Genomic DNA, 280,484 nt, shown 5'->3' with positions numbered 1-280,484 from the left:
ATAAGTAAAGCGGTGGGACAGAACAAGAAAGAATTCCAAATTGCTCCACAGCAGGCGGGCCACCTGGGTCCTCCCAGACCAACCCATTTGGCATCAACTCAGCACACTTAAAAACTGTGCTTGAGATAGTACCTCGTTGCACCAGGTTTTATTTATTTATTTATTTATTTATTTATTTATTTATTTATTTATTTATTTATTTATTTATTTATTTATTTATTTATTTATTTATTTATTTATTTATTTATTTATTTATTTATTTATTTATTTATTTATTTATTGTTAGTCAGTGAAAATGGAGCATTGTACTGTACTGGACCGCCCGTGCAGTTCTGAGCCACCATAATCCCCAGAACAGCATGAATTGAGGAGGAATGAGACTGGAGTCAAATTCTTAATGAAATATGAGATGCAGTGCAAAAGAATTGCGTGCCCGCTGTTCATTTTGCCATTGATCTGTCACCTCCCACTGCCGACTCATCACGGTGGCACAGGAGGAGGTCGCCCAAGCGCCCAGATTCTTTCCACTTGGTGTTTGATATTTGGGAGACATGAATGGGAGTCTTTAAATAAGTCAGACTTAAACTCAACGAGAATGAGGGATTTGTTTTGCTTTTACCCCCGCCATCATTTCTCGCCCCTTTTTTCTTCTCATGGTGAAACCCGATCTTGTCCGTGTCACCACATGTGGCCTCGCATGAGTACAAATCCATTTAGTCCCAGTCCCAGTACCAAAGTGAAACTATTTCCCAACAGCCAATCAGAGAAAAGCGTTCAGCCTAGAGCGAAGGGTTTATCAGATGCTTGAAGGTTTATGGGGCATGGCTGTTTATCAGCTCCTATCTGTGTCGTGGTGTATAATCTTTATAGCAGTTGAAAAACAGCTGCGGGATTTGCAGTGTGGCAATAAGGTCACCCGGCCCATGCACCGCCGTACCCGAGTGCCGCTGATCGACGTGCTTGGCCGCCGAGTAACAATAACTCAGGCGGAGACACAAAACACTAAGCCAGCTCATAAATGCATAAAAGAACAAGTTGACGTTTCCGGGCGGATCCAGCGGCGTCGCGGGACAGGAGGTCATCCAAAGCGAGGGCTTTGGAAGCTTCTCCCTCTTCATCCCACTGTGGCCTGACAGCCCCCCGATTCTCGACGGATGATTAATGGGAGGTGCTGCTCAAGCCGAATATATTTAATGTCATCTGCAATATCATCGCACAGCGGCCTGGATGTCATAAATCCCTGTGGCGGGTTGTCTGTATCCATCAACAAACGCTTGATGGGTGGGAATTTTGTATTTTTATTTCCCGCCGCGTCCGAATCCATCAGTCAATCAGCCGTTGAGGACTCGAGTGCCACCAAAAAGTTAAAGAGCGATATCCCACTTCCAGATCCCATTTATCACATGTCAAGTGTGACTACTTGGAAGGATGCTGCCTGGAAAGAGTATTATTAAAAAAAAAAAAAAAATCTTTGGACTTGTCTCTGCTAATTGATTAAGTTGAGATGACATTTTACACAACAGGGACGTCTTCAAGGATGCAGCGGCGAGGACAGATGTACCGCTGTCTCCAATTTCTTGTGGCATCGTTAAAAAGTCAAACTTAATTAGAAAGTTAGATCCGAGCTGCAGATGGAAGCCGCAAAGTGAAATAATTGCCCATTTGAGTCCAACAAGTGTTTTGTCTCACCGCGTTAATAAATCGGATCTACAGTAAGGGCAGCACAGGCTTCGAGTCACACATCAGGAAATCTTAAACGGTAAAGAATAGAAGTAAGGACAATGAATGGTAATTTAAATAATTAGCACTCAAGAAGAATTTTACAAAAGGAAAATGAGATCAGGTTCTTCAAGACAACCTGTAATATACACTCCCTTCAAATCCCTGCCGTGGTTCTGATCCGACGACAGACGATCTCCAGGGGATCCAAAACAACTAAGCCTGAGAATGTGGCAAGCAGCACAAGGCTCTCCAGAGTGTCCTCAGCTTGAACCTGCTTTCATCTGTAGAAAGAAATCGGAGATATAATAGAAGAAATGGAAAATTCTTGCCGCATGGTGAATGTTGGATCCGGCAGTCCTTTTCCTTGCTAGGTTCTTGCAGGCCTATGACCCCGCCCCCTCAACCTCTCCTGGCACCGGCTTATCTCTTACAAACTCTTGACAATGTGCTCCGAGGCAAAACAAACCATTTGAGCATGTCGAGGTGTTCCACCGCGGAGGAGTTGAACTACCTGAGCCACTTCCGTGGGTTGAAGGCACCGCCTCCTGCTACCTTCCACTAATGGGAGCTTGTTTCGAAAGCAATCTGCCAGTGTGGAGCATCTGGAATTTGACAAAGCTGGAAATTGAAGAGTGTAGACAAACTTTACGTCGCCGACAAATAACAATATACTTAATCTGAACCGCAAATACATTGTGTTTACAGACACACACAGGCAAAAGGGTGGCCTTGATTTAAATGTCACCGCGTGATGTTTTGGTTGCTATGGAAACATTCCGGCAAGTTCCTGTTGATGTTGCGCCGTGTTGATTTTGCCCTCAAAAGAACGACTGGAGTTGTATTTGTTCTTCTAATGGGCTCTGCGAGAGTTTTTTGTTGAAAAAGAAAAAAAGGGGTTTGGGGAGTGTGAGCTAGGAAAACCGAAATAATAACCGAGATTCATCTGCTGACCTACCTGCGGGGCAGTAGATTGAAATTGCCCGCCGGCTAGCACAAATGTCAGCAAGGCACCATCAGAGACAAAAGGGACGGATGGAATACTAATTAGGAAGCTACCAAGAACACCTCTGAGGCAACATAAATAAATAATAAATATTAAATGAATTTCCCTTTCTGTTTACGTGCAACGACAATACAATTAATTCCATTGGTGATTAAAAATGGACGCAAAAATTTGAAAGGCAGGTTTGTGTGTCCAGATTTGGTTTAAGCCAAGCTGAAATCTTAAAAATAAACAACAGAAGGAGAAGAAGCTTAAAGGCAATTTAGAGTATTAAATTGGAATAATAATAAATTGGAATAATGATGACAGTGCCAACTAGGTAAAGCTCTCCTCTGGGGAAACTCACAAGCGGACTGCCAAATTCAGCTCATAATATGACGCAAATCCGACAGGTGACAAAACAAGGCTAAAGAAAAACGCAAATAACACAAAATGGAAGGTTTATAACATACCTGAAGAACGTTTAATCAGCTCGCCGTCAAGTTGATTTCCTTGAGCCTGATTACAATCAACATGGCTGCCTCCAACCTCACTGCTTCTTCCGTCAGCCTGACTAATGTTGCTTTGTTGCCCCTCTTCATCTTTCTGTCCCTCTTTCTACTCTTCATCTCCTGTGCCGGTAATGGATGCGGGGACCTATTGATTTTTTTTTTCTTTTTTCCTATCCCAACTACCTCCATCTGGACCTCCAGCCATGTTCGGCGCTGCTACTTAAACTATTAGTGTGGTCTGTCAATTTTGACCAGTTACAGTCCCTTCAGGTAGATTGTAATTTCTAGAAAAAAACATTTTATTTTTTTCCAGCAATCATCACAGTTAGTGTTTCGGTTACGGTTCTGAAGCTATTTCTAACTTGCTGTGGTGCTTTCAATCTAATTTATTTCATAACGTCCGACAGTTGGACCTGTAGCCACTAAGTGGATGAGTGCCCGCTTCCATATTGAGCAAGATATTTTTTTACTTTTGCTGTGCTGCACCTCGCTGATCATTAATCACAATGAGAGCAGATACAATAGCCAACCCAGGGACTATTGACAGGAGTTATTTTTACTCTGTACTTTAGCTTGAGGGAGCATACAATGATTATCGTACATACTTTTAAAAGTTTTTCCTCATTGCCCTGTGACTGTAGCTACATTTCCCCACAAGGGCGCCCAAAGGCTTTGCTTTGTCAATAGCGAGCGTGAGCCACGGAAAAATGTCACCCCTGAGTCACACGCTTCAATAAGTCGTACATAATCAGAAAGCGAATATCCCCCAACGTCCATATGGGCATCCGGCTCAGTGGCATAGTGGTAGAGTGTCCGCCCTGAGACCGGAAGGTTGTGGGTTCAAACCCTGGCCGGGTCATACCAAAGACTATAAAAATGGGACCCATTGCCTCCCTGCTTGGCACTCAGCATTAAGGGTTGGAATTGGGGGGTTAGATCACCAACTGATTCCCGAGCGCGGCACCGCTGCTGCTCACTGCTCCCCTCTCCCCCAGGGGATGGATTAAAATCACACGGGGATGGGTTAAATGCAGAGGACAAATTTCACCACACCCAGGTGTGTGTGTGACGATCATTGGGACTTTAATCTTTAATCTTTAATCTTAATGTAGCTTATGTTAAAAATCGTTTTAAGTTTTAATGTGTTCATCATAAGGAAATGGCCTGATCGGAATAAGGTTCTCAACTTGGGACACATTTTTGAGAACCTTGACAGGTGGCTACTTTAGGAGCTGAGCTGTTGTGGGCAACAATTAATACTTTTATAACAAGACCTCTTTTTTTCCCCACATTAAACTTAAGTGAGTCTTTAAATGGAGTCAGTGAATGTATTTCATACATTTGCTGAACATGTAGCCCACAAACTGGATGGGCCCAAAGATTGACCTCAGAGGAACACCGTCAGAGTTTTAGTTATTTACTAACATAAATGCCACGTTCCAACAGATGCGTGTCCTTCAATCCGAGCTTCATCTTCTTTTTCCAGCCACTTAAATGTCATGACCACTCTACAAAGCTCCAGACTCCCAGCTTTATAGCACACATGTTAGCAGAGTCACAAGTGCAGCCTTGAGTGCAGCGCATTTATGTTAAGACCAAAAAAAAAAACATCATGCAGGGAAGCCTCGCCAGGAATCAGCATTAATGAATTGTCTCTGGTTCCTCAGTCATGAGGGTTAATAGTAAAATGTGCTTTGGGCTTACTTAGACTAATTAAACCAATCGCCGGCCTATCATTTCATTAATAGCTTGGCCTTTTTTTTTTTTTTCAAGGGCGACCTGCTGAAATTGAACAGCTCAGATGTGTGATGCCGTGTCATTCCAGATCAGACCTTTGACTCCATTTGGCGAATAGCTTGTGAGAGAGCTGAAATCATTAGTTCAATCCATCCACCCACTCGTTTTTCTCTGTTACTTTTCCCAGTTGACTTCTGGATTCGGAAGAAATCTGCTACGTTTTTGTAGAACTCACCCAAAATTTGAATAACCCTTATTTTATATGGATATTTAAACGCAACATCTGTTGATGTTTGTTACCATGAGTGTTTTCTTGGCTGGATGTCTCCTACTTGTGGTCACATCAGTTTAGTAGGAGTGAACTTTGGCACCATTATGCCTGATTAGATTGGTTCTCCCTGAGCAGCCGGCTCACCATGGAAGCTCGCAATTTTGTGTCCCTGACTCTCCATCCCCTTCCCTTTATCGCTCCCAGGAGCCCCCCTTGTCATTCTTTCACACATCCAACTTTGGAGATCATTTTGGATGTTCTTCTCCAACTCCCTTTCTCACTTGCTGTCGTATATCTCCCTTGTTCTAAAACTTTTCCATCATCGTGTAGTTGCTGACACTTTTTATTTCCAAAACACACAATGTCTGGAATATCGAATAGCTAAGAAGTAAAAATGGACTGTCTCGGAAAAAAATGCAGTCTGTTCAAGCTGCTGGTAATTTACTGAGAAAAAAAAAAAAAGATAGCGGAGAGCGTTGCTGTTCCATTAATATAATTTCCTTTGAAGGTTTTCATTAAGATTATGGAACCTGGCTGCAGATATTTTCTCCCATTTACCGGAAGAGCATTAGTGATGTTGACCATGGATGTGGGTCAATAAGATGTTGCCTGCACTCCAGTTTATCTCCATTTTTTTTTCATTTTTTTGGAGGGGGCACTGTGCCAGTCAGGCTATTTCATTATGAGACGTTATCTTGCATTATTATAGAAACAGTGCAGCCGATAAGGTAGCAGTTCCTTTTTTTGTGTTATGCTTGCAGTATGCAAGTATTCTGCCTCCGCAAGAGATTCTCACCTGCAAAAATTGGGAAATGAATCAAAAACCGTCCCTAGGTCGGAAGTTTTATTGAGCTCTTGAACTTTATTTGATTAATACATTCACACTTTTCGCACAATGCAGGGGAAAACAAAAAAAAAATACACGTTCCATTTCCCACCTGCTCATTACAATAACAAGCATAGTTGGAACGCAGACTCTGCCATGAATATAATTAACACTAGAATAGATCCCAGAGGAGAAAAGTGTAAGACAGAAAATATTTCTGTCTGTTGGTAAAGGCCACTTCCTGACTCACACAGGATGACATAAGACCATTTGTAGCAATTTTGACTCTGGGGAAGAGACCAACGTGTCCATCAAAATGTCAGAAGAAGAAAAATAGCCGTGTGGCTTTTTTTGGTTTGTGGAAGATAATGCGAGACATACCGTTTTTCATTCGAGCAAATATGCCCAATGGTATTTTTGTAGCGTCAATTGTACATTAGCAGTTAGCAATGAGAGCTATAGAGATCACAAGTAACAAAAAAAACATAAAACATGGCCTCCATGCTTTGTCATCTTGAATCCAGAGTCCAACCACTCACCTGTTCTGTTTGCATTTCTGGCCCAAGTAGCTGGAGTCGTGCTTCCTGTCTAAGGTCGCGACATGACGCCATCCATCACCCGAGTTGTGTCCTTGTACTCAACATCCAAAAGCAAATGGAAAAGAGATTAGAGAAATAAATTGTAAGGTTATGGGTGGATCCGCCTCATTGTGATGAATCATTGTGTTTATTTGACACGGACACTGAATTAATTAGGATGTTCTTTTAAATATTAATCTCAGATGCTAATCGAGACCGCTGTTGTCATATTTGGCCTCGGGAAATGCTATTTATAGCTTAGCATTTTGTCTACCAATGTAGTTATCAAATGATGCAAAAATATATTCCTCGCCATCCCTAGAGGCAAAATTAATCTTTACGCTCAGTAAAAGGGCGCCGAGCTCAAGGGCAAAAACATTCGTATCTGGTCTCATCCCATTTTTAATCATTGGTTACATTCTGCGAACGTACCACCAATAAGGGGGGGGGGGGGGGTCTGGAAATGGGAAATTAAAAAAAGTGTAAAAGGGTGTCTGTCGCGCTGCCACGTGAATTCCGACCCACCTCGTAATTGCTGTCAGCAATGCCTGTCGTCCAATTTGTGGTGAGCTCGAAGAGGTGATGCTAGGTAGGAAAGAGGGTAGGGGTAGTGAGAAGGAATCAACTTTAAAAGAAAAAAAAAAAGCAGTTGCTAGACAGTACAAATCAATCCACAAGTCTTTTCTTGTACTTCCAGTATGTTTTGGGTCGTTATCTTGTTGCACGAAGAAGCTTTTGTCTGTCAAACTTTGTGATGTCCGTTGTGTGTGGGATCAGTGGGATACCATCGAACAGCCCCCCCCCCCCCCCCGATTATTAAGGTCGTTAGATTCTCCAAGCCACAGTACCCACAATCGCAATTGGCTGTAAACTTACAAATAATGCGGCTATTTATCTCCAAACTGCAGAAAGAAACAAAAGTTCATTTTTGCACCTTTTTTCATGCCCTGCATTCTAATAAGCTTTCATTTAAAGATAGTGTTCATTGCTTACCCTGGAGAATGTGAATATAATTGCAAAATGTTTTCTGCTTGGGCCTGATGATAATTGAGTAACTATCGAATTGGAAAATAATCATCCAACTAATAATAATCAGCCTTGTCAACCTTATTACGTCTCATTTATGGAAGGGTTCATGGGGAACATATAAAGGGAACAAATATGGTGGCTAATTCCTGCAGTTCACAAAGCAGCAACGTCATGATGATCTCATGAATATTCATAAGCAGATGATTGGCAAGCAGGCGGCTGGGGGAAACGGCGCGTGTGCTACGCGTGCGCGTCCACAAAGCCTCCTGAGCGAAGAAGCAAGGCAAGGGGTAGTGAAAGATAAATGGGTTATTGCCGTGGGCAGTGGCACATAAATAAAGCGCACATTCCAAACACCTCAAGTCAGAGGTTCTAACGAGAAAATGTAAACACGTCAAGGAGAGCGAGTTTGGATGTGTGTTTGTTTCAGAGCATGGGTCTCCGTGACAACATCACGCTTGGGGAAAGGTAAAGTAGACCGATTTTTTTTTCTCGGGGGTCTTCGCCTGGCCCGGCACGACTCATCTGTCAGTTGTAATGATGTCATGAAAATTCAAAACATGTCCAATAGAAAGACTATAAGTTGATTGTCCCCTCCATGGATAATATTACATTCCTTTCTTGTATCCATGAAGCCGAAGATCAAGAAGTCAACAAAACACTAATTAGTTCATTACGTTTCAGTCAGATGGGAGGTAACTGAAGATGATTACAATCTCCTTCAAGGAGATCACACGTAGATATTTTCCGAGCAGACCGTCTCGTGAGATTTACGTCTGTTACAACCAACTACAATTTCATTTAGCTTCATTGTCTATTAATGAAGACCCTTCCCCCTCACCTTATAGAATTGATTGTTATTTTTGCCAATATTGCAGTTGTAGCATTTCCACTAAATCCAATTGAGCAAAAAAAATAAAAAATAAAGATCCTCTTTAGGTTTACGAGTGAAACGGTCTTAGTGAGCTGGGCAAGTCTCATTCTAAAGGAACAGACTTATTTATGCTGATGAGGAGGAGACTCCCGTGAGAGTCCTTCACTTAGCAGGTGTAGACCCAGCTGTGGGCGACGGCACGCACGTGTTGACAAAGTGCGAGTCACAGTCAATAGGAAGGATTTTGGTGACGACCAGGCTCGTGGCTGAACCTCAGGGGTGCGATTGCGAAACCGGGGTTAAAGCAAATGACGTCAAATTGTCAATGGGAATCTTCGTCAGCGGCCGGCAATCGATTTGGACTTACCACTGGTGGATAAGGGAGTGCTTCATCTCCATCTCTCCCTGGAAGTGTGAAGAAGCGAATAAGCGAGGTTTCCCGTTACAAAGAATCCTCTCCATAGTTTGCTTTTGTGCATTTCAATTGATTTGAAAGTCAGCCAATGACAAAATATTTGGTGCAGTTTACTTTGAATGAGGCTTGTGGTTCAATTGAAAAAACAAAAAAAGGGATTTCCCGCAATAGCTTGATGCTTATTTTCTTTTTATTCAATCGGTTTGACGCATCTTTCGAAATTTTGTTGCCTTGTTAGTGTGCTTGTTTGCATAAAACCAATTTCCATTCAAGTTTGTGGAGCGGTGGTGCAAACACGTTCAAATTTGTTGCAGATCCAAGATTTTTTAATTGATTAAAGTTACAGAAAACCAAAACGACAAATGACTCTCCGTTCTGATAAATAGTAACATGTATCAAAACAAATGTTAGCGCCATTGCTAATGCTATATATAATAGCGTAGAGCACCAAAGTAGGTCATAAGTCAACGAAGGAGCATCTTATTGATGTTTCGTCGCAGCTCCCGTTGGTGACGGAGATTTATAATATGCATCCTTCTTCACGAGTGCAAAACTGTAAATATGAAAAAAAATTCTATTCTTCTTGCTTATATACCGTCAAATGATCACCAAGCGTGACGATCAATACATCACAAAAGAAGCATCGTTATAGAAAATAGGCAAACACTACACAGTGTTATTCCGTCATTCACTGTTGCTAAGTGATATTGGATATTGATTGGCCATCAAGAGCCTCCTTTTCTCCCCCTCAAGAGAAAATAGCCACCATGCAACCTCTTGGTGGTAGTCCATGCAGATGACCCAATGTAGATGAATCAAGTGTTTCCCCTTGGTGGCCAAAAATAAGCTGAGCTAGCATCTTCTCAACCGCCCAAGTGACACATGATGCAAATTGCCGAGTCAGCGTTGGCAAGGAACCCACTGGCTTAAATAGACTGCCATGTACAAACAAGTACCATCAAATCTCAGCAGGTTCACGCGGTTTATGTAAATGAGATGCAAATGAGCTCGGTGGCTATTACTCCAGGCGTGACTTTTGAGTAACTGTCGCCGAAACAACCGCAGAGTTATTGGCTAAAGGATGTGTTGCGCAATAGACGTGGAGATAGACGGCTTGAATATTTAAGTTGTTTATTTAGCGTGACGGATTGTGAAAGTGTGCGGGCGTGCGTTTTCTTTCATGTGGTCGGGTGGCAGCAAGGGGAGTTGTCAGCGTGTGTATGTTTGCGTATGTGGCAGGAATGAGGATTACGAGATGTGTGTTTGCGTGCGTGTGTGTGAGCCAAAGGTTTGCATTGTTGTTTGGTGAGTGGGTGTGTGTTTACCCACAAGGTGTGTGTGTTTGTGTGTGTTGGTTTCCATGATTTGGAATTGTGCCAGGAGCCTCTCGTGGATGTCTTTGTTGTGATTTAGGAAGCGATCGATTTCAAAGCACTGCTTTGTTTTCTCAGCTCCTTCATAAATAGCTCTGCAAGTCGCCATCGCCCTTATTTGTTTTCTTCTCGTTTGCCCGCCGGTTATTTACACTAACCGTTCCTCCTCGTTTCATGGTGAAATTCACTTCCCTGTATCTTGTCGGAAGCATCAGAAACCATGATGACAATTTTCGCTGAGAGGTGCCCGAGGATAACAAAGCGGTAGAATAGTTACTCGAAGACCATAAATGGGAAAGTTTGGAGTGAAGGCAAATAAATAGACCTCACATGACCAAACCGCCATCTGAAAGCGCTCCCAGACATTCGGACTCCACGTCAATAACGCCGAGGACAGTCGCGGTAATAATGGCACATAGATTGATGCCAGGAAGCGTGTCGCGACATGCTAATCATACTAATGTTACAGCATGAGTAATGACGCCCAACGTGCCGGCAAATGGGCTCGTTATCACGAGGGGAGGTTCTGATGGGGAAAACGATTGCGTTCTCAATTACGATGATAAGTAGTGTGACCACGAAGGCAACAAGGGATGACTCCTTTTCCCGGGAGATTTTCTCACCTGTGCCATTTGACGATAGGACGTCGGAAGACATTTTGACAAGTTCGACGCAGAGCCATTTTCGGCATCTAAATAAGGCCTTTTATTTCCATGACAGGGCAAATAAAAGAGTTCGGAAAGCTGGGACACAAGCATTTATCTCTGTCTGATAGCAGCGATAGTACAAGGTCACAGATTAGTTCCAAAAAGGCACTTCATGCTTGTATTCAGCCAATTTTGGGCTGAATCACCCATCTCCCTCCGATGACATTCCAATTTGTCCCCCCCCCCTCCTTTTCTGGTTGGAGTTTGGAACGCGGCCCTCCTGGCTGCGCATTTGCATCTCCAAGAACACAGATGCTGTGTTGTTTACTTCGCAGCAAGCCTTTTCTGATGTGCTCATTCTCCAGAGTAGGGCCAGAATTTGGACACTTTCACCACTAATGAACGGAATGATGATTTTTTTTTTTTCTTGCCGCTCTCATCTACTGTGTCCCTCGCAACTCTTTCAAGTTCGACTTCTAATTAGTTGGCCAGCAAAGGAAATCATGATAGGATTTTATGTCTGACCACATAATGTTGAAAATCCAGTGTATTCTGCCCAATACAACTCATTCCTCCATGTTGGAATTATTTAGCAGCAAAACGGTGCACCGCCCCAGGAAAGATAATAAAACACCGCCGCTCCTTCTTTCATTTCGACCATACGAGGAGCTGTTCATAAAACCGAAATTAAATCTATCCCTCTCCTCACCTTCCGTGTAAAAAAAAGCCACAAAAGGATGAATTTGATGGAAGTGAAAGCAAGCCTTTGTGTTGCCACTGTTGATTGTCTGCATCGGAGAGCTTTCGAGGCGGCGCCGGACTCGGCTCCGGGGGATGAGTCGAAGGATTAGGTGCGAAAAATGGCAGAGTGATGAAACGGGAAAGAGGAGAAGGGGCGACAAACAAGGATGAAGTGAGACAGACTGAAAAGGTGATCCAATATGTTGAGACACGGAATGAATGTTTGAGGCGGAAGCTTTTACAAACTTCAATCAAGCCAAATTGAAGAAAGCGTTGAGTGTTAAATCCCGTGGTCAGTCGGGCGAGATGGAAGTCAGCCAGAACTCATTTGTGGCGGGCTCCAAAAAAACCCCAACAAATCTCCAGCTTTCATCTGCAGACTCTAACAAGCCTGCAATCCATCATACATGTAATATGAGCCCAGCTATTAATATGAGGCACATTTCTTCCCGCTGGCTCTCTGCGTGACTTGGTCACGGTGCAAAGCAAGCACGGAATAAAAATGTTGGCAGAAATTAGCCTGCCGGCCACTCGTATGACTAACAAGATCACAGTAAACAGAAATCAGGACCGGTCATGCGGCGGTAATGTGACAAGCGTCCCGCTGTGGCCCTCCGTGCTTGTTTCCCGGCCTTCAAAGTCGACATCCGTTTGTCAGACATGTCCCATTTATCAATCCCAGAGTTTTGTCTGGCAATTTAAAAGTTACCTTAAAATGTCACTAAGGGCCCCGTGAGTGCTGTCATTAATTCACTTAAATTTGTGTTATTATATTTTCGCCGCCGCCGCAGCTAAGCTATAAGAAACGGCTTTCGTTGTTTATAGCTAGCGATAAAAGCCGCTATTTTATACGCACTGTAGTGCGTGAAATACTGGCAAATGAGCGCCGATATGGATCTAACTGCATCAGAGGTGATAACAGGGCGGGAGGTTGAATGTTGAGTAATTGGCTGCAGAGAATTAATACAGTGCAAATTGAATGCAGCCGCTTTTACTGGAGTGTCGCAACAATGATTTTTCTGCCAAGTACGTTTCCGTTTTTACCAACGGCCTTGATATCTTGACTGTTGAAAATGACACGAAAAGGTGTGAGTTGGTGTGTTTGACCGAAATTTCTTCTCTCCCATTATCGAGCGAATTCATCTTTTAGAGGTTGAGTACGTGTCTGGATTTAGACTGGCGGGGGGGGGGGGGGGGGGGGGGGGGGGGCTGCTGTCAAGTTTTATCGAGCGCTCTCTTTTCTTAGTCGGAAGGGAGGAGACGCCCTTGCCAAATGAGCCTGGCGGTATGACAGCCGCCCGCGACATCTTTACTGCCTCATCCTCCGCTGACTTATGCATATGCTTACCACACACACACACACACGGACACAAAGTTCCCTTGTCTCCAGCGGTCCATGTTGTCATCAATACATGGCCGCCGCTACCTCGTAGCTCGTCATTCCACCCGAACTGAAAGCACAACACGGCCGTCGATGCGATCGCTGATTGCCCCTCTGTTATCTCCCAACAGTTGTTTTCCCAACACGCTTTACGGTGGAGGCGATAAGCTGCGAGAGGATTTCTTCCATCCCTTCTTTTTTGTTGCATGGCCGAGTGTTGGTTCGCTGAAGCTCGAGTGATCGTAGTTGCTGGTATGATTTGCAACCCCCTCCCCTCAAAATTCCCTTTCTTCTTCCAACTCCACAAGCTCCCACATGGCTCAGACTCCAAAGTTGAGAGTCAAACTTTTAAGACGAAAAAGTTTTTGATAAGAAAGGTTTAAAAAAAAAAAAAAAAAAAGTGACCTCTCTTTATCTTCCTCCTCGCCGTAATTCCTCCACACTCTCGATACTGAGGTTCTTTGAAGCCTCTGAACTCTTTGTGTGCTTTGCCTCACCGCACATGCTGGAGGATGGAATCTCAAAGCAACTTCTAAAAAAATTACCAGGTGATTGATGTGTGGAATAAAAAAATGAAATAAAATAATAATAATGATAATAACATAAATAATAACAATAATACTACTACTACTACTACTACTACTATTAATAATAATAATAATAATAAATATGTGCATACTTTCCACTGCCAATAATAATAATAATAATAATAATAATAATAATAATAATAATAATTATTATTATTATTATTATTATTATTATTATTATTATTATTATTATTATTATTATTATTATAATAATAAATATGTGCGCACTTCCCACTGCCTGGGTGTCTTCTCCAACTATTTTCAGCAGCTACATCTCCCTGTCAAAGTAACAGATTGGCCAGATAACCCACCAGCTCTCAAATTAGAAGTGTCACTCATCCCACTCCCCCTCAGTACACATGGTCCAATGGCACCAATATGGTGACAGTTTCTCCTTCCCATCCATTTGAGCGCCGCGCTCGCCTGGCTGTCTGCGATGCGGCGGTCCTTTGGCGCAATGATTTTTGTGGCGCTGACAAGGGATGTGCGGCCAAGATATGGGCTACTCCTGAATGGAGTATTTAATCTGAGGACAGCCGTTGACCTTCTGGGCCTGTTTTTACAAAGCAGTCAGATGGGTTAGCTGTTACTTTGTCAGGGCGGCTGATGAGCTTCATTGTACCGTGGCTTTGTGTCCTCTCTTCATCGAACCGAAATGTCAGACGAGCCTGCCCGTGGAGGCCGCTTCGCCTCACAACAGCAAACACAGGAAGAGCCATTAAGCGCGTCGCGGTAATAGGTCGAGCTGATGTCAACAGTGTTTCAAACGAAGGCTATTTAAAATCACGTTTTATTATCTTTGGGATACGCCGCGTTATTGAAATTACTGAGAGCCGCTCGTGAAAGGAAGAATGTCTGCGCTGAATGTGGTTTAATACGGCTTGTGAATAACACCACATCATTGTTTATTTAAGATCAACTGTGACCTTCAACATAGATATGGAACCAATACACTACAATGGAATGCAAATGATTGAAGTCCTTATGCATCTGTGATTTTTATCTCCTGGCAGGCACTCTTTTGCTTTCCATAATATACAGAACCTCTCCTCCCATTTCATTCCCTTCATGTATAAACCATGCTACTGCAATTGCAGACAAATCGGCCCATGGTGGAAAGGAAGCCAAAAGGATGGAATTATGCAGACTGCAGTCAACGGATGCTAATGAGGCGCCAGTGCTGGCTGCAAGTGATGCTGACATCTGCTGGAGTGGTGTCATGACAGGCCAGCCGAGGCCATTGATATGAAAAAAATGGGCCAAAAAAAAAAGAAATCTGGACTTTTCCAACAGGTAAAATCGCTAATTGTCTTTGGGAGAACACTGTGAGTGATTTGTTATCGAAATGCGAACAAAAATGTTCAAGTATGAGCTGTAAGGTGCTATTAAAGCGCAGATCAGCAAACTCAATACTGTGCTGCCATCTAGCGTTCAAAACTGTTCAGTGCAACAAGCCTGCCTTCCGTTAATACCATAAACTGGTTCCGGGAATAAAGACTAAATTATTTCTGGAGGGGGAGCGCCTATCAGAGAGGCAATTAGCACTTAATTTATGTTTTCAAAATCATTTCAGTTGATTATCACGTAATATTCTAATTTCTTAAGATAATAAATTGTTATATTCAAAATGAGAAAACATTTTAGTCTATTTATTGAAACTGTATTATTTGTTTCACATTATGAATTGAGCCATAGAAATATATGAAGTTTTCCACTTTGATTGATTGAAATGTACCTACATGTGATGTCAGCAATAACCAAATCTGGAATAAATCTAAAATAGGAACAAAGTCGAAGCAAATAGTGTAAATAAATAGATAATATTACATTATAGCACAGAGTAAAGCCCTCTTTGCCTGTTCGGAGAGTACACCTCTTGTAATGGGCATATTTCCCCACACGGTGGCAGGGCTGGACCATATTTTTAACTCAGCTCTCTTTGAACGAAGAAAAAGTGAAGGATGAGATTGACTACTCCACCCGTCCACCGTATGAATATTATTGTGTTTTTAAAGAGCCATTATTGTGAAGAAAATGGTTTTATCTTTTCATGGTGAGAAAAAGGCACTGACACCCACGAATACTCTTTTTTTTAATTTACCATATTCCTTTTCAGCTATTGTGCAAAGAGGTAACGACACACTGAACCATATTACAGGAAACACATGAAGCTGTTTGGATTGAATTTGCAATCAATAGCAATTTCTGCAGAGACGTTACTCAAACAAAAGTGACGCTTAATCTGAATCTTGCATTTGTGAACTACTGAATAAGCAGCTCTCGCCAGGGTAGGACTGCTGAGTGTGTTCATGTGCAGACTTTACACTTGTAGTTTACTGCAGCGTGACGGACTCCACCAATGGGCCAATGCTATTCTCGGGCCTAATCGGTCGACCTTTATACCGTGGTAATGGCTATTTTTTTGCAGCGACAGCAGCATATAAATGATCTACTTGGCACGTGTACATTACGTACATTCAGCAAACAGTCGAGTGGCATTAAATTACTTTTAGTATTTAGTTGTGGAACTGAGCACCCTGGTATAATCAAAGTGGGTAGATTCCATCAAATGATGTGTAAGGAAAAAGAACATCCATCCAATCTGTGTTGACATTGAGCTACAGTCTTGAGGCGCGAAAGCTTTTGACCCAATATTGAGTAACATGCGTTGAAAGTGCTTCAAAATGTTGTTTTTTCAATTGCTGTTCACTTAACTGGCAATTACATTGCGCCAATGCTCATTAAGTGGGAATACTCAAACCATTGCATCAATCTTGGTCGACCTTCCAACTAACAAAAACAATCCCTTTTATTTGTTTTCTACTCCTGAATGAAAGGCACCCGCTTGCTTTTCCTGTCACATTCACACGATTATTCCCAGTCCTTGAACGTCGCCGAAATGAATGTCTCCGAGATGCGCGTAGGAAAATGAAAACGTTTTTTCGAGATGTTTGAAACAATCTGGTGGCGACTCTCATGCAAAATAATTCATCAAGTGTAAAAATCTGCAGGAGTGTTGAGTGACTCATCCTGAATTGAATTCCCTCTCTTCTGTACTTCAGCACTGGGGGCGTTGTTATCCTCAACACTTTGTATATATATTCCCCCTGTTGTGAATTTATCATGCAAGATAAAATCTTCAGAAGCTGCTTTGCTTTGGCTTATCTCCTAAATGAAAAAGAAATGTAACTGTGCCAATTGTTATGAGGAGGAGCGTGCGTCGATAAGGGCCCTGTAATGTTCAGTGTTATTTGAAAGGGGACGTATTAGGAGAAAATTGACTTTTAAATTCTTTGTTGTGAAATTCGGGATGAGACTGGAGTGGGAAATCTGCTATCTGCGGGCGGGTAAATAGCTAAATACCTTTGGTGGCCATTAATTTGCAGACTGAAGGTAAGCAGAGCTGCACTGAATTTCGTGCACCTTACCCAGTGGGGGTTGTTGACCGTCGTTCGTCCTCCACTCCAGGACAAGCTGTCATAAAAAGTTGTAGTTCACATTTCTACCACTTAAGGGCGCGCTGCAATTTGCCCACTCACTGATCAACGACTAGGCTCACCATCAGTCAAGAGAGGGGGACAGGATCAAAACTACAACGGAAACAAAACTGTGCTGCCTTCAAAATAAATAATCAAAACAAAACAGTCATTGACGTAATTGTTGTATTTAAAAAAAATGATATTAGCTGATTACTAATCTTAAAAATGGTACAATAATACTCACCATTAGTATAGTATAACAGAATCATCAGACTGTTCATCCCTGGAGGAAATTCAACTCAGGAAAAACAATACAATACACTTTATTAGGTAGTAATATAACAGAAATAGCTTCTGGGTCACAGTATGGAACATGTTAAAGTGTTATTGTTTTTCCCCTGACCATAATTCGGCTGGTTATTAAAATAGCGATGATTATACGCCAAAATGTTCAGACGCAACAATATACTCGTAATATTAGATCGGGAAGTACCATGCAGAACCATTGGGGTGGGGAGCACCATCAAATAACACGGCAGGGGTGTTAATGCATGAGTGATTAGTCATTCTCTCGGTGGTCCAAATACTGCAGATCAAGAAAACAAGCATGGCATTAATAATATGTGAAAATCCAAAATTATAAAACAATAAAAAAAGAAGTAATTGTTTATACATTACCACTATGTATGGAAGAGGATTAGGGCCAGTAAAGAAAAGATTTGGGGGATTTTTTATGATTTTGACTTTTTTGTCAGAATTCTGATTTTAATCTCAGAGTTCTTTAGTCAGAATCCTGTCAACCTGCTTTTCTTCCCCTTGGCTGGCCCTAATCCTCTTCCAATGTGCGCTACCCCAACCCCAAAATATGTTCTTATTGTGAAAAGCTCTTTCCGGAAGTACTATCCTACGTTTCCTACGTATTTTTTGACACCGGCAGATCGTCACAGTCCAGCCTTGCAGCTCATACTCTTTACCCCAGTGTGTCAGTCACTCTCTCGGCCGCCTTTCCAGATTGCACTCATTGTTCTCCCCCTTGCATCCACAGAGTTCGTCTGCAGCCTCGTCAGTCCCGATCGGATGCTTCTGGAAGTCAGGATTGCACGTCCAGGTACGGACCGCGTTTCTTTCTATGTAGCGGTAAAGCCCCCCCCCCCCCCCCCCCCCCCCAACACACACACCCGTTAACCTCCAGCACGCGACATCACCGGCCTGTTGCCTGAGTCGTCTGCCGCGATCGGTGCGCGATCGGCGGTGGCCCAAGCAGCTCTCTGCTCGATCGCGTTATTTTTGCTCTATTCTGCGGAAGGATGTTGCGCTCCGACCCGTGTACGTGCTTCCCCATTCACCGCTCCCATTGTCGCTTGTTCCTGTCAGTAAGGCGGCGAAAGAGCAGCAGGTAAACAAACCCGGTGCAGCTGCTGAACTGTCATGGTTTGTTTGCATGCAGCCTTCCGTTTTGATTTGCAGCATTAGTTGAAGCTAAATGCTGCTACGAGTCGTTTAGCGTAGAAGCTAACTGTCAGTCTCGTGTTGTTGGCGGTCCATATGTGTGACCTCCACCCACGCACTGCAATGCAACTGGGTGCACCCCCATTACGCCCCCCCCCCCCCCCCCCGCGCACATTTTGGTTGTTGCCGCTATTGTGGATGCTGCATGTTGCATGAGCTCATCATCCAGGTCAGGCGTGCGTTTGTTGTCAAGTGGAGGTGTGGTTGCGATCCTCCGATATAAACATTGCAATATCGCACCGTGACTATTCTTGATTATTGATTGTTTTCATCGTGGCCCACATCATTAAACTTCTAGTGGCTGTCAAATGTTCTTGTTTGTGCCCAAAGCATGCTGGAGGTTCTTGCGAGTTCTCTGCTTGTCAACCTTCATAATCACATTATGCACGGTTGACAAAGGGAAACTAAGGTCTTTAGACATGGCTTTATACACTTTGGTGATGTTTTGAATAACATTCTTAGAGTATAAATATGTTAATAATGAATTAAAAAAAATACTGCAGGACCTATTGTACTCTCATGTGAATTGATGCCATTGCAGTAGAAAGTCGACACCCATGGAAAGCAATGCATCATTAATGTTACGTAATAAAGTCCACCCCGATAATGTGACTGATTGAGTTAGCGGGCCGAATCTATTCATGAATAAGTAAACAGTCGCACATATTGCCAGGGCTGGGCAGATGCATCTCAACTCATCTGCATTATTTCCCCACAAAGCAAAGATTGTTCTCATCCTTCACCTTTGGCGAGTTCACAGGAATGTCTGCTGCAAGTTGTGTACTTTTCCACAAGGCTCTTGAGTTCTCTCCTCCTCCGCCCTTCATCTGAGCCTCCACCTTCCGTAACGTGTCTGTCTTCATTTTTGACTAATGACTTCATTAAACTTATTAGTCCTACTTTGCCGGCGAGGTCAGATATCAAGCACGGCGAGCCAAACTGGGCGGTGACTCGTCAGACAGTTTTATCTGCATGAAACAGGGTGCCTATTAGTGGCGTGAGCATAAGCCAATCCCGTGTTTAGTTGGCTGCCGCAATCCTCCGCTGAGTGGAATTCTATTTAAAATAGCATTTGGATTTGTTTTTCATTTCAATGCTGTCTGCAGCAGCAGCAGCCTGTCACCTGCACAGCAGGCGCCTGTGTTTGCATGAAAAGCCATTCTAATTTCAAGCGTCACAGTGTTTTGGCTCAGTGTACTATGTGTGTGTGTAATGGTTGATATTGGCGCCGCTGTGTGTATGTGTGTGTGTGTGTGAATCCAAGTTTGAGATGGCTGCTACACCTGGTACCATGTTAGAACGCGGATTTGTTTGGAGAGAGCGCTCCAATCCCTGTTCTCGCGGTTGCTGCAACCTGTCAGAGGTTCTGACTCGGGGAGCCCCTCAAAGAACGCTCCGTCCCGATGAGGCTCGGCCCGGCACGGAGGCCGTGCAGCCTGCAGTGTGCTTTCAACTTTCAACAGCGAGGGTGTGCTTTTTGTGCAAGTGTGTGTTGGCTTACTGTATGTGTGTTTCAAGAAGAATTGTTGCTGCTGCAGCTGGCAAAGTGGGTCTTCCAACTTTCTCTGTCCCTCCCTACTTAAGATATCCAGAAATACTGCTAGAACTATCAAAAACTGACACTTAACATACATTAACTTGGTCCATATACTTCTTTCAAAACTGTAAAAATGCCTTCCATCCACAAATCCTAGGCAGCACCCATGGTCCATAAAAACAACTTTGTCAGCACCATTGATACCGGAATCAGACCTGACAGGGACCACAGGAGAAATTCTGCTAAAACTCAATTCACCTGACACGAGTGCATCATCTAGTTGCTATTTAGCACACATTGGTCTCCATCCCAAGGCTGGACTGCATCCATCCAGCTATTCTAACACCGGCACATCCATCTCTGTAGCATCCTCAGCACGGGAGTGTCCTGAAAGCACAAACCCACTAGTGGCATCCACGGTTGGGTGCCACATAAAAAAATGTGGGGCAAAAAGAAGCAGATGGGGATGAAGGAGAAATCTGGGGGGGGGGGGGGAGAACGAGGTAATAATTGGGACAGCTGCAGAACTTGAGGCACCAAACAGTCGCATCACATGGTTCTCTCCAAATCGCTCTTCCCTTCATGTCCCCACCCTAAAAAAAGAACAAATTTAAATGCAAGCAGAGACTCAGATGTTGACCGGTATAATCAGAGTGACGCTGGTCCAAATGGGTCTTGCCCAGTGACACGAAAAAAAACAAGACTGAGCTCGCACGACACAATTGTTTGTGAATTTTAGTGGCAACGATGTTGATCCCTGAGGTACTCCTAATTCATATCTATGACCTCCGTTGAGAGGTCAGAATTCCGAGTCAGCTCCAATGAGTTGCCCTGAAAGGGATCCGGTATTTCATTTAGCATTAAGCCCTAGTTTATATGGAAGTGAGGTGCTTGATTTCCCATCTTGATACCCTCATCAACGATCTGTTTTTATATCAGTTTGTGACTTTTCTGCTTGCCATGGGAGACACTGGGCAGGATTGGCTTGATTGGATTTCAGTGGCTGCCTCACCTGACCCAGCATGGTGCTGAGAAAGATAGCAGGCAAACAATCAGACTGTGAGCACGGCGAATGTAGGGCAAACGCTGCCTTTGTAGCCGGCAGTCGCAAGCATTCACAGAACAGCGCAAAAACTTCATGAATGTCATTTGACAGCTTCACCGTTGCGTAATGCACACACACCAAAAAAAAAAAAGTCAAATGGAACGCCGTCAGGTTTTAGTCTTTGGTCATTCCAAATGTATTCATGTGCAGTGTTCTGAAGAATAACAAGTGACTAGCATCCGCCGTCCTCCAAGCGTTAACATTTAATTTGATTTTAATAATACATGGGACATTAGTGGCGTAAGCTCAGTTTTGTGCAACTGGCGTGGTATTCATCCCCGCTAAATGATCATCGGATCAAATTGGACACTTTTGAAACTGTGTAACGGACCACCATTTTCGATTTATTACAAGCAATGCAAAGGAAGGCGGGTTAGTCGAACGTGAGCTCCGATTGACTTGATTGTTAGCTACCGCCCGCAAGCCTTAAATAGCAGCGGCATTATTGCAACATAATTAGCAGTCGCAAAGCAGTCGAGTCAATTCCGATTTGATTATCATGATAGATTTGATTCGAGGCAGCATCTCCTTTTGGATAATCGTGGGAATGTCTCCCATTGGACCTCGCAACGTTGTGATATTTCTCGGTACTAGGTGGTCTGTTTACCCTGACAAGTACCTCTCCCCGATCGCATTACTATTGATTGAGCAGTAAACTAAATTTATAGCACTAATAAAGCAAGCTTCGCTCAAAGATATTGCATTCTGTATCGCCAGAAATGTCAATACGCACGGTGAGCTTATGGGCCGAGTTCCGATTTGTCCGAATGTCTCCACGCACGATGAATTGTTAATACATGTTGCTGTCATGTTTGTTGACGATCAACTTTACATCTCTTTTTAAAATTGCAGACCTAAATGAGTCTGTGTTGCCGGAGCAACCGTAGCATCGCTGGTAAAAGAGAGCTCCGTTGGTTGGACCCCAAAAGGCCGTCCGGTAAGTGTCCTCGTTTTTTTTTCTTTTATTTTGAAGAGGTTCGATGGTGTTTTACAGTCGGGCGAGATTTGGAAAGCAAAAGCCACTTTACTGAGTTGACTTTAGGATATCGGCGTGTTTCCTTTGCGCGTCTGAGTAGCGCGGTGTTTTTTTTTGCGCGTGACCTTTAGTCCCCTATTCAGTATCCGTATGAGTGGCAGCCTTGGCATTTACCTATGGCAAAGTCCTTGGCAAAGCAGCAGGGGAGCCGTTCGCAGCAGGCGTAGCTGTCATGTCGCCGCATGAGTGTCCCGTCACATGATGTCACCTCCTCCCTCGTGCATATTTTTTTTTTTCTTATTGTCATTTTTTTTTGTGCGCAATGTGGAGACTGGATGAAATCAATCCAATCGGGTGTCATCTAATTATCAAGATAAGAAATGCACGACGCGATCCAGTTGTTATCAAGAGCTCTCCCTTGTCATTTAACGAAGAGGTGTCTTAATTTGAGAAGTAATTGCACGCATAGAATTTCTATATTTGTCCTCTGGAGAAGGAGGAGGAGGAGGAATGTTACAGCAAGACGGCAGGTCAGCCGTGTGATCGTCAAGCTTCTCTAAATGTCCTTGTGCATTGGGATCCACAGCACTGAAATATCCAAACAACGTTTTTATTTTGCCTGGTCGGAAATGTCCTTGCGCCATTCTCTCCTGGCAACGTGCAGACTAATTGAGGCTCTCTTTTATTTTTTTTTCCCCTTTCTTTCTGAGCCACATTCATCTCAGAGGCGATGTTGCGCTTGCAGATGATTGTCTCGAGGATTAGCATAACAACAAAGGATAGGCTTAGCTTTAATTCGACTAACTCTTGACCAAGCTTCTTTTTGTTACCTTGGCTGCTGGTCATGTGGATTAGCATACCCCCCCCCCCCCCCCCAGCCCTCCTCAATGGTCAACACAGACTTTTTTATTTTTTTTTAAACTTCATATTTGTGACTGCCGATGAGTTCTCTCGTCTTCTGCTGACAGCTGCAGTGACAGCGCTAGTAAAGTTCCGCTAACATTTGCTTAATATCCTGCATTGTTGTGTGCTATTTGCCAAACACTTATTTTTCTTAGTCCCGAACAATCTGTTTTTGCTACGCCGCGACTCGGAACCGTAATCCCCCGTCAGCCTGTTTGAAGTCAATTACATGTGTTTTTCCTGGTCGTTGATTTGCTTGAAAGGGACTCGCGTGGACTTTTGTCGTCCGACAGATTGTCCACTTGGGTGTGTTTGTGTGTGTGTGTGTGTCAGAGAGAAGAAAAATGCACATATCAGCAATCTGCATGGCTTAATCTTGTGGTAAAGCATTGTGGGTTTCCCTAGCAAACAAGTGGTGAGGCGTGCAAAAAGGAATTTCAGGCCTACCAACAGTGACGGCCACGCCATTGACAAAGCTCCTTTCAAAGATTAACAATCGAAAAATTGTATGACACAGACGCGCACACACATTCCCACACACCCTTGGCTGATTTTGTTCCGTGGTCACGCATGGTGGTTTTCTAATTTTGCTTGTGGTTGATATTAAGTAAGATTTTCTTCCTGGCTCTTGCTTTGTTTAAGGTTACTGGTCCAGCCTGTAGCATTTCATTAACGCCAAATTAACATCGCCGCCACTTGGCAGGACTGCGGAAAGCGCCACGTATAGCCACAAGCTCCGGGTAGCGTTCAGTTTAAGTTGGAAGGACTGCCGTGGCCCTTTGCGGTAATTCAGCGCGCCGCATTTTTAATCCCATTATCAGAGCAAAGCATACAACAACTAACAACATGGCGAGCTTGTTTTCTCCGGCGCTTTGGGGCATGTGGGCGAGCGGCGGGGGTCGGCGAGTTGCGCTAGACTGGCTGCCGGAGCAGGTGACATCTGTGACCCAACACAAGAGCGGACACATGCTCCTTCCTCAAAAGGCTCCTGGCGCCGCGCTCATGCCAACATAACACAAACCCATTTTGAAATAATTCACCTGAACTCCTTTTTACATAGAATGTACATCAAGACATTTCAGAATGGGACGGATTTTTTTTCCCCAAAATAAATAAATAAATACATACATAAATAAATAACCAATGAATCACAAATAAATCCCAAATAAATGAAATTATAAATACAAATAAATAAATAAATAAATAAATAAATAAAACTACCTAGTATATAAATATTGCTCCACGCCAAAAGCAATGGAAAAATATCATCAGCGAACGGCGGTCGATTTTTATGCAGTCATTTCATATTTTGTCGACAGAGGCTACAGTAATTGTATTTCTAATTTAATGCCAAGGTAACCAAAGGCGAGATCGATTAAACATAAAACAAGAACACAAAGCGAGCGCAGACCTTGTTGCCAAGGCGTAAACATTTGTCACCTGAAGAAAAAAAAAAAAAAAAGAAAATCCATGCGATGGCTATTAAAGATTTAATATCTTAGTTGTCCAACACATTTGTAATACAAGACATACGTTGAGATTTTCAGCAGTGCAAAAATTCACTTTGAAAGCGAACGAGTGTTTGCATTTCCACATGCAGGCCTTATTCCATACTGCGCCTTCCAAATGAAATTGAAACTCCCCTACTCCGGCTCAATCAAATGATTGATCTTCCTTTGCTTCGCTTTCTTAGCCATTATGTCTAACCGAGGCACGAGCTGGCCGGCAAATTAACTGTATATTAAAACAAAGCTTCAACTTTCACCTAATTCACTTCTAATTTCCCGTCAGCGGACAGAATGTAGCGCGGGCGATAACGAATATAACAAAACGATTGTCAAAAGCGTTGCGCTAATCCGCCCCAGTCAAGACTGACTGTTAAATGATCTTTTAATGACCATCACGATAAACAACGTCACCATCCAAGTTCTTTATCTGTCCTTATTTCTCCGCAGCGCACACAGTTTCATGCTTACTTCCCCCTCACCGACTCCCGACAATGGAATCGGAATTGCGGGAATAACTTAATAAAGCGCCGTCTCGCCTTCTGACCCTTCTATTTATTAAATGTGATCACCTCCCATTTAGGTGAGCTCACGGACGACTCACTTACTTTCCGTTTGCGAGTCAGCTCCACTCAAGTTAGTCACATGACATTGGCCGGAGCTCGGCGGTGCACGAGGTGGCCGTCTGTTCCCACTGTTAAGTTCTACACTCCCACTGATTGTCCAGATGGACCCGATCTGAGCGTTGCAAATTCACTTCGAGAGCCACCGGCAATTTTCCTCTCTGGAAACGATGCAAAAATTGCCTACAAATCGTTTGTTGAGAGTAGAAACATTCGATATAGCCGAATAACCGAAGCCAATAAAAACATTGCGGAGGGAAGAAAAATTTTTTTTAACACTTTGTACGTAACTTATTTTCGACAGGATGTCAGTTCTCAAAAGATCTCCGTGACGATACTTTGAATCGACGGCGCGAAACCAAACGGCATGTCTTTCTTCAATTTTGACGATGATCGATTCCGAGTTGACAGTTTCAAGGGCAGCGCTCGGAGAAATGATTAGGTTACTGTTTGGCGGAATACTTTGTGACCGTCTACATTTTTTACATTTCCTACATTGAAATATAGCTTAACTTGGAGGTTGTCGTGATTTATGAATAGGGTGGAACTTGAAAGGTCAAAATTATTCACATTTTGAAAGACCCCCCCCACCCCCCAAGAAAGCAATATAAATACAAGCGATAAGTTAAGAGTCAACTGTCGTCTTCATAAAACCTTCCAGTTCGTAACTTCAAAGTGAAGGTAGTTTTTTTTTTTTTCCCAAGCAGATACCATGAATTCAATAACACAGTGAAAATGCACAAAAATCCAAAGATCATTCAATTATTCAGTGCAACTTTGCTCTTCTGTTCTGTGCTGGCCTGCTTCACACTCATAATAAAACAAGTTCAATTCACTCGAGGCGCACACACACGCACACACTTGAGTGTCTTTTTTCCCGTATTCTTCACAGCACACTTTTGCTGTGAGTGCTACCGCAAATCTCGGAGCGTCTTATTTGTCCTCAGCCTGGCCAATCTGGGTCACATGGTCATCTCTCTTGACTTGTTTTCATCTTTAATTCAGCCATCTTGGCTCCTCTTGAAATCCGTCGTCCGACCATGTGTGGTTTCCAATTTTACACATACGACCTCCCCTCGCCAATCTTTTTAATTCCCTTCCTCTCAATATTCCTTCACAGCGCTCCAATGCTCTTCTTCCCTCTGAGTCGTGTCTCTTCCCGCCCGCCCGCCGCCATCTCGCCCGCCCGCAGCCTTTAATCATCCCCGTTTCCGCTCCCCTTGTCACATTTAGCCCCCGCGCATGTCTGTCCGTGCCTCGTCACAAAAGCCCGGCGCTCGCTCGGCTGACATGGCGCCGCACCGCCGACGGCTTCTGATGTCCGTGGCACATGCGCTGACCTGTTCCCCCCTCGCTTCTCCGAGCTGTGACATCATCAAAGTGGGACGGGGCCCCGCCCTGAGGGCTTTCAATATGATAAGAACCACTTCATCAGAAGAGGGAGGAGAAATAAATTACTTTTTTTCACCGCACACTTGAAATTTCCAAGCAAATCAGGCACCAAAGATCTCACGAACGGATGACAACCGTATGCAAATGAAGTCCAGGCACCCAGAGACTCTTTAAATAAAACATCGGGGTTAAGGACACTAGTCTGCTCTTTTTCCATAAAGTCTCGTCTCATGGAGCGGACCCTGCTGGGTGAACGCATTCTGTGGAGTCATTAGCACAATGAAGATGGACCACTTGTCTGCCTCGACCCGATTTCCACAGTACAGTGGAGCCTTCAAGGGCGGCCATTTTGAGATGCTGGTCACTCCAAAATTTGTTTGCTTTGTGTTCACAGCTATGGTTTAATCCCAGCTCAATCCGACCTTTCCCAGTTGGACCCCCTCCCCTCGTTCCCATCGTCAACCACATGACACAAAGAACGCAACAATCCTCCTCCGAGCATATGACAGGAAAGAAGGAAAATCAATGTTTCCCCTTTAAAGCCATTAAATCAAACCGACATAGATGGAGTCTATCCCGTCGCAAGCCAATCACAAGGCAGATTTGAATAATAGTTTAAAAATAGTCTTCTACTTTGAAAAAAATGTTAATTGGGCGCACCAGTTTTCATCAGACAGCAGCTTATGATCATTAAAACCCCAATTATAGTCCGCCAGCGCATTTTCTCTTTTATGTCTTGGGGGACTATTTCTCTCCTCATTATTGTTCAAATGTCACCCTCTGATCCAGTTTCTGTTTGGTCATTTGATGGGAAGGTGAGCCGGGTCCTTATTTATTTATTTTTTTTCTTCCCCCCAGTCGCGATACTCTAGGCAGGTCGGAGCGCCGAAAGGCCGAGATTAGATCCTCCCCCTGATGTCTGTGATGGCGAGCTGACAGAGCGAGAGAAATGGCAAAGGGAGCCCATTAGGATGGGGCCCACACTGATCCATCCCTCCAGATTGACGGCTGAAAGGACTGGCGAGCGGTCGCCGTTCATTAATGCAGAGAGTCCAATCACAGCCGACGCGCACCGAGCCAGTCGTGCGAGAAAGCGGGCTGGCAGAGCGTGGGCGCTGATGGCTTCACTGCCTCAATTGATGGGTGCTTAGAGGAGCCGGAGAGAGACGGAGCATCGGGTCGGCCGTTTCAATGACTTGAGCCCAGTATCAACTTTTGTACTGTACTGTTAAGAATGTTCCTCCCGGCGTCTCATGAGAAGATGACACCAGAATGGTTGTGCTGACAAGTCACATGGTCCATAGAGGGCATTTATCCGCTTTAAAACCAGATCCGGCTCCAGTCCGATCGCTGCCATCTCTGTTATTGAATATGAAAAAGTTTTTTTCTGTCATCTAATAGCAAAACTGCCGTCAATGCCTTCGTTCAAGGATCCCCCCCCCTTTGCTCAACGCTTCCCCTTTTCGCTTTATTATGCGGCGCCGTCCTCATGACACGGTGACAAATCGTGTCCGTCTCGTCACATGACGCACGAGCCTTGGCCGCACGTGTGTCGCGATTGCCGAGTGACTGATGGCTGGGCGCGTCAAAGGCATGAAAGTGAGGCCTCGGAGCACCTCGGAATGAAATCAGAGCTGGTTCTGCTCCATCCATCAGCGCCGTCATAATGAATTCCAGGAGGCCGAGCATGCTAACAAGTTCATTATTCCAGCTCGGTTTAGGAGTAATTACCATTTTGCATCCAAAGCTATTCCAGTCCAGGTCGCTCTTGTCAAATTAAGTCAAGTGTGAATGCAGATAAATATTTGCATAAGGCGCACGAGGTGGGCCTCGGTGACGCGTCTCCGGCGCGGCCGTGTTTGTCTTGGCATCGGGCTGTGAGATCTGTGAGAGGCCCCGATTTGAACTTTGGCTTCCTAGTTCACAACATTTGTTTACATTATGAGGCTCGGTCATGATTTAAAATGATTAAGAGGGGAAAGCAGCCCAACCTTGTGTTTGTCTTTCTCCACGCTCGTGTTGCAAATGTAACCGAGGAAAGCAAATTCTCACAAGTACCCTTTTGCTGAGGTCCAATCGGTTGATTGATTCACGACGTGGCATTTGGAACTTCCGATTGATTCTGGGAAATGTCTCCCCCTCCCCACCACCACCACCACAGCCACCTCCCTCGTCGTACTTTGTATCATCGGCAGCGGGTTAAATGAGAAAATATCAGATGACGCCAAATCGAGTGATTCACCAAAACAAAATATTTTAATTCCTCTTTCAGCTTCATTCGGGGATGGCAACTGTGTGAGTTAAAAAATCCTCAAATCAATGATATGACTTTGGAAAGCCAGTACCGTAATTTTCGGACTTTAAGTCGCGGTTTTTTTTCATAGTTTGGGTGGGGGGGCGACTTATACTCAGGAGCGACTTATATACATATATATGTTTTTTTTTCTTCACTTTTTGGGGCATTTTATGGCTGGTGCGACTTATACTCCGGTGCGACTTATAGTCCGAAAATTACGGTACTGTATATTTGCACCATAAACTAAAATATCTATTTTCTCCCCAAAGTATGAACTGTGAGTGGGAAAAAAATAATCTACTCAATTTCTGCAGGGTGGAAATGTTGTTGCTAGGCAACTGTTGTTACCGTTCGACAGGAACCCTCAAGGTAAAGAGATTGTTGGAGGGGGTGGCGGGGGGGCAGAGGCGCTTTGTCTTTGCAATACAAATAAGTGGACAAAATGGCAGATTCCACCATCGTGAAGTTTGTTTTGATAAATTGTCACTCCGCCGTGTAAAACAAATGCGTGCCAAAGCATTTTTCTTCCCGGTGATAAATGGAGCCAGAGCACCTTTTTCTTTTTTTAAAAGCTACATTAGCAGTGACTTCAATGATTTTCATAAATTGATAAGATTAAGGTTCATTAGGCTGCTTTTGATAGTCCCTTTTAGTGGAAATGCACTTTGGGTCATGTGGGGCCTTCGGATTGTTTTTACTCCGCCATTTTATTTGGCTCGAACCCGTCCCTCTCTCTGCCTTTGGCAAGCGTCTGACATTGATGCAAGATTTTCTTAACACGATTCCTCATTTGCCCCCTCAGATTGCAACGTGGGATATTTATAATCTCGGGGCACCGGTTAATGGTATTTGCAAAGTTAAATCAGTTTAGTGCATGTTTTCCATAATGGCTTTGATGACACGGCATCGCCGGCAGCTCTGTCGCGAATGCTGGAAAAATGGCTCTAATTTGGGCTAATGGGCGAGTCAGCCGTCATCATGTCCCCTCGGTGGACTGCGACGAGCTCACGCACACGTATGACACAATAGATCAAGACGAGTTGACGTTTGTGAGTCGCGGGGGCGGGGCTTCTCCGTTACAGGTACCGAAAATGTAGACGGAGAGGTTAATCGTTAGCTAACCTAATCAAATTGTTTGTCATCAGATTAGATGAAAGTGTTTAACCTTGCTTTGGGCCACTGTCTGCTAGGAGATAGATGTGACGCGACGGCGTGAGGCGCACGGCTGTCAAAAAAAAAAAGCCGCAAAGTGATTATGGACGATCGACTGCGGCTTTTCCAATCAATGCTCCTGCTTGAAAAGTAAAAGGTGCGCATGGAACTTTGCAACGTGACCTGGGGCGTTTGACTGCGGTTGGGTTGTTAAGATGGGAGGGGGGCGATGCAGCGATTAAACGACGGACGTCGGGATCCCCCCCCGGCGGAGCGACGTCTGACTGCGGCCAGGCAGGAGTGCTGCAGTGGCTAGTTTACATTCCACAGCCGGCTAAGCTTCACCAACCTCAGCTCTGCTTAGACATGCACGCATTAATACATCCGCTCACGCCTGTATGCAGCATATGCCCTCATCATTTCCGTGATTCCTATTCACGCAATCGCATATGCTCGACCATGTCAAAATTGACAATATTTGTGGATAATTTTATAAAAGCATATACGCCATGTGCACTTATTGTATTTCATTGCAATAGAAAGTGAAGCAACCCCAGCCCGTTTACAACAGTGCAGAGCTGTTTAGACTTACCCCTATGAGACCCATTACCAGGGGTCTGTGGTTTGGTCCCTGGGCGGCTTCACTGCTCCGTGCGCAAAGATCAACTCCGTGAGAGGACTTTATTAAGGATAGCGGTGTTCCCGAGTGCTAATGGGGTACAGTAGATCCTCTGTAGACTGTCAGAACTGAGCCAGGCAGCTTGTTTGAGCTAAAAGATGAATAAAAAAACAACAACAACACAATCCTCATAAAAGAGTTTATTGCAATGTTAAATTGGCATACAAATGAGTTTGTGGATAGTGTCCCTAATAGATTGACACAATGACGCTGCTAATCCAGGGACAGCCATATTGACTTGCTAATTGCAGAGTCGACAAAAATCCTGCCAAAACGTAATCCGCTCCAATTTAGGCAATTGGAAATCAATAAAAAGAGTGCTCAATCAGTGGCCCGAGTATTTTATTCGTCTCCGTCGTTGTCGCCAAACAACACCTCTGAGACGGCACATTGACAAATATGTAATGTGATTTTTGTATCCGTCAGCAGTGCTAGCTACTCGTTCCTCTCGCGTTACAAAAACCATTTATGTAATGTTAATAGAAGTGTCTCAATCGCCCTTGGGTGTTGAGTGGTTGTGTGTCACTCAAGCGATCCAGTCACTATATTGGACCCCGGCTCCACTTGAACATGTCAGCTGAAAATCTGACAGCAAATCATCAACTAAACCAAACATCGGAAAAATAATTCAGGGGATGCCTTCTTTCGTCGACCTTCGGAACACGGTTTTATCCGCAAAATGAAGGTCCATGAAGAGAGGCAAACCAAGCCAGGCATTCTCGTGACACCAAAATGACAATAAATGCATCCAAGTCTCCAGTTCAGTAGTAGTGAGAAAACCACCTGTATGCACATGCATGGCCGTCGCCACGGGACGTTAATTCAAAGCATTTCCCGGCTCCCCTTGCCGTCCCGCAAAGCCGAGTTAAAAGGACGCGAAACGCAACATGTTCCTTTTTTTTTCCCCAGGAGAAAGATTATAATGAGAAAGCGCCATTATAGGTCCAGCAGGAGTCCGCGCCACTGAATCCACTGCCGTCTCTTTGTTAGTTAAGGGATAAAGCAGCCCTAGACGTCCTCGCGCTCGGCTTGTTAGCCAGCGGTAATGACCAGGCTGCGCGGAACCAGACAACCAAGCCAAGCCGCTGGCAGGCCCGTCCGTCCTCGGCTCGGAGACAGGAAGGGGAACGAAACCAGACACCGCAGACAGCAGTAAGGATAAGATCGAAACGTCCATGGAGGAGATTTATGTATAGCCGTGGATTGTTATCAACATTGAGAGTCAAGCTCAAGATGGCACCTTGCACTTTTTTGGTTTCATCGTGATTGATTGCGACAAGTGTTATTATTGTAAACTTCAAACTCCCTTGTTGGTTTTGAAATGTTTTCAGTGATGCGATAATTTCGTTTTAATCTAACTGGTCGGTAATGAAAACACCAAGAAGGATGTTACTGATAAAATGAGGAAAATTTGAAATGTTTTAACACAATCATGGAAAAATAATACAAATTCTGGAAGGGGTTTCTAAGTGCATCACAAAAAGCTTTAGCTGTGTCCGATTTTTTTTGTACTTTCATTGAAAATACATTATTAGGAAACCGCCCCCTGCTGGTGATATATTTTCTCCCCGCAACAAATCTGCACAACATCAATACATTTCTTTCCCTCCACTGCATTTATCATATTTGATTCTGCTCCTGCGTTAAATGGTTCCCAGATGGACCGTATTTATTTATGATTCGGAATCTATTCCGACTCATATCCTGCGTGCGGTGACGGAGCGCTATTGTCACGTTTCTTTATTGTGTTTGTGTTACACGAGCGGATCAATAATGCAGCAGACGACACACCGCCCGTTTGGATTACAAGGCAATCTAAAGCAATAACACGCATTGGCTCCACCAGGAATTTGCGTGGCAGTTGCGTGTTGTCGCACAGGTAATCATTCCAATGCGCTCTGACGGCCCCGAACCGAAAACGCGGATAGACGAAGGAATCCGAAATAGTCGAGACTTGTTAACTGGCTTATTTTCGGGGACTTTTTATTTTTCACCATGCTTCAGTTTGCTGAATTGAATCCATTAATAGTGCCTGAGGGATGGATTTGCTTTTGAGGAAGCGTTTCATTCCTCAGCTTGAGTCGTATTGATAGCTTGCATTTCCGGGCAAGTATGTAACAGAAAGCGCCGTTTTCCCCCCGTCGGCGGCGTCAAAACGCATCCCGCAGCGTGTGCATCATAGCCCCTCCCTCATTGCGAGATTCTCGACTCCGAGCGTAATGTTGTGTGAAGACTCGCCAACATCCGCGGCGATGGCGCCGGCCACGCCCGCCGCGGCCTGGGTGGCTTTGCCAAGTCCGCCCACATTACCTCAGCCACCCCCACCTCGTTGTGTTCTTTCCAAAAGCCATCTTTCATCCGGACTATTGATGCGGTCCCAGCTGATACAGCACTACTTGATTGGAACCGGGCTGGCTCGAGTCTTGATGCGCATCAACCTGTCCCCGAACCAGAAACAAGCCAAACACAACTTTCTTCCCTGTTTGCATCTCGTCCCAGAGGGCTTGTGTGTTGTTTACGCCGCCACCCTGCAGAAGCATCTGCAAACGATGATAAACGGCAACTGGAAGATCCTCCAGCATGATAAAATTCCAGCGCTCACAAGCAGTGACATCAAGATGTGCTCATGTGACCGACCGGGTGTCTCATAGTTTCGCCCCAAATATGGAAGTCGTTGCTATGTGTGTGCAGGCCTTAGCCACGTGACGAAAACATTTTCCACACCGCATTCAACCGCAGAACCTTCGATTTACTAACTTTGTCGTCTGAAATGACAGCCGTCAATCATCTCGCCCGCCAAGCGCTCCCGTCACTTGGTTAGCCAGCATTGGCTAGACGGCGCGGATCAGGAACGCTCAATCAATGCAAAAAAGCCTGCTGAGCAAGCAGAAAGATTGATGGACGACGCTGTCTGGACGACTGTCAGCACCTGCTGCAGAAGGACGACCAGCAGGATGCCGTGCGCAAGTCTTGGCGTGCATCTCTTCATTGATTAATCCATAAGGGGTTGGGCAAGACTGCCTTGTTGCCGTTCCATCTTAATTTAATCTCCTGAACACATTTTCAACAACTTGTTAGAGAACAATAACTCCTTAATATTATATTAATATTATATATTATTTTTATTTTATATATATATATATATATATATATAACCGCACCTAGGCTGTCTTTCTTATATTTTTATTTTATTTTAACAGAACCTAACAGTTCGGCCCAAGCACGGCCGAGAGAGCAAGAGAGTGTGTCAGGTGCCTCTTCCACTAACAACATACAATATTGTGTGTTCAAGCAAGCCAAGGGTGGCTACTCGTGAGTGATGACGGCGTCCCTCCGGCAAAGCCCAAACCCTCCGCTCTGCTGACGGCGACTCTTTTGCCACAACAGATTAAACTTTTATTGAAGCGGTCAAAAGAGATTATGGCATTTGCCACTGCATCTTGCAGAGTAATAGCACTTGGGCACCAGGCCTCATACATCAACCCCCCCGCCCCGTATCTACAAAATAACCTACAAAGAGGTCACAATCGAGCGGAAAGGGGGGGGGGGGGGGGTTATTCGAGTGTAAGCCGATGGCCCGTAAGGCGCCGAGTGAGAAAATGGGGAAGTCGAGCGAGCAAACCAGAAGCACAAAAACCGTGACGGGGACAAAGCGTTCCGTCAATATGATGTTTGTTATGAGGCATGATGAAAAAAAATGGAGATGTGAGGGAGCCAGCGAGTGGAATTAGGCAGAAGTGTGTGTAGGGGGGGGCAAGAGGTGCTGTCAGCAGGCAGGTGCACTGGTACAAAGGCTCCAGTCCGTCTCTGTGTGTCAATTATTTATTTCATAGTCTCCATTTATATTTATTCATAGCTGTCGTCAGTTCATGGATGAATACAGAAGGATGCACCTTTGGGCATTTTGGAGTCTTGAAGAAATTGGAGCATGCAGAAGGAACTTGAAGGGATGGACTGGGGGGGGGGGGGGTATGGGGTCAGGGGCGCCCTGCTTTGGAAATGTCACTTATTTAAGCAGCCTTGAGAGAAAGCGTCTAAGGATTTAAAAAAAAATGTCGTGGTCTTTTTAATTGAAAAGATGAACGGTAGTGCGGCCATGTTGTTTACATCTCGACTTTTTTTTTCCCTCTCCATCCCTTCTCGGCTCGGGGAAAAGCAAGCTTTTAAGAGTGACCGTAAAATAAATGGATATGTCACTCTGTGCTGCGGGGATTCTGAGGTCGCAGAGCAAAGGCGATGTGGTTCAAAGACAAAGAGTTGAGCTAATGTAGCAGAAAGTGATGAATCGGTTGGAGCTGCTCTGTATAAAAGTGCCCCTCTGTATTAGTCCCGACTCGGATCCCTCGGGGAGCACTCTTCAGCCGTCCCCCCCGCCTGCTGCCTTGCTTTCTACAGCCACCATCTTTCTTCCAATTACCACCTCCCCGGCTTCCACTTTACCTACAACACACTCTTTATTTTGACCCTCTTCTTTTTTTTTTTTCTTCCTGCCTCCCTCTATATTCCAAGTCGCCCACCTACTGCCTTCATCTCCTCTGTCAAAGACATAGAAAGAGACCACCTTGGCTCGTATTGGAATTATTTTTTTTTTTCCTCAGCCGGGGTATAATGGGAGTCAACCGCACATCATAAATTCTGCGACAGAATATGAGTGAGGTGAAAAAGAGTGTTTAAAGGCCTTGGCTGAGCTGGGAGTTTTTATTGAGAGCTTATTGCTCGAGTGGTGGCACAGCGCACTGTTTTGGGGTCCTAACTTTGGTGCTTGGGAGTAAACAACTGCCAAATAGTGAACTCCATTTTCTCATAATTATTCGTCAATCCAATTATTAATTGGCTTAATTGGTAAAAGCTGTAATTTTTCGTCCTCCGGTGTATTCCGACTCTCATTAAGCTCATCCAGACTACTCGGGGAAGGTCGGCCGGCGCTGTACGCGGTTATGACGGACCCACGCTGACAACCGTTTCAGCCCAGGCTGGTAAAGGTCAGCCGTCATTGGGATTCCAAAGGGGGCACAGAGCTAGCAGGAGTCTAAACTAGTCCAAACTCGCACAGATAATGACGGCCGAGGTTCTTTTATGATATTGGCTTCCCTCAAATTGTCTTCCTCAAAGCTGCCACGTCAAAAATAAATGATGTTTTTTTTTTTAAATCACGCCCCTAACGCGCCCTATAAATTGTCATCCGCAGCTGCCCGAAAGCAATAGACTTCTTTTCCCTTTCCCTGTGTGTGACACAAACACACACTCGCCCCAATGCAGAGACAGTTCATCACGCTCACTGACACTGCGAATTTAAAACGCCGACCTTGACACGTCCCGGCGCCTGAAATCCACCTTCACTCATCACGAGGCATCTTAGGATGGCAGGTGAGGCCGTCGCCCGGGCCCCCATTTTTTATTTGGACATAAAAAGTCATAAAAGACAAGAATGATGGATGCTTTTTTTAAATTTGACTGCTAATCATATGTCTCCCAGTTCTAATTAGAAACTTGTTTGCATAAACCATTACCACCTGCTTGCCCCCCACTAATTTGATGCGTGTAATTTTTATGGCTGTGTGTGTGTGTGTGTGTGTGTGTGTGTGTGTGTGCGTGTGTGTGCGTGTGTGTGCGCGTGCGTCAGCAAATTCTTTGCAGTGAGAGCCTTGGAGGCGAGCCCAAATGTTTTACTCCCGTACGCACTGCTAGCTTGCTAGTCGGTGGTTGTTGAAGTCGAACTTTACTTGGACCTTTTCTGCCAACTCTGCATTGAGGCTGGCAGCCATTTTACAAAAAAAAAAGAAAAAAGCAAAAAAAGAAGCAACTCACTTCCTCCAGTTGCACTTTTTCTTTCGGGATTTCCTAAGTTTTACTTTGACACACATGCACTGCTAGCAATTAAGATAACAGATAACAAACTCCAAGCCAGCTAGGCGCGTTTTACTTTTCAGTTTTGCTCACTTTAGTCAGTCCTTCATCTCCGCACAGCACTTACTCGGCCTCTGAATTGCTTTTTTGCCATCGCACTCATAAAACTCAGGGGGCATATTTGCATGGTTTCTGGGGGATTGCTACGCTATCCTAATGTGCTATATGAGCAAGCGGTATATTGCTCAATGCAATTTGACGGCGCTTCTCAGCAGTCGTTCAGTTTCAATTTCTCGGCTCTTACCTACGCTGTATTTATTCCGAGGCACTTGACCTGCGCTCTTTCATCATTCTATTTTGCAGTTATCCAGTCATCACCAATGGCCTTATACTGCTTATAGTTGCATGCATTATCTATACGGTGAAGATTTTTGCAATTCATATCCACCTACCGGTAATTGATGTCTCTTTTTACCCGACTTCTTGAGCTTCGAAATGTTATATTCATGGGCTAGTGAAATGAAGAAATAAGAAGCTTGTGAATTTAAATGAGTTAAAAAGGCTGGTTGAAACGGGACGAAATTGAGAATTTTGCACGGCAACAACGCTTTACAATTAACTGCGGTTTCACGTCACAAATTGGATGTTTCAGTTCCAGTTTATTTAAAGGAAAGGTCGACATGTAACATCAAAGTTTCATGGACTGGCCTGACTCAGTTCAAGAACTGTTTTACAGCAGGTTCCTATAACACAGTGCTTCTCAAATAGTGGGGCGCGCCCCCCTTGGGGGGCGTGGTGCTATTCCTGGGGGGGCGCGTGTGACCCTGGGGAACAGGCTTTTTTTTTGGCAGTACTAGAATAAAGTGTAATTGCGCGTTTACTACAGCAGGGGGCAGTGGCGCTCTCATTGTTACTTCTGTCACGTTTGCGACAGTGCAACATTTTACGACTTACAAGACAAGTTAGGATAGTCACGGTGGGGAGGGGGGGCGCGAATAGTTTTCTTCTTGCTAGGGGGGGGCGTAACAGAAAATAATTGAGAAGCACTGCTATAACACATTACATACATTTCAATACAATATATATACCGTAATTTGTGGACTATAAGTCGCGGTTTTTTTCATAGTTTGGGTGGGGGGGGGGGGCGACTTCTACTCAGGAGCCACTTATATGTTGTTTTTTTTCAAATATTTTCAAAACAAAAAGTGAAACCGCGCGTCACTCGACGGAGCTCTCTTTCACTTCCGTGGATTGAAGTCGGGCGCCGGCGCTCGGCCGGGTAGCTGTCCAGGGCCGGTGGATGGGGCTCGGTCATGGCTTTTACGCACGCCCGGTCCTATTTGATGGAGCTCTCTTCCACTTCCGTCCACGCCCCCACACGCCTGTAAGTTTGTTTTGTTAAATAAAGAGCCGTTTACCAAACCCACGTCTTTCCTTGAACTTTGTTAACGACGAGGCTGACGTCAGGGCGCGGCGATGTTGACAAAGGACGAGGAATTTGATGGATGGATTTAATGATTTAGAGTGCACAGATGGTTTGATAACATTATTGCTTATATAATAGTTATTTGATATATAATTTATATATCGTTATATGGGTCTGTGGAATATTTTGAAGTGCAAGAGCCGTCAGCGGCGCGCACGCATTGTTGACAAAGGACGATTGATGGATTTAATGAATTGGAATGACGCAGATGGTTTTATTAACGTGTTATTTATGTAATAGTTTTTTGAATAACTCTGAATTTTACCTCAGGGTCGTTCTCACCTCTTAGTTTGTGTTTATGTCACGTTAGCATACCTATCGTTTAGCCTGTTGTTGCTCCTTCATGACTGTTCTTGGTGTTGGATTTTGTCGAATAAATTGCCCCCCAAAATTCAACTTTTTTTTTTTTCGCTTTGGGCATTTTATGGCTGGTGCGACTTATACTCCGGTGCGACTTTTAGTCCGAAAATTACGGTATATTCCTTTGTTTTTATATTTCTAATATTGGATAGATTTTTAATATAATCTGTGGGGTTTATGTTTGGCGGCCTGTAACTGGCAATAACTGTGATTGCATGTTGGTTGGTAAAGCTGATGACCAGCATTGTTTCAGTTTCTGTTGTTGACCTCGCGCAAGGATTTGCGCTCGTGAATATGGAACAGATTTAACGTTTACGATTTGTCCGCCTCGACCATCTTTCGTTTGATGACTTTGCTCGGAAACCAGGCCGCTTTAGGTCCTCCTCGGTAGCCAGAAATGGTTTTGCAGGTGATAAATCTTTGAGCCTTGACGGAGTCCTATACAAGCCTAAGCGCTTTTATTTTTCATTTTTTACAAGTAATGGGAACGGGAGATTTAAAGTTGGTAGAAAAAATAAAATATGCCCTTTTTTGCTGAGGTCTGTACCAAACATACAGCATCTGGCTGATGATTTGCAGGCGGTGGCAACTCTGTAGTACCCCCAGAGTTTTATTTATGATGTTTTATTCGAACACGTTTGACCTCATAAAACCGCAGTTGCAGCGATTTGGATATTACACTTTGTCACATTTCAATCATATTTTGATGAATCGCTCAGTACCAGACACCAGCTCACGCTCATTTCCTTTTCCTTTTTTTTTTTTCTCCCATGTTAAATGTGACTCTTTCACATCTGTCCCCCAAGGAAAAGACTGAAAATACATTGCAAAGCCCTCGCTTGGCCAAGAAAATGGCCACTAAAGCTGCTTAGAGTTTATTTGTGGGCAAAGTGTGGCAGCAACAGCTGCTGCTAAATGGGAACGCTTTGACACCATATTGCTCGGCATACTCGTACTTGGGGTTGCGCACCGTCGGTTGGCCGCCACCTTTGTTGTCATTTTTTTTATAAGAGCGGTGATGTCACTTGACAGACGAAATTTTATTTTATTCGATTTTTTCATTTATTTATTTATTTAATTTTATTAGCTTTTAGCCCAATTTTTTCGTCACTTTAGCCATTTTTTGTACCACAGCTATAAAATACTCAAATATAATAGCTTTGGTATCAAAAAGAAGAATCGGTTTATCCCTGCATAACATTGGACGTGTCCCCCCACGGCAACACATGAATACATTGTGTGGCGTTGACATAAGTAAAACATATATTGATACCGGAGATATATTCATGCTTATGCCGAAGCGGTCATGTTAGTGTAATCCAAGTCTACCTCAGCTGAGCTCCATGTATAATTCAGTGGTGGACCTCATCTCGTGGCATATTGCCTAGCGAGCCCGGCCTCTGTGATAGATGACCTCTGCTGCGAGAAGACTCACATCCGAGATTGAATCGGTAATGACCCCCGTGTGGCACTGAGTGGGCGTGGCTAGTAGCACAATCCATATACTGCCGTGCCACCCGATACGGTTCTGACAGAGGGATGACGGGCACAGAGAGGCTCAGTGTTTCAAAGTCCAAGGCCAGATTGGGTTTTTGTCATTTAAAAAAAAAATATATATATATTTAAGTTTGTCTCAGCTCCTGAAGGATGAGCCTGCGCAATTATTAGAAAAGATCAATACTGGTAATTCCCCTCGTTATGACAACAATAACCTGCTTCAAAATCAAAAAATAAATAAATAATCACTTTGAAGTTTTATTCATGTCACGGAAACTCATCATTAAGCTAACTTTCAAGTGTTATCTTAATATTCTCTCCTTGGCAGCCTCATCCAGCGGTTTTATATTTAGCCGTTTTAGTGTTCTGAACATAAACCTCATTATGGCTTTCAAACCCAGTGAAAAGCTTGCCTTTTTGTTAAGTCCCAGTCGTGTATTAGCCTTCTGGAGTGCGGCCCTCTCACAGCTCTTATTTTCCATCATAAAAATCCTCCTCGGCTTGCCTGCCCGCCCGCCCGCATGCGTGCGTGCTATAAGAGCAGCACTGCTTGCGTCGACCGAGGTCACTCACAACAACTGCAGCATTCGGGAGCAAATGTTCTGATTCCCGGAAAAAACAACATCAACGATGAAAAGACAGAATATGATGTGGGAACTTGCAAACTCCCGATAACCTGCTGCCTTGGCGAACTGACAACCCCGTAAAACATAACAGCCTTTTTTTTTTTGTTCCCGCCTCTCTCGAAACCCAAAATGTCTCTCGGATGAGGCATGCTCCCAAAAACCTCAACGCAAACAAGTCCTGCTACTCTTGATTCAAGTCTTCCTCAAATACCGTGACCTACATAGCTGAGATTTTTTTTTTTTCGCCACAAAGATACAGTCTGGTTTGGAAGAGTGGCTTGGAAAATGCCAGCCTTTCCCGCCATCTACCGTACGTTGGACACAGCAATTGTTGCTATGGTAAACTAGACGGGCGACTGTCAGCCGGCTTTCCCGCTGCCAGGCGAATCCCGTCAGGAGCACTTTTCTCTGTGCCGAACTCTCACAAGAGACTCGGTCGGCCATGTTGTCAATCAACGCCCGCTGCGAAAGTCAAAGATGCTCGGTATTATTCTAGATTGCCGCGGTACACGCCGTGGGATGATAGCATGCGCGGCGGAGCAACGCGCACACACATCTGCCAGTCTGGATCTCGTCACACGACGGCACCCGGTCGCCTCGACGTGGCTTTGTCAGTAAAGATGACAGGGAAGGTTGCTTCATAAACGCAGCGTGCGTCCATCTCCGGCTCCCCCCTGCTGCTCGGGGATGAAGGAAAATGATGATCGAGGGATTTTTTTTTCCGAGCTCGCCGTATCACCTTGAATTCCGGCTGCCGGGATGACGTTGACTGCCAAACATCTTGCACGCTTTGTTTCTCCATGGCTTAGACCCAAAAGCTCCAAAAACATTTGCCCCAACTAAACAAACTCAACACTTTGTGTGTTTCCGCAGGGCGCAACTTCAATAAACAAATCCCAGGGGTCTCGGAGAAGTTGCTGAGACGGACCGGGAAAGGTTGGCAAACGCTGACCTGGCTAGAGAGGACGCCATCAGGCGGACTCCGGAGTATGCTAACCATGCTGTAGCTAACGGAGGGGAACCGTTCTGGCTGAAAGCTGGAGAGGACTCTCCTCGCTCACATCGACTCAGAAGTTCTTGCTCCATCACTCCAAAGATGCTTAAGTTGCATTCCAAGTGGTGACGGGACTCGAGTGGACCGTCAGGCAAGCAGCCCGCTGGGTCGTTTTGGGGAACAAGCACATTAAGGAGGCAATTTGAGGTCACACCATGCGGCCTTGGGCGGGTTCATGGCGTTGGATCACCCTGGTGCTACTGGCCTGGGGGACGCTACTCTTCTACATCGGCGGCCATTTGGTGAGAGACAGCGACCACCCGGAGCGGTCCAGCCGAGAGCTCTCCAAGATCCTGGCCAAGTTGGAGCGGCTCAAGCAGCAGAATGAAGACCTGCGGCGCATGGCGGAATCGCTCAGGTGAGGAGGCGACTTGAAATATTTTTTTCCCTTTTGGTCCAGTGATTCAATTAAAAAGCCACTCTCGGGCCCCCGGTGGTCTAATCAGTCATTTTCAAATCCGTAGCCATGATGATATTTCTTGATTTCCCTCAACTTGATCCACCCCTTGATTGCATCAGTTTATTTTGCGAGGCGAGCGGCCCCCATAAACAAACGTGGCTTCATCAAAAGCCAATCAGCGGCGGTGCGAAATACTTGTGCGACAAACAAAAATGGATGGTCACACTCCTCAGCAGATTTTATTGTGGCTTTATTATACTTTGGCAGACAACTGCGTTGTTGTTTAAGCCCATTAAGCACGCAGCGTCTTTCTCACATTCAGGATCTGCGTAATGGAGAGACAGATGGTTCTCTCCGCCTTCTCCTGCATGCTGACAGCGTTTCTTTTTTTTGCACATTAACAATAAGTCCGTGTTTTGGGCGATGCTTCGATGAGCGCGTCGGTACTTCCTGATGTGCGCTTCAGAAGCTGCCATCGCCGCTTCCCTCTGATATCACCCATTCACTTTGATGTGCGGCTCTCATCAGAGTTCCCGATCACTAAAAATCCACACATGCGTTGCCACGGGCAGCTGGTCCCCGGACGAATCTATTTTTTTTTTTGTAATTATTCAAAATTGGCCCAGCAACAAAGGTTGAATTCATAGCATTAGGAAAAAGTCAAAACAAGAGCGGCTTTGAGTCCACCAACGTCCACATGGGTCTCTGACACACTCTCTCTGCTCATTGCTTATTATTATTATAATGAAAACAGCCATTTTGAACTCAAGCTTGTATTGCAGTATACAGCAAAGCCATCCAAAACACCTTAAGCCTCATGAGCCTGTTTGCTTTATATTCTTAGCCTCGAATGTTGTTTTTCCTTGCCACAGTATATCCGCCGAGCTTTGCTCAGCTCTGCGTCGGAGCAGTCGCATTTTCTCTTCAGCTCCAGTTTGTGCATGTGGACGAGAACTCCTCCAGTACCTCATCCAGGAGCGCCGATTATCCTTAAATTACTGTCCTAATAGTCGCAGAGCGAGCATTACTGCACTGCCCGTCACTGCCCCCCCACCCCCCCTCCCCGCACCTTTCACCACCAAACTGCTGACAGCGCCATGGCGCCCGTCCAGACTGCCGCCCGCAGACCTTTGTGACAGACCCACTGACTCGGTACCAGCTCACTCACTTTGTGATTGACTAGCTCAGCCCACGTTTGACCCAATTCGCTGCCTGCGATGTCCCGCGGGTTTGGACTGGTAGTACACAACTGCGTCAGTGTCAACAAAATGAGACACTCTTAAAAAGCATCCCACTGACTTCAGATATTAAAAGAAAAACCTTTCTGGATGGTTTCATGCTTCTCTCATTGAAATTCAGATCCATAAAAGTTACATTCATGGAGTGGGCTGGGACGTCAGTGTGGACTTATTGAGACGAGCAACCCCGCTGCGTGGCAAATGAGTTCCCGGTTTGAACTTATGCATCAAAGAGCAGAATTACGCACTCAAAATGCTCCAGGTCATGTTTACCTGAGCTCATTTGATTGTGCACGTTATTGATTTTGGCATCACACGTTATTAATTTGCGCAGGATAGCAAAAATAAAGCCTCAAGACGTCGTTTATGTACCACGGTCAATTAGTTCCTCCGCTGCTAATGAATGCATCGTTTTTCTCTTCTATAAGGTTCCCCGTCGTTTAAAAAAACAAAACAAAGGGAAGGACAATTGAACTGATAGGTCAGTGCCTCGAATTCGTATCGCCTGCCTGGCCTTTGGTTATTCAAGCTATTAGCGAGCGCCGGGAACAGCGCCAACCTCCCGACGAGCCAGTAGCATTAATGAGAGGTGAGCAAGGGGTCGAGCGGCTCAATCCGTCAAGGCCCCGCCCTCTCCGCAGCTGCCACTCACCTTCAGATGCCGAGCCACGACGCGGTAACACTCGACAAGCCCCGGCGGTGAGACATCGGCGAGAGCCGAGGGGGTGACGCTGACAGCTGTGCTGAGCGATGATCTCCTGATTGATCCCCGGGCATGTCGGCGGAGGTGATGTGGACGGATGCTGTGAGGACAAGTAATAGACGATCTGGCCAAAACATCAGAACGCCTTCCATGCTGTCCTCGGTTCTTTTAAAGTATTCGTGAGGTTTAAAAAAAAAGAAAAAGGATTTGGGCTCTCAGGGTCCCTGTGATGGTTTATTTTGAGCATGCTATACCGTAGATTTTGACTTCTGCTACTAACTAGCAATCACATGAGCTCGTCTAGCATAACATTTGGCCACCAGACCAAAAAAAAAAATCTGCCTCAAGATGTGAACAGAGGTCAACACACACACACACTGGGTCCATTGTGAGTGTCCTGCGTTCTGTCAAGAAGGCCAGATATGCTTGTCGAGCAATTTAGCGTGCAAATCAAGAATGCACCATTGCCAATCGCCTTCGTCGACTTTACGGTCACATTCTGGAGACAGCAAAAGGAACAACCGATAACCGATCTTGACACAATCCGGATTGTCAACACGCAACTTCATTGTGTTTGCTCGAAATTTCACTTCGCCTGCGTTTTAAACCAATCAGATACTTTTTGACTGGTTTTCATGGGAAAGCCAAACTTTTCTGCCAATTTGTGTCACCTATCTTGGCCCCTCTATGACCCTAAATGGATTGATGGATGGATTTTCACGATCGTCAGGTACCAGTGTGCCATAGCAGCTGCTTGCAGCTTCTCCAGAGATGCCATCTGGGATCATTTGGGCAGGGTGTTTCCGAAGCCGTGTCTGATTGGCTGTTTAACCGCTGCTGTGGATTTCGAAGGACGCTTTATCTCGTTCGGGTGTGGTCGCGTTTCGACAGGAAATGCATCTGGCTCATATTTCAACAAATGCGTGTCACTCAAGTGGACACAGAGTAATATAATCGATACATGTTTTTTTTCTCAGTTCCTTTCATGGCGTGGAAGGCTGTGCAACAGGAAGCACCGTTCGTTGCACCTTTAATTTCTCGTCTTTATGCCCGCCAGCGACTGATGTTCGTCACTCTGGGAGCAAATTGAGTTTGCACGCCTTGATGACTCATTAACGTGGCCTTTGCAGCACTTTGCCGATGCCCCTGTGTATTTTGGCACATTCCATTATTGTAATAGTTTGAGGTAGCAGGGATGTTAAGGGGGCTATTTTTTGGGGATTACAAATGCTATATCAATAAAGCTATAGAAATTGCTAATAACTGCTGAGTCATTACTCACAAATGTTAAAATCATCTGCGACCTTTCAAAAGTTGACCTTTTCAGTGCCACACAAATCAGGAAAAAAAAGTGTCTCGGACAATATTAATGTTACAAGACTGTGAGGAATATGACGGGGCAGAATTTGCAATGAAGCTGTGTAGCTTTTGGAATTTCCCCCATATGGAACAGATAACGGAATATCTTATCTTATCTCGACACAGCTAGTACTTCCCAATCTGGAAATCCCTCCAGGCAGCATTATTCTGATATACTCGACCATGAAAACATGAAGTCAGAACATCTAGAAAGAAAAATACATTTAAAAAAAAAAAAAAAAAATCCTATTGCCAGTCAAGGTAATGCATTCAGATATCCATCCCAGGCAGAATTGAGCAGTACATAAATTGACATCTCCAAAAAAAAAAAAAAAGAGGAGCTCAGTAGAATTTTGTTGTGTGTGCAAGTTTTTGTGAATCATCTGTTGTCCAAAGAAAGCTCCGATATCAGTTCCCTCCACTTTTTTTTTTTCTCACGCGTGTATGAATGGGAGCTCCCCTTTCTCCCTATTGCATTGAACCGGATAACCGTGTCCTCGTCGTCATCCCCATCCATGAATAGAAGTCACCGGGGATTTCGTATTTGGGCTCTTGCGTCAGTCCCCAGCAACTTTTGATTCCATTATTCGAGAGGAAAAAAAAACAACAGTGAAGGCGATACTTTGTCAATGCAATACACAGTGGCGGAGCTTGTTTGATGTATTGTGATCATGGTTACAGGGACGGGAATTCAAAGTAGAATTTGTGACCACATCAGTCGGCCAGCACTCTCTCGTCTCATTTTACTTGGTAGCAGTAAACCGTTCCCAAAGAGTCGGCAGTGTCCCTTTTTCAGACGCCGCCGTTTATTTATTTTTTACTCTTCTGTCTTTCACAGTTTTGAACCCCCCCGCGGAGCTTTTCAAAAGAAAAACATTTTGCCCGCCCGCCTTTGTTGACTCAATGTTTTGCTCATTATTTGTCCTTTGAATACATCAGCAACAAAGTAAAACAATGTCTTCTCATTTTCTTGTCAGATTTGTTTCATCCTTTGAAATACGCCATCTAACAAATACATGCGAGTCCAGTCACTTGGATGGACTATCAAGTAACCAAATCCCTTGACCGGATTCTGCCAGTTTTCTCGTATCAAATAAATATGGTGATGTCATCCGAAGAGCTGTCTTGAAATTGCATTGGTGGGGGAAAAAGAAATGGAATAACTGACTAAGCAGTAGGATGCTAACGTTTAGAGAAAATCAAATCAAGTCAACCCGAAAAGCTTTTGATGTGTTTTAAGTTTAACATTTTGTAAGTAGGGTATATAATGGCCTCTTTCTTTCTATCACGGCCCCTCCCCTTTGGGGTCTGCGGAAATATGATAGCGTTGTATTCGGTTTTGCTTTCGTATTACGTAATCGTGCTCACTAACAAAATAAATTGCGAGGAATAGAAAACCTCCTTGGCTGACGGAGCAAAGTGGAATCAAAACAAACCCTCTGTGGTTAATGTCATTATTGGATTGCTTTTGTAGCACGGGGGGAAGAAAAAAAAATGATTCTGCGGGACTCATTAACCTTTACAATTTGGGCCGGTGTTGACAACTGGCACAAATTGAACAGAGGAAAAGAAAACCAGGTACGGCTCTGGTGACAATTCAAGTAATCATTGGATTTAGTGCTACATTATGTGTGGTTAATTTTAATTAGAACCACTCTGTCCTTATCTTTATTATTTGCCATTACGGCGTTGAAGAAATGTTATATTGAGTCTTAAACAAAATGTCTCCCCGTTTTTTGCTGTTCACCAGGATACCCGAGGGCCAGGCAGAGGTTGGCTCCGTGGCTGCGGGCAGACTACGCTCGCTTGAGGACCAGCTGACCCGAGCCAAACTGAAGATCCACACCTTCCAGAAACTGACAGGAGACGGTAAGCAGCAAATGTTTGAGATTCACGAGTGTGACGCTAATCAAATATTAAACCATTGTGTGTGTGTTTACCTCTAAGCAGTGGTCAGAAAGTGCAGCCAAGCTGTCAGGTGAGAGGCAAAGGTGCGAATAAAAGCGGAAGCGCGGCCAATTCCCCCATTGGCACGAGCGAAAAGGGAAGAGAGGAGACAGACAGAGAGAAAATAAAGAGGGACATGCGAGCGTGAAGGGCAGCACAGGGTCAGCCTTTCCATCTCGCCGCGGGGGTAAGACGACGCTAAAAATACCCTCTAGCTTTCTTTCGCCGAGGAAGGGAAAGAGAGAAAAGAGAATGCCAGATAGCGCGTAAAAAAAGAAAAAATCCGAGCTGGAGGCTGGCTTTCCTTCTGGCTCTGTTTTTTTTTTTTTTTTTTTTTTTTTTTTGTTTTTTTTGGGGGGGGGTGTTTCTCTAGGCAGAAACCAGAGCAGGCAGCTGTGTTATCCATGTGTGCTACTTGACATTGTTTGGCTGAGGCTGGCTGTTGTTCGAAGTATATGAGAGAAAAAACACATGAGGGGCTTGGGAGAGAAACACTATGAGGCGGAAAACAGCCATCAAGGGCTCCTTAATGAGGTCAAAGCTGCACCTAGGGACACAAGATGAAAACTCCAATGGTTCTTTTCGGCAACTTCGGAAACTTGCACAAACATTCCTAAAAAAAACAAAGAGAGAGAAAAACCTTGTGGCATCTTCTTCCAATTTAATTCCCTTGTAAATGCTTTGAAGTCATTTATATGTCACTTATTTCAAGTGTCATGTTTTTATTAATTTATTTTTAATATATTTATTTATTTATGTTCCTCTTCACCCCCGTCTCCCCTCTGCAGGCCCGGGGCCCACTCAGGAGGAGCTGCGGCGCCGGGTGGACAACGGCGTCAAGGAGTTCTGGTACTTTGTTCGCAGCGAGGTGAAGAAACTGGCCAATATTGAAGTCAGCGAAAGGCAGAAATATGCGGAAACACTCCTGACCCATTTGGGAAACCAGCAAAGGTGAGCACAGATGCCTCGAATCTTTTATCAGCCTCATAAGATATTTTTATGACCTTGCTGACTAACAAATTAACCGAGCCCGAACAAACGTTTACACACACAAAAGTCCAACTCCACTTCTATATTCATTATCAAAAGTAGTCCTGCTGTGAATAATCCGTCTGTGCACTTATCAAGCCGACGTGCTCGCGAGTCACACATCTCTCGCGCAAATTAATGAAGTGGAGAAGTGCAATTTGCCGTCTTGCGCTCCTGCGGGTGGCAAATTGCAATTTGAGCGACAAGACCCTCGGCTCAATCTTCACATCGAGCACGTTTGTGCACGTTTTGGTGAAAAGTTTGCGAGTAAGACAGGCACGAGCGGATGTCGCGTGGTTGCTTGGAAACAAAAGTTGAAAGGTCACCGACTCTCTCTTTCTGGATGGCAGACTTCCACGGATGAAGAAAAGCCCCGGTGCAACTTATCCAAGTGATTCATTGTAATCCCGCCGAAGTGGCTTACCGACGCCATTGTCTTAGTCATTGCAGCCTAAGCTGCTTTGCAAAGACTGAATCCTCAGACCTTCGTGTCGGTTCCCTTTTTAAGTCGCCGTAAGTGCTCCAGGCAAAGGCTAAGAAGGCTCCACTCAAAAACGTTTTAAGTCCAATTGCAAACGTCGCGACATCAATCTCGGCCAGAAGCATGTACAGTACATCTTGATTTTTTTCTTTTTTTTTTTTATTATATGATCCTTTTGGACAACTTAAGTGCTTATGTAGCCTAATGGATGCTGCTCGACACATGGCGGTGCAAAAATTGGTGGGGCGGGAAGAACACAAAAGGCCCATTTTGCTTTTAACAAAGCAGAAAGAAGCCCATAGATCTCTGTTGTTCTTCGCTCGCTGTCTTGTTTCTTGTTTTTCTCCAATTTTTCGGCTCGACCGAAATGACACATTTGTCACATGGCTGATGTTCTGTAATTTGATTCATGATAGTCACCTTGTTGTGGCTCCCCACTTTGTGGCTTCTCGATGGCGCACTCGCGATCCATGCTTCCAAATTCCAATTGGGACAATGAGTAACACTGAAGTCCCGGCCATATCCACCGTGCTCCATTTTTGCGTCTTTGGACGAGCTACCAAATATCTGGATAAGAACTCTCAGACGCACAGACTTTGACTGATTCGGGTCAAAGAAGTGAGTCATAAATTACGCTTGCATAAATGTGTGTGTGTGTGTTTGCGTACGCCTTTAGCGGAATACATCAGCGCTTACGCTCCGGGGCAAATTGCGGCGAGGATGTCCACGATATTTGGCAGCGCGTGACATCAACACACATTTTGCTGTCAGAGTCTCGCAGATAGGATTCATCCCGGAAAGAGCTCAACGAGTGCAACATCGTGTTGTCACTCAGCGAGATGCAGATAAAACATTTGGAGCCCGTGTAATATTCTATTTGCATCATCGGAAGATACTTTTAGGTTTGTCCAATGCCCCGCGGAGGAGAGTAATAAAACCCGTGCACCTCCATCTACCTGCTGGGGTTCAAAGACGGGAATAATAAATCTGCAGGTTTATTTTATGTTGATTTAATCTGCGCGCTGTTTGGCTGTTTGGCAACTTGTGCGTGTTTGCGCCCGGTTTGAAATCAGGAGAGATGAAAAAGGGGGCCAGGAATGAGATCAAAGACGGCGCCGTTCGCTTCTTGTGCAAATATTCGCGTCGCTTTGCGAGTAGCACAAAGACCAAATGATCCGGCTAAGCGCGCGAGCACGTCGATTCGATTCGCCCGTTGAATCGGTTCCTCCACCAAGCTTGGATCTCAAATTAATGTGAACGGATTTATGCTTAAATATATTTATTTGGGTTGACAGTCATAATGCAAGTTTGGCACCCCTGGTTCTAAGCACTTGTTGTGGTTTCAGGTCCATCATGACAGACCTGTACTACCTCAGCCAAGCAGATGGAGTGGGCGAGTGGCGGATGAAGGAGGCCAAAGACTTGTCGGATTTGGTCCAGAACAGAATCACTTACTTGCAGGTACTTGGAGACTATCTTCCTCTCTCGCGGCACAGCAAAAGCGAGCGAGACCCTTGCAAGCAGTTCTCTTAAACAAAGGCCCATATGTGTTTTTATCACCATCTTTCACACCCGCTTGTCTCATCTGCACCGTGCATAACTGTCGGCGTCGCTTTCCCCTTATAAGGTGGCAGGTGTGATAACACGCTGTCTCGGAACTCTAATTCCTGACTGGTCGGACGCTTCGTGAAAACACGGCGCGCAAAAAAAACCACAAAAATAGAAGGGCACCAGAAATTGAATAAATGACAGCTCAGCATAGCGGAATAAATATTAAACGCGGTGGCGTGTTCTGTGTTTGTTTACATTCCCTATTTTCAAGAAATGGACCAAGAAATTTAGGTTGTAATTGTAAATTAAATGTGCGTTACTTGGCCAATTCCACAAATGCTTGAGGGGTTCAATTCTACACGCACGGTGGCACGAGGATGCTCACCCCCAGCCGGTACGCCGGCGTTCCTCCCCGGTGGCGCCGGCGCCGCGCTTCAGGTGCCACACGCTGGGCCCCGCAGCATTAATGAGCCGACGTGTTTGATGAAGAGGACCTAGTCAGGCCGGCCGGGCGGAGACGGCCCCACTAACAGCTGCTGTCGCCGCTGCTGAGGGATCGCACCGCTCCACCAGCTGCCATTACTAATTTATCACACACACACGGACACGGTTACGCACAGATGGGCTCACACTAACATACACACAGGCAGACACACACACCTGTGTCGGGCTTTTTCCACGTTTGCACAGAGATGCCTGATGCGAGTCTCTTGTTTTTACTGACACACACACACAGCTACACACTGCCGGCAGTCTGCGCCACCCGCGGTATTCTCTCCCCTCATTTCCGATTTAACTAATTCCACGTCTGCATGCTCCATGCATCTGTCCACTCGAACAGCGAACATGGCAGCTCCTTTCGAGAGTCTTCTGTCAGACAAGCTTTTTTTCTGCCACTTTTGCATTTTTGGCGTGCAGTGCGGTTGAAAGGGAGGTTTCGCTCCTTGTCACATCCGCCTGTACTCGGAATCGTAAAAAAAAAGTTCCGATACTCGGACACCGATACTACTTCACCAGCCTGTAATGTTAGGTGTACTTTCAGAAACTGCTGATTAGACAATCATTTTTGGTTTTAGCACTTTAAAAAAATGTCCATGTCCCCGAACAGTTCTCCCGTATTTAAAAAGGCAAAATCAGCCTCGGGTTTTATGAATTTCATTGCATGAGTGCGCTGAGCAGATCAGCTCACCAGATCTGTTTGCGTGAGCAATTAAGCGTGTGCCCATTTTTTTGCACACGAGAGCAACTTTGCAAAGTTAAGGCGACAACAAATGTCGAGCGAAATCTATTTGCACATTATGAAGAATTAATCCCCTCCATCTGTTCAAGTGGGCGAAGAATCTGTCCCAGCTTTGTGTCGTTGCCATGCGGGCTGTATGCGCATGTCTTTTGATGTACATTACATGTGCATCACCCGTCAGATAGCAAACAGAAATAAAAAAGGCTGCCAAATAAAAGCCAGCAGGGAGTTTTGGTCGGTGTCCAATATCGAGCAAGTCCGTTGGTTTTATTGCCAAACAAAGCCGTATGACTGCATCCTGGAAGTGTATTTGCGCCGGGCTTTTTAGTTTACAGCCAAACGTCCGGTTTAAGACTCGCTGGCAAGCGAAGGTTGAAGTCGTTTGAAGTCTGCCCTTTTTTTTTTTTTTTTTTTTTACAAGCGCGTTCATTTGAGTCGGCAACTTTTTTTTATTTTTTTTATAGAGTACCACAACTAATAAAGTTTGTGACTGTCAATCTAAATCCGGCTGCTGATACAAACGGCTTGCTACTTTCGAGCCAGCTCGTATCGAAGAAACATGAACGATGACGTTCGCCGGTCGACTCCAACCAAATGAAAAAGTTGTCATTCAGCAAATTCTTTGCACTGACTCAACAGCGCCTCTGCTGGCCACAGCCAGGTAGCGCTGCTTTTTTGTCCCTCAAGTGCTTTCTGATTAACAAACAGTCCATCCCACACATCAACAATTAATATTTTGCGCAAAGGCCCTTTCCGCTTCACTCTCCAATGACTCAATGCTCTCGCACATTGAGTTCCTGTCAACCATTTCCTGCCACAACAACATCAAGTGGTTTACCCAAAGTGGATCATTGGGCTTCTTGTGCTTCACCGCCACTCCACGTAAACACAGGAAACCCGCGTAAACATGGCAGCTGTTATTCTTTAACCACAAGCTTGAGAGTTAATCCACCTTCCAAGGATACGCCGGTGGTAGGAACACGTAAATGTCACTTCCTCTCCAAGGTCAGTCGAGTATGAAAGCCGAAACAAAAGCTTCTCACGAGGCTGCTACTGTAGATTATTGCTACGCGAGCATCTCGGCATGATCACAAGTCGGCACACAAAGGAGGGAAGTTGCAACCACCTCCTCTTCCTCACCCTGCTACTAAATGCAAGTGGAATACTCCGAACCTTTCTTCTGCAGCTGCAGCAGCAACTCTAATGAGGAAAACACTCCCATCAGCCATGTAATTGCTGTTTAGGAAGCCGGTTGGCGCGGGGGATCGCCGAGTCGCTCCCAATCACAACCGCGCCGCTCCGCTACAAAACAACTAGCTTTGTTGCTTTTTGTATTTTCTTCCCAGAGTGTCACTTGATATTCTACCCCCAACACTTTTTATCATAGGAAATCTTATTCATGAGATGGGAAGGGAAAGTAGGGTTGAGGAAAGCAAGTCTGGGCGAACCAGTATAATGAAAGCCATTAAATGCCACGTGACACTCAAATGTCAGTTGTCATTTGAATATTGTCACAAAAAGGATGTTACACATACCGTAATTTGCGGACTATAAATTGCGTTGTTTTTCATAGTTTGGGTGGGGGGGCGACTTATACTTAGGAGCGACTTATATACATATATATGTTTATTTTTTCACTTTTTTGGGCATTTTATGGCTGGTGCGACTTATACTCCGGTGCGACTTATAGTCCGAAAATTATGGTACATATATCCTCCTTTGGATGGCACCACAACGACGAGGCACTCTTAAAGCATCGGGCAACACATTGGCTGTCGGGTTGAAATATGTACAAGCAAAAAAAAATAATAAAAAACGTCTGCCTCCATCACCTAATTCGACATCTTTCGAGCACACAGTTGAACTTGCATTGCCGGCGGTCTATTTTGAGCTAGCGAGTAAAATGAGCTCACGAATATTTATGGAAGCAGACCTGTGTGTGTGTGCTAATTGGCAGAGGAAAAAAAATACACCATGCCCTTGTCCATTGTAATAATGGAACATGTCACCAAGTGAAGCAGCAAGGCCCGTTGGTGCTGCTAATGATGTTTTTTTTTTTTTTTTAATAGTTTCCGCAGAAGCAGAGATCAATGGCATGGATATAAAAATACATGCAATTTTCTTTCAGCGCGTCCAGTGAAAATAATAAATCAAGAGTAATTCCATTTATTTTGAAGCAATAAAGTGTAAGGTAGGATTATCAGAGGGAGCAAAAGAAACAGACCAAGGTTGGAAAGAGCTTCTTGTACAATGAAATAAAAGTAGCATAACAAACAAGATCAGTCGTCGCGTGTTATTAAAATTCACAGGTCGGCTCTTTGGGTGAGATGAAGGTCAAGCAATAAAAGCGGATTTTCAAAACAATGTGTTTTCTTCTAGAACCCTCCGGACTGCAGTAAGGCCAGGAAGTTGGTGTGCAACATCAATAAAGGCTGCGGTTACGGCTGCCAACTCCATCATGTGGTCTACTGCTTCATGATTGCGTACGGCACCCAGCGGACGCTCATCTTGGAGTCCCACAACTGGCGTTACGCCCCGAGCGGTTGGGAGAGCGTCTTCCTCCCCGTCAGTAACAGCTGCACCGATCGCTCTGGCGCCACCACTGGACACTGGTCGGGTACGTACAAACACCTTCCCAAATACAAAATACTTGGTGAGCTTTCATCGTATTCTCTGGCTGAATTAAGAGTCCCTTCTTTTCTGCTGCTACAGCAAAAAAAACAAAAAGATGTACGAAAGCAGGATAATGCAATTCCTGTAAAAGCACTTTGGCAGCTAATGCATGAGCAGAACCTCACCACTCAAAGCTTTCATTGCCGAGAAATTCCCACGAGAGTCCAATAAAAGAGTGCGAGCAAGTTTATGTTGCGGGGAAAAAAAAATTGTTTGTCCGTCAACTGTGAACCAAGGCTGCTTCTCATCCAAGGATGCCGCGCAGGTTATTAAGTTAAACCGAATGGTTTCCTCGATTGAGTGGCCAAAGGTTAGAACATTTCTACATCACAGCCGTGTCTTGCACTTCTCCGGCACTTAATGGCGGAAATTGTATCAAATTTGTGGGGGATTTCCTCTTCCTCCTTTATTGCCGCTACACTCGCAAGGTGCCCTTAAACGCTATAAAAAATGCCCACTTTAGCGAGCCGTTAATGGCGTGAACATGCTAGCTGAGATGTATTTACTTTGCTGCCAGAGAAATACAAACCTTTTAAAACGTCTCTCCCAGTCAATCGCCCATGTGATGACGAACCTCGAAAGTGAGGCCCGGCAGGTTAAACCTTTTTTGAAGTCCACCAGTAGTGAGATTAAGTGGAGTTTGCATTCTAGCTAGCTCTCATGCTACGTTTCCACGAAACTAAAACAATCCAGTTGACTTTTCTCCCACGTGGTTATTTATGATGTCAAGCTCGTGACAGTGTACAGAAAAAAAAGAACACGTGAGATCAGATATGCCGCTCGAGCGACTCCATTCGACGCCATTTGTAACCCCGGAAAACTCGTATGACAGCAATGTTGTAAACCAAGGACATTGTAAGGTGAATGTTGTGAATCTTGTTTAAGCCTCCCTGATGGGGATCCAGAATAAAACAAAAACAGGCGGTGGAGGGAAAAGTGCAAGATGCTGCACTTCTACGGGAGGATTGACACGTGCCGCTGTTTAAACACAGCTGGTGTTTACCGAAAAAAAAAAAATTCAGATCAACAGAATTGTCTGCCCACAGCCAAACAAACACTTTAAGAGACTCCTTCCTTCTTAAACGGTTTTGATGCCCTGGAAAATATGAAAAGGGCAGCAGACCTGCCTCCTTAACAATTTTTTTTTTTTTTTAACACACCGTATTCAAGCTGGCTTATTTGTACCATGAAATGAAATGGCTCAGACAAAAAGATCAATGCCATGATAAAATAGGTTGCGAATGTAGCACTGTCATTTATCAGTATTGAGTTACGAATCGAAGGCCTTGATATGATTACTAGATAGTCTTAGGATTCATAAGACGAGAGAGAAAAAAAAAAGTGTTTGCCTCTGCGAAAGTGACAAATGTGAAGCGTTTGCAAAAGACGATAAGTGAATCGGAGGCTTTTTACTATCGGGCTGCGACGGCCTCGCTATCACTTTCTCTCTGGTCGCCTCCTTTCAGCTCTTCATTTTTTTCTCCCAGCACCTCATTTGACTGGCGCTCTCCTGGGCTCTTCCTTCTTATCTGCCGCTCTCGGGGTGCTTCGCCTCTCTTCTCCCTCTGCCTTTCATACGTCCTTTTTCCACTAGCTGCTCTCTCTTTCTCCGCTATCTGTCTTTACAGCCTCCTATAGATCCATACACGCCATCTGGCCGCCCCGAGCCGACGGCTCATTCACTGCCGACATGTTGCATTCTTATTTTCTCATGGGGTGGGTTGTCTCGGTCACCGCGGGGAAACTCGTGACACATTGGCCTTGCTAATGTAAGCCTGTTGCTACCTGACGAGTCCCCGTTGTCGCGCGAGTTTCATTAACAGTAGGCGAGTGCCATCTTGGCAGCGAATGAGGCCGCAGGCTTAAACGATGTGCTGTTAATGTTCCCTTTCAAACGCGTGGCCTTATTCTCTGCGCGCCTAAACACTATATTTAGCCGGACGGTCGCGGTAGCAAAGCGATTTGGTCGGCGTTCTATAGCCCAGTTGAGGTTTTTTTTTTTTTCCACAAGCCACCTTCTTTAAAAAGCTTTTGTATCGTTAACCTACTTTTGTTGGGAGTTTCCCCGAGGATGCGAATTGTATATGCATTTGTGACTGGGGATATTTTGGTCTGGAAAACATATAGCTTCGGGGGGTCGGAATCAAAGATAGCGAAAAAGTCATTATGGGAACGGGTTGTTTCTTCCTGCACAGGGGGGGAATTGCGGAAAACAAAAGAGGAAGGAAAGATGGGATTAAATCGAGTCGGTCCTCGGAATTTGGGTTGCATTTTCATAGGCATGCTAATTGGCGGAGTTGTGGTTAGCATGAGTCGATTATGAGGCCCAAATATTGATTTGCCCTGGTTGCACGATCTCAGACAAGATGATGACATAATTGGGCTTTCTATGTTTATCATTTTCTGGGACGATTACATAATTGTCGAGTGTGGATCAAACAGCCAATTTCTGGCAGCTATTATAACTGAATGTAAAAAGTTCTTGTTTTACTTGGGAATGTTTAGGCAAAGGGAGCTAATGCGTAATTAGACGACGACGGGTTTATTCCTGGGAGGGTATGACTCAGTTCATTTGCAAAGTGACTGGAGAAGCGTGGTGTTTGTCGTTCGGCGTTCCTCTTGTCTCTTTGGATCGGGCTCGTGAAATATGTATGAAGCCTTGGAGGTGAAAGCTTTTCGATCTAATTGAGTAGCTGTGGGTGGAGGATTCGTCCATTTGCGCCAGCTAGCTAGCTGCTAGCTTCACGGAAAGCAAAAGTTTGGTTTCCGTATCCAGTGCAGTTAATTTTGTACCGTCATTTTTATCCCTGCCCTTGTCGCTAACGTGTTTTTATGGAGCCGTCATGTCGGAGGCAGATTTTACACACTCGCCGCCGTTTATTTAGTAAGTGTGCAGATGTTGTTTATAGCCGTGTTAGGAGTTGTGTCTGGTGCTTCGGCGCCCTCAAACCTGATTATCTGCAGAGGTGGGATGCACACACACACACAGATAATGTATATACACACACATTTCTGAAAGGTTTTATAAGGGAAAGAAAGGGAAGTTTGTCTTCCAGGGCAAACTCTCTCTGTTAAAATGAGATTGTGTTTGTGTGCTTGCGTCGTACTGTTATTTTCATTGGCTCCCATCAGTTACTGTTGCGCCACCTGTTCCGTAGAGAGTTCTGCCAAGAGTGCTTCAAGGTTGTCTGTTTTTTTTTTGCTAGCCAGAGAGAGGTGACCTTTATAATCGGTCCGGCTCAACGTTTTGCCCACGGCTTCTGCCAATCTCGACTCAGCCTTGAGGCTCCAATGACCAAGCACCCTTCGATTATCTGATTAACTTTGCCTTAAAGCAGCGGCCATGTCATTTGTATGCATGTTTAAGTGTTTGCTAAATCATGAGAGTCATCGTTGACAATCTTTGCAGGGGAGGCCAACGATAAAGATGTCCAGGTTGTGGAGTTGCCCATAGTGGACAGTCTTCACCCTCGCCCCCCCTACCTGCCTCTGGCTATTCCCGAGGACCTGGCGCCACGCCTGCACCGCCTGCACGGTGACCCCTCCGTGTGGTGGGTGTCCCAGTTTGTCAAGTATCTGGTGCGGCCCCAAGCTTGGCTGGAGAAGGAGATCCAGCAGACCACAGCGAAGCTAGGCTTCAAACACCCCATCATTGGGTGAGAGAACTCAGCCGTTATTTCTTCATTTTTAATTCACTTATGAGCATTTTCAGGAAGTGTTTCTATTTATGTTCACCGTTTCTATTTGGAGTTCCAAAGCAAACAAAAGAACTGCTTTTTAGCAAACAAAGACATAGCTTCGGGGCCCTGGTGGAGCTTTTGCTGAGGTTAATATCAGGTTAAAACAATAATTCCAAATGGTAATGAAAATGGTGCGTTTTATTCTTTATCCTAGCCACCTTTTGTCAATTAGAAAACAAGACGCCCTACTTGTTTGAATATTACACTTGCTAAAATAAAATTTTCCCAGAGAAATAATTGGCTAAGTAGGAACCCTCGCTGAGACTTCCAGCGTTCTAAAAAGTATTAAACACCCAATTGAGTTACATCTTACTGTTGTCTGTTTGGAGTTAATCTCACATAAAGCAGCCTCTCCTTAATGTGCTGCTAATGACAGATAACGCCAATTTAGCCCCCGACTCCATTTTGTCTTTAGCGAACAGACGTGTTCTTTAGATAACGCTTTTTAATAACTCCAAAGTATATTTATGACAAGGTTTTTTTTCAAAGAGTTGTAAAAACTTCAAACCAGAAGCCAGTAAGGATTGTGCCCACTAAAGTCCTTTCCTGGAGGAGTGTTGCCTCTCATCTGTCTTCCTGGCATGGTGTTCTGGACCCGTCCAACCGGGAGTAGACCTCAGACAGAACTAGGCATCGCCGAAGGGACCGTGTGTCAGAGCTGACCCTGGACTGAACAAGAGGAAGTGGCCGAGGGACAGGGAAGCCCGGGCATGTCACTTTAGACTGCCGCCACCTGGACTCGGAATTTAGCCCATAATAAATAACTGCATGGTTGTTTTGGGGTTTTTTTCAACTCGGGAAGCATTAGCATTTTTGCCTGCAAGCCCCATTCTCTTTCTGCCGCACTTCCCCGCATCAGCTATTATTGTAAGGCGCTCACTTAGCCAGATGGGAGATTTATCATTCAGCACCCACGTGCATGATGATGAGCGCCGAGCAGAGCAGGCACGAGAAAGCACCGCGCCAGGAACTGACTTTCAACTCCTTTTGCTGGGATGGACCAAACTTTTCATGATGTCCCATGAGTCTCCACCAACTCTCCATCTGCATATGCATCCATTTTGCTGCAAGCCATCCTCACACCGCCTCCCCGCTCGGCTCATTCCGCGGCGACTCTCGTCGCATTCCACCTGCCTTTGTGTCTCCTTTCAGAGCAGCTGCCGTGTCTTTGAGCGCTCCACGACTCCGCCCCTTTATCTCCCCTCTTTTTTTCTTCGACTCTGACTCATTTCTGATCGCGACTTGCGTTTCGTTTGTTCTCGACGCCAAGACTTCTCACCTCTCCCTCACGTTCCCCCTCGGCACACATCTGCATTCACGAGCCTCTCGCTCTCATTGAGTTCTCCACACATCTCTTGTTACGATTATTTGTCTTTTCCCACACCACCCCTCCCTGTCAATCGGTGAGAATCCCTTTCCCATTCTTTCTAATTTACGTGCAAGTATCGTTTTTAGCATTCTCGACCGGCGTGCAAGTTGGTCCGATTGTTTATCGAAAAAAAGAAAAAGGGTGGAACAGATGTGCTTCTGATGCTAGCTTAACTGCTTTGACACCACAGTGACGTGAGAGGAATAGATCGGTGGAATTCTGAATAGGGGCACTCAACTGAATTCATGTGTAGCTCATTAGAGAAAAAGTTTGATTCAAAAAGGAGGGGTTTATCTTTTTTCTCACCCCCCACTCCCCCCCCTTAAGCCTTGCGAATTATTCGCAGTCGTGCAGCAAGAATACTCATCGCGGGTATACGAGGACACGTGGACCAAATGAATATTCAGCTGAAAGTGGCTACATAACCACGAAGAGCTTTTTTTTGTTGATTTTATTTTTTTACCCCCACCCCCGCAAATCCCGCACAGTGCATCACCCAACAACTGAATAAGACAACAGTGTATCTGTCTAAAGACTCTTAGACTCTAAGGCTGCCTAGTGATGTTTAAATCCTTTTGATAGTCTTCCAAGGTGCTGACGTCACATGCAAATAAAAGATGCATTTCGTGTATATTGGGTTTTTTTGGGACGCTCAAGCCTGAATAGAGACACTAGCTTTGAAATCATGTCTGGGGCTGGTATGAGCCATCGGGGGAGTGGCGGCAATCAGTACAGAGGAAGAAAGATGAAAAGTCGGCCATTTTTTCTTCTTTTATTTGCCACCTCAACAGCCGCTCATCCCTACCTTTTTTTTTTTTTAAGAAGAGACTGGAAGGCTAATTCATCCTTAAGTATTCTGGAATTAGTCCTGTTGCTCTCTGTCATCTCCCTCCTTGCCCCTGTAACTGCTCGCCCCTCCCCTCTCTGCTCAAAGAGGCAACTTGTGAAGTGACCTGCTTAAATATAGATAGTGATGGACGGACGGACGGACGGACGGACGGACGGACGGTCATTCCGCGAGGATAATTAGAATAGCGTGCAGTGAGACATGCCCCTAAAGACTCTGCATAGCAAACAAATAAATGAACTATGGTATGAAAATCAACACAATTAAAGCAAAGTAAGCCATTTAGCCAACTGGGTAAGAACCCTTCAACAGCATGATTGCAAATGTGTCATAACAAATGAGCCCACTCCTGTTTTTTTTTTTTGTTTTTTTTATTTATTTGTTGTTAATAGATTTTGCAATTTTCATTCCTTCCTGGAGGCAATTCACAATACAGATGTGCCTGGTTGCTTTCGTAATGTAATAGTTCTAGATAGAATAAAAATTGAGTTTGTGTATCCATCAGTTTGAGGAATGGGATGTATGCGTGTTCTGTCCCATCCCTCCTTTTTTTTTTTTTTTACCTTCATATATGCAGTCTGCTCCCACTCTGTCCTGGATCGCTGGAAGAAATGACACAGTGTTGCTTATTTCCGCTTCTGGCTTGTCCTACATACGCCAAATTCAAGCAAGCCTGCGTGTCTGCAAACACCTGTCACCGCTATTCATTTGGTGGCCTATATGAAGATATTGGCACTGCACGGATAGGAACAAAAGTATTGGGACAGCTACATGAAGCTCTGCCCATGCACTTCTCCCTTGCTAAATATTTTTTCTGTCCTTGTGTGTGTTGCGCAGCGTCCATGTGAGGAGGACAGACAAAGTTGGCACGGAGGCGGCCTTCCACCCCATCGAGGAGTACATGTTGCATGTGGAGGAGCAGTTCCAGCATCTGGCCCGGCATGGCCAAGTGGACAAGAAACGAGTCTACCTCGCCACCGACGACCCCTCGTTGCTGCAGGAAGCCAAAATCAAGTCGGTCATTTCTTTTGGCATTATTATCATTGTTGCTATTTTTGGAACGTTCCTTTTTACGCAGTTGCCCTTGTTTAGGTATCCCGACTACGAGTTCATCAGCGACAACTCCATCTCGTGGTCTGCGGGCCTTCACAACCGTTACACTGAGAACTCTCTGAGAGGAGTCATCCTGGACATTCACTTCCTTTCCCAGACTGACTTCTTGGTGTGCACCTTCTCCTCGCAGGTTAGTTTTTCAAGCTACTTATGTGGCAGCCTGGAATGCTATTGAAATTGTCCAAAAGGTTCTTTGTCTTAATTTGCCCTGCAATTGGCAGGCAACCCGCTGCTGTTGTGACCCAGATTCCAGATCACAATGACTCACCCTTGAGTCAAAAATAACAAAAATTCCGATAAACCATTCAAAATGTGTGCCGGTACCAAATGAGCATTTTGTAACATTTCAGCTGATGCTTAAAAAAAAAATACATAGTTTAAATCTCTCATCAACTCGTTCCAAGTGTGCTTACGTAGATTTTATTAACAGGTAATCATTTCTCTGACTTCATTACCAAGTGAATGACTGCACATTAATCAATATTTAAATCCCATAAGCAAATACGGGTCCGTTTTGCGGCGCGCATTAAGCGACAGTCAGCGGCAGAAACGTTTGGACCAGTTGCCATGGTGACAGTTCATTTACCAGAATATTCCTCAGCAGGCGGCTGCTCTTTTTTCAAAGTCTCCTCGTTTATATGGCCTTTGATGGCTGAAGTTACCAGCTGTTTGACTAAATGAACAAAAATAACTTCCAAGTCAAAGACGTCCATGTCTTTGCGAAAGGAAGTCGTCTTTCTAATATAACCGCGGGGGAAACAAGATGTCAGACAAAACCAAGTCAAAGAGTTTCACGGGGGCAAAGCGGATGTTTGTCACAAGGCAAAGGGGAATCTTCAATGCCATCTTCTCCCATCGCTGGTTATTATTTTGACATTTATGGTGAAGACAGTAAAAGAAAATTTCACATCATTGACCCACCCCTTCCATAACCCCCCCCCATCCGGTATTGAGTTGTGGTTGGTTCCACCTCAGGTTTGTCGCGTGGCCTACGAGATCATGCAGACCCTCCATCCGGACGCTTCGTCCTACTTCTACTCCCTGGACGATATCTACTACTTTGGCGGCCAGAACGCCCACAATCAGATCGCCGTGTACCCCCACCAGCCGCGCAATAGCGAGGACATCCAGCTTGAGCCCGGCGACGTGATCGGCATAGCCGGCAACCACTGGGACGGCTACTCCAAGGGCATCAACCGCAAACTGGGCCGAACGGGCCTCTACCCGTCCTACAAGGTCAAAGAGAAGATCGAGACGGTCAAGTACCCGACGTACCCCGAGGCGGACAAACTGTTGGAATCCCACAAGAAGTGAAAAGGGGGAGAACTTTTTAAAATACACTTTAAAAGAAAACAAACATCGGAAGATGAGAAGGAAAACACTGCGGTTTCCAGGGAAGGAGGCTGCTTTTGTACAGAAGGAAGAGAGAAGCCTGCAAAGCACGCTAGATGAGACGAAAGGACCTGCACACACACGTGGCAGAACTGCACACAGTGTATGTTTGTGTGTGTGTGCGCGCGAGTGTGTGTGTGTGCGTGCACTTGTGCTTGTGTCAGGTCACAGAGAACTTGCACCACTACTCCTCAGGCGGAGTCTGTAGATTTTAAATAAAGCAAGAAAAACAAAAAAAGATCAGTCAAACATAAAAACTGTCTCGGGACTTTACTGTAAAGACTGGACCACCCCGCTCATCACCCTCCCAGTTTTTAAAACTGGTGTGTTTTATTTAATTCTATTGTGGTTTTTCACTCTTGACTTGCCTTTTTTTTTTTTTTACTGAATGTACTGTATTCTTTTTTTTGCCACATTCCTCCATCTCGTCCCACGTGCAATTAAGTTTAATCTATCACCCTGTGCTTTTAATTATTATTATTATTTTTTTTAAAAACGGTCTTAATTTTTTTAAGCGTGCTGCTTGTGCATTGTGTACTGTATCACGTGTGTGAGTGTGTGTGTGAGATAGCGAGAATGTGTGTGCTGCTTTTAAGGGGCCACGTGAGCAACCTGCCTGGTGCCTGCTTCTTTTTTTTTTCGCCGCCTCTGGACTCAATTGTGTTTGTGTGCCTGGTGGTGATGCAGGATTGGGGGGCGGGGGGACGAGGGGGCTTAAGTGTGTAATTGTGTTGTGGGGACACTTTGGACAATGGAAGTTTCCCCCCCCCCCCTTGTGAACAATGTTCAGATTATTAGGATGGTGCACATCGACACGCTCGCCAAATGAAGCACTCCACAACTGTCTTCTGTTCTTATGGCCATCCTTTTTTCAATTTTTTTTTTTTTTTTTTAAACTTTGCTCTGTTAAAATTAACAAGGGCAAAATTGTTTTGTTTTTTTCCAAACAATAATGCTGTGTCTTCTCAAAAGCCATCATTTCATAACATATGCTCCTGGGCATTGTCTTTGATGACCACACATTGAAATAAACTTGAGAAACCAACGCAGGTTTTCCTTGTTGGCTATTTTGGCAAATCTATTTTTGTTTTTTTGTCCCAATGTCATATTTTACAGGTCAACTGTTTGTCTTTTTAGTGATCCACAACATTCTTTCTTCACCTAGCAAATTGGCTCATGCCATTGGTCTCCCAGTAGCCCTCCTGCTCTTATCTACTGGCCTACTTCCTGCTTCCCTCCTAATCTCTTTTTTCTTATTTATGTGATGTCTTGTTGCTTTCTCACTCCGTGAGGGGAGGGGGGAGTGGGGGGGGGGGGGGTCCATCAGAGATCACGTGTTAATTTCACTATCTGCAAGCTTCATTAAATACTCATAAAAGAAAAGCTAGCTGTGGAAGGTTTTCCGCACGGGTGGGTAATAATAATTGTATTATTTTGTTTTCCTCCCGCTTGATAACAGTCCACAGTCAATTTGGAGCGTGTTGACCAAGAAACGTCTCCTTTGAAAAGGGAGCCGGTTCCCGCTTGGGTTTTACAAATGCACATGCTAACCGGAGGCCACTTTAATTAAAATGTGCTCATCGCTGTCACAAAGTCGTTTAAGAGAGACGTTAGCGCACTTCATTATTCTCTTAATTGGCCGCCCAACCTCATGGAGCCTGCAGTTTTTTTTAACTAGCACCTTTTAACACATTCCAAGTTCAACTTTTGTTCGCTGGGGAACACAGCGGAGGCATTTGCGAGTCACTAACGCATTTTTTATTTTTAATCAACGATACAATGAATGTGACATTTTACATTGTTTATATTAGCGACGAGTGAGTACCGATACCAGGTATCCGATACCAGCCTTATTTCAAGGTATTGGCACACACATCTGTAGCAGCAATTGTAAGTAAAATTGCTCTATCGGTAGATTTAGGGCTTTCTTTAAAATGATCTGTCATTGTTTTGAGGGGAGAACATTTATGTATCAAATTTTGGTATCAAATGGTACTTGGTATTGGTAATTACTCAAAAAGTGAATTCTAAGGTATCGTGTTCAATACGTGTTGATAAAATATGCTATCTGGCTAAGTGTCTGCGCCATCACTCTGCAGACAGACCATCAATCTCGTAAGAGACATCTGATTTCATTCCAAACGACTCATGCAAAAAGGGCGAGGAAATAAAAATGATTCTCGCCCTCCGACGTGCCGCTGGAGTACCATCAAGTGTCACCTTTGTGCGGCGGTAGATAGTAAGGACTTCATCATTCTGCCATTGGTCTTAAATCAACTCGGCTTTTCCCCGCTTGACATTTATCAGATGAAGCCTGTAAAACTCCTAGTAAACTTGTAAAGGGATTTTTTTGGGGCGAGGTGTTGGCACACGTCAGCCGAAGAGCGACAAAAGGCTTTAGTTTGGCACATGGAGTGGACTTTGATGGGATCTCTACTGGGAAGACAACGAGGCACACGAGGACTTGAGTTTGCATTAGGCTCTAATAATTGGTGTTTGCCGGCCAGCGTTTTAAACATTGTGTAATTTGGAAAATGTTCAGTCATATCCTGGTGTATATTTCTTTTTTTCTCGCTTGAACTCCAACTTGGCAGATGAGTGTGAGTGAGCCATGTGTATGATATAAGGTCTCGTTTGTTGATGTTTCCGCTTTTACGTTCGCCCACTCAGTCTGCTGTTCTTTTACTTTCAATCTCTTTCCTCGTGAAACTTTGCAAACTCGGCTTTGAGTGCTGACCTGTCACACAATTGGATGCTATTAACTTCCCACTCGTGGCCCACTTCACCTCCGCGGGATGTTGTTCTTGATGACTAGGCAGACGACTGCAATCACTTGAGTGAGTATGATGCTCTAAAAATGACGCCAGGTTTGCTCTCGGTGTCCCCGGAAGTTGCTGCCGCACATTAATTAGCATTTTTCCTCCTTGCAAAACAATTCTCTTTCATGCTTTTCAGCTCATCTTTTGCCAGCGACTTAATATTTCACAACCGTATCACATAACCTAGACGAGTAAGATCGACCCGAAAAATCAAAATAAAACTTCTTCCAGACTCTGATGAGCAATAAAATGTTTTTCTTTATTTTGACGGCTCTGTGCCGCTTTTACCGCACCTGCAACAAAATGTAATGTCTCTTTCAAAGTGTTGCGTGTCAAGTCATTGAGAGCAATAACACGCATGGCGCTGAAGACGAAAGCCAAACGTTATCACTTTGTTATATTGGACTGTAATTCAAGTTTGTTTTTGTCTTTCTAGTCAGTGTCTTATATCAAAATTTAGCCACATAAAATAATCGGCAAATTATAAAGTTGGCTTATTGAAAATGTAGTGCTGGTTAATTCTAAACAGCCCTAATTATAAGAGGGGGGTGCACACTTTTACAACCCCATTCTCAGTATGTTATTTTTGCTTTCTATTTTTTTTTAAATCACATATTCTACAGGTCATAGATCTTATTATTGGCGAAAAAAAAAGATCTTTGGCAGGGGTGTGCAGACTTTCTGTATGTCATTGTCACGGAGGCGACGGCGAATCCCCAGCTATTCCTCGCTTCGCCTCGCCGCTGTGCCGCCTCCCAGCAGGCTCCCTGCCTGCCGTGATGACCATTAGTGTCTGGCTGCGGCTTCGGGAGATAACAGGTGATTTAGGGGCCCGCGCCTTGACACAGCCAGAGAGAAATAGCCAGCTGCCGCTTATCTCGCTCGTCGCCATCCTCCACTCATTTTTACATTAGACTCACCTATTCAAAGCCATCTGTCTTGTCGCTCAGCTTTCAATAAAAAAAAAATACTTCCACAGAGGGCGGTGCTTATCCCGTTTTACCACAGAGGGAGGCGGCGCTTTTTAACAGCCAGGGGCGACACAATGGCAGCCGGGCCCGAACTCACAAAGCTGCCCTACCCGCAGCTGAGTGTTCTGACACCATCCGGGGGCTAATAGCAAATCAATACCTTGGCTGAAATGAACGTGTCGGGGTTAATAATCAAAATGGGCTGCACTACATCAAGCGACACTGACCAAATCTCTGTGGACTTTATTATTTAGCACCAAAGGGAAAAACTGGCTTACCAGTTCAGGGACACAAATATCGTCGTGCGTTGCTCTATACAACGGCGGTGATTATAACAAAATATTGTCCGGCCTCCGGAAGGAATAAACAAATGGCCTCGTCGCTCTCGGTTATGCGGAAATATCTTTAGGGCAGGAGAGAGAAACTTTTCCTCTTTGTTATCAGGAGATGGGAATAAGATTTTTAGACGGACAGATCAAGTCCAAGAAGGAGTTCTAATTGTAGTAAGCTGACAATGGTGCTTTTCTCTCTGTCTTTTTCCCCTCTGTGATTATTGTCATTCTCTTTTTGTGCCCGGACATATATAGTGACAGGGACGCGATGGGTGTCCTTTCCTTTTCTCTCGGCTAAGTGCAGAAGCAATTTGCTTTTCTTTGCACATTCTCATAAAAGGCTCCTGATTGCACATTATGGCCTGAGTCTTAAGTGTACGCGGCCAACGCAAAGCATGCGCTGCAGCGAAATGCCGCCTACTAGTCGCTGTGAACCTTGACCCCCCCGCAATCAATCAGGATGGAGTGCTGGGAAATCGAAAATATCCCAGTATTTTTCCAGACAATAAGGTACACTTAAAATCATCTTTTTATATGGTGCGCCTTATAGTCTAAAAAAAGCGGGAGTTGGATTTTTTTTTTTTAAACACACCTCGCTTCCTTTAAGTCTATTATTTTCCAGTCTTTGTGTTTCCCCAATGTTTCTTACTGTATACCGTACAGCATATTGTCAGACTATAGAAAGCTTCTGAGAAATATTACCTTTAGCATTTTTTTTATTTTTTATTGGTGCCCAAGGATTCAGGTTAAGTGCCTGTTTTTTTTTTTTTTTTAACAAAGAGCAGCTATTTCAATTTGTCAGACCACAAAGCAACTAAGGCGCTCCTCGCTAAGCCTATCTGTGTGTCTTTACAAAAAAGTCTCTCATCTCTCTAAAGTGGCTGCTGTTTCTTTTTTTATTTTTTTCTCCCCTCCTGTCTTGTTAAGGTGGACCTTCTCAAGGCATCATGGATGTTTTCTCTCGTTAGCTAACCAAAGCTTTTGTCTTGGCATTAACCTGCTATGTACACTTTTGTGGTTATTCTCAGTATCTTTTTTAAAAAAAAAAAAAATTAACCTCCCCCCCCCCCTTCCTTTCTGTTCACTCGGGCTCAATAGTTTTTGCGCTAAGTGTTTATTGCGCAATCACTATTCTTATCACTGACCTTGTTGATACCGTCGTCACGATCAATGTACACATCTGCTCCCATTGTGGGAATCGTCCAACATCTAATTTCGATCCGTTAGGAACTGAAGTAATGATGCCTGCCCACGTGCCCTTGCGGTCCCCGCTCACCACGGGGGGGAGCGGGTTGGAATTAGGAGCCGGTATTTATTAGCATGAGTGAGCACGTTATTAATCAGCCGCACAGTGAGTGGGCTGTTTGATTTCATGTGTTGAGCAAAAAAAAAAAAAAATGCACAGATGTTCAGATGTGATTACTTGACACGTAACAAATTAAGGTGACCACAAGAAAGTTTCTAACTGCAGGATTTCATAACATTAGGAATGTAGTAGTCTTCATGAAATGTTCACACCTTCACGGCCGTGCTGGAAAAGTATTTCAAAATCGCCAAAGTGGCGCCGTGAGTTCGGGTTTGACCAGCGTGGAGCCCGCACAGCGTGAGATTCAAAAGGCTAATCAGTGAGCTAATGAGTTCTCTCCACTTGCACCAGTAGGCGGGTCTTCAAGCAGGCCGGCTGCAGCTGGAGATAGGAACGTGCTATTTGACAGGTTAACCTTCAATCAGGGCGCTAATGAAGATCATGCTGAGCTGGCATATTCATGTCGAAATGACTCGTAGTACATGGAATTACTGTCTGCCTTCCCATAAATCAGTTTGATTTCAGTGTGCTGATTTTCAACAGTCCATTTTTGAAACTTGTCCAGGGTCAAAAGAAGCAGGAGCCTATTCCAGGTGTTGAAAAGCTGACATCTACTCCTAGCTGCACTAAAATCAGGCGACTAGTCCAAGCTGCTTTGTCTCTCTCGCCCATGGGTGAGGAGAAGACAGCGAGCGGGCCTCATCCTAGATGAATAATGCACCATTCAAAGTTCCCACGACTGATCCGAGCTCTGGAGAGCCCCGAGGTACGTTGCTACCTCCATGTAAAAGCTTCCGCCGCTGTGCCTCGTCGCCTGAAACTCATGTTCACATCTTAGAGCGTGCAATGAAAATCCTCATCAAGCTGTCCCCAAAGAGTTGCGGCGAAAAGGGGGGGGGGGGTTATTCGTACACAAGGGTGTCATGATCAATATTCCTGGGAGTGCTCATCGAGGCTCCGCTGAGATAAGGGAAAGACAGATCTTATCCGTGTGTGTGTCTGTTTGTCAAAGCAGAAGAAAGAACGATGGAGAGAGTTCAACAGCGACTCTGACTCTATTGGAGACAAATGGAGGAGAATGCACAGTGAATAATTTACACGGGCCAAAAATAACATTAAAAAAACATTTTCTTGGGGAACAAAGCAACAAGGAAGAGGGAGCAAGTCGGAGGATACGCAGCGTATAGATCTTAATATTAATCCGGCGTTGGTGCCATTATGCACGCGTGATTCATAACAGGTTCATCAGCATGTATATTTTATTTCTAATTTCATTTAGTTTGATTTGAACAAATGAGAGTGGGAATTATATCATACAAACGTGATCACGCATGTACATAATTTATGCGTGTTATTTTTTTATTTATTTTTGCCATGCTGCTCAAACTGATGCATTTTTTATAGGCACGCACAATACCTACATTCAAATTTTACCAACTACTAAAATTGTGTGTTTTTTACATTTCTAATTCCATAATTAATGTAGAATTTCTTGTTTACAGTGAAGCTATGCATTATTAAATGCAAATATCAAATGAATAAAACACAAGCAAGCACCTCATGATAATTAATGTATTTCTATTCATGTTTTAAAAGTTCATAATAAGAGTTCAGTCAGACAGATTTATATATAATATAGATCTATATATATCGATATATATAGATATATATAATTCTTGCCATTTTGTCGCCGAGTTGACTTTCATCTCCCTCTTACATACTTCCCATCACGAGGTTTACTACTTGAGGCCTTTGGCCATTCTGAATGAAAGTTTAATGTGCTCAAAAAAAAAACCAAATAATGCAGAAACTCCTTGAGCTGCATGTAATGGCCTCCGCTGACTTGTCTCGCTATTTATACAGATGGGGATAAACGAATAAAAATGTTGTATGCACACAAATAACAATGCCTCGCATAATTTGACATACCTATCATTAATTAAACCGGCCTTAAGCACTTTGATTTGCATGGCCTGGTACATGATTGTGCTAAACATATTTATGTCCTAATATGGAAAATGTATACCAGAAAGTGAGGCTGTTTGTCTAACGAAGACGAAAATGGATGTCAGGATTATTTCTACTTCCAATTAGGAAAATGTCAACAAAATGCAGGTCGACCACCAAGACTTGAGATTTGAATGGCTGCACACCCCTGTTAACTTTCCAACTATTTATATTTAAACATCTGCTTGGTGAGTTTTGATCTCAAGTCTAATGGCGTGATTTGACAAATCTTGCAGGGAGTTAAGTTGGCTCACCTCTTCCTCAGATCTTCACCTTCTGAGTCTGGGGAGCAGTCCGCTTTGCTTTCATGTATTTTAAGTACGAATGTGTCGTAATTTGGCCTCGGAATGCAAACTTCAAAATCATCTTAACGTTACAAATGCTTGAGTTTTACGTGAGTGTGAGTGCTTCTGCCATCTAGTGGAGGATCATTGAATTGTTCTGCCTGTCACTATACGATGCTGGCATAAATAGATATTTGTAGTGTTTACATAATTCCGTATATGGAATTGCAAACCTATTTTGCTTTTCTTCTTCCATCCAGCTAACGTTTCCAAACGTGATGGTTCTCAACGTAAAGGTTGCAGATGACACATTTGTCCAACTTCAAGAAAATGTGGATTCTAGCGGCTTGTGTTGGCAGCGTGTGACTCATAGATCATCTTGAAGGTTAGTGTACAAGCTGCGTTATTACCATATGTGTGTCGCCGTAGAATTCCCGCACAGGCGCTTAGAAAAGACTCGGTGAAAGGTTATATTTGTTTGATTAATAGTATACCTGTGGAGACCGGCGTGAAACGCATTATATGCACTCGGCTACGGCTAATTGAATCGACCCTTTGCGCTTAATTTCCATTAAATAGACAGCGTTTCATCATTTGAACCCTCGCGTTTAATCCTTTCATTTTTCCTGTGGTGTGTACCTTTCTCGAAGTATTTAACTTTGCATGGGTAGAGGAGAGATAAGCTAAGTGGAAGCCATTATCCTTGAAGCAACAATACAGAGTCGTTTTATTAAACAATGCCTTTCAAGTTATTCTTCGGTTTGCGGAAAGAAAAACTTCTAACCTGACTAATAATCACCCTGACTGAAACATTGTTGAAGAGAAGTCGATGGCTGTTTTCATACCACCTCGGCAACTGAGGAAAGCGATTATGGGTTTGCTGATTTACTCTTAAGTAGTCACTGATACCGATACCAAGTATCGATACCACTAGTATATTTGATATGTAAAATAAAAAAAAGATAACTTTTTAAAGAGATATAGTATTTTTTTTTTTTAAACTGCATTAAATTACTATTAGTAAAATTTCTACTAAAGTATCAGCTATCAGCTAGCTATTTTTATTTATTTATTTATTTATTTATTTATTTATTTATTTATTTATTTATTTATTTATTTATTTATTTATTTATTTATTTATTTATTTATTTATTTATTTATTTATTTATTTATTTATTTATTTATTTATTTATTTATTTATTTATTTATCTTTTACCGCTGAGAGACCGAGAAATAGCAATGAGCACATAATCACATTGGCCAGGCGGAGGTAACATGATTATTGGATGTCACGCTGGATCCAACTTTTGTGCTCCTCTGGTACTTGGCCTTTTTTTTTTTCTTTTTTTTCACAGTAAGAAGCATAAGAGGACAACAAAATCTGGCAGCAGCAGGGGCAAAATTCTGTTAGTGATTGGAAAAATCAATTTGAGGACAGAGGAAATTGTGCGAGTGGAGGCGAGAACAGATGCTATCTGTATTTGTGTGTATGTGCGGCGGGACCTGCAGTAAGATTGTCAGATAGATGCCGCTCACCTTGTCAAACTGATGTACACCTACCTAATTGTATTTACCAACTTTATCCCGTTTTGTCCCATCTTTTTTTTCTGTCGTCGTTCACCTGCCTGTATCCTCCAAGGTTAAACTTTTATGAGCAGAACAGGCATCACTGTTTTTTTTAGAGATGTTCACATAAAAATAATCAAGGTCTCAGCGTGGTCCAAAAAAAATGTCCTATTCTCCTTTAGTGTCGCAAAAATCATTGATGACAAGATGAAATCCAAACAAAAGCATGTTTTCGGCTTTTCACACCGTCAAGTGACGTTAAGTCGGATCGGCTTTGTTTTCCGTCGGGTCTCCTTGGGTTCACGTGTCATCTTTGGCTCTTCATGCTGTCACTCAGCACAAGAGTAGATGGAAGTTCCCACCTGGAGATAATCCCTCAAACACACATGATGTCATGAAAACCTCTCACATCCTCATTTTCCTCTCCGGGGCGCCGTCGTCGTCACGCTTTGACGTTGAAAAGTGTCTCATTTTGACACATGGATGTCGGCGGATTAAATGGACTGTAACTCTGACAATGATTTGCTCGTGGTTCATTTTAACAGCCATCACATTTGATAATGGCCTCGTTACAATTAAAAGGAAAAGATGGATGAAGAAGTAAGGAAAAGCAGTTTGTTCGGCAAATTGGAGTGGGGCTGTCAAAGTTGATCTAAGTAGGTCTTTAAAGAAGACATGTTATGCTTTAAAACTGTTTTTTTTCCCACATTATTGAAAGTACCGGATAATCAACGAGAAACTTCTGAATTGCATTTTTTTTTAACACATTTTTAGCTCAAAGCAACTCTTATGACAAGTCCATGAATGTTACACATTTATTTTTATTTCCTCAAATGTTGAATGACGCGCGGCAACTCCAAGCATAAATATCAAGTACTGTTCACTTCATACACACACTTGTATGCCCGCGTGGTTGCCCTCCATCTATCAGGTGTGACAGGCGCTCAGGTGTTGCTCTACAATGACGTTGTTGTGGGACCCGAGCAGGTGGCGCTACACACACACACACACACACACACACACACACACACACACACACACATGCGTCACCCCTCTCGCACGAACACCTGTCGTCAATAATAGTATGAAGCCTAATTATCCTAACTGCATATTGTCAGAATAGGAAATAAAAAAATAATAATTTGCATGAATCCCACAATATTATCCAGTTTGTGCGGTTTCCCGTTCTGAAGTTCACGCTGAGTGATTTATTTTTTATTTTTTTTAAAAAGCCAGTGAATACTACAGAAATGACCCCAAAGGAGAGCCAAGCCTTTATCTTCCCATTTCATCTGACAAGAATTATTGATTCATGAATCGTTGTCAGGGTTTGATGTGCCCTTGAACGTGCGCTAGCTCGCCCGCATTTGCATCTTTTATCAAGTCCGTTTTGGCTGCAGAAAAAAAACGACTTGACGCTAGGGAGGCGCTGAACCCATCCAGGCTTTTTTTTCTTCTTTGCAATGTATGAGTTCCACATCAGCAGCAAATTATAGCTGGGGGGAAAATGTGGCCATGCTGGACATCTGTCTGAATTAATATGCAGTCTAAAGAAAAAAAAAAAATGACATGAGTAATTGGAAGCTAAGCTACATCCATGTGGCTTCATTCCTCCAGGCATTGTTTTTCGGCTCACCGCAAAACATTCAGTGTCCTCCAGCCCACTTAAAAGCCCGGTGGCGCTGTGGGTGGGCGTGCTCCGCCGTTGTGGGAGTGTTTACGGTTGACTTAAGCTGCCACCGATCTAAGCAGTTCTTTTTAATTCCCTTTAAATGTGACGCAACCGACGCTCGATGATTTCTTAATGCAAAATCCTCACTGCTCCAGCCATGATGTGGCAACGAGTGGACAGAATAATAAAAATAAAGTCATCAATGCTATTGGTATAAACTTTTATTTTTTTTGCAAATGATTGACCCATCTTTTGTCTCTGATTGGTTGTTTTTCCACGGGCGCGGTGGTTTCCTCAAATTAGAGCCACGAGATGGCGCTAGAGATATTTTTTTCCCCAGACTATCAATATGATGACTGCTTTGACAAACATTTCAAATAATTATATGTTTTTAATTGCAGACTCTTCTTTAAACTACACATGAGTCTCAGCGGAGGTCTACTGATTACTATTCTATTGAACTATTTTCCCGTGAAGCTGAGGAGTGATCGACTAATGAGGTCCACAAGCGGCAGTGACAGTAAGCGAGGCAACCTCAGTTTCATACTCGGTCTTAGCTGACACTGACGGCATTATTTGGCAGACTAATCCACTGCTCGATGTGGCGGGATCCCGAAAAATCTCATTTACATTCCCATTTGGGGGGCTCGATATTACCGCTGCACCTGTTGATTGGCAACGGTGCTCTCCTCATGCCACCCACCTGATCTGGCTCACACACACTCCTGCTGCCCCCTCTCTCTATCTCAAATGGTTTCTTTGCATAGTTTCCATAGTAACCATCCCCTTCTATTCTGTTGTTTCTCCACAGACAGAGAGCAGCTAATTTATCAAAATGAGGGTCTTTGATGATGAAGGAAGCTAAGTTTCAAAATTTACATTTTTTTTTTTTTAAGGGGTCCACTTGTGTCACTCTCTAGCTCAGCTAAGTTTTTGTGTCCAAAAAGAGCAGCAAAGAGAATCTTTTATGACCGGGTGATTGTAATAATGTGAAAGGTCATGCTAAATTTGGCAACCATGAATGTTTGCTAGCCCGATTGTGATGGCGGATATGTGACACGACTGGAGCAATTTCTCATTACTCGTCTGCAGGTCGCGCTCATGTCATACACGACTCTTGCACAACTTCTCAGCTTCCAAAGAAGCGACACGTAGCTCACTAAATGATCCCGGGGCAAAGAAGCCGTTTGTAATATCCCTCTTAACGTTAATCTGCGGGGTGTGTGAAGCGCAAAGAAAAGGAGGCAGTTGGAGAGGATGACATGGGCGGTACGAGTGTCAGGCAAACGTGCACGGGGTGGTGGTGGGGGGGGGGGGTCAAGTCCAAGTGAGTGACCGGTGAACTCATGTCAGCTATTTAATGCCTTCCCCGATAGACTATGATTGGCTCGTTAACCGTGCCTCTTCCGTTAACCCCACCCCGCCGCGTATTCATCTCACGTACGCACGCTCGGCCACACGCAATCCCCCCACACACACACACACACATGCAAACAAATATGCTCATTAACAAGCCAACAGAGTGGGCAAATGTTCACATAGAATATATATCTTCATTAGACACACAGCCGATGCATCATTACGCTAAGTATGCGCTCCGTCAAGCCTGAACGTTGAGCAACAACGAGCCCTGCGTGGCGCACTGGCGTGCAAAGTTCACATTTATCTGCAATGGGATGAAGTAGTCTGGAATGCCTTTTTATCGTAAAGAAAATTAATTAGGTTCTTTTTTTCAAAGTAATCCAAACGAGGTGAAATAGCAAAGGCGGGAGGGACCAGACCCTTCAGCTAGCATTCAGCTAGCGAATAGCTAGTTCAAGCTAACAAAACATTAACTTTGTGTGAGGCTTTGACTTTAATTGCCCGCCCTGGAAATTCAAAACTCCAGCACCCCGCAATAAAGTTTCTAAATATAAAATTTGAAGAAGTCATTGCATTTGACAAATTCTAGCTGACCTCTATCGCAGATGTTAACCCGCATTTCATGTCAATTTTCCTTTTTGTTTTTTTTTGCCACTAGGCTTTTAGCATCTCGGCTGTTTGGCTGCAGCAAAACAGACTTTCATGGCTCATTGCTCAGATAAATTGATGAATAGCCTTTGCATGTCTAAATTGTGTGACTGGGAAATTGCTCCGTATAAAAAAAAAGAAATGTCAGAGGCGCTTTCCTCGACATTCCACTGCTTACAATTTAACCTCAAATTCAAATCATACATCAGGGTCTATGTCGGACGGGAGTGGAAATGTCATCCCGTGTGTTTCCGAGCCGTGCGGTACACCAATAAAATGTGAACATTGACAAGCTACCTAATTTGTGCTAGCATTAGCAATGTGAGCCTCATTTGCTTGATCATGTTGTTTCACCCTGTCAGCGATACGGCGAACAGTCGGTTGTAAACGTTGATCTCTGCCTGTGTTTATATGCTCGGGTCGCTGTTGGATTTATAACCTTTGGCATTTGAGGTGGGGGGCGATCAATTTCGACACACCAGGGTTGTAAGTGCAAGGTTATTAAGGTCGCTGATGGAGGGTTAATATAAGAGCCGTTTGGTCATGTCCCATTGTGATTGCTAATGAGCGCCTTGGCACGCTTTGAATGCTTGGATTTTTTTTTTTTTTCTGAACGCAGCGTGAGAGGAAATTAATACCTGTGACCAATTCAAACCTTTAGCCAGGAACTTGAGTTGTGCACTGTAAAGCCAAATGATGGACGTTTTTTTTTTTTAATGAACATAATCTTAGGGATTTAAGCTAAGAAAAAAGAATAAATGTAGGCTTTGTTTTATCCGGTGGCCCGATTACAAGCGCCTGTTTTCTTCTGAGATTTTGCACGCAGTCATGCCTGCTAATCAGTAGAAGGAGACATATCTTTGGGTCGTCAGTATTGATTTGCGGCTCTTCTGCGAGTGTGGCAGCGGGCCCTCGAGAGAGATGTAAAGCCTTCTATCAAAGCAGCCAGGAATTACTCAAGTTGAGTTTTCTTTATTCGTGCACTATAAATGTAATGCACGTTGAACTAGGATTGATCATTACAATTCATAATAACTATGAGGGACATTGTTTTCTTTTTTAAGAAAATCAAACGTGAAAGAATCTTGTTTGTATTTCTCGGGAAAATCACTCGTCATTCATTCTTATGCTTCTGTTACTACTTGGGGTATGTATCACAACAAAGGGAGAATTCGATTTCATGTCACTGATTTATATTCTATTTCTATTTAATGAACATCATTGATTTTTTTTTTCTTCACCCTTTCATCAAGTCTCCATTAATCATAGTCAAAACGATTACATGCGTGTGTTTGCGTTCACAATGGCGCTGGTTTAATAATTAAGCATGTCCGTCACTTTCTTGCCATCACTGCTGTCCTGTCTGTGAAAGGCCCAATCAGAATTTCGATGAATACCCATCCCACATTCCGCTCATGCTCCAGCACCTGGAGGATGGGCCCTATTATCAGCGCAAGGACTCCGAGTCAATAATAATCTGCCAATATGAAAGACATTGCATTACCGCTGAGACTTGATTGGCTGTGCTTCATGAGGAAAATCGGAGGAAAATAGAGCAAGATGGAGGAACTCTGCGAACATTTCCAGTGCTTGTGAATGATAAAAAATGGCGCCCGGCAGCTTTCTAAAATTGATTTGAATGGAGAGGGGAGAGATTTACAGCAGAGGGTAGACTCTTGAAGTGTGCGGGGAATGAAAGGAAGGAGCCAAGGACGCGGGAAAGGTGGCTGCCATTATGCTATAGCGTGACGGACAGGAACTTGCGCTCTGAATCTTTACAGTAATATAATGAGGAATCATCGGGGAGTTTTGCAACCAGCGGAGAGGGGAGCCCTCGTTGTTAACCTTGAAATGACATAATTACGTGGAAAAAAAAAAAATCCTTCAAGGGCGTTCAAATTCTCTTATGGCTCGGAAACTACGAAGTGGAAACATGCTAGCTTTAACCGGTAGTGTTTTTTCCAAATCCATGCTGCTGTAACCCCCCCCCCCCCTCTTTGTTTCTCAACAATTACTATTAAATTTTCCAAACATGTGAAAATATTTTGTAAATATATTAATATATTTTATAAATATTTTTATAATTTATAAATATATGATATATAATAATAATATATCATATAAATATAATAATATACTTTATAAATATTTTTATAATTTATAAATATATGATATATAATAATAATATATCATAAATATATGTTTATATTTATAAATATATGATATATAATAATATTTATATAAATATATTTTTGGAATATTTTATATATAGAGACTTTTTAATGTTAATATATTCTTTAATGCCCATTCTCCTTAGTGTTCTGATCAGTTCTGACCCTTCGTCCACCTTGAGCCTCTGTTAAAGTGTCCCTCCATTATCTTTATCTGAGAACCCCTCCTCGCATGCACCACAGGATATGGTTCCACTGACATCACCTACCCCACTCCCCCACTTCTGGCCAAAAAATGTAGCTCTAAGATCACTGATGGCCTTCTGCACTGCGACACTTAGTTCCCGTCCATTGCCCGCTGCCCGCCCGCTAATCGGTAACGGTGGAAAAGAAAGTATCGCTGTGAGATGCTGCCGCCGTACCCTCTTCCCTCCCCTCCCCCACGGAACCAAGCCAAGGTCACTCGCATCGTTCTTGTGCAATGGCTGCCCACAGCGACCAGTCAGGCATTCACTACTTTAAAGGACAGACTCATAAGAAGTCCCCCCCCCCCATCCTCAGATATAAAGACAAAGCGGGAGCTAATTTTATTACTCAAACGAAATTAAAAGACAAAAAGATTAATATAATCTAAAGAACATCTTCCCCTTTGTAATAAAACACTCCGGGTTGGAGTATGAGCTCATAGGCAACCTATTTTCCGCTTTCTCCTTGATCAGCACTCATTAATAATTAACTCGCTCGCTGCTTTTGTACCTTAGTGCAATTTAAATTGGTGAGGAATTAATGGAATGCATAAAAACCCTGACCTGTCACTTTTCTTTCTGATGCTTAGGTAGGTCTTGAACAAACTGACATGACCAAATCTCTCGTGTTCCCATTTACACCATCATTTCGTTCCAGCTCGATGCTCCAGGCAATTGCCTGCTTCACCTTCTTCCCTCTCTGGCTCTGCTCTTATTTTGTTAATATCGTGTCTTTGATCAAAGTGTCTTGAGTGTTAAATTTAGCTTGCACAAAGGAGCAGATGCCCTGGATTGCTTTTTTGCTGTGATTGACTGTCTGGCACTCTGAAGCCCCCCCACCTCCGCCCCCTCCTAGTTCTGTGTTTCCATTATTTGTTCCAATGGTTTAGAAATCACAGCAGTGTTCACACTTGTCAAGTGTCGGCAGGACTTGGGGAATCTTTCTGCTCCATTTGGCAAAATGCAAAAAGTGCACTTCAAGCTGCATTTGTCTCCCTTTGCTCGCTCTTGCACGCTCATGCTTAAGGTTGACACGAACTTGGAATTATGGGTAGACTTTGGCTGTTTATATGGTCCAACCTTCACGCTCATTTCTGGCTAAATGGCACATCAAGTCGAGAGCGTCCCCCGCTTCCTCCTCGAACCTTAAACTGGTTAACTGGCTCGCTGCCCGACTCCTTAGCAACGTTTTCGGAGCCCACTTTGCAAGTTCTCTAATCTCCCCTTGGCTGTACACGCTGCCTTGTCAGAATGATTTCTGATGAGGTGCTGTTTATGATGGTTGTGTTTAACTGCTGGAAGAGTATGCGGAGATGCACAATTAGCCGCTGGATGGGAGCCAAAAACAAAAGTCATTTCTCACATTGTGCCACATATCAGAAACCAAACTGTGGTCACATGACAATTTTTCGTAGCTTTTGGCTTTTATGTAATCTGGTCATCTTTTTTTTTTTTTAATGCCAACTCATGGGTGGACAAACTGTGTGCGAGCCGAGCCGTATTATGTAAAAGACCTTTTTAATTACTTTGATGATTTTGACATCGCAGTTGAGCTCGTTTGAAAAAGTAGCAATTTGGAGCCGTTTGCTCGCAGACACATTTTGGGAAATAAGCAGCTAATAAGAGATTTACTTGCTTGTGTAATTTCACACTTTATGGGTGGGCGGGCACTTCAGGGTCCTGACTAATTGTATGCAAGTCAGTTTTCCATAATGTACCGCGTCGCCTTTAAGGCATGGAACACGTCCAAATTTGGAATTTTAATGCGAACTGAGGTTCCGCTGTTTGTAAGTCCCTCAATTTCAAAGCAATAATGAATGCAAAAGTTCATCCAAATCAAAAGTCATTTTCAGCCATGTAATTAATAGTTTGCACATAGATGATGGGCCAAAAATATTTACTACAAAAAAAAAAATGTGTGAAAATTGCTTTGGACTGGTTAAGTGGAAGCCAGTGCTTCCAAACTTTTGGAGGTCCTACGGGGCAGAGTTTTGAGGCTCCATTTTGGCTTTCTCCCCTCACAACAGAGCTGAGGGAAGACTTGGTAAATCAGGCGGAAGGCAGCAATCTGTTTCTTTTTGTTATCGCAAGTAGGTTTAATCCATTACAGCCAGAGGGGTCTGTGTGTGTGTGTATCCAGAGTAATCTTTTAAAACCCAATGTGGTTAGTTGTCGGATTAGTCCATCACATGGAGAAAAAAAATAAAAATATGCTTTGATTGATTGAGGCCGAGTGGTAGACGTCAGGCTTCATCGTGAATTGTGAAAGGTTAGACAAAGTTGAGGTGGGATATGAATAAATTGACAGATTTAGTCAGGTTTCGGGGCCCCCAGCGCTAATTGATTTTATTTTAAAAGGTATTCATATTGAGTTGTATAATAGAGTTGAGAAAATTGAGCCATCTGGACTCAAAGTACAAGCAGGAAAAAAAACTACAGCCAGCTACACTGACCTTGAAAAAGCAACTTTGCAAGGGCCCCAGTGCTTGTCGTGACATATGGAAGCCCCGCCCACTTGTAACCAAGGCAATATGTACAGGTAATTGGATAGCAGGATGTCATGGCAAAGCCAGCTGTGCTCCTTCGAGATCAAACTCTCTTCAAAAGAGATTTTCACTTCCAATGGTGCCGCCGCACTTTTGCCCCCGCAGAGGAACCCCCGACGGGCGGCAGGCGCCACTTTATCGGCCGCTGCCAGCATGCGAGTGGCGTCCACTTCACACGCCAGCGACTTGATTAGCGATCGCTATTTCATTCCAGACAAACAGAGATATGCAAGAAGTGTATTTCTCACAACGTTGCGTCTGGATACATATTAATGTGCTCCACCCACCATCAGTCGGCCGGCTTCATTAATATTCCCTCTGATTTCCATTCAGGCAGGCTTCCAAGTACTTCCATTAACATCAATGACGCGGTGGAAATATACCAACAAGTCATGTTGGATTAGCGTTAATGTCCCCGCTGCCGGGGTGGACGCCTTTTTCCGTCCTCCCCGCTCAGCCTGGCAGGAGGTCTGCTCCAGCCACACGCCGGTGACCCCCAAACACTGGTTGCTGTCAAGGAAAAGATTCTGCCATTCTGAAGCGGCTCCGTTTTAATTGAATTATTGCAGCAGTGAGAGGCTGTCTTGGCTCGCTCGCTCGCTCGCTCATTCGCTGCCTCCCCTCCGCTAATTGCTCCATTTTCCCCGCATCCTTTTCACTCTCTAACTTCTTGCAATTTTCTGCTTGGTGTCTCTTCCCATTTCCTACATTGCCTCTGTCAACATTTTCACACAAACCCACGTCAATGTTTTGCTACTTTTTCAGTTTTGTTTTTATAATACTGTAAGATTTCCTGCTTCGAGGAGGACACTTGTTGCTATGGCAAATGCACGGATGAGTGGAATTTTCTTTGCTCCTATTCACCTTGCTAGCTTCAACTGCAAAAATGTCGTACTCATTAAACATCACGTTCCTAGAACTATCCATATTTCTTAGATCCATGCCCTTTGGCCCACCCCTAGCTACGGGTCTGCTTCCAGGTCTAGTGTGTGCTGTGTCTTCTAATTGAGTTCCCATTTCTACTCTGAGCGCCAGTTTTGTAAATGTGGTTTGATCCCGGGTGTCCTCGACTAGAGGGTGAAAGCTTCTCCTTATGTTTTTTGTTTTGTTTTGGGTTTTTTTCCACACTGATCACCACAAGCTGGCGTAAAACAAATGCGTGTCCCTAGTATTTGATACAAGCAGATGATTAAAATTGAACGAGTTGTGGGATGCCCGCCGGCGAGATGCTCCATAAATCCCACGCCAGGTCACACTGCCCAGCGGAGCCTGCGCTTGCTTATTAATAGCAATTTAAGCCTCCTTGTGTTTGATGCACTGCGGCTCTGGCTGGCCAGTCCGCTGCAGGCCGCTCCCCTCTGCACTGCCAGCTCTCCTCCTTTTCCACGCGACGGTTTCTGGGCTGCACTGACACCTGCTGGTCATGGCTGGCATTTCAAAGGTTCTGCTAGAACCAATGGACTGGAGTCAGCTTCTGACTGGTGCAAAGATTATTATGAAAGTTGTAAACGCTCTGTCAGTACATTCATATACTGATATGACCATTAGACCCAGACTTGATACAAAATGCTCCATTATTTAGGTGTGATGGGGGCAAGCTAAGCCTTTAAGAGTGGCTTAAAAACTCCCTTAAGATATTAAGTCATGCCCTACTTTCCCCCACCCAAAAAAAATCCACCATCGCCTTTAATAAATAAGACTGAAAGTGTCCTCAGAGCACTCCATGTCTAACTTTAGACAAGATTTTTTTTCAAATAGATTTTAATGAGGATTTTTAAGTGTGGAGAATTGTTTCAGTAGAGTGAAGCCCGATGAGTCGAACAGCCCAAAGCTTCTAAAATATTTTTTTCTTGCGCGACTTTAACTCCCGGGTTGAATCTCATCTCTGTCAGAGTTTCTGCATGGATGCCTTTACTTTGGGCTTCACCTTCCTGTTCCCCATTTGGTCTTTCTTATCTAAAGAATTGAATAGTTTTATAATTCTATTATTTGGATTTTATTATTATTTTAATATTATAATTTTATTACAACCAGGAATGTTAAAATGTTTATTAAAATATTCTCTGTGTAATTATGTATTTATTATTTATTTACAAATGCTTGTTGTTGTTTTTTATCACACTGGGTTTGTGTTTCTGAATTAGGTTCGTTCCACAAGTGGATGTTTTCATTCCCAGCCTGTAAAATTGTCTCTTTAGCTCTGAATGTGTGCATCTTTGCATGGTGACTCTCTTAAACTTTAAAGTAGTAGTCAAGAGCTATTTGCTCTGTGGGGATGATTCATCATCTCAATTCCTTCCAGACTCGCTGTAATCTTTCCTAGCATTCATTTTCTTCTCGCTGTATCTTCACTCACACACGCACGCACGCGCACGAACAGATGCTCGCGCACTAACCATCAGGTAAATTAGCATTTATTGGCTCAGAGGCAAAAAAGTAATATCGTGTCATCAGTTGTTGTTTTTTTCCCACCCTAATAATATCAGCAGGATTATATTGACAGAGAGGATTAAATTGTCCTACACGGAACATTATGAATCTTTCTGGGGGAGATCTTTGTAAATTGCTATTAACTCCTAATGCAAGCCTACCCCCCCCCCCCCCCAACTAAAAGTAGACCAGCGTCTTTTACGCATTACCTCAAATTAACATACTGTAATGGCCGGCTGACAAAAAAAAAATCTAGCACTTGATAAATGGGTTTTATTGATCCATGAAATGGCCCAAAGTGAGCCATACTAATGAATCAATGGAAATTAATTGTCATGCTGCACCCCTTATAATTATTGACTGGTAAGGTCCATAATGGCTGCATAGTCACTGTGTTCCAAGCTTCATATCGACCAGATCTGAGTATTAATTACCGGCTCCCAAACTACAATTGCAAAGGAATAGCTCATATTTTTTGGGGGAGAGAAACTATTCTCTCATTTAAATCCTTTTACCCGCCGCGGGCTGAGGCACTGAAATTGATTTAACACTTGGAACTAAATGACTTTCCTTGAAGGATATTTGATTTGCTTCTTTTTGTGCAAATGCAGCTTTTGATTTTTGTTGTTGTTTATGGAATAAGATGCCGGCTGGCGGATGTAATTTTATGCTTTTGTTCAAATGTGGAGGTTGTCAAGTCAGCTGTCCTTTGGCTGCACGGTCAGTATTTGATGACGATGCAAGCTCACGATTTTGCCAGTATAAAATATTAACACAAGGTGGTGCTCTTGTTGTCTAGAAAAGATTCTTGTCAGCCTGATGTTGGTCTGAGCATGGATAGCAGGGAAGCTTTTAGATTGATTTTTTTTTTTTTTTTCAATTGCATACAAAATAATAAATACAACACCAAAAATATTATCCAATATTAGTGACGAGCATATGAGCATACAATGCTCTGGTGTGTGTTATGTCATTATTTGCAGTGGGATGAGCCAACAAAGCTTAAACCACACCGCCTCCTCTTTCCTTTTCCGCGGCCTTCGCTGGTGTCCTGGCCATGCCCAAGTCATTTCAATCTAAATGCAAATTCCATCAGCCTCTCAATAAAAAGACTGATATTAGTATCCAGGTCAATGTGTCGCGTGGACGTCAGTCTCAATAGCGACTAAAGAGCGGAGATTTGTCATTCTCCGACCATATTTTGAAAACCAAAGTATCTTCTGTCTATTTGGGCTCGGTTATGATCTGCTGGACTGGAGTTTTGACATTGAATCTCCAAATGGGCCTCAGTGCTGCCTAGCATGTTGTCGGACAATGTTGGTGAGCAACAGTTTAAAATTGCCCCAAAACTGTGTGTGTGCGCCATTATTTGTCACTTAATAGATTATGGATAACCTTCCATGTGGCACTGTAGGCCTCCTAATTGAAACTGTACTGGCCCCGCCCATCCTTTTTGCCCACCCCCCCAGAGAAACCCTCCAAATAAAACCTCATTAGTCCTCCATATGTTGTGTTTCGCCTCCCCGAGCACTCTTGCCCCCGCTTTGCCGCAGCTCACTGGGACTCTGCACATGTTTACAAGACCGACAGCAAAAAAAAAAAAAAGATGATAAATCCATCCTCCGCCCTTTCACATTTCTCTTCCCCCCTTTGCCTGCTCTACATCCTCCATTTTGCCCTCCTCTGTCCTGTTGTTGTTGGGTTAGGTGGGGGGTGACTAGCTCGGGAGGCGGCGAGCGTGGGGCTGTGCGTACAGAGGAAACCGAGAGAGAGGAGTAAGAGCACCCCGGGGAGGCTGCGCTCTCGGGGTTGTTAACATGCAGGTTGCATATTTCTCAATTGCACGGCAGTCTTATCTCTCCACGCTGGGTCACTCGAGCACTTCCTCACCACGAGTGTTTGTGCATTTCTGCACAAGTGGACAGCGAAAGTATGCATGTGCATGCCTGCACATAAACACGTGCATATATTTATGCTAGGAAATGCGATTCTCCGATGGGTTGGGGTGCGGGCTGATTTTCTCTCTCTCTCTGTCTCTCTCTCTCTCACTCACACACACATTCTCCCTCGCTTTCACGCACTGCAGCAAGAAACACTCATCAAACTGCAACACGCATCCCACAGAAGCAGCAGCAGCAGCAGCAGTAATAGCAGCGGCACAGGCCGGGCCTCCTCTTAACACACAGACGCGACACAGCGACAGCCAACAGCTTAACACTCTGCTCCCGTGCTGGCAATTCTCTCAGGTGGGCCTCCAAGGTCTGCCAGAGAGAAAAGCTCGCGCCACGGGATGTTATTTGTTCTCGCCAGGGGTTGACTCCCAATGTTACTCAGAAGCTATTAGTCGCTTGGTATTTATTTTTTTTACATATTTTTGATATTCAGATATATTCAGTTGATGATGACCATTGCATTTGCTTAATAAGGTCAATTTGCTTTTTTTTTTTTTCCACCCACATCACAAAACATAGTTGTGCACACTGTTTTTTTTTATTTATATATATATCTCCACTTTATATTCATTTCTCTACCAGCAGTAAGTAGATGATGAATCAGCACTGGTTTGGATGACTTAAAATATGTTTGTTGAAGCGTAGCTTTATTAATAAGGGTCAAAGCCAGTCTGGGGGGGGGGGAGAAGAAAATCCGAGTACCAGCTGTGCTCCTCCATCTTCTACGCTGCCAGTTTGTTTGAGGTTGTTTGTAGCTGTCACTTATGATGTGCTCAGAATGTCATAAAGACAGCCAAGTCTGTGCCTCTGCACAAGCGTTGCATCAGACATGTCACTTTAAATAGGTAGAAGGGGCATCTATGGACGTATGCCGTCGCCTGAGTCAAATCTGTCAGATTATTCCAACATCTGCAATAATCTCAGTCTGTGTTATAAAAAAATCACCTTCGGGAAAAAAAAAAAAAAAGTGTTTGTGGACTATTTGGGATGAGGTGTTGAGTGAAATCTCTCAATTTAACCACTTGTGCATTAGCAGCCAATTACACGGCTGGAAAAATTGACCTGCGGTAGTTTTAGTGACCAAGGCTGACATTCTACTTCTCAAATGTCAGTGTGTTAATTATGCAAATGCGAAGCTACGAGGTCACTCTCTGTAAACTTTCTATATCAAAATAAAAGACTATGAACGCTGCAATGAGTTTGCCAAGCCAGTAGCTGGCAATGCAACTTTATAGAGAAACAACAGCAGCGTCTTGTTCACCCCAATTAAATTAGTTTTTCAATTAGAGGTGCTGAGATGAATCGATTAATCGACAAGAAATCGCTGATCAAATTAACCGCCTCCTATTTGAATGTTTACAGACATTTGTTTGATTGAATATTTCAGGCTCTCATAAATAATAACTCTAATTTCCCTTGCCCCTCGTGAAGGCAGACTGATTTATCTTTTGTGTTTAATCAAAATGAGATATTTGCAAACATTTGATTTTACTGTGGAAAACAATGGCCAATAGTGTTTTCTCAATTGCTATATAATACCAAATACCAAGAATAGTTTATAAACAGTAATCAGGGAAAAAAGTGTTTTTCAATACCCTTTAAAGATGATTTGATTAATTGATGGACAAGTCGATAAAATCATCAAATATTCAATAAAGTCATTCCTATTTTGAATACAATTTGACAAAATTTATATATAATACATCAATACTGAAAACTAGAATAATACTCCATCAAGCACAGAACACGATTTTTCTTTCGATGACAATACGATCTCGCCCAAAGTCTAAACAAGTGTTTGGAATCAAAGGCGTGCAATGTGGTGGGAGTCGCTTATGATTCACACATTTTCCATCCATCGTGACAAACACACACACACACACACACACAGACTCCGTCTCCTTGGATGTCCTGAGGTAAAATCTGTGTTGTCTGATTACTGTCTCCAAACAAGAGGCCCAGGCAATTAAGTGTCTGCTGCTCATTCGCAGATGGGTAATTGGTTTTTTTTCCACTCACCGACGCCACTAACATTGGCACCAATGTAGTCAGGTGTTCCGCGGAAGGCATCGCGGGATAATATCAACTCAGCCTCGGGGGTTTGTTCTTTCTTTTCCTCCCACCCTCCCCTTATTTTAATTAAAGCATAGCTTGTCCTCATCAGCAGGGCGACTGTCCAAGCTAACATATGATTGGCTCAAGGAGCAACAAGTCCAATCGTCTGCTGCAGATAAGCCGGCCAAATGAAGTGTAAATATGTTAAGGCGCTTCTCTTCAGAGACATGTTTTAGCAAAATGGCCGTCTCTTCAGCCCCATTCATCCAAATACTTGCCTATGGAAGGGCCTTTTCTCGTTTTTGCCCTTGGCCTTTCATCTGCATCTTGCGGAGGGGAAAGGAGGTGAATCACCGGCGGGAAGAACATGTTTACTGCTTCCTCCGTCAGCTGGGGGCTCTCCTTATTATTGTGATGGATGGCAAGGGAAAAAGGGGAGAGCGATGGCCCTTGCCTCCTCATCACCTATCCGTGAGCAGCGAGCGGCTCAACTGACAGTGAGGTAATTACGCCGCCATTACAATGCGCGTGCGCAAGCTACGTCAACGCGCGGCTGTGTAAAAATCACCAGATGGGGTTCCGCTTGGCGAGGGAATTCTGTGTGTGCTTTTATTTTATTTTTTTCCCCCGTGTGTACCTTATTGATGCGGTTTGAAGGGTTCTCGTAGGAAACATATTGTACTAGAAACATATTCAGGACACGCAAATGTGATACATCAAACGTAGAATGAACTATGATGGCTGATTTTAAAATGCGGCGTAACAAGGTGAGGTGACAGCGGAGAATGATTTTTTCTGTTTTATGCTCATGGAATGCCAGAAACGCACGAAAAATTTGCGTGGCATATTTATTTGGCAATGCGATTTTGGATGCTCTGATTGATGACTCGGCAACAGTCGCAAGAAGGAGTCATGCCGTAGCTTATCTCACTCGTGTCGCTTTCTATACTCACGGCCGTACGGTTTAACGGACGCAATGTCAGTTTCACGGTTGGAACACACGTGGCGACATGCGTGGAGCGAGCCGATCAAGCTGAAACTGCGGCCCCGTTTCTTCCACACGTGTATAAATGTGCATTAATGAATTATGTATATTGATAGCGAACCTAGAGCATGGACTTGGGTTTTTTTTTCTCCATGAGAACAAACAAGAGAAATTATACACAGCGGAGGCGTGCAGCAAGTCTATAAATAGCTGCACGGCCTTTTTAGCCGGGGGATGCGGTTGCATTTTTACAGGTCAGACTGTGATCTTCTCCCAGAAGTTTCTGCTTTGAGACTTAACACAGACTTTTTTCTGAGGTCATTGTGAGAGAGCAGAGGGGCAACACGTGGAGCAAATGGACCCCCGTTGTATTATTATTATTATTTTATTTTTTTCTTACTTAGTGGATGTAATTAGATTGCAAGCACAAAACGGGTTTTAGTTGTGACGTGCCTGGTTCTAGTACTGTGTCAGTGGGCCAGCTGAGCGATGCACGCCTTCATGCGGTGATTGCTCGACATTCTACTCATCTCGCCTGACACCCCCTCCCTTCCCCTTTTTGCTCCATACCAACACTCCTCATCTTCAACCTCCTCCCTTCTCTTTCTCTTCTCCCTCCATCCCTGCTTCATCCTCCTCCTCCTCTGCCTCCCTCTCCCCAGCAAGTTCGATGCGATCGGCTCTGGGCCCTGCCGTGAGTTGTCGGTGCGGGCGACAGCGCTGCTGAACATGGCGTCGGACGGGATGCTTTTAACGAACCACGACCATCAAATTCGGGTCGGAGTCTTGACAGGTAAGCGCGATCGATGTCACGTTTTTTTTTGTTTTTTTTTCTGTTTCCTTGATACAACCGAAGGCGCGTGGATCTTTGACGCGTCTGCCTGTGTCGCGGCACCTCTCATGTTCCGTCACTTAATTAAAAAAACGAGTCATTTCTACGCTACGGTCCATTCCATCCAGCGCCGTGGATTTGTGGGTCTCAATTAGGTGGGCTCGGCGTTGCCGTGTGTCCGCTCGTGTCGCGTCCTTTAAAGGGGAGGAAGAGGTGGCCGGTTTATGTGTATTGAATAATTCATGTGCCGATCTGCTTGCCAAAGCTGCAAATTACAGCTGTGAGCGAGCGTACGTGCGTGCGTGCGCGCGCCTGCGCGTGTGTGCCGTTCAACATGCGTGCATGTGGACACACAGCGCTTTTATTTCATTTGGGGGGGGGGGGGGGCTGTAGGTGTTGCTCAAGGTGGCGGATAATACGTGCGGTGTGGATGAGCACATCCTTGGCCTGTGCCAAAATGCTCATGTGTGAGACTCGAGAGGTGGATGTTTATAGGACACATGTTGGATCCGTGTGGGTTGCACACGCCGCGTGCATGTTGGTTGCCGGAGAAGATGACAGGCGCGTGTGCGTTTTGCGTGTGTATGGCTGGGGTATCCTCCACCAGACGCGATGACTGCGCGTCTCACGCGGTAATGTCGGGAAGGGGATGTGTTCGATCTGTTGGCCGTCGTTTGTATGCCTTTCTCTTGCGTTGTCATGTTATCGTCGGCTTGTCTTGACCCCCCCCCCCCCCCCCCCACACACACACACACACGCCCCCTCCCATACCCACCACCCAGCAGTTAAATGATATTTCAGAGGACTTGCCACATCTCACGAGTTGGATCCACGACTAAAGCTGTCCAGAGGAATATCCTCCCAATTTTTCCCCCCCACGTCCCTCATCTTCCCGTCTCTACTCCCGCTGTCCATCCTGTGTGGGGCTGCCTCGATCAATATTTCATGGAAGGCAAGATCTCACACATGCGGCAGACTTTATTCCCCCCCCACATTGATGCAGTGGCAGAGCGGAGGGCTAATGACCGTGTTCTGCAATCTACCAGGGAACCCCCCTCACCCAAAAAAAAAAAAAAAAGCACCAGCGCAGCCCTTCACCCCCACGACATCATCCCATCCTCCACCCCTGGCTGGAGAGAGACTGACGGTGCTGAAACGGGGCTAGTGCCGCATCCGTCGCGTAGACCTGAATAAACGCCTGCGCTACAATTTGGATCCACTTCCACTTGCTTTCATGACGTAGCCAATTAAATTATGTTTTTATTGATCTCGGTTTGCTTGGCCGGTGATTTGAACCCGAAACTTCAGAACCGTGAGGTTCCGCTGTGCTGCCCTGACAAATAAAAGAATTGTTCAGTTCCCAGAAAACTTTGGAGCTCTGGATTACAAGCCAAGGAAGAACCCGTCCGGCTCCGGGGATTATTATTTCACATTTGGCAACGTTAGCAGGAAGGCGCTTTTCAGCATTTTCCTCTCCTGATCCAAATTAGAATTGTTGGCCCTGGTTGGTGAAGATCTGCGCTCTACTGAGTGTTGTTCTAATTCCGCCATGTGTGGGCGGCTGTTTGTCTTCTCACCAACCGGAGGTTCTCGGTACACCCTGCCTCTTTTTTTTTTTTTTTTTCGCGCTACATCACTGGCGACACTACATCAGAGGGGTTAATTTATACGTGCGTCATCATTCACTCGGATCCCCCAACTGGATCTCCAGCGCACGGCGTGACAGATTGACGATTTGATCTCGCTGTGCCGTGTTTGCGGTTCCCACTTACATATGGCGGCGACGTTGAGTCACAACCGACAGGCGTATTTGGCGTTTTGATGTATCTGCGTGTATGGAGTAGGATGGCTGACATTGGCGCTGGGAACAAAGTATCAAAGGAATGATGGTGGTATTGGGTCACGTGACCTTTAACCCCTTAATTGTTAACATACTATTGTGTCCTATGGAATATTTTCTTATTATGATCAGATGTCAATTTAAGATGCTGTCAAAAATGTGCATTATGTTGTAAGCACATCACGCCAGTGCTCAATCTTCTATCCCGCAAAGGTCAAAGGTCAGCTAGCCATCAGGGGATGAGATGAGACCTTGACTCCATCTCCTCCATAATTTAGCCCAACCAAGGCAAGTGACATGGAGCCCATGGGACGTCTCAGTTGGAGCGTGGCTCGAATAATTGATCAAGTAATGTTTAAATGGAAGATTTGGTTTGGAAGAGTCAGAACTTCTCTGTCAATGCTTGGTGCATGTGGTCAGACTCTTCTCGAGTTGGCTCTGGACTGCATCAAGACACGGAACACACGCTGACCCTTCTTTCCCTGAGTGCCCTCTCGCTTTTTATGCACACACACACACGCACGGCTGTCACAGCGAACAGCGGTAAGGCGGGCGGCCACATGAACCGAATAGACAATGCCGAAGCGGCGACACACAAACAGAATAAGAATTAAGTCCCTCCGCAAAGAAATTATTTTCAGTGCTGAATCAGCCCGAGTGGAGCGAATTGTTGTTGATGTGGAGGCCTACACTCCTCCCACTTCTTAGCGCACACACATCGCTCTGCCATAGTCCTTGCTCGTCCTCTTCCACTCCTTCCTATCACATTACCTTTGACCTTTATTATACTCCGCCCACTTTTTTTGATTCATTCCAATCCACTGTAGTTAATTTAAAAGCATGAACTGTTTGAGGCGAGCTTTTCCCACAGCTACTGTAAATGTTATTGTTGAGATGTTAATTACAAAAAAAGGTTAATTAATCATGCGCCATTTTGGACAAGCTGGGCTCTCATGAGACAATTTGCTACGCACAAAGTGTAGTGTCCTTTCATCTCTCATTATGGTGGTAGAGAAAGTGTACATTTTGTCCATAAGCAGCAATGTGACTCAAAATAATTGGCATTGGACAATCGGGATTCATAGTTGTTTGTTGCTGCGAGCAGACAAAGATTGACTTGAGCTCGAGTCACTCCCTCCTGATAACCTGCAAAGGGGGGGGGGGCTGACTGTTGAGTGATTGTGATGAAGATTTCGATAAAAGATACAGCACTTGGTTTCAACTGATGACTTCCTCTTCTGGTCCGCGCCGGCCGCCGCTGGATCCCGTGTCCTCAGCCCAAGTGTTAATTAGACCTGGAGGGACGGAGGGGGGGGTGAAGTCAGCGGGGTGGGGCGGGCAGCTTGAGAAGTGCCTCGCCGTTGCCAAAAATCACAAACGACAAGTGAATCATGGGATGCCTTTGTTCTGTCTAATGCTCATAGTATTGTTTTTATGTGGAATTTAAAGGACTTTGTTGAAGTAGTGGAGGTGTCGCGAGATCACAGCAACCTCCTGGGATTTGTCATTTTGGTCCGTTTGATCAGTCTCATGTAAACATGGTCTGAGAAGAAAAGGCTAATTTGTTTGGAGAGGTGCGTAAGTTTGATGTTCAAGATGTGTGTATAAAACTCTCAAACGCCTTGGAGCGTTGATATTTTTAAAAAAAAAATTTGTGCAATTTAGAAACTTTATATTGCTGTGACATATCTGATTTGGACAAACGTGTCATATTTGTGCAGATATAGAAGATACAAGTTGAATCCAGATTTGATCCACATTTGCAGCAATGTAAATCCAGCGTGGGAAGTTTTTTATCATTTTAAAATGGAGAAACTATATTGCTGTGGCATATCTGTTTTGGACAAATGTGTCATTTTTATCCAGATATAGAAGATACAATTTGAATCCAGATTTGATCCAGATTTGCAGCAGGGTAAATCCAGCGTGAGAAAACATATTCCAATTTTTGTATCAATGAAATGTTATCAGATTGATTTTTTGCAATACTTTATTACACAAGGGAAGCCTCTTGTGTGGACTGTTGCTATGGAGATTGCCGGCATTGCTTCAGTAATTGACGGTAATTGCTGCAGCCATTGGCCTGCTCACATGATGCATTAGTAACATCAGTTGCTGTAATCAATCCCATATCAATGATGATTAAAATCTAGTTTGACTAATCCCAATAAACGGCCGGGGGATATTGCATGAAATCGCTAACCCCGCCCCCCACCCTCAACATCACCCCGGTTGAAATTCCTTATTTTATCTCCAGCCATCTCCATTTTCTTCACTTGCTATTTCTGTTGCCATTTTCCTCACTGCTTTTTCTTTTAGTACACCTTTCAGGTTTTTTTTTTTTTTAATTTGCTGTCTGTCTGCACTCAACTCCTTCTCTCCGGCCAAGAACGGAAGCGAGCGGTAAAAGGGGAGCATCTATGTGTGAATAATGGAAGAGGCCAGCGTCTCCCTAACGAGGTGCGCTTGATGGCTAACCCTTGTGTGTATGTGCGTGTGGTCAAGGTGTTTTTCACACACCGCCTCAATTATTCAGCGTCACGCTTTTTCCCCGATCCTACCGCAAAACCCTTTCGGATCCTGGCGGCAAATGTTAAAACAGTATGTGCAATATGCCAACAGGTTCTCCAACCTGAGCACATATTTGGTGCTGGTGTCCAGGCAAGATGGCGTCTTACTTATTTTGGGGGTTCCATGAGCTTGACAATGTCCAGAGAATTGAATGTAATGAAGGTAGCTGCAAAGAGGCTGCTTCATTAGTAGAAGCGGGCCTGGGGTAGTCTGTGTGTGTAAAACGCTGCATCTTGGGAAATAAGAGGAGCCGGATAGTTCATGAACGCCCATATGCTCACACACACACACACACACGTGTTACCTCACAGCCACAGCACAGCAACACACACAGCAATAAATATTTTTGCATGTGACTTTTCCATAACTGTTTAAACAGTGACTCGTTGGATCTGCAAAAGTAAGAAATAAAAAAGATTTTAAAAACTCCAAAATGTTCATGATTTATGCATAGCATTTCATTGTTTTTTTTGTTTTTTTTCCACGAATTAATCAAGGCTCCCAGAGGACTTTATCAAAGCCGAGAAAGGTTCTCAATCCCTGCTTTTGGATTTTTTTTTTTTTTTCTTGCGTATCATTTGGAACCTTGCAGGGAGACTTGTGTGAAGAAAATGTCATTTTATCTTAGCACCATGTTTCACGTCAAGACAGCACTCAAGATAATCCTGCATTAGCTGATTGGCCTTGCTTGATTGATTCACACTGTATAATCCCGCCTTCCTCAATTCCTCCAGCTGTCCGCTTGGTGTTGTACACCGTTGCTAAATCCGCGCTCATTTGTTTTGGTGTTGAACTTCCGTCTGCACTAACCACTATTTTTTTGCTCGCTTCTAAGACATCACAGTCAGAAAAAAGAGGAGCTCCCCTTTATTTATTTATTTATTTATTTATGTATTTATGTATTTATTTATTTATTTATTTATTTATTTATTTATTTATTTATTTATTTATTTATTTATTTATTTATTTATTTATTTATTCATTCATTTATTCATTTATTAATTAAATATTTTTATTTTATATTTTTATATTTTATTATATTTTGGAGGGGGACATTTAACAAATGGTCCTTTACAATCATGTTTGATTCAACTTCAGCACAACATTCTGTCGGGTGAATAGCCTGAGTCGCTAACGTTAGCCGATTTCTCCGTGTGGATTCACACGGCTTGTCCAAGGACACAAACTCGGGGAAGTGTAGCTAAGCTTTGGTTGTTGTGTGTTTCCCTGCATCAGCAGCTTGGAAGGGTGAAGAAGTAGGTGGAAGGAAGCAGAAGAAGGGGGGGAGGGGGGGGGATTACGGCATGTGAAGGGAGAAAAGAAGTGTAGGGAAAAATCTAAAGGGAGGTATTAGAAATGTGCAGCTGTATTGATGCCGGTGTAAGCACATTTCTTTTTGAATCAATGGAGCTGCTCTCTAACTCATTTTGGCTTTTGAACAAAAAAGAAGGTACCTGGTGTACTAATAGAGCAGCTACACACACACACACACACGCAGCAAAAGTGGGACATTCATCTGCTCGCCATATCTTTAACTATCTTGTCATCTTGTATTCTGTCATCACGTTGGCCAACTATGCAGTAAGGGGGGGGGGAGTGAATGATTACTCTGCATGCTCTCTGAAAACCTCCCATGCATATTTTGTTTAGCTCCGCGTGTGTAAACAGCTGTCGGAAGTCAGTCGCACACGGCATCGACTTGCCCCGGGCTATGGAAATATAATGCAAGGTGCAGAAAAAGGGATGCGGTAGCTCATATTCAATCGCCACAGAAATACGTCACACACACGCATACCCTTGCCCGACTTTGCTATAATGCCACGCCAAACCACCGGCACATTCATCATACCGCGAGTCATTATGAGCAACCCTCATTAAACACGGAGCTGGTGATTTATGATTAATATTTGCAGAAGGTGGGGGGGGGGGTCTCTCATCAAGTCCCTTCAATTCATTGATTCCATTGATCAAGAAAATACAGAAGGAGATTATTATCGGTGCGCGTTTCGGAAACTGCGGGGCATTTTCAATCTCGGGAATTGAAATCCAGAAGTGGGTCGGTGTACAAAGAAGTTTAGGGTGGCGTATTCAAGGTCTCCGCATTCCCCGGCGCTGTAAATTGTCTCTGGAGCCTCGCGCGTGGCTTCATTAGTAAGTGTCTTTTCAATATTTATGGCCTTATTAATAAAACATCAATACAAGAGGCCTTTGTGAGGAACGGCGGGGTGTCGCGATCTCAAAGTTAGGCCGACTTGTTAAAGGCGGATGCTCAGGTGAGGGATTGCGCAAGGTCACTCAAAGGACATTTGGAGAAAGAGAGAGAGGCTCCGTTCAATCGAGTCTTCATTCACGTTTTGTTGCTTCCCTTCATTGTGTTCCGCAATGGCTGACCCAGTCAGGTGGAGTGACGCTCTCCTTGCGTTATGTAACTCCCTAAATTAGATCCAACTTCAAATAAATGAAAAGGAAGCCGCTGGTTGGCTTATCCACCCCCCCCCCCTCCCTTACAGATATAAATAGCATCCTCACATCTTATCTAGAAACTGTGTTGTGGAGAAGCTTTGAAACGCGGGCCGACGATTAGGATCCCATTGTCCCCCCCCCCCCCCCCCTGCTTACAGTAAGCCCCCCGTGTGTGAGCAAATGCAACGCCTCATCATGTACGGATTCATCTGCATCGCACTCTCGTGACGATAGCGGCCGGGATAGCATGTTTGTGAGTAATTGGTGTGCAAAGTCGCAATTTGGTAATGTAAACTGCGTGTGGAGGAGGTTTGGGGGGGGGGTTAGCCCCTCCAGTTAGATGTCAACCCCACCTCTTTACAATCTGGAGGCGGATTCCATTTATCGTGACATCATTTAATCCAAGGCCCACGGCCCGGTGTTTCTATTGGGCGCAGAATGAGAGGGAAAAAAAACCAAAAAAAGCAGACAAGTGATGTGATCACACTCTGGCTGAGGCTCATTGGCGTGAAGAGGTGTCGTCCCTCCTACCAGCAGATGTCATCTCAATCTAATGTCTGACCTCCATAGTGGCTTCTCCAAGCTGGAGGGCCATTGGCGCCGCTGTTAGGCAGATAAAGAATAGCAAACAATACAAGTGGGCTGGCGGAAAAGAGGCTGCCAGAGCGCTACGGAAGCTCCTTGCCAGAGGATCTCGTGCATCCCCCCAAATAGTGGGCCCGACTCGAATAGAAGCGCCGCTCGCCAAATGACTCCCTTATTCACTTGCCCAAAAAAAGAACGGTAGTAAATATTCTATTCAAGACACAATCACTCACAAATTGCTGTGAGCTGCTAAGCGTAGGCTAACTTTTGTGTTGCTAACCAAAACACAAGCAAATAAAATACAAGTAGTTTCCCTTGCACTGCACTTAAGTTGTGTGCATGTGATTAGGTGATTTGCAATAGACTAGAATTTTCCAGGAATTCAAAAAGTGAAAAAAAAAAAAAAATCTGTGGGAGGAGCATGGTTATTCCCATCAGTGGTTATTTGGCGCAATGTAGCTGCTTGCTAGCTATGCCATCACATTGCATCTTCCCTTTGGATATTCTGCTGATGTGGCAACTTTAGAGTGCCACGTTGTAAAACTCTTGTGCCAACTATAAAAACATAAAAAAATCCCATAATGTTTATGTCACGACAAGACTTAAAAAGTTTTACATTCGCTCATCATGAATATCACGCCGATCGACTTCCACTAAAATGTGAGAAAGGATGTTGAGGGCATTTGTCTTATGTCTGCACGTGCGCTTGGCCACTTTGAGGGGAAACCCCATTAGTGTAGGTTCTTGGGGAGATAATGAGTGCTGACTGCTTTATGTCCTGGAAATGATGGAATGGCAAAGACATAGTTTATGAATCCTGCCAGATTGACAGCATGTGGCCTCTATAACTCAGAAAAGCAGAATGGATGCTTCAAAGCAGGCCCGCGCCTATCGTTGAATTATATCGGGGCATTTCCCCCCGAAAGATTGGGACTTCTTTTTTCCTGTACAGTAAACGTTGCGCACTTTATGCCATTTTGACAAAAGGTTGGCAGCAGAGAGGATGGTTTCATATGTACCTTCAGCCAGGGGTTCCCCTTGTTGCACACGTGGAATGGGGGGGGGGGGGGGCTATGGGGAAGGGGTGCACGCATGCCTTTGACAGAACACGTTGATTGGTTCAGAATGGTTGCTGCCTCTTGTCGGAAAAAGGAATGACTATTTATAGATCAAGGGGTAGCTGGGAGGAAGGGCTATGCGTGAGCGTGCGTTTGTCCGTGCGTATGAGGAATACTGCAGTCTTGGAGGAAGTTCCCCTTCACGCACAAACATAAGATGGCCCCCTTTTTCCTTTCCTTTCTCACCCCTTTTGTTCTTCCTCTATCTCTCCCTCCGCAGTCTCTCCGTGTCCTTCTTTCCGAGCTGGCCCAGTGTGCAAATGTCAGCACTCTGCCGTTTACTTGCCAGCGCCCAGAGCAACGTCCTGCACACTCTGTTTACCTCCACATGGCTGCTCGCCCCCCCCCCCCCCTCACCCTGCCGCCCCATCCCAACCACCTAAAAATGTCTCCCTTCATTTGATTTTTTTTTTTCTCAACTTTTCTCTTTTATCGCTTCCCGCCTACCTTTTTCGCACTCCCTCCTTCTCATCCCTCTGCGCACTTTCCAGCTTTTACACCATTCTTGCTTCACCTGTCGGCACCGACACAATCACCCTCCCACCCGCCTTTTTATGGATCATGGCACTCCCAGCCTTGCTGTCAATTGGTCCAATGCTACAACCCCCCCCCCCCCCCCTCATTATGCATCTATTTTGAGCACCCATCGCCTGTCATTTGGCCTCTTTCGGTCTTCTCGCTGTCGCACGTGATGACTCATGTGGCTCGCACCTGTGATGTGACCACACAATGATTGTATCATCATAAATTAAAAAGGGAGGTGCTGTGGCGGGATGATATTAAATTGAATACATCCAAGCTCATTCACGTCAATTTAATATTCCGCATCGAAATGTGTTGCTTGCATTACGTGTGTAGCTTTTTAGTTTTCTTTTTTTTCCTGTTTGCGCAGTGAGTGACAGCTGCTACCGAAACCTGGCAGAGGACCGTAGTGGCGTCAACCTGAAAGATCTCGTCCATGATCCATCCTTGTGAGTATTCATCTCGTTGATGACTCATGCAGATGGCAAAAAAAGGGGTATCGTTCACACACACACACACACGCACGCACGCGCTTTTGAATCAACCACTTTAAATGAACACATATCTGTGTTTGTACACATTTGATGGAGGGAGCCTTTTTATGAAGAAGTGTAACAAAGGGACTAAAAATATCTCCAACGCAAGGCGTCGAGACTCAGTGTCGCCCTGTGGAAGGAAATTCCCAGCATGCACAGCAACAACAAAAGCGCCGCAGCCCTCCTCTGTCTCGGTGTGACTGCAGGAGTCGTTAATTTCACAAAGAGGAGGTGAAAACTGCAATTGTTTTTTTTTTATGAGTAAGGATGTGGAACATAAAAATGAGCATGCCTAACGCTCTGGGAAAAAAAAAAATCATTTGTCCCCATCAAGTGCTCCCTTTTTGTCATGTCTTGAGCTGCTCATGTGATGTTAGCGCGTGACGCAAGAGCGCGCCATGTTGGGTTTGTCATGCTAGGCCGAGCTGCAGATCAGGAACTCATGAATCACTCATAATTGTATGATCAGAAACAATACAATGTTATTAAAAAAGAAAAAAGCTGGCTAAATGTTGCAAACAGAATCAATATGGAAGTTTATCTGTGCCATCGGATTTTGAATTCGAATTTGTAGCACTGAATTTTTTTACATCCAATTTTTAACACTGAATTTTTTTTTGCATCTAAATCAGACTTTGAATTTTAAAAGCCATCGAATTTCTAGCACTGAATTTTTTTTTCCCTAAGACATTTTTTTCAATGTCTCAAAAAATTCTGTGTCAAAAAATTCAATGTCTTAATAAATTCAGTGTAAAAAAATTCGACATCTCAAAAAATTCTATGTAAAAAAATTCAATGTCTAAAAAAATTCAGTGTAAAAAAATTCGATGTCTCCAAAAATTCAGTGTAAAAATATTCAGCGCGGACATCCGGGGTAACCAAGGGAGAAGTAATCGATCCCTGTATCAAATCATCCAACGTTCAGCCAATCAAGTTACGCTCCATTGGTCATGTGACGTCGAAACAGGAACGTCGTGAAGTTCAAAGGTAACAGTAACAGTTAATACTGTAATACTAACAGTTAATACTGTAATACTGTAATGAACTTGAACTTCACGACGTTCCTGTTTCGACGTCACATGACCAATGAAGCGTAACTTGATTGGCTGAACGTTGGATGATTTGATACAGGGATCGATTACTTCTCCCTTGGTTACCCCGGATGTCCGCGCTGAATATTTTTACACTGAATTTTTGGAGACATCGAATTTTTTTACACTGAATTTTTTTAGACATTGAATTTTTTTACATAGAATTTTTTGAGATGTCGAATTTTTTTACACTGAATTTTTTAAGACATTGAATTTTTTGACACTGAATTTTTTGAGACATTGAAAAAAATGTCTTAGGAAAAAAAAATTCAGTGCTAGAAATTCGATGGCTTTTAAAATTCAAAGTCTGATTTAGATGCAAAAAAAAATTCAGTGTTAAAAATTGGATGTAAAAAAATTCAGTGCTACAAATTCGAATTCAAAATCCGATGGCACAGATAAACTTCCATAAATCAACAAAAGACAATCGAAACACGGTGAAGCTAGAGGGGGACGCGTAGGGGCACTGCCCCCCTAAAATATCCTTGGTCCCCCCCCCAAGGTGCCAGGTCAGATAATTGACTTTGGGGTGTTTTCCACTGATAATTTCCGGGAATTTCTTTCAACATTGCCCCTCGGAATATTCCCGAGCTCCCTGTGGAGTGGAAGCATGGGAATGGAACCCCTCAGAGCACTTAGAGCTCGTCAGGGATTTAAAGAGGTGGACTTGTCAAGTCCCTCCCCCCTCTCTCCATCAATTGAGAGGTGCCCCCCCCCCCCCAAACACATATGGATGGGCTTTAATGGGCTCCGTGCCACTACTAGGAGCCTCGTGCCCTCACAATGCACCGTCTTGCAAGCGAAAGAAAGAGAACGTGAGAGTAGAAGTGAGTACCCTGTGCCGAGAGCTTGTTTATTATTAATAAAATCACCCTGGTAGATGGGTTTCATCTTAAAAGTGTCCCACTACCATAGAGATTTGTGGTACACACACACACACTCTAAGTGTACCCCTGACGGTGTATCTCTTGGTGCTCTCGCTCCTTTCACTCCGTCTCAGTCTGCCTTTATCCTCTTACACTGCTCGTCTTTTATTCATAAAAGATTTAGAACGTCCAAGCTTTCAGGCCTGGACCGCTACCACACTAGTAGACCCTCCGACACACACCTCCCGTTGAAATCTCAAAATATCTCCCCTTTTGCTCACCCTTTCCTTTATCAGGAGTTTATTTTATTTTGTTTTGGCACGGACCTACGGCTAAAATGCTGCCCCTGCCCTTCAACATGATCTTCAGTCGATGTCTTATTCTCACCGAGGAATTTCAGTGGAGGGAGATTTATATAGCTGACGTGCAACGCTGGGTTAAACTCAAAGTCTGGATTGTATAACCTTAGGAGTGTGTGACGTATTTGTAGAGTTGCCATGAGTAAGTAATCCACTTTGATGAGTAGATATAAAAATCCAGATGAGATTATTAACTTTTTAATAGATTACTTAAAAAGTAGCACTCTGATGTTGCGTTTTATAAAAATCACATCTTTTCGTTTCTCATGTATTGATCCCATTGTCGCCCCGGCCAATCAGGAAGCTCCTCACCCAAAAATACCCGCCGTGATTGCAACACAAACAACTCGGAAACATTCAGTGTTGCACACAAACTATCATACAAACATACACACACATACTCATGATGAACAGCGCAGCAAGTAGAGGCTTCAGACAGGAGGGGTTGCCTAGGAAACAGTGGGAAGGAACCCTCGTTATTTGTGTTGAGCATATTTTCATTTGGGCTGAAACAGAGCGCCATAAAAACCTCAGGAGAGAGAGGGAGAGGGGTGATTTGTCTTGACAGCTCCTTTACTCTCCTGAGGTGTAACCCCCCCCCCCACACACACACACACACATTATAGGACTAGCGTACATGCTAGAACATGCACACGCTCAGCTACACAAAAGTCCAGAGATGGCGGAAAGCATCATCTTTCCCGTGCACATCTGAAGACGTAAATCGCTGAAATGTCAGTTGCGGCATGTGTGTAGGGGGGGGGGATTAAATGTACACTTTAATGTTATTTTCAGTTTGCAGATTTTACTCTTGCCTATGTCAAGTCAGCCTGTGAGTGGGTAAAAAAAAAAAAAAAAAAAAACATTAATATTTAAAATGAATGTTGGTGGGTATCATGGCCTTTAAGTGGCTGTCAACCCGGAGAAGCATGATGCACATCTCTTGCAAAAAAAAAAAAAAGAAAAAAAAGAGTCAGTGGAGGTTATATAAGAAGTGTCTGCCTTCACCTTGAGCCTCGGGTTGTTTTGGGGCGAAGGTATCTTACTCGATTTGACCACAGGAGGTCGCCAGGGTTCGACAGCAGCAGCAGCAGTTTCCTCTTGCGTAGGCGGTACTATGTGGAAAGTCCTTCCGGGGCTGGGGGGGTTCTTTTAGGGGGCATATTCTCCCATGTGCTTCAGTCAGAAAATCCACACAAACTGGTGAAAAGTGTTGAATTCAAAACATGGAGACCTGTTGCATGTTGTAAAGGAGTTCCCTTTTATTGATTTAAGATGATTGGTTGTATTCATTTTTATTTTCTTCCCCCTTTTAGGTTGGGTGGTATGATTGTGGCATACAAAATAGTGCCGGATGAAATAGATGAAATCAAGGTAGTGTTTTTTTTTTTTTTTTTTTTAAATCAGATTATTTACTGCAACTTTCCCCAGCTCAGATTTTGAGTCTTAACTGTGTGTATGTATCAACAGGAGACTTTGGTGGACTGGTGCGATGAAAAGGAGCTTAACCTCATTTTAACCACCGGAGGTACCGGCTTTGCTCCGAGAGACGTCACACCGGAGGTGGGTTCACTCAGAGATTATGTTTAAAAATGTAGCTGGTCCATTTTTGATTTGTTTGCATCTTTCCTTTTCGAAATGAGTAGAAATGTGATTGTGTAACTTCCTGTTGTTGGCACAATATATGGACCGGGATTCTGGAGATTAATGGGAACTATTTTAAACTAATATTTACACTTTTATTTAAAAAAACAAAACAAAGACAGACAAATGTCTCCGGATGTCTTTTCAGCATTTTGCTGACACAAATGTGTGTGTGTGTGTGTGTGAGCGATGATTAACATACAGTGTAATTAGCCCCGTGGTCTCATGGGAAATAAAGAGGCTGAAGTCAAATCCTTACTGATTCTTTTTTTTATTTTTTTTTTATTTCTTAATGTGGGATCGTGTAAGCAATTAAGAGATAATGGCTGGCAGGTGTCAGAATGTGTGTCGAGCACTTCTTGGATTTTTTTGTTTTCTTTTTTTCCAGTATGAGTCTTCTGCTCAGGCGGTTGATTTATTTGTCAGCATTTAAAATTTGAATTGAGGATATTTTTAGAAATATAGTTAGATTAAAACACTTCTAACATAAATACAAATTCTTTCAATTTACAGATTCTTTCAATTTATAATATTTAATCCCATACCGACTCTTTTGCTAACCAAAACAGCAGCCACCTTGCACAATGTCCTCAATTTCACTCACCCAAACACAAAACACACACACAATTTGGCAGTAGCCGAGCTTCAGCAGTATCGCTGGCCCTCATCAATCACGTTAGACAGCAGCAATCTTCCTGGAAGGAAGGCCAGGAGAGAGAGGGGAGCAGAAAAGACGTGTACACGATGTCTGATAATACCTTCTATCTGATTGCCGACGAACACATCTCTTCCTCGTGCTCCAAGGGTTTACAACACACACATGTGACTGACCCATCCTGGAACTTTTCTGACATGCCTCGTAGTTATCGCATTCAGTCCTCCCAGGAAGTGGAAGTCCCATCAATCCATCTCCCTGTCATCCAATCAGAATCTTTACATAATAAACAATGTCGACAATGCATCTGTCATTCAACCCCCCCCTCGCCTCTTTCATTCTCCCGAGTCCAAGCCCACAATTCTCTTCTCCTTTTGAAGTCTTATTTTCATTTTTTTTTCTTTGGTTCTGCCTTCTCCCTTGCTAATGTTATGTTTGAAGTGTCACTCAAGTCAAGGGCAAGTGAGCGCACACAAATATCTGGAGGAGAAGGCAATACTTTTTTTTCCCTTCTTCGTCTTCCTGGAAGCCGTCTCAAGGCAACAATTCTATACTAGTGAATATTGAATAGTGGAATAGAAAATAGTAAATAATAAACTCACAGGGCCTCTCGGTTTTGTACTTTGGGTTCTTCTTGGCATACTACACGGTGTTCAAAATGATGATCCGTCTATAATAATCCGTCCTTTCTCCAGGCCACTAAGGAGGTGATCGAGCGTGAGGCTCCGGGGATGTCGCTGGCGATGTTGATGGGCTCTCTCAACGTCACACCGCTCGGCATGCTCTCCAGGTCACACCATTTTTTTTTGTGCTTTATTACCTCTGCCAAGGCTCTCGATTCATCTTAATGAAGATCTGTGCTGCTTTGACTCATAATTAGCACGTCCGCTTTGCAGACCTGTGTGCGGAATCCGAGGGAAGACACTCATTATAAACTTACCAGGAAGCAAGAAAGGCTCCCAGGTAGGATAGAGTGGATTTCAAAAAATAATGCCAAGTGTTTGTCAATGTGTGTGTGAGCCACTTTAGTGGCTAACTTGTATTTGAAGAGCGCGTGAGTGTGGCCGGACTGATTCATTGACTGTTCTCTACAAAGGCACAGATCACAGCACATGTGTGGGCTCGTGTTTTGCTTGTGATGTCTCCCGATGTATGTGTGAGTGGCTGCTTTCCACCCACTCTTTCCTTTTTTCCCCCTCCATCCATCTTCTCCACTACGCTGACCGCACCATCTGTCTGCATCTCGTTGCACACACGCCGATTGATTTTTACTATTGCGTTTAATTAATCATTCACCCGCCTCCTCCCTCCCTCCCTCACTCATCTGCTGCCATATTAGCATCTTCTTTAGCAATATTTAGTTCAAGTTAAGAGCACAAGCGAGGTTTGTTCACCTCCGAGACAAAACTGAGGTTCAGCGTAGCGCACAAAGCACAAAATGTGAAAGGAAGAACGTCCGGACGTTCCCCCTTCTTCGTTCCAGACAGGACGCCTTAGTTCTTTCGCAAATGTTCAGACAGCAGCACATTTGAATCAAGGTTACATTCGTCTTGACCGCTAATAAGGTGTCGGTGGGAAAATGATGTTGTGGAAACTCGTTTTGCAAGCCGTGTGGATACAGGAAAGCTTTGACTTGATTAATAATGTATCTTTTCAGTGCTTAAAATATACAAGAAGATAAATAATTTCGCACATTAGCTCTTGTCTCGGGAGAGAGGAGAATGGAGCGTTTAGCATAGCCGAGGAGCCAAAGGCACACTGACACACTAAAAAGTGAGACCAGAAAACAGGGGAAAATGTGCTGACAGTAAAGATGGACAAGCTTTAGATTTTTACGTAAATGCATGTTTAGCAAAGAATGAAAAAAATGATAATTTTATATATATATTTTTATATATATACACTACCGTTCAAAAGTTTAGGGTCACAAAATTGTTTGGGTGACCCCAAACTTTTGAACGGTAGTGTAAATATTATTATAATAAAATATTATGAATTAAATATTATAAATGATATCTTATATTTGTATAAGATTATATATAATCTATGAATATAAGTATACATATATATTATAAGATTTTTTACACAGAAATTATATATATAATCTATAAATAATTATCTAAATAATATATACACTACCGTTCAAATGTTTGGGGTCACCCAAACAATTTTGTGACCCCAAACTTTTGAACGGTAGTGTTTATATATATACGTATATACGTATATATATATACGTGTGTATATATATATATATATATATATATATATATATATATACGTATGTATAATTTAAATAATAAAATATATTATATTTATAATGAAATAATACAAAAATTAAATATAATATAAAAAGAATGGATACCCCTGAAAGTGTATAATGTGAATCTACTCTACTTTTATTTTGCTGTATCCATGACAGGAATGCTTTCAGTTCATCCTGCCAGCGCTGCCACACGCCATCGACCTCTTGCGTGACGCCGTGGTGAAGGTTAAGGAGGCGGCGGACGAGCTGGAGGACTTGCCCTCGCCGCCGCCGCCTCTCTCGCCGCCGCCCAACAGTTCGCCACGGCGTCAGACGGAGGACAAGGGCGTGCAGTGCGAGGATGATGATGAAGAGAAGAAAGACAGCGGCGTGGCGTCCACCGAGGACAGCTCCTCCTCCCACATCACCGCAGCATCCATCGCCGCCAAGGTACAAACACCTGGAAGATTGGATTCCGACATTTTGTCTTCATCCTACATTGCGTGTTTGCATGCTGTGTGTTTTTGTCCACACGTAACATCCGCTGTCTCTCCGTTCCCATCATCCCGCCCAGGAACCTGCTTTAGGGCTCTTTTGTCAGGCTAACATCCCACCTCAATTTCCAGTCACTAATGGATGTTGGTAAGACCAACCCCCCCATGCAGGAACATCCATATTTTGTCATTGTCTTCATTTACTCAAGTCCCGTGAGACAAAAGGTTCCAAGTTTTAATCACCACAATGGTTTTCAATGGGTTCTGATGTGTGTGTGTGTGCTTGTGATGTCAGATCCCAGACTCCATCATCTCACGGGGCGTGCAGGTGTTGCCCAGAGACACAGCCTCCCTCAGCACCACGCCCTCGGAGTCGCCCCGCGCCCAGGCCACGTCACGCCTCTCGACCGCTTCCTGTCCCACACCCAAAGTATGTAAACACACACTCGCATACTTTTAGAGGATTTTAATGAGCTTCCGAATGAAAACGTTCATGTTGAAATGAAAACAAATCTTTCCTGCAGGATTTAAAAAAATAAATACAAAATAGGCGGTGGGCATTCCCTTTTTCTCTCTCTCTCTCTCACTCTCTCTCTCTCTGTTACCTCATGTGTCAGTGTCACGCCGCCATGTGTCTGGCGGACAGCAGGCGGGTGCTATGGGAATGGAAGAGGGGGGTTGCCATGGGAACCAGAGGATGAGATGATAGTAGAGGAAGGCTGTGAGAAGGCAGCAAGGAGAGGGATCACTCTCTCTTTTTTTAAGTGTTTTTAAAATCTTCACTGTAATTGGGGCAAGAGGTGAAATATATTCTGCAGATTCCATTTTTAGCTTGCCTGTAGGACATGGAACAATCACACGTCAGCTCTGTACTCAGCTTGTGACAAAATGTGCGTGCGTGTGGCTCAGTGCTTGTTTGACAACACACAGACAGCCAAAAGGCTTTTGGAGGTATCGCTCCTAGCTTCTTTTTTTTTTTCTTTCTTTTTAATCACCGCAACAAGCTTGACATATGTTGCTTGGAAAATTCCAACATTGCAAGCTGCTGGTGATGTTGTTGACAGTTTGTCGTCCCCAGAGACCCAGAGAAGCTTTTTTGTTGTTTGATGATGCGTTTGGTACGCCACCTTGAGCTGCGTGCGTTTTTTTCGAGATGAAGCGTCGTGTTCCAAATCCGCAAAGGTCAAACTAGGGGTCAAGCTAGGTAACACGGCAACATGTGCCATTTTTGTTATGTAACTTCTACGTGAAGCCTATTAATATCTAAGCACAAAGCTATGCCCAAAAAATGCAAATAGAGGGGCGGACAAAAAAACAGTAAAACTGTTTGTTTTTTTTCTTCGTCGCATCGTCGGAGGGTTGAATGTGTTTTTTCTTTTCCACTCTTGTTAGCATTTAACACAGTTATGTAATGGTGAGTTTGGATTAATGAAGCATATGAGGGAGGAGAGCTTTTGAATTTGGGATGGTTTGACATTTTTAGAACCATTTTAAAATCACTTTAGTTGCCATAAATGAAAATATCTAACCGCTTTAATAACTTGCTGATAAATTCACGGAATCCCTTGAATTCCTGCTAATACTGTGATTCTCAACTAGCGGGTCGGATCTTGTTGCATCGGATGTCCTCATGAACTCGCAATGTCCTCTTTTTTTTTTTCCTTTTTTCTTGTAAACAAATCGCCAATCCACTCAGCGCTTCTGCATATGTCTCTTGTAATTTTTATGGAAGATGATTCCTCGGCGCTTTTAGTGCTACTTGTTCAAAATAAATATTCATGTGAGTGTAAAAGAGTAATGTGACACGCATCTTTCAGCTAGGATTTGAATTTTAACTCAGTTGTTGACAATCACGACAATCATAAACGGCTTCAATATCTTTTTTTTGTTGTTGTTGAAATAATATCACGTTTGTTTTTGGCCTGACGGTATTGATCTCCAAGCGTGTGGGTTGTTGTCGTTACCGCCGGCCCCATAAAGCGCCTCGCTCGTCTCCCGGCCCGCTGGAGGTGGAGAGGATTTACGAGCGAGAAGAAGCGAGAGAACGCGGTTGAGAGTTAACGACGTAGAGAGGACCAGGGAAGGAAGGAGATAAGCTAGGGGAGAGTGATGGCAGCCATGATGGAAGTAGAGCCTGAGTCACCTCTTACTGTTTTGCATCACATAGGGAGACAAAGCCACATTTGCGATTTTCCCTCACTAGCTTTTTTGCCCTCTTGCACGTTTTTGCTCGCCCTCTCTCTCTCTCTCTCGCCTCTCTCTCTCCACCATCCCTCGCTCAGCCATGCGCACTCACCCTCTCGCTGTAAAGCAGCCGCGCGTCGTCCTGGCGCGTGTGTGTCACCACTGAGCTCATTCTCTCATTCTGTCTCCACTCCGGGCAAAAGATGGTAAGTGGTGTTTTTCTTGCTGCGTAGCGTCGGAACAAGTTTTTGTGTGTTGCGTGTGCTAGTGGTGCATTTTGTAGACAAGAAGTTTAGTTAGGAAGACAAATTTGGGGGCTTCAGATGTCATGTGTCTAAATGGTTGTGATGCTGATGGGGTGGGGGGGGTTGATGTTTGCAGGCCCTGAGTCAGAGGTAGGAGGTTGAGTAATCAGCTAATGTGACCATGAAGCAAACTGCAGGCAAGAGGCTGCGGGATGAAGATGATGATCTTTTATTTTGCGTCCATCTCATGTCGCTCTATTGGTTTGTGTTACCGGGCAGCGAATGCATCAGCAACATCACGCCAACTCGGAGCCAATCATGCGTGTTAGGTTAATTATAGAACAAGTTGGCAGTAATGTGAATGTCAGTGTTGTGGGAACCAGTCCAGGAAGCTTCGGCTCACCGGCATTTAAAAAAAAAAAAAAAAAATCTGTGTTGTCATAGAGTTGACGCTATTTAATAAAACTCATTGCAGCTCTGCTTACCTATTATCTTTGGCATGAAAGGAAACTTGATTTTTTTTTAAAGGAGAACACATGTTGTGTTTTCTTGTGGAGGGAACGTATAAAAATAAAAATATAAAAATATAATCTAAAAAAAATATATATAGAAATAGAAATAAAATAATAAAATAAATTAAAACATATATATATATATATATGGCGAGTCAGTGACGCACTGGGTAGCACGTCCGTCTCACAGTTAGGAGGGTGCGGGTTCGATTCCTGTGTGTGGAGTTTGCATGTTCTCCCCGGGCCCGCGTGGCTTTTCTCCGGGCACTCCGGTTTCCTCCCACATCCCAAAAACATGTTTGGTAGGCCGATTGAAGACTCCAAATTGTCCCAAGGTGTGAGTGCAAGTGCAAATCGTTATGTGTCTCTGTGTGCCCTGCGATTGGCTGGCAACCGGTTCAGGGTGTCCCCCGCCTACTGCCCGATGACGGCTGGGATAGGCTCCAGCACACCCGTGGCCCCCGTGGGGACTAAGCGGTTTAGAAAATAGATGGATGGATATATATGTATATATAAAGTATAATATAATTGCGCAATAATTCACATTTTCTCCAAGAGAAAATACTGGAAAAGATTATTTGGGTCAACTTGCTCTGGGCTAAGAGTGCAAATGTGTGTGCACTTCAAAGACTTTGTGTTTTCTTACAAAGGTGACCCAATATCTTATTTATTGTTCAATGTCAGAATGTTTTGGTATCTTTGCATAAAAGGGGACCACACGTATGTGTGCGTGCAATATTACTCACGCTGAAACGGCTAAAGCTAACGCCGGAAGCATGATGGAGAGAGAACGGGAGGAAGTATGAAGAGCGAGCGGTGAAGAAGAAAAGGAACGAGGCGCTGGAGGGACAGAGAGGAAATGAAAGAGGAACGTCTGACCAGCTGGATGGAGCATGCTCATCGGGCATGTGGGCCGTGATGGCAAATGGCTGTCAAATGTGCTGTGTTCGCTCCTACTCTCTGCCAACGCTGGCAAAGTCACTCAGGAGCTCATTAATTTCTATTTTCTAACTCCCCTCTAATATGTCGGGACGTGGAGACGGACGGCCATGGGAGAGCCGTGATGAATCAAGGTGCCGGAGGATGAAGAGCTTGTGCTTGGTCAGCTTTGCTTATTGGTTTGCTGGGCTTACCTGCAGCTGCTCCACTGAGCTCTGCCAAATATGTGAGACTCAAGTCTGATTTTGCTGTTGTTTATTTTTTGAGAAAAAGCTAAAAAAAATAAGGTTTTCTTGATGAATGTCAAGTAATCTAAAGATGACTGGGCCAACTTGACTATTCCAAGTATTTTAATTTAAGAGGGCGCGATTCTTATCTCTTTTTTTTATGAAAGTAATTTGTTATATCATCTAAAATTCTACTGTCATAATGAAAGCGTTGGCTTTGACTAATTGCTTTGGTTATAATTCAAAATGAGCTTGCCGTCTGCGCCAGCTATTTTATTTTTTTTTGCTGGAAAGAAATGAGGTATTTCCTCACGGATGTGCCAAGAATATGTCAGGTTTTGAGGAATGTGCTTTATGAGGCCGTGTTTAGATGTCACTTAGCACCTGTCACGAACGTACAATCTGTCACCAAATGGCGATCGGAGCGTTAAAGCTGTCCGGCGATATTTAAAACAGAACAAAACAAGGCTCGTGGGAATTGGATACGAAACCTGTTGCGACCCGTTTCCCCGCTCCTACCTGCTGTCCTGACCTGACCACCTTTATCCTATCTCCTGTTCTGTCCTGTCGATGTCACCCTTGGCTGCCTTGGCCCATCTGAGACAGTCACACGGTGACCCCCCTCCCCCTCCTGAAAAACGGGGTCGCTGTCCTCACCGCACCCATCAGTCTCTGTCTGCTTCCGTCCCCGCCTGCTTTGAGTCCGTTAACCCTCTTTCTCTTCTCCTTCCTTTTTTTGTGTCGCACCAGGCGCGGCTCCCCTCCTGTTCATCCACCCTAAGCATTGCTGAGGTACTCCTGCATGTGTTCGGATGCATGCTTACGGGGCTTCATCATCTGCCTGGCATGATATTTTTTTCCCTCTCCCTCCTTTAGTCTGCAGTTGTGTGTTGTCCTGCTTGTTTGTTTACGTGCCATGATTTGGACTGTTCCTTTCTTTTTGCGTTTTTGTGTGTAGACAGTGTGAAAATGTCCCTCCGGCTTCTTTCTGGTACCACCTAACTTGCCTTGCTGTACACACTTTCACATCTTCTAACTAATTCAGGAGGTCCTTGGTTTACGACCCAAGTTGAGAATGCCTCTCGGTGAACTCGGCGTGATGTATTTTTGGGCCTTCAATGGGGATCTAGTCAGTTGTAAATCGAGGACTGCCTGTTCACAACATATGAAGAATGAATTTGGATGATGTTTGAATGTTTGCTCGACCAAAGTGACTTTGTTATGCGTGCATACGGCAATCTGTCAATGCCAAAGAACAGCTCGGTGCTCGGCGGACTCGTCCGTGCGTATCGCGTTGGCCCCAAGCCCGCTCGGTCATTGTGATCCATAGCTGATAAAGGCATGACCGCGCTAACACTTTTCAAATCAGCTATCACAACGCATTGATTTTCTGTAGCCGTGTGATAATAAGAGTCTAGATACATTTGGCTTAAGAATTTAATTACTTTGGCTTCCAAGGCAGTGTGTGTTGAGCTAGAAATAATAGGTGATGCCAAAATTGATTTGTTTGGATACTCACTGGGACATAAAATGGAATTTGTAACATGCTACGAGGTTTTTCGTGTGTCAGTTTGTGTTGGGTTGGGAGTCACACCACTTTGGATCTACTGTATTCGTTTTGTTGAGGCTACTGAACTGAGGTCTCGTTTGGTGTTGTAGATTTTGATTGGGTTCAACTTTATTCGACTAGATGTCGCCAAAGCAAAGGGTCATGCACGCTCGTTCCCTGCTCGTCCGTGTGCGTGTTTGTGTCGGTGGGTGTGAAGGTGAGTGACTATCCTGTGGCTTCCCCCAGGCCTCACGGAGAGAATTCAGGGCTCACCTGGATGAGGTCATCACGCTCAAGTCAAGGTACTCTACCTTGGACCAGGTAAACCCGTTAACCTTCTACCAACCTCTTATCCGATCTGTCGGCATGCAGGCCACCGGCATCCCACGTAGCACGCTCATAACACACACTGATGCAGCATTTTACATCTCGGGGGGAGGGGGGTTGATTATTTGATCTCCTGCTGAATTTGTAAGTTCACTTACAAATTGGAGGTTATTGATTTCTTGTGAATAATTTTCTATTATTTTATTTTTTTTATTTATTCAAGATGTCTCTATGGCCTGTTCACGTCGTTTTACAAGGTTTACGCTACTTAAACCTGCTTTTAACATGTGCCGTGGAGATGCTACAATTGAGTTTTCCCCATCCAGACGTGCACGTTAAGACCAGGTTTAATTGGAGAGAGTTGGAAGTGTGTGTTGTCACTGGTGATACACATGGCACAGGAACAAAAAGTTCAAAAATGACAGCCCTTTGTGTCGATGTTTTTTTTTTTTCCCATAGGTGTCATGTGCATCTCCACCTGGCCAAAAACACGGCCTGTCATTAAAAATACACTACGTGGACAAAAGTATGTTGGGTCAATGTTATTTTTCTGCTGTTGGAATCCAAATGATTTTTTTGGACTCCGCTTTATTGGTCATATTTATCACTACCTTTATACCGAATCATTTTGTCCACATAGTTTTTCTCTACTCACATTTACTCTCATTCACCCCCCATCACCATTCTTTGATGATGAGTATCTCTTCTGCCCTGTCGTTTAGTTTGAGTTGTTTCCCCTCCCGGGCTTGCCTCCTAAACGCCCGTGGAGGACAACTTGGCCGCAGATTGTTCTCACTACACACGTTGTGTCCTCCCATGGCTCCGTCGCTCTCCCTCTCGCATCATCACTGGAGGCGAGAGAGCACTTCCCGAATGGTCACACGCGAGCCGACATCTAAATCCCCCCCCCCCTTTTTTTTTTTGCATAATTTGTTCGGCAGCCCCCTTTAATTTTGTGCTGAGCTTAGCAAGCCGGCGGTTACATCTCATCATTTCCTGCAGCGTCTCCTCACTCGGATGGTTATGATTTCGATTTCTGTGCCGCTGACCTGGCCACGCTCGCTGTTTTGTATTCTACGAGGAGGCTGGAAAGGGCAAATCTAAAGGGGCCCCTCGAATCACATGAGAAGGGAGGGACGGGGCCCAAAGTTTTTCGCTTTCCTGCGGTAATGATTGAGGCTGATAGGTTGAGGGACTTGCCTGTTGCTTTTTCCCCCCATCCTCTCTCATATCTTTACCACACCACATCATATCCGGCCACTGTGTTCATGGTCAAACTGTCGCCCCCTTTTGGCGACTCTCTGAGGGTGGAGTCTGCCATCTTTTTTTTGTTTGTTCATCTCATCACTCGCGCACTGAGGTTTCTTGCCGTACTCCAGGATCGACACTATGTATGAAGTGGCTTGCTAGGGTAGATCTCATATCGTGAGTCTGTTCCTGATGACAATCGTGCTTCTTATGTGTGTTGCTTATTTCTGTTTTTAGCTCCCCCCCCCCCCCCCCTAAATCCTTCCCCCATCTCCTCACGCTTACAGGCTGTGCTTGTGTGACTTCAAATATGTCCATTTTTTTAATCACATAGAGCAAAAAAAAAAAAAAACAGTATTAAGCTAACATTTCTGTATGTCAGTGTAGACAGTTTCGTAAATACCAAAGACTGGAAATCACAGTTTGGGAGGTTCAGACAAATTATTAATGGGGTTGTCCCGTCTGTCTGTCTGTTACTCAGTGTGTGTGTGTGCGTGTGCGTGTGTGTGTGTGCGTGCGTGGTGTTGCGGTTGCCGGGACAGATGCACTGATGCCTGTGATTCGATGCTTTATCTCCACTAGCTCCAGTGTAGGTTGGAGGGGCTTAAAGATGATCGCAGGAGGACCTTCAGCTCTCGAGTAACTATCCCGCCCCCACCCGCCCCGCTGCCCTTTGCCTCACCCTCCTGCGAGGAGCGCACAAAACAAACGCCCCACCCTTTTTTTTCTCTCTCTCTCGCTCTCTCTCTATCTCTCTCTTTTTTTTTCTTTTGCTTTCCCTCTCATCCTCCTCCTTCTCAAATCTGTTGTTTCTTTTTCCCTCCATGCAAAGTCTGTCCGTCTTCTTTGTCGGCTTCATCCATTTGTGTCGGCGGTTAACATGAGTCTGCTTCCACTAGCAATGTCTGGTGTGTTGGATGTCTGTCAAGTAGATGCCATCAGGCCGCTCTAGTAGTCTTTGTTTCTTCCTCTTTTCTCGCAATGTCTGGGCTCTGTAGTTTAGCCAAAGTCTGTCCAGTGTGTGCTTCCTGTTTGTGTTCCTTTATTTCTGAAGCTGTCTACGGGCTGTAGGGCCATGTCATCCCGTCACCCGACCGGGTCCTACAGTGTCTGCGTCTATCCATGACCTCTCATTAACCCCCCCCCCCCCCGTCTCATCCCAACCATCCTCCCGCCCACTCACCTTGGCTCTTTGGTGCCCAGTTTAATGGTGGTAAAGGGTTGTTTTTACCTAGTTGAACAAAACACACCACACACTTACTTCACTGTCTGACTCATACGGTTGATGTCACTCCGGGGAGGTTTTACATCGGCGCTAAGATGAGAGCGATAGGCAATGAGGGGTGAGAAGACGTCAGTTAAACTGAATCAAAGAAAAAGTCATCACTGAAGAGAATTTTTAAAAAATTGTGGTGAATTTACTCAATTTTTACAAAAATATAATTGAGTAAATTCAATGTAAAAAAAAAAAATCTGATTAATTTAGTATAAATTTCCCTAAAGTTCTACTATGTTAAACTGATAATGGGTATAATTTGATTAGCCATTAAAATCTTGTAAAAGTGCTGAGGCTACCCACAAAATGAAGCTGAAGTGCTTTGTGGCAGCTGAATGTTGCTGGAATTGTGTATTCAAAAACATCCTATGGTAAGTGGATTTTTATTTTTTTATTTTTTTCCCCCCCAGTCAATTAGGATGCTAATTGTTAAAGATACACCCATAGGTGCTGCTGTTTTGGTTAGCAACCAAGTGCTCATCAGTTCACAATTAAATGAGGAGCAATATCAAAGGCAACACATTTTTTTTTAAACATTTAAACAGCGTTTTAGATAAAAATCACGTAGCCTCCAACTAAACTCAACGCCACATTTTCATGTCACGCTTAAGCACTTGTAACGACTGTCATCCAATTATTATCACGCAGGTTGCTGCCTTTTGTCCTCCTAGTCCTCAAAGTGCCATCTGATCGCATTGTCACATATCATGAGCGCATTTGCCCACAAGGATAAAGATGGATGATGCGGCGCACTGCAGGACAAAGGGCGTAGTGTATTATGCCGGGCCTTTTTTTATTTTTTTTTATTTGTTACCTCAAGCATGTCAAAATAGCACCACTGTTTATCTCCAATTTCCACTGCTCTCCCTCTCTTTCTCCTTGTGTCCTCTGTGTCCCCCCCCCCCCCCCCCTCCCAATCTCTAGGTGCAGTCGCGATGCAGCAGCAAAGAGAATATCCTAAGATCAAGTGAGTGCCAATGTTTTGCTGTCGCTCGTTTGTGCATCCCATCGCTCTGCGGCTCGTTCTCTCCAAATTTACATACGGAACATTATTGGAAATACTTCCAGGCTGTTAAATGATAGCCTCTCCACTTGAAAGCAAGTCCCAACATGATCACTGCAGGTCCCTTGGATCTCAAGATCAAAATCGCTCGGGAGAACATGTTGCTTTTTATCACCGCGTGCGTGTACACACTATAGGGCTTTTATTTGCGTTTGTGATGTGACAAGCAACGTGTAATTTTGTGGGTTTGTTACGCCGCCTTTACGCGTGCGTCTCTCTCGCGCTCTCTCTGTCTCTCTCTCTTGCCTATGTGATGTTTTGCCAGGAGGTTGTTAAGCCTCGTGTTGAGCGGCGGAATGCGCTGCCGAAGCGTAAGTGTATGTTTAAAGGCAAGAAATTGGGTCAAGGCAAATCAAAGCGTTACGCCGATTCGTCGCTGTGAGGCAGCGAGGAGGAGAGAAAGCGGGAGGAAGGAGAACGAGAAGAAAGAGCAGATTACGTATTAGTTCCACGTTCTTTGTTCTATTTTTTTTTCTTTACCTTTGCTATCATTAGAGAGATATTATTAGACAAACATGGATGCTATCAAGTGCCTCCAAACCTCATCCAGATATGAATGAGTGCAACACATTATAATCAATACAGGCCTACCTAATTTCTGGATGGTGGAAATCAGATGGGGGTCAGAGGTCAAAAGTGATGTCACACTTAATTCATTTCAGGTCACAGTGCTGTAGACATTACCAAGGTGGCCCGGAGACATCGCATGTCCCCTTTCCCCCTCACTTCCATGGACAAGGCCTTCATCACTGTGCTGGAGATGACCGCCGTCCTTGGCACTGAGATCATCAATTACAGAGGTGAGCACCAAAAAAAAAAAAAAAGTGCAGTTTTGTTTTCCACATTGCAATCAGTTCATAACCATACATCTATTTATTTATTTATTTAGAGGGGTTTATTTATTTACTTTTTTTTCTTTATTATTTTAAATATATTTGTTTATAGGTCTGTGCATACAGTGTTTAAATGATGAAATCACACCATGTAAGGTTTATTGCCCCCGCCAAGTATACATTAGGGTTTTGTGTTTTTAGGAGGTGGGGTGGGGGGTGGGAGCGGGTTATGTGCTGGATTTGCAGGAGCACAGCTGGCGAGGCGACACCGCAGCGAGGACGATGGGATTTGAGCGATGAAATATTTAGACAGGCAACAGCTGGAGCAGCTACCCTGCTTGGATGGCTGTGCAATGTCGTGTGCGTTAGTGTGAGTGAGACTATGTTCGCGTCATATAATAATTACAATAGCTTCAATTGACAGCACAAAATTTGGGTTGTTCGATTTCGGCCAAGTGAGACGCAAACAATGGTCCAAAAACAGAAATTATTCTGCAAGTAACTAATGATGCTCTCAAATGCGTTTCAAAACAAAGCCTGCGAAATAATAAACAAAAAACGTCTTTGAAAAAGCGTTTTTCTCTGTTTTGGTTGTTGTTGTCGTTGACAGACGGGATGGGTCGAGTCCTAGCTCAGGACATTTATGCCAAAGACAACCTGCCACCCTTCCCTGCCTCTGTCAAGGATGGCTATGCTGTGAGAGGTAACGCACGTCATTCCTGACCACTCCAAAATTTGCTTCAACTTCATTCGAGGTGTTTTCCATTCAATTCCCGTAGACGTTTCAGTGTCGGGTTTCTAACGAAGCGACAAGGAATCGGACTACATGGCGAGCAGGGGCAGCAGCTTGTTAGCTTTGGGCACCTTTAAAAAAAAAAAAAAAAAAAAAGAAACATCTGCTGTCAGTAGGTAGAGATGTACGCAACAGGTCTTCCTGTCTTTTATGCATCTGTCCTGAGGGCCCGCATGGGCATTCATATTTTTAGTTCTTGGATGGGGACGGGAGAAGGAACAAAACTGTGTCTGAGCACCTCAGGCTGGATTTCATACCTTCAAAAAAAAAAAAAAGAAATGCATTCCACAATCAGGTTAGATAACACAATCCAAAAAGATTACCGTTCTACAAGATATATAATTGAGTCAACTCACATTCTCTGTCCTCTTGATTGTTCATTCTCTAGCCCACTGAAATACAATGACTCAACCAAATTACACCCTCCCACACTGCTGGTCTGGAACACGCACTTGATTGATACTATTTTTCTCACCGTTTTAGCCGCGGACGGCCCGGGCGACCGCTTCATCATCGGGGAGTCCCAAGCAGGCGAGCAGGTCTGCACGTAGCACCACTTGTTAGCATCTCCAAAGCACCCACCTGTATATTAAAACACTTTTTGTTCATCACCTCAAGTATTATTTTTTTCCCCCTATGATATGTAATTCAGAATGACTTGCTCATATTTTTGTGTCTCTCCGTGCAGCCCACCCACACCGTGATGCCTGGCCAGGTGATGAGGGTGACAACCGGCGCTCCCATCCCCTGCGGGGCCGACGCCGTCGTTCAGGTGGAAGACACCGAGCTCCTCCGCGAGTCCGAAGATGTAAGTCTGACTCGAATGGAATGGGATGGCAACCTCAGCCAGTTCTACACATGCTAATGTTAGCTTACCTTGAAAGCTGCAAACATGGCTGCAGCGGTCATTGTATTACAATAAACCGATGTAGAAATGCAGACATATATTAGTTATAAAATACTTCTGTCAACTAGTTTGTCTTTCAGGGCACAGAGGAGCTGGAAGTACGAATTCTGGTCCAGGCTCGGCCAGGCCAGGACATCAGGTTAGTTCCCGGAAATTAATTTCCATTTAAAAAAGGACAGCGGCAGTTTTGTCGGTTTTTGTTTTTGACTCTCTGGCGACCCCTTGTGGAACAAACTCTAACGACATCACTAATTGTTTCATTTTTTCGTTTTGTGTGTTCCATCAGGCCTATCGGTCATGACATCAAGCGTGGCGAGTGTGTGCTGGCCAAGGGCACCCACATGGGCCCCTCTGAGATCGGCCTCCTGGCCACCGTGGGAGTCACAGAGGTGGAGGTTCAGAAGTTCCCTGTGGTGGCCGTCATGTCCACAGGAAATGAGGTAGGTGATGATAAATTTGGTTGAGCTGAGTTGACTTTACAGCCACCAGTTTTCTTTTCTCCTTATGCAGCTACTGAACCCAGAGGATGACCTCCATCCTGGGAAGATCAGGGACAGCAATCGCTCCACCCTGCTGGCCACCATCCAGGAACATGGCTACCCAACCATCAATCTGGGCATTGTGGGAGACAAGTATACGTCTATTTCTCTCTTTTTCTCACCATCGACACTTTTGTATTGGGTTTTCCTTCTGTGAGTTGCTATTCGACACCGTGTGCAATCCCACAGCCCCGATGACCTTCTCAATGCTTTGAATGAAGGCATCAGCCGTGCTGATGTCATCATCACCTCAGGCGGAGTATCCATGGGAGAGAAGGTATCAATTCACTCAGAGCTCATGCTGTGTTCTACTGACACCTTGTGGTGGGAAATGAATACTGCAGCTTTAATTTGTTTACTTTGGGAATGATGTGTTGATTTGCAGGACTACCTTAAGCAGGTGCTGGATATAGATCTTCATGCTCAGATCCATTTTGGTCGGGTCTTCATGAAACCAGGGTAACCGGCAGCTTCTGTAACATGTTGATTGTGGTGGACTGACAGACTTAATGGTTTTTTTTTTTCCCCCCCTTCTACAGGCTCCCAACCACATTTGCCACGTTGGATATCGACGGTGCTCGCAAACTCATCTTTGCCCTCCCAGGTAGTGTGTGAAGTTGAGAGAAAGACTTGATTTACGCCGCTTTTACGAGGAGGTGGTCTTCATATACTATCTCCCCCCCCTATCCCCCTTTCGCTGTCCATTTTTCCACGCGGCCTTCTGTCCTAGGAAACCCCGTATCCGCTGTCGTCACCTGTAATCTTTTTGTCATCCCTGCCTTGAGGAAGATGCAGGGTATTTTGGACCCAAGGCCGACTATCATCAAAGCGAGGGTAAGCACGCTTGGAGCGTGGCCGTGATTTTGCAAACAGATGGCACTTTTTTTGGGTTTTTTTGCCAGTTATCTTGTGATGTGAAATTGGATCCTCGCCCCGAATACCACCGCTGCATCCTGACGTGGCATCACCAGGAGCCTTTGCCGTGGGCACAGAGCACAGGTAACAGCAGACGTCACACGGACGTGGTAGAAGTTCATTTGAATGTGCTTCCTTGCAGGGAACCAGGTAAGCAGCAGACTGATGAGCATGCGCAGTGCCAACGGGCTCCTGATGCTACCTCCCAAAACCGAGCAATACGTGGAGCTGCACAAAGGCGAAGTGGTGGACGTCATGGTCATCGGCCGGCTATGATGTCGTGGCGGCGGGGGGAGGGGGGTTTGGGTGGCGGGGGACTGAGGCCGGCCGTCGTTTCTAGCGACGGGCGGTTTCGCGGTGCATGTCCACATATCATCGACTGACTATTCTGTAATATGCAACGGCACAGCTAGTTTTTGTTGATTTGGGGAACATTGAGGTATAGTCGACATCTCGATCACAGCCTAGATATTACTGTATAAGAAAACATTGATTTCAAGAAGATTATAGTATTTCAAAGGAAGAAAATATAACTTTTAATGGAGAAAAAAAATCTAATTATAAAAAGAGATTTATTCTGTAATATATTATGATTATTCTTCTTATTATTATGATTATTCTTCTTACCATTATTATATTAAGGCAACTTTGTTCTTTTCATTGCAATTGCTTTGTGTGTTCAACGCTAGACCTTATCTATAGCAGTAGCATTTTAATAGACAGCTGTAGGTGCCTGCCAGGACAGAAAAAAAAAACAAACAATTTTATCATCTTTAGTGGGAAGATACCCTGTTTCTTTTTCTTTTTTTTTTGTTGGGGTGAAGAAAAATACTGAGGAAGACTCCAGATTTCCCATGGTGCTGCAGTTAGGAGGAAAAGGGGTGGGGGGGGGGGTGCACATAAAGATCTTTTTCTCTTTTGAGCGCCCATCAAGGTAACACTTTTTCTCTCGTTAGTATGCATCATATTGGCTTCACAAAGAGCTTTGCTTGTCGTTTATCTTGTGAGTCTTGTTTATGTGCGCGGTGCCAAATGCCTGGGCGGGGGAGCCAAAGGGGGGCGTGGGGGGCGCAGGGCACGGGAGCTTCCTTAATTTTGCGGTGACCAGGTGAAATATTTGCTCCCACCCTGACCACCACCCCTCCCTCCCACAAATCCCCTCCTGGGGATCAGCTTGGGGGTGGCGGGGGAAATATATTTTATTTGAGCAACTATTTAAGGAAAAAAAAACAAGCAAGAGAAGAAGCAGCTTCTTTAATTGCTGACGGCCTTTTTAACCGACTTCACAAAATTGTACAGATTAAAGAAAATAAATCGAACCATATTGTACAGATAGATATGTGACCAGCACTCCTAAGGAAGTTATTATTATTAATTATTATTATTATTGTTAAGCAATGAGGAGACATTGAACAACGCTGTACTATAAACATTTTCTGTAATGATGCTGAAACTGATGAAAGAGACTACGATAATAAAAATCCTTGATGATTATGTAAAAAAAAATCTTATTGCTGAGTTTCCTTTTTTTTAATAAATGATATCAAAACAACCACAAGTGAACTACATTTCTTTTGTCATATAAAGCTGATCACGGATATTTTTTTGCATTCAAACACATCAGATGTCAACAGACATATTTTGATATCTTATTAATATAATGCAGTGCTTCTCAAATAGTGGGGCGCGCCCCCCAAGGGGGGCACGGTGCTATTCCTGGGGGGGCGCGTGTGACCCTGGGGAACAGGCTTTTTTTTTTGGCAGTACTAGAATAAAGTGTAATTGCGCGTTTACTACAGCAGGGGGCAGTGGCGCTCTCATTGTTACTTCTGTCACGTTTGCGACAGTGCAACATTTTACGACTTACAAGACAAGTTAGGATAGTCACGGTGGGGAGGGGGGGCGCGAATAGTTTTCTTCTTGCTAGGGGGGGGCGTAACAGAAAATAATTGAGAAGCACTGGTTTAAATAAAGGTTAACCTGGAAAAAAAAAAAAAAAAAAAAAAAGTGAACCCTGAACTTTGAACCCGCGGTGACCCCGCGGTGACCCCGTGGCCCCGCGGTGACCCCGTGGTGACCCCGTGGTGACCCCTGGGTGACCTTTGAACCCTGAACTTTCAACTCTAGTTAAAAATCGAAAATGTGCACATGACCCCGTGAACTTTGAACCGACCTTTGACCCCTGGGTGAACTTTGAACCGTAAACTTTGACCTTTGACCCCTAGCTAATTACGTTTTTTTTTTTTTTTAAACCGGCATAGCAGAACGATCCATGGCCTTCAGATGCCGCGCTGTCGCCATCTCCTGGTCAGTTAGTGAAATGCTTTTGCTGATGTTTTTTTTTCTCTCAATTAAAACAAATCAATTAGCCAGTTGGTTTTCTTTATTTAATATCTATTATCAGACAAAACCAAATTGTGAATCAGTCACCTAGGCTATAGCAGAACAAACAATCCATGGTCTTCAGATGCCACGCTGTCGCCATCTCCTGGTCAGCTAGTGAAATGCTTTTGCTGTTTTTTTTCCCTCTCAATTAAAACAAATCAATCAGCCAGTTGGCTTTCTTTATTTAATATCTGATATCAGACAAAACCAGATTGTGAATCAGTCACCTAGGCTATAGCAGAACAAACAATCCATGGTCTTCAGATGCCACGCTGTCGCCATCTCCTGGTCAGCTAGTGAAATGCTTTTGCTGTTTTTTTTCCCTCTCAATTAAAACAAATCAATCAGCCAGTTGGTTTTCTATATTTAATATCTGATATCAGACAAAACCAAATTGTGAATCAGTCACCTAGGCTATAGCAGAACAAACAATCCATGGTCTTCAGATGCCACGCTGTCGCCATCTCCTGGTCAGCTAGTGAAATGCTTTTGCTGTTTTTTTTCCCTCTCAATTAAAACAAATCAATCAGCCAGTTGGTTTTCTTTATTTCTTTATTTCAGACAAAACCAAATTGTGAATCAGTCACCTAGGCCAGTGCTTCTCAAATAGTGGGGCGCGCCTATTCCTGGGGGGGCGCGTGTGACCCTGGGGAACAGGCTTTTTTTTTGGCAGTACTAGAATAAAGTGTAATTGCGCGTTTACTACAGCAGGGGGCAGTGGCGCTCTCATTGTTACTTCTGTCACGTTTGCGACAGTGCAACATTTTACGACTTACAAGACAAGTTAGGATAGTCACGGTGGGGAGGGGGGGGCGCGAATAGTTTTCTTCTTGCTAGGGGGGGGCGTAACAGAAAATAATTGAGAAGCACTGATATAATGTAACGGATGTACTTTGTTTTAACGTTGTGTCTAACCCTTTATTGGGCTATTGACCACATAAAGTAAGACTTTTGTTTATATTTTATTGTTTATGTATAATAAGGTTTGCTTTTTTTACGTCGAGAACACCTGCACTCTAGGCAAAAGCTTTACCCGCTTGACTATGCCGGCTGCAAAAAAACTTAGCTGGTTTTTAGTACCGTTTTTTTCCGTGTATAGTGCGCAAAATTTTACTAATTTATTGTCCTAAAATCCGGGGTGCGCATTATACATGGGTACAAAAAAAAAAAAAAAAAAATTTTTTTTTTTAAATTTTTTTTTTTTTTTTTTTTAAGTCCCAATGATCGTCACACACGCAGGGAGGCAATGGGTCCCATTTTTATAGTCTTTGGTATGGTCTTAACTAGGCTGGATGTAATTTTTTTTGTTGGCGTTGATTTCTCCGACTGCCCGTAAACGCACCACCGCGCTTCGTGCGCGCACGGGACAGCAAACGAGCAGGTGATCGAGCAAGCGTCTGATACGAGAGCATTGCGGTCGCATGGAGCGTGTTTGAAGTGAACAGCAGAGAAGAAAGGAACAAGGCAAAGTGTTGTGAAATAAAATGCACAGAACGGATGCGCAAGACACGTCAGCTATATAAAGAGCGAGAGTTGTTTTCTTCCTATTAGTTTCAATTCACAGTTTAATTAGCAGTTTCAATCAGCAAATAACAAAATGCGTATTACAGGTAATATTTTATTTCACAACACTTTGCCTTGTTCCTTTGGTCTCTGCTGTTCATCCTAAAACACAAAGGCGCTCTTTAAGCAATGCGACAGTGAGCGCCCGGCGCGCTGCACCAAATTAAGCTCCCTGCGCAGTGCGCACTGAGGTCCACTTAAATTTTAGAAAGTACATCAGGACTTTAAAAATATCTTCTAAATTTCAGCGACGGCTCTGTCACAGCCCGGTGCAGTTGGGCGGTCGGCGGCGCGCTACGGTTGAGCGTTCTCTCGCACGCTCTCTCTCTCGCTCTCGCACACACGCAAACCGGATATCATACGGAGGCCGCCATTACAGATGCGCAGAACGGATGAGCAAGACACGTCAGCTATATAAAGAGCGAGAGTTCAGTTCTCTACCTAAATCCGTATTACAGGTAATATTTTATTTCACAACACTTTGCCTTGTTCCTTTCTTCTCTGCTGTTCACTTCAAACACGCTCCATGCGCACGGAGCGCGGTGGTGCGTTTACGGGCAGTCGGAGAAATCAACGCCAACAAAAAAAATTACATCCAGCCTAGTTAAGACTATACCAAAGACTATAAAAATGGGACCCATTGCCTCCCTGCGTGTGTGACGATCATTGGGACTTAAAAAATAAATAAATAAATAAATAAATTAAATTTTTTTTAAAAAAAAATTCATAAAAATTGGGTGCGTATTATACATGGGTACAAGCTTTTTTCCAGAATCAGCATGCCATTTTTAGGGGTGCGTACTATACATGGGGGCGCACTATACACGGAAAAAAACGGTATTTATCCATCACTATGAACTTTACCTACCTGAAACATGTAACCTGTTATATGTTAAAGTGTGCCATTAGAAAGCAAAAATTGATAGTCGAGTGGCTTACAACACTGTCATCGGACTCGAATGTCGCGGGTTCGACTCTCCGATGTGATGTTTTTCTTCCTAATGACGTCATCACCGGAACCCTATAAAAGTCGGGAAAAGCATGCCAGACTTCCTTTCTCTTCTCTTACAACGTCCTCGTCCACCTGCTGGTCTGCACGCATTTCTACCAGATCTCAAACTTTGACAGCGTATATTACCAAGGTTTTTTAAAACTCAAGGTGAGTGATGACTTTTCAATGCATTTAATAACCTACTGCTTTTTCTCACTTTTAGCGTCAAGTTGCACGTTTGGCGCGCTGACAGCTTGCTAGCATGCTGCCTAAAATGTTTGCGCTAGCCATCAACGCCTTTGACCGCCTTAAATTGCACCAAAACGTACATGCATTTAAGCTATTGAACTGCTCAACATCATCATCACACATTTCTGGACATGTCTTTCAATGACACTGACATAAACCAAGTGGAAAATATAGATTTGAATTATTTTAACTAACTTGGCCCTCATCAATGTCATTGACAAACATGTGCAGAAGTGTGTGACAATGAAGTTCACAGTGGGTGCAGTGCCTGAAGCAATAGTTTGACGTTCAGTGAGATGGGTCGATGCACTCACGGCCATCTTGTGGCGCAATGTGACATCACACATGAGCTCCTCAAGTGCATAACATCATGTGTTGCCGTCCGTCCCTTCCACATGTCCCACAAGACTGTCAGCTGCACCTTTGGGTCCCAAACCTTTACGATCCTGTCAAGCGAACAGGGGAAAAAAAATGGATTAGTAACATACTTTTACACAAAAAGATTGATGTTGAAAGTCGTATTTCACTTTTAATGTATAAAAATTAAACAAAGTGCTCCTCTCATTCCTTTAGTTCGTGATTTTATTCATCTTGAAGATATATTACTTTATATTTTATAAAATGCACAACTTTGATCAAAAATATGCTTTTTAAGTTGACAATTTAAGCTTTTGGGGGTTCTTTTGAAATGAATTCATGAACACACGCTCATTTTTAAAACTTTAACAAAAGATGACAAACTATCAACTGACAGAAATCTTGTACTGATCTCAACGATGGAGGAGGTGTGCTCTCTGCTGGGGACATTTTGTACTGCACCCACAATTAGAACCAACGATCATCTCTGGAACTATGTACAGATGTAAAGATGTGCAGGTGGACGACCAGCAGCCGATGTGGAACCTACACTCTTCCACTTTGGACATCGGTTTTTGCGTGGAAAACATACAAAATACTCAAATCAGACGCTTGGCGAGATTAACGATTTGATCGACAGTTGAGTGCCACTTGTGGGCGTGCTAGCTAACAAGCCACCTGTGTTGCTAGCGAGCGAGTTCCGAGTGACGTAACGAGTAACAACAAACAAAGTCGAGAAGCTCGTGGCGTATTTATGCTCATATACACATCTACTTAAATATAAACGGCAAATAGAGAGCTTGATATTGTTAAATTACTCACTCAAATCATGGCTGGTAGTCACAGGAAGACCCGCTCAGTGAACCAAATTAGTACGGTAGCTGAGAAAGCTCAATTCAAATAATTGAATGCATTCCTATCGCAAGAATGCTGCTCAACTACCCAAATGTATCTGTGAATAATTTTTATACAGTACATAAACAGTAACATTAAACGGATGCAGTTAATCTGATGAAAAAAAAAGTAAGAAAATCAATTATCAAATCAAATAATTTAATATATACTGTGTGTATGTAAATCATACACACAATGGTTACATACAATGGTTAACATCACCGCTGTGCAACTGTTACAAAATTGGTCCAAACAGAAAAACACAGTCCATACATGAGCATTCACATACAGCATAACATGCTAACATCACATTGAGATCCATTTGTCTCAGGTATGGTAAACAATACAGAGGAATAATGTAGTTTTAACATATGTTGACACTGGTGTAAATGTCAATGTATTTGATGCTTAGCACATTAAAAAAAAAAGACATCACTTTGTTATCCTTTTGTAAAAAAAAAAATGTTTGGTATACTTGATACAGCTGCTTTTGCTCATTTGAAAGTCCACATATTTGGCCAATCTATTCTTGTCCATGTCATTAGACATAATAATTTTCTTGTGAAATATCTGTGGAAGATATTTTGAAATCTGATTCATCAATTGAAACAGAATAATCCCCAAATTGAAAACTGTGTGTGTGAATGTTGTATTTTCTGGTAATGTGAGTGTACCATCGGTAAATGAGATGGAAAAGGTATGACAAAAAAATTACAGTCAAACACTGAGTTTACACTGACCTAAAAAGAGGTAAAAAGTCGGCAAGTCTCCATGCCAATTAATACCTCCATGTTACCATTGGCTTAGGGAACATGATTGGGGAGCGATATGAGTATACTTGGGTTAAACAACCACAGTGTGGCACTTCCAAGCTTTCATCTTGTCCCACATATCCATGGTTGACTGCAGTGGAACAACTGCTCAACTAACCACGAGTAAGAAATTCCCCCTGGGCAAGTCCAACTGTGTTGTCTCTTTGTGTTTCCCCATAATTGCTGGTCTTTTCATAGGTTCATACACAGAGCCTTCATCTGAACTGCTGTCTGGGAAATAGCCACTGGAATATTTTTTACGGGTCACAATGGTGAAGGACTTGGACAGGATTTCCTTGGTGTTTTGATTTTTCACTGAGGTCAAAGAAAGCTGAAAGAAGTTTAGTACTGTCAATCAAATGTGTGTTGTCCAGTCTGTTATGTAATTATACTTATTTTTGCTTACCTTTGACTTAAATGAAGCGCTGGTGGTGAAATCTGTCAAGAAGCAATATTGAGATAATCAAAAACAAAAATTGGTATCATTTTAGTTCAACCTCTTATTGAGTTGAGCAACTGAGACAGTTTAGAGTTCAGGTTGACATCTGCAACAATGGTGAGTGCTTTTAATTTGGCATACCAAAAAGACTAATGGAAAGGCCAAATGAAAGACAGAGTAACATCAAACATAAACAAACAAAAGGAAGGTCTAGTCCTACCCAAGAAGCTGATCCATTGTTTCAGCTAGGGGGAAAAAAGCAAGAAATATTTGGAAGGACAGTACAGTATAATTTACTATAGATCAATAATGTTGCAGCTATCTTGGGACAATTTGGCCATTCACTCACATTCACAACTCCATCCATCTGAACCAGCACATTAATCATTGAAAAAATTGAAAATTTGTCCAAATTTTCAAACCTGTCTGAACTTAATGCTCTCTAACAGACAAAAAAAAAAACTCCCACAAAAGCCAAAACTCAACCATTGATCCAAAATAAATCATCTTTATAAACATTTGCAATAATATGCAATCAATGAGAATTTTTCTGATGACTAAAAAATATCCTTAACCTCACCTGATGTTTCTCCTGGCATACCTGGCCTGCCAATGTTGCACAACAGGTGGTCAATGTTCGGCATGGGCTGCATCTCCTCATCTGGAGCTTTCTCATGCTTATCAAGCTCACCACCAGAGAAAAACCAGTCACACTAGACAAAAACCAGGACAACATCACTGCAATGTAGTTCAACTTAATTTGACCTCTGAAGTTCTTACATGTACGATTAGCGTCTCGACTATTTTGTAGCGGTCAGGCATGTGGGTGACCATATCTGTCATGTTGTCCTCTGATGTCCTGACCAGTGTGGGACCAAAGACAAGAGCCAGGTTTCTTGGCTCCATCTGGAGATGATATATCAAATAGTATCTATCCTCAATGTTTAAAAATTGTATAGTCAATAATTATTAAAACGACATCACATTAAATATGACACTACCTTATTCTTTTCAGCGTTATCTGCCACCCTTTTTAGGTGACACACCAAGAACTTGAGGGTGTGGTAATAGTGATCTGGGAGATCATGAATCTGGAAAGAAAAAAAAATATTTTAGACAATAATAGGAATTTACACTGACAAACCTTTATATACCGTAATTTTTGGACTATAAGTCGCGTTTTTTTTCATAGTTTGGGGGGGGGCGACTTATACTCAGGAGCGACTTATATACATATATATGGGGTTTTTTTTTCACTTTTTTGGGCATTTTATGGCTGGTGCGACTTATACTCCGATGCGACTTATAGTCTGAAAATTACGGTATTTCTTTCAACTAAATACCAGTTTCTTCATTATCTTCAGGCGCTCCCTTGTGTCTTCAATCCGGTTGGCATCAATGAAGTAATTGTATTTGTCTGCAAAAAAAAATATTTATGGATTTATTCATTTATTGAGAATATGTTGAAAGATGGTCAATTTGAGAATTACACACCGTCAGTAAACAATGGCTCAGGAAGTTTTCGGAAGAATGCCTTCAATAGGCTGCTGATTACGTTCAAATCCTGCCATCTCTGTGGAAACAAAGGAGGGAGACATTTTACTTAACAGCTGCGAACTTAAATACGATAAAAAAATATTGAAATGATAACATTTCTGAAAATATGTGCCGCACCTCCTCAGTAGTGTTAATATCAAAACCCTTATTGAGATGTTCTTGCAGGTTGGACACCATGGCGTTGTTTCCTGGTACTCTGTAGATTCCGGTGTATTCTAAACCTGTTGCTTCGACCACACTACAACACATCGCCACAATCTGGGGAACAAACTGGACAGACAGGTGAAATGATAAGAATGACTATTTATGTAATCATCAAAAGAGAAGACTAGGCTTACTTTGTGGTTTACCGCAGGCTGACAGTTCTCAAGGCGCACACCAAAAACCTTTGGCTTGTCTGTCTTCTTCGACTTTTTCATGATATTGATGCCCCATGGTGTCTTATCAACTGAGTCCAGAAGACATACGTTTTCATTTATAGTCCAAAGTGGTGTCAATTTTTGTTTAATTCAAAATGCCCATGGTCGGATAGATGGATTACATAAAAGAGCAAAGCCATGATTGTACCCACCGGTTTTGGATGACTGATTCACTGATGTGTAGTCATTCTTAGCCAAGAGGAAGGGAGGCATCATACGGTGAGTTTTAAGGGAAGAGTCTGCTTTGTTACTTGTAAAACTGTAAATGACACAAAAAACTTTAAAATGTGGTAGTAATTGTTAAAAAGGCAAATGTCTTTGTCAACAATTATATGAGCCTTTGTAACAGTGGTCTCAAACATCATGGCCCGGGTGCCATTTGTGGCCTGCGGGATGATATTTTGCAGGCCCCTACCTAATATCAATTTAATGTTAGTGCGGCCCCTACGGCTCTTTGCAATGTCACCGCCACCATTTTGCGTGTTCTGACCTCTGTCTTTTGTAGTCATTCAGCTTCTTACTGATAAGAGCCTGTCTTGAAGAGCCAATCTCCTAAAATAAATATAAAGAAACCAATTTATTAATCAAACAGGTCAGCTTTGAGTTACATAATTAATATTTGCTTACCTCATTGTCAATCTTGCTGTACTCTCTAATAACCTTAATCCATGCTAACATGTCGTCCCTGTTTTCAGCTTGGAGCAGATATTCGCAGAAGTCCTGTGTCATCAGCCTCAAAGTATGCTTACGCTTTGTTTGGCTATAAGCAATGTCAATTAGGCAGCCACGAATGTTGATTGGTGGATGCTCATCAAGACCTGAACCAGGTCCTGACCCTTTAAGAATAGCCTCCCTTTTGTCTTTGTAGAGGAAAAGCGTATGGGAACGAAGCACGCAAAATAGGCGTTTCCAAGTCCGCATGCTGCTACCAACTTTCTACCGGTAGAGACAAAAGAAAATCAGCGTTTAATCTTGACTACCTGATGATAAATCAAATGGAAGGTCTGGTCCCTTACCTTCACCTTGTCTGTGAGAATCTGCTTGTAGTGTAGCCAGCCTTCCTTGCAGATGTCACTGAAAGTAATGGTTCCCAGTTCAGAGGTCGAGTGGCGTTTGGACTGTGCCTCCTCCTGTGCTTTCAGACTCTCAAGAGACTAACGCACAATACATTGTGTCTCAAAAGACTTGCAGAGAAGATGAAAACTACAGCAGCAAAAAAAACTCACCCCATCAATGAAAAAACTCTTGACTCTTTTGGGTAATTTCCTGTAAGACATACATAACAAAAAAAAATGTTGTGTTTAATTTCCTACATATCAATTTGACCCATTTTAGAGACAATAGAAAATATTATTAGTGTTGTGTCCATGCTTACGCGAAAACATGGCCCTCTTCTTTGAAGGTATTAAGACCCTCATCACAAGACTTTGATCGCTCGGTAGAAATGGCCAGCAGATAAGAAGAGCGACGTCCTTTGATACTGCCTGATAATACGCCACAAAAATAAAAGTAAGATGGGTAAAATGAGACATAATAGATACAATGATTAACGCAATGTATTACGGTAAAATACAAAGTTTAAAAATAGACTTGTACTGACATTCCAGTTTTTCCCGTTAAACATACAGTCGAATTCCTATCCCTGACTTTAAGAAACCATAAATAAATGAATGAATAAATAAATAAATAGATAAATAAGTAAAAATAAAATAAAATAAATAAATGAAGGTTAGCACTCACCTATGAAGGGAATAGAAGACAGGGAGTTGTATGCCTGCTGCATCAAGCTGCCATTTGTGCTGCGACTGCAACCAGGACCAATAGAGACAGGCGAGGGGCTTTCACTCAGTGACTCTGGTGACTGGGGACTTGAAGTATGAGCAAGGGTTCTGTGACACAAAGGTTGTTTTGGAGAGATCTGGGAGATGATATCTCTATTGCATTTCATTGGGTCCTCTGATGCAGGTGGGGTGGTAGTCCATTGTGATCGGGTCGCCATTTCTGGCTCACTGATTCTGCTGTCTGCACTGCAGCGAAGGTAGGGGCCACAGTTACCTGGCGTTTGTAAAGTCTGCGCGTGTTGGAAGGGATGGCGAGTTTCGTGAGACATTGATGTGCTACCATTTTTGTAACCCACCAACTCATCTGCCGGTCGCCTTGTTAGTAGTTCAGCTTCCTGCTGGCCTGATTGCTTACCACAAGGGGGCACTGTAGAAGACACTGTACTTTTGATTTGGTGCTCATTTCCTCCTGTGGTTTTCTCTTCCCTTTGTTGGCTAAAATTTGAAGAACTGTCTGAGCAGAGTGGAATCATTTCAGAGGCTTTTTCTAGTGTTTCAAAAAAACGGCCATAGTTATACTCATACTTTGCATATGCTGCCAGCAAATTCTCTGACATGCTTACCGGTCTTGAAATACCACTCAATTCCCCAAGCAAGTAAGAATCATGAAAACCTGCAGAAGTTTGATGATGATGCAAAATATTAGGCTCTAAAGAGACATTGTCAGCATATGGAGGTCCAGAGTGCAACGCACTGCTATGGCAAGAGGACGAACGCTTTGCAACCTCAGCTTGGCAGCAGTACCAGTCCGACGTTTGGTGGCAAAGGGAATCAGGACGAGGGTGACCAAAGGCTGGCAGGCTGCTTTTGCGGGTTGGTGTTGCCGAGGCGATGGCAGCATTGTGGTTGGCAAAGTGAAAATCAAGTGCACTTATTGCTGAGGAGGAGCGGCCACGATGCCTCACTGTTGTGACGAATTTATTGCTGACATCCTCAGGCATTCTTATCCAGTTGTTTGTTGAAGCAATACCATGGTGGTTGTCCATTGCTGAAGTCGTTGGGCTGGGTCTGCACTGAGAGTTGTCCAGGTCACTATTAAGTTTGTGGCTTAGCTGTGAAGTAATGGGATTGGTGGAAGAACAATAACGAAGGGGGGGCTCTGGGAGAATATTGTCCTTGATTGTAAATGTGTCATTGTTTCGCAAGGACTCCTGGGAGTACACCTAAGGACAGAGGGAAGGTAATGTTATCGAGGACAGATACACACACACACGGACGTTGACACAGGATGACACGTTAGTCATCTAACAGCAATGCAAGAGCAGTGGAAAGGAAGGACAAAAAACAAAACGAATGCTCACGCTGATCAACTGCAGGACTTCTTTATCTTTTGGCATAACGGAAAGTTCCAAATTGTTTTCACTGCAACAATGCAGAAAGAGAATCGATATCACTTCAGACGTGATGAAAACTAAGCCAAATTTTTGTCCCATAACGTCCCACTTACCTGTTTTGAATGAGTCGAATCACCTGAGAGTACGTTTTTCCAAGAATGTTCTCCCCGTTCACTTTGACTAGCCTGTCGCCTGAGATGGTATGTACACACACACACACACACACATACACGCACACACAATTAACTTTTTTTAATACTATCTTTCATATAGGGAGGGTCTCTAAAGCCTTTGCCCACCCATTAAGCGTGAAGTCAAACCAAGTAAAATATTTTTTCATTAAATATTTCTGCCCAATTCCGAAAATGTTTCTGTGAGCACGCTCTTGTGAATTTTACAAATTACCATATTTTCCGTACTAAAAGGCGCACCTAAAAACCTCAAATTTTCTCAAAAGCCAACAGTGCGCCTTATAATCCGGTGCACTTTATATATGGACCAATATGGATTCGTGGATGAGGACTAATTTATTAAAGTAAACTTTACGTGTTTATTTTGTGTGTTGTGTGATATTAACGTTTGAGCAACATTGAGTTATTGATATATTGTTATTGTTTTCACTATTTCGAGTGTTACTATATTGTGATTGCATTAACGTTTGAGCAAAGTTGAGTTATTTATTCTATGCGCCTTATAATCCAGTGCGCCTTATATATGGACAAAGTTTTAAAATGGGCCATTCATTGAAGGTGCGCCTTATAATCCAGTGCGCCTTATAGTGCGGAAAATACGGTAGATAGAACGTTCATGTTCAGTCATTAAAAGGGGGAAAAAAAAAACACTACAAATACACATCAGTAGGGTCAATATAGAAATCTATCCACGCCCTGTTTATATTGTAATTAAAACAACACGTAAGTTAATTATTTAGTAACTGGAGTCAATTACCGGTGCACAGTCCAGCTTGATGAGCAGGGCTATTTTCTTTAACGCTCTTCACAAAAATGGTGTCCATAGCCTCCAAATGACACTGCTGACGACCTGTGACAAACACACATGAACATCCATTTATGATGCATCAACAATCAGTGAGCCTGAAGTAAATAAAACAAGTATTAGTTTAATGAACAGTTTAGTCTTTCTGTCATTAAAATGTCCCTCACTAGACATTTCTATGATACAAAAAAGGATGTTAAAAAGGATATTCATGTTAAAAAAAAATGGCACTCACAATTTTTAATTGCATTTCCATTTTCTTCATCCTTTGGAAAGAACAGAGTAGGTTAGAGGAATTTGGATCATGACAGATTGTGGTTGATTTTTGAGGTTCTCTACATTAAAAGTGGCATTTGTCATCTTTACCTTGGAGTTGTGGAGGTGGGACCCTGGTGGGTAAACGATGAAGTGTCGCAGAGTGAAACCAAATCCATGCAAGTTCTTATGGAGGTTTATGGTCTGAAGGCCACGCGATGACATCATGGCCGCCATGTTACCAGATGATAGTGGTTGGCGACTATTCTCATTGGATGACACCATGTTGTCTTTCAGTCCTTTAGCCTATCAAGAGGAAATAAATTGCTTATTAGTCATTTTTCAAACGTAAGTCACTGTTATGTTAAAAATTCATCGTCAAATGAAAGTTCCAGGAGCAATAGTAAGACCGTAATAGTATTTCAGTCAGACATGTTCGAAAGGAGTAGGAAGAAGTGTAACTTTTTATGTTCTACAATACTAGCCAACTTGCATCGGCTCCCGGTCCACTTGAGATGCGATTTCATGGTTCTGTGACTTACCTATAAAACATTAGACAGCCTAAAATGATCAATCAATCAATCAATCAATCAATCAATCAATCAATCAATCAATATTTTATTTGCCAAGTCTGCATACTTCAATATTTTCAAAATATCAATGGTAACAAAAATTGCTAGCAATATCTTTTTTTTTTTCTAAAAGTGACAACAATTGTAACTTTAGTATTGACACATGAGGTTGATGCACAATTTGTCTTCGGGGGCCACATAAAATGATGTGGTGGGCCGTATCTGGCCCCCGGGCCTTGAGTTTGACACCTATGTTTTAAAGGGATGCATAGCCACACAGGCAAGGTATCTTACTTCTGGATTACAAAAACAGCCACCCAAAAAACTCGCCATTGTGCCAAAAGGTCACAAATGTGTTAAATGTAGAAACCTGAAAATAGCTTGATATAGAAATGTTATAAGCAAGAAAAACCATCATAACCAATAAAAACCATTAATATCTTACATTATCCAACTGAAAAAAAATTGCTAAGAGTTTTCAAAAGGTTTCAATAAACCCACCTTACCCAAGATCTGTGTTGTATTATCCTCATGGATCCCGGTTTTCTTAGTGATGTGATCGAGGTTAGCTGTGGTGAAATAATTCTTAATACTGCCAACCAGATACAACGAGGTTCTGCGTCGCTACAGTCCACCCCCACTGAACACTGGAAACACCATGTATGTCCTGAGGGAGCTGGTGCGGCACCTGAAATCCTATGCATAGCACCTCCATGCGGACTACAAGCGCATTCTGGGTTGAATAAAAGAAAAAATGCGTTCTCTTCATTCACTATTAAATTATCATTTTCAAGCACACCTTCAGTTGTCCGTTGTTCGATTTTTGATAAAGTTCTGTGGTCGGCTGAATTCACAGATCAGCTCGACTGAGACAACGCAACAAAAGGATTGAAGCTGAGCTAAAGGGAAAAGAAATAAATAGAACTGCTTCAACATCCAGAGCATCCTACTCCACTTAATCAAGCTCTCTCTCTCTCGCTCTCTGTCTCCCTCTTGTCACATTCTTTCACATTCCTTGCATCCTTCGGCGAAGTAGCCCAGCCTACTCATAGAGAACACGAGAAAAAGAGCAAGAGAGGTTATCTCTCCCTTTCTATCTCAAGTTACTGACATCCCAGTCCTTTTTTTGGCTCCTTTGAGTTTGTTGATTCACGACTTCCAATGGGATTTTTTTTTTTTACATCATTATTCATGTATTTCTCCTTAGCACAGATTGCAAAACTTTCCCCATCGCCGTTGATGCACTGACTATCCGGAACATTTTATACATTTTTATCACTATGCAGACTCGTAATCATGAGAGAATCAAATTAACATCATGTGATGTGTGACTCACTTATGCCCCACATTCCTTTTGACCTAGAGGCGCTGTGCATTGAAAATGAATGAACACTCAGACCAGCAGTAGTTATTATGTAACTATGTAGTTGTTTTATGCCTTACACTGCTGCTTGTGTAATCTGCCATGCATGTGGCAGCAATAGAAAGCAGGTCAGATAAAGGATTAACATTTTAAAAACAGCCTTTTGTCAACATCACTGTTATCAAACGCAAGGCTCGGGGGCCAGATATGGCCCACCACATCATTTTATATGGTCCATGAAGACAAATTGTGCATCATGTGTCATTACCAAAATTCCAAATTGTCTTCACCTTTAAAAATCATCTTTATAAAATATTTGAACACTTCTTACTAGTCTGAGGGTGGCTTGACCGATACGTAGGTGGCTGAGAAGATGACTAATGAATTTATTTTAATACAAAAAAATGCTGTCTCCACACACCTATGACCCTAATGATGATGAGCGTATAAAAAATGGATAGAGAGATATTTATGCTCGCAAATATAGTATGTCAACATCAATTTCAGCCCAACCAGGGTCTCTATGATTATAATGCAAAAAAAGCAAATTGGGACATCAACTGAAACTGGTGATGTTCTGTTGACCTTTGAGAACCCTCAGGAAGATGATGAAACGTTTTTATCAGGTCAGGATCAAACAAGCACGCACTAATGAACGCACACACTAACACACGGCAAGCTTTCATAATTCTATTTTAAGCACGGATGTAGTTGAGTGAACTGGAGCGGAGAAAATAAATTCACATTTGTACAAGCACATCCATACCTCTCTCAGCACAGATGAGCTTGGTCTTAAAGCAAATTGCATCCTGATATATAGTGAGTCCATTTGGACAATGGTACAAAAAGTTAGATTAATGGATCCCGAATCCAGCATAATGTGATAGTTGCCATAATTCATCTGGATTTTTTTTTTTTGGTCGTACATTTTTACATTTATTTGACAACAAAATGGTAGTGGCACATATAAAAGTGAAAATGGTTGCATTTGAAACTCTCAAGTCTCAAAAATGCTTTACAAATGTACAATATCATATAACATGAGACAATGCTAGCATATTCACTCTACTAACATTTTCGACATACTGGTTTGATGTTCCAAAATGGATTCGGTTTAAACCTTGCCTTAAAATTCTAAATAGAAAACACAAAAATGATTTATGCATTTAAATTACAAGAAGTGATCAATTGTCATGTGTGTGTGTGCGTGTGTGTGTTTGAGCATGTGTGTGTACACATGTACAGTATATGCATATAATTTGGCTCACCTTGTCCATGGTGCTCAGTATGACTTTTCGTTGTAGCAAGCTTGTGAAAGTTGAAGATGTGAATTTAGCTGTGAGAGGGTGGGGAGGTCTTCAAACATACATAAACAAAGACACACAAACACACAAAAACACACACACACACTTGGGTCAGACCACTGAAGACACTGAGCTGTACATATCAACTCACATTACTGTTTCCTTCTCTTCCTTGACTAACATGCTAACATGCTACTTTGGTCTCATCATTATTATTCTCTCGTAAAATGAAATAACTATTCAATTATTTTGTAAAAGACACCATTTTTATTTCTATATACCTTCCATGCTTCCGTCTTTCCTTCTTCAGATTCTTGCTGGTTGAAAAGTGGCCTCACACTGCTATTCCTTTGCTTCAAGCTTTGTCCGTGCTGCCTCTCCTCATCTAAATCCCTCAAGCTTTTTTTTCCTCTCTCCCGTCCTGTAGACAAGCATTAGTGAGAGAATGGGATGAGGGGAAGGATCAGGGGGATCGTGTGCATGTACCATGTGACATGATAATAAAGTGGGATTCCCAGCTGTCACACTCTGAGAGATTTATAAAGTCCCCATGTCAACAAAGCAAATATATATATATATAAAATATATATATAATAATAATATATATTAATTAAATATAATTAATATTCATATATAATATAATACATAAATAAAACAACAGCATTAATGACTGAATGCAGTGGTCTGATCAAGATATTGAACTGTAACAAAAATATGATAAAGTCCACCACGCACACCGAGCTATTCAATCCTGAAGGAATGTGGAAAAGGACATCCTGTGCTGCTTCCCCTAGCTGTATAGCTGGAAACTCCCACCCAACAGAAATGGCACACTGACCACATAGTAGGCCCATTATCTCCTCCATATGTAAATGCCACCAGAATACAATTTTCAGGCTGGTCGATGATCTACATGACAAAAAATATAATATAGTGCACACATAATCTGTTCCCTCTTTCTCATGGCAGTGAATATGCTGTTGTATTTGAAGCTGAAAGTGTTTGATAGGCTTGCAAGTTACCTCAAGTTTTCGAGGTCAAGTTAGAGCCGCGTTGATCGTGCAGGAAGATGGAAGGTGAATGCCGCCATCTAGCGTACAACAAATATATTGTACTAATATTAACAACAGCGGATGAGAAAGTCAATAAATCAATGTTTATTTTGTAAAGCAGATTGATGGACATGTAAACCACAAAAATGTTAAAAAAAACACAATTGAAAAAAAAAAAGTCAATAAACCTTTGCTTAACTAATATTTTATAATATTTCAGTACATTTGTTTACTATCTGACGCTTGTCTCAATGAAGATGCGTCGTTCACCCCGCAGGGACCTCGGCGGAGCATGGCTTTAACGCGTCATCCTATGATAAAGAAACAGTGTGTGTCTTTCTGCCATTTTGTAAACATCTGAAATAATTCGAGTATAGGAGTAAATGTATGAAGCACTCATACACAAACGGACATATCGAGATTAGGTCTTAGTATCTTGGAAACAAAAATATTTACTCAGTGAGAGCATCATTTATCAGAATGCAATCACACATCAGCTACTTAGCTATTTTCATATTGTTTATTTTGTCATATACTGCAACTTAAATTATTCATGCACACATGTATACACAGACACACGCGCGAGCACACACACGCAGCAGCTTCAACCTCCACGTTGACTCAGTCTGACCTTAACAGATTTTAGTTTTCCTGGCAGAAATAGTTCTTACCACATCACAGATGTTTTTTTAGGAGTTTGTTTAGACACTTTTATCATGTTTGATGCACAACATCTTCAGTCTTTAGCATCCCCAACTCCATCAGCATTAATGGCAAACATGGCTTCCGCCTCAGGTAGGCAAGGTGAATCGTAGATTTTACATATTCTTGTTTCTCCTCTGCCTTTTCTCAGATACAATCTGCAAGGAAAACGAATGATGTAACAGGGTGTAAACAGGGCCTTTTTTTTTTTTAAATCAATTCAGTTACCGTGTAGTGGATGCATGAGCCAGAATGTTGCCCCCGATTGGCTTCTTTGGATCAGCAGAGAACATGGCAGCACCATCTACCTGTGCAACCACTTGGTTGGTTATTACCACTGCGACACCAAACTGTTGTGAAGGCAGGTTCGAAAAAGAAAAAGATTAATAAATGCGTACAATTGACAGATCATAAATACATATAATTAATCATGGCACCATACCTCGTCAGCCAGCCTGAGCAGCATACGAAGAAAGCGTCCCAAGTGTCCTTGTCTGGCTGACAGCTCACCTCGGCCTGAGTAGTCCGTTCTATATAGAGCTGTGGCACTGTCGACTATTAGTAGAGCATATCTGTCAAGACCAGATAAATGCAAAGGCTTACAATTCAAATACATTCCAGGCCCCTCAAGAGACTTTTTTTTTTTTTTTTAACTTTTAGTACATGGATGAAAGAAATCCGATTGTCCAAAACAAATTCACAATAAAACAGCTGTTTGGCTTGCTGCAATAATTTGACAGTTGAATTCTCTACCATTCAGAACACAAAGAACCATTGGTCCAAAACATTGCCTAACTTAATTGGTGCCAAAATTAAAGAAAAAAAATAATAATCACAAATCCTTTTTCCAAACTGACCTGGACTCAGCCATCATGGCAGATGCCTGATACAGTAGCTGCGTCTGATGATCCGTGTTGAAAGCTCGAGCGTAGGCCACGTTGTCCAGAACATCACTGCCCACCAGCCCATACCTAGTTGATCCAAAACAGTTACTGGACAAATCCTTCATTTTTATTTGACATTTTATGAATGGTACAATATATCATCTCCCCAATCACCTTTCGGCTGTAGCCAGGAGTCTCTCTGGTCTGAAGGTCCCTTCTGTGTCAATGTACATGGCTTTACCTTCTCCACCTCCTTGATCCATAGGCAACTGTGGGATGGACAAAGACAATTACCATAATTACCAAAAAATGATGTCATTTGACATTCAAACAAATAAGATGGTACCTGACATGTGACAGCGAGTGTATGGCACAGTTGGGTCTTCCCTGTCCGAAACTCCCCAAACATCTCTGTAATGGAACCAGTCTCGATACCACCTTCAAGAGAAACAAAAAGTAGAAGTGTTTGTTTTTTTACTTTTTTTTCGAGTGTCCAAATGTCCAAATGTCCAAATATTTACACACCTTGTAGGAGCTTGTCCAATTCCTTCGACCCTGTAGAGATTTGGATGATTTCTGCTCTTCTCTGGTGGAACTCTGTGGCTGTAGTGAAGCCCATAGGTACCAGCTTTGCTGATTCAGTCTGCAGAGCAAATCAGTTGAGTTAGCAGAATGACTCAGCATGTGATAATGGGTTAATAGCTGCATAAAATCAATTGGAACAAAAACTGCCATTTTATAAACACTGTAAAATAAGTCTGATTGTTTACAAGTCTAATTGAAATATTGTAAAGGGTGGGGCATCAAATTTTGTGATTCATATTTCATTGGCCATTACAGAACCACAAAGCCTGTTGTGACTGTCCAACTTCAATTTTTATTGGCTATTTATTGTAGCCCTGGAAAAAAACATAATTCCACAAATGAAAACTTACTCTGATTTTATCAGCTTTGGCTTCACTAATTCCTTTTATGTTAAGCAGCTCCTTCTTTGGAGCATAGGCCACAGCCTCAATAGTGTGGAAACCTGCTTCCTCTAGTTTCTTGATGTCACTGGCACCTATTCCAAATTGCTGCAGAGAAATTTGAATGACACAAAAAGTAGGGGTGAAATCAAAGATGTTACAAAACAGATTGCCATAAGATCTACAAAGGTAAAAATTCCAAAGGGGGAGAAAGAAATGTGTGTGTGTGTGCAGGTGGAAAACTGGCACATATATACATACATATATACATATATATATATATACACACACACACATATATACACACACACATATATACACACACACATATATATACACACACACACACACACACACACACACACACACACACACACACACACACACACACACACACACACAGTGGTCTACTGCCTTTTTTCCTGTCAGTTCTGTTTAGGGGTTGGTTTGTTTACATTATTTTTAGGTGGATAGGTTTGTTGTTCTATCAATGGAAAAATCAATAAGAAATGAATTATAAAAAAAGATTACATACCTCTAGTCTGCTAAGAGGCTGTGGCCCACAGTTTTCTTCCTCTTCAAATTCATTTTCAACTGCACCCTCACATCTCATCGCCATATCTAAATTGAAAAACGCAATGAATCACGGAAAACAGCGGTTCTACTGCAAGTCAAAATAAGCTAAGACTAACAAACGGATTTACCTTAACGCAATGTTTCCGATTGTGGTGCACAATTGGAGGCAGAATATTTTAAGGCCAAAGTTGTATCAATCCCGGTTAAATTCTATTTTGTCTTTGGTATATAATTCGAGTTCCCGCTCGAACGTGTACTAACGACGTCAGTTCTTAGCATGTGGATTCTGATTGGACGTTTATCGAGCATGAACTCTCGCACAACTTCACGTTATACGTCATCGTCGCGACTTATAAGGCAGGAAAACGGAAATGCCGCATCGCACTTCCGGATCTTCACCTAGATACAAACAAACGATCGTGACAGCTAGTGTAAATGATCTGCTTCGTTTTTTTGCGTGCAATCACAAAATAATAATAATAATAATAATAATGATTATAAAATAATAATAATGATAAAAAATAAACGTTCCCCACAGCAATTACCACTCGTTTAGTTCCTCAAAAATGTTAGTCTTTATGGAGAAGAACAATGACAGGGTCCTCGAAGCGTTTGCTGGTTGGGCCTTAATAATAATATTTTTTACAAAAACAATAGGGACCTTCCAGCAGTCACTGACCCTAACCTGCTATTGACGATAATCTTCGCAAGAGGTTAGTGCAGATCTTTCTTCTGGCTTTACCTTTATCACTCATTTTTTTTCCCATTATAGCATAAAAAAATACATCTGTGTCTGGTGATAATTCACCTATGTTCCTCCATGCATTATTAGTTTAGAGCACTCTATATGTTGTCGCTTTATAAAATTCAGTCCGTTTGTTTTGAGTCATTCCTCCACATCCAATATGGCTGACGTAATAATGTATTTATTATCATGCCAATATTTTCAAGAGAGGATCTAGTATACAAGTCTATGTGCTAAACTGTTTTAGTCCAGTGGGCTCCCCCTACTTTCGAGTATGATGTTTGATGTCACGCAAATAGCTACGGACGTTTTTAAAACTCAGTTTAAAACGGATAGCGTATATTATTTTGTGACGTCTGAAATTAGACGTAATACGTTTTATGCCCGAGTGCGTGACAAATGATCGATCCGACCAAGCTTTCAGTAGATCGTGAGGCTCACTAATGCTGACTAAATAGCTCAATTTAGCTAACCTATACGAATTTGACTGATTTAAATAGCGATTTTACAGTTTAACTGCGACGGTATATCTTATTGCAGGTGATTGAAGATTATGGAGAGTAAATATAACCTCAAGAGTCCTGGTAAGTTACATTTCCACCCAGTGTGCTACATTATTTAAACCTCAGTAGAATGACGTGTTTGTTACATCCATTCTCCCCCAAAATAATCGACATCATCGAGTGAATGCAAGTTGCCTTTTTTTTTTTTTAGATGTTCTATCTTATGGTTTGGAATGTTTTGAAAATTGAATTTCCATGACCACAGGTTATAATATTTGAGGAGAGTTAGAATAAGATTCACTAAACCTGGTGTTACGAATCCGGATGTGGCTTGAAGCTAGGTCAGCAGTAATCTTGTGTTTCTTGTCTGCAGATTCGACACATAATACATGGAAATTGTTAAACGGCATAACTGTTAAATATTTCAATAAACACGAGAAACAAAACTTCTTGTGTACAACTTCCGGTTGGCTGAAAGAAATTGTAAATAGTAACAGATATAAAAAAAAAAAACACGTTTTTTGAACAAATACATTTTGACCTCTCATCTTATACTCCTGGACCTTTTTTTTTTTTTTTTACAACCACCCATCTACATTTGCAATCCATTTAACATATCCATGTTTTTATTTATTTAACTAGCGGTGAAGAGGTTGATGAAAGAGGCTGCTGAATTGAGAGAGCCCACAGAGCACTACCATGCCCAGCCATTGGAAGTAAGTTTACCACAGGACAGATGTAGTGGGACCATTTTATTTTTTTCAGATTTATGGTAAGCACGTGCTCAACATAATCTACTTTAACGTGACCTTTTAGGATAACCTATTTGAATGGCACTTCTCCGTACGTGGACCCCCCGATTCAGATTTTGATGGTGGCATCTACCATGGCAGGATTGTGCTTCCCCCGGAGTATCCTATGAAGCCTCCCAGCATTATTCTTCTCACAGTAAGACACACTTCAGATTAATATCATGTACGTGCAGCAGTAAAATCCAGAGTGTTTCCCATTTTGACCATCATGCTTTAAAGAGAAACAACAAACCTCAGGTCATGTCTAGTAACTCAATCCACTATTTGTCTTCTTTGCACATACCCAGGCTAATGGGAGATTTGAAATCGGGAAGAAGATCTGTCTGAGTATATCGGGTCACCATCCAGAGACATGGCAGCCTTCATGGAGTAGTAGGTTTCTTACTTATGTATGTGTTCAAACACCATTATGTATAATATACCGTATTTTCCGCCCTATAAGGCGCACCTAAAAACCTAAGATTTTCTCAAAAACCAACAGTGCGCCTTATAGTCCGGTGCGCCTTATAAATGGACCAAATTCCTAAATTTAAACTGGCCCAAAGCATTGTGTCATGAAATCAATCATAAATGGCCCGCTGAAGACTATGAATCATGAATCAAAAAGACTATGGATCATTATTTTATGATTATAAAGTAATTTGTTCCGTCTGAAGTTGAAATAAAAAACATAAAATGGAGAATGATTTGATTTGGATTGAAAATCTGACATGATGCATTAATGGTGCGCCTTATAGTCCGGTGCGCCTTATATAAGGATAAAGTTTTAAAATGGGCCATTCATTGAAGGTGCGCCTTATAGTCCGGTGCGCCTTATAGGCCGGAAAATACGGTAATAATATTGTAATAAATTTAAAAAAATCTCAAGACAGTTGCAACATATCATTGCAGCTAACAGGGAATAATTTATACGCTGACCTTTAAAGTTAGGATAATTATTTTGCTCTTAAAATAATCTGCTGTTTTTCCTTTTAATGTTTTTTTTGTTATGTTTACTTGGATTTTTCTGTTTATATTTCAGTACGAACTGCTCTAATTGCCATAATTGGATTCATGCCAACAAAAGGAGAGGGTGCAATTGGTTCTCTTGATTATACACCAGAAGAGCGGAGGGTCCTTGCCAAAAAGTACCATTTTCAATTAAATGCTCAATAGATATGTTTTGGTTTAGTGACTTCTCAAACATGTCCCTTTGATGAAAACATAACAAAAGTAATGAAAATGTGTTTTTGCCATGCATCATTCACAGGAAGCACTTTATGTGAACCCCTGGTTATATTAAATTTCTTCTTTTGCAGGTCCCAGGATTTTTGCTGCGAGACATGTAGTTGTACATTGCGCTCAGCACTCCTGCCTCTGACCCCAAACAGCAACCTCAACCCAGAGGACCACATGGCAAATGATTTCGCTCAACAAATGAACTGCAAGGTACAAAATAAAGTGGGTGGTCCTGGAATTTGGGACCTTTAAATAAAGTGTTTTTGTTTAAGCTGTGGATCTAAAGTCAAGCATTGTCAAAATGTTTATTCTAACTTCAGGCAGACTCAAGTTCATCCAGTAAAACGGAGAACCAGAGTGACGTTGACACCAATATTTCCAACCTTACCCAGGAAGCCGCCTCGAATTCTTCAGGCGACGCAGTTGTCGATCCGCCCCAGACTGAGCAGGTATGGTTTATCTTTGAGCAATAGGAAGTACACTATCAATTTATTTATCCTCCTCTACAGGCAGAAGTGTCAGCAGCTGCGAGAACGGAAAGACCGCAAACTCCTTTGGACACTGATCATCCTCACAGTCCACGGCAGCGTCGTGTCCGGCATGCTCAAAGAGACAACAGAGAAGCTCCAAACAGACCACCTTTAATTGCAAGGGTACACGAGGCACAAGATGAGAGCCACGCAGGCTCTGCTATGCTTATAGTGGTGCTCTCTCTGATCCTGGCTGCACTTATATTCCGTAGGATTTACCTGGCCCATGACTACAAGTTTGATTATGACTTTTCTTAGGTATTACTTATTCTCACTTCCTATTATTATCAATCCTATTGTGGCCCCTTCATACTACCGCTAGAATATACTGCCATGTTGGGTCTTTTCAACGGGAAGAGGTGGAAGCCCAGCTAGGTAAAATTCAAGCTTTTACATAACAAATGACAAATGAGAGTGGTGGCATTGCTTTGGATTTGAAATCACAGCTTTCGTATGAAAAGTTGTTTCAAATCGAGACGATGTTGCTCACAGCACGTTCCATAATTGTGTATCTGTAAATAAATGATTTTGCCATCAGGCTTGTTTTTGTTTTATATTTTTGACACCAGCACGTCCGCCTCACAGTTAGGAGGGTGCGGGTTCGATTCCACCTCCAGCCCTCCCTGTGTGGAGTTTGCATGTTCTCCCCGTGTCTGCGTGGGTTTTTTTCCGGGCCCTCCGGTTTCCTCCCACATCCCCAAAAACATGCTTGGTAGGCTGATTGAGTGCTCCAAATTGCCCCTAGGTGTGAGTGCGTGTGCTTGTTCGTCTCTGTGTTCCCTGCGATTGGCTGGCAACCGGTTCAGGGTGTCCCCCGCCTACTGCCCGATGACGGCTGGGATAGGCTCCAGCAAGGTCGCGACCCCCGTGGGGATACAGCGGTACAGAAAATGGATGGATGGATTTTTGACACTTTGTGATACTTCATATTTTAAGATACAATCATACCTGAAGGTTCAGCGAGCACTTAAATCAGGTAACTCATTGTCTCTACCAATTTATAATTTAAGGCCTTCAAGAAACGAGACAATAAATAAAAAAACAACTCAAAATGCAAGGTATCGTTTCAATTTATTTGGTAAGACACCAATTATTCATTAATAGATCTGGTAAGGTTGACTTTTTCCATTCTGCCGCCTCTGCATCCTCTAAGGCCAGCCAGGAATATCTGAGGTTTCGGGACACCTGTCTGACCATCTCTCTTGGTTTGACAACCAACCTGCTTGGGGAGCCATGTTTGAGTGTCATTTTCCCGTCTCATGTGGCTCAGATGGGTTTGAGTTGAATGTGTGACTTTTGTCCGAAGATCTGCCTAGAATTTTCAAGTAATAAATGATAATCCCATCTTCTCCAAGTTGAGGCCTGAATTGATTTAAAATATTAATGATTGAATATTTGGATTTACCAGTTTGATAGCTGACCTTCGCAGTTCCCACTCATTCCATTCATATGACTTCACAATATTTGTCGCCATTACGTGAAGATCTGTTTGAGTCCAGCTCTCGGACTTACTCACAGGTAGTGGCTTCTTTCCTGCTTGCACCTGTAAAACATCCAAAGCATGAATTTATCCGTGTGTTATGATTTGATCCCTTGAATGATGGAGATGGTGGTCGGTTGTAACCTGAGATTGCACACAATTTACAGAGTACAATTGTACTACAAATATCTTACGCAAGATGGAGTTTGGTGGAGTTTGAGAAGATGAATCAATTCAGGTGAACTCTTGGCTTTTTCTGTTACCACTTCAATGAAGTAATCAGCGTTGTAGGCAAAATTTATAGCAGCTTCTTTGGAGATGAAGACATACAGTTTCCCCTTGTACTTGAGCACACCAATGTATGGATTCCCTATGAGGGGAATGTCACAAGTGAAGACGTTCTTATGTTTAGTTATAATTGGTGAATATAGCATGCGACATTGCGCACGTTTAAAAAAAAAAAAAAAAGGGAGATGAATAAAATATTAACTTCCATTCTGAATATTTCTGTAAGATTAATGGGTGCATTTTAATAGTTTATTTGATTTATTATTATATAGTTTTAGTGGCGGTACACAAATCAAGCATTTTGCCTTTCGATTTAAGTAAAAAAATCTACTTGTGCATATGTGACGAGTAAATTTGACGATTTATTGTGTTTAATAATTGATTTATAATTTATCAATTCAATTAGCACCCCTAATTTTTTCTTGCTTGTCTATTCTGGTAAAAGCTGCGAAGCCAGGCTTTATTTGATCTGAAATTATTGATACCATAAAGTTGTGTTACCTGGAAGAATAAGACCATCATTGTTAACAAGGGTGTAGCCACAGAATCCATTATACTGCAATGGGAGGTCAATAAGCATGTCAGCAGATTCAGGGTGGAGCCACTCGTGCTCCTTCATCCGTGATGGGTCAATGCACTCGCCTGTTTGAAGAAATTCAGTTTACAATTTATATTCTGGTCAAATGATTTGCTACTGCCAGCCATACCTATGTTCTCATCCATTCTTTGTTTGTCTGTTTTTACTTCTATTCCCTCCAGTAGTTTCCCCAAAGGATGTTTGGGAAAAAGATTGTCCGGAGAGATACGGAAGAACTGCAATCTGAGTGCAATGTTGTTTAAAATGTTCAGCAGCTCTGCTTCATCTTGAAGTTCTGACCATAGTTTTGACAGGGCCTTGAACAATGGCTGAAAAAAAAAGGGAATAATAATAACAGTGTTAATAATAGTAACAGTAATAATACCGTTTTTTTCCGTGTATAGTGCGCCCCCATGTATAGTACGCACCCCTAACAATGGCATGCTGATGCTGGAAAAAAGCTTGTACCCATGTATAATACGCACCCAATTTTTATGAATTTTTTAAAAAAAAAAATTTAAATTTTTTTTTTTATTTTTATTTTTTTTAAGTCCCAAAGATCGTCACACACGCAGGGAGGCAATGGGTCCCATTTTTAAAGTCTTTGGTATGGTCTTAACTAGGCTGGATGTCATTTTTTTGTTGGCGTTGATTTCTCCGACTGCCCCTAAACGCACCACCGCGCTCCGTGCGCACACGGCGGCTCTGTATGGGAGAGACGTTGAAGAGGAATAAAAACACCCTTGGAAACCAAAACTTGCCCCTCGTCGTGACTCGGAGCCGCAACAAATGTTTCGGATTTGTGTAGGGTACATTGTGACAGATGGCAAACTAGCAGGTGATCGAGCGAGCGTCTGATACAAGAGCATTGCGGTCGTATGGAGCGTGTTTGAAATGAACAGCAGAGACGAAAGGAACAAGGCAAAGTGTTGTGAAATAAAATATTACCTGTAATACGCATTTTGTTATTTGCTGATTGAAACTGCTAATTAAACTGTGAATTGAAACTAATAGGTGGAGAACTGAACTCTCGCTCTTTATATAGCTGACGTGTCTTGCGCAACCGTTCTGCGCATCTGTAATGGCGGCCTCCGTATGACGTCCGGTCCGCGATGGAGATTAAAAAACAAACAATATTTGACAATAACACACCATCGAGGATTGCACGCACCATCGCATCAAACGATGTGTCGTCAATTATGAATTTTACTAAGTGTGTTGGGCAGGATGGCTGAATGCGATGCGCGATTGACAACAAACAAGAAGAAAGGTGAGTTTTATTTCGGGGGAGATTTGTCATGTCTCGTCCCCAGTTTTGCTATGTGTCTAGGTTGCCATAGTTTCTGTTCGTGTCACCCCGCTCTTCCTGTGTCACCTCAATCGATGTAACGTGTTTTGTATTTAAGTCCTGTCTGCCCCTCGCTCACCGTTGGATCATTGCATGTGTTACTGTCATTCTGTTCCTGTCTTTGGTAATGTCACCCTGTCTTTTTGTTCCACGACTTTGTCGGTCAGTCCTGTTGTTGGTTTTGTTGTACCATGACTTTATTTAAAAAAAAAAATTAAAAAAAAAAAAATTAAAAAAAAAATATATATTTTTTTTCTTTGTACCCATGTATAATACGCACCCCAGATTTTAGGACAATAAATTAGTAAAATATTGCGCACTATACACGGAAAAAAACGGTATCTATAACACATTGTCATTTATTCTTATAGCAATCACCAAATAACTTACAAAAACTTTTGCGGTGAGCATAGCCGTCTTGGGCTGCACAGATGTTTTCAGCAAGTACATTTGTGATGAGATGTCCTTCTGTAAGATTTCGATTATTTTTACACATAAATGTGAATCAGCCTGTTGGTAGAAAGTGAACTCCATATCAATTTTTTATTTTTTTTTGCAAAGAAACAATGCAAAATATAACCAGATCAGGAGGAAAAGAAATATATATATATATATTATATAAAAAAGAAATGTTTGCTCACCAGTAACATACGGAGAAAAGTTTCACTTTGCCTGACATTGTAGAGTGCTTGTGTTAGCTGAACCGGGGTCACGTCATATTCTTCAGGCCAACTGCCATGATACTTTTCTAACAATGCTGTGTAGTTCCACGCCAAACTCTGGGAGGCACTCAACTCGACCTCTATGTCATCACCGGTGACCGAAAGCGCTTCAGAGAAAGCTGGAGGCACTGCAAAGTGTTGAAAAAAGAAAATTATGGTAATACTGTATTTATAAGACATGCCACAATTCCAGTATGAGTTGATGCTGTCTCATACTTAATTCCGAAAAGTTTGTCTCCTGTTCTTTCTTGCTAGCTTTGTTGAAGAGTCGAATTCCCGTGACAGTCATCATGAGCTCAGAAAGCTGCTGCTCCTTATCTCGCTTTGGGAGGATCATAAAGGCTCCGAGTTCACTTGATGGGAAAATGCTCTGCAAGACAACTGATAAAAGCACAATGTGAGCATACATACCGTATTGGCTCGAATATAAGACGACTCTGATTATAAGACGACCCCCTCATTTTCAAGACTCAAGTTTGGAAAAAAGACTTTTTGAACACCAGATCGGATTTTTATACAGAAAATAATTACAGTACATCTGAAACAAAATCTTATAACAATATCATTCAAATCATGCAAAAATTGTCTTCACATCTTAATATCTGAACATTTAAATATGTAAACTAAAGTGCAATCACATTTGTAATTGAACGGCTTCTGTTCTTTTCATTTTCTGTTATTTCTTCTCTTTTCTTTCTTACCGCTATTTTTTATTTTTCTTCTTCGTGCTACCGCTATTTTCTTTTTCTTCTTCGTGACCTTTGGCCTGGGGAGTTAAGTTCAGCATTCGCTTGAAAGATATCTGGCACCATCTAACATTGTAAATGGGTATAATGTCTAGACCCCGGAATGTAAGACGAGCCCCACTTTTTCACTGCAAAAAACCCAGTCGTATATTCGGGCCAATACGGTATTTTAGTTATCGTGTTTACCTGTAGCCTCTTGCACAGAGCTGACATCTGAAGGAGAGCCCATGCCAGAGCCTAGCAGGATATATGTGATGATTTTACGGTAGAGGGCATCTAATTGCTCTTTGGATTTCACCCTGCTGTCAGTGATCTCTCTGCTCACTTGGTTTAGTCTCGTCTCCAGCATCCAGCTGATTCCCTTAAGGAACTCTCCTGTGTAGAAAATACTGTCACGGTTGAGATGTTCATTTTGTTGATAATTGTTGATTTTTTTTTTGTCACCTCAGGATGTTTGAAAATAATAGTTTGTTTCACATTAAACTGATATCCCTAATTGTAACATATGACAAATTGTGCAACTTGGAAAAACTTTCACTTACGTCTAGTATTGTAATTCATGTCAAAATAGACTTGCATCTTGATTGTGTCAATGGAAGGACTGTATGTGGCTGGAGGTGTCTCCGTGCACATCTGTAAAAAAAAAAAAAAAAAAAATTTATCAAACTAATACTGTAAATAAAGAGTTGGTTATTTTTTTGTGTAACTTAAATGTAACGCAATATGCTTTAGACTCCAATAGAAGGAGTTTTTCTCTTTTATAAGTTTTACAACCGTGACGAAAGGTTCCCATTTCCATTACCTTTACGGAGCGTGCACGCTCGCCTTTAGATATTGGTGCGATCATCTTTGCAACCTATGATGCTTTTGGTTTTCTTGAATCTTGGTCACTTTTTACGCGCAGCATTTTGGCAATTATATATGACTTCTGTTCGCTGTCAGTAAGTGACAGAATCCATTTTTATACCTGAGGCAGTCGTCACATTCTTCCACACGTCAGAGTCGTTGATGCACGTTTACCTGCGTTGTTACCTTAGTTGTAGGCTACAACTAAGGTAATAACGCATGTACAACTTGTAGGTGTCGCCTTCTTACTTGCATAGTGCTGCTACCGTAGATGCAGTATCTTTAATCACTTTTTGTTCATCAGCAATTATTTTTGGTGTTACGGGAGACTCGACGACGCTCACAAATGAGTCAAAAACACACGTTACGGTAAAGTGTCAAATGATTTGCGTTTATTTAATCAATGTAAAATAAGCTGCTGATATGTAAGGATAATAAAATGTCAATTTCCAAGGAGTGTCATCGTCGGTAATAAATGTACTGGGCACATTTATGCTTGGTTTATTACATCGGTACAAATGATACAGACTAATTCCCGGTCTAATCTACCAAAAAGTATGGAATAAATGGTGTTTCTTACCTTCAAATGAATCAAATCTATCGGTGGAGTAGCTCTTCTCATGGTACACTCGTGTACCAATTCCCGAATGATGGCTTCAACAACACTTACAGCTAGAGCCCGAGACATTTTTAGAATCGTGAAAATATTATAATCGTGCTTGCTGCAACTTCAGTTTTGACTTGTTGGCAGGAAATGGTCGTCATAGCAACAGCGGGCTGACTAGAGACTCAGTCCAGTAGAGTGCGCTAAAGGTTATCTTTTTTGAGATTTCATTCCATTTGGCAGGAATAATTATTGATTCTGTTCATTCTAGATTAGCTAAACCTACCCATATTAAGGGAAAAAAACATGCAAAAAAATAAGTAAATGAAAGCATTGAACCTTTGGAGAAACCTTTCGGCTGTTCCCCATTGGGGTCGCCACAGCGTTTCAGTCTCACTTTGTCCAGTTTCATCCGCTGCTATTTTTTAAGAACAGACTCCTTTTAAAAAAAAATTAAAAAAATAACAAAGTAAAACGTTTTGAATCAATTAATCTGTTGATATCGACGCTTAAAAATATATCGTTTTCGGCACAGAACAACAATTTTCCCGAGCATCGCCGATGTCTCGCGAGATTCGTCAAATTCGCAATGAATTGTGGGTAATATTCCATACCAGTAATGGAAGCCCAGCAAAAGTGTGGAACAAGTGCACGAAAGGGATAAGGCGACATATTTACGATATATAAAATATATTTGTCTGCCAGAGATGACAACGTCAAAAATACCGTCTACTGCACTTTCTTTAAAACAGGTAAATACTGCACACGCATAATCAATATTAAACATGATTTATACGTAAAGACTTTACAGTTTACATCGTAGCGACCATGGTAATTGAAAATATTTTAATTAGTTTGACAAAGTGAACTCCCCCCCCCCCGCCCCCTCTTAGTTTTTACAGAGGCAGAACGTCTTGGGGATATATAGAAAAATGTTGAGGACTATAAAACATGTGCCAAATGAGACGGACAGGAACTACCTCAAAGACTGGGCAAAATCTGAATTTAAGAGGAACCAAAATACCACAGACCAGGTATAAATTATATTCACAATTTCAAGTAGACCTGCCATGATACATTCGCTGATGTTTTCCCTCTGATCGTTCCATCAGGATGCCATCCGTATGATGATCACACAAGCAAACAAGCACCTGGAGGAGCTTCAAATGTACCTGGCATTGGCTGGAAACAATTCAAAAAATCTCTGAGGATTATTCTTCTCGATTTTCTGAAAAGTGATAGAAACTACCGTTTTGACTTGGAATCACTTCAAGGATGAATGAACATGGGTTGAACCAGTAAAAATATTATTACGCAAACATATGCTTTGGAGTTACTATGCAATGGCACGTACACACACACTATTACCAAACATCAAGATGCCTGGCCATAAACAGAAAGTACCTAAAATAATTTGGCCATTTTTTATACAAGCAGTCGGAAGATTTATTTTCCCAAAGCATACTTTTTGTTTCTCTCCCATGGGAAAATACACATGCTAATAAAGTTTTTAAAAAAAATCCCACGGTTCACTTTTTATGTTCACAATAATTGTTGGTTATTGCCTTCACTTAAATAAAACACATAGAAACACAGCATAAGGGGAATATATGATTTTACCAAGATGTTTCACAAAATTCTGTCACAATCATAATTATGGTAATTTACAAATGTGATGCAATAAGACAAATGAAATGGTGAATGACAAACTGCAATAATTTATATATATGTATATATATATATAAAAAAACATTTAGAGCAGCAAGTCATCTTTTCTCTTCAGCAACATAGGAACAACTTTACTATCTTCATCAGTCCATTATCAGTCCATATTGAGTAAAGTGTTCCATTTTTTTTCCGTTATAAATGTCACCTGGTCGGCTCACTGGTCGGCAGTCGTGACAAGTTCAAACCACTGCCTAAGTGCGTCGCTCAGGGTCTCAGGCAAGGCATTCACATCTCGTAGTATGACGTAGAAAGGAAATGGAAACTCCTCCATGTAGGAGCGGATCTCTGGTAGTTCTCCTGGGCTTTTAAATAATGGCACCTTGATGTCCAGGATGGAGTCCTGCATCAGACCACCACAGATTGCATCAAATGTATTCCGAAATAGGTAGAAATATATATGGACTACAAAATAAGAAACTTACCCGGGAGTTGGGATTGTCAAGTACCACAAAGATAAGGAAAACATTTGCACTGCGTGCTCTTTGTATTGCTGTCGTCACACGCTCTTTGCCTTCCAGGAACAATCCCCTACCGTCTGATACGATGATCAGAAGCTGGGCTGTTTCTGTGGAGCAGCGGGTGAAGGCACAAAATACGAGAGACATGAGCTCTGTTTTTCTTTTGAGATGGATGAGATGAATTCATATGATGGCTCAATGTGTAAGTTATCACCTGAATTTGTAGATCTTAAAATCTGCTTTCGTGCTCCAACCAACATGTCGGTGGCACTCTCTAGGAACTGTACAGGAAAATAAAGGCATAATAAATTAGGTATGCCTAGAAATTAAACTTGCACAAAAACTCTAATGTTTTGTCCAGTGAACTAAATTCCCACCTGAGCAATTCTAGTCTTCTTCTGCTGGAATTTACACAACCGGAGGATCCGAGCTCCGGAATCATCATTAAATTGCTGCTGAAATGGGTGGAGAAGCTGCACCTCCTCACCGAAACTAAACAAAGAGAACAAAGCAATATTTCATTCACATGCAATCGGAAAATAGGTCAGAAAATGGCCATACCTGTAAACGGACACTTGTCCAACTTCCAGAAGAGTGAGCGCATTGACAATCACTGACAGTGATTCAAACGCCAGCTGGAAGACATGTATGTAACTATAATTACTATCATTTTTTTAAATTATAATTTCCTTAGGTGTTCTAGGAGCTATTCTTCAATAATAAACAGAAGGATGGATGGACTGTGCAAACTCTGATGAGCAGGGTTTACCTGTTTGGAATGGTTGTCCACCATACTGGAGGAATCATCCACAGCCAGGCAGATCTGGTAATCTCTTTTACTAGGCTTTGTCCTCCTCAACCAGATCTTGTCCTTGCGGAACTGACTGGCAATGTAAGGGATGACTTTTCTCATGTTGAGTCGTTTTCCTGTGCGGTAATCACCTCTGTAGAAAAGTAGAATATTAAAAAAAAATTTTTTTGTCAAAATAGGATGAGTAAATCTATACCCACTTGAGCTTCGCAGCTTGAGTCGGCTCCAAAATAAGGCGTAGCTGCTCCGATAGTTGTTGGGATAATTGGGAAGTCATTGTCTTGTATTGCCGCCACATGTAAGCTGCTGCATTCTCCTGGGGGTCACAAAATCAATTGAAAGTTATCAAGCCATCATTCAAAATTTCTTACAAACAGTTGCAAAGAACAGCATGTGGACACTTTGGATTTCTGCATAAATCTTTCATAAAATATGATCTGATCATCATTAAGTCACCACTATTGTTACATTATAAATAAAGCTTCTCAAACTACCTAGAATTTTGACCATAAATCTCTCCCCCAAAAATTATTTCAGTAAAAAGATTACTCTTCTCCTTCAACACATACTGCCCAGTGTCATATTTTCATCAAACTTTAGTACTACGTTATGAAGACGCTGGTACACACCTCCTCCTGCGTTCCTGGAGTCATATTTTGCCATACTGATAATTGCACCTCCATCTTGCTCCTGATGTCCTCAGGGTTTCTGTCTAACTGCTGAAAACAAACAAACAAACAAACAAACAAACAAACACATGAAGAAATAAATATAAATAAAATAAATGCCAAAATTATGTGAATGGTGCAGATGGGTGAGTAAAGCTGCATTTTTTTTGTTGTTTCATCACACGTCCTGAAAAACAACCAGATGGTGCACCTGCGTTGCTTCGAGGAGCATCAGAGGAATTGTGTGAAAAGTCGATTCTGTGTTTTTCTCAGCTTCCTCTCCATCTCTGGGATGCCTGATGTGCTCCCATTCGTTGTCTTTATTTTCCGTCTTCTGCGAATGCATCTCTGCATTCTCTGTAAGAAAAAAAAAAAAAGGATGCAGTTGTATCCTAATGTGTGCAGTTGGATGAAGACCCAAGTAGCAGCACCTTGCGCGTGTATGGCCTCTGTTGTATCTTGCTTATGTTTAAGTTCCTGAACATCAGCATCTTGAAGATCATCTTCTTGGTACTCCATTTGCATTGAAAGATCCTCCTCGTCCTGATTTCCATCTTTGACCTGTTGACCCTCTGCTGCTTCCTGATCTGTATTGGCAACATCTGGGAGCATTCAACAAACATATCAATTAGATTTAGGAAAAATACGTCTTCATACTGCACGTTAATCATTCGGTTTACGATGTAGTTGCTACGAACCGTATGTTTGTCTATCGTAGGCCCCTTCGCTGATATGTTCATATAGATCCGATTCTTGTTTAGTTTCACGTTGCCCGCTGTCTTGCATCCGCTCGTGCGAGCTCTCCAACGTACGAAGACGCTTGTTAATAAACTCACTGTAGTCACCCGTCGAACGCTCATTGTCTGCTTGTCCAGGTTTTCTTTTAAAGCTCTGAAATGCATATTTTGACAAAATTCATTGTAAAAAAAATAAATGTAAAAGATCACAGAAAGAGAGAATTCCAAACAACACTCTACCTGAGTGTTGTTATGTGTCAGCGACTGTGACGCCATACTGGAAGACAATTTTGACTGGTGACCTTCTGATTGGTTAGCGTCAGCCGCTCCAGTCCCGCACTCCTATGAAATCAAGTACACGGGAAAGTATTGAAGAACAGTTTTTCCATTCATTTCAAAAACCTGTCAACATAGACAAGACAACCAAAACCTAAAAGCGATAAAGTCCAGCGATTAGAAAACATTACGTTATCCAAAGACCCCAATTCATGCTAAGAACAAATCCCACCTCTTTTGCTTGATCTCTCTCTGATGCCTCTCCAGCCAGCTCCACAGCAGTATCACTCTGGAAATTCTCCTCTCCGGTTTGCCCATCAGTGCTGTGATCTTTCCTCTCAGCTGGCTCCGGCTGTTCTTCCACATCATCCTTAGCGTCACCATCCTCCTGTAGGCAAGGGTAGCACATTCAAGCTAAAACCGTGACGGCGAGCAAGCCGTGAAAATCTCTACCTTAAGATTGGTCCCTTCCTCTTTTGGAACGGAGGGATTCTCATCAGTTTTTGATTCTTTGTCTTCGGTTGCTAGAGCATCTTCTTTGTCTTCGGTTTGGATATCATCACTCGTTTCCGTTTCAGTCTTTGATTCCGGGTCTCCGTGGTCATCGTCTTCTTGGTTTAACTTGTCTTCCTCTAACTGCTCATTTCCCTCCTGCTCCTCATCTCCCTCTTTCGGTCCGTCTCCATTCTCTTCTGCGGCGATCGCTTGCTCGTCAATATCAAATGGATTTTCTTCTGAAAAATAATAATAAAATGGAGACAGTGTGAAAAATGTTAATTAAGAAAAGTATAGTTCTTTTTTTTTTTAAAGGATTCATATCATGCAATATCAACTTTATCCAAAATTTTCTTTCTTTATTTTTCTTTCTATTAAAAAGAAATGGACCACTGTGGTCTTCAACAAGAACAAGGCTCACCATCTCCTTCACCTTCTCCTTCTCCATCGTCACCCATCTCATCAACCTGGTCCAGGTTAAGATCATCAGGCAGCTCCATAGCCTCGGGTTCAGGTCTTTTATCTTCTTGGCCATGATAAGGATCCACTTCATTCTCATCAAAATCTCTCTAGGAAACAGAAAAAAAAAAGAAAGGAACTGTATCAAAGCACATTAAGAGGTACGTTTGAATTTCTCAGAATAAACATTCTCGGATGCTTACCTCATCTCTTTGTTCGTTGATTTTGTCTTTCCCATCAGCCTCCGCCTGGTCATTATTTTTTTCTTCATTTTTATCGCCTTCGGTAGCATCCAAGTTGTCTTCCTTCGCAGCTAATACGGATTCAGACTAAACAGGTGTGAAGGTACAAGATTATTATTAATTTTTTTTTTAAATAATTCGAAGAGTATTTAGCTCTTCCTCTAATTTAGTAATAGTTGTAGTAGTCATGAAACTAAGTTTAATTTAGAATTTGGTACCTGGTCCATGCCCTGGTGGGAAGACTCGTCCTCTTTGTCACTTCCTCCTTCATCATCCTCCTCTTCATCGTCCCCACCCCACATTCTCTCATCGAGAGTTTCTGCCTGTCCATCACCCAGATCACCCATCATTTTATCCATCTCCTCCTGGTCATTCTCTTTATCCGACTCATCTTCATCTGTAAGTCAGAGATGTATAAATCATTGTTCGAAGAAGAGCATTCGAAAGATATGAATTTACATACCGGCACTATTTTCATCACCATCATGTGTTTGGCCTTCAAAGTCCTCGGACATCTCAACAGCATTGTCTTCTGCTTTCATTTTCTTCTCATCTTTGTGTTCCTTCTCCTGACCCTCCGCAAAGGTGTCCTCCACCTTAAATATAATTCAACCAGTAGTTTAAATACATTTTTGTTAAACATCCATTACTGGAAATTAACTGTAGCATATGAAGTTGACCTGATCTTCACTGGAAATTGTTTCACTGACATCCTTGGTGCCTTCGCCTTCACCGATTCCGCCACCCTCATAATCATGAAACTCAGTGGCACCTTCACCTTCTCCAGGTGTTAGTTCTTGAGGCAAGCAGAAACCCTAAGGAGAACCGCGAGATGAAAATGAATGAGGACATGATTCAATTTCTAAATAACTGAACCGCGACAATGCGGACATTTGTTGACTTTGTACCTTCTGAGCGAGCTCAGTGAAGACGTTAGCCAACACTGAGAGCAATTTGGCAGTGCATCTGTGCACTCCCACAGACGCAGACAGGAAGTAACGGACCAGGTCTGAGTAAATCCGCAGCAGAGGCTCCACACGCACTAGCATCCTGCACGCTCTGTTTACCTCCTGAAAAGACAAACAGATGAAGCATTTCATTAACTGAGCTCAAGGGGAAAAAAAATGACACCAAAAAATTATAGGGACACGATTAACAGATTACCGTAATTTCCAGATTATAAAGCGCACCGGACTACAAGGCACACGGTCGGATTTTGAGAAGATTTGAGGTTTTTAGGGGCGCCTTATAGTCCGGAAAATACGGGAAGCATTTCATTAACTGAGATCAAGGAAAAAATAAAATAAAAAAAATCATGTGAGCGCAGTACCAACTTACGTTTCAAATCACTAACTAGACAAGACAATATATTTGACAAAACTCTCAAACCTGGAGCTTCTGCGTCTTAAAAGAGTCTGTGTGTATCTTTAAGCAGGTGAGGAGCCGCTCCAGCTTGGCGTTCACATCTCCCACACACAGAGCCTCCACATCTGCTGCCAGCTCCTCTTCCAAGAGATGGGTGAAGTGTTTTGGCTTCAGTAAGTCTCCCGCATCCTCTTTGTCTACCTCTTTGCCATCATTCACTGGATCTGATTTGAAAAATCAAATCAAATGTTAAAAACATAATATAACACTGGTTATCTTTTAGAAGCGTTATTCTCACCTATCTTGCCAACTTCTTGAGCGCTTTTCTCATTTGTCTCCCTTCTCTTTATTAGTGTCTGGACAGCGTACAGCAAGTTCTTTATGGTTGTGTCCAGATCAGCAGAAAACCCGGAACAGAATGCAGATAGGTCATCTGAAAATCAAGCAAAAAAAAAAAAAAACCAGAAACTACATTAGTCAGATTTTCGAATTTTCTGTAGTAGAAAAATACACTACAGTTTTGTCCAATCACCTGCGGTAGTTTGCCCATCTGAGAGATGCTGATTCTTCCAAGAGGCGAACTCGGTGATGCTTTTCATTGCTTCTTGGTGAACAAACTCGAAGCTCTGGATGACGGCTGGCATTAGGTGCTTATTTCTCGGACATGTGGCTGGCAAGAAGAGCTGTTCGATTTCACACAACTGAGACATCACAGTTGCCAGCTGATCAAAAGCCGAGGAACACGTAGCGAAATCCTTCCTAAAAGTAATTGAGCCATTTAGTGTGGATTTATCTTTTATGACATTCCCAGAAGAGTGTCTTACCATGTCAGAAGTACTTTCTCTGAGTTCTTCTGTGTTATTTGATGAAGCGTGGTCTTTAAATTCAGGATCTGCTCCAGCATTGCGGCGACACGCTGGTCCACCTGCCTCCAGGTGGCATCTCCTTTCCGCATCTGGCAAATAGGGGCCTGATGGCGAGCTACCATTGGGGATGTGCATCTCAGAGAATCATGCCGGGAGTTGCTGTTGTCCTCCTCCTGTGGTTGAAGAGCTTCGGGACAGCACTGCATGAGCCAGGACAGCTGCTGGAGGAGGATTGAACACTGAGCAGCATGTGCCTGGCCTTTGCTGACCCAATTGGAAAGAGATGCCTGAGGTAGGAGTGTGCTGTCTTCTCGTTGAGTTTGGAGTTTGATATCTTGGACCGTGCTTGTTAGCTTCCTAAAGATAAAAGAAGAAAACAGCAAATTGCTTTTGGTGTTGACTTATTCGTTTCAGTATTCTCCTTTTAATTACCGTATTTTCCGGACTATAAGGCGCACCGGACTATAAGGCGCACCTTCAATGAATGGCCCATTTTAAAACTTTGTCCTTATATAGCACCGGATATTAATGCATCATGTCAGATTTTTAATCCAAATCAAATCATTCTCCATTTTATCTTTGATATTTCAATTTCAGACGCAACAAATCACTTTATAATCACAAAATAATGATCCATAGTCTTTTTGATTCATAGTCTTCAGCGGGCCACTTATGATTGATTTCATGATACAATGCTTTGGGCCAGTTTAAATTTAGGAATTTTAGTTCATATATAAGGCGCACCAGACTATAAGTCGCACTGTCGGCTTTTGAGAAAATTTTTAGGTTTTTAGATGCGCCTTATAGTCCGGAAGATACAGTATGTTGGATTATACATTTGGTGGCAAGGCAGGCAACAAACCTCAAACGGACCCATTGCTCAGTCAGCTTGGCCAGTCGTTGCCGCTGTCTGAGGAGTAGTTTGAAGAGGTGAGATGAAAAACCTCGGCACCGCTCGATGTTTCCCAGACCCAAGTCCTACAAAAGAGAGCCACACACACACTCAAGTGTTTTTCCCTTTCCCATCAGCTTTAATACAGCATACTAATGATGCCCTAAATTTGTACATTTGATGTTTTTAAACAAGAAATAGTTACGAGTCAGATAAAAAGACATTTCTTACTTTATTAGCATGCTGGAGCGCTGTCTTGAGAGCATTCATCCTCGCCCACGAACGATAGAAATAACGCTGACATCCATCCCATGTGGTGATCAACTCTGAAAACAACCTAAACCATCAAGAATAAAATGCAATTAAATGACAAGACTTCAGTGGGATCTAATTTTAGAAGTAAACAGATTAAACTCACGTGGTCTCAGATGAATCGGGGTTCATAACATTAGCAAGAGCGGTGCTCAAATCCAGCGGCTGTATGCAGAGAGTTTCCTCTTGGTCAGCTGTCTTGTTCCATACCAACCCTTTACGGTATGACAGACCTTATGCAACAGTGAGAGAAAATAGAGTGTGAAACTTCTGAATGGTTTGTAATTTTTATGTGAAAGTTAAAATAACCTATTTCGGCGAGTATTTTGAATAGGCCGGACAGAGCTCTCTGCTTCTGCTGCAGGATGTTTTTGGCCCGAGCTGTCTGTTTCTCTTTTTCAACTGACGTGTCAATGGTGAGTTCCTGCATTTCGTTGAGATTTCTCAGGACTTCACCTAGGAAGGAAAAATAAAAAAATCTTAATGCAGTTTTTTTTTGACAAATAAATGGCATATTTATCGGACAGAGTCTTGAGAGAACAAAAGTGAAACCTGCATTTTAATAGTAATTTTTAATGGGACTTAAAACATTTTTTTGATCGCCTTTCAGGTTTTTCCTCCACTTTAATAGCAGTAATAATAACTACACAATTTAATAATAATAATTTGAAACCGCATCACACGTGAACTGCTCCAGTAAGAGGTATATTACCAGTGAAAATGTCCAGATCTTCAGTCAACTCCATTGCTGGGTGTTTCTTAAGATGTTGGACACATAATTTCTTCATCTTTCTGGCCAGAGCAGGTAGACATCCTTGCAGCAATTCCAAATCGACTCCCTCATCTTGACCCTCATTCTAAAAAAATCCCCAGATCATCGTCAATGCGCTGAATCATTTGAGATGTTTACAAATCTAAGATAAGACCCAAACCTGCTGGTGGACATTTTTTTCTGGCAAGGCTTTCATGAGTGTGTGATGAAGTCGGTGAATAGGCGTTTCCTCTGGATGGATATCAGTATTATTAACGTTGGTTTTTTGTTCTACCAAAAAAGTAACGCAAGGGCCATTCAGAATCTGCTCAAGCTTCTTGATAAACTTGAAAAGGGTCCTAGACAGAAAAACAACACAAAGTAATGGTAAATAATAAACATAAGATTTTGAAATAATAGCCAGAAAGGCACTACAGTTTTAATTCATATCTTACCGATGTGTCTTTTCCACCGACTGCTTGATAGACCAGAAATTGACATCGTTCCACTTTGAGATCTTCACAAAATCCTAAATCAAATAAAATTGAAATGGTTATTTTTTTTCATGTAACGTTATACTACACAATTTTCTACATTTTATATATTACAAAAAAACAATATGTACCTTAAGCTCCTTCTCAATGGGTTGCCTGAGCTCTTTGATTTTGTTCTGAATGCCGTCTGAAAATTGACTGTAGTATTTGTGCAGGTTCCACAGAAGATTAGCCAAAGTAACTGTAAAATAAGGCAATATTAATGCCGTTTATTATATTCCCAACCTCAAACAGTCAAATCCTGATAAAAGGCGCTTGTGTGTGTATTATGTAAACATTGTGTCACAAAGACAAGTGCAATCTCACCTTGTCCAGGCTGAGTGGGGAGCAGGAGGAGGTGGCAGTGAAAGCTGAGTAACATAGTCAAGCGGGTATGGAACTCGCCTAGACTAGAACTCTCCACAAAGGCCTGAAGTGTGGACGACAACGAGGAGAGCGACAAAGCTGCCATCTCTTCGCCTAGACAGAACAATAATGCTTTAATACAAACCGTATTTTCCGGACTATAAGGCGCACCTTCAATGAATGGCCCATTTTAAAACGTTGTCCTTATATAAGGCACACTGGACTACAAGGTGCACCATTAATGCATCATGTCAAATTTTTAATCCAAATCAAATTATTCTCCATTTTTTCTTTCAACTTTAGATGCAACAAATTACTTTATAATTACAAAATAATGATCCATAGTCTTTTTGATTCATGATTCATAGTCTTCAGTGGGCCACTTATGATTGATTTCATGACACAATGCTTCGGGACAGTTTAAATTTAGGAATTTGGTCCATATATGAGGTGCACCGGACTATAAGGCGCACTGACGACTTTTGAGAATTTTTTTGGTTTTTAAGTCAAAGTCAAAGTCAGCTTTATTGTCAATCCCTTCATATGTCAAGACACACAAAGAAACCAAAATTCCGTTTCCTCTATCCCACGGTGACGAGACACAGTACACGATAGACATACAAGTAGACGACACAAAATAAAAACAAGAAGGCACAAACAATAAATAATAAATAACAAATAAATAAAATGAGTGATGAATAAATAATTAACAAATAACCCAATAAATAAGAGGAGCAAAACTGAGCCAGCGTGCATACAAGGCACCTTATAGTCCGGAAAATACGGTACTTGGAAAATGGTCATTAAAAATCCAAAATCCAGTACACAGAATGTGAGCTTTTTTTGCGGGGGGCGTACCTGTATGAGCATTCATCATTTGATCCTCCAGATATTTTGTCAAAAGCTGGTAAATAGAGAACCAGTGCTTCGTGGATTTCTCAGTATGCCTTTCCACAGCATTGTCCAGACTGCTTGACCAACAACTGCCACAGAAGAATGCATTGATGTCTACAATTACAACTGCACAAAAAAAATAAAAGATAATACTTTCAAGGTTTCGGGACTGTATCGTCTTACTTTAACTCCAGTTTGTGCCACTTGATAATGAGCTGTGTTATTGGTGCTATGTTGTTCTCTAGAGAGACTGCACGGCTTGCATTATTCTCCCAATCCTGAGGGGGGAAAAAAAATGAAAAAAATGAATAAACATCTAACATAATAATAAATATCTAACTTATGGCAATTGTTCAGTGATTTGAATCGTAATCACATTTTTCTCTTCTTCTGCACTTTGGTGAAGTATTTAAAAAATCGTGTCTACTCGCAAATACTTTAAAACTCTTTTCAATATTGAGGGACATCAAACAAGTTCCATCTTACTTGTGCTTTACTCAAAAGTATCTCCAGGCCATTGAGGAACTTTGCCAGAGGACTGGACAAGCTGAATGCCATGATCCTCTCAATCACCACGATCAGCTGACGACAAAAAAATAAAAAATACATTGTACATTGCAGATGTACCTGATACATTTCAGGCAAGCAGTCTTTATTTCCTAAGGTTTAATCCTGGAATATTGGAATTCTTATGTCACTCACCTGCACAAGTGCTGGATGCTCCGGCCAATCCTCAAGCCTCTGTTTTACCGCTGCCATCATTTGTTCCAGAACAGGAAGACAGAGGCGTGCCTCACTGATATTAGGGTGTTGGTAGAAGTCATAAGGCTTTTCAGAATTGAGAACCATAATATCTGATCCTGGTAAGCCTTGCACTGTGTTCTGGAGGAGAGTTGACAGCAGCAGCTCACTGCCTGTAAACTGCTGGTTTAGTTCTGCATCTGAATCACAAAAAAAAAATCCCAATTTGGATTTCATATCTGTTTTTCCTTGCTCAATGTGGATTTCCAATAAGAACACTCACCAATCAGATGATAGAAGTGTGTAACCAAGGGGGCAGCTATTTGGTAAGACAAAAGCAGGGCCTTGATATAGTCACTGCTTTGTCCGTTGGGTGCTCGGTTCCGGTACCACAATGCTTGGGCATGACCTAGACATAGGCGCTGATGAATTTCAACTACTGTGATCATTGCAGGAGTTGATAAGAAACTTCTTTCGTCGAGCCTTTTCCCGGCATCCTCCTCCATGTCCACATCTGTGGGGCCCTCCAGGCTCGGCAGAGACATGTCTGCAAAGTCCTGGATGGAAAATAATCACATCTTCAAATTCAATGCAAGCCTTTGAATAAATTGTTCTTGACAATTAACATAGAAAGTCTATTTTTTTATTTCACCCTGAATTTGAATAGTGTGAACATAACCTTAATAGTTGGCATTTGATACCTTGTCAAACTGAGGGAACAGATATCTGAAGTCCTTCTCCTCTTGCTGCTCCTCAGTCAGTCCTCCACCATGCAATTGACTGCGGCTACGATACAGACAAGCATCCTGCTCTTCTTGGTCTCTCTTCTTTTTCTCCATCTCGTCCCATTCGTTAACTAGAGCCTAAAGGGCATCATAGCAAAGACAGCATAATAACGACGACATCCAAGACAATGATTTGACCCCCCCAAAAAAAGTAGTTCTGACCTGACAGATATGCCTAAAGATGTTTCGTGTGTCATCACTGAAATGTCCTGTATTAAGTGTGTGGCACTGCACAAAGAGAAGAGCAGTGAGAAGCAATGTGGAGCTTGGCAGGTCCTTGTGATTAAGATCTTGTTGTGACAGTAGCTTCCTAAGACTCTGCAAAATTCCCAGACATTCTTTGGAGCAGAGGAAGTCAGCATGGGCTAGGTAGGATTGCAAACTGGGGGATAGAGAGGGAAAGGAAAGGAGGCAGGACACCAGTTTGGACAGTGTAGGAACGTCATATTGAGAGGGAGTTATTTGGGAAGCCACCAGCTTCATGCCGTATCGGAGCTGCAGGATTCCAGTCTGCATTGGGCCGACTACATCGGGGTAAAGCGGATAGTCGTCTTGGAGCCTCTGGAAGAAGCACTGCTGAGAGTTCTGCCACACAATCTCCTCCTTCAGCAAACTTTGGATCGCTGACCGGGATAATGTCGAGGAACTCTGCAGAGCCCTCTGGAGGCGTGAGAGAAGGTCTTGCACTGCAGATGCTTGACCGATGCTGCAGAGGTAGTGATGGAGGTCCTGGAATAACCTTCCGTAGTTGGGTTCCCGGGGACGGAATGCTTGCTTCCTGGAAAGCTCGGCTACTTGCGCCTTGACCTGCTGCATACGGATCCACAGATACCTATAAACACAAATCAAAAATAATGGGTATACTACAGTTCAAAATGCAGTTTTTTAAGGAGCCATGTGACGACATGGCACAGGCAGAGATGGCATCTTAGCTGGAACAGCTTAATCTGATTTTATTATTATTATTTTTTTAATCCATTCTTTTTTTTTCTTTCTTTGTTTATTATGTTATTTTGTTATTTATTTAGTTATTCATTCATTCATTTTTTTGCATTTTATTATTGGTTCGGACCTGATTCGAGGATGCTGGAGGCCATCAGTGGTACTCAACTCCCCCAACTCTGCTCCAGTCATCAGCTCAGAGGACAGGCTCCGTACTTTCCACTCCGTCTCCAGAGTGGCAAACTAAAAAGAAGACAAACACTTCTATTGCAGATGTTGTCCAAAAATCACAATTCGATGGGAAAACGTTTGCTCGTACCTCCTGCTGGGCATAAGTGAGTTTGTAGGCCCTTTTGACAGCTGGGTCATAGATGGTCTGGGGTACCCATAAATTGATATGGACCAACCCCATGTTGACCCAGAACACACCAGCGCAGGCCACAGAGTCCCCGCCTTCAATTTTGTTTTCAACATATTGCTTTACGCAGGCAATGCAGGCGTCCAGTACTCCATCAGGGAGCAATTTAGGTTGAATGAAATTGCGGAGAATTCTCTGGATCTCCTCGGCATCAATCAGTGGGTTGGATGTCTCAACCAGGTTCTCGCAGCTATCCATATAAACCTTGTGCATGTTGGGAGGCAACAGATGTGCCATGCTCTGCAACTGTCGACGTAGGATGACACCCTGGAGCCTCAAATCTGTGTATCTTAAGACATATGATGTGATCAGAGAAGTGTACTTTGGCAGTATTATAATTTTGCCTACCTTAAATCTGCCATTGCTGCAAAGGACATATTGTCCCACAAGATGGCAGTCAAGTCCCGGAGCTGCTGAGTCTGTTCCTTCCACTCGCCTAGGGTCACATGTGAGATAAAGAGAGCAGTCCCTGATGGTTCCCATTGACTTCCAGCCGCACTGCACTTGAGCACGCCCAGTGCGCAATGTGACCACACAGCTTTATTTAACAAAGCTGGGCCCTATAAAAAAAGCAACAACATCATACAATGTGTTGTCTTGAGACACTATTAGTGTCAAAATATATGTTAAGAGCCAATACCATATTTTTTGCTTCATAATGTGGCTCTGAATGTGGATTTTTGCTCGGATTGAGTGGATCCCATCTCAGCCAACGGTCAGGATCGGATGTTGCGGTGTTTTTCCACAGAGCAGCCAAAGCTTCAGATAGTAGCGCACACCACACAAACTGTAGTTCCTCTGCTGGCTGCTGGGTATATAATCATCACCCAAAGATTAATTCATCAAAGTGTGTTTTTGTGTATTACCGTATTTTCCGTACTATATAGCGCACCTAAAAACCACCAATTTTCTCAAAAGCCGACAGTGCGCCTTATAATCCGGTGCGCCTTATATATGGACAAAGTTTTAAAATAGGCCATTCATTGAAGGTGCGCCTTATAGTCCGGCGCACCTTATAGTGCGGAAAATACAGTAAAAAAGTAAACACAAAAAAAAAAAAAAAAAAGAAGAAGAATTACACTTGCCTTTTCACTCCTGAGCAGAAACCACAGTGGCTGAAGTTGAATGACACTCATTGGTGTGGACTGGAGGCAATAACGGAGATGTTTGGAGACTTCTAGGCGCAAGCTGTCCAGTGCTTCCTGGTCACTGTAAATCAATTTGAAAAAAAAAAAAATCACTCTCATAGTTTTATTTTGTTATGTTATTGATTTAAGTTTTACCCATGTGACGATAGCTGCAAGAAATCTGTACTGAGCCTCAGCTGATTGAGTACAGCCACTTCCTCCGTCAAGGGCCACAATTGAGTCCTGAGGCGAAGGTGTTGTAATTCTTGTTGAGAAAGAGAGATTTCTTCTGCGGGTCCATCCTCTTCAGACATGCTGCGGGTCTCCAAGACCCCACAGGAAGTCATCTGCTGCTGCTGGTGCGCCACACTTGACACCAATCTCTCCAATATTGCTTATGGGAAAATACATCAAAATGTGGTTATTATTTTATTCACTCCAATACTGTACGAGACTGGATGAAATCTCACCAGAGTTTTGTGTATCCAGCTCATTGTTTGCCAGCAGAACGAGTCCCCAGGCTTCAAGCAAGCTTTCTTTAATGTCTACACGGAGTCCAGCCACCTGAAGACAGACTAGGTCTTGCTTCCAATTTCTGAAGGTCTGATCAAAAGTGAGCTCTTTCACTTCCAGGGCTTTACTCCAAACTCTGAGCTGTGATGCACACTTCGCAACAGTCTCCATCTAAAGAACATAATGATTGTGGATTTTCAAATGACATTTTTATCTGTATCAAATATACTCAAATAAATACGGGGAGTTAGAAATGAATTTATGACTTGAGGGTTTCAAACCTTGAACGGCAGAGATTTTCCGAGTGTTCTCTGGATGCCTTTTAGAGCTGTAGCCACAGACACTGGAGTGGACAGAAGAGTCTCAATGGTTCCTGCAACTGCCTTTAGCTCTTGGTAGCATCTGGGGAAAGAAATTTAAGAATAATTAGGAATGGGCGAGTATCAATATCGGGTTATTGTGCACAGAGGATTGATTTACATAAACAATAATAGTGGTAATAATAATTTCTAGAAAAACAAGAGGGACATTGCAGCAGTTGCTGCTTGGGTATAAATAATAATAAAAAAAACATTTTATTTCGAATAGCTTACTCTGATGTGACGTCAGCATCTCCCAGCAGGAGCAGTGGCAGAGAGAAAATGAGGTGCTTTTGGACCCACTGCCAGTGCAGGGACATCACTGCAATCCCTTGAGTATCTGCTGGCAATATGTTGCAAACGTTCCAGAATCGGTCGAGCCACTGGAGGAGCTGGAGGATCTAAACACAAAATGAAAAAAGTTGCATGAGAAATAATCATATACATAAATCAAATCTAGATTTTTTTCTGTAGTTGTATTTTTTATATTAATAGTAGCAGCACTAATTTAACCTCAAGCATGACGGGATCTGAGATGTAAGTCTGTCCGCTGTGCATAGCTTGCAGCGTGAAGGAATTCCACAGACGGAAAAAGCTGTGCAGGTGTATGAGCACTGGATGAGGCAGGTGACCAATGTCCACTGTCCCTGTATTGGCAGAATAACCAAAGTACATTTTTAGATTCCTACAAAACTTACAAGGCAGTCAGGAGGATTTTAGGTATAATGAATGTATCGACTTGAATTCCCTGTGCGGACCTTTGGAGAAGGCTGTGGCTATTCTCAGGGCGCAGTTTTGATCTGACACTTTGGCAGCACACTCGCAAATGACTGCCCTCTCTTCTCTGTCCATCAGCAGGGTGAGTCTGTAAATAAAAAAAAATATTTAACTTTTAGAAACTGTATGTTAACATTAAACATTAAAAAAAATCACCTCAGATGTTTTGAGTAAAATATTTCAAATTGATATGATCAGCATATAATTCAGACATGATACATACTTTTAATAATTAATTTTAAGTGACAATTTTGACAATCTACAGTGGTACATGCATTTTTTGCCCCATTTTGTAAACTACATGACAAATTTAATATGCATAAAATAATAACAATGTACTGACCTATTAGCAACAGCATTCAGCTCTTCCAGAAATTCCAAATATCTTTTCTCATCCTCAAAGTTACACTTGTTGGCTAAAATGTCCAAGTACTGCTTGTTCCAGCGCATGTCCACCAGAATTCTGTCTTCATCTGGGGAGACATAACAATGGCGGACAATTAATTATCCTGGAATTATTTTTAAAAATAATCAAAGAAAAGAACATTTCCAAAAATGTCAATGTCCCACACACAATTTAATTAAAGGCTTACCAATAATTTGCGGCTGCAGCAGCTCAGCAAGAGATTTGCCCTGGGCAGTGAGTTGGCAACTGAAAACAGCCTTTAGTGCTCGCTTTCCTGCTTCCACTTGAACCAAAGCCAGATCTACAAAAAAAAAATAAAAAAAATCATGTTTTAGATTTGATTTGAGTCATTTGTTGCAAGATGATTGCTAATTAGAAACTATTCAGTTATTGACTAGCACAAGAATGTATTGGAGCTAGAATTTGTTATACTGTGTTTCTTTGCAATCAGTGTTGTGGTTAGTTGCTCACGTAGAATAACAAACCAGGGGCGTGCGTGTAGCTCTTTCCAATATGCGACAGCCAGCTACTCCGCATGACCCAGTCTCCGTGAGAGGCGCGCTCTGTGACAAGTCTAACTGCTGTTGATATCATCTGCAGCACATGTCCTTGCTCCAGATTGTCCCTTCTCCCGAAAAAGACCAGCCCTTCATTCAAGCCACTGCTCTGAAGTACTCTCTGGAGATCACTCAAACTTAGCGGGCGATTCCTTTAAAGACAAGACAGCCGAACTTTAATGGAGCATCAAACACTCGCACAGCGATTGGACATGACCTTGCATCCCTCATGAATCGATCAAGATGTTGGGATTCAGGATCCTTACCGTTTACCCTGTGAACTGAGCGTGTTGAGGCAAAATGACAACACCTGCCCATCTCGGAGGACGGTTGAGAAACAGGAGTCCTCGGTGGAGAGCAACGCAGAAGGGAAGCTGTCGGGCCAGACGCCGGCACAAAGTAACCCAGTGTCCCAGTTTTGGGTGTCCAAAATAGCCAGCTGCTGCTCAATCAGTTGCTGGGCGAGCTGGAAAAAAATATATACATAACGTGACATTACGTCATGCGTGAAAGCTCCGACGTGCACTTGACATGTGCTTCCAATATCCGTTAATATTTCATCGTTCAATTTGTGATACCTTTTGTCTGACAGTGGTACTTTGACAAAGGGAGTAAACCTCTTGACAGGCATGCCGCAGTGCACTGGGTAAGTCCACACCTCTCTGGAGCTGGCAGAACAACAAGGTGGCAGCGTGGAGCATTGACGCCACCGACGAAGCAGGGGATTCTTCACAAACGAAAGCCGGACTTAATTTTGTGGACCACCAAAGTATCATCAATTTGTGTTACTGATGCTTACCCCAGATGGCAGTTTTGATGCTTTTGTGTATCTTAATTAGAAAATCACACACACAATCGCCGGTCGCTCCCGCAGTGTGCAGCAGTGTTTTCAAATCCATTGAGTCCCAGGAGATTCCGTCATCATCCCCGGGGATGTAAATTTCTACGCCTCGGTTTCTCATGGCCCTGGAAAGTTCTCCGTGTATAGGGTCCATTGTCAGGAATAATCTGTTTCGTTGAAACAATAGCATTTTAAATAACGTTGTTCATAAGATCGACTTCAAAACTTGAATACTACCTGAAGTTAGGGTGAGGTGTAATTATTGGGATCTTTCCATCTATGACCCCACGCTCATTAATGCTGAGAGCTCCACCAGGTTCCAAGAGGGCATTGAGGCGATCTAGGACAGAGGCACTGAACACGCGTTCAAAATTATTAAAGGCAGGACAAGAGATCTTCAGTCCAAGCAATTATAACACCAGGAGGGGAGTAAAAGTATGACTTACCTGCAGAAGTTAGCATTGTCCATGAGCAACCAGTCACCTGCTTGCAAGGCTTGGATTAGCGTTCCATCTAACCACTCAAATCCTCCATTGCTCCAGCCATTCTCCAATTGTGACATGTGCTCCTTCATTAACATGAAGTCCAGTTTCAGCTTTGACATGTCTGGAGGGTTAAAGCAAAAGTGTCATGCATGAGCAGTACACAATAGCACATTGTGGATGCTTGACAGCATCATTACCTGTGAACACTTTGAGCTTTGTGTTCAATTTTTGCAAGAGCCGGATGATGACCTCGAGTTTGTTTAGAGCCTCAGAGGTCAATGTCCTTATAGAGCTTTCCAGTTTCTCTTCCCTCATCCAGTGGTTAAAGAGGCCCCATGTCTGCAGCAGAAACCCAGTGTCTTGAAGGCAGACATCCAGTGACATCAAGCCTCGCCTTGCTACCAAGGCAACCAAGTAGGACACACTTTCAAGAACTTGTTGCCATGGACGGATGATATCCGCCTAAAAAAAAAAAGAAGTCATCATTGACAATAATTTTTTTTTTTTAAAATGGTGAGCTGTATCTTGAATCCACAAACCTGTTCAAAGCCTCCCAGCAATTCTGTCGTGTCCATAGCACTGTTCATGGGCATGACCCTGAGGTAGTTTCCGGTCAAGAGTGCAAGTAGTCTCACCAGGCTGGTCTTTCCACTGCTCGTTGGCCCAACCAGTATGCTCATCCAGTTCATCTCAACACATTTCATTAGGGACTCAAGTGGCTGCAAGGCTTGATGTGTGATGGAGAGTGGCGGATCTAAGTTCACAGGGGCCCCGCCACTTCGCTGGAGGACAGAGAAGCCCACCTAACAGGGACAAATGAAATTAATGTTTGCACGTTGTTAAGACTTATCATTTGGATCTACCTGCAAGCTGAGTGGGGTAATATGGAATTGCCGAGAACCTGTGTAAGGTTCAAAGTCTTCCCCAAACACTTTCCTGAACACTGCCAGAACCTGTGCAGTGCAAGAAGACACCCAACAATTTAACACGAGTGAGTATTATGAATAAAAAAATAAATCGATCAAAATAACAATGTGAGGAAAATAACCTGCGCCTTGTCTGCCTCTGTTCTCATCTTGTCCGCGTATACCAAAGCCACATGTTGGCCGGGGTTGAAAAATCCTGTCGACTGGTCGGCCAGCATTAGCTGACACCAGCGAAATATGTCCCGTAGGTTGAACTCCCAGGGGCTTCCTTTTTGACCCCAGTGTCGTTCAACAGTCACCTCCTGGAAAAGCTATCGAGGCACAAAGTATAATAGCGTAAAGTAATGTAAATATAAATGTATGGTATGTTATTGTATAATAAAAATAACCTACGCTGTCACTGAATTCCACCATTTTAGAAATGATTTCTTTATCAATGTCCGGAAAGATTGAATTTCCAATGAACTCCATGTCTTTGCTTGTAAGCTGGTCAACATACACCTAGAAAGATTTTTTTTTGTTAATTATTTTAAGTTATTTATTATTACATGTTAGATAGAAAATTGCAAACAAAAAGCATGTAACTTTTTTTTTTTTTTTTTACCTGTGTGAATCTGTTAAGGAAGGATTTGGGAAGCCCTTTACGGCCACCGCCTTGTGTGTACGGATTCTGACAACCAAAGATTTTTGTCCTCTCCTGTTGAACTTGAAAGGTCATGCCTAGCTCAGGAACGTAGATTTCTGATCGGTGATCAAAGCAGGCATTCAGTCCTTCCAACACTGTCTGCGATGCTAGATTCAGCTGTTAGCAAAAAGCAAAAGACAATTTTATTGACATGTGCACCAAAAAATAAAAAAATAAAATCAAGGAATTATTTCAAGTGTTTACCTCATCGAGAAGAACCCAATTCCCTGCCTTCAAAGCAGCCAGAAGTGGCCCATCGCGCCATGCAAACTCTCCCCCCTTCCCTCCCTCTACAGGTAGATCAGTCCCAAACAAATCGGTGATATCCTGACAAACAAATGTACATTTTCAATACCGGAACAGTTCACATTTCAGAGTAGAATAACACAGGTACTTTATAATATACAGTTATATGAACAAATACTTAACTGTTTGCTCTGACAAGTTGATTCGAACCAGATGGTTCCCTGAAGCTTTTGCTAGTGCGGATACAAGACTAGTCTTCCCCACGCCGGGTGATCCCTCCAACAAAACAGGCCTCGGAAGTTTTAATGCCCGCAAAAGCCTCTGGACATTCATTGCAGTAGTGCCTGCTGCAATGGTGTAGTCGGATAGGTTATTGCTCTCAGCCAGAGGACCTGTAGAGAGAGAAAAAGAAATGTCAATAAGTGAAATAGAAACAAATATGTATTATTATAAAATGCCATCGACTCTCGCCTGAAATATATACAAACAAACAAAAAAAGTATACAGCTGAGAATCATTTCCATTTAAACCCTACCTAAGGGAATGTAGAAGGGATTGATGCCAAAGAAGTCTTTGCCCCACTGAGGTTCTCGCAGAAGGCTGTTGTCGTAGATTCGTAGTGTATTGAGTGTCTCCTGATCCATTTTTTTTACTTCGCTCAGGCGCTTGTGCAAGAAGCCCAAGCACATCTTGCGTGCCATGATAGCGTTGTTGGAACTGGACACTGTGGTTCCTTCAAAAGCAAATGAGGAAAAAAAAAAATCCTATCAAGCAAAAGCCTGAGTAGGAAAGGGTAAGACAATTTGCTCACCTGAACCAATGCCATCAATATAAACAAGACATGCAGCATGGATGAGAGCTTGAACAGTGTCTTGTTTGAGGTTCCACTCTGCATCTCCTTCCTCGTCATCCCGTTTACACACAGCGTTGAGGTAGTTAACCCATGAAAGGATGTCTCTGACACTGATGATACAATGTTGGCCGAAATCCTGGAGGCTCAACCACTTTATGAAATCCAGGATCACATCTGCGATATCACCCCCTATTTGGGACAATTTAAAAATTAAGAAAAAAAAAAAAAAACTTACTCACACGCAAAAAGATTGGATCTTCTCGAAGAAATGAGAAGTGTGAAAGAGGCTCATGTGTCCGACCTATCTTACCATTTAGTGACAGCCCAGTAAATAGATTGTGTTGGATGATCTGATGAAGCTCAGTCCGGTCATTGCTTTGTGTACACCAGATCTCTGTGAATCGGTTCCTGAGGGCAGGAGAAAGCTGTCCAAGTAGAAAATGTAGGTCAAGTCATTTAATAAAAATAAAAAACTAATATAATAAAAGCATGCATAGCAACAGTAGTGCAGTAACTACCTCTTTTTTTCCAAAGTCTCCCCCAGGGTTCATCGTGGCAACCAAACGGAAACCTTCAGCAGCTCTGATCAGCTCCACATCACTATCGTCTCCACTGCCTTTCTCTGCCAGGACGAGTGACTTCTCGATCTCTAAAACACTGGCAATAGAAATAAACATGGTTGGTACTGCCCTCAATGGATTTTGTACAGAGGCAAAACTTTATGCTCCCTATGTACCTGTTGAGTCTTTCAAGAACAGAATCATCTGCCAAGGAGATCTCGTCCATTAGGAACACACCACCTTCTTTCATGGCCAAAACCAAGGGTCCATCGTGCCACTCAAAGAGCTTGCATTCATCACCATCAGCCTGTAACCATAAACAGATTGTCCATTTTTAACCCATTAATTTTATGTACCGTAATTTCTGGATGATAACCCCATCTCCCAATATAAATCCCACCAGCAAAAATTAGGGGAAATATTTTTCTTCATAAATGAATTGTGAATTGGCACCTGAAGGGAATGTCGGACAGGTCGCAATCCTCCCAGAAAGTCAGATGTTTCAATGTGTAGGTGGCAGTTGACACAGAAAAGCTTCTTCCCAGTCATAGCAGCATACAACTGGCAGATTGTAGTCTTGCCACATCTGAGAAAGTTGGGGGGGGTTGTGTGAGTGTGTGGGGATAGAAAGGACACTTGTTTAAAAAAAAACCAAAAAAACCTGCAGATTGCAACACTTTACCCAGTGTCGCCAACAAGCAGCACAGATTCGCCAAATCGGAGCGCTCGTCCGACTAGCACAGCCAGCCTCCTCATGCTGCGTGTCCATACAACATGGTGAAAATCCTCTGGTACTCCAGCAATGCTATCAACAAAAGCATCTGTCAACCAGATGGACAGGAATGAGAATATGATCTGAAGTGGCACCATCGATGCCTTCCACCCGCATCGATATGTTAACAGGTATTTTATTTATGGCCATTATTATCAGGTATTTTATTCATGGCCATTATTATCATTGCATTTTTTTGGTTTACTCACTAAACTGGTTGGAGACCTGTTTCTGAGAGAACAGGTTTTCTGGGTTCACAGTCCTCTTAAAATTCTTCTCCAGGATGGACAGGATGGTGGCCTCCTCCTCAGGCTTTCGAACGCGTCCCGCCAGCAACATATACCCTGGGGAAAAAAAGGGGGGTTAAATTAACATAGGCAACAGATTAAGACTAAATTTCGGACAAGTCTTACCATCATCAGCCAAATGTTGAAGCCAGTCTTGAGAGGCCTCAGTCTGCTCTTCCAGCCTGTAGCGATCTGCCCAGCGAAACAGATCCCTGAGGGTAATGAAGCCATGTTTGCCTGCAAAGACAGAAGAGCCTCTGCGCAATGACTGCAGCCAGAGAGCATGAACATGTGGGTCAGATATCCTCATAATAATTGCTATTCCATCATTTCCATCATTTCAGCTCACTAAAGCTTCTTCGTGGAGCAGCCTGTCACTAAAGCTGCTCCTCTTATCATATTAGATAAGCTACTCAAATTTGAACCCAGCCCTAAAATAGACATACCTGCAGATCTGTCATGACTTTGACTAGTTTGCTGCAGTATGATGGAGGCATGCTGCACCGCTGATGGAGGATAATTTCCAGCTCTGTGGTAGGTAGCTCATCAAAATGCAGCTCCACAAAGCGGTTCCTGAACGCTCTGGAGAGAACCTGTAGGTTAACGAGAGGTTAACAGGTTTCTACATTTTCTTCTTTTTCAACAATGGAGTTCAGCCAAATGGAATACCTTTCGACCCCCGTAGAGACCAGGAGGATTCTGGGTAGCAAACAGCATAAATCTCGGGTGAGCTTTGATGACTTCCTGTGTCTCCACCACGAAAAGCTCCCTGTTGTCATCCAGCAGTCTGTTGAGGGCCTCGAGAACATCAGTGGGGGCCAGGTTCAATTCGTCGAGGATGATCCAGTAACCTTTCCTCATGGCATCAATGAGAACGCCTGCAAGAAATCCAAACATTATTTTGTGCATTTTCACTCAATGTTATAAAATTGGAAACATTTGGGTCGAAACTCCTCTTACCCTCTGTGAACACCAGTTTGCCCTTGTCATTTGAAGAGTAGCATCCAATGTATTCCTGGATGTCTGTGTGCTCGTGGTTGTTGATTCGGACACAATGGTTGCCAGTCGCTGTAGCCAGCCAGCGGATTAGACTTGTCTTCCCCACGGATGTTTCCCCCTGGATCAGCACCGGGTGAGATCTGTGACAGGAGTGACCATTGTCATTTTGGAATCAGGTTGTAACAAATAGATGCACTGCACGTACCCTGAAGATACCACTCGAGCGAGGTCCCGTAGGTTGAGTTTGACTGAAGGTGTGAGAATGTAGTTGGGATCTAAAGTTGGTTCTAAGTCGCCCTGAGAGACCCAGAAGCCTTCAACTGCCACACATGGTTTGCCTGAGGGAGCCAAAATTGGCTGAAAGCAATAGAAAGAGAATTAATGTGGATAAAAATGAAACACAAAAAATTCTGTAAATTCATAAAAAAAAAAAAATGAAGACAGTCCTTCTTAATAAATCAGTGATTGCATGCCATGACAGTGAAGATACATAACCTTCTGAAAATTCTTACATGTTTGAGACACTTTGTGTTTCCTTTCAGAATGTGCTGACAAACCAGTTTCTGGACCACGGGATGGGACGTCCTGTCTAACTGGGTTAGAAAGCTGAGGCAGAAACCCTGGAAACATAAAGTGGACGATTTTTACCACATACATACAAAAAAAATGAATTTAGTGTTTTATTTACATGAATAAATTCATATTCTTACCTCATAAAGTGAGCGTTGCACAGTACCGCATCTGTTTGCTGCAACAAACTTTAGCGCCCTGCAAAGTGTGCGCAGGCTGTAGTGGGGTCTTTGACCCGTCCCATCCACAAGGTGTTTGGTGGCTTCCTCTCGTACTGCCACGTAAAAACTGCACATACAAAAAGTATCAAAGTCATAGATTTTTTTTCATTTCTCCAAATGTGGATCATAGAAAAAATCATTTGTAATCTTCCTTCAACCTTATGATTCCATCAATTAAACTCCTGCGAGGATTCAGGTTTTTGAGGTAGACTGAAACCAAGATTCGAAGGTCTCCCTCATTATCCAGCTCCTCGACATACAGTTCTGTAAACCTGCACAAAGGACACGTTACCATACATAGATAGTAATTTCGTATTATTATTATAATTTTTTTTTTGGGGTTCATTATACGCATGTCTCCACCACCTTACCTGTTCCGAAGGCCAAGAGGCAGGTTTCTTTTCCCCACATCAGTAGCAGGGTTCATGCAGGCGAATAGTCTGAAGTCTGGGTGTCGAACGAGGGGAGCTAGAGCAAAACCGGTCAAACAAATAAAATATGACTCACTTTATAGTGAAATTGAGACAGCCATTAAAAAATGTTAAGGAACCAGCATTTGAAGAAAGGCTTGCAAAGAATTGCTTAAAAAATATATATTTCCCAAACAAACATTCCAGCCTTGTAGAGTACACAGATGAAAAAGAACAAATTACCTAAATCTCCACGGTCCAGCAGAACTAGGGATCCAGCACTGCTCTCAAGAAGTCCGCTCAGGCACTCTAGGGTCTCTGCTGCTGCTAGATTGATTTCATCGAGTAGAATCCAGTCACCCTTCTTCACAGCCTTAGCTAATGTTCCCTATAAAAAATAATAAAATAAAAAAGGTTGAAACTGCTCCAACCCAAGAATGTATTTACATGACAATTTTAAATTGAGATATTAATATTTTAAATTGAAAATTTAATTGAAGAATGGTTAAATTGTCATGGTTTGAAGGTCCTTACCTCCACAAAAGCAAAAATCATGGCTGTCTCACAGGCTCGAATCTGCTGCTGCGTTTGACTGAGTTTTGTTGCCATGAATTCCCACTTCTCCTTCAGTAAGGCCGCTATACATACAGAGAAGAAAAAAATAAGTCCATTAGACAAGACAACAAGTATTCAAAATAAAAATAACTTTTTACCACTTGGGTTTCCTTGCAACTTTTTAGTGCCGAAAGATTTGCAGACATGATCCATGAGTTTGAGTAGGTCGTGCCAGCGTTTCTCCCTGAAGCATGTCTGCACGTGACCTAGAAAAGCTAGGTTTTGCTTCCTGGAGTAAGTCTGAGAAAACAAGTCTTCAAAAGCCTCCCGCAAAGGGAGTAAGATCTGCCTGTGGTCTACTGGCTTGTACCTAATTTAAGACACATAAGGAAGAATTCAGTTGCATGACCACTTGTCACTCATGAGAGATTAATGGGGGGAGCTTGAAGGGGAAAAAAAAAAACATTTTGGGCATAATTGTCAAAACGCTGAATTACATTTGGTACCAAAATGGCAACTTCTGGGTTAGCTCGGTAATTTACCCGCCAAGGAGGTCGGCAGTATCGCTCTGCTGGTTCATGTTTACAACCATCAACTTATGTCCTGGAAAAAAAGTCGAATTCAGGCACTTTAATAAAACTGATTAAACACATGGCGATTCTGCTGGTCTCGTGTTCATTTGAGAATCCAGTTGATCACCTGTGATTTTGGCCAGGTGTTGTACGGTGGTGGTTTTTCCAGTCCCAGTCTCTCCCACCAACAGTACAGGTTCTTGTTTAGCAATACAAACGGTCAGTCGCTCCAGTAGAACAGCAGCTGGCCGAGTTGCAGCAAAGGTTTGGTGATCACTGCAAAAATAAATAAAGAAATAAAGAAATGAGGGATAAATCAAATGTATGTGTTATTCCATGGTGTTAATTGTCCATGAAAAATAATGAAGTCATAAAAGGCAAAATGTTAATTTTTTTTGCTGGAGATTATTGCAAAATTTCTTACGTTCTACTTTAAAGTATATGCGTAGAAAGAGGGTCAAATAAGTTGGTTGGTGTGTTAAATGTCCCACTTACATACTCAGTTGCGCCGTTTTAGTCTGCTTTCGTAATAGGCTCACTCTACCAACCGAGGCCTCATGCTCAGTCAACGAGATGGCAGGTTGGTACATCTGGCAGTAGTGCTGCGCCTAGGACCAAAAGTAAAATGTGTTTCCGTCAATTACAACATTGGATGTAATATTTAACAGAAATACCTTTTCTTTGGAGATATTGAGCTTGCTTCCAATTATTTCCGCCATGCATAGTTGGTTTTCAGGGTGAGACATCATGGCGGTAAAGCAATCGAGAGCCTGGTTGAAGGGAAAAAAAAAAAAAAATCAAAGATATTACTTTCATCATAAATCATAAATTGAAGCTAAATTTGAACCAAATTAAATTTTTGATCTGTTTTTCTATTTACCGTATTTTCTGGACTATAAGGCGCATCAGATTATAAGGCGCACCTTCAATGAATGGCCCATTTTAAAACTTTGTCCTTATATAAAGCGCACCATTAATGCATCATGTCAGATTTTTTAATCCAAATCAAATCATTCTCCATTTTATCTTTTTTATTTCAACTTCAGATGCAACAAATTACTTTATAATCACAAAATAATGATCCATAGTCTTTTTGATTCATGATTGATAGTCTTCAGCGGGCCACTTATGATTGATTTCATGACACGATGCTTCGGGCCAGTTTAAATTTAGGAATTTGGTCCATATATAAGGTGCACCGGACTATAAGGCGCACTGTCGGCATTTGAGAAAATTTTAGGTTTTTAGGCGCGCCTTATAGTCCGGAAAATACGGTATGTTCCATTTAAAACATGTTTGGGAAAGTGAACATAACAGTCTGTGAACGATGATTCAAAATTGTAACACAAATCCCTTGCCTCTTGAAACACATGATGGGCGGACGTTGAAGAAGTGTTGTTAAAGTTGACACTGATCCTCTCACACCATTTCAGCAAATCTCTAGGGAATGATGAAGACACAATAAAATGCAATACAAATATAGCACGATACATCATTAATAATCAGATGATCCACACCTTAAGGACAGCGCTCTCCCCTCCAGCTGAGTGGAACTCTCCTCAGACTTGTATTCTTTGTTTTCATTGGGGCTTTGGGAGCATGTCGGGTCCAAATGGATTTCCCCAGTGAGGTCGCAGTAGATATCCAACAGACGATCTGCCACAATTGTCAGCGTTGGGTACTTGCTAATAACCAACTAAAAACACAAAACAGATCAAATTTTCCTCTGATTTGTCAAATGCAATTCAATTTTTTGTCACTTCGGATAATCAGGGTTTTAATCCTCCATTTCGAAACTTACCATCTTCAATTCTTTCCGTGTCATGTGACCAATCTCCAGCTTGGTCCAGTACTTATCCAGTAAAGCTGCATTGGAGTTTGGTGGTTTGTGCCAGCTGCCCCCACTGTAATTCAATCTGGAAAATGGAAAATCCATGACTACTTCTACTTGTAGTGTATACAATAATTGTTGACAATTTATTTGCTACTACTTGTATCAATTCCAAAGAACATTTTCGCAGCAGGATGTGTTGGCACCGATGCAATACCTTCTGGTTGCAAAGAACTGAAATCCAGGCGCGATTTCAATGCTATCTTCCCGTCCTGGTATTGTTAGTGTTTTGTTTTCCATTAATGGAAGGAGCACAGAAATCTAAGAAAGAGAAAAAAAGTAAATGGGGAAAGACAAGAGGAAAAACAAGTAGCCCTGAATGTCATGAATTTTGGAATCTTAAAATGATAACAGAATTGGTCAAAAGATGTCAAAATTAGAAAAGAACAAAAAATATATAAATTGGAATTTCTTTTTAACATTTTTAATATTACAAATCCTACATTTTAACCTCTGACATTTACAAGATAGTGTAATAGGCTTGTGATATTAAAAGTGGTTTCAGGATTTTGAATTTACCACATCTAGTGGGGCATGATCTATGTCTTCCAACAAAATCCAGAGTCCTTTCGAGACAGCCTGTGTCAGGGTTCCCGGTTGCCATATGAACTTCCCTGGTATATCACTGCAACGGTACATCCCAAGCAGTAGCTGGAAAACACACAAAAATTCGAGACTTCAGCAGCCTATTGTTGAAGTAGACATATTGATCGCTGTTTTTGGAAATTTTAAGCAATGATGTCCAATGTGGAAATTGTGATGGCTTCCTTCCGTGACATCATCAAAGATGGTGGCCCGATTCCTAAGTTTTCAATGTTTGAGCAATTCTCCCCATTCAAATGTTCAATCATATTAATATTTCCAATGATCTTACCTTACTGTCAGTTTGATCCCCAAGTTGGACCTTTAGAATCTCTGTCGCGTTTGTGTGACCAGTAACAGCAGCCATGAACTCTACCAGAGCAGTTTTACCACATCCGATAGGCCCCTCAATGAGCACAGGCTTCCGTGAAGCCACAGCTAATGCTAATCTTTTCAGATTCAGGCAGGTTGAGTCCACCAGCACCATATCCCTTGTATGTACCTGCAAACAGAATTTTAACACACTACTAACAGAAAATATGACCTAATGTGACAAATAAAAGGTTCTTACCTGGCCAGTCGGTTTTGGAGCTTTCCGAGGCAGCACAATGCCACAAATAGCCACGACGTTCTGAGATAAGTCCTCGGATATCAACTGGCCTTGGGTAGACTTGTTCTCCTTGTGCCATAAGGTTGATGGTTGATTGGCTAACACAAGGGCTTTTTCTACTGTTGTCTGCTGAGTTTCTTCAAAAGCGCTGAACAAAGAAACAAACAGTTACGGTACATCTTTTAAAAGACATTTTGTTGGATAAATGAAAAAAGGAAATTAAGCGAGCCCAAAACAGACCTTATTTTCATCTGCAGAATCTCATCACTTGTCAGAACCTTCCTCAAAAAGATGTTTTTCTGATTATCAGTCATATGAGTCACAAGCGCTAAACAATGAGCAGTGTACCTGTTCAAGAGAATAAGTGTCATTCGACTGGCACCATTTTTAGCTGCAAATGGTAAAAAGAGGTCAACGGTACTTACCCTCGAACTAGAACATCGCTCATGAGCAACTGGGAAACACATGGACTCCAGTCCCAGAGCTTTTCAAACTTGGCACAATCACTCTTGACATAACGAAGGGTTGCTGCCATGAGGTCGCGCAGTTTCATTCGCCTTGGACCATACTGAACAGTCGATGCTTCTTCACTGGTAAAGAAGAGTCTCTGAAAAACTGGAGGGGCATCACTGAAGTATCTTGCAGCAAACCTTAGTGATGAGCAGAAAACAGTTTCATTATGATTATCCTCGTTTATTCCTTTATTTATCCTAATTGTACATTTTGTCAATATCGTGCAGCCCTAATTTCAATTAAATAAAAAAAATACATTTAAATTTTTTGTATTGAAGTTAACTTGTGTAATGTTCATATTGTTGATACTCAGCCTTTGTGGGTCTGATGGACCCGTTGCATTTTGTTGCTTTTAATTCCTCACAATCAAACACTTTGATGTTAAAATACTGAACAGATGTTTACCTTATTCCAATTACAAGCAGTATAAACAATCTATATGGTTATTATTTTCCCTTTACCTTTGTTAGGTCATTTATAACATGTATTCTGATACATGTTTTTCACAGAAAATGAGCCAAAGTAGTGAGTCTCAGTTTGAAAAATTAATTCATTGTATCATTTTTCTTTTAATAAAAAAAATGAAAGCGGGTCCCACAGACCCGAACACCACACAAGGGTTAAGGAGGGCAGTTATCCCTCCAAAATCAAAACTTTTACTCAAAGATGATCAGTCGGATGGGTGGAATTGTCTTGTGAAAAATAACGTGGACTTACGCCTGAGCATCGGGGCTAATGCAAAGAAGTTTGCTGAGGGCCACACACAGGCGCTCGTGGAGATCGTGATTGATCCTGCCATTTGATTTAACCCTCTCTGCATTCCGCTCCAGCAAATCCAGAACAAGGGGTCGCAGATGTCTAGCTATTAACAATGTATAATCCTTCTCCAGCAGCAGCTGAGCCAGGCACTCCAGGATCTTATGTCTGTCATGCTGACTCCATACCTGAAGTAAAAGCAAGTAATAATAATAAATTAAAAAAAAAGACTTTGTAAAGCTATATTTGCTCAAGTGACCACACAACACACACACATAGACACAACACACATTAAAGCACAATACACGCCAGCAATGTTATTATTTATGGCATGTTATCAACAAGGCAGTCAAAAACATAGCTTAACAAAAATTTTTTTACCACACAATCAAAACAAACCTGCTTGGAAAGAAATCGGCTAAGTTGACTATGACGTTCGTCGGTATGGCTACATATCGTAGCCAGTGTTGATGGGCTTAGTTCTAAATCACCCATCGTATCATTGATCGTCTCAAGAAAGAGAGTAAGGGGGGGGGGGGGGGGGGAACCTCCGTCCACACTAACTAAAAATGTTTTCAAGAGATTGTCTCATCAAAACTCCCCGTACTTAAGTTACACATCCAGCACACATGATAAAATGCTGTCCACACGTGAGAAAACTAGTACTTCCGGGTCGAGTTATACTACTTCCAATTTGAGACAAATGACAGCATGTCCGAATACCCGCGTTACGCTCTCGGGTCCTCGATGAAGTGTATACCCAGTTGAAGTGCACATCCACCGAAGCCCAATTTTTGGCCGCATGCCCACAAATTCCAACGCACACAAAATCTTATATGTGAGTGATTTATTTCTTAAGCTCTACGTTGTGTTTCCTTGTTCTGAGTTCCTAAATAAATACTCCAAAAAGTAATAAGAAGAACGTCACCATGGAAACGAAGGTAACTTTCAAGGCTACATCCCCGGGTCACGTGACGTTCCAGCCTTCCGAGGACACATCCTACGAATTTGGACACAGCTTGTGTCTATACCCAGCGACGGATGCTGCGATGACTTAATCGGAAGCCGTCGACGAGGTTTACCGCGAGACGACCAACTTCGCAATTGCAAACTACGAGTCTGAGGCACTCTTTTCATTTTTTAAACATCTCACGGTTTTGTGGAGATATGACTCTTCGAGGTAGTAGGACACTTTTTCTGTCTAATGATTGTGTTTCAAGATGTTCATGGCTTGGTAATTGTGTCTCTTCGCGGGAAGATGCGTCGTTACTTCCTGTGGCAAGGGCTCTTGGCGCGACATTCTACTTATTAAACCGGTGCCTGTAGAGAACAATACCCAAACAAGTTAATACACGCATACACGATCATGGTTCAATACCGTATAATGAATAAGGGAATAACAGTTAATCCGTAACGTCAAAAACGTCTTGGAAATTGGTCGACTCTACTACATAAATAGACATGACAAGGGACTCGGTTCCGCCATTTTTCGTACGATGGTTTTTGTGTGATCATTTCGCTCAGGTTTGTTTTTCACTCCAAGAAAAAATAGCTTTGCCTGTTTAAAAATGTGTTTCGCGACTCTATTGCCTCAAAATGTGTACTAATTTCCCCAGCGAGGGTACGAGTTAATCTTGTATATACGTCAATGTCAACTGGCTCCTGAGAAGCAATTTGACGTGATTGCTATTGTGATGTTTTCACCTTAATCAAACATTATAATTGTCAGTAATATAGTAATATACTAGTTGCCGGGATTCGATGCAAGACTATTGGAGTGGCATTGACGTATGATAAATAACATTGTGGTTAGCACACAGTGCATGATAATCTGAAGCAACATTTTTTGAAACTTTTTTTTTTTACAAATACGTGTCTATTTTTTATTCAATAATTGGGACGGGTGCTTTTTGAAAACAGCCGCGATTAAAATTAGTCTGACTCGAAGCCTTCAAAATCTCCTTCATCCCCATTCATAAATATATTTTTCAGCCACAACACCCGATCTAATTTTTGTCAAGCGTGTTGTCACGTAGTATTCCAAAATTCCTGCAGCCATAATGCAAAAAAAAAAAATCTACTCTACGCCGTGACGTGTAAAATTCGAATGCATTTCATTGGCTATAAAATCGAAAAATCGTCAAGGAAAACAATAATCCGTGCCCCCGGTGTTAAAGGTAGAAATGCGTTATAGCACTTCTGGCTGTGGTACTAACGCAGTAATGCGCTCCCGGTCTAAATGTGTTAAAACGCACGAACGCGCTATACACATTTTTTAGTTTCAAAATGCCACGTCATGTCAGTTCTTTGGATTCATATTAACCAGTATGATTATTTCAAGACAAAACAAAGTTTAACAAGACAGAAGCTATAATCCAGGGAAACAGCTGAAATTAAAATGGATCTATCTAGTTGATGGGGAGGCTATTTTACCTTAACACGTGACATCCTTAGCCTGTCTTTAATCACTATTTATTTCAGTTTTTTTTTTTTAGGTACAAAGTGAGCAACAAAGCTATTTGAAAGAATGGAGAGGACCAGCAACGACATGGCTCTTGTTGGTATGTATATAAATATTGCAGTTATAGAGGATTTTTAATCTTGTATGGAGGGCTGGGTAATAGGGGCAAAGAATCACATGGTCAAATCCCAATTTTGTTTATTTATTTATTTATTTATTTATTTTTTATTTATTTATTTATTTATTTAAAACTGGACTGACATCAGAAAAAGCTACAGCATGAACTCCTCGAGTTATATTGTATCTTATAAGGGTTGAGCGCTAGCTATAGTACAGTGGTACCTCAAGTTACGAACGCCTATTCTTCAGAATTTTTCGAACTGGAGCCTCATGATTTTTTTTTTGCAAAAATATGTTGAATGTGGATCTTTTAAATGCCGTGATAACATTCTCTATAACTTTTAAATCTACAGCTGTCGTCAATGAAGATTCTGTGGACATCTACGATGACCTTGATCTCAACCATTCCAGGAGTTTAGGTAAAATAAGTTTTAAAATCATTTCTGTGTAAAATAATTCATGTGTGAGTAGCATGTAGACGGGATCTTCCAAATGGTTAGAAACTGGAATTTTGACTAACATTAATATTGACTAAACATAGTCAATTTGGCCAATTGAATAACTTTGTCATTATGTCGTTAGATTGGCTTCTTCAAATGTTTTGGTTTGACGAGATGACTGGGTTATAATTATTTTCTTATTTTACAGAGAAAATCCCGCCAAATCCTTCTCAGCTGAAAGACTCAATGGATCTATATGAAGAGATTGTAACAGAAGAACAACAGGATAGAGAATCCTCTTATACTGAGGTTAGTTACTTATTTTGAGGTTAGTTAATTTAGCCTCATAACATGCAATTTTTTTGAAAATTGCTCCCAGGTAGAGGATCTCAATTTAGACGTGAACGAATCTCACTTTTGTTTTTTTGATGATTGCAGTTGAAATCCCGATTCGAAGCAGCCCAACAGCAAATTAAAGAGTTACACAGAAGACTTCAGAACATGGAGATACAGGTTCATCTTTGAACTGTTGATATTAGCTGTGGCTCACAATCACTCATCCAAATTAATACTTTTATTTTGTTTCCAGAACACAAAGCTGAACACTGAGAACACTCACCTCAAAAAGAATATCTCTGCACTTTTACGGACAGCCCGACAAGAGGTTTTGCGAAAGGATGCTGAGATTCAAAGGCTGAATCAGTCGTAAGTCTCAAAATGTCAATATGCAAATGAACTAGAGTTAAGCTTTAAAATGAAATATAGTGAACCCCGCTATTTGTAAGAAATAAGTTAACAAATAGTTAAATTAGCTAATAATTGACACCCATTCAATTGCACGGACTCAATTTGCTAACATGTTTATTTTCCAACAGATCAAACAAAGGTCAAGATCATCATTCAAGAGTGAATCATCTTCAGGATCAAAACTCCTCCAGTAAAACTGTCTATAACTCCACGAGGACTCCAAAATCTCCAACACCTTCCTTGTGCCCTTCTTCTCGAACATCATCATCATCATCAAGGGATAGTGGTCTTCCAAAAGTTCCCCTTCAACCCCCCAGAAGAGAAAGTCACAGCCCTAACAACAAGGCCAGCTCCTCTTCTTCTTATAGTCGTTCCAAACGTGGACATGATCTCGTGCCTGACAGACACAACGAACATTCTACCAGCAACTCTCTCGTCAGTTCAACCCGGCATCATGAGCACAAAGACAAACCATGTCAGAAGCCTTTTGATGCCACAGACAGAAAGCACAGATCAAGTTCATCTCCCAAGCGGGGCAGATATACAACTGAGAAAGACAGAACTCATAAATTAGACAAAGACTCCGGAAGAAGATCTGACTCCAGGATATGTAAAAGCAGCGACAACAAAAATGTCGATGGATATCACAGATCAGACAGAAGTAGAAGTCCTCCTATAAATAATTTAGGTTCTTCGGATGCTTATAGAGGGCGAAGTGGAGAGAGGAGACACAAAATTGATTGTCAACACGATGCCGATACAGACGACTCTCGGCGACATCATAAAAAAATGGAGACTAGTCTTAAATGCGGCAATTCACAAATAGAACATTCAAATTCAAACGACCGGAGGAGGTCTTCTACAAATCATCAAGCAGAAAGCTACAGTGAGTTCTCCAAAGAGATGAAGCGGGACAGGCTTTCAAAAGATTATCATTGGAAGGGAGACAATAGGCACAGAAGTTTTTCATCGGAGAGAAGCAGACAAGCTGAAAATCCGCCATCAAAAGAATCCCACAATGTCAAACGCAATAAAGAAAGACAAGAAAAACATGTGAAAACATTAGCAATGGAACCAGTGGAGGGAAAAACCCAAAACAGGAAACTGAGCTTCATGGAAACACTAAATCTAACCATTTCACCGATTAAAAAGCCAGTACCCAACAACACCAGCCAGGATCGACTCACTGTATTTGAAAATATGCCAGATGATGGCGTCCAAGCTGCCGGTGATCAAAATGTCAGCAATGAATTTAAAGGACTGAAAACATTACCTCCAAATTCTATTGACGCAGCAACTTCAGAAAAGTTGCCAGTGAAAGCAATCCAGGAAAAACACACAAGCCACAATGACTCTTGTTTAGCTATTCAGAAACTTGAAGGCACTTGTGTCCAAGCTATAAAATCCAACCAATTCATAGATTCAGAAGCAAATTTCATGGCTACACATCACATACCAGAAAGGAATACATCACTAATAGAAAAAAAAGGAAACAATGAGGCCAAAGCTAAATTTAGTCCAGACACCCAATTACAAGATGAAACTAGTCATGACAGCAACACATTTGGGAACATTATGATTAACCAACCAATCAGTCCTTTACGAAAACTAACCAGTGGAAGTCACAGAAATCAGTGTGTTGCTATTGCACAATGTCCTACCTCATTTGAAAGTTTCCAAAGACCAGGCGCACCAAAGGATAGATTTGTCCCTGAAGAAAAGATCAAGACTAATCCTGGAAGTAAAACATATCCCATTCCTCTATCTCAGGATTCTCAACCAGGAGCAACCAGCGAGGACGCACATTGTGCTCAAGATGATTTCAGAGATGCCGTATCGAGTACCATAAGTGCGGAATCGGTTCCTCAAGAGGAGCTTAGTTTGCGTGAGGCGGTTAATTTGAAAAAGGATAACAGCACATCAGTTGACTCAAGCTCATCCATTGGCTGTATTGCTGTGTCTAAGGTCAGCAGCACAACAGAAGAAATTGCTTTACCAAATGATTATCGTGATCTCACTGTCACACCCAAGAAAAAGCTTCGAGCAAAAAATGTCTCGCCTTCCACACCGGTGCAATTATTTCACGACGAGGACTCCATGATACGAACACTTTGCCATCTTAAGAGAATCCCGGATGCAATCAGCCCATTGAGGAGTCCAATCCACCTGATGAAGACAAGTCGCCACCTTCTTCATGGAAAACCTGGGCATGTGAAAAGCCTGCAAAAAGGTAACATATTTTTCTATTCCTCAGTGTTTAAGTTGATCAAAAAAAAAAAGAATTACCTTGAACTTTCTTGTATTTTCTCCTGACCCACTTGTCGTATTCTTTTTCATGTGTGCAGAGTTCTCAACTACAGTCGATGATCCCAACTCTAAGAAACTGGATTTAAACAAAGAAAACAAATATCCAGGTTGTCCCGTCAAACATGACAAACAGGACTCGGATGACAAATTATCCGAATTGCCTTTAAATCAGTCTGACACTGAAGTAGAGGAAGGCGAAATTTCAAGTGGAAGTGAGGAAATGAAGTCATCTCTCAATGCTACCACCAGGCTTAAGATGGCAGAAAAGCTCAGAAATCAAGAAAATCTTTTGAAAAGAAATTCTGAAGAAACATGTGTTGCTTCAAAAGAAAAGACGACAACCGAAAGTGCATCAACGCAAAGTCCAGCCAATAAGAGCCGTTTTAAAACAGTTTGCCCATCAGTGGTCAAAACTTCTTTTTCAACAATAGAAGAAGTCATGGAAATGTTCACTTCAGTTCGGTTGGAAATCCGTAAAAAATACATGAAACTTCACAAATCCTTTCCAAAGAAGAGTTTCTTTGGTGTTATGGAGAATTTCAGAGAGTCATTTGTGGAATTTGTGGACAGTGCACATTTCGGTCAAATATGTTGTCAGGCAACGGAGCTGAAATCAAAGCTCAAATTATTAATCGTGTCGGTGTTTAACAAAGTAGCAGACAATGGGATTGTAAAACGTATCTTTGACCAACAAGCTGTTGATCTGAAACAAAAATTGTGGGTCTTTGTAGATAATGAAGTTGAGTTCTTGCTTAAGGAAGTTTACGTGACTCTGAAGAACTTATGTAGACCAGCAAAAGTTTCACCTGAAGAAAAGACGTCTCGGAGCACTGAAGGACTTTTGGGATCGCCTCATGAGAAAATTCAACAAGATTGCAACAGGAAAGATACTCTTAGCTCTCTGAAACAAATCAAACCGTTTGCTGCTCCTCATAAAACAGGTCTTGGTAGCAGAGGCAAAGATATCAGACTCACTCCCACGGTCAAAGAAGGTTTTGCAAATACATCTAATTCTCTCAATCCAGGAACTGACCATCTTTCTCCTCCAAAAAAATCAGCTTCAGATCAAATGACTTCTTTGGTAGCTTCTCAAAGCACATCCATACTTGACAAAAGTGACTTTGAACTACTCACAGAGCAGCAAACGACCAGTTTAACGTTCAACCTGGTCAGAGATTCTCAAATGGGAGAAATATTCAAGTGTCTCTTGCAAGGATCGGACTTACTCGAAACCACTGGAATACCTGGAGAAAGTACATCATCATGGACTCTTAGTACCCCAAAGAAAAACGGAGACCTACTCGCCTGCGTTACAACTCCAAATAAATTCCAATCTCCATCTAAATTAATCCCACCAACCAAATTTGATACCCCCACCAAACTCATTGCTACATGGACAAGCATATCACCACGGTCCAAAGACATGACCAGAACGAATCCAGTTCTATTTGACGAAAGCTGCCTGTTGGAGGTTCCATCCGAGAATCAATCCAGTTTTTTGTCCCAGAGAAATTATTCGATTCTAGCTGAAGATTTGGCAGTTTCCCTTACTATCCCATCACCTCTGAAGTCTGACAGCCACTTGAGCTTTCTCCAACCATCTAGCATACATACTATATCCCCTCCAGATAGTGTCATCAGTGCTCACATTAGTGAAGATGCTTTGTTAGATGGTGAAGATGCATCTGAACAAGATATCCACCTCGCCCTTGACACGGACAACTCCAGCCTTGGATCTAGCAACAGTGCAACCTCACAAATAATTGACAATACTTTTGTGTTGAAGCCTGAATTACCCATGCAGGCGCTCGTGATGGAGAAGTCCAACGATCATTTTGTTGTGAAGATCCGTCAGGGGAATATACTGACAGACTTAACTCAAACAGAAGAAAATAATAATAGAGAGGAAATACAAGGAAAACACAAAAAGATTCAAAAAGATGATCATTCATGTAATGCAAAATACAGTTTTGCTGACCTTTCTGAAGACCACCTTATATGTCAAGATACTTCCAGTTTTAAAGACGATTCTTTGAGACTAAAAAAAGACCCTTCAGCTACCTCAAAAGATGACGCTAAAAACGACAACCTTGTTGCTTCTCAAAACGCTACTCTGAAAATGACGACTTCTGAAGAAACTTTACTTGAAAGCTGCGAGCAGAAGAGCAATGTACATGGAAACAAGGAGAACCCCAATCTATCAGTCCAAATGGAGAAACACAGTCAGAATCCTCCCTGCCCAGCAGAAACTATTATTTCTGATTCACAGAAAAGCACCGGTCAAGAAGTGTCAAAGGTCAGAGTCACAGAAAAAGACAATAAGGATTGTGAGAAAAGTAAAAAACGGAAAAAGCAACATGAGCAATCAAAAGCCAAGCGTTCAAGAAAGGATGAAGAAAATGATACGGAAGACTTCAACTCCAAAAATGACGTGGAATCAAATTCCGTTCCTTCATCCCCAAATAGTTTGTCTGCCATGAACATGATCAAGAAAAAAGGAGCTTTGGTGATCGCATGGACAAGGTCAGTACCTAAATCATTACTTATGTTTTATAAATCTTCCCCCCCCCCCAATATATTTCCAAATGTATTTATAGAAATCCCCTTCCGGGAAAGATAAAACCAGAACAATTCCATAACAATTTAACTGAATTGTCAGAATTTAGAGGAAAAAAAGCATTACTATTTCAAAGTTGCTAAAAAAACAAACATATATGTGACATTCTAGAGATGAAGATCGAGCCATTCTCGTTGACCTGAAAACAAAAGGTGCTTCACGAAAAACATTTGCTGCCCTGTCAGATCAACTTAAAAAACCATCAGAACAGGTATGTCGAATTTGCCTTTACAGCGACACTGCTTTGTATGCTTTATAAATAACCATCAAATCTTTTGAAAATTCTCTTAACTGTTATGTTGTCCTTTTTGTTTCCTAGATTGCTCAGAGATTTTACCAGCTCATGAAGCTCTTCAAGAAGCAGGGGAATACGAATGTTTAATCACCCCAAGTGTTTTGCTAGAATTATTTTGAGACATTTGTAAGATACAACAATGACATACACTTAATTCTTTAGTTTCTTGTTTATTTAAAAAAATTTGCTCATTTTAAATTCCTCATATGACTAAAGGTACAGCTCATAAGAGTTGAATTTAAAAGCTAAATTCAACAAATTATATACCTCAAGAAATTGTAAATCTGTTCAAAATGTTTTATATTTTAATTTTTGGTTAAAATAAAATCATTTTGTGCTTAGGTACAAGAGAAAATCAGCGCTTCAATAAATGAATCTTTTGTTGGATTGCATCATCAAATTGATTTCAGTGTCGTTAATCTTTCTTAAGATTTATTTATTCTTATACCTGTTTATAAATTCTTGTTTCAGTTGAAAATAAAAACATACACTTACCCATTGAATCGCCATTCTAAGTTAGGAGGCTGTAAACATTAAATATCGACAGGACGATGGGTACTATTTCCAGTCTGGTGACCTGTTAAAAGTAGCAGAGTGGATCTAACCTCAGGCCATTATGGCAATTGATTGATCAAACGTAAACTGGAGACCTAGTTCCCAACCGCTCTGGATAGTCTGAAGCAATGGACAGTAGGGTTATTTTCTCTCTCGGGAGAGAACAATGATGAATCAGCCTCTATTTACGAGGGCAAAGACTACAGATAACTGTAAGTAAATAACCTTAATTTTATTTATTTTTTATTTGATCATGGTTTGAACATTCTGTTTTTTTCCTGGCAGCAAAAAAAAAAATGTGACGGAAGATGGGGGATTGGAATTTGTTGGGCAGCATTTTAGAAGAGGTTCATATTCATTCCACCATTGTGGGCAAGATTTGGCTGACCATCCTCTTCATTTTTCGTATGCTTGTCCTTGGTGTTGCTGCAGAGGACGTCTGGGATGATGAACAGAGTGAGTTTGTTTGTAATACAGAGCAACCTGGCTGTAAAAATGTTTGCTACGACCAGGCTTTCCCTATTTCGCTCATCCGTTATTGGGTGCTTCAGATCATATTTGTATCTTCACCCTCTTTGGTCTACATGGGTCATGCGTTGTATCATTTGAGGACCCTCGATAAGGAGAGGCACCGAAAAAAAACATGTCTGAAAGCTGAACTGGAGACCACAGACCTTGTTCTCAACCATAAGCGAATAGAACGGGAGCTTCGGAAATTAGATGAACAGAAGAAAGTTAGGAAAGCTCCCCTTCAAGGATCTCTGTTGCGAACATATGTTTTCCATATCTTAACAAGATCTATTTTTGAAGTTGGTTTTATTATAGGTCAATGTGCTCTCTATGGAATCAGGTTGTCTCCTCTGTACAAATGCGAGAGGTTACCTTGCCCTAACAGCGTGGATTGTTTTGTGTCACGACCAACTGAGAAGAACATTTTCATGGTATTCATGTTGGTTATATCTGGTGTTTCTTTATTCCTCAACCTTCTTGAGACCTTCCATCTGGGGGTGAAGAAAATCAAGCAGAGTCTGTACGGTTATAAATACGGAGATAGTGATAGTATTTGCAGATCGAAGAAAAACTCCATGGTCCAGCAGGTCTGCATACTTCCAAATTCCTCTCCACAAAGACTGATGCAACTCCCACAAATGGCCTGCTCAGTTTTGTCCAACACTCGTGAAGAAACTGAGCCATTGAATCTCACTTCTCTAGCTCCTCTTATCCAGGTATCTAACAAGACTCATCAGCCATCAGCGAACATCCAGAATTTGCCACATCTAAGAGCTATGGATCGGCAACACAATCGAGATGTTACCTTGCAATCATCTTATAGTGATGATTCAGATGCACCTCATAATTCTGGAACATTGCAGTATACTGGACCTCAAGCTTCATCATTGGCCAGACACATGGAGACCTTTGCAACCCAGAGCAATAAACTAAGAGAGCAAAGTGCAATGGGTGTGTATAGTGACACAAGTGATTCTCCAGGTAGTGAACATTTTTCGACAGCCCGAAAAAGCAGTTTTATGTCCCGAGGAATGTCCGATGGAAGGCAGGGCAGTCCATCGGACAGTTCTTTGACCGGAATGAGCGCTGAGGCCCCGAACTTCAACAAGGAAGAGAGTCCTGTCATGACTCCACCGCCTCCATCTAGCGGGAGGAGAATGTCCATGGTGAGAATATATTAGAAATAGTACATTAAAGTAACCCAGCAAATGTTATGAAGATTAATTGAGATAAAACCATTTCATTGTTGACAAAAAATGTTAGTATTTTCTGTCTTATCCATTCATTTGGGTGAAAAAATAAAACGATTGTTTTTAAAAACGCCCATTTTTAATGACAAATAGGGCCACACATCCCTCCCCTCCATGTCTTGGTTGATGTCACGGAAGGCAGCGATCATAATTTCCACATGGGAAATCATTGTACAGACTGTTTTTTTCTTATTGTTTAACCCAATTTTTAAAAATACAAATACGGTATAACAAGATTTTCTTATTTAAGTTTGATTTTGGTTTGGTAATAATGTTTTCACCCCCCCTCTCTTTCAGACCATGCTGCTGGAGCTGTCGTCCATCATGAAAAAATAAATTTGGAAAACAAAGTTATTGTGGAAGTGGACGAAGTTGATTTAATCCATTTATTTGTTATTCTTTTTTTGTAACTCGAGATCACCATGGCACTTAGATCTTAAAGAAACAGATCAATGCATGTATTAGTCAACATCAAAATTTTCCCATTTGTGGACTTTTAAAGAAAGATTGGCATTTGCCAAAGTATGTTTTGCAAGAACACATCAAGGAATAAATGTATTTAAGCAGCCACTTTTACAATCCATGAACCAAGTTTTGAATATTTCAGAAAACAAATTAAAACAAAATAACTGTACAGCTCTTTTTTTGTTTTACCGTTTTTTTCCGTGTATAATGCGCCTCCATGTATAATACGCACCCCAGATTTTAGGACAATAAATTAGTTAAATTTTGCGCATTATACATGGAAAAAAACGGTAATTTGTTTTCTGAAAGTTTGTTTCAGCTTTTGTTAATTACTTTTCTGAAATGTTTATTTTTTTTTCTGCTGTTGTGACTGGTAGTTCCTTTAAGTAGTTCCTTTTGCTTGTCCTTTTTTTAATGTTCTGTCATAGTGACCTGGTTTATTGATATTTCAAGTGCTATGCAGTTGTTGGAGTCCTTATGTTTTCCTTGTATTACATCACCTTTATTCTGCCATATATACCGTTTTTTCCATGTATAATGCGCCCCCATGTATAATACGCACCCTAAAAATGGCACGTCGATGCTAGAAAAATGTACGCACCCAAATTTTAACTCCTACTTATGTCCGTAAACGTAAAATTATTTCAGAAAAAAGATAATCTTTGGGAACAACCGGATGTTATTCTGCCGGTCAGTATCACTGCGCATGCGCTAGCAAACTCGATAGCGAAGAAATGTTTCGGATTTGTGTAGGGTACATTGTGACAGCAAACAAGCAGGTGATCGAGCAAGCGTCTGATACGAGAGCATTGTGTTCGTATGGAACGTGTTTAAAGTGAACAGCAGAGAAGAAAGCGCATTTGTAATGGCGGCCTCCGTATGATATCCGGATTTAAAAAAAAAAAAAATTGTACCCATGTATAATGCGCACCCCAGATTTTAGGACAATAAATTAGTTAAATTTTGCGCATTATACATGGAAAAAACTGTACTTTATTCTGCCATATAGACTATGTAATCTTGTATATAAAGACATTTACTTTTCAACATCCGTGTCAGGTCTGCTTCTGGTTCGAAATCCTGCTCCTTGGGTGACAATATGTACAGACCAATCACAGATCCAGCAATTTTAGACATAATCCATCAAGCTAGTGACATCATCACCTGCTCCAAACCATTGCTCCTCCTCAATGGGTCGCTCAACACTTCACAACTGTTCCAGAACCTCAGCCTGCTGATCACCTCCACCTCTCTCTCACCCGCACCTCATGCATGTCCTAGTTTTTCACACCCGCCTTCTAACAAACTGGGTCAAACCCTGCGGCCGTCCTTCAAAACTGATACTGGGGCGCACGTGCTCCGGCTGCCCCACAGGACCCTGCTCGAGCGACACTCGCTGAGTGGCGACCACCCAACCCTGCTCCTGCGACACATGCTCTGCTGCTGCCAACCATCCTCCAGCGATTCCTCTTCAACCCTGCGCCGGCCTAAAAAAAACCTGCGGCGGGATCTGACCCTGCTCCAGCGGCGCAGACACTCTGTGGCTCCCCCGACCCTGCTCCTGTCCCCACCCGACTTTGCTCCAGCGGTGCACGTCTTGCGATTGCAAACACAAAGTACTTCTTGTTTCAGTTGAGCCCACTGTAGTTCATTGTTTGCATGGTGCTCCACCCTGTATGTGATCCTTTGTTATTTCCTGTTTCATCTTGAAGAAACCTTTGGTTGGGATATTCCAGAAAGTCCACCGTGGTACGACCACACAGATACCGTAACAAAGCAACAAACCTGCCTTTCTCATGGTTTGATTTTTCTATCAGGTGAGATATTTGGAACTTCTTGGTATGACACCACAGATATGTCAGGGCTGTTTTTTTTAGTTGTTTTATTAATCTTTTTTATCACAATGAATCACATTTTTCAAAATGGAGTCAAGGTGCTTTCTCTATTACTACTTGTTGAGCTTTCTCCCAAATTGACTGGATTGAAAATGTAATTTCAAAAAAAAAAAAATAACAGCAGTGATATGCATGTTTATTTCATCAAGCAAAATGGCGTAAAGACAAAAAAAAAGTACAGTACTTTAAGTTATATAACACTGCCAATTAAAATGAATTTGAGAAAACTTTTCACAATATATTTACAATAACCGTCAAATCGTGACTGTATTTACCATTTAAAAAAAAAACTTTCATGATACTCGTAGCGAATAAGCACATTACAGTATTTTAAAATGAACAACAATACAAAATTAGAAAGATGAGAACAATTTAAACTACAAGTTATTCCAATAAATGATGCACCAAAACTTGCAAGTAAACAATAGTCTGTAGAATCTGAGTAAAAAACATGTAGAAAACACCTGATGCAGTTTGTTGATACAGTCATTGACCTGTTATGAGAGGTACGAGTCATTTTACAGGTAGATCAGTGTGAAAAAGTTGCACTGGTGACTTTTGAGGGAAGGGTCAAGGCCCCTGAATTTATATATATACTGTACATTGGAGGTGCATGTATCCATACATCAAAATCCGGCTGACTCATCCCATTAAGAGAAAGGAAACATTTTCACACAATCGCAAACCTGTCCTATCAATTTTACATGGCAAAAATCCAGTCGTATTTGACAACTAATAATGTAAAAAGAAAAGTTTTTATATTTGACTAAATATTCACAGAAATTATGATTGCCGAGTTCTTGTGGTTATATATTTATTTAATTATTCATTTAAGTTGAGACGTGTTAAAAGTGTGATCAGCCCTTTCACCTTTCTCGTGAAAAATGCTGATATGAAGTGTATTTGCTCATTTATTAAGGACATCGATAAAATTTGTTAAACTAGGCAAATTTTTGCGGCACCGTTTGTGTTAAAAACACTAATCCTCATCAAACTTGTTATACACTGATTTATTCTCAAGGGTAGAAGCATGATTTGTAATTTTGGTGCAAGCATTTTTTAAAAATATTCCCACTGTAGGGAGAACACAAATTTTGGAATGAATTCCATTAAATTCAAAGGCAATTATTGCAATCATTAATTTTATAGACTGGGGCTAAATTGTCCAAAGGTTGAATTTCAAGTCATAACACCTTTAATGGTAAACAAGACTTTTCCAGTTTATAAATAGAAAATAAAAAAATACATTGGAAAGACAGTTCAAGTTGTCTGCTTTTTAAAAAGCAAAACAATTTTCCTAAAATCCTCATTCACTTAGATAACAGGGAAGAGCGGGTAATTTAAAACATACATTTAGTCTCCGTGTATGTGTAGACATGGATCTTAAATTTTGTCGTGTTTATTTTAAGAAATATGTCTTTCAGTCTATATGCATGTCTGTTAAGCGGTTTTCCTGAGAATTAAGAGCACCCACCATGTTGGGGGAAGGGAAATATTTACAATATGAGATGGCAAAAATGAAGATTTTTTTTTTTCCTCAGCCTTCTCTATCCTTGGTGGAAAAAAAAAAACATCTAAGCCTACATCTGTTCAAAGTCATTGACACTAATCATGCTCACACTATATACAACATCTAAATAAGGTATTGCTGGTTAAAGAGAGAAAATATGCATCTGCCAGCAAAAAAAAAAAAAAAAAAAAGAAAATGATACAGAGAGCTCCAGAAGGCAAAAAAAGGAATGTTATCAGTTTACAGCCTGTACACAATTACAAGAAAATGTTTGCATAAACATTTTACAGTCTAATTGCATGATAACATCCCCCCATGTATAAAATGCGTATTCTCATTTTGCATGAATTATGGTAAACATTCTGAGGATTTTTTTTTTTCCTGAGTTTTGAATAGCTAGAGATGAAAAGTGTCACAGCAAAAAAAAAAAAAAAAGCGAGAGAGGATGTACATGAAAACGAATCAAAGAGAAGAAATACGGGGACCATGCCAATAAAAGCGATATATAGAAAGATTTTTTTTTGAGGTTCCTCTTTGTGTTTTGGGTGTCATGAAGACATGAACCCGGCCCGACTCTCAAAGCTGCTGCCGGGGCCATAGCACCATTGTAAAGACTTAAGTGAGCAACTCTCACTTTTGGTAAGGGAATACTTGATGAACAGTATTTCCGCTTTTTTAAGACAGCGTGTCAACTGTTCATAAAATAGAAATCATGAAAAACATAAATACATAAAAATATATAATTTTTTGTCAACACTGGCAGAAGTTGGGTATTATCAACAACCCCAAGAGAGGGTTTGTCAGAGTAGTATAATTAAATATTACTACTACTACTAGTAATAATAGTAATAATAATAATAGTAATAATAAAAAATAAAACAATAATGATGATAATAATAATAACACCAAACATGAAAAACAAATACTATTAATTAGTACAGTCCTTGTGTGGCTGCTCATCAGTTGTACATTTTTCGGTCATTTCCTGGCAAAAATCAACTGTTACCGTCTGGTTACCGTATTTCTCCACGGTCAGCCCTGAATCTGTGTACAAGCTAATGTATTGGCTGTCCATACCTTTGTCTTCCCCGTTTTCCATCGAGTTGATCTCCAAAAGGCCTGGAGAACCAGGAATGTTTGTTTCAGGTGTGGCGGAGTCCAAACAGAGATCGATGCTGGTGGTGTTAGGTTTGTTACAAGGCTTGGGATCGTAGGCGGCGTGATGGCTGGCGGTGGAATTGGTGGGGCGTAGGACTGGGCAGTAGTGGTGCAATGACTGAACCTGTTCGGGACTTAGCTGGACATCCCTGCACACCTCCTGGGACAGGCAGGAAAAGTTTTCCCATAGTTCCCCCATACAAGCCTTCAGTTGATTTCTCTCTGTAAGCAGCTTCTCCTTTTCGCATACCTGTATTTGCAAAAAAAATGTTAAAATTTTACATAAAGCAATACTAATTCCATTTTTTTTTTTTTTATTCTATTTTCTTTTTATTGGGGCGGTATGGCGCAGTGATAAATTGGATTGGGGGTTTGATGTGGTGGGCCGTATCTGGCCCCCGGGCCTTGAGTTTGACATCAATGTTCTAACCCATGATGCCATGGTTGATTACGGGTGTATCATAGTTAATATAAAATGGCTGCCACTATTTTTCATTCAAAAATCATGTCATGGGACCTTCCGATACAAGTGTAGATCGACTCACCAGTTTTCTAATCTCACACTCGAGGTTCAAGATACAGTCGAGCTTTCTTTTGCGGCAACGTTGGGCAGCGATGCGATTCTTACTTCTTCGCCTCACATCGTGGATGAACTCGAGTTGCTCTGAGGTCAGTTTGTGCATTTTCACCAGTGTTTGGAAGTCATTCCTTGGAAGGTTTATGATTTGATCAACAGGGAAAGGTAGCTTCACCTGTCAAATTCACACACGTTGGTTAACAAAAGTCATATGACATTTTAAATGTTTATTATGAATTATTGAACATCCAAATTTGCACTTACCTCTGGGCCACGCTCTTGTACAGTGCAGGACTCGCTGTCTCCCTCGGAAAAAGAACCCGACTCATCGCTGGAATTGGTGCCATAGGACTGTTCACATTTGATGTTGCTTTGCCCCTGGATAAAAACTCCATCCCCTACGTTGTGGTCCTGCTGGTCAACATTGAGACAGCGGGCCATGTTGGAGCAAGGTGATGAAGAGAACTCAAATTGAGGCAGGCTGCATGGGGAGCCTCCACTGCCGTCTTCTGCATAGGAGTAGGACGAACAGGAACTGGATGTCCTTGTCCGTGTCTCACAAGGTGGTGAGCGTGGGCAGACTTTTATTGGAACTGGACAGCTGGTGTTTGACCGTGGACGGCACAGTAGATGTGGTTCGCTGGAGGTGGTGCTGGGAGAATAGGCCTGGGAGCTTGGAAGGGACTGACTAGCCCCAAGACCCTTTGGTATGTGGTCAGGAAGCTCCGTTTCAAAAGAATTCCCACCAGGGTAAGAATGTGCCGGATTTCCCAGACGACTGCAGGCCCCGGAGGAAAATATGACAGTTCCTCGATCGAGCTCAACTTCCTGGTTGCAGGTTTCGTCACAGGATTTAAGATCTGCGCTGAAATTGTCATTGTTCTTTGGGGATAATAAAGACCAACTCAATTGTCCAGCAAGACCTTTCAAGTCTTTTTTGTGATCTCCCTGAGAGTTAACATTGTCCTGGGGACAAACGAGCCTGTTTGCAAATAGTGGCTGAGGTGTACTGGGCAGATTGGAGCAGTCCACTCCTTTTTTAAGTAAGGCTCGAATGCAGGATGCCGACTTCATTCTCTTGATGATTTCTGACGACGCGGGGTTATCCATCTCCATTGCTGACGCGCTATCAGTAATGTCCAATGAGATGGCCTCTTCCTCTACTTGTTGTTCAACTTTGATTTCTGTCAAAGGCAACCTGTTTGGATCCGTAACTCCCCCACTAATGTTGCCCTCTTTTATTGTGCTTGGAAAACCTGAGGTACTGGTGTGTGAAGACAAATCATCATTGTGCTTTTTATAAGCCCATTGGTATTTGCGGTACTTAGGGCATCGCGGCAGGTCTGATCCTCGGCGTCGATCGAAGTCCAATCGTCCGTCTGTGAAGTTACCAGTCATTGTTAATTGATCCTCCCCGGGGAACTGAAAGGTGGCGAGATCATCAGGACGTTGTATCGTCGGAGAGGATGATCTTTCGGTCTCTGACTGCATGCTTTCGTTCTCCGAGTTGATGCCCTCAGCAGCTACATTGTGACAGTGCAGCAAGCTGTCCTCACTACGCAGCTGAGCTTCCAGAAAACGAAAGCACGAGTCCTCTAGGTTGTGCATGCGCAGGAATTCGGCACAGCGGATGACCTCTTGGATGTTTTCTTTGCTGAGTAACAGTTTAGCAGTGTAGGCAAACTGCAACAACGGGACGAATCCTTTGGCAGTGACCTGCAAAATAGCAGGGAAATTGTCATCAGTCTGGAGTACTTGGGTGTGGTGCCACAATGTCATTCCACTTTGAAAATAACCACAAGCACTTAACTTTATAAATTTGACAGATTTACATCAACTGAAAAATAACGATTTGTTTGGGAGGCACCCTTAGGATACTTATATAATCGTTTATCAGAAATAACTCAATTTTACAGTTAGCTATGATATGCTAATAATAGCTATAAAATGCTTTCCACACAAAATGAATTCATTCATTCTTAATTTCATCAAAAGAAACTTGAAGCAAAAAAAGCAAATTATTGCCACCTATAGAATTACAGTCACCCATGAATGTAAACTGGGGAAAAGTTAGTCAAATTATGGCAGTAACTAGTGTGGAAACGTACAAAGTATAATCATAATTTGAATGAGAGGAATTGGCCAACATGCCGTAGCCAAACATGTTTATTAATAGCAACACTGAAGAAGGACAAGACCTCAGCATACCAATGGGTCTATTTTCAGTTTAGTATTATCAGCTGCAGTCTGCAGCGTTATCTTTTTGTGTCCTTAGACATATGCAATTAAATGCATATTATCGTCTCAGGGTCATTTTGTGCCACTGCAGTGTCTTAGTCATAAAAGTACATAAACCTTATCTGTGTAGATGTCAAGGTGATATGACAGGATGTGATCATTGAAAATCACATATTTTAAGATAAAAAAAAATTCTCAAATGTACCGTATTTTCCGCACTATAAGGCACATCTAAAAACCAAAAATTTTCTCAAAAGCCGACAGTGCGCCTTATAGTCCGGTGCACCTTATATATCATAAGTGGCCCGCTGAAGACTATGCATCATGAATCAAAAAGACTTTGGATCATTATTTTGTGATCATAAAGTAATTTCTTGCGTCTGAAGTTGAAATAAAAAAGATAAAATGGAGAATTATTTGATTTAGATTAAAAATCTGACATGATGCATTAATGGTGCGCCTTGTAGTCCGGTGCGCCTTATATAAGGACAAAGTTTTAAAATGGGCCATTCATTGAAGGTGCGCCTTACAGTCCGGTGCACCTTATAGTCCGGAAAATACGGTAAGCGCAGTTGCCATCATTTTAAAAAAAAAAGTCTTGAACGAAATACAATTTTACACAAAAATAATTAAATACGTAACAGTGAGGTAAGGGAGGGGGACTTAGATCAACAGTATTTCTTTCAAAGGCTTTTGAATGGTATTGATAAATCAACAATAATAATGCTATCTTAATTAATTCATATTTGTTGGACATACCTCTTCAGGAAGGCTGACCAAAAAGCCATTCTCCGTCTGGCCTACCAACACCTGGAGGAAATATTCGCTGCAGGCGGCTAGCACGGCCCGATGCCCGCGAAATTCCTTGCCTTCCACTAGGATAGTCACATCGCACAGGATATCCTGCTTCCGCTGGTCGTTAAGACAGAGGAGGATATTGGTACAATGAACTGTTGACTCATACACATACATGGGGGCTTCAGGCCTCTCATCCACGGACATTCCGCTAACAATCTGAAAACAGAAGGGATGAGTTTATTTAACAAGCATATCACCTGTAAACTTCTCAATATTGTACTGTGTAATCAAATAATGGAGGAAAAATGTTTTGAGGGAATTAAAACATGGCAGTTGTTATAAATTATATTGTGGGGGGGGGGGGGGGGAAATCCACCTGTATGAGATCATTCAGTCCTGACAGTTCTCAAAATAGGCTAACTTCACAACAAAATGCCTACTATTACTATTTATATTTACATTTTATTCATATATTTCTTTTTATTATTTCAGTTGACAGTATGGGCATAATAATAAATTAATACCGTATGTTACATAATGATATTTTTTGGTTGTATAAAAGCACATAAAAGACACACGTTTCATGATGCTGTCATTGTGTCTCTATTTCCTAAGAAAAATAATCATTGATTTAGATTAATTATTGACATGCTTTGATTATCTGGCTCTCATATCTTAATTATTGATATGGTTTGATTCTCTCGCTCCCACCACCAAAAAAAAATGGTGAGGATCCTTTTTTTTTTTTTTACATCTGTGATGTAATCTCAGTGTGATTAATATGGTCGATACTGGTATTGATCAAATAAAATATCGAAATCCTTGAGGCTAAGGCAAGACATGAAGACTGAAATCAGTGACAGATTGTGACAACATACAGCCATACTAAAATTAAAATAACATTGTCAATCAGGTCAGGAACAAATCAGCTACGAGCACACGTTTTTTCATTACCTCAAAAAGATTTCAGTATGCATCCAGTCATCTTAATATTCCTCTCTTTACAGTAATAACATATTTCTTACTAACACACGCTGAACCTATCAATGTCTGAGTGTGGGTGAGTGAACAAGCAAGGTAGGAACATGCGTGTGCGCGCGCATGTGTTTGTATGACGACATTTGAGACTATTTTAGGCCCCCGCCATCTTAAATGCAGCTTGCATGAATCATGACTTCCCACATAGTAGGTCAGTGAGTAAGGTGAGTCATATTGCTGTCTTATATGGTAACACGCTGCACATGTGATAGAAACAGTGTTATCTATAGACTAGACTGACTGTTTCAAATGTCTCTTGCTTCACTGCTTGGCCTCTGTCATTTGGTATGGGAATGAAATTTATTCAATAAATATAGTCAAGTACGAGTTTGATGATTTGGTTTTTAAAATGATGTTGAACAATCTTGCAAAAAAACAAGAAATTGCTCATTTATATTTTTATTAGCTCCCCCCCCCCCCCCCCCTTTTCTCACCATGCTGGTATGAGTCAATATGATTCATTTTGACTTTCACATGACGTCAGCCTAAAATCATGTTTGGTGTTTCTAAATTTTGATATGCAAGTAAAAAAAGCAATTTCACACTGAAAAAAAGAAATCCTTTGTAGACTAAGTGAACACTAATTTCTTGGAGTTATTGAGACAATGATTGAACGTGACAAGGGACTGAAAAATATGTGAAACAGACAAGAAAAACATGAAATCTACATAAAAAAAACCAAATGGAAAGTTTTATGCAAATAGCTGACGCAGAGGCATAGCCCACGTAAAACGGCAAATGTTTGAGTGCTGAATCACAAATGTCCACTTTATGGCAGAGGCTTATTTTGTCATTATTTTGTTATTCAGAGAAATTTTTTCTCTCGTTAAAAATTTGACTTGTGCAATAGAAAGCGTCAAAATTAGTTCCAACATTCCACGACCCCAAATTAGCCACGTTACACCCTTTCTAGATGTCTACAGATGTTGGCTGTATGCATACACTATGTTTAATGTTGTGTCTCTGTGGGCGCACCACATTCCACATTCCTTGTTGACATGTCATCCTCTGCTTGAATTAAGTGGTGGGCTGGAATAGTTATGTCGAGTTTAACATCTCATCCAACCTAGCTTGAAAACATTTATTGAATGACATTGTCAGTAATATTTACATATTCAAAGAAGGTTAAAATATAAAAAAAAAAAAAAAAAGAATGGTAATTGAAATTGGTAGTAATGTCTCAATTTTTTTTAAAAGAACTATTTCTTTTAAATTTACCATATTTTCCGCACTATAAGGCGCACCGGATTATAAGGAATGAGAAAATTGGAGGTTTTTAGGTGTGCCTTATAGTGCGGAAAATACGGTAGTCGTGACACAAAGTCAATGCAGAATTTGTCTTTGCAGGCCACATAAAATAACGTGGCGGGCCATCTCTGGCTCCCGGGCCTTAAGTTTGACACCTAATCAACAGAAAATCAATGAGTTCCATGTGAAATAATAATTCCGCACCTCCCGTGGCATTCCATCACACACTCACGAAGGGCACACAACAGTTTGACACCCCGAGAAAAAAGGTGAGACAGACTGGCTGTAGTGGAAGAGGGGGAGCTTATCAGGGTTGAGCAAGTTCAGTCAATAAGTCTGATTCTTCCGAGTGCATTCCAAGACTACAAGTCAGTCTCCCGCCCAAGATCTTCTCCGGGGGATTCCACAAGTTTCTGGAGCTGCGCTCAACTCTGTGTCAACATTTCCATACCAGTCTTCCAGCAGTTGAATAGGATGAGATGCTCATTCAACTCTAGTATGCTTATTGCAGAAGAAAACATGGCGGTCAACATATGGCAGCCCGACACTAACTGCTGCATTGTGTCAAAAACAACCTGAGGGTCTCAGTCCAAGTGTTTCCTGTCAAAATTAACAAATTTTCTGGGGTTTCTATCTATTTTATTCATTTATATTATTTTCGGGGATATTATTTAGATGATCTTATCACAAAAATTGCAGAAGCGTCATTTATATTTACTATGTACTTTATAGACACCCTGTACTTAACTGAGATATTAAAAAAAAAAGGCCTCTGCAAAAAGTTTAAAGAAATATTTGTTCTAAACTATTCCTATTAAAATTGATTTTTAACATGCAAAAATATGCAGCGCTGTAAACTGGTGCATATATGTGTGTGTGGACAATAGTTTGTTTATGCAGTATATTGAAACATTTTACATGCTAGTTTTCTTCTTAGTCCACAAATTATTATCATCCTTATCATAATTATCATCATTATCAGAGCTACCCGAGAGTCTCCTAAAAAAAAAGCCTTCAGTCAAATAAATAAACAAAGTACTATATTGAAACATTTTAAATGCTAGTTTTCTTCTTAGTGTGCAAATTATCATCGTTATCATAATTATCATCATTATCAGAGCTACCCGAGAGTCTCCTAAAAAAAAAAAAGCCTTGAGTCAAACAAATGAACAACATGGCAAGGGGTGACACATGATACATTACAGCGAGGTTAAAATTAGACTCGCAGTTGACTGATAGGGCTGTAGACACGGTCATTGGATCAGGAAGACGCAGAGCTATTAGAATTTTAGCTATCCTGGAACCTGAGAGTAGAGAGAACCAAATATTCTCATGCACATTGAGTGTACTGTTATGAAAATGCATGAAGGACTCATGCTCTGGAAAAATAGCAATGAGAATGAGAAGTAAAACTTTTGATCATTTGTTTGCTTTGTTCAAGCGTTTTCCACTGTACTATTTGAACTGTGTGTGTGTGGAGGGGGGGTGGGCATATATGCAAAAGATATTTTCTTCCTATTAAGGCTCAGCGTTAATTTCAACACAAACAGTCTGATGTTCTCTGCCACGGATGAAGAGAGAATACCACATTCATCCAAGATTCAAGCATGTTCCAGGGGTACAATGGGATTTTCTCCCACCCTGTGTCAGAAGTGCAGCGTTCTTGCCTCAGAGTGACAGAACAATGGTCTCTTTCACTGCCTTTAACAGCCTGGAGATGAAGAGAGGTGCATTATGGGTAAGCGGAGAGAAATACTAGTAAAGTTTAGAATACACACGATTGAGAGGAATGTTCTTTCAGATGTATGCAAAATGTATATGATTCATGTGATCAGTGAATGTATGCAGACATTTTAGATCTACTGTAAATCACTTGAAATTACAGTTAAAAAAAAGTCTTTATCTTCTGCAATGTTGACACATGGCCCTGCACTTTAGGTCATTTTGGTCTCTGATGCAAATAAAATATGTTTCTCTTGTTAGCCTGCTCAATACAATATGTTCATATTGATTAATCATGTAATGGTTTGATTCTGGAACGGAACATATCCATAATAACTAAAGCCATTAAGGAACATTTGTTTGGAATTCGAACAATGTAGCGAATCGACCAGTTTCTATTGCATTATAGTTTGAACATAACAAAAATGGCAAAAGCTTGGAAAACAGTGCATTTAAAATGATAATTCAACAGAGAAAGCAAACTATATACGTATGAGAGAAAGAGAGAGAGAGAGAGAGAGAGAGAGAGAGAGAGAGAGCGAGAGAGAGAGAGAGAGAGAGAGCGAGAGAGAGAGAGAGAGAGAGAGATTGATGGCTAATGCTGTAGCACGTTCAGCAGACAAAGAGGCGCATACCTTACTGTATGTCAACGCCGATTCTAAAATGCTGTATTATTACCGCATCATCGAGTCAATCGTGGGACTAAACAAATACTTAAATAAACGTAGAAATTCTGCTAAATATTTTCTTAGGGCACGATATATTCCCGGGAAACATATAGGAGAGCAAAGCACAGAAATAGTATTCCTATAAAATATCTATTAAATACCGTGATGTAATTCATTCTAATATATATCTTTAATTATGCTGATGAATATTATTTAAATTTAGAACATGTTTGATTGTTTCACGCCTGCATTTATTGTTGATTTTTATTTAAAATTAGGGACCCCCCCCCGCCCCCCCCTTTACACACACGCACACAATAAAAGGGGCTAGCTCACTAAGCCTTCAGGACCTACTCACGTAAACAATACAAGGCCCATAAAATATATGTTTTTCAAAATTAAATTAGATCTTTACAACAAGTGAAATTATTTTTGGTGAAGAAAAAGAAACAGCGCATGGCTGTAGGAGCAAATACGAGCAACCGCAGTCCATGTATAAGCCAAATCGGCTAGGAATAAAATGAGTGTCTTTAGAACGCAAATGGAATATGATAATAGTTTGCAAAATTGCAATCATGTTAAATGATCGTCGGCTTCGAAAGAAACCAGTCCTGCATATATCGTATTCATACTCCAACTAATCATCACAACAGTATTATAACCTGGGAAATTGTGACTAGGGTGTGTTTGCAACATGGGGGGTGGGGTGGGTGTCAGTGGTCTTTAAATGTTTTCCCCCCCGTGGAGTAAATACACTTGATCCGCTATTATGCACAATCGTAGAAAATACACAACGCTGACTCAATACACAACAGGATGTGGTTCGGGTTTGTCGTTATGAGCCAGCCAACCCAATCATTTCACCACCTTCAAGATTATAGTAACCTTCTTCCACCAATTATATTTGACGTGTCTTAGAATTTTTGTTTGTAACTCACTACACCGATTACTTATGTTTGGATTGTAACAAAGAGGAAATTAAAATTACACAGCAGATAGTAGTCGAAGTGTGACAAAGACGCCAGAAAGTGTGCATGGCTGCTTACCGTGTTCTTCCTTCTCGATCAAATCCTCGTATCCGTTTCACAATCAAGTTCTTTCACATGATGGATTGCTTTGCTCTATTTAAATCGTCCCGACTGCAATTTTCGACTTTTTTTCTTCAGTGGGTTTGATTTGTCTCACCTTCTAAAAAACATGTCCGTGATTTTCTTCCCTGTTGTTTCTGCTATGATTACGTGGATTACGTTTGCAGTGTTTCTGCACGGAGCGCAAGTCTGTCTCCCGCTGTTGGTTACACTCGACTGGAACGCCTACTCTCGATCGCCGCATTGTTGACATTAGTCCGTCGACGTCACTCGTTTTCGTTCATTCACAACATCGTCAGCTCAACACTGTACTTGGCGTCGCGAAAGGCTTTAAGTGTACTTGTGCATGGAGATATAACTAGATAATGGCTTGACGCAAAATAGTTACGTAAACCCTACCGCCATATTGAATGTGGCAACGTGATTGATTTGTAGAGACTCAAAGCAGGGGCGAATCTAGGATCAGAGGTTTAGGGGTGCCCAGCACACAGCCAAGCAAAAATAGATTTCTTTTTTTTTTTGTACATTTTAACACGGTTTCACTCGCACATTTCTGAAAGAAAAGCATTACATTTTCAGGCAAAGTCTATACCAAGGGTGTCAAACTCATTGTAGTCATAGCTTTTTTTTGGAGGGCCATTATGACTGTCTACTCAAATAAATGTATGAGCACCTCATATTATATACAGTAAAAGCTACAAAACTAACTGACAAATAACTCGTTTTCAAATCAGACCAGTAAAAACTGGTCAAATATTAATATATATATATATATTAAAGGTGAAGACAATTTGCAATTCTAGTAATGACACACGTATTTGATGGACAATTTGTCTTTGCAGGTCACATAAAATGATGTGGCGGGCCGAATCTGGCCCCCGGGCCTTGGGTTTGACACTTGTGGTCTATACTGCCAAATCTTTTGCTTGCATGTAATCACAATTTACAATAATAAATTGGTACCAAAATATGGTGTATGCATCGTTTGTCCTTGATTATATGAATTTTGAGATCGTCTGCAGCCAAGATTAAATGTGATGAATTGAGCAGCCCTACCTGGACTTGACATAAACAATAATAATGCATTTTATTTTCCACAGCTAAAACATTTTCCACAATTCAGTTTATTTCTGACATCTCACTGTCACCCAAACCACACATTGTAAGGTGTTGAGGACCTGTGTGAATGTAAAATAAATTGACAAAAAAAAAATCATGACACAAAAAGCTTTTAACTTTCTTAGATACCCATGAAAAAAACTATATTTCTTAAAAATGACTTGCCAAGTCTTTCAAATTGTGATTACTCACTTGTGCTTGAAAGACAAAACTGTGATTGTGCAAAAAATACTGAAGGTACATGAATTTGTAGAATTTGAACAAAGTACTTTGAAGTACAATTTCCTAATTTTTGGGTGCAGAGCACGGGGAAAAGATTTCATTGCATCACAATCTGTGTCCTCCAATGTACATTACGTTGTCTTTTTTGTCATTTCCACGAATGGTCATAAAACAAGTCAAGCACTTCTAAGGCATGGGTAGGAAACGCTGGTCCTCGATGGCCGTTGTCCTGCATGTTTTTTTTACGTCTCCCTATTGCAACACACTACTGCTAATTATCGGACAATCTGAATGAGGTGTGTTGCCACAGGGAGACATAAAAATCATAGGACACCGGCCCTCAAGGACCGGAGTTGCCTACCCATGTTCTAAGGCATAGGTGTCAAACTCAAAGCCCGGGGGCCGGATACGGCCCGCCACATCATGTTATGTGGCCGACAGACACATTTTGCATTGACCTTGACTAAATTTACAAATTGTCTTCATTTTTAAAAAATAGAGACATTGCTAGCAATTATTATTACTATTCATCTTTTTCAAATATTTAAACTATTTTTACTAGATTTCAAAATTAATTATTTATTAGTGTGTTGTGTAGCCTATACTTTATGTATATAGAACACAGTCATAATGGCCCGCTGAGGGAAACTATGACTATGATGCGGCCCGCGACAAAAATGAGTTTGACACCCCTGTTAAGGCAACAAGTGAACTAAAAAACCTTCATATATGGGCCTTTATGAGCTTAAATTAAAATTCCCACACCCCATAAAATGTCATAAACCAAACGACGACTAAGAAAATGAAAAGACAAAAAAAAAACATTGAGTCAAAACAGCACTTAGGTCGAATACAAAAAAAAAAGTGTTAAATGTGGAATCCACAGCATTTGCTTTGAAAGCTTATTGTGTTATTTTTGCATCCATGTGCACATGAAGAGATTGTTCAGAACTTGTTCTTCCTCTGAGGAACGTAAAAGACGAGTAAGACACAATCTGAACCAAATCCCTCATTTCAACTCACTGGAAGAATTAATCATGGTCTCTGCCCGGGATAATAGCACTGATGGAAAAGGAGAGGCTGATTATGACTACACTGATACTTTGCGGTGTACATTTGCATAATGGTTTACACACACACTTCGAAAGACAGTCTCCAATTATCCTCCGCATTTCATCAATTCTGCACACACTCATGTCGCTGAAGAACAGTTTTGCTTTTTTTCCTCCCCCCTCACATTCTTGAGGATGATCTCACCATCGGCTGCTAGAAGGGTGCCAGAGAATGCTAAGGAATGAAAAAACATCAACTGGTGTGCCAAGAAGACCGCCCCGAGGGCAACATGTAAAATACACGAAGCGCCCTCACCAACATGCTGTCACACTCAGCTGCAATAGAAGCAAACTCCACACCAATGCAGTGATTGTTTGGTCTGCAGTCACACTGTGACTATGTGCAAATATATGTACAGAAGACACCTTCCTGCAAGACAGCGGCAGACATGACAGTGTGACACGCAGGGTACACCAGCACGACGGGACTGGACTGAACTGACGTTTGTGTTCTTTACGTGCGTGCACATACACGCGCTTGTGTTTATGTCAGATGTCGGCGAGTACATATCACAAAGTCCCCTGTCGCTTTTGTTGCTGCACCCGGATCAGCTCCAGTTGTTTTTTGCACTTCTGGTAGTATGTGGACAGACTCTTGTTCTCTTCCAGTAGTTTTTTATGTTCCTGCACCAGACGGGACGTGTTCTGCTGGTCCTTCTCATCTTGGTCCAGTTCAGCAATAAGTTCCTTTCTTCACAGATGGGGAGGGAAATGGAAGAATGTAATACTTTAAGGACAGGGCACTGCAGCTTTAAATTTCTTGGGGTAACCTTGCCTCTTATACTATAGCGGTCTTTTTTGAAAGCATTGCTTGACTTACTTCCTCTGGATTAGCAGGGCGATCTCTGTTTGCACTTTCAGATATTCTTGCGCCATTTTGCAGTGCTGCTCAAAAACGGCCATGGACTCTTTTGAGTTGGGGAAAGGAGCCAGGGGCTGGAATAGATTGTATGCTGTGGTTACCACTTATGTTGCGCTTTTGTATTATGGATTTACAGAAAGTGATGGTACAATAAAGGGATCCCAATAAAAAAAACAAAATAAAACTAACATTATAAAAAGTGTACCTGCAGCTGGTGATCAAGGGTGAGGTAAGCCATTGGAATTGAATTGTCTGAGCCGTTGGTGTCTATGAAAAATAAATTCAAAGTTGTCATTACTGCATGTTATGTTAATTCTATACTATGTAAGTGTGAGTTTGTGAAATATTTCTGCTTAAATATATTTATTACCTATCATAATTATAAAAATATAATTTTATTACCTATAGCTATGATAAATACCTGTGGGGTCATCAGGGGAGAAGTAACCTCTACTGTTTCCCTTGTCAGGCGGCATCATCCTCAAACTGGGACTAGAAGATCGGCTACTGTTCCTACTTCCCTGCAGGAGGATATAAATTATATGATGTTACTCATGGCTGGGACAAAAAACTAACTGCAACCACAGTAAAGCTGTTAAGACTGTCCGAGGCATCAGCCTGAATAAAATTGTAAAAAGAAATGGAAATTTCTCCTCTGGACAATGTGTAAACTGTAGGAAAGGTCTGCAGCACATCAAAAAATAATCTGAGCTGTATTTGCATTTTATATTGTCATAAAATCACATATGAAGAAATTGGAAACGTTATTTGGCACGTGGTTGATTGACGTAAAAGAAAATGGTGGCCAATTCTTTTCCGTACATCGAAGCATCGAAGGTTTTGTAGCTCTGTGATTTTTTTTTACTTACCTGGGTGGATTCTGTCCCAATTCCTGGCAAATCCTGTACAGAGCGGCGCCTCTGAGGTTCACACGTGGCTATGAATAAGGTAGGAAAAACAAGGACAGAACAACTCAGATAAATATGAGGTTGTTGGTAGTCGGGGACCCTTACCTTAACAACAAGCAAATGCACGTATCACTAGATATCAATTCCAGTGTTTATGAATGTATTTTTTTTATTTATTTTTTATGTCTGGCAAATTAACCCAGACTAATTGATGACAAGATGTAACATACAATTGAATATTCATACATAGTCTTGATTTGTTTTATATGAAATATTACTTGTCACAGATTTAAAGAGTTTTTTTTAAATGTTCTTAATTGCACTAATACATAGCACACAACACCATTGTTACTATTGTGGACTTAAAAAAAGTTTCCAATTCCTTTTAGTCTGTGTCTATATAGGACATGACAAAACCTTGACATTGGTCACTGAGTTTGACAAACCATCACAAACACAGGGATTGATGACGTGATCGTGTCCTGTCACATACTTAGGTTTCAGATTTTGTTGCTAATCAAAATGTAATTCATTAATTTTGACAACCTCTCAAAAATGAGAGGAACCAGTCAATCGGTGTAACGACTTGGATATAAGGGCCACATTTGTTTGTCTTCAGTGCACAAAAGCCAGGCCGAGCTAGAGAACAAAGTTTCTACTCATATTCTGCTACCGCTAATCCAGGCATATAAAAAAAAAAAAAGACTTTAAAAGCAACTAATGACAACAATTCAAACTGATGGATGGTGGGACAGGACAAAGCTCAAATCACAACTCAGATTTTGTTTTTGTAAAAGCACAGCAATAAAAGGCAGCTCTGTTGTGTTAAACCCAAAGACAAGCTCATATACAGACACCCCTATTTATCACCCGTGAATTCTGCAATTAACCCATCACCGGTTATATCAAAGAGTGACACGCAGGAGAGGAATAAGTCACAGCAGCAGAGCAACCCAAGATCCGAGACCAAAACCAACCAATTAGCAGGAGGCCCAGCAGTCCAGCTATACCTGTGAAGACGATCTTGGGAACATCCAGAATGGTGCCATAAGATGCTGTTTTACGATGGCCTCGTTTATACGGGGGGCGTGCTGCAAAATATATACACATGCATACAGCTGTATACACAACAAGCGTGCAGTCTATGAAGTACTGGAAGCCAAGTGGACTGGAAAGGCAGGCTAATACACATGCAGTTTACTTTTCTGCAGGGGGGGGGCAACATGCATCCTATTCATCGCAACTAAATATTTGGTTTTCTTCCATAGAGGTCTGGCTCCTATCAGTCCTCAGAAAGACGTCCCTCCAAAAGCGTTTAAGGACAAGAACAGTCAGACAAAAAAAACAAAAAAAAAAAAACAAACACAAATATGAAACTTCTATTACCTGCTGATACAAATCCCATCTTGGGCTCCAGCTCTGAAAGGTCAGCACTCATTCGTTTATTTTCAGAGGATGTGAAACCCTGTGTTCGAGCAGGTAGACTCTCAAAACTACCTCCTCTGGAAAGAGGCAGTGACCTCAAAGGATCTCCCTGAAAGACCAAAATCAAAATTATTTCATCTATAACTGGTTGTTAAATACATATATATGTATTTTTTTGCCCAAATCAAGACTTAAATATGGCTTTGCCTTTGGCTTGAAGTGAGGCGCATATTGTGGTGTGATCTTAATAGTGTCGTTGCTTCCTTGAGAATCGCTGCGCTCAATGTTTGGATCACTTTTGGTGTCACTGCTGTCCACATTTGAACCTGTTCCCCGAGGGGAATTTTTTTTTTTAAATTAAAAACAAAAACAATAATAATAATAACTTCACAGTTGTATATGTAAATTATGTATCACACAATTTTGAAGGTTATTTATGTACCCGTCCTAGTTGCAGAGTTGCTCTGTCCATCATCTGAATATTGATATGGAGTTTGCAGGGGTTCTTCGGATCCTGGAAAGTACTGCAAGCAAACATCAGAGGCAAGGTTAATTACAAAAATAGATGGAAATAATAGTCATCCATCCATCCATCCATCATTAATAATAATAGTATCATAATAGATTACACTCATGAGATGAGTCATGATTTTCACAATCTCTTCCATAGAAGGCCGCTGAGAAGGGTCTTTGGACCAGCATTGGGTCATCAAATTCTCAATTGGTTTTGGTAAATTTTTGATCAAAGGTGGTCTTGTCCCTGAAATAGAACACACACACAATCCAAGCGGGGAGGGAAAAAATGACATGATCCCACAATAGCAAAAATATGTTTTAAATTGATGCTGAAATCATGTGAAATTCAAAACTAGAATAGTCAATATGTGGAGTGGCCCAAAGATTTTTATATTAATGTTCTGTATCCTTCTGACTTACCATTATGTACAGCCCACATAATACGAAAGGCCGGTCCTCCGATTTCATCGAAGGGCTTCCTACGTGTGACCACCTCCCAGAGAATTATTCCCCAGCTAAACACGTCACACTTCTCGCTGTAATTGCTACCTAGAAGTACAGAAAAATATGGTCATTTTCAAATAAAAACAAAAGGGATCACGGATCAATTTGCTCCAGCGTTTTATTAATAACAGAAAATTTCAACAATTAACATACAGATTCTACTTGCCTTCAAATACCTCTGGAGCCATCCATGCTGCACTTCCTTTGTTATTTGTCATATGAGTCTGAATGTCACAGGCTGTTCCAAAATCACATATCTTGAGTACAGTGCCACCAGCCACAAGAAGCAAACTAAAAAGGACAAAGAATGAGCATGAAAACAATTGTTTCCTTATGTTAGCCAAACTACCATATACTGTAAATTAATCAGTGAGATCATTTGTGGAGTCAAGCAGCTTCATCACTCACACTCACAACCAAAAGTCAAAAATAGTTCATGAAATGTCGATGGAATTAATAAACACTAGAATAGAATTGGTGGGTCATGACTTGTAAAATATGACCATGTAAAAATGAGGGTAACAGGGTGATTTAGGATAAAAAAATAATAAAAAAATACAATGTGAGGCGACAATTTGCATACTTGGGTGGCTTGAGGTCCCTGTGGATCAGGGCCTTTGGTTTCATGCCATGGAGGTAGGCAACACCCTGGGAACACTGTAAACACCAGCTCATGGCATGAGAAGCAGAGTAACAGGGGAGTGGTTCAGCACCATGCAGCACTACAAAAAAAAAAAAGGGGTAGTCATGACCCTGACAATGACATCAGCGTTTCTAGCAGTGCGTTTCCACATATATTTAATACGGTTGGTGCGGTCAAGCTAGTAGGTTGAAGTAAACAATAACAACAATAACATTGCGGTGGGTGGGAGCAGGAAGTATACTGCTAGCTTCCTTTACCAGCCAGGACTGAAACAAAACAAAATAAGGAGCAGCAGACTCAGCAAATTGGGATCAAGAAAGTTGGAGTGGACTCAACTGGTTTTGCCACTAACTTGTCAGTATTGTTCTAGCGTAAACTCACCATTGTACAGTGACCCTCCTTCAGCATATTCCATCACAAGGCAGACCTAAAGGAAGCAATACAAAGGTCTAAAATGTATTGTGTTGAGATGCTTGGGTAATTATTAACCCCCCTATTTATCTTAGTTCAAAAAAATCTGAATATTTATTTCAATTCGTAAATATATATACGCTGTACTATGTTAAAGTCAAACTAAATAATATTTTTTTAATAAAATAAAACTTACTGGATTACTGCAGGAGCCGTACAACTTCACAATATTAGGATGATTTACACGGGAAAGTTGCCGGAGCTGCAGACAAAGGGACACAATCAATTGTTAATGTAATTACGATATAATCCTTATTATGAATGCTGTAAGAAAAATAGTAGTAAAGTGGTAACAGCATAAAATATTGTCACAACACTTAAGCCACAACAAGACCTGCCTTTATAACAATTCCCAGTTTTAATTGACAGTCAGGTACGGACTGAAAAAGTGGAATACCTCAACAATGAAGGCTTTTCTTTCTGATTCACTCTCAATGGTCTTGATAGCAACATCTTTGCCTTTCCACTTGGCTTTGCAGACCACGCCAAAAGCTCCTCTGCCTACTACCTGAAATTAAAATGTTTATCTTGTATTACCACCACTTTGTGACAGTGATAAGACCACATAAATAAACGGAGCCTACCTCTTCTACATCAATGTCTTCATAATTAATTTCCTCAAATGGATATCCTGGAGGTGTCTCAAGCATGTCAGTGGATGGTAACGACAGCGACATACTAGCTCACGTCAGTTACCTTATGTTAAAGAAGAAACATAATAGAACAGACAATAAAATCATTAATGTTATGTGCAGATATTTGAAACACAACAGTGTTGGTATTGTGCAACTGAGTTATATGTTAGACGCAAACCAGCAACTTGTCAAGCGTAAAAACAATTTTACCAGGCCTAACTATAACTGTGACGAAACACTTTACGACAAACTAACCTTTACCATCACTGTTACAGGGTGAACTTGTAGTTAGTCATACCATAGTTAACAAGTAAACTGAGGCCTAGAGTTCATTAGATGCTAATACTACATACCGGGGCTTATTTGCTCACCATGCACCGGCCGTCTGGACATGGAGGTAAATTCATGAACAAAAACATGAAGGGTAACGACCTTGAAATAAAATGGTATTTTACTGTCCTACCAAGAGCTAGATATAACTTGTCTAGCAGGACTGGTAAGTGTATTTTTATTCTTCGCAGGAAATGGTACACCAGGAAGTGAGTGCAAGTGCGCAGTTCGATTTCTTCCCCAAGACACAGAACCCAAGTTGTTTATTCTGTCCTTCAAAAGAGGTAAACTTTCCTAAGAAAAAAATAGCGTCTGGTTCCGTCTCTAGAAAGTTTTATTTAAAAATTTGGTATTAAATTTGTCCTTCAGTGATTTTGATATGCATCTTTTTGCAGAACTGGATGAATAAAGGTGTGCGGTCACTACGCCACCTAGTGGATGAACGGAGAAACTGGCTTTCATCTAAAATATTTTGCACCCATCATGTACATCTCAAAGACCAGGAGTACAAGACCTGGACCTGAAAGGCTGCTAGCTTCTCAATATTTAAAATATTCGAACAATACTTTTATGGATTTTTTTTAACGATTTCCCAAACAATACTGTCAGAATTCTTTTAAATAATCACTTATTTCTCATAAAATCAAATAAGCAATCATCCCCAAGAATTGTGAACATGGTTTTAAAATACTAAACATGAATATTTGAAACTATCTGCAAGTCCTAATAACAATAATAATAATAATCATCATCATCGTCATCATCATAAAGAAAGACATTTTAAAATTCGAAATGACGATTCTGGCGCCCTTCCTGTGTAGAGTTTGTAAGTTTGTTATTACAAGTTGAAAAACTACTTGATTTATTACGCCTACATGTTACATCCTTGTGATTTTGGAATTCGATCCACACAATAGGCGCACCTTATTAAAAGGCATACCTTCGGTTTTTCAGAAAATTAGACTTTTAAGTGCGCTTTATGGTGCAGAAAACTATATCTGCAGAGAATCTGCTTGTGGAAGTTTTTGGGTAGGACGTTAAACTCGTTTACTAAATAAAAAAAACAAAGTATTTCCCAGAGGCTGGAACAAAAGTAATATTCTAGGCACTTTCTCAGATAAAGGCCTTTTTGAGAAGACTTCATGCATGATAAAAATAGCAGCACTTAATAGTGAAAAGCCCAGTGAAAAGGTGAAGAACAACTTTTGTTGTCAAGAGGTAAAAGTATGACTTAAAGATGATCTGTGAGCCCACTTACTCCATCACTGTTGAAATCCTTGCAGTGTAGCCTGCCCTTGTACATTTACAGGTCCATGTTCAGGGCTAAACTTGTCCATCATACTCCATTTGAAAAATATTGGTCAGAGAGACGCCAAAAAGGTGTGCTACTCCATCTTCACTTCTTTTGTTCATTGCACTGTAGTCACAGAAGCGAATGAGCTTTATATTTATAAATCATTTATTAAGGAGCAAATGCATTGCACTCAAAGGAAGAGTGCCCACTTTAAGTGTAATTATTCCGGCAAGAGATACAGCATTGTTTCACATGGAAAACCCCTTTCTGTCTTTTTACCTGAATGTGCTCAATGATAAATATATTTAAAGTTTGTGCGTGAGTGTGCGCGCGTGTGCACAGAATGCTCTTACTGTTCATAAAAATAGCAACCATTGAGAGAGACAATGATTTGTGTCCAGAAAAAAATATTTAGGAGATACACCACTTAATGTCACGATGCACTCTAGGGTTTTGGGTACTGTATTTTTATTTTTATATTTTTGTGCTGCTGCAGCCTGACCCCGCTCTGTATTGTCTTTTTCTTCTGAATGCAGTGTGAATTTATTTTGCCAATCTGGATCAGGGTATTGTTTTGAAACCCAGCATGAAAATCAGACAGATTTGATCTTGAACAGCAAAAAAATAGGATGTTCAAATCCAGATCATTTTGATGCGAAATAAATTTTCAAAAAATATATATTTTTTTTTTACAATAAACTTTTATTTGTTAAATTCACATTATGTGCAGCAGCAAACTGGATCTTATTGAAACAATACAATTGAGTATTTAATAAAATGAAACCAAAATTCATATTTAAGTTCCATGATTCGGGAAATTAATTGTCCACCAAATAATCTAAATCCAACAAACAGCTTCAAGGATCTGGTTAATTTCTCTGCCTTTTGAACACTTTTTTCAAATGTTTCATTCGAGAGCAAGAGTGCCACAACAGGAGAAAGCAAAGTTGCCTCTGACCTATTTTTTGATGAGTGGTACTGATTTACACATAGTGAGTCAATCTAAATATCCACGAAATGCAATAACAAATTTACCTCATCTCACTTTAATAAGATTTTGTAAACACTCAACTGGAATTGTTTTTGAGCTTTGAGGTAATGGTACCAAATTAACACATTTGTTCTACAGCATTTATCTCTAGTTTCTGATACTCATACAAAAAAAAAATCACATTGAGTAAATTAAATGCATTTCACATATTTGCAATCTTAACTCATTCAGTGCCATTGACGGTTATAGACGTCAAATATATTAACTGGGTCGGCAGTGAATGAGTTCATCAAAATCCATATGTCATTTAAGAAAATTCCTAGTCAAGTCATTTTAATACCACAATTTTATGGTGATTATCAGACAGCATGTTTGGTGGACACAGATAGAAACTTTGAGGTGCGCCTCCTCTTAGCACACATAACTAGCACCTTTAGAAATCCATTTGAACCTGATAATTATTGCTTTGCTTACTTCATTCCTTCTTTTACACCAGAATTTGTCGCTTTAACCTGTGCTCTCGCAGTGCAAAGTTCAGCTATGACAAAGAAAACAAACTCGATTGACATACACTCAAACTACACAGAAATCATTTTAACACTTTGTCCAAATAGTGGTGACACGTAAAACAGCATTTTAAGGCAGTAATAGTACATCCACCCTTCTCAATTTTTAAGAGATGCACAGTTTTTGAAGCTGAAATTCCCTACACAGAATTGTGCAACCTTTAGGCAAAATGATGGCAAAACAAGATATTATTGTCGTTGGTTCAATGAAGTCTTTGTGCAAATTTCTTATAATATTGCTTGCTACCGTGAAAAAGATTTAATGACTTCTATTTAGAAAAATATCAGTGTTGTATATTTTAACAAATATTTCAATTGAAAATTTGTTTGACATGAAGTTTCAGATAGTCTAATGTTTAAATAGAAAATGGAACTTTTGGAGCCTTCCTCCATATACACTGAGTAAACCCTGTTTCCGAGTCCAAGAAGAAGGAAATATGAATTCTTTATGCACTGTGACACTTTGAAGAAATTATGGGGAGGGAAAAAAAAAAGTGTGCATTTAATCTTTTGTTTTTTTTAAAGAAGAAAACATTGCCATAGTGTGCAGGTGACGAAGTCCTTAAGTTAAAAACATTGTTTTCAATACATTTGATATGTGTTCATTAGCTCATTTAAAATAAGAAAATAAGAAATTGCTATTATTGATTTTTTTTGCATTCCTTCCTCCACTTGGTGCCCACAATCTTTTTTTCCACGCTGTGTGCAGGTCCGGGAATCTGATATCAGATGTCCATTTATTCTGAATCAAACCAGGTCCTATTTCAGTCAACACTTGATAAAAGTTCTGTATTTGCCGTCATCAGACCTCAACACCTGTATTGTGAAGATGCAACATCTGGCATCTCATTGTTTGAATGCTGCTCATCAACTTTTTCTGATGGTCCACCTGTCTAATACCCAACCTCATGACATCCCTGGAAGACACAACAATGCATCAGTTAATCAATTTTTCATTAGTAGGGTGATCCCTCGGTACTTCGCGTTTCGTTTATCGCGGCTTCACTACATCGCGGATATTTTTTCCCAATTAAAAAATAATTTAAAAGTAAAAATAGAACTTCTAAATTGAGGAAACATGTGTCCTGATCAGTTGAATTAGATTTGTTTCCTTCAGGAAGACATATGATTCAGAACATTGGACTCTGAAGATCAAGATTGGTGACTCTTGGTCTACTTACTCAGTTGACATTCTGGCCACAGATTCCAGAGAAGTGTAGCCAGCTGCTGTAAGGTTGTCTCTGTACCGCTCCATCTTGATGGATATCAACCAGTCTTCCACCGAGTTGGGTATGCTCTGATTAGTGGAGCGTTGACTAAATGGTCTGTGGGATGAGCAAATCAACAAATTCATCAAATCAACTCCAGTGGTTACTAAAAATTTGATGAAAATAATTTTATGTTTGATGTTCTTCACCTTATAGAAGTTCCAACTGGTGTCTTTAGTGTGTTGGGGTTCCGGATCATCTTGTCAAGAATGCTGACTATCTGCTCAAACTTGGGACGCTCTCCTCGGTCTTTCTTCCAACAATCCAACATAAGCTGATGCAAGCCCGGGGAACAGTCTATGGGCGCTGGAAGACGGTAGCTCTCCTCTAGAGCTTTTATGACCTGGAGATTGAAAACTGCCTTGAGTATCTACCTTCTGTTACACGGCCAGATTCTCATTTACAATGCCGACCTGACTGCAAAGCTACTCACATCTTGATTAGACATGTCCCAATATGGTCTATCTCCAAAGGACATGACCTCCCACATGACAACACCATAACTCCACACATCACTTGCAGAGGTGAATTTATGGAACTGGACAGCTTCTGGAGCAGTCCATCGTAATGATATTTTTCCACCCTGTTCATAAAAATATAGTTGAGTGACAATTTTCCAACGCGATATGAATGCTGAAAGATATTTTTTTTTCAAATTTCAACTATTAGAGAAGGCTATTGCTTCGATTGACTTACGGTGGTTGAGTAGACAGATTCAGGATCATCATTTATTATCCTGTAGAGGCCAAAGTCAGACACTTTACACACAAGATTGCTGTTGACAAGGATCTTTTGAGCAGCCAGATTTCGATGGACGTAACCCATATCGGCAAGATATCTCATCCCTGCTGCTACGCTCCGCAGCATCCCGACCAACTGAATGACTGTGAACTGACCGTCGTGTATCTATGCAGAGAAAAACAAGCAATTATTATTCCTTCCTGGTAATTTGAGATACTCGTGATACTCACTCTTAGGAAGGCATCTAATGAGCCATTCTCCATGAACTCTGAAACAATCATCACTGGTTTTCCTGCAGAAAGAGTATTGATTACAGTCAGTACATTGCTTGGCACAAAAGAACATACAAAAAATATAATTTACTTAAATTTAACCCAATAAATAGTTCATTTCAACCAAATTATGACCAACCCAAAAATTTATTTAATGAAATAACCCAACTGTCTTTAGAGTGTAAGGGTTAGGGTTACCTCTTGTTACCACTCCCTCAAGATGCACAACATTGGGGTGGTCAAACTGTCCCATAATGATGGCCTCACACAGGAAGTCTTTTTTCTGCTTCTCTGTATGACCCACTTTTAATGTTTTGATAGCGACTGCAGCGTCTCGCTTTCCAGGTACTTTTAGCCGTCCACTGCATACCTCCCCGAATTGTCCTGTACGGGTTGAAGATAAAGGACCAATAATTTGTGACTCATTATCTTGATTACCGTAAATTTCAGACTATATGCCGCAACTTTCTTTTTGCAGATTTTGAACCTTGAATCACGAATTTGAGCTGGAACGGTTTATACAGTAATCCCTCGTTTATCATGGATAATTGGTTCCGAAAACCAGTACAACAAGAAGTACTGGGCAGGCTAACGAGTTAGCGGAAAGAAGCTAATTCGCGATTGTGCCAACACGCAAAAACGGACTTCTAAAGGAATGTAAACGAACATTTGGAGCAATACTACATTGTCCTAAAGGTTAGACACGTTTCCTCAATTTAGAAGTTTTATTTTGACTTTTAAATGGTTTTTTTTAATTTGAAAAAAAAATCTGCAATGTAGTGAAGCCGCGATAGACGAAACGCGAAGTAGCGAGGGATCACTGTAGTCCGGTGCGGCTTATAGTCTGAAAATTACGGTATATGGTTTCCATCCATCCATCCATGAGATGGGAGGACTCACCTGCTCCAATAACCTGTTCAATTTGAACGTAGGATGCATCCAGCTCCTTGGCAAATTGATGAACAGCTCTGTTTGAGTCGTCATTGGTTGCGGGGTCAATATATGTTTTGGTGCCTGGAAATTTAACTGAATAAGAATAGTGGATTTAGCATTAACATCAGATCACCTATGGCATTGTCTTTTCTTTCTCAAATCAGCACTTTGCCACTAGAGTGTATCATCCCTGTTTCAATTGGGGAAGCTTTCTGAAGTGGTGTCTCCAGGGCTTTCATTAGTGGGTGGTGTATCAGTGTTTAAAAGCACTTACAACCAAGGAACCTGTCCACACACACTCTTCTTTAAACTGTCTGGCTTTATATGTTTTGTTGTTTTTTTTACCCTCATGGGAACATTATTTTTTTATAGACAAGTACCGTTTATGCACTCACATTGAAAGTAAAGCTCCTCGTCTCCCTCTTGATCCGCTTTACTGTATCCGCAGTGCCTGCAGTAGAATAAGAAGAGTGTTATCAGATATTGCCGAGAATAAATAAACATATTTAATGACATCAATGTCAATGCAGCAAACAATCATTCTTACTGTATTTTAGAAAATGTACAACTCAATACAACTCATTAAGAGACGCTGGTGGGTCTCCGATGAATTTATATTTGAAAATAATTACGCCCATGTAAAAGTAAAAAAAAAAAAAAAAACTGCCAAGATTGCCATCATAAATACTTCATTAAAAAAAAAAAAAAAAAAACACTCTTGGGCCCAATTTAAAAAATGTTTGCATGTTTAAAAAATGGTGCAAACTTAATTGCTCACACAAACCAATGAGGAAGCTGATCTTCTAACTTGGTCCACCCAGGATTAAGATGAAAGTACAAACTACAGACAGAAGTCCATGCACAGAATAATTTATGAGACACATTGCATGGCTGATTTTTATTAAAGATCACGTCTGCAGAGTCGTGACTAACCGTGCTTGTGAGGTGTAGCAAAATGAAAAGCCATCGGACTAACAAATATTTGTAAACCTTTTTAAAATGCCATACACAAAAGTTATCAAGACATAATGTATTTTCAGTAATGCAACTTTTGAATGGGAAGACTTGGAACCATTCACGAGACAGACTCTTGCCATATTATCTGGGACAAAACGCGAATCAACTGCATTTCCTTGCATCTGGGTCATTTCAGTGCACGGAGGGAATCGTTGCTGCAGTTTTTGAGTGTGCTGGCCCACATTTTCAACACGGCTGTATACGATATATTCTCATGCTGCATATTTTGCACGCATGCATCGCACTGTAATATATATATATATATATATATATATATATATATGTATATATATATATATATGTATATATATATATATGTATGTGTGTGTATGTGAAGTGACTACAAGAATTGTGAATGACAGAAAAGCCAATCCGACTCACAAAAGTGGCGAGTCAGTGGAGCTCGAGAGAGCATACCTTCTCCCGATGATAAAGCCAAACACCATGAACACCAGGATTATGGTTCCTGCCACTGCTACCACTGCTATGATGATGACAGGGTTCTGCTCGCTGGAGACAATTGCAGCTAATAAGAGGGACACGCACAAATAAACAAACATAGACAAACGTGCAGAAAAATAGAAATGCTCAGAGTTGGAAAAAAAATTCCACGAAGGATAAATGAGGAAATGCGCATATTTGATGACACAGCGGAAATAAAGTGTGCAATGGTAGACCTTACCGGTTGCCTCTTCCTTTGTTGTTATTTCTAAACTGGGCCCAAAAGTTTCATATCCTTTCTGTGTGAAGGCTCTTATTTGGAAAACATAGGCTGTACTGGGTTTCAGATTGTTGACCGTTGCTGATGTGGATTTGGCCCTTACTGTAGAATAGGTTCGGTCCTTCTGATCCTAGAGTAAAAAATAAACAAGAATAAACTCAAACATTTTTGAATTCGGTCAGACAAAATATAAAATCTAGATCCGAGCAGTAATGTACAGAGTAAGTTCACATATAAAAATATGAACTCAAAAGAGTCTTCTATGTTTCAGTTTCTAGCTTCATTAAAATATATTTTTCAATATTTATTTTCAAAGCTTTTAATTAGGATTCAGTCAATTCCACGGTGCTCAAAAATATGATCGCAACAAAAAAAGAATATTTTATAAACTGTGAAGTTTTTGGGTGACCATCCGCCCAACACGCCCGCCCGCCCATCCATCAATCCGTCCATCGATTTAAAATATGATGACAATGATAATAATAATAATTTATTTTAAATATCTTATTTTCACTTTCACTACCATTTACATTTTGACATCTTATTTTTTCAGCTGCATGTTTTATATTTTCGGATCCACATCTTATTTTGCAGTTTCAAATCTTTTTTTGTTGTTGTTTCAAATCATTTTTCCCCCCCACTTTTAGATCTTTCTATTTTCCATTTCAAAGGTTTTTCAAGTTACACACTTTTGATCCTGGATGTGGCGTGGGGGGCTCAACTGAGTGGGGTGGGGAATTATTCCAGACAAGCACTTGGGGGATACATTTTATTTTTTAAATGCGTCACGGCAACAATTAAAAAAAAGTATTTTTTATGTTTGTGTTAACGTTCTGTGGTACCTTTTGTTAAGTGTGTTCATCTTTTCTCTCTGTTGTATGTTTATAGTTAGTACACTTGACCCAAAGCATTAATAATTCGTCTTTCTTTTTGTTTTTATGGCCAACTTGCTACTCCATTCGGATTGCCACAGTATTTACAGAAATATGAATTAGAATATAAATAAAGAGGAAATATGGACCTACTTTTTTATAGTATTTGATTTCATATTCTGTTATGGCTCCATTGAGTTGTCGGGGCTCCTGCCATGAAAGCTGGACGCTGCGCTCCTGCACTTTCTCCTTGATGACCTCACTGACCAGTGATGGTGCTGCTGAAAGAAGAACATGATTTTGTTCCTAGATCCTCTTGGTCTGTTTTTACACCAAATAAGAAATGATCAGATATCAGCCCTTACCTGCTTGTCCAGTGGCGATACGAACTGTAGCAAACAGCCTTTGCGTGCGGCTTAGCTCAGACACTCCATTGACAGCCTCCACCTCAAAAGTGTAGTTTGCATGGGCCAAGAGATCAACGATCGTTACGTAAGTCTCTACTAATTGAGACTGTTCAGGGAAGTAGGCGACATTTGGCCCACACGGTTTACACTCTTCAGGTTCCCAGTTACAATGCTGGCAGCGAACCCTGTATGTGACATCATTGCGGCCACCAGTGTCAACCGGTGGACTCCACTCCAGGTTAAGAGTTGTCTGGTTGATGTTGTAGACTAGATTCTGTGGCGCCGAAGGAGGTCCTATCAGGAGTAGACATCCAAGAAGTCAGTGTGAGATTATTTTAGATTAAAGTATTATAATTATCATTAAAGTATATGAATGGATATTTTAGAGTCTTTTTTTCTTTTTTTTAATTTAATTTAAAAAGACGAAGGGTAATAAAAATTGCTAGCAATGTTTTTATTTTTTTAAGACAATTTGTAATTTTAGTAATGACACAAATTCAATGGATAATTTTCAAAAATTTAAAAAGACGAATGGTAATAGAAATTGCTAGCAATGTTTTTATTTTTTTAAGACAATTTAATGTGATTTTAATAATGACACTAGTTCGATGCAAAATTTTGTCTTCGGGCCGTATCTGGCCCCCGGGCCTTAGGTTTGACGAGTGGAAGGTAGTATAGCTGTCACATTAGGAACCAAATGCTGTATTTTCAGCCATGTTCATTTCCTTTACGTATGCCGAACAACAACCAGGTCAGACTTACTTGTGCAGGCGAAGGAAGGAGGGTCATTGATTGCTCTGTAGTAGCCGTCATCACATTCACAGCGCCGGGACCCCTCGTGCTCAGTAAAGGTGTGCAAGGGGCACCGAGAACATAGAAGCTCCTGGGAGGAACTTTTGTAGTAACCACGACCACACGCTGTTAATCAAGAGACACAAAACAAGGAAAAGTCAGAACAACATGGGGATTTAACTGTGTGCTTACATCTCACCCTGATTATGGAAAAAAAATGAAATGAACTCACGTTCACATGAGTCTCCTTTCTGATGAAATCCTGCTTTGCATATGCATTTCCCAATAGGCACAAGCCATTCCCCTTCAGCACTGCAGTGCATCTTGGGAGAGTTATCAGCCTCTTCCTCCGCATCGTTCACACATATTCCCTCCACCTCCACTAGGGAGGAGAATTCCGATCCTGTCGTGGTGTCTGGAAATATGGCCAGGTTCTCGATGATGGACCAGCACTTCTTGTAATATACTTTGACAGAGACCAGGGCAATGCACGCCCCTACATCTTGAAAGGCTAGGTAAAAGCCTTGTCTGGATAGAGGGCCGATTATGCGCACTTCAGTGTTGAGTTTCATCTTCCTCTCACCGAGATCGCCCTGAGTGAAGCTTTCATCTGCTGCAATTGTGTCAATTTTAACATACTGGGTCTCTTGCATATTCTTACCCACCTCCGAATCGGTTTCCTGGTAATATAAGTTGAACGTCTCCTTGCAAGTTCCCACCATACCAGGTAAACTATTACAATCCCTTAAGGTAAATTTTAGTTCCACAAAAATTCTTTGCGCATTGCCCTTTTCGATCCAGTTAGTCCGAAGCCAGTTATTCTGATTGGGCTCCATGACTTTGCAGACCTGGTATGTGCGAATGGGAGTGTAGCTCTCATCCAAGCCGCTGATCTCTTCCCACTAAAAAAAATTAATAAATAATGGAGGTGCAACAGAAAATATTTTTCTTCATTATATATTTATTATTTATTTTTCAGTTTTCGTAGTCCTACATGTAAACAGACTTATTATTTTTGTGGTGAATCAAAGCAAATCATTTGCAAACAAAAAAAAACCCCTGGAAAACAATAACTTGACAATAACAAAATAATAAATGTCTGCCCATTTGGAATGTTGGTGTAATAATAATAATAATAATAATAATAATAATAATAATAATAATAATAATTATAATAATAATAATAATAATAATAATAATAATAATAATAATAATAATAATAATAATAATAATAGCTAAGCTTAGAATGTATGTCGAAAAATTACTTCTCGTTCTCAATACCAATTCATAATGTTACAAGTCAGAATGTGCACCCTTACCCCATTGGGAGGATAGGAAATCCATTCCAGTTCTGTTTGCTGTGCCTTGGTGTCCAACAGAACCACTAAAAGGACCAAGAAGCAGGTGGTTACATATCACTAGGAGCAATTGCGGTAGGTACGTACACTATGCTGGATATAAGAAATGTTTTCAAGTAAAGGCTTTGCTGTAAAAAAAAAAAAATCAAAACAATTGAGTCCTATTTACTAGATTTTGCACTCAGAAAATTTTCTAGGACATTTGTGAAAACTTTACTCATTTTTGAAGAAAATAAATAACAATAAATTTACTCAAAAGAAATGGCCACCTGAGTCATGCCACTCTTTCGGTGCATCAGTACATGAATGACTTTTAAAAATATAAAATAAACTAATACAATTTACTCAAAAATTCATTGAGTAAAAAAAACTATCCGGTTTTTTTTCCCTAGTATGTACGACTCCAAATTTTTAAGGTTGCATGAAAAAGTGAGTTGAGTCCCTTCAGCATTTATTTGATATTTTAAAATATATTTGTGACTTATTTTCTCTGCAGCCCTATTTATCGGTGAAGCCCCCCTTTAGCCCAGGAGAAAAGAAAATCGAGCCATCCCCGATTGATCGTATCCTGCCTTGCCTTTATCGACTGCTTAATTTTGTATTTGTCATTTTATTATAATTACATAGCTTTTCATGGCCTTAATACCTGTATGAACCCGAGCCTGCTGCGAGTCCCTTTCAAAATCCAAGGCAAGAAAGGAATGCCATACAACAGACGGACTCCTCGGAGGAAAACCCCCTTAAAAGGACCACTCGCTTGCAACACGCATGCTAAAACCATCGATTCGCTAACAGCACCTTGATTGACAATAACGATTGTTAGAATAACCTGTTAATTTATTCACTTTAATCTAGACTATTATTTGCAGTGACAAAAAAAACACACCGGAAATTAGCCGTGCAGCAGACGGCGTTAATGTTCCCACACACCAACCTTATGATTGAATTAAACATCTGCATTTTTCATCAAATCCATAGAAAGAGAATATACAATATATTAAAGTGTGCGACGCGTTTCCGATTCTCTGTCCAGACGATCAATGCAATAGGACGATTAAAAGTAACAACTTGAAACTTACCTTCCTTTGCCGTTAGTGCGTCCCCGAGGTTTACTAAAACACATAAATGAAGGTAAAATGCAATCCACGGACAAAAGATGAACACGGAGAGCATGCTGCAAGCCTTGGTTGTCAATCTAAAGCCGCCAGTAATTCGCTTTAGCACCGACGGTGCTTTCCATACGGAGCCGACCGGTGTTGTATGTTTCAAATCGTGTTGTTCCTCACAGAAACAGTGCCGTGCTGCTGCTGTTGGGAAGGAGGGAGGGAGACACTGGAAATGGTGATAGCATTCGCAGACAGATGGGGGAGTTGTCCAATTATAGCCTTGGAAAGAAAATGCGTAAGGGAGAAAAGTGGGGTGGGGAAAATTGAGATGTTTTGGATTTCGCCAAACGTCTCTCTGTCTCAAAATTTTGTGGGTCTTTTAAGGGGGGAAAGGTAAAATTTGTGGGACGTGGCAATCTTGAGAATCCTTACCAAAGCGATGTAAAATATGGACTGTTGAACGCCCATAAATAATACATGGGGGGAAAAAAAGTGAATTTTTGGCACTTTGGAATTTTAAAGTTGCAACGAGTTGAATCAGACCAGGATTGTAGAAATTAGAGAAAACAAAATAAACCCTAATTTATTATCCCTGTGAGTGTAAGACACAGGTGTCAAATTCAAGGCCCGGGGGCCAGATACGGCCCGCCACATGATTTTATGTGGCCCACAAAGACAAATTGTACATCAAATTCCTGTGTCATTACTAGAATTGCAAAATGTCTTCACTTTTAATAATATCATTTGAATATTTGAGCAGTTTCTACTTGTCTGATTTGAAAACGAGTTCTTTGTCAGTTTGTTCTGTAGCTTTTACTGTATATAATATGAGGTGCTCATACATTTATTTGGGTTGATAGTCATAATAGCCCTCCAAAAGAAGCTATGATTACAATGCGGCCCACGAAAAAAAAAAACTTTACACTGTAAGATGACAAAAGTGAACAACCGATTCTTGTAGGACAATTTACCAAGGTAGAAATGTACATTTCTTTATTACAATCAACAGTACAGTAATGTACAGTACAATTGCACAGTCTCACCATGAGATAGAGCAGCGTTCAGACTAAACAGGCACATCTAAAGGCAGTTAAAAAAAGAAAAGTGTGTAGGAGGTCCAAAGAGAGCCATAAAAACGGCAATATTCACCTTAGATAAAGTCTGTTCTATGCAGTTAAACTCAATGCTATTTGTTTCATGACACCAAACTTCAAAATGTAAGGCCAGTTCAAACCTAATAACAGCCTGCCTTCGTAATAAAATATCAAAAACAAAGTACAACACTTATTAAATGCATCACGCAATTCAATTAGAAGTACAGTGATCCCTCGGTACTTCGCGTTTCATTTATCGCGGCTTCACTATATCACAGATTTTTTTTTTTCCAAATTAAAAAAACATTAAAAAGTCAAAATAAAACTTCTAAACTGAGGAAACGTGTCTAACGTGTCTTACATTCATTTAGAAGTCCATTTTCGGATCTTAGCATGATCGCGAATTCGCATATTTCCGCTAACTCGTTAGCCTGCCCAGTGCTACGGGTGGTTTTTGGAACCAATTATCCGCGATAAACGAGGGATTACTGGATTTCATTTTACTGCAGTCTGAGGGTATAGGTTATTACATACAGTAACTGTAATAAGGCAAAAAACATGGCATGATTCCTGTCAGTGGTCATTCAACAAGCCAAAAGTTAATTGTGGAAGGGATACTCACTGGAACGTTCAAGTACTAAATGCTCGATGTGGAATAGGCCATCAACAAGAAATTTTGCAAATATGTCGTTTGTGTGGAAATAAAATAATAATTTCTAATCCCAATTCATTAACTACAGTTCACCACACTATTCACATACTATTTTGGCACCATAGTAAGCTGATTTTCAAACTTTAATCAGTTTGTCTCATCTTCCTGCAGCAAGCATCATCTACCATCACACTTGTAAAGTGCCTGTAAAAAAAAGTGTAGTTATTACACATGAACTTCCATTTATATAGCTATTCTCATTTTTCATTTATGGTTAATTTTGGATAAAATACACACACACACACAACTGGACAATAGTTAGCAACAAAACTCGACAACCACAAGGTGGCCAAATCATCAGCAGTAACTATTCGATAGTTCACGTTAGCTAGCTAGCTAGACTAAAGTGTGTTGTTTAGTGTGGATGTAGCTCAATTAACATTGATTTATGTGGGATTCTCTTATACCACAGTCCGATGTCCTTCGCAAACATAAACAGCGCTGGGTTGTATACGCCTCTTTGTGTTGCCCGGCAGCTGAGGAAGAAATTTGAAGTACTTTGGTATGAGATCAAGACAAGCATCCCGGAATTTTTTGATTCTCCAGTAGTAAATAATAGGATTGAGGGCTGATTTTAAGTAGCACAACCATAACATCCATGTGCTGACTTGAAAAAAACTGTCTTTGTTGTAGAAGTCATCATTGAACGTCGATACGAGACTGTAGGCCGTGAACGGTGCCCAGCACACTGTAAACGCGGAGAAGAGGATGAGGATGGTGGCAAAGGCACGTGTCTTAAAACTCACGTCGATGTTCATCTGAAAGGGTTTCTGCAGACTCAGCAAGCCCAGTTTGCTGGCTTGGCTCAGGCACGTACTGTCCGGGTGGCTGTGGATACGAGCTGTGTTGTGACGGATGGTGTTTAGAATTCCCATGAATGTATACAACATGACCATGAAGGGTATAAAGAAGAAGACTAGCATTAAAATTAATACATAAGCATGGTATTCTGGTTGAGTGCTATAGCCAAAAACACACTGAGGCGCCCTTGGGGGGATCTGTAGGCGAGGGGAACCAATAGCTAAAGGAAAGGAGAAAAAAAAAGCAACTCCCCATGTGACTAGTATAAGTACTTTGGCACTCTGTGGACTCAGCTTATCTTGCTTCTGGACAATAATGAGAAAGCGGTCTATGCTTATTATAAGCAGAACAGCCACTCCTTCCATTAAAAAAAGCCAAAAGAACATGGCTGAAATCCGACAGAAAACCTCCCCAAAAATCCAGTCAGTAGTCATGACGGTAACTAGCGTAAATGGCATGTTGAGAATGGCAAGCATCATATCTGCAAACGCAAGGCTCGCTAAGAGAAGGTTAATAGCCGAGCGCATGGATGATCTCTGGTAGACCATCAGGCACACCACCATGTTCCCCAATAGAGCAAACAGCAAAATCCCGACCATAACAAAGCAAAAGAAAACCTGCAAGGATAGACTAATGCCGTTAAGGATCTCTGGGGTCACGACTGTTGGTTTAGGATTTGGAGGCACCTCGGAGCCAAGGGAATTGTTCGCCATGAGGATGTTGTCTCTCAGCGTTGCGGAAAGCTTCAGGTGGCCCATAATGAGGCAGCAGAGACTGGCGTCCCCTGCCAGTAGAGGAGGAGGAGCAGCAGAGGTGTGAACTCGTCCTCAAGGGGAGCAGGCATCATCACTGGTGAGGACACACTATGGAGGTAAGTGGTCCAAGCTCATGACAACATGTCTTCATTGTTGCGACCCTACAACATACACAGAAATGCATACTTAACAAAAAGCAATTTCAGTTGAAAAAAAATCAGTTTTCATTTAGAACCAAAATCCTTTTAATATGTCGAAGTAGTCATAAGTAGAGATGTCCATGTAAATTTTGGTGCCGTTTTTTTTTGTACATTTTAAACCGACAATGATTTCCGATGGGGAAATTGTAATCGTTTCCTTCTGTGACGTAGTCAGCCCGATGCGCCAAATCAAGCAGTAGACAGAAGAGCGAGCAATGATAAGGGAATCCGTCGCAAAATAAGCACTACAAGGATAGATTTGATTTATTTATAATATAGATTTGATTTCTATGCTTGACACTAAACAGGCGCTCACCGCTTCGCACAATCAGCAATAGGTCCTTCCATTGTTTTGGATAGGAAAACGAACGGTCATTTTTGTCTTATAACTTCTTTTACACATTGACGAAACACCGTTTTCTTCTTTTATTCCAGCTGGTCTATCTAAATAAAAACATGTCACGTACCTAGAACAGAAGTTTCACGATTTAAGAGGTACCACTTCACGTTTTTTTTTTTTTTTTTTTTTGCGGGATCAAGAAAACAAAGTAATTAAATCAAAAGTGTGGGAACTAATTAAGCCTGCACATCTAAATGATCTTCCACTGACCTGATCAATTCTGCCATATCGAAGCCAAGGAAGAAACGTGCAAAGCGTCGGGGTTCTTCAGCAGCTCATCTTCCCACTCCCAGCTAACGAACAGTAGGCAGATGTTAAAACACCTAAACGATCATCCATCCCTTAAATGAACCGCACCGGTTTTGCCGAGACTTTACAGAAGACATCTCCGCGAGCCGTGGCAAAGCCTTTTTTTTGTTAAGGCCTCCGCAACTTCAATCGTCCATCCTCTTCACAAGCTTCAAGATCTGCTACCCAGAGGTTGCCTCCTCCTCTTCTTCTTCTTCTTGCACTACATGTATAATTCTTCTCTGTCGCCCTCCTTCTTTCTCTTACGCCTACTACGCTTCTTAATAAAATACAGTATATTAAAATGCTGAATCTATGGAATTGATCTTAAATGCGAACAGAGAATTTAACACAAACATGTCATAAAATGTGTCAGTCTTGGAAGGGCGCATCTTAATTTGAAAGGGAACATTAGAAGACTTTAATTGTCTTTCCCGTCTACATTACAACAGTTTTTAATATGTATTGGAATTAAATGGAGTTTCATTGAGTTTTCATTATTTTAAAAATACTTTTTTTGTGTGTTTTGTTACCGTCCCCTTAATTTCATTTTTGTGTAAAAAATAAAAATCAGTTAGTGAGCCATCTGAAAACAAAATCAAGTTTCACCATGTAACAATACCACACTATAGTTGAGTTATTCGACATCAGAGATTTATTTTTCTTTCATGTCAATGTGACTATTATAATTTTTTTTACACACTATTGCAATAGTACTTTGTTCAATTCATAACTTTTGTCTCACAAGACACATCTGATGTATAGACCAGGTAATCAAAATAATTCAAATAAATATTCAAGTTAAATGTTGAACACAAACTTGTTCCAAATCAATTTTGTTCACGATCCACTCCTATGAAGCCTTCAATTGTTTAACATTTGAAATCTGGGGTCGGATAATCTGAATCTGAAAGGGAACGAAAAACTCAAGCAAAGATTTAGTCTCTTTCAAATTCAGAGAATATTCTTCTGAAATTCTCTGTGATGTCCACGTTTGAGGCTGACTCTGATGGCTGCTAAGAGCCTTGAGAGCCTCCATGATGGTCAGTTTGCCGTGAGGAATGTTTTCCACATTTGCTAGGCTATGTGAATCGCCAGGAAGAGTGAACCTCATCGGACGGGTCTTTGCTTCTCCGTCCACAGACACTTCCTTTAATGACTGAAAACAGAAAGACAATGTGAATGAATGGACATATAGAAAATTATATAATCAAATGTTGCATGCATTTATCAACTGTATATACAGTGATCCCTCGCTACTTCACGTTTCGTTTATCGTGGCTTCACTACATCGCGTTTTCTTTTCCAAATTAAAAAACAATTTATAAGTCAAAGTAAAACTTCTAAATTGAGAAAACACCTGTCTAAGCTTTAGGACAATGTAGTATTGCTCCAAATGTTCGTTTACATTCCCTTAAAAGTCATTTTTTCCCTCTCGAATTAGCATATTTCCGCTAACTCGTTAGCCTGCCCAGTACTTCTTGTTGATGATCATACTTCGCGGATTTCACTTATTATGGGTGGTTTTTGGAACCAATTATCCGCGATAAACGAGGGATTACTGTATATCGACATTTTATATCGGTCATCAGTGATATTCACAATACAAAATTAGCTTTGTAGTTTAAGATGTATGAAAGTATTTTATGAAGGTCGAAAAGTTATCCAGCTTTTGCCAACACGTTCAAGTAATAGTACTGACCTTAACGGGACTTGCAGTTTCATCTTTCGACTCCACATACACCGACTTCAAATTTAACAATAATGGGTCGTTCTTCTGGTGGACAGCACCCGATGAAATCTCAGCTGACAACCAATGACACATTCTCAGTTTCACATGAACACAAAACACGACGACCTCAAACCAGTCAACCTCAGTACGCTTACCTTCACCTGGATCAGTAGTGGTCGGGTGAGTGAGCTTGTGCCTTGGTGCAGATCGGGGCTTTTCTTTTGAGATTTCTCGCACAACCCTGTTTTCTAAATTGAAATTTCGGAACATTCGGACGACCCGTGCGCCCATCTTACCCAACTGTCTTGTTCGGTCTTCACTAATGGACGGCAAACAATTTTGAAGGGTTTATTATCGCCATCTAGTGGATCGGAGGTTTTAGTCGCCTACGGGGATTCTCATATTGAATGAATAAATAAATAAACAAATGAATTAATGAACAAACAGACACATGGACGAATAAAAAGATAAATAACATGATAATATGCGACTCTAAAGGAAAAGTAGTTCTGATAATGGAGTGATGGATGCTATTTCATACACACTTGTTTTGAAACTTACAGGACTGTCTCAGAAAATTAGAATATTGTGATAAAGTTCTTTATTTTCTGTAATGCAATTAAAAAGAAACAAAAAATTAATAAAAGGCTTGCAATATTTCAGCTGATTTGTAATGAATCCAGTTTTTTTTAATTGCATTACAGAAAATAAAAAACTTGATCACAGTATTCTAATTTTCTGAGACAGTCCTGTATTTCACAAATCAGGAAAGGAGAAGGAGAGGGACAAGGCAGGCTGGAAGTCGTGGGATCAATTGTTTTATCTTTTTTTTTTATTATCTATGATTGTCAAAGTGATTTCTTTCCATGTCATTGTACTGAGTAGAATAATGGTGCCCTGAGGAGACGCTCTGCGTGGAAGTAACTTCACCTCGTTGACATCACTTTTGTTCTTTAGCCCACACACTTTCAGATTTTAGAATAGCCAATTATTAATCAATTCATAAATGATCCCCATTATCCTTCAAGTGAAGAAACATTTGACATATGTTGAACATCAGATTTAAAGCAGAACAATCACATGATGTTAACACTGTACTTGAGAGCAGGATGAGTAAAGGTACAGTAAGATCAAGCAGTCAATCATAAGGATGGTATAAAAACATCTCTGTGTGTAAATGCTTCGACCCCTGTGAAAGCGAGTCAATAAAATAGCTAGTAGAAAAAAGAAAGTGGCAGTGTTCAAGAGAAGAAACAATCTTATCGAAGAGGCCGTGCTAGAGGTGCGTTCACTTCCAGCTGTCACCGACATATGTACTTCTTTGAATTTTCGGCCTTTCACAAAGCCACCCTTTTTGTTTTTATGGCTGTCCGCATATTCTATGAAAGCTTGCGAGTCCGTATCTCCCTCTTCTGGACTGTCCTCATATACACGCTTAGATGTCCTCAGGCGTACTTTCTTTTCGCTTAACTCAATCTGTGTAAAAATGTCAGGTAGGGTCCCAGAAAGTTTCTCTCCGAGGTTCATTTTCTTTCCCATCTTATCCTTTCCCTGTTTTTTTGACAATGTGAACATCTTCTCAATGACCTCCTCCGTTTTCTTTTTATCAGAGAACCGGAGCAGGCGTTCTGCCGTCTTACGAAAGCTGTCGGTATTTAATACCTTTCCGAGAATGTGACGCTCCATCTGCTGAAAAACTGGCTTGACATGCTGGAGATTGTCCTCCATCATATTGACATATTCCTCAACCTCCATAGGTGAGCTTTCTGTTGGAGTAGATTTTTTCTCAAACACAATCTTCTTCTGGTCCATCATCACCATGGCAAAAATCGGCTTGCTGACAACTTCTCCGGTCAGTAGATAAACTGTATAAGTGTGATCCTTAGTGGTCAGGTGAATATCCACTCTCTGGTCATCACCACGTAGGTTGAAGTTGATGAGAGTCACATCGGGTCCAAAGAAAATGTAAGCTACTCGGGTGTGAGGATATCTTAACGGAATTGTGACGTTCACATAATTCGAGCCGTTATATGGATACCCTCGTGGATAAGCCCAGTATCCTACTATCCCTCTCTTACTGTGACCTGTGTCATCCATCCAGAACATTTTATATTTGTCTATTCCATGAGATATAAATGCTCCATAAATACCATCTTCTTTTATATCCTTGAATGGCAGTTCAGTATTGTGAAAGAACGTGCTCATAGCCCTGGATGGACTATCGGGTTCCAAATAGATATGGTCCACCAGAAGTAAAAGTTGTGGGTGAAGGAGGAGAATATTTCTTTGGAAGCTTCGGATTTTCAGGTCTGGATTATAAGCAGAATGTCCTTCCCCGCGAATGAAAACCATTCCTTGTTTCTCCATGGCTGCTTCTACTTTGCCATGAGCATCAGCAGCAGGCCCCATCTTGTATTTCAGCCATTTTGAGTCACAGGCTTCTGTTACCTGGCCAGCCCATGGCTTAAAACAACTTCCTGTGAGGGCTGGAGCAAATAATACTGCATTATTCAACAAAGTATATTTGGGTCCATACAGTGCCTCAGTGATAAATGGAAATCCATTGGGCACAAAGGTGAAGGTGTTCTGATCAGGGTGTTCATGGCCAGCATTGAAGTTCCTCCAACCTTTGATCCATTCTTTATATTTGTTCTGGTGAACAATATCAAAAATTGCACGTCCCCCCAGCTTCCCTGATTTGAAAGACAGAAAGGAGCGGTTTGTGCCAGTAGGTAAAGCACTGCCATAGGTCACCACACCCCAATCTTCAAAATAATGTAGCTGAGAAGTTCCAAAATCTGATGGAGGCCTCGGAATAAGGCCTGGGTCATACCTAAAAATAAAAATATAATAAATACAATTGAAAATGAGAGGTTAAAAAAAGATTTGAAATAAATAAATAATAATAATTAAGAAAAATACATATAAAAAAAGAATTATATATATACGTACGTATATATATATATATATATATATATATATATATATATATATATATATATATATATATATATATATATATATATATATATATATATATATATAATAACAAATTTTGAAATCAGAGACTAGTATTTGTTCAAATATTTAAAAAAAAAGAATAATAATTAAAATTGCTGGCAATATCTCTAAGTAAAGACACACACACATTCCAAAGCTCACCAGATAAATTCTGTGTGGAGAGTACACCATCGCTGGCCTTTGCCAACTTGTCCAATTCCGTCTGTCACTCTGTTTTGATGAATCACATTGGCCAGCCAGTTCCCACTTCCATTACGCATTACAAAACGGTCCAAGAAGACCAACTGACTTTCTGGTCCGTAAAACCAGTTGTAGTTGGAATCAGCAATGGCAACAGTTCTCTGAAATCCTAAAATAAAATAAAATAGAGATTAATGTGCATTATACAACAACACAGGTTGAAAACTAAGCAACAAAATGACGGTGTGGAAATTACCAGGAAGGATGGTCCTGTATAGGAAATTAAAATGTTTCAGAAGCCAAGGGTGATCAAAGTGGCTAATGGAAAAGTGTCGCTGCACCAGAAACATGTACTGGAACAGAGAGCGCGTTGTATAGGTCCCATAGGCCACTCCCTCATACAGGGATCCGTCTGTGACATCATGAAGAAGAACCATAGATTTCTCCATGATGGACAGGACCTGCTTTGTCCACAGGTAAGCCTCCTGTAGATAACCTTGAAAACAAAAAGCTATTTGAAAAAAAGCTATTTGAACAAAATGCTTTTGGAGTCTAACAGTAAACTGTGAATTTCCCCTTCTATTGGGTCTTGCATGTATATCGACACAGTGTTATATTTGCTTTGCTTTTCGGCAGTATTTCTTTTCTGTAAATATTAAACTAGACAAGACAGGTCCAAGCTTTTAGAGTTATGATAACCTTTGAAATCCCAGAGAAGTACTTTTCCTGTTATTTTTCCAACTACATTAAATATGTGTGAGAATAAGAATTTGCAGAACGTTTCATATATATATATATGTATAAAACTAATTTTGAAATCAGAGAATAGTAACTGTTCAAATATTTATAAAAACAAATAATAATTAAAATTACTGGCAATATGTCTGTTTTTTTTTTTTAAAGTAAAGACAATTTTGAATTCTAGTATTGACACAAAGTGGATGCACAATTTGTCTTTGCGGGCCATATAAAATGATGTGGCGGGCCGTATCTGCCCCCCGAGCCTTGTGTTTGACACCAATGAATTAGGCGTAGTAAGGTCAGGTTTTTTTTGCCACTATGAAATCCTGTATGACACAGGTGTCAAATTCAAGGCCCGGGGGCCAGATACGGCCCGCCACATCATTTTATGTGGCCCGCGAAAACAAATTGTGCATCAAATCCGTGTCATTACTAGAATTGCAAAGTGTCTTCACTTTTAATAATATATATATATTTTTAAATATTTGACCAGTTTTTACTCGTCTGATTTGAAAATGAGTTATTTGCCAGTTAGTTTTGTAGCTTTTACTGTATATAATATGAGGTGCTCATACATTTATTTGCGTTGACAGTCATAATGGCCCTCCTAAAGAAGCTATGACTACAATGTGGCCCGCCCAAAAAACAAGTTTGACACCCCTGCTGTATGCTAAAGAGACATAAACACATTCTTACTAACCTTGAGTCATATAAACCAGGCTTCCTGTGAGCAAAGCCACACAATTAGTTGGCTGATGATTGTGTAGGTATTGAAATCCCCAACCACGGCTATAGGATTTCTCATACATAAGATGAGATATCTTGCCGATCACCTGGAGGAATCGCTCCTGCTGATCCTTGTTGAAGTATTCAAACAGGAAGTCATAAGCTGTGGCAAACCCAACCAAGGAGTGTGCCACAGGAACTTCATCCCATGGGGCGTCTTTTACCAACCTGCAGGACAAAAGAGATTTTTTTTTTCATCAACACAGCAATCAATCACTTTGTTAAGGAGTAGTTGTGAAATCCATTATACTGCAAGAGACTATTCATAATCACATGATTCACATCTGTAAGTTTCATTTCCTATCATTGCTGGAAAGAGGCTTTTGCAAACAGCTGTGAAACACATTTCCATTTTTTGTGTCAATACTAAAATTGCAAATTGTCTTCACTTTTTAAAACTACAGGTATTGCTTGCAATTTCTATTACTATTTATCACAGTTTTCCCTGTAGCTTATACTGTATATAATATTAGATGTTGACAGTCATAATAGCCCTCTGAAGAAAACTATGCAGCCCGCGACAAAAATGACGTAAATTGTTTTGAGACAAATTTGAACAAAACCTTTAACATAGTTATTTTTCGACGTTTCATTGTGTTTGTACTGCCCCCCCGAACACATCTGTTCACTATCTGCCTTATACGGCTCGATTGACTAACCCAACAGCACATCTGAATAACATTCGGAGTTTCCCAACACAATGTTTTTGCCGTATCAGATTCAGACAGGGACACGCTGTCAGAACACAGTGTGGCTATCAATGGGTGTGTGAATAGACTTTGTGAAGTGCTTTGAATACAGTGATGTTGATAAAAGCACTCCATTTACCATTCATACGCTGTGTAATAAATAAATGACTAAAACACAGGTGTCAAAGTCAAGGCCCGGGGGCCAGATACGGCCCGCCACGTCATCTTAGGTGACCCGCGAAGACAAATTGTGTATCAAATTCATGTTAATTCCAAAATTTCAAATTGTTTTCATTTTTAAAAACTAGCGATATTGTTAGCAATTTTTTATTAGCATTCATTATTTTAAATAATTTAGATTTTTTTTAATATTTGATTTCAATTTTTCATTTCGAAATATTTGAACCGTTTTTATTAGTGTCTGTTTTGAAAACTACTTATTCATCAGTTTGTTGTGTAGCCTATACTATATATACAATATGAGACGTTCATACATTTATTTGGGTTGACACTTTTAATGGCCCTTTGAAGCAAACTATGACGCAGCCCGCGACAAAAATAAATTTGACACCCCTGGATTAAAAGCATAATACACTGACACACCCCCCAAAAAAAAAAAAGAAAACCCACAAATCCAATAAATTAAATAAATAAAGATGATGAAAATGTACCAACTAGGCTGAGCTGCCATCCTCTCCATGTAGTCTTTGACAAGATCCAGTGCTCCAGCTCTGTGTGGGTACAGCAAGCAGAACATGGACAGCACACCCAGATTGTTTCCATAAACCTCATTCCATCGGGCACTGAATTCTACCGGGCTCCAAGGGGGCAGGTACTCTTCTGGGTGTTCAAGCATGGTTTCCCCAGCTTGGCGGATTCTTCTAGCCATCTCCCTATGAGTGCTTCCGGCTGCCATCTGAAGCTCTTCTATGTCTGCCCGATCGAAATACAGCATCGGGTGGCCATTGTAGTTGCCTCCCATGAAGGGGATTCCACCACTTGGGTCCGTTGCAGTCGGAGGGAGCCTGAGCAGCAGCAGCAGACTTAAGAGGAAGACTGTCGGGGCCCCACGAGTGTGGGTTCTCATGGTCTCATCAGAGAGGGGGCTGCGACATTGCCAAAGGAGTTTAGCTGAGAGAGGAAAAAGATTGGAAGAAGTCATACTCTGCACAAAAAAAAAAAGCCCCACATTCTCAGAATAATAAGACACAGCTGTTGACAACTAACCCTTTCCAACAGAAATAACCCATTATCCAGCAGAAAACTTGCCACGAACCGGCCCGGCCGTCTGTGGATGTGGTGTTCCCCCAAATCGATTGTCATATTCATCGTAAGACAAATATTGATCAATCAAACTAGACGAGAGGTATGACCAGATAAGTCTGAAGTGCAGCAGAAGCAAACTGCTGTGCTTCACAGAATTATTAGTCAGCCCTCTGTTTTCAAGTGAGTAAATTCCATGAGCTTAGCAGAGCTCTTGGCAATAGCCAGCTGGAAAACCAGAAAACTGAAAAACAATTTTCTAATGCCTAGATGTATTCTGTCCCTTAGTTTTTCCATCACATATTATAAGTTGAGCTATTTAAAAACAACAATATAGTTAAATAAATTGTGTGTGCTGGACCTACACACAATTTAGAGTGCTCAGTTCAACTACCATGCATGTTTTTGGAATGTTAAGAGAGTACCTGGAGAAAATCCACGCAGGCACTAGGAAAACATACAAATTGCATACAGGAAGCCCGCAATCCAATCCATGACCTCTGCACTGTGAGGCAGTGATTCATCACGCCGCCCAGACTAACAGTGATGTGCAAATAAAATATTTCAAATAATTCATGATTTTAAAATGTAAAAAAATAAAATTTTACCCCACAACCTAACATATTTTTAATATAAAAAAAGAATAAAACATATTGCATACAAACATTTAATTAAACAGTGAGTTGTTTTGGCATAAATAGAAACTGTAAGGATAAGCAGTTCATAAAATTGATGAGTGGCTGAATAATAATAATTAATTATACGTATAATAAAACAAACATCTACATTCACTTAAAACCATTTTGAATAATTATTACTAGGCTATAATTATTAGTCATAACAAAACTTTATTTTTGCAGTTTTATCTTAGCAGTTGAAAGTATAATGGCGACAACGAATTGATCTATTCCGTTTTTACAATGTAATATTAATATACTGATGTCCAATGCACATATGGAAGTGGGATAGTTCGTTTCGACCCGGGGGGCCCATTTTGTACGTTTGCAAGAAAACTTAACAATCGATATAGTTGATTTTAAAGTCCTCCGTGGAAAACTGGAATGAACGCCAGCACGTCTCTCTAATGGCAATAATATCCCAAACGATCATACAAAAGTAGCCTTGTTCCTCCAAATTAAAGCTCTGAAGGAATGCGTTTGCGTTCACCTTACCTGTCGGAGGAAATGTTCATCAAGTTTATTCTTGTCATTTCAAATCATTTCATCCAGCGATGTCAAGGTGAAGAAGGAGGTTTATGGACTAAGAGCAGTACAAAGGAATGTAAGGGCGAGGAAGGAACAAAATGCTTCTAAGTGTAGTTGAAAAAAAAAGGGGGCGGGGGAAGGGGGAGACCTTCGGTTCTCCAGCGCCCCCCGACCCAGCGGATACAAACTCTTGTACTGATTCAAAATGTCTGACGTGGTGGCGGTTTCAGAAAAGGTTTTGAGAATGTGGATCTAAATCCATTATGTTTACCTGAGTATTACACCTTATGCAACAGGTGTCAAAGTCAAGGCCCGGGGGGACAGATACGGCCCGCTACGTCATCTTAGGTGGCCCGCAAAGACAAATAGTGTATCAAATTCATGTCAATTCAAAAATTTCAAAATGTTTTCACTTAAAAAAAAAAAAAAAAGAGATATTGTTACTAATTTCTTATTACCATTCATTATTTTAAATAATTTTGATTTTTAAATATTTGATTTCAATTTTTCATTTCAAAATATTTGAACTGTTTTTATTAGTCTCTGTTTTGACAACTGGTTATTCATCAATTTGTTGTGTAGCCTATACTATATGAGACGTTCATACATTTGTTTTAATTTTAATGGTCCTTTTAAGCAAACCTCGACTATGATGCGGCCCGCGACAAAAACAAGTTTGACACCCTTGCCTTATGCAATGGAATTAAGTACGAACATGAAGGCAGATGTCATTCACACTTATTTAACTGCGAGCCACCCGCGAAAAACGAAGACCTGTAAAGTAGAACTTCGACTACCAACTATTAAAAGTAATTGATGAAAAAAAATGTTGCACTAGATACAACTAATGCGTAGAAATACAGTAGCTCACATGATACACACCTATTATACAAAGATAACAATATAATATAATAATATAATATAGTGTAATATAATGGGCAGGATACAGCAAATAATATTTCTTTTTTAATTCAATACCTTTTATTGAAACACCATTGTACATCCTTTTAATGACACTTTATGACCTTAAGATTTACATCCACAAAACTTTCAAAGGCAACAGACTTACACCTCATTTTGAGAATTTACGAAAAATTCACACACCGTAACATTACTTTTAAGAATACTCAAAAATAAGAGCGATGGCACAAAACAAAGCACTTGCAAACACCCTGTGCTGTGCGTAAGGGAACACGTCATTGAGGTATTCACATCTGGGTGTATTACCATTTAATACAGACATTTATAATCGTTAAAATAACCTAACAGAAGAAATTAAAAGAATTCTCCTATTTAATACACAACATTTTTCACAACTAATTAGGCTACTTCATACATACAGTGGTTCCTTGACATATTTTTCGAGATACGAGCCAGTTAGGCCAATTATTTGCAAGCTCTGATGTGTGTGTTTGTAGGTCTAATGACAGTTCATACAATAAATATTGCTCCCTAGAGTCCGCTACCGAAATGCTAACACAAAATGCCCAAGACAGACTACCAAAACTAGCATCGATGTAGTTGGAAAGCCTTAAAACAATTTGAACACAAATAATGGAGCAACACATGCAGATGGAAATTCAACAATACTCACACGCTTACATTCTTTATGCCCCTGCAAAAAAAAAAACATCAATAACACTGCACCTTAAACCTGATTCACACGGCTAGATAGAAATTATCGTCCGTCTTCCCTAACTTTGGACGAGAGACCCCACACAAAATGAAAAAAGGTCACGGGTATCACAGTTCTGAATGTACCGTAAACAACAAGAAGCAAAACATCAGACTCGAACCAATTTCATTCATGAATATCCTCACGCCGGACAAAAGATGTCAGTGTAAACAAACATGGCGGACAAAGAAGCAACAATTTCTGATTTGTTTTTAGCAGACTTATTACTCGACGGTGAAAGACTATTTGATATATGATTTGCATTACAAAGTGGAAAACTAAACTCGTAAGTCAAGGTACCACAGTACTCAGACACACATCCATACTATGTTGTCATCTCACATGTATACTAAACCACAAAACAATATCCAAAGACAGGCCTGATTACAGATAGTGTATCTGACATTACATTCAACGAGTTTTCTGAACGATTCAGTAATGAGGCTAAGTTGTGCTCTCCAAATGATTTGCGGTTGAATGGGGGAAACGTCAGGTTGGCGTGGAGGCACAGACCACAGGGAGAAAGAAAGGATAAGTCTTTTTGTTATACTTGCTTTTCAGGTGAGACTTTTGCATCTCTTTAGCAATGAATCGGGGGGCCTCGGGAAGTATCCGTTTGTGCATGGCTTATCGGGAGAAAACCTGGGAAACTTGTAATCCAAAGGGAGATCTATGAAGAAGAAATACATTTGAAAATATCATCATATGTGCAGGCTACCGCGGGCCGCATAAAATGATATGACGGGTCCCCCGGGCCTCATGTTTGACACCGATTACGGTTTGTGGCTTTTCTTTTTTTTGCCGGGACCTACTTGCTATGTGCTCAACGCTCGGGATGGCCATCGTGCTGTATTTGTGAATACAGTGGCAGCACCAGGTCAATTTCTGGATCTCCTCATCCTCGCCACCACTTCTATGTACATCAACAAAGTAGGAACCCCACTGGTTGGACTTTGTAGAAGGTGACTTCATGCTTTCCTGTTGAGACACAATGCAAAGCGTCTTCCATTTTTCAATTGATTGAACTCTTCATTTCCAGACAATGACATGAACCGTACCTCAAACTTGCCCTTTTTCTCCTGTGGCTCTACCTGAGCCTCATTTGATTTTGCTGCATCACTTTTGGGCACACCCTCCCCCTCCATTTCCTCCACAATCATCACTGTTTCCCACTTTCCAAAGCTGCTGGCAGGGAACATATCCGACCTCATGCTATCTCCAAAATACACAACCTACAAGGTGAGCAAAAAAAAAAAAAGGTAACATGAAAGAACATTTGCCTTCAGAAAGTGATTAGAGGCACACGACGGCTAGTCAAAAAAAATGACCAGTTTGCACTCTGCCAAAGAGATAACAAACAAGTCCAAACACGTCACATTCCAATTTCCTAAATTGAGCTGCAGGCAATACTCACTGATTTAAATGTGTATGTCAAAACTCAAATTCACTTTTAGTAACTTCAACTCAACATCCAAAATAGTTTTGAACACATTGTTGTGAACATCACCATTAAAAACCACTTTCTGCAATATGCAAGGTGGAGTGAATACCTTGGGCTCTGCTTTTCCTGTCATGGTTTTAAGCAGTTCATGGAGGTGCATCCAGTTGCCTTGGGAGTACCAACCAGGTTTGTCCAATGATGGCATATCTTCACTTTCCTCGACATCATTCACTGGAATAGAAGAAGGAATTAATCCACATATATAAAAAAAAAAATAGACAAAACAATAAATAATCAAATTGTGTATGTGTGCGCGTCTGTGTGTATTTATATACCGTATTTTCCGGACTATAAGGTGCACCTTCAATAATTGGCCCATTTTAAAACGTCCTTATATAAGGCGCACCGGACTATAAGGCGCACCATTAATGCATCATGTCAGATTTTTAATCCAAATCAAATCATTCTGCATTTTATCTTTTTTATTTCAACTTCAGACGCAACAAATTACTTTATAATCACAAAATAATGATCCATAGTCTTTTCGATTCATGATTCATAGTCTTCAGCAGGCCACTTATGATTAATTTCATGAAACAATGCTTCGGGCCAGTTTAAATTTCGGAATTTGGTCCATATATAAGGCGCACCGGACTATAAGGCGCACTGTCGGCTTTTGAGAAAATGTTACTTTTTTCGGTGCGCCTTACAGTCCGGAAAATACGGTATTCATTTATTTGGTGACTGTGTGACAGTGCTCACCAAGATTTTTGAAGGACCTCTGTTGTGGTTTTAAGGAGAAGAAACCAGGCTTGAGGGCATTTGTGATGATGATATCAAAAAGCTCTTCAAAGTCCTTCCTGCAACATGAAAGAAACAACAGTGAGTGGTAGAATGCATGTTTTCTGTTGAAGTGGGGATCTTTGAATGTTTATGAGAGAAGCCATACCCAAGGATGTGTTCACAGATAAGCCTGCAGTAGTCACTGTGGGAGCTTGTAATAAGTAGGAGGACTTTCCCTGCATTCTTCATGCTGCTGAGCCAAGTCTTTACAGACTCGGAACAAGTCTGCAAATAACGGCCAGGGTCCCTCTTAACATTGGGGAAATAAGTCCCTGCATCCTCTGAAAAGACAACGAGAAATAAATACGATACCAAGTTTGCTTGTCTTGAAAAACAGTAGAAATAAATACCTCTAATAATATAAAAAAATATGTTGAGTTAGAATAAATGCCATACCTCGAAATGCCGATGTGTTGTAATTGTAGTCAATGGCAGCTACCATGTCTTTCCAAAAGTCGGAATTCACCTCATTACCCCGCTGTTCACAAAATATAAATATGTTATATTTTTCCCCTACATACAGTACACAGTTTTAATGAAATATTACCTTGTGCAACATGTCCACAATTCTTCCACAGAGGAGGGCACCAGGTAGATCAAAGTAGTTGTCGTATAAATAGTATTTAGCTGCATAATCCAAAATAGAGTAGTTGTGAATTAATAAAACTAAAAACAATAACGTGAAATATAACAAATAAGGCCAATTTAACTAAACAGATTATGCAACACAACAAGTAAAGTCGTGGAAAATTACCAGATCTTGCAAAAGAGGTATTGAGGCTGTTAAAGTGCTTCCACTCCCTTTTTGGACCATAATGTTTAATGATCTCTTCTGTGCTCAGGTCAGTTGTTCCATGTGTTGCTCTAATCAAGGAAAGCATTGCAGGACAGTCTTTTGGTAACAATGTTAAGAGTCGTTTTAAAGAACTAGCCTGTAAAGGTCTAACAGAAATGATGAGATATTTTTGGAAGTGGTTTCATTGCGTAAAAGCATACCTCAATACTGTTCCATCTTCAGAAAGCTTCACTAAGTTTCCATCTTCAAGGTCTACCACAAGGCCCTTAAAACTGGACACAAAATGAACCATTAAATGCCCATTCAAATAAAATTATAAAAATGTTTGTTTACATTTGGAAAATTGGAACACAAAACATAAATAACTCATTCATAGCTATTATTAATTATTATTTGTAGAACAGCAAAAGAACAAAAAGTAGTAATGAGAACTACGCAAACAGTAGTGCTGGGTGAGTACCAAAAAAATAAATAAAAATTATGATTAATCAGATAACAACGAAAACTCAATTTCAAGTATAATGTGACAGAACAAACAGAAAATTAATTATCAAAAAAGTAACAATATGTTCAACGTTGACAACTGTTGACACACTTACTCAACTTTTATTTAAGATGTTTATCCAGGTTCCAAATTAAATTTTTGTCACTTCTCCATCTAACTTACCAAAAATCCCAAGTAGCAGGCGTTAGGTTTAATAGGTCCTTATCGTAGCCTTTATGTTCCACCAGATACCTGGCAAAGCTCTCGTAGATCAGCTGCAAAAACAGATAAATTATCACATTACTCAGAAGCAATATACCGTTTTTTTCCATGTATAATGCGCAAAATTTAGCTAATTTATTGTCCTAAAATCTGGGGTGCGCATTATACATGGGTACAAAAAAAAAATTCTCCATTTTTTTTTTTTTTTTAAATCCGGATATCATACGGAGGCCGCCATTACAGATGTGCTTTCTTCTCTGCTGTTCACTTCAAACACACTCCATACGAACACAATGCTCTCGTATCAGACGCTTGCTAGATCACCTGCTCGTTTGCTGTCACAATGTACCCTACACAAATCCGAAACATTTCTTCGCTATTGAGTATGCTAGCGCATGCGCAGTGATACTGACCGGCAGAACATCCGGTTGTTCCCAAAGATGAACTTTTTTCTGAAATAATTTTACGTTGACGGACTTAAGTAGGAGTCAAAATCTGGGTGCGTATTATACATGGGTACAGGCTTTTTTCCAGCATCAACATGCCATATTTAGGGTGCGTATTATACATGAGGGCGCATTATACACGGAAGAAAACGGTATATATATACACTATTCTACACTGACAAAAGCAGTATACTGACGACTTAACATTGTAGCAGTGTTAAGTTCTATCAGTGTTAAGTGCTAAAATGATATCCTTAAATTCAATATTTTCAAAATTGTGAAGAATGGCCTCATTTTGAGAGCGACTGTCACGACACACACACACACACACACACACACACACACAAACACCAGTGCAGGAAAATCTCTTACACAAATAGCGACACAGCAAATACACTATCTAGACATAAAATCAAACGTAAAAAAATGTCATTTATTTTACCGTTGAATTAATGTACGTGTTCCGAATTAATTGTGTCCACACTTTTTTTTTCATTTTCAAAATTGTCGATAGAAATCAGGACGTGCCATTTGTAGGCTGCAAATACATTCAAACTTTAACCACATCCAAAGCACTTGCATTATGCATACATATTATAGTTACTCATCAAACGCGTTCACTGCAATGGAGAGCTTATCCACAACGATGTGCGGCGTCATGTAATGCAGCTCGGAGCATGCGTTTACCATACTCACCTTGGAGGTCTCCTTCAGATGATAGCGACAGAGAGTATGGTCTAAGTCAAAACCAATAACATCACTATCCAGCAAACTGAAAAATTCTGTCATCGTAGCTGAAGCTGTAAAACGTTCAGGAAATGTGCAGAATCAGTCACAATGAAAACCGTGACACACAATAAGATGACTCAAGTGTCACCACTGACGGTGAAATGATCTTAAATGGTCTTAAAGCTGACTAAACTGCTAAAGTCATCAGTAAAGCAGCATCGGCTGGTTTACTACATTCAATATGATATTCTTTCTATTTCATAACCTTTAGTGTGAATAGCACATATGCAGGCGCCTGCGTCTTCTTCGTCTTTGGAGAGATACGGCGGGTTGGTATGTATTAAACAGCAATACTGCCACCTTGTGGTTACAGATGGAACAACGGGGGGGAAAAAGTATTGAGCAAAATCTCCCATTTAAAATAATGTGTAGAGTAAAACGGCTTTTTTTTTTTAACATATTTAATCAACATTCATAAAGCATGTCCACAGTGTCCATATGTTTTCCTTCATTGTAATATGCTCATAAAAAATATTTTTCGTATTTTTAGGATTACTTGTGAAAAAAATTGCATTAATTATATAGTATATAGGCATTCTTGAATTCATGAGCATCCGAAAGAGCTTTCATTTCCTAAGAAAAATCAATATAGAGAAACATAGCAATTTCAGGATTTTATTTAATTAACTTATTTTATTCAACATAAAATTCAGTAAGATTAACTAAACAATAGCTTAGTATATAATCACTTCATGATATTAAACTTTTGTTAAACTGTACAAAATTACCGACGGGGTCCACTAATCTACTTTGTTAAAATGATACACAATTATATTTGCAAATCATATGCAATACCATAGAGTAGAAACTAGGAAAAGAATACTCAGGTTGCTCAGTACAGCAAAGAAATGACACCCGCTGATATCCAGACACACAAAAGTTGACAACAAGAAACATGTTTTCTAATTGTATGTTTAAAAAGACTACAGTTACTGTACATGAATCTTCAAGAATTAAGATCGCATGCAATCAGCTGAGGTAAGATGTTGTAAGTATGATTCCTTCATTGTCATATATTGTTAAAAGAACAGCAGGTCACAAAGTGGAAAGAATGCAGCTAAGGTGAATTGCAAGTACAACTGGTTCATCGAGATATTTGTAGACTATATTTACTTCTTTGCTGAAAGCAGAACCCGTTCCGCTGTCGAAACACAAAACCAGGAGGACTACAGCGACAGTTTCCTCCCAGGATGTCACAGTATTACATCAAAAGTCAATCAGGTTCTAAAGATAACTAAGGAAATTTCAAAATACATATCCAATGTATGTATGGATTCAAGTGATTTTCTTTTAAATGTATTATTGAGTTCTCAGCTCATATTGCTAATATTTTGCAGTGTCATCGTAGGAAGTGGCACGCAGGTCAAAGAAGTCCTCCAACTTCCACTGCAAGGTCTCAAATGTGGGCCGGTCCTGTTCATTCTCATTCCAGCATGTCATCATTATGTCATACATGATTTGGGGGCATTTGATTGGGCGTGCCATTCTGTAGCCTTGGGCAACTTGTTGGACAACCTGGTAGTTTGTCATGTCTTAACAAAAACAAGAACAAATTGTCAGAGCTAACAAAAAAAAGAAACAAGTTGAAATGGTGTCATTTTTTTTTTTAAACCTGTTCTTACCTGGGTATGGCATTTTACCAAATGTCACGATCTCGTACAACAGAATACCAAATGACCAAACGTCAGATTTGATTGTGAATAAGTTGTGGTGGATGGCTTCAGGAGCAGTCCATTTCACTGGGAATTTGGTACCTTCTCTTGCCTCATACACTCTTTCATTCTAGATACAAAACACAAGTTGAATTGCACAATCAAAATACTCCTGAGTCACAAAGATTTCTCCTACAGTCCAAAAACATCGATACTAGATTATTTGACAAGACGCATACCTGAAAGACCCTGGCGAGACCAAAATCGGCCACCTTGCATATGTTGTTTTCTCCTACCAGCACATTCCTGGCAGCTAGATCTCTGTGAATGTAATTCTGCAACTCCAGAAAAGCCATACCAGATGCCACCTGAGCAGCCATCTCAATCTGGTCAGTGAGCTGTAGTTTGGTACCCTTGTCCTCTGAAATTATTTGGACAAAAGTAAAAGTCATTGTGTGGAAGTTGTACATTATTTATTATTATTATCAATATTATTGTTATGATTACTATTATTATTCGCATGGAGCCTGCTAGCATAGCGTATGTTGTGATGCGTTTAAGTTCCAGCAAAAATATGGGAATTTCTGCCTCTGTCGGAATTTTACTCAACCCTCTTCCTCACGTCGGATTTTCAATTCATCAAGGATATTAATTTAAGAAGCCAGATATACAGAAGACATACAACATACTTCATGATATTTACTTGTTTTAAGACCACTTTGAATATAAACGGTGGCGCACTTCCTCTCTCGGGCTCCCTTGCGATTAATGATTCGTCGAAGGTATGACGCATTGGCTTTATATACTACATTCTAGTCGCCGAATATTGTGCACGACTCCAGCAAGCATCGGAACGCCCCAGTTAAAAATATAATAAGATTTTTAAAAATAACATACTTTGGAGGTATTCGAGCAAGCTGCCATTCTTCATCAGCTCAGTGATTATATAGAAGGGTTCTTCCATGGTGCAGACAGCATAAAGTTGGATTAGCTTGGCATGCCTCAGTTTCTTCATGATTTGAGCTTCTCTGAGAAAATCATCTGCATCCATGGTACCTTGAATATATATATGAGACAAAAGACTCTTAGTAAAAGAAATAAAAAACCTGAAGTAATGTTTTCTGAATCGGTAATAAATCGCCTACTGTTGGTGACTTACCAGGTTTTAGGGTCTTCACAGCAACGGCTGTTGTGTCATTCCATAGCCCCTCGTAAACCTCTCCAAACTGACCTGCTCCTAGTTTATGTAGGAGCTTGATGGAATTCCGGTCAATCTCCCATTGGTCCACAGTGTTATAGGATAGACCATTAGTCTGTGGAGCTTCAATCTATACAAACAGACATTTTCAATTTGTTATGCAATGTTCAACATTAGCACTTAACTAGCTAAAAATTTGCATTCTGACCTTTTTACATGGTTGTTTCAGACACACACATAGGCCATCTGCTTGTTCGGAATAGTGCTTCACTAACTTCTTCAACGTGTCAAATACTTTGGTCCTTGAGACATAGTAGTGACCGTCTTCTGTTTTTTTTAGTTTGTAATGCTTCACCTTTCCATGGTCCAACACTGAATGACAAAACATGATCAAAACATCTTAAGTCTCCTGGGTTAACTTGGTCCAATCACTTGTTTCTTACCTGAGAGGGAGAGCTCCCCTGGTTGGGTTTCACAGTTTCTGATTAGGAAGGCTCCTTCTTGATTCTGTCCTGTTAACAACATCTTCTCTGCATCCGCCCTTTTTGTCTCCGGAAAATACCAGCTATACATTAACGTGAAAACAGAAAATAAGTTATTCAGACATGTCCTGCAAAGTAAAGTTGACAAAACATATATGGTTTAAATAGCTGCTCAGTTGTCTTTTTTTTTTTCTTGACAATTATCAATGCAGAATCTCTTGAAGTGCTTGTGTTTGTGAATAATTTCATCTTTCTTGCTCCCAACAACTTGAGTTTGACATCTGTGTTTTAAATGTATTGGGGACCAGCTTGATAATAATAATAATAATAATAATAATAATAATAATAATAATAATAATAATAATAATAATAATAATAATAATAATAATAATAATAATAATAATAATAATAATAAAAGATGCATTGTTTGAATGTAGCAAATAACCTATTCAAAATAAAAATAGTTATCAATAGAACTACACAAAATAAAAGTATTTTGCTGATTGATTCATTGTATTCCATACTGCCTTCATAGGGTTCTAATTACGAACAACTAGATAGGTTGAAAATGAAATATAAACATATCTATAGGCCAATCTGTGAGTTTTTTCACTTTAAGCATACTTTTGTACATTACATGCCTGTCCGGAAAAAAATAGAGGGTATTTTATTTTAGTATGGTATGTAGTATATAGTTCTCTGACAATTTATGACACATTTAATAACAATCATCAAGTGTAGTGTGGTATACTATTAACATTTTTAAAAGTTACACGTAATATGCTAGAAATATTTTGCAAATCTTTTTTTACTTTCGGTCTTCGGTGAGACAAAGAAACATGACATGACGTCATAATCCTTGAGCGACCAAAACTACTTTTAACATGTAAACAAAACAGGATAAACCTGTGTACACCTTTTCGTCAATCAAAGCTAGTCCAGAAGATCTTTCAATCACTTAAATTCCTATCTTTGCAGCTGTACTTTTAAAATTGACGTCATATTGTGTTTATATCATGTATTATAATAATATTGTAATATTATGTATTGTATCATATAATTACTTCACTGGTTCTTCTATATCAAACTATATTCTTGTTTGATATAGAAGAACCAGTGAAGTAATTGAAAAAGAAAAAAACAAGATGAACCTAGTACAACTATATCATATAATGTTTGAAAATATTTACGAAGTATTCTTTTGGAGTAATATGCCAAGGAAAGCCTGATCCTGACAAGTAAATTATTAACTTTTGACCATTACCAACTAGTCTGATAACATTGCCTAAAATAAAGGTCAATATTAAAAGCGCTTTTTTTAAGATTACGTTTAGTATTGGTCAAAAAAGTAGATGGTACGGGCATACTATGTTTATACATAATACATGAACATTAAAAACAAGAATAAAACAAAGTCTGATTATACTTTGCAATTCAGGAAATGGAGAACGTATCTGTTTAGGGCGGCACCACCACTACTTACGGTTCTGCATTGATACTTTCCAACGGCGCCACATAATTTGCGGGGATATAGCCTTCTTTGGACGCCGAAAGTCCGATGAGCCCTTTTGCAAACCACCAGTCTTGGGTATTTTTATTCAGAACTTCCAAAAGGTCACCTGCGTTGAAGCTTAAGTCCTCCTCGGTACGAGCAGAGTAGTCATAAAGTGCGACATAACGATTCTTGACATTAACAAAGTGGTTGCTCAAATTTGGCTTGTCTTGGTTTCTTTGGGCAGCGCCAGGGTTTTCAATGACAACTGGTTCGCTTTTCTTGTCACCTTTCGTAGGAGATTTCTTAAAATATGTGAGACAACTCTCCCAACAAGCGGAAAACCTCGTTTGGATATCCATGTTCGCAGTCAATCATAGCAATTCATTTTGAGTACATATTCCAATCGGGGTCTCTCTCATGATTCACCACAAGTCAATTTAATATTCCGAAGCAATTATCAAAATGTATCGGAGCGCAGCACTCGTCTTTGGTGAGCATAGTCCATGGTTGAATGTACAATCTCACCTGATGAGGTGTCACTTGCTATGAGGCAATGTCGCCTTCATGTACTACTGGAAAAGTAGGGAAATTTCCCCTCCTGATTCATTGAAATTCAAACACACGCACGCATACGCACGCACACTCACGCGCGCACACGCTACTACATAAAAACCATAAATACAGGTTACAGTAATCCTCGTTTATCGCTGATAATTGGTTCCAAAAACCACCCGCGATAAGTGAAATCCGCGAAGTACGGTCAGCAACAAGAAGTAGTGGGCAGTCTAACGAGTTAGCGGAAAGATTTCGTGAAAACGGACTTCTAAAGGAATGTTAACGAACATTTGGAGCGATACTACATTGTCCTAAAGGTTAGACACATGTTTCCTCAATTTAGAAGTTTTATTTGGACTTTTAAATTATTTTTTAATTTGGAAAAAATATCCGCGATGTAGTGAAGCCGCGATAAACGGAACGCAAAGTAGCGAGGGATCCCTGTACATACGTGTAGTGATGTGTGCTAACAGATGTCACCAATAGATGTCAGTATAAATCCCATCCATTCTCATCACTGCTTATTCTGTACGGGGTCTCGGGGGGGTGCTGGATCCCAGCTCACTATAGGCGAAAAGCGGACCACACCCTGAACTGGTCGCCAGCCAATTACCAAGTCAAAATTATTCAATTAAATCGGAAAGAGTTTGTGGCACCGTTGTGAGTGGCGGCATTTTCTAGAAGCCTATTGGGTTGCGCTCAATTCATTAATATGTCTTTTATAAATCCACTCTGCGATCTATCTATCTATCTATCTATCTATCTATCTATCTATCTATCTATCTATCTATCTATCTATCTATCTATCTATCTATCTATCTATCTATCTATCTATCTATCTATCTATCTATCTATCTATCTATCTATCTATCTATCTATCTATCTATCTATCTATCTATCTATCTATCTATCTATCTATCTATCTATCTATCTATCTATCTATCTATCTATCTATCTATCTATCTATCTATCTATCTATCTATCTATCTATCTATCTATCTATCTATCTATCTATCTATCTATCTATCTATCTATCTATCTATCTATCTATCTATCTATCTATCTATCTATCTATCTATCTATCTATCTATCTATCTATCTATCTATCTATCTATCTATCTATCTATCTATCTATCTATCTATCTATCTATCTATCTATCTATCTATCTATCTATCTATCTATCTATCTATCTATCTATCTGGTGCTACCGTTCGGGTTCCTGTACAGTACGTATAGTGAACATAGGAAACTTCCCAAGTGTCTTCTCTTGCTCTCCCCTGCCTCGGTCCTTTTTCCTGCCTTTCCATCTGCATGTGATTTAGACACACTGACTCAGGCAGTGGGGGAGGGCAGTTTTACCAAGTGAGAAGATTCAGCGCTGGCAACGAGAGAGAGAGAGAGAAAGGGAGGCAGTTCACACAACTTTGTTTATTCTACTCAGCCAGGACCAGAACTAGGCAGAGTGACAAATCAAGACATTGGAGCAGTGGAAAAACGGAGCTACGCAGAAACTCTCCCACTGTCTGTCTAACGGACAGACACAGATTGAAGGGAGTCCAACTAAGCCAAAACAGAATAGGCTATGGCTCCTAAATCTATTTGCTACCTCTGCCTTTTAGGCATTCTCACCGGGATTGCCTCTTTATCGTCTGCTGTCAGATTTGGAACAAAGCAACAGACATCATTGAAAGTAAGACATTTGACTTCATGTGTTTGTCAGCATTGATTTTGACACAGTATTCATCGTGGAGACAGTTCATGCAGGATGGATATTGATAAGTGTACATTTTGGTGCTATTTTCCGATTGTGTAGTTTTGCTTTGGAGATTCCTGCATGATTAAACTTTGAAAGCCTCAATATCTTCTAGTGCTTTCACCACTGCCATGTCTCATTTGCCCCACCCTGACTAATACTGTTTTACTTTTTTCTTTTCGGTAGGTTGTCATGAAATGTTACACTGTTTTGTTTTCATGCCAATACCCATATTTTATATTGGGCATTAGTTAAAAAGGAATTTTAGAGTGACTTCTTTCCCAAATATGGAAAAACAATTCCTTGCATGCCTGATGAGGATTTATTCACTTTTCATATGTCTCCGAGTCTTCAGACTGCATGGCTCAACTCCCACGGACTGACTGTGAGCAGTTAGGGTGACATTCTCATGACCCGACATTTTTTTTTTCCATTTGAAGGACATTCCAGGGGAGTTACCATGAATAAGTTTGCATTTGTGTCCCTCCACAGATCACAAGAAGGAGGTTATTAATGCAAAATTTAATAATCAAACTGTTATCATTTGATAAACAGAATTAAAAATAAAAAGCGGAAACTTGACTTGTTTTTGTGTTTAACACTATTTTCAGCTTCATGGCATACCGAAGTTGAATCACAGCGACACAGGCTATAAAAGAAGTTCGAACAATTGAAAGACTGTGACTTTCTCTAAAAGACGGCGACTTGCTGAATGTCATCTTTGTTATCCAGCAGACCGAACATGGTGGGAGGGACACACCGATGTGAAATGAATACTGACTGTGCTCCCCAAATTCACATAACGTCACACCAAGAGAATGATGTCTAATATTTCCAAACAATAGAAATGTGATCTTTATATCTAACATTATTACATTTATATACAGTATACTAAAAAGTCCATGAAATGTATACATGAGCAGCAGTATTGAACAAACACAGATAATTAAGAAAAACAATATGGCGGAACTCGCCCGGAATAAACAAACTTCTGAAGAAGAACATCAAATGACAAAAAGCAGTAGGAAGTTCAACAAAATACACAAAGACCAGTTATGTCAAGTCCAAAAACAATGCTGGCATCAGAACAGTCAGAGAAAGATGTTTGTGTAACAAATGACCAATCCTACAATTTATAGAAAGACGTACACAATGCTAAAGCAGAGCGTAAAACTCAAATTTAGAATTTAGATCACGTTAGAGCAGAGCTACACTTCCTGACCATCTGTTGCATTTCCTATAAGCACTTCAACCCCCTTCCCATGCATTCTCTACAGCGTAAGCACTGCAGCTGTTTAACACGTCATTCTCTGGTCAAAGAGCCAAGGCCTTAACCGGTTCCAAACACTTTAGGTGACTTTAGAAATGGTAAACAACAGATACTGTTTTGCAAATGTGATTTATAACTAGGTTAGTTTTTTTTTAGAAGAATCATTCAAAAGGTTTCTTGTTTGGGTGGACAATGGAATATCTGAAATTGGAGTTGAGATTCCTCATAATAAAAACGATACGCTGTTTTCAAATGGACCCCTTCGGCTGCCCAACAACATGCCTGACCTATTAACGTAACAAATGACCCGTATGGCTGCTTACACCTTAAAAAAAAAGAAAACTTTCTATACAAGGTGCTTTTCGGATTAACGCGATTCTCAAATTTTGGAGCCCAAAGTCTAATTTAAAAAAAAAAATCAAAAAGCTAAATCGAGATTTAGTCTAGCTCTGCCAGTGTGTGAGGGCAATTATCTCTCTGATCCCATTACAAAACAATCATTGTTCATCCACTATATTTTTTAATTGTTAATCTTGTCCACTCTTTAGGTGTGTGCGAAGGGATTTTTCCTTAGTGAACAAAACAAATGCTTGCCTTGTAACTGCAAGGGCCATGCGGATCACTGTGAGGACATCACGGGAATTTGCCATGTAAGTTAACATATTTGTTTCAAAGACACAAAGTTAATTTATTTTAGTAAATAAAGGCACATAGGAATACTTTAAAGGATACATGCATTTTATTGTATTTCAGAATTGCAGCGATCACAGCGTGGGTGATTTCTGTGAAATGTGCGAAGATGGTTATATGCTAGCACCTAGCCAGGTTGGACGCCATATCTGCAAACCCTGTGCCTGCCCTCTCTCTGTTCCCTCAAATAAGTATGCCTGTCTGTAATTTTTGCTCAATATAAATATTGAACATTGCTAAGCGTAATATTTTAAACAATTTTTTTGGGCCAGTTTTGCAGTACATTGTGACAGGCAAGGTAACATTCAAAGATGCAAGTGCAAAGAGGGTTATGCTGGACATATCTGTGAGAGGTGAGGATTATTTTGCATATTGCAGGAATTATGCATAGAAGAGATTTTTGCTTTATGGTAATAACTTCATTTTTCCAGGTGTGCACCGGGTTACTATGGCATGCCAATGAAAATTGGTGGTTCCTGCAAGCGATGTGACTGTAATGGCAACTCTGACCCAAACCTGATTTTTAATTGGTGCCACAATGTAACCGGCCATTGCCAGCACTGCTGGAGTAACACCGCTGGGCCGAATTGCGAGAGGTGTGCTCAAGGTTTCTACGGCGATGCCATCGGTGCCAAGGACTGCAGAGGTTTGGTCATAATAAATGTTTTGATTTAAATTTGTGATGTTCCAATAATAAACCTGAGTGAAGGTAGACCCATTTGGCAACTGGAATGAAACAGTTCATTTCAGCAACATAAATATATCACAAACAGGTTTTAATTAGGTGAAGGTTCTCTTTAAGGTTTTGCAGTTCCAAAAATAAACTTTTCACAATGCTTGTTACACAACCTCTAACACAATACTGTGTGTCCCATGTCTCTCCCAGAGTGTGAGTGCAACAAATGTGGTACATCCTCATGTGATGACAGGACAGGAGTGTGTCACTGTAAACCAGGGGTCACTGGGAGACTTTGTGACCGCTGTGAGGTAAGACAAACCTGAAGCAGCTGGGAATGAATCAATCAAAGTAAATCATTTAATTTCTGGAGTTAATTGGATGATGAAGAAAAATAGGAGCAACATAGTTGCATAAGACAATTTGTAATTTTAGTATTGACACATAATGTCGATGCACACATAAAATAAATTGACAGGCCATATCTGGCCCCCGGGCCTTAGGTTTGACACATATGAGTTACTAGGTCCTAACATTGTTTTTTGCACTTACTTTTACAGGAGGGTTACTCGGGTTTCTCCAGCTGCCAAGGCTGTCAGAGATGTGAATGCAGGCCAGCTTCTCTCCGTCCCACCTGCCATTCCCTCACTCACAGCTGTCTGTGCCGCCCGGGCGCTGGAGGACGTTACTGTGAGAGGTGTCTTCCAGGCTTTTGGGATTATAGCCCCTCTGGCTGCAAGAGTAAGTTGTTGAATCATCATGCAATTGTTCTCAAGCCCGTTTAACTGATAAATGATCCGTGGCTACTCTCCAATGGTAACGTATGGTAACAACTCACTTCTCAGTCAGTTTTATGAGTTCCTTCCCCCGCCCTTCCATCTCTAACAGCTGTAGAACATTTTTTGGTCTTTGAGCCAAAAGCCATAATGATGTATATAATATGCAATGCATTTTGTTTTACAGAGTGTGACTGTGAGAGCAGTCACTGTGATATGCACACAGGAGAGTGCCTACCAGAGCCTGCAACAGTTAACCTATGCAATATCAGTAAGATGAGTTAACTACAAATCAGCACCTTCAAAATGTTCAACCTTGATCAACCATATCTAAATTCTTTGCAGGTTGCGATGAATGTATCTGGCATGTTATTGGAGACTTGCGGCTGTCCAACAAAACATTGGACCATTTGAGGGTTGGGGTGTTGAACGTTTCTACTGGGGCTGCGGTTAATGACAGAGTTAAATATTATAACTACACAGCTCAACACCTGCAGGTAAATAAACAGATTACAGTGATCACTCGCTACTTCGCGTTTCGTTTATCGCGGCTTCACTACATGGCGGATTTTTTTCCCAAATTAAAAAAAACATTTAAAAGTCAAAATAACATTTCTAAATTGAGGAAACATGTGTCTAACCTTTAGGACAATGTTGTATTGCTCCAAATGTTCGTTTACATTCCTTTAGAAGTCCGTTTTCGCGTGTTAGCACCCCAAAAAACAAAAATAAACATTTTGAATGGTTGACAATATGTATCTCCTTGTGTGTTTCAGAATCAGTTTCATACCTGGAGAAACAAACTGTCTGAAATAAAAACAGAGACTGGGGAAGTGGAAGAGTCAACACGGGAGGTCGTATCGGACATGAAAAAACTTAGTAAATCGGTAATTTCCCTTGAATCACAATTGATAAGGTTGAAAGGTTAATTTAGCGCACAATGGCTAAATTTATTGTGTCTTTTTTGCTTTATGTTTAAATTGATAGGAAAGCACAATAAAGAGTCTGGGGAGCCAACTTGATGAGGAAACACAGCAAACTCTAATGCTAGCTAAACAGTTCAGCAAAAATCTCACTGACCTCAATATGCGCATTGAAGGTAACATTGCTTGATTGACAGTTTTATAATCTAATAGTTTTATTTGTGTTTATATTTAACTTTTAAAATGTCTAATAATCTGTATGCAAAATTCACATTGTTCAAATTGTTTTTTAAAACCAAGCCTTAGATTTAATCTGACCCCAGCACACAATAACACTGTGATATTTTTGTTTTTGTCTGCAGAAATGATCCATGAATGGGAGCTGTACAGTGTTTACCAGGAAGCGGACCCCGAGTTGGTCAGGAGAAACACAGATGAAGCGATAAGCGTTGTGAGCAGAATGAGGAATCTTGATTTGTCCACACAAGGGCCTTTAACCATTGAAGAGTCAACTGAAGCTCATGATTGTAAGTGTATTTATTTGAGTTAAGAAACAAAACTAAAAATAAAAACAAGCATATTTTGTAAATGATTATGCAGCACAATGAAATATAATCTATTAAGTGTAATACAATTCTCCTCTTGGTTGTATTTAGTATTAAGGCGTATTCGTCAGTTGGAGAAGAAGTCACTGATTACGCAAGGTCATCTCACCCCGCTCAAGTCGAATTTGTCTCGCTTTACGGCCAACCTGTCCGACGCCCAGTCCTTCCTCCAGAATGCAACTAGTACAATTGAGAAGGCGCGGGATATGAACAACAGCAATGTCCTCAAATTCCAGAGGAATGAGGTAATTTCCCATGACCTTTAGGGTCAAATGAATGCTGCTTTTCTTGGATCTCTTCCAGGTTTTTTTCCTGCACACTATTTAATTTCATACAGTAAGCATATGTACATTTGTAGTAGTCCCTACCCTTTGCAAGCATACCTCCTCAAGCTCAAAGCTTATAAGATAAAATAGATAAAAAGAAGAAAATAGATAAAAGGATAGCATGTACCTTTGTCATAGGTGTCAAATCTAAGGCCCGGGGGCCAGATATGGCCCATCACATCATTTTATGTGGCCCGCAAAGATAAAATTTTACATTGACTTTGTGTCATTACTAAAATGACAAATTGTCTTTACGTTTTAAAAATAGAGATATTGATGGACTTGTCTAGGTGAGTCAGAGTTCAAGCAGATTGTGACAGATTCTTTAGTTGAGCCATCACTCGATTAAGATTTCTTTTATAACGCACCGTAATGCAGCAGATGAGTTTTGACTTTTCCATTTCTTATAACAACCAATATCTACTTCTATTGTTGGCGTTTAAACGTTGCAATGTTTTTTTTGTCTTCAGGAAACGCTGCTGAAGATGGCAACAGAGTTCACAGCTATTCAGAACAGTACGGAAAATGCCAAAAAGATAATATCTAAATCACAAGATAATGTGGATGAGATTGATACGTTAGTCCAGGTAGGATTGCCTTTTTTTTTTTTTACATAAAACTTGCTGCATACTAATAAGTGCTTAAGTAGGTTTCTTTGTTTCTGTCTTTTCCCAAACAGAATGTAACACAGTACCATGCTGCAATTGATGGTGCCAGCCAAAAGCTGATGGAAAAGATGGAAGACCTCTCATCTGCTGACACAGAATTGGTTGGAAGGGCAGATGAGCATGCTGAAGAGCTTGAACGACAGGCCACCGAACTGGAAGAGTAAGAAAATTGTCTCAGTAGAGCATGGGTGTCAAACCCAAAGCCCGGGGGCCAGATACGGCCCGCAATATAATTTTGTGTGGTGCGTGAAGATGACGCTAATAACATATGCTAACCTATTTGTTCCAGGGACCTGCGAGATAGTGATACCAACGGATTTGTGCAGAAAGCCATAACTGCTGCCAATGTCTACATCAATATAGCTAAATACATCAACGACGCCAATATCACATCACTTACGACCTTGAATATATCCCAAACAGCAAATGAGGTAAGTTGCCAGAATCTAAAATAAATATATGCTGCATGCTCATCACCTTTATTTTTTTTTCTCCATGTTTCAGTCCGTCACTGGGATCAACATGCAGCTTGATGATCTAGTGGTAAAATGCGACAATGTTTTCAAAGAGTCTGTTTCATTGCATTCCGAACAAATAGGTAGGCATCATTCAAACGTTATAGCCCGACATTGTTGTGTACGATTTCTTTCCACATTCTCATCATTCTAATTCCAGAGATAGAAGCCGAGGTGGTCGATAAGCTGAAATACATTGAGGAGACAAGAGAGACCTTGGATAAAAACACCAAAAAACTTGAAGAAATTGTGCAGGATATTTCTGAAATTCAAACAGGTAGAAGAAAGTCCAGTAAAATGGGCTTCATTTGATATTGCTGTGAGAATGTACTTCACTTGTTAGGTCTTGGGTTTTCTCTATGTCTATGTCAACCATAATTCTAGCAATATGGACAGATAAATTAATCTACCACAACTTCTGCAAACTTTTCTAGTCAGAACTAACGAGCGACTGGAGTATGCACTCAAGGTGGCTCAGGGAACTCTCAACCGATCAGCAGGAGTGCTTGACACAATTACGCCCATCAGTAACAAAGTTGAGGAATGGGCTAAGAATCTGAACGAAAATAAATACTCTACAGTTGCCTATGAGCAAGCCATTGATTCTGCAAAGGAATCAGGTGTGTTATCTTACAGACTGTTAAACTATTTTAACTAGTCACTTCTTGCCGTGCTCAGTGTTCTGTACTTTACAGTGGATCACCTCCATTTTCTTGTTCCTGAACTTTTGGATAAGCTTAAGGTGGTTGAGCAGAAGAAGCCTATCAATAACATAACTGCTAATGTCATGAGAATCAGAGAACTCATAGCCCAAGCCAGAAGTGTGGCAAAGAAGGTTCGTAAAGAAAGTATGACACCAAAATATAACACAAGGGATTCCAAACAAAGGAGCCCTTGACTCCGATTATGTAAATCGAAACTAAAACAGAAGGTCAAATTTGATTTTCCATTCTAGGTTCAAGTGTCTATGAAATTCAATGGTCAGTCATCAGTGGAGATTCATGCTGATACCAGTTTGGAAGATCTGAGGGCAGTGACGTCCATCAGCTTATTTATGAGAGTTGACCCAGACACAGACCCAATAGAGGACCGTTTCATTTTATATCTTGGAGACAAAAATGTAAGCATGTAATTATACTAATGTAATTTAATAGTGGATGCACAAACGAAAGAAATGCAGTTTTTGTAATATTACAATATTTTTGTATCTTGCTGTTAGGGTAAGAAAGACTACATGGGACTTGCCATCAAGAATGACAACCTTGTGTACATGTATAAACTTGGTGGTGAATACATTGAGATCCCACTGAGCTCAAAACCTGTCAGCCAATGGCCTGCTGTATTCAACTACATCAAAGTAGAGAGGTACTGTCAAGCAAAATTGAATTCAAAGAACACAGCGGTAATATGATTTCCTGTTTTCTTTTCTTTCTTGGCAGGTTGGGTCGACATGGGAAAATCTACCTAGTAATCCCCAGTCAGAGATCCACAGATGAACAGAAGTTCATTCAGAAAGGCGAAGCTCCGGGAACGGACTCACTTTTTGACGTTGACCCAAAAGACATGGTGTTCTTTATTGGGGGTGTCCCACCGAATGCAACGGTATTTCATTTGTAACTAGAAACAAATCAACATGATATTGAATAATTTCCTTATTTGAATTATTTCACTTCAGCTCCCACCACCTTTGACTCTGGCTCCCTTTGTGGGCTGCATTGAGTTGGCCTCCCTGAACAATGATGTGATCAGTTTATATAATTTCAAGAGCACTCACAAGATGGACGTGGTTGCATCACCACCATGTTCCAGGTATTTTCTTTCAGTTTAGTGCATTCTTAGTGAATGTTGGAGTTTTATATCCCAGTTTTTTCTTGTTATTGCAGGTACAAACTGGCTTTTTCACAGAGCCGTATTGCAAGCTATTTATTTGACGGAAAGGGCTATGCACTGATCAATAACATAGAACGGAGGGGGAAGTTTGGTTACGTCACAAGATTTGATATTTCAGTGCGAACCGTCGCAAACAATGGTGTGCTTTTCATCATGGTCAATGCGGTAAGTGCAAACTTTAGGAATGAATACTCAGGAGACACCCTGACATTGAAAAAACTGTTTACTGTTGCTTTGATTTTCCCAGGATAAATTTTTCCTTTTAGAAATAAAAAATGGATTTTTACGCCTAATGTATGATTTTGGATTCAATGATGGGCCAAAACTTTTGGAGGATAATATACCAAAGCTAAAAATAAATGATGCAAGATACCACGAGGTACGTTTTTCTTTTTTTAATTGGTCTAATAATATGCACAAGATAATTAGGCTAATTTTAATTCCAACTAATATGTTCCCTGTTTTTGACTCATGGTACAGATCTCAGTGATCTATCATCAGTCAAAGAAAGTTATCCTTCTGGTGGACAAGAGTCATGTTAAATCTTTGGAGAATCCAAAAACTACTTTGCCATTCTCAGACATCTACATAGGTGGAGCACCCTCAAACATTCTCCTATCTAGGTGAGTAAAAAAATTCTGCAGCCAAAAACATGCTTGCTTATGCAGTCGAATGCGAGACAGAGAATGTGAATTTCAGTACATAAACCTCATTACCGTATTTTCCGCACTATAAGGCGCACCTTCAATGAATGGCCCATTTTAAAACTTTGTCCATATATAAGGCGCACCGGATTATAAGGCGCATAGAATAAATAACTCAGCCTTGCTCAAACGTTAATGCAATCCCAATATAGTAACACTCGAAATAGTGAAAACAATAACAGTATATCAATAACTCAACGTTGCTCACACGTTAATATCACACAACACACAAAATAAACACGTAAAGCTTACTTTAATAAGTTAGTCCTCATCCACGAATCCACACTGGTCCATATATAAGGCGCACCGGATTTTAAGGCGCACTGTCGGCTTTTGAGTAAATTTGAGTTTTTTTAGGTGCGCCTTATAGTGCGGAAAGTACGGTAATTAGAAAACAAGCTAAATTCAAGCATTTTTAATGCCAATTTGTAACATTTTCATGTATTTGCTGGACAGTTAAAATGTGTGAAACAAAAAATGGGTTTAACAGAAACAAAAAACTTTTGCAAGATTGAGGTAGATGGCACAAAAATACAGCGATATGTCTTTCTTGACAGGTCCGAGTTATCTGCTGTGGTTGGTCTCAAAGGTTGTGTCAAAGGCTTCCTATTCCAGAAAAAAGACTTTAACCTCTTAGAGGAGCCTGGCACCATTGGCATCAGTAGTGGCTGCCCCGAGGAATCCTTTGTAAGTGCTATGTTTAGTCATTTTTTCTGTAATAAACTGTGTGACATGTTCTTTTTTTTTTCTCCAGGCATCTCATAAAGCCTATTTCATGGGCGAGAGCTATTTGGGATCTTCAGCAAAGATGACACCATTTGACAATTTTGAAGGAGGCCTCAACTTTAGAACCGTTCAATCCAGTGGATTATTATTCTATCACAATGAAGGGGTATTAACACACTATTTAAAATTAAATTTATTTCATCAACATTTCTTATTTTAGTTGCTGGTGCTATTATTAGCAATAATTTGATTTTTTTTTGCATTTTTACCGCTTTAGCCGGACGAATTCAGCATTTCCCTTGAGAACGGAGCAGTGGTGATGAACACTCGTGGAACAAGAGTAAAATCACATAAGAAACACTACAATGATGGAAATACACACTTTTTATTGGCCTCGGTGAATAATCACAAGTAAGCATTTGATTTTACTTTAATGAAACTTTTTTTTTTTATGCAAAGAATTGCTATACTTTTTGATGGGTGTGGTCAAATAATACTATTTTTATTCTGCTACATTTTATTCTGTTGCATTTTTAGTTATTTTATGGGTTTACAGCTAAATACTGATTGAGACTCAATACAAGTGTTTTCTTTTCACCCGAGGTATTTATTATTGGTGGACGATAAAGACAAGCAGGAGAAGAAACGGCCACAATCAGCCACAAGACTCACTTCTGATTCGACAGTAAAGAATTTCTACTTTGGGGGATCACCAAGTGGTATCTTAAAGAACTTTACAGGCTGCATTACTTATGCCTACATAAACAGGTAGATCACTTCTTAACATAAGATGCATGACCTACATGCAAATCGGTTGAAGACTGCAAAAAATATTAATTGCCTGAAATGCTAAAATTGATTCTTTCAATTAGTAACAAAAACAGATTGAAATATTTATTTTTCTGTGTCTTTATGTAGGCAAGACCGAGATATTGAGCCGGAAGACTTCCAGCGCTACACCGAGAATGTCCAAACCTTCCTGCAAGACTGTCCAGTGCAAAAGCCACCTGCTGCTCTTTCACCGAGAAACAGAGATGACGATTATATAGCCAAACGTAGGCAATCTCGTAAGGTAAAAAAAAAAAAAATGAATTAAAAGAATTTCAGTAAACCGATATATTTGAATTAATTTCTAATTTAGCCCAAAAATCCAATATATAATTTGCCATAGGTTAACAGGGATGAATCCATCCACAAATTAAGAAGTGACAGTGAAGTGAGCATTGCTCCCTGCCATCTTGCAAGTCACCAAGCAACACAACATGCCTACCAATATGGGAGCTTTGCAAACAGTAGGCAGCACTACAAAGAGCTCCCCAAATCCTTTTCTCATAAGTAAGTCTTCCGAGGATTCTTAAGTATCTTAAAAGCTTTCTCTAAAAATATAATATGTCACTGTTTTCCTCCCAGGTCCAACTTTTCCTTATCCCTAAAGACCAACACATCATTTGGCCTCATTTTTTATATATCTGACATCCAAGAGAACAATTTTATGACTCTCTTTCTGGCCAATGGTAGACTTGTATACGCCTTCAATGTAGGTAATCAGCGAGTGGAAATCTGGAGCAACGGAAATTACAATGATGGAGCATGGCATAATGTAAGTTCATCGTGTTATTCCAGAGCAGAGCTATTTTGTGTAATATATATTTTTTCAGTTTTGCAATGATCATTGTAAATAAAAATAATATACTATATCATATAAAATATAATATATAATATATAAAATATAATATATAAAATTGTACAGTAACAATAACTTCTGCTTCCTTTCTGAAGGTGATTTTCATACGTAATGGAAATATGGGAAAATTGATCATCGATGGGCTCACAGTGATGGAGGACAGAGTTATGGGCAAAGTTGTGCCCTGGCATGTCAGCAGTCCTCTCTATTTTGGAGGCGTACCTCCAAAGCGAGCGCAGAAAAATATTCAGGTATGGATTTGTTTATTTTTTTTAACTGCATATCCATTACTCCAATATGGAAAAATATGGTGATCAAGGTATTTATTGAAAAGGACCTGAAAGAAATAATTATTTCATATATTCAATATATATCTAAATGCTAGATAAATCAAAATATTTTTATATATATATTTTTTTCTCTTTAGAGTAACTCAGTAAACAGCTTTTCTGGCTGTTTGAGAAATATTCAGCTCAATGGACACCGGTTGTCATCAGCGGATGAAACATTTGGGGTCACGCCATGTTTTGAGGGACCTACTGAGGCAGGAACATTTTTTGCAGAGCAAGGAGGCTTCATACTTTTGGGTAACCTTTTGCTCTCCAGTATTTAAACCCTTGACATAAAACAGTATGGCGTGCCAGATCTGGCCCTCGAGCCTTAAGTTTGACACCTGACACATCTTTATGTCAAGTCAACCTCACAGAATTTCTTTCTTCTGCCTACTTCTATCTTTTAGACATACTTGACTTGGGACCTAGATTTCAGCTAGAAATGGAGGTGCGACCCCGTGTGACATCAGGTGTACTTCTCCATGTGCCCATAGCAGAGGGTTATTTTTCAATATACATTAATCAAGGAGCAGTAAGTATACGCCACACATTGACTATGCTACCATACATTTCAAAATAAATTGAAAATATCCTTGTTCGAAATCTTAAAATTGTTGAAATGAACAGAATATATTTTTCAGGTCGTAGCTGTTTTAATTGATGGGACGGAGGAATTATTGGCAACAGTTTCTCCAAGACAGTCTCTGTGTGCTGGGCACTGGCATAGAATTGCAGGTGAGTATTATGTTGTGGTCAAAATGCATTTAAGAATTTCCTCATAAGCAGAACATATTTTGTAAAGGAAATGCATGCCTGAAAGGAAGCATGAGATTATATCTCATTTTATTTTTTAATTCCACATTTTTTCATATTGATCCTGTCCTCTTTTATGACTACCTATCCAACTTTATCACAGTGATGAAAGATATGAACAAACTGAAGTTGCAAGTAGACCAAGAGGTCCACAGTGTGGATGGGTCTCTTAATCTTCATTCTCCAATCACCGGGAAGATTTTTATTGGTGGAGCCCCAGGTTAGTTATCTCCCAATGTTAGTACTTTTTTCATCTTTTCAAGTTTTTAAAGATTTCTCTACCTTTCAGATCTCTCCCTTGCAGGCAGCCATGTAAGCAAGGAGCCTTATGTAGGTTGTATGAGGAACCTGAGGATCAACAACAGTGGTGTAAGCTTCAGTGACGCATCTCTCGTCAGTGGAGCGGTCAGCATAGGATCCTGTCCGGCTGTGAATCAACAGTAAAAAAATTCCAACTGCCATATTAATAACAAGAATGAGGAAAAATATAACAACTTAAGCTTTTGTTACAACCACATTAATGCCATTAATCAAACTGAAACACTCAAAGTATACATTTGGAACATAGCGTCCAATTTCACACGGTATACTAACCTTGCTAACTAATTATGTTTCCTATCTTGTATAAATGGCACTGTTTGGGCAACACAATTTTGTTTGTATTAAATGTGTTGGAAAGTTACATTTTTGTGTGTCCAATTCCCATTTTGTGCTAATTGTACTGTGTAGCCAATATCCGTGTTGTTTTATTAAACACGAGTCCAACATCTACAACTATAGATGTGTCAATATCGGGCAATAATATACAGTGATCCCTCGCCACTTCGCGTTTCGTTCACTACATAGCGGATTTTTTTCCAAATTAAAAAAAACATTTAAAAGTCTAAATAAAATTTTTAAATTGAGGAAACATTGTCTAACCTTTAGGACAATGTAGTATTGCTCCAAATGTTCGTTTACATTCCTTTAGAATTCCGTTTTCGCGTGTTAGCACGATCGAGAATCAGCATCTTTCCGCTAACTCGTTAGCCTGCCCAGTACTTCTTGTTGGTGATCGTACTTCGTGGATTTCACTTATCGCGGGTGGTTTTTGGAACTAATTATCCGCGATAAACGAGGGATTACTGTACACACACTATATACAGTCTCTCTGGCCTGGATAAATGTGTGATGGTTAGCATGCATCTCTAATAAACTAAATATAAACCATATTTAATAGTCTGTGTGTCACAGATCGGAGCAGGGCGACCAAATACTGATGGACCAATGTTTATTGACGGGGAAAGGGGTAGTGGGGAGCAGGAATAACTGGGTCAGAGCAGCTCGAATAAGGCTCGGTCGGCAACGGACGTCCACTTGGATCAATAACAGAAACAGGTAACAGCCGACAGGTAGCGAGCCATGCCAACAGATAACAATCAGGTGAGAAGAATAGTCAGACTTACACAGTCAGGTGGCAATGTGAACAGAGTAGTACAATAACATGAACATGGTGAACCGAGAAGGAGAAACAAGCGGGCAGGGTTTAAATACACAACGGTTAACAAGAGGGAGCAGGTGATTACGGTAGACGCACAGGTAGGAAGGGGGTTGGAAATCTGTAAAACTGCCCTTTAGCACCCAACAACTAACTAACAGTTCCTGTGGTACATGGTCTGGTAAAGTTGACACTGGATCAGTACAAACGCTCAGGAGTCAGGCACTGAAAACAAAGTGTTTCTGTTTCCTGTTGCACATTGAAGACTTCATTTGCTTCGTTTCCAAACTTAGTCTGGCACCTGTAGGAGATTGTTTGTGTTTATACATTCTGGATCGCAGTCATGTTTTTGTTTTAATTCATTAGAGAAAAAGACAATTTTCTCTTGTATTTAAGATTGAACGGCGATAGCACCTGGATGGGTGAAAATAATGAGAAAATGGCAAACTGCCAGAAGGGTAAAATCTCAAAGCAACTTTATCTAATTGGGGAAAGAAAATAACTATAAATTTTTCATTTTTGGAATCATAAACATACAGTAATCCCTCGTTTATCGCGGATAATTGGTTCCAAAAAGTGAAATCCGCGAAGTACGGTCACCAACAAGAAGTACTGCGCAAGCTAACGAGTTAGCGGAAAGATCCTAATTCACGTGCTAATACGTGAAAACGGACTTCTAAAAGAATGTAAATGAACATTCGGAACAATACGACATTGTCCTAAAGGTTAGACATATGTTTCCTCACTTTAGAAGTTTTATTTTGACTTTTAAATGTTTTTTTAATTTTGAAAAAAAATCCGCATTGTAGTGAAGCCGCGATAAACGAAACGCAAAGTAGCGAGGGATCACTGTAGTTCCTAAAATTTCAACTATGAACTGACAAGTTCATTTTATAATTAGAGAATGTTTCAACACAATCTTTGCAAATACCATAAGTGCGAGGACGCAAAATGTAATTAACCATCCATTTATAAACATATATTATGTTTATATATACTACACCCCTAAATAATAACGTGACTTGGTAGAACTGGATGAACTTAGAAACACAATTAAAATTGCTATCCTTTGACGCGGTAGTTGGGAGCTGACTTAAGTGATCTGGTATCACTTGACAAATTAAAAATGCACAATCAATGAGCATATTTTGCATTATTACACTGGATCTTGGTGAAGCCAATTTAATGAGTCATATCGTTAGGGCACAGTGATTACTGCACGTCGACGGAACAGTATACATATACTGTAGCACAAAGAGGCAGGCATTATTCCTGCTTAAGCACATCGTGGTAAAAGAGAAAACCCAAGGCACAAATGGTGACATTTTAAAACATATTGTTTCACCAAACACACTCTTATGGACTCATCTGAATATCTAGCTCTTTCATTTCAAGTGTTTCATCATTTTTGTTCTCTTTGGTTTGCTCAACAATAAGCCCATTATGTGACTTGTAAGCTTCTACAAACAACGGAAATTCAGACAAGCTTGTATTACACTCTTTGTCTTCGGTTTCTTCGTGTTCGTCATCCCTGGTCTTCTCTTCGTTCATAACGGTTGTGCTACAATCAAAGGCGGCCGTCATCCAACCATAAGCTTCGCTATGAGGACGACGAGTTTCTTCTGTGATGTTCTTCTTCAAGTCTCTATTCTTGTTGCGTTTTGCCAACTTGGTGACAGAACTTAGGCGATTAAAAATATTGTCCTCAGATGTGGTTTGGTGGTTGGACTGAGGGTCGCACTGGTCAGTGCCCTTTAGTCGAAGATTGTTCAATTTAGTGTCAATACTCTCGTGGGAGGAGGTTTTGTAGCTGTTGGTGTCTAGACTGTTGAAGATGGCTTTGCGTTCTGGAGAAAGCATATCCATGGACACCGCACGTTGATCCAAGCCAAGTTGTCGTTTTTCCATACTTCGGATCGTGGCAGCTCGTTGTAGTTTGTCGCTGACCTCAACACTCATACGCCGCCTTGTCTCTCTTAGCTCTGCTCGCACATTTGCTTTCCACTCTGCTGCGTGAGCCTTGATTCCCCCAACCTTGGCATAACAAGACACAAATTATTGATTATTATTTATTTATCTGTTTATTAGTGCATTTGACATGTTTCGAAAGACAATCCAGCAGACATATTCAACTGAAGGTCACCTGTTTACCTTCCCGTGTTGCAAAATAATTCTTTCTAAACCAATTCAAAATACCACTGAATGATGTAAAACGTAGGTGTCAAACTCAAGGCCCGGGGGCCAGATACGTCCCACCACATCATTTTATGTGGCCCGCAAAGACAAATTGTGCATCGACTTCATGTGTTATAAACTATGACTACAATCCGGCTCGCGACAAAAATGAATTTGACACCACTGATGTAAAAGATCTGAGTGAATACCTCTTCTTTGGTCTTTTTGGATAGTACCCTCAACCAGTCGCCAATCATGTTGAGCACTGCAGCAAAATAGGCCAGACCACCCAGGATCCAAAACCACACAAGTGGTCTGTACCACTTGCGGTACTCAATCCTCCGATTTCCGCCTAAAAGAAACAAATGTAACAAAAATATTTCAGACACATAAGCATTGTCACTCATTTAGGTTTTTTAGTTACAACAGAAAATCATTTCACCTGCCACATAGTCTCCTATTCCAACAGTAGTCAAAGTGATGACGACAAAATATGTCGACTCCAGAGCTGTCCAACCTTCGATGTATTTGAAGATCACAGCTGGGATGGTCACAAACAGGATGCAGCCAGCCAGGATGAAGAGGAGGGTAGATGCTACTCTGATTTTAGTTTGACTGATTTGGTTGTGTTTGTTCTATCCAGGAGAAATCACACACACACAAACACACACACACACACACACACAATAAAAAAATGGTGCAATAATAATGTTTTTAAATTATTTTTCTTAGTCTTATTTTATATACCTTTATCTGAAACTTGGGTGTTATATTACATATAACAAAATGGTCCAATAATAATGTTTTTATATTATTTTTCTTAGTCTTATTTATTATGCCTTTATCTGAAACTTGGCTGCGTAAAAAAACCCCAATACTATATATATAAATATATATATTGTATACTACATTTAACTTACCCGAAACATCTTCTCAACTTTGGCAATACTTTTGACAAATATGGTCCCGAGCTGGTCACCAACCCCTGCTAAGAGGAATCCAAAGAGTGGGATGCCAAATATTGCATATAGAATGCAGAAAATTTTTCCTCCCTCAGTGCTTGGAGCGATGTTACCATACCCTATGAAAAGGGAAGATAAGGTCAAGATCATTTTTTATACAAATATACAAATCAGAGACTAGTAAAAACTGTTGTTTTTAAAATGGTTGTAAATATTGGAAGCAATATCTCAATTTTTTTTAAAAGTGAAAACAATTTGTAATTTTAGTAATAACACAAAGTCGATGCAAAATTTGTCTTCACGGGCCGCATAAAATGATGATGGGCCGTATCTGGCCCCCGGGCCTTGAGTTTGACACCTATGCTTTAGAAACTCAAACTGTCACTTTTTCGTCATAGCTTCTTTCGGAGGGCCATTTTGACTTTCTGTTTAATGCTAGCAAATGGGGATGTAGCTCAGTGGTAGAGCGCATGCTTAGCATGCATGAGGTCCTGGGATCGATTCCCAGCATCTCCATGTTTTGGTAGCCCAATCTGGTCGCTGGTCCTCCCACGGTTAAATATATCAGTGGCTACATTAGCGATTCAGCCTCTTTGCTGCTAACATAAAATGGATAAACATACTCCATGAGCAAGTACATTATTTAACTATGGCAGGGGTGTCAAACTCATTTTTTTCACGGGCCGCATTGTAGTCATAGCTTCTTTCGGAGGGCTATTATGACTGTCAATCCAAATAAATATGTGAGCACCTCATATTATATACAGTAAAAGCTACAAAACAAACTGACAAATAACTCATTTTCAAATCGGACGAGTAAAAACTGGTCAACCAAAATGATGTGGTGGGCCGTATAAGGCCCCCGGGCCTTGAGTTTGACACCTATGCTTTAGAATATTTCATTGTACCTATAGTTGTGATAACTGTTCCAGCAAAGAAGAAGGCACTACCCAGATCCCAGTGGCTAGAATTATAAGAAGTATCACCCACAGGATTCACCCCAGCATTCACAGCATCAACAGAGTGCTGGGGAGAGAAGTCAAGAGAGAGTCAGTATAAATAGTTTATTCCATTTTAGAACGTATAGTGGGTTGACGTTGGGGTTGACTAACTATGCTCCAGTTCCCTATGACTCAGTGGTACAGAAAACGGATGGATAGTCGGGAATAGGATTATGAGATCACAATACATCAGCACCTCATAAAAATGCAATAAAAACTTGTCTTTGAGGTAAGTCTCAAGACAATAATATCTTAAGTATAGCTTTTATATTTTTCCTCAAGGGAAATGGTGTAATATGGTGTAAGATTATTTACTGCAGTGATATAAACCTGCTTTCAAGTGCAATATAATGATTCACCTTTTCTAAGGATTGCATGAACAGAAAAAAGCAATATGGAAATGATCAGATTTGACATTTCCAAAGAGAGAACAAGCAAGACAGAAAGGTTAATTTATGCAACAAATCATCTTGAATTATAAACCATGACTGTAAAGGAGGCAGCAATTTTACATATCTGAAAAAAGGTGCTTATAAATACATGAATAGTAGATTTGAAGCAATGTGCCGGCGGCTGTTATGGTCACATGACGCTACAAAGCTATTTTGGACTGTTTATTCCAAGACTTTGGCTCCGAGAAAACAAAACACCAGAGTTGAATTTTTTTTTTCCAGTTCTATACTTGGAATAAGGAATGAATGGATTATAAAATGATGACACAGAGTGAAAAGGTATTTTTCCTCAAGTGAGCGCTTTACTAAAGGACTATTTCATCTACTTATTAATAATCATTCAATCCATGATCATTTTAATTTAAACTAAAATTGCTTCCAGGTAGTTTCATCCCCGAATAGCCATTTTATTTTATTTTTTCAAGGTAAAGTGTGGTTTTATCGAATTACAGAATGACGGCACGATGTGTTGACGATAATGGGGTCTGATCGATTAGAAGCTAAGATTTCACTTGCTTTAATTTCCTCCCTCTCCTGCTGAGGTAAAACTGGAGTATCGATCGGTGTCTGGTCTTACTTTGATGATGGCCTCCAGCTCATCTGGGGACACACAGGGATGTTTTTGAAGGAATGCTGCCTTCTCTGCTGTGATGGTGATCTTCTGGTTGTTTTCAAATGGCTGCTCTAGTGCTTGGAACACCAGTCCTCCTGCCACCAAGTAGGCCACCACCACCACAAAAACCGCCAGAACCGTCTTAAGTTTCATCATGGTAAAAGGAGCTGCACCTTCTGCTACTGCTTCCATGCTGGCTACCATGCTCGTGGGCCGGGAGATGGAGAGTCGGGGTACAGAACAGCCCATTGGGTTTTGCATGGTAGCCACGCTGGCATGCACCAGGCTGGATTGAAGCATACCTGGCTGCATCTTTTTGGGTGGGACCAAATTGGTCTGAACTGCCGCTGAAGAAACATAAGGGGGAAAAAAATTGACATTCTGATATGAAACAGATGAATTTTCAATTTGGCATAGGATATAAATTGGCAGGACAGCAACTGTTTCACTAACTGTGGTAAAACTGACATTTGCATCACGACCACTATCTGTTTTTCTATCAGAGCTCCCACAAAACAATATAATGCACCCTTTAACAGCTTTAATATGCAGTAACTGTCTTGTTATACAACCTGTAAGTTCTCATCTAAAGCCTGTATCTCACTGAGCGTCAAAGGTTTATAAGATAAAGCAAACGTAGCAAATTTTTCTTTAATCAGGTTTGTTCAATGTTGAAAATAATTCAAATAGTTGGAAAGACATTCAGTAGATATTCCCAAAGTTGAAAACAAATTGAAAACCTTCGCTACGTGCGCACACAATTGCAAACCTTCACCACTCGGTTAGATATAAGAAAAATGTATGAGAATAATTATGCGACAAAATACTCCAACTCAATATTTTCCCTAAAAACATTTACCAAGAAAAATAGTGTCAACAATTGACTTTCCGAACACTTACCCATGGTCGCCTTGAATGCTAACTGACAAAAGAAGCTAAATGACTGTCCTTTTATATCAGAGTAGTGTCCTGACCTTACCCTGCCTTGTGTTTGAAGCACATTACACATAGCAGGTGAATAACTCCCGAAAAAAAAAAAAAAGTGGTGCCAGCATGGTTAAGTGTAGCCTTCTGACGGTTGCATCTTTTTATTAAAATACAGTGACTTGTTACCACCTCTTGAGGATTAAATCAGAATACAAAAACAAACAAAAGGCCTACTAACAATGTATCTGTCAAAAAAATATAATATAAAAAGATATAAAATAATATATATAAAATTATATATAAACTATATAATACAAACATTCTATATATTATTGTACCGTAATTTTCGGACTATAAGTCGCGTTTTTTTTCATAGTTTGGGTGGGGGGGGCGACTTATACTCAGGAGCGACTTGTATACATATATATGCTTTTTTTCACTTTTTTGGGCATTTTATGGCTGGTGCGACTTATACTCCGGTGCGACTTATAGTCCGAAAATTACGGTATATATATTATATTATATACATTTCTATTATTTACATATAAAAATAATAAATAAATAAATTCATGGAATTCTCAGATCTCCCAATTTTTTCCAAAATACTGCATTTAGTAACTGATTTGACCTCTTTTGGTTTCCTCATAGAAATGCAGTAGTATAAGAAGCATGTTGCCAAATCTCACACCTATCAACAACACACTTTGCCTCTTTACTGTGTCACAAATGCAGTGGAATTGTGATTGTGTATTTCCAAAAATTATTCCAAAAATGACAGCAGTGTAATTTGATATTTCTAGTAAGTATATGCATTTCCTGTCAGGGGAATGATATGGTGAATTGTGACCACTCTGTCGCATATGAGTGACACCTACCACGATTGTTCGATTACTTCGAGTTACGTAATCATTCGGTTGCAATGTGCCTGGCTACAATTTTCCCATTTTCCCAAAAGACATCTGATTCAAAAAGAGGTTGAAATTCATCATATATGTCTACAATATCAGAACCTGCCACAGCTGGATGAACATGAAGATGCTGTGATAGGACGTGACATTCATGCAAGATTTCAGGAGGATGTACCCATAGTGGATGAGGTAATGCTAAATACAAAACAGCAGTGGAAATCTCTCCACTGCGCCACACTGAAGCCATTGGATTGGCAATTGTTTTCTCACCAATTTTCTGCTTTTACTATATAAATATTAATTTAATTAAATGGAAGTGATATGCCGCAGCTATTGACCATAAACTCCACCATGCAGGCTGAACCTACACTGCTGTATTTTTTCTTATTCATTTTTCATTCCCAAACCTGAGTAGAAAAATATTCGTGGATGCACATGTATTAAGGCAAGAGCCGCATACTGCAGCAATTTGAAAATGGACATTTCATAGAATGAAGTTAAAATAAAGTTCAAGCAAAACTAATCAGTTTAGTGGACTCCCTATATGCATAAACAAAAACAATTGACAGTCTAACCTGGTGACGGGCTGTTCCCTGGTTTTCTTGGTTTTTCACTGGGAAATTTCATCTTGGAGGTCCAGGCTTCTATAGATAAATCTATATTTCTTTAATATCTTGCAGCTTTTGCAGTCTTCCACGTTGCCTTTAACCGAGAAAGGATGGAGAAGGGCAGCGAATAAAAACACATCCTATACGGCGAGAGTGTCTGCTGTAGTAGACTGGAAGGCTTTTGAGATGCGGCTCCTCTTCCTCTTTTTTTACCTATGGCGCACCGCCACTGCATCAGCATCGGGGGAGTCAGGAGTAGATAAACAACGCGCATGGACTCGAGCGAGGAGGAGACGTACGCTTACATTTTGGCGGATTTTATTGGACGCACGTCGTGATCGCGCTGCGCCAACTGCACTGCATCGTGCGCATAGTATCGTCGCAGAAACGTGTCTAGAGATTATTACCCGATGACTGCTGCTCAAAAAAGGGAGGATAGGGTGGGGAAAACAAAGGGCACATCGAGGATGGGAAGAAAGAATGAGGAGAACAGATTGTAAATATTATTGCTGCTGCTTGAGACTGAAGTATGTTACACTGGTGCTATTCAGAATTATAGTTTTTACTGACCTATAGTTGTATTGTGTGTTGTAGGTGTCAAACATAAGGTTCGGGGGCCAGATACGGCCCGCCACACCATTTTATGTGGCCCGCGAAGACAAATTGTGCATCGATGTCATGTGTCGATATTAAAATTACGTCTTTATTTCACAAAATAGAGGTATTACTAGCAATTTATATTGTCTTTTTTTTTTTTTTTTTTTACAATATTGGAACAGTTTTTACTTGTTTCTTATTTTAAAACTTTTTATTCATCAGTTTGTTGTTGTACAGATAAATATGATGAAACTAAATAGTACTGAAAACAGGTTGCATGTGGTAGATCTTCAATGAAATGTTATACTCCTGAACGGCTTAAGAAATAAAAAAACATAAACAACAATATTTTGGTGCGCTAGACTAAGTGCTGAATATATGTAGATGGAAAATATCAGTAGTGGACATATTCTTAACATTTTTAT

General features: G+C 41.2%; 20 protein-coding genes and 1 non-coding gene across 36 annotated transcripts; 8 read left to right on the top strand and 13 right to left on the bottom strand.

Annotated features, from left to right (window-relative positions):
• The first annotated feature begins 18,082 nt into the window (after nt 1–18,082).
• Nucleotides 18,083–63,832, top strand: fut8b (fucosyltransferase 8b (alpha (1,6) fucosyltransferase)). 3 transcript variants are annotated; one of them, XM_061270579.1, is made up of 11 exons: nt 18,083–18,262; nt 22,158–22,242; nt 41,521–42,059; nt 47,152–47,270; nt 48,137–48,299; nt 50,205–50,319; nt 54,029–54,266; nt 57,732–57,978; nt 61,116–61,292; nt 61,371–61,521; nt 62,367–63,832. In XM_061270579.1, the coding sequence occupies exons 3-11, from the start codon at nt 41,857–41,859 to the stop codon at nt 62,703–62,705; spliced, it is 1,752 nt and encodes a 583-aa protein (XP_061126563.1). In that variant the 5' UTR covers nt 18,083–18,262; nt 22,158–22,242; nt 41,521–41,856; the 3' UTR covers nt 62,706–63,832. The 3 variants fall into 3 exon arrangements, with proteins under 3 accessions (XP_061126563.1, XP_061126564.1, XP_061126565.1); XM_061270580.1 differs by lacking the exon at nt 22,158–22,242; XM_061270581.1 differs by lacking the exons at nt 18,083–18,262; nt 22,158–22,242; nt 41,521–42,059 and adding an exon at nt 47,352–47,535.
• Nucleotides 63,833–70,761: 6,929 nt separating this feature from the next.
• gphnb (gephyrin b) lies at nt 70,762–119,795 on the top strand. The gene is made up of 27 exons (XM_061270578.1): nt 70,762–70,887; nt 74,142–74,260; nt 88,797–88,927; nt 98,436–98,514; nt 102,234–102,291; nt 102,388–102,480; nt 103,912–104,006; nt 104,113–104,179; nt 105,636–105,908; nt 106,248–106,382; nt 110,810–110,851; nt 111,855–111,929; nt 113,766–113,822; nt 115,384–115,426; nt 116,185–116,322; nt 116,966–117,058; nt 117,632–117,687; nt 117,837–117,956; nt 118,136–118,194; nt 118,342–118,495; nt 118,566–118,687; nt 118,784–118,871; nt 118,980–119,053; nt 119,134–119,198; nt 119,325–119,428; nt 119,497–119,593; nt 119,652–119,795. The coding sequence occupies exons 3-27, from the start codon at nt 88,864–88,866 to the stop codon at nt 119,783–119,785; spliced, it is 2,385 nt and encodes a 794-aa protein (XP_061126562.1). The 5' UTR covers nt 70,762–70,887; nt 74,142–74,260; nt 88,797–88,863; the 3' UTR covers nt 119,786–119,795.
• A 6,295-nt stretch (nt 119,796–126,090) lies between these two features.
• Nucleotides 126,091–137,931, bottom strand: arhgap23b (Rho GTPase activating protein 23b). Of its 3 annotated transcripts, XM_061270192.1 has the most exons (25): nt 137,863–137,931; nt 137,122–137,261; nt 136,805–136,892; nt 133,713–133,907; nt 133,582–133,612; nt 133,299–133,391; nt 132,464–132,542; nt 132,318–132,378; nt 130,916–132,179; nt 130,551–130,659; nt 130,402–130,441; nt 130,192–130,329; nt 129,803–130,111; nt 129,666–129,727; nt 129,328–129,434; nt 129,095–129,204; nt 128,874–129,026; nt 128,694–128,772; nt 128,543–128,616; nt 128,201–128,290; nt 127,980–128,105; nt 127,780–127,912; nt 127,420–127,444; nt 127,167–127,198; nt 126,952–127,091 (listed from the first exon to the last, which is right to left on the bottom strand). In XM_061270192.1, the coding sequence occupies exons 3-24, from the start codon at nt 136,811–136,813 to the stop codon at nt 127,174–127,176; spliced, it is 3,312 nt and encodes a 1,103-aa protein (XP_061126176.1). In that variant the 5' UTR covers nt 136,814–136,892; nt 137,122–137,261; nt 137,863–137,931; the 3' UTR covers nt 126,952–127,091; nt 127,167–127,173. The 3 variants fall into 3 exon arrangements, with proteins under 3 accessions (XP_061126175.1, XP_061126173.1, XP_061126176.1); XM_061270191.1 differs by lacking the exon at nt 127,420–127,444 and having other exon boundaries at nt 126,091–127,091; nt 130,198–130,329; XM_061270189.1 differs by lacking the exon at nt 127,420–127,444 and having other exon boundaries at nt 126,091–127,091; nt 137,863–137,924.
• Nucleotides 137,932–137,974: 43 nt separating this feature from the next.
• rad51 (RAD51 recombinase) lies at nt 137,975–142,616 on the bottom strand. 2 transcript variants are annotated; one of them, XM_061270195.1, is made up of 10 exons: nt 142,574–142,616; nt 140,979–141,064; nt 140,414–140,551; nt 140,004–140,121; nt 139,825–139,916; nt 139,653–139,747; nt 139,452–139,565; nt 139,037–139,166; nt 138,823–138,944; nt 137,975–138,752 (listed from the first exon to the last, which is right to left on the bottom strand). In XM_061270195.1, the coding sequence occupies exons 2-10, from the start codon at nt 141,060–141,062 to the stop codon at nt 138,629–138,631; spliced, it is 1,017 nt and encodes a 338-aa protein (XP_061126179.1). In that variant the 5' UTR covers nt 141,063–141,064; nt 142,574–142,616; the 3' UTR covers nt 137,975–138,628. The 2 variants fall into 2 exon arrangements, with proteins under 2 accessions (XP_061126179.1, XP_061126178.1); XM_061270194.1 differs by lacking the exon at nt 142,574–142,616 and adding an exon at nt 141,148–141,337.
• Nucleotides 141,428–145,364, top strand: ube2j1 (ubiquitin-conjugating enzyme E2, J1). Of its 2 annotated transcripts, XM_061270197.1 has the most exons (9): nt 141,428–141,732; nt 142,305–142,348; nt 142,910–142,983; nt 143,084–143,215; nt 143,367–143,451; nt 144,101–144,206; nt 144,378–144,507; nt 144,618–144,746; nt 144,807–145,364. In XM_061270197.1, exons 2-9 carry the CDS (start codon nt 142,318–142,320, stop codon nt 145,083–145,085), a joined length of 966 nt encoding a protein of 321 aa, XP_061126181.1. In that variant the 5' UTR covers nt 141,428–141,732; nt 142,305–142,317; the 3' UTR covers nt 145,086–145,364. The 2 variants fall into 2 exon arrangements, with proteins under 2 accessions (XP_061126181.1, XP_061126180.1); XM_061270196.1 differs by lacking the exon at nt 141,428–141,732 and having other exon boundaries at nt 141,780–142,348.
• Nucleotides 145,365–145,881: 517 nt separating this feature from the next.
• cfap206 (cilia and flagella associated protein 206) lies at nt 145,882–151,726 on the bottom strand. Its single transcript, XM_061270193.1, has 11 exons — nt 151,415–151,726; nt 150,531–150,621; nt 150,175–150,363; nt 149,459–149,623; nt 149,162–149,370; nt 148,911–149,030; nt 147,303–147,501; nt 147,097–147,237; nt 146,502–146,677; nt 146,233–146,370; nt 145,882–146,139 (listed from the first exon to the last, which is right to left on the bottom strand). Exons 1-11 carry the CDS (start codon nt 151,520–151,522, stop codon nt 145,918–145,920), a joined length of 1,758 nt encoding a protein of 585 aa, XP_061126177.1. The 5' UTR covers nt 151,523–151,726; the 3' UTR covers nt 145,882–145,917.
• A 294-nt stretch (nt 151,727–152,020) lies between these two features.
• lyrm2 (LYR motif containing 2) lies at nt 152,021–152,757 on the top strand. Its single transcript, XM_061270013.1, has 3 exons — nt 152,021–152,190; nt 152,332–152,472; nt 152,551–152,757. Exons 1-3 carry the CDS (start codon nt 152,146–152,148, stop codon nt 152,644–152,646), a joined length of 282 nt encoding a protein of 93 aa, XP_061125997.1. The 5' UTR covers nt 152,021–152,145; the 3' UTR covers nt 152,647–152,757.
• A 199-nt stretch (nt 152,758–152,956) lies between these two features.
• mdn1 (midasin AAA ATPase 1) lies at nt 152,957–183,930 on the bottom strand. Of its 2 annotated transcripts, none has more exons than XM_061270012.1 (102): nt 183,650–183,930; nt 183,212–183,438; nt 182,407–182,631; nt 182,222–182,329; nt 181,943–182,129; nt 181,664–181,873; nt 181,309–181,440; nt 180,947–181,050; nt 180,700–180,814; nt 180,416–180,594; nt 180,257–180,338; nt 179,573–179,668; nt 179,394–179,506; nt 179,026–179,174; nt 178,869–178,929; nt 178,485–178,696; nt 178,306–178,409; nt 178,015–178,159; nt 177,733–177,829; nt 177,520–177,633; nt 177,281–177,428; nt 177,083–177,190; nt 176,776–176,927; nt 176,532–176,710; nt 176,241–176,449; nt 176,018–176,164; nt 175,698–175,839; nt 175,494–175,628; nt 175,195–175,333; nt 174,966–175,098; nt 174,689–174,819; nt 174,471–174,609; nt 174,263–174,377; nt 173,911–174,141; nt 173,635–173,832; nt 173,283–173,491; nt 173,058–173,180; nt 172,773–172,970; nt 172,562–172,669; nt 172,291–172,479; nt 172,106–172,195; nt 171,782–172,045; nt 171,440–171,704; nt 171,204–171,363; nt 170,995–171,111; nt 170,716–170,924; nt 170,495–170,643; nt 170,183–170,382; nt 169,845–170,068; nt 169,547–169,660; nt 169,297–169,426; nt 168,935–169,041; nt 168,690–168,823; nt 168,411–168,577; nt 168,099–168,219; nt 167,775–167,988; nt 167,461–167,698; nt 167,259–167,386; nt 166,818–166,978; nt 166,526–166,737; nt 166,079–166,466; nt 165,890–166,002; nt 164,980–165,649; nt 164,734–164,895; nt 164,316–164,589; nt 163,994–164,232; nt 163,778–163,873; nt 163,475–163,569; nt 163,256–163,380; nt 162,359–162,511; nt 162,124–162,233; nt 161,954–162,027; nt 161,680–161,857; nt 161,460–161,604; nt 161,057–161,203; nt 160,854–160,980; nt 160,667–160,772; nt 160,406–160,521; nt 159,502–159,900; nt 159,210–159,436; nt 158,976–159,110; nt 158,702–158,901; nt 158,221–158,382; nt 157,993–158,127; nt 157,776–157,908; nt 157,531–157,709; nt 157,274–157,399; nt 157,033–157,180; nt 156,570–156,850; nt 156,349–156,504; nt 156,081–156,182; nt 155,802–155,994; nt 155,535–155,705; nt 155,315–155,460; nt 155,065–155,154; nt 154,636–154,751; nt 154,394–154,568; nt 154,186–154,259; nt 154,002–154,116; nt 153,839–153,905; nt 153,589–153,731; nt 152,957–153,506 (listed from the first exon to the last, which is right to left on the bottom strand). In XM_061270012.1, exons 1-102 carry the CDS (start codon nt 183,743–183,745, stop codon nt 153,321–153,323), a joined length of 16,470 nt encoding a protein of 5,489 aa, XP_061125996.1. In that variant the 5' UTR covers nt 183,746–183,930; the 3' UTR covers nt 152,957–153,320. The 2 variants fall into 2 exon arrangements, with proteins under 2 accessions (XP_061125996.1, XP_061125995.1); XM_061270011.1 differs by having other exon boundaries at nt 166,818–166,985; nt 167,263–167,386.
• A 342-nt stretch (nt 183,931–184,272) lies between these two features.
• Nucleotides 184,273–192,637, top strand: casp8ap2 (caspase 8 associated protein 2). The gene is made up of 10 exons (XM_061270230.1): nt 184,273–184,430; nt 185,746–185,811; nt 186,185–186,250; nt 186,480–186,580; nt 186,710–186,784; nt 186,861–186,976; nt 187,147–189,248; nt 189,364–191,848; nt 192,054–192,153; nt 192,262–192,637. Exons 2-10 carry the CDS (start codon nt 185,778–185,780, stop codon nt 192,322–192,324), a joined length of 5,142 nt encoding a protein of 1,713 aa, XP_061126214.1. The 5' UTR covers nt 184,273–184,430; nt 185,746–185,777; the 3' UTR covers nt 192,325–192,637.
• A 44-nt stretch (nt 192,638–192,681) lies between these two features.
• Nucleotides 192,682–194,483, top strand: gja10b (gap junction protein alpha 10 b). The gene has a single exon (XM_061270231.1). The coding sequence runs from the start codon at nt 193,101–193,103 to the stop codon at nt 194,481–194,483; it is 1,383 nt and encodes a 460-aa protein (XP_061126215.1). The 5' UTR covers nt 192,682–193,100.
• A 2,548-nt stretch (nt 194,484–197,031) lies between these two features.
• Nucleotides 197,032–209,291, bottom strand: bach2b (BTB and CNC homology 1, basic leucine zipper transcription factor 2b). Of its 2 annotated transcripts, none has more exons than XM_061270448.1 (5): nt 208,916–209,291; nt 203,155–203,409; nt 200,422–201,873; nt 200,126–200,332; nt 197,032–199,830 (listed from the first exon to the last, which is right to left on the bottom strand). In XM_061270448.1, the coding sequence occupies exons 2-5, from the start codon at nt 203,395–203,397 to the stop codon at nt 199,351–199,353; spliced, it is 2,382 nt and encodes a 793-aa protein (XP_061126432.1). In that variant the 5' UTR covers nt 203,398–203,409; nt 208,916–209,291; the 3' UTR covers nt 197,032–199,350. The 2 variants fall into 2 exon arrangements, with proteins under 2 accessions (XP_061126432.1, XP_061126433.1); XM_061270449.1 differs by lacking the exon at nt 208,916–209,291 and adding an exon at nt 204,148–204,578.
• A 728-nt stretch (nt 209,292–210,019) lies between these two features.
• map3k7 (mitogen-activated protein kinase kinase kinase 7) lies at nt 210,020–217,935 on the bottom strand. Of its 4 annotated transcripts, XR_009711379.1 has the most exons (19): nt 217,728–217,935; nt 217,324–217,435; nt 217,137–217,247; nt 216,876–216,941; nt 216,650–216,695; nt 216,209–216,347; nt 215,788–215,916; nt 215,542–215,666; nt 215,235–215,365; nt 215,048–215,129; nt 214,813–214,931; nt 214,567–214,714; nt 214,191–214,271; nt 213,142–213,209; nt 212,694–212,793; nt 212,478–212,539; nt 212,231–212,346; nt 211,667–212,101; nt 210,020–211,585 (listed from the first exon to the last, which is right to left on the bottom strand). XR_009711379.1 is itself a non-coding variant. In XM_061270419.1 (18 exons), exons 2-18 carry the CDS (start codon nt 217,414–217,416, stop codon nt 211,921–211,923), a joined length of 1,797 nt encoding a protein of 598 aa, XP_061126403.1. In that variant the 5' UTR covers nt 217,417–217,435; nt 217,728–217,935; the 3' UTR covers nt 210,020–211,920. The 4 variants fall into 4 exon arrangements, 3 of the variants coding, with proteins under 3 accessions (XP_061126403.1, XP_061126405.1, XP_061126406.1); XM_061270419.1 differs by having other exon boundaries at nt 210,020–212,101; XM_061270421.1 differs by having other exon boundaries at nt 210,020–212,101; nt 217,746–217,935.
• A 1,751-nt stretch (nt 217,936–219,686) lies between these two features.
• On the bottom strand, nt 219,687–230,255 carry epha7 (eph receptor A7). 4 transcript variants are annotated; one of them, XM_061270211.1, is made up of 17 exons: nt 230,016–230,255; nt 228,898–228,962; nt 227,811–228,480; nt 227,549–227,704; nt 226,745–227,080; nt 226,533–226,660; nt 225,469–225,637; nt 225,204–225,312; nt 224,165–224,220; nt 223,737–223,862; nt 223,035–223,220; nt 222,795–222,856; nt 222,520–222,729; nt 222,257–222,406; nt 221,973–222,166; nt 221,737–221,880; nt 219,687–221,472 (listed from the first exon to the last, which is right to left on the bottom strand). In XM_061270211.1, exons 1-17 carry the CDS (start codon nt 230,107–230,109, stop codon nt 221,358–221,360), a joined length of 2,970 nt encoding a protein of 989 aa, XP_061126195.1. In that variant the 5' UTR covers nt 230,110–230,255; the 3' UTR covers nt 219,687–221,357. The 4 variants fall into 4 exon arrangements, 3 of the variants coding, with proteins under 3 accessions (XP_061126195.1, XP_061126196.1, XP_061126197.1); XM_061270212.1 differs by having other exon boundaries at nt 226,533–226,657; XM_061270213.1 differs by having other exon boundaries at nt 227,811–227,993; nt 230,016–230,245.
• A 753-nt stretch (nt 230,256–231,008) lies between these two features.
• gpr63 (G protein-coupled receptor 63) lies at nt 231,009–234,504 on the bottom strand. Its single transcript, XM_061270214.1, has 3 exons — nt 234,362–234,504; nt 234,215–234,297; nt 231,009–233,565 (listed from the first exon to the last, which is right to left on the bottom strand). The coding sequence occupies exon 3, from the start codon at nt 233,405–233,407 to the stop codon at nt 232,250–232,252; it is 1,158 nt and encodes a 385-aa protein (XP_061126198.1). The 5' UTR covers nt 233,408–233,565; nt 234,215–234,297; nt 234,362–234,504; the 3' UTR covers nt 231,009–232,249.
• A 420-nt stretch (nt 234,505–234,924) lies between these two features.
• On the bottom strand, nt 234,925–236,356 carry ndufaf4 (NADH:ubiquinone oxidoreductase complex assembly factor 4). The gene is made up of 3 exons (XM_061270417.1): nt 236,180–236,356; nt 235,995–236,098; nt 234,925–235,451 (listed from the first exon to the last, which is right to left on the bottom strand). The coding sequence occupies exons 1-3, from the start codon at nt 236,313–236,315 to the stop codon at nt 235,146–235,148; spliced, it is 546 nt and encodes a 181-aa protein (XP_061126401.1). The 5' UTR covers nt 236,316–236,356; the 3' UTR covers nt 234,925–235,145.
• A 478-nt stretch (nt 236,357–236,834) lies between these two features.
• dse (dermatan sulfate epimerase) lies at nt 236,835–244,038 on the bottom strand. Of its 2 annotated transcripts, XM_061270415.1 has the most exons (6): nt 243,877–244,038; nt 242,113–242,572; nt 240,667–240,920; nt 239,482–239,721; nt 239,187–239,394; nt 236,835–238,857 (listed from the first exon to the last, which is right to left on the bottom strand). In XM_061270415.1, the coding sequence occupies exons 2-6, from the start codon at nt 242,526–242,528 to the stop codon at nt 237,111–237,113; spliced, it is 2,865 nt and encodes a 954-aa protein (XP_061126399.1). In that variant the 5' UTR covers nt 242,529–242,572; nt 243,877–244,038; the 3' UTR covers nt 236,835–237,110. The 2 variants fall into 2 exon arrangements, with proteins under 2 accessions (XP_061126399.1, XP_061126400.1); XM_061270416.1 differs by lacking the exon at nt 243,877–244,038 and having other exon boundaries at nt 242,117–242,252.
• Nucleotides 244,039–244,873: 835 nt separating this feature from the next.
• On the bottom strand, nt 244,874–250,872 carry nt5dc1 (5'-nucleotidase domain containing 1). The gene is made up of 12 exons (XM_061270754.1): nt 250,513–250,872; nt 249,332–249,423; nt 248,865–248,936; nt 248,623–248,732; nt 248,416–248,495; nt 248,265–248,346; nt 247,975–248,149; nt 247,788–247,885; nt 247,135–247,256; nt 246,643–246,816; nt 246,397–246,562; nt 244,874–246,254 (listed from the first exon to the last, which is right to left on the bottom strand). The coding sequence occupies exons 1-12, from the start codon at nt 250,603–250,605 to the stop codon at nt 246,142–246,144; spliced, it is 1,377 nt and encodes a 458-aa protein (XP_061126738.1). The 5' UTR covers nt 250,606–250,872; the 3' UTR covers nt 244,874–246,141.
• A 334-nt stretch (nt 250,873–251,206) lies between these two features.
• On the bottom strand, nt 251,207–255,971 carry frk (fyn-related Src family tyrosine kinase). The gene is made up of 8 exons (XM_061270753.1): nt 255,421–255,971; nt 253,899–254,020; nt 253,664–253,827; nt 253,417–253,585; nt 253,155–253,313; nt 252,497–252,678; nt 252,228–252,387; nt 251,207–252,137 (listed from the first exon to the last, which is right to left on the bottom strand). The coding sequence occupies exons 1-8, from the start codon at nt 255,789–255,791 to the stop codon at nt 251,929–251,931; spliced, it is 1,536 nt and encodes a 511-aa protein (XP_061126737.1). The 5' UTR covers nt 255,792–255,971; the 3' UTR covers nt 251,207–251,928.
• Nucleotides 255,972–257,333: 1,362 nt separating this feature from the next.
• Nucleotides 257,334–271,021, top strand: lama4 (laminin, alpha 4). The gene is made up of 40 exons (XM_061270750.1): nt 257,334–257,678; nt 259,560–259,661; nt 259,765–259,892; nt 259,974–260,054; nt 260,133–260,347; nt 260,588–260,688; nt 260,938–261,118; nt 261,341–261,424; nt 261,499–261,650; nt 261,930–262,040; nt 262,141–262,252; nt 262,439–262,603; nt 262,733–262,926; nt 263,478–263,594; nt 263,687–263,835; nt 263,965–264,106; nt 264,180–264,273; nt 264,351–264,467; nt 264,625–264,810; nt 264,886–265,025; nt 265,146–265,310; nt 265,410–265,555; nt 265,630–265,792; nt 265,866–265,999; nt 266,074–266,245; nt 266,328–266,459; nt 266,561–266,703; nt 267,342–267,471; nt 267,539–267,676; nt 267,788–267,921; nt 268,114–268,278; nt 268,429–268,582; nt 268,682–268,845; nt 268,921–269,110; nt 269,290–269,445; nt 269,622–269,781; nt 269,934–270,058; nt 270,168–270,261; nt 270,443–270,559; nt 270,629–271,021. The coding sequence occupies exons 1-40, from the start codon at nt 257,571–257,573 to the stop codon at nt 270,781–270,783; spliced, it is 5,616 nt and encodes a 1,871-aa protein (XP_061126734.1). The 5' UTR covers nt 257,334–257,570; the 3' UTR covers nt 270,784–271,021.
• Nucleotides 271,022–272,760: 1,739 nt separating this feature from the next.
• kcnk10a (potassium channel, subfamily K, member 10a) lies at nt 272,761–279,658 on the bottom strand. The gene is made up of 7 exons (XM_061270752.1): nt 279,430–279,658; nt 276,984–277,366; nt 275,862–275,979; nt 274,912–275,072; nt 274,434–274,626; nt 274,201–274,343; nt 272,761–273,850 (listed from the first exon to the last, which is right to left on the bottom strand). Exons 1-7 carry the CDS (start codon nt 279,479–279,481, stop codon nt 273,173–273,175), a joined length of 1,728 nt encoding a protein of 575 aa, XP_061126736.1. The 5' UTR covers nt 279,482–279,658; the 3' UTR covers nt 272,761–273,172.
• On the top strand, nt 275,398–275,469 carry trnaa-agc (transfer RNA alanine (anticodon AGC)). The gene has a single exon. It is a non-coding gene; the product is annotated as a tRNA-Ala (tRNA).
• Nucleotides 279,659–280,484: the final 826 nt, after the last annotated feature.

This window comes from Syngnathus typhle, linkage group LG22, assembly GCF_033458585.1.
Source record: "Syngnathus typhle isolate RoL2023-S1 ecotype Sweden linkage group LG22, RoL_Styp_1.0, whole genome shotgun sequence".
NCBI classification, from domain to species: Eukaryota; Metazoa; Chordata; class Actinopteri; order Syngnathiformes; family Syngnathidae; genus Syngnathus; species Syngnathus typhle.
The sequence above is the reverse complement of the archived record's forward strand: the minus strand, read 5'-3'. Positions and strand labels throughout refer to the sequence as shown.

Bases quoted from the DNA above. Each gene is read 5' to 3' on its own strand.
- fut8b (XM_061270580.1), top strand. From the start codon at position 41,857: ATGCGGCCTTGGGCGGGTTCATGGCGTTGGATCACCCTGGTGCTACTG. The intron at 47,271-48,136 runs GTAAGCAGCAAA...TCCCCTCTGCAG, and splicing joins CCAGAAACTGACAGGAGACG to GCCCGGGGCCCACTCAGGAG. The intron at 50,320-54,028 runs GTACTTGGAGAC...GTTTTCTTCTAG, and splicing joins ACAGAATCACTTACTTGCAG to AACCCTCCGGACTGCAGTAA.
- gphnb (XM_061270578.1), top strand. From the start codon at position 88,864: ATGGCGTCGGACGGGATGCTTTTAACGAACCACGACCATCAAATTCGG. The intron at 105,909-106,247 runs GTACAAACACCT...TTGTGATGTCAG, and splicing joins CAGCATCCATCGCCGCCAAG to ATCCCAGACTCCATCATCTC. The intron at 119,199-119,324 runs GTAGTGTGTGAA...CTTCTGTCCTAG, and splicing joins ACTCATCTTTGCCCTCCCAG to GAAACCCCGTATCCGCTGTC.
- arhgap23b (XM_061270189.1), bottom strand. The intron at 129,728-129,802 runs GTAAGCAAATAT...TATTTATTTTAG, and splicing joins ACAGCAAGATTGACAATGAG to GAGATTGGCTCTTCAAGACA. The intron at 128,106-128,200 runs GTAGTGTCATAT...TATCATCTCCAG, and splicing joins ATAACGCTGAAAAGAATAAG to ATGGAGCCAAGAAACCTGGC.
- rad51 (XM_061270195.1), bottom strand. From the start codon at position 141,062: ATGGCGATGAGATGTGAGGGTGCAGTTGAAAATGAATTTGAAGAGGAA. The intron at 139,748-139,824 runs GTACCATCTTAT...TCCATCCCACAG, and splicing joins CACTCGCTGTCACATGTCAG to TTGCCTATGGATCAAGGAGG. The intron at 139,167-139,451 runs GTCAGTTTGGAA...TGGTCTTGACAG, and splicing joins GCCATGATGGCTGAGTCCAG to ATATGCTCTACTAATAGTCG.
- ube2j1 (XM_061270197.1), top strand. From the start codon at position 142,318: ATGGAGAGTAAATATAACCTCAAGAGTCCTG. The intron at 144,207-144,377 runs GTACCATTTTCA...CTTCTTTTGCAG, and splicing joins CGGAGGGTCCTTGCCAAAAA to GTCCCAGGATTTTTGCTGCG. The intron at 144,508-144,617 runs GTACAAAATAAA...TTCTAACTTCAG, and splicing joins CTCAACAAATGAACTGCAAG to GCAGACTCAAGTTCATCCAG.
- cfap206 (XM_061270193.1), bottom strand. From the start codon at position 151,522: ATGTCTCGGGCTCTAGCTGTAAGTGTTGTTGAAGCCATCATTCGGGAA. The intron at 147,238-147,302 runs GTATGGCTGGCA...TTCTTCAAACAG, and splicing joins AAGAATGGATGAGAACATAG to GCGAGTGCATTGACCCATCA. The intron at 146,678-147,096 runs GTAACACAACTT...TTCCCCTCATAG, and splicing joins TGATGGTCTTATTCTTCCAG to GGAATCCATACATTGGTGTG.
- lyrm2 (XM_061270013.1), top strand. From the start codon at position 152,146: ATGACAACGTCAAAAATACCGTCTACTGCACTTTCTTTAAAACAG. The intron at 152,191-152,331 runs GTAAATACTGCA...GCCCCCTCTTAG, and splicing joins CTGCACTTTCTTTAAAACAG to TTTTTACAGAGGCAGAACGT. The intron at 152,473-152,550 runs GTATAAATTATA...TCGTTCCATCAG, and splicing joins ACCAAAATACCACAGACCAG to GATGCCATCCGTATGATGAT.
- mdn1 (XM_061270011.1), bottom strand. From the start codon at position 183,745: ATGGGTGATTTAGAACTAAGCCCATCAACACTGGCTACGATATGTAGC. The intron at 173,492-173,634 runs GTAGGGTTTAAA...CTCTCTCTACAG, and splicing joins TCCCTTCTACATTCCCTTAG to GTCCTCTGGCTGAGAGCAAT. The intron at 164,896-164,979 runs GTCAGAACTACT...GATGCCCTTTAG, and splicing joins TCTTTAGGCATATCTGTCAG to GCTCTAGTTAACGAATGGGA.
- casp8ap2 (XM_061270230.1), top strand. From the start codon at position 185,778: ATGGAGAGGACCAGCAACGACATGGCTCTTGTTG. The intron at 189,249-189,363 runs GTAACATATTTT...TCATGTGTGCAG, and splicing joins TGTGAAAAGCCTGCAAAAAG to AGTTCTCAACTACAGTCGAT. The intron at 192,154-192,261 runs GTATGTCGAATT...TTTGTTTCCTAG, and splicing joins TTAAAAAACCATCAGAACAG to ATTGCTCAGAGATTTTACCA.
- gja10b (XM_061270231.1), top strand. From the start codon at position 193,101: ATGGGGGATTGGAATTTGTTGGGCAGCATTTTAGAAGAGGTTCATATT.
- bach2b (XM_061270448.1), bottom strand. From the start codon at position 203,397: ATGTCCGTGGATGAGAGGCCTGAAGCCCCCATGTATGTGTATGAGTCA. The intron at 200,333-200,421 runs GTAAGTGCAAAT...TGAATTTGACAG, and splicing joins TACAAGAGCGTGGCCCAGAG to GTGAAGCTACCTTTCCCTGT. The intron at 199,831-200,125 runs GTGAGTCGATCT...TTGCAAATACAG, and splicing joins AGTGTGAGATTAGAAAACTG to GTATGCGAAAAGGAGAAGCT.
- map3k7 (XM_061270419.1), bottom strand. From the start codon at position 217,416: ATGTCGCTGTCGTTACCATCCACTGACATGCTTGAGACACCTCCAGGA. The intron at 215,130-215,234 runs GTAATCTATTAT...GTTTGCTTGCAG, and splicing joins TCATGACTCATCTCATGAGT to TACTTTCCAGGATCCGAAGA. The intron at 214,272-214,566 runs GTAATAGAAGTT...TATATTTTGCAG, and splicing joins GATGGGATTTGTATCAGCAG to CACGCCCCCCGTATAAACGA.
- epha7 (XM_061270211.1), bottom strand. From the start codon at position 230,109: ATGCTCTCCGTGTTCATCTTTTGTCCGTGGATTGCATTTTACCTTCAT. The intron at 225,638-226,532 runs GTAGGTCCATAT...TTTTTACTCTAG, and splicing joins AAATCAAATACTATAAAAAA to GATCAGAAGGACCGAACCTA. The intron at 222,857-223,034 runs GTAACCCTAACC...CTCTTTCTGCAG, and splicing joins TGAGGGAGTGGTAACAAGAG to GAAAACCAGTGATGATTGTT.
- gpr63 (XM_061270214.1), bottom strand. From the start codon at position 233,407: ATGGGCCACCTGAAGCTTTCCGCAACGCTGAGAGACAACATCCTCATG.
- ndufaf4 (XM_061270417.1), bottom strand. From the start codon at position 236,315: ATGGGCGCACGGGTCGTCCGAATGTTCCGAAATTTCAATTTAGAAAAC. The intron at 236,099-236,179 runs GTAAGCGTACTG...ATTGGTTGTCAG, and splicing joins CACTACTGATCCAGGTGAAG to CTGAGATTTCATCGGGTGCT. The intron at 235,452-235,994 runs GTCAGTACTATT...TTCTGTTTTCAG, and splicing joins AAACTGCAAGTCCCGTTAAG to TCATTAAAGGAAGTGTCTGT.
- dse (XM_061270415.1), bottom strand. From the start codon at position 242,528: ATGAGAACCCACACTCGTGGGGCCCCGACAGTCTTCCTCTTAAGTCTG. The intron at 239,722-240,666 runs GTTAGTAAGAAT...TTTGTTTTCAAG, and splicing joins CCTGGTTTATATGACTCAAG to GTTATCTACAGGAGGCTTAC. The intron at 239,395-239,481 runs GTAATTTCCACA...ATTTTATTTTAG, and splicing joins ATACAGGACCATCCTTCCTG to GATTTCAGAGAACTGTTGCC.
- nt5dc1 (XM_061270754.1), bottom strand. From the start codon at position 250,605: ATGACAGAATTTTTCAGTTTGCTGGATAGTGATGTTATTGGTTTTGAC. The intron at 248,937-249,331 runs GTAAGTTAGATG...TTTTGTGTCCAG, and splicing joins CCTGCTACTTGGGATTTTTG to TTTTAAGGGCCTTGTGGTAG. The intron at 248,496-248,622 runs GTAATTTTCCAC...TGGATTATGCAG, and splicing joins TACCTCTTTTGCAAGATCTG to CTAAATACTATTTATACGAC.
- frk (XM_061270753.1), bottom strand. From the start codon at position 255,791: ATGGATATCCAAACGAGGTTTTCCGCTTGTTGGGAGAGTTGTCTCACA. The intron at 254,021-255,420 runs GTAAGTAGTGGT...GTTAATGTATAG, and splicing joins GAAAGTATCAATGCAGAACC to CTGGTATTTTCCGGAGACAA. The intron at 252,679-253,154 runs GTATGTTATTTT...AAATAATTTCAG, and splicing joins CTTGCTCGAATACCTCCAAA to AGGACAAGGGTACCAAACTA.
- lama4 (XM_061270750.1), top strand. From the start codon at position 257,571: ATGGCTCCTAAATCTATTTGCTACCTCTGCCTTTTAGGCATTCTCACC. The intron at 263,595-263,686 runs GTAGGATTGCCT...TTTCCCAAACAG, and splicing joins AGATTGATACGTTAGTCCAG to AATGTAACACAGTACCATGC. The intron at 268,279-268,428 runs GTAGATCACTTC...GTCTTTATGTAG, and splicing joins ACTTATGCCTACATAAACAG to GCAAGACCGAGATATTGAGC.
- kcnk10a (XM_061270752.1), bottom strand. From the start codon at position 279,481: ATGAAATTTCCCAGTGAAAAACCAAGAAAACCAGGGAACAGCCCGTCA. The intron at 274,627-274,911 runs GTAAGTTAAATG...TCTCCTGGATAG, and splicing joins AAGTTGAGAAGATGTTTCGG to AACAAACACAACCAAATCAG. The intron at 273,851-274,200 runs GTATTCACTCAG...TGTTATGCCAAG, and splicing joins CCAAAAAGACCAAAGAAGAG to GTTGGGGGAATCAAGGCTCA.